At 49.5% G+C, this 268,142-nt stretch overlaps 2 protein-coding genes across 7 annotated transcripts in view; one reads left to right on the plus strand and one right to left on the minus strand.

Annotated features, from left to right (window-relative positions):
- Positions 1–110,265: 110,265 nt before the first annotated feature.
- Positions 110,266–243,309, plus strand: LOC132381815 (kinesin light chain 1-like). Of its 6 annotated transcripts, XM_059951422.1 has the most exons (18): positions 110,266–110,321; positions 122,854–122,916; positions 141,953–141,985; positions 153,867–154,116; positions 159,305–159,532; positions 162,467–162,539; positions 164,874–165,099; positions 169,872–169,959; positions 171,372–171,473; positions 185,343–185,516; positions 193,396–193,495; positions 195,453–195,505; positions 217,467–217,534; positions 220,680–220,773; positions 222,422–222,556; positions 228,660–228,790; positions 235,799–235,865; positions 240,244–243,309. In XM_059951422.1, exons 4-18 carry the CDS (start codon positions 153,880–153,882, stop codon positions 240,331–240,333), a joined length of 1,866 nt encoding a protein of 621 aa, XP_059807405.1. In that variant the 5' UTR covers positions 110,266–110,321; positions 122,854–122,916; positions 141,953–141,985; positions 153,867–153,879; the 3' UTR covers positions 240,334–243,309. The 6 variants fall into 6 exon arrangements, 5 of the variants coding, with proteins under 5 accessions (XP_059807405.1, XP_059807406.1, XP_059807404.1 ...); XM_059951423.1 differs by lacking the exon at positions 141,953–141,985; XM_059951421.1 differs by lacking the exons at positions 110,266–110,321; positions 122,854–122,916; positions 141,953–141,985 and adding an exon at positions 151,254–151,587.
- Positions 243,310–248,277: 4,968 nt separating this feature from the next.
- The window catches only part of LOC132381816 (protein TUNAR-like), a 38,302-nt gene continuing 18,437 nt past the window's right edge, over positions 248,278–268,142 (minus strand). Inside the window, exon 4 of the mRNA XM_059951426.1 lies at positions 248,278–254,879. The gene's annotated coding sequence lies outside the window, so the exon portion shown is untranslated. The remainder of the gene's footprint in view (positions 254,880–268,142) is intronic.

Genomic DNA, 268,142 nt, shown 5'->3' on the forward strand with positions numbered 1-268,142 from the left:
AGATGTGTGGGTCCGTCCGTTTCCTCCCCCATATCACAGACGTGTGGGTCGGTGCGTTTCCTCCCCCATATCACAGACGTGTGGGTCGGTGCATTTCCACCCCCTTATCACTGACGTGTGGGTCGGTGCGTTTCCTCCCCCATATCACAGACATGTGGGTCGGTGCGTTTCCTCCCCCATATCACAGACGTGTGGGTCGGTGCGTTTCCACCCCCTTATCACAGACGTGTGCGTAGGTGCGTTTCCTCCCCCATATCACAGACGTGTGGGTCGGTGCGTTTCCTCCCCCATATCACAGACGTGTGGGTCGGTGCGTTTCCTCCGCCATATCACAGACATGTAGGTCGGTGCGTTTCCACCCCTATTTCACAGACGTGTGGGTCGGTGCGTTTCCTCCCCCATATCACAGACGTGTGGGTCGGTGCGTTTCCTCCCCCATATCACAGACGTGTGGGTCGGTGAGTTTCCTCCCCCATATCACAGACGTGTGGGTCGGTGCGTTTCCTCCCCCATATCACAGACATGTGGGTCGGTGCGTTTCCTCCCACATATCACAGACATGTGGGTCGGTGCGTTTCCTCCCCCATATCACAGACGTCTGTGTCCGTGCTTTTCCACCCCCATATCACGAACATGTGGGTCCGTGCGTTTCCTCCCCAATATCACAGACGTGTGCGTAGGTGCGTTTCCTCCCCCATATCACAGACGTCTGGGTCACTGCGTTTCCTCGCCCATATCACAGACGTGTGGGTCGGTGCGTTTCATCCCCCATATCACAGACGCGTGGGTCGGTGAGTTTCCTCCCCCATATCACAGACGTGTGGGTCGGTGCGTTTCCTCTCCCATATCACAGTCCTCGGGTCGGTGCGTTTCCTCCCCCATATCACTGACCTGTGGGTCGGTGCGTTTCCTCCCCCATATCACAGACCTGTGGGTCGGTGCGTTTCCTCCCCCATATCACAGACGTGTGGGTCGGTGCGTTTCCTCCCCCATATCACAGCCGTGTGTGTCGGTGAGTTTCCTCCCCCATATCACAGACATGTGGGTCGGTGCGTTTCCTCCCCCATATCACTGACGTGTGGGTCGGTGAGTTTCCTCCCCCATATCACAGACGTGTGGGTCGGTGCGTTTCCTCCCCCATATCACAGCCGTGTGTGTCGGTGCGTTTCCTCCCCCATATCACAGACGTGTGGGTCGGTGCGTTTCCTCCCCCATATCACAGACCTGTGGGTCGGTGCGTTTCCTCCCCCATATCACAGACGTGTGGGTCGGTGCGTTTCCTCCCCCATATCACAGACGTGTGGGTCGGTGCGTTTCCTCTCCCATATCACAGACATGTGGGTCGGTGCGTTTCCTCCCCCATATCACAGACGTGTGGGTCGGTGAGTTTCCTCCCCCATATCACAGACGTGTGGGTCGGTGCGTTTCCTCCCCCATATCACAGACGTGTGGGTCGGTGCGTTTCCACCCCCATATCACAGACGTGTGCGTCGGTACGTTTCCTACCCCATTTCACAGACGTGTGGGTCGGTGCGTTTCCTCCCCCATATCACAGACATGTGGGTCGGTGCGTTTCCTCCCCCATATCACAGACGTGTGGGTCGGTGCGTTTCCTCCCCCATATCACAGACGTGTGGGTCGGTGCGTTTCCACCCCCATTTCACAGACGTGTGGGTCCGTCCGTTTCCTCCCCCATAACACAAACGTGTCGTTCGGTGCGTTTCCTCCCCCATATCACAGACGTGTGGGTCGGTTCATTTCCACCCCCTTATCACTGGCGTGTGGGTCGGTGCATTTCCTCCTCCATATCACGGACGTGTGCGTACGTGCGTTTCCTCCCCCATATCACAGACGTGTGGGTCGGTGCGTTTCCACCCCCATTTCACAGACGTGTGGGTCCGTCCGTTTCCTCCCCCATATCAGAGATGTGTGGGTCGGTGCGTTTCCTCCCCCATATCACAGACGTCTGGGTCGATGCATTTCCACCCCCTTATCACTGACGTGTGCGTAGGTGCGTTTCCTCCCCCATATCACAGACGTGTGGGTCGGTGCGTTTCCTCCCCCATATCACAGACGTGTGGGTCGGTGCGTTTCCACCCCCATATCACAGACCTCTGGGTCCGCCCGTTTCCTCCCCCATATCACAGACATATAGGTCGGTGCGTTTCCTCCCCCATATCACAGACATATAGGTCGGTGCGTTTCCTCCCCCATATCACAGACGTCTGGGTCCGTGCTTTTCCACACCCATATCACGAACGTGTGGGTCGGTGCGTTTCCTCCCCCATATCACACACGTCTGGGTCCGTGCTTTTCCTCCCCCATATCACGAACATGTGGGTCGGTGCGTTTCCTCCCCAATATCACAGACGTCTGGGTCCGTGCTTTTCCACCCCCATATCACAGACGTGTGGGTCCGTGCGTTTCCTCCCCCATATCACAGACGTGTGGGTCGGTGCGTTTCCTCCCCCATATCACAGACGTCTGGGTCGGTACGTTTCCTCCCCCATTTCACAGACGTATAGGTCGGTACGTTTCCTCCCCCATTTCACAGACCTGTGGGTCGGTGCGTTTCCTCCCCCATATCACAGACGTGTGGGTCGGTGCGTTTCCTCCCCCATATCACAGACGTCTCGGTCCGTGCGTTTCCTCCCCCATATCACAGACTTATGGGTCGGTGCGTTTCCTCCCCCATATCACAGACGTCTGGGTCTGTGCATTTCCTCCCCCTTATCACAGACGTCTGGGTCGGTGCGTTTCCTCCCCCATTTCACAGTCGTGTGGGTCGGTGCGTTTCCTCCCCCATATCACAGACGTCTGGGTCCGTGCGTTTCCTCCCCCATATCACAGACGTCTGGGTCGGTGTGTTTCCTCCCCCATTTCACAGTCGTGTGGGTCGGTGCGTTTCCTCCCCCATATCACAGACATGTGGGTCAGTGCGTTTCCTCCCCCATATCACAGACGTCTGGGTCGGTGCGTTTCCTCCCCCATATCACAGACGTGTTGGTCGGTGCGTTTCCTCCCCCATATCACAGACGTCTGGGTCCGTGCGTTTCCTCCCCCATATCACAGACTTATGGGTCGGTGCGTTTCCTCCCCCATATCACAGACGTGTGGGTCGGTGCGTTTCCTCCCCCATATCACAGACATCTGGGTCGGTGCGTTTCCTCCCACATATCACAGACATGTGGGTCGGTGCGTTTCCACCCCTATTTCACAGACGTGTGGGTCCGTCCGTTTCCTCCCCCATATCACAGACGTGTGGGTCGGTGCGTTTCCTCCCCCATATCACAGACCTGTGGGTCGGTGCGTTTCCTCCCCCATATCACAGACGTGTGGGTCGGTGCGTTTCCTCCCCCATATCACAGACGTGTGGGTCAGTGCGTTTCCTCCCCCTTATCACAGACGTGTGGGTCGGTGTGTTTCCTCCCCCATATCACAGACGTGTGGGTCGGTGCGTTTCCTCCCCCATATCACAGACGTGTGGGTCGGTGCGTTTCCTCCCCCATATCACAGACATGTGGGTCGGTGCGTTTCCTCCCCCATATCACAGACATGTGGGTCGGTGCGTTTCCTCCCCCATATCACAGACGTGTGTGTCGGTGCGTTTCCTCCCCCATATCACAGACGTGTGGGTCGGTGAGTTTCCTCCCCCATATCACAGACGTGTGGGTCGGTGCGTTTCCTCCCACATATCACAGACGTGTGGGTCGGTGCGTTTCCTCCCCCATATCACAGACGTGTGCGTCGGTACGTTTCCTACCCCATTTCAAAGACGTGTGGGTCGGTGCGTTTCCTCCCCCATATCACAGACATGTGGGTCGGTGCGTTTCCTCCCCCATATCACAGACGTGTGGGTCGGTGCGTTTCCTCCCCCATATCACAGACGTGTGGGTCGGTGCGTTTCCACCCCCATTTCACAGACGTGTGGGTCCGTCCGTTTCCTCCCCCATAACACAAACGTGTGGGTCGGTGCGTTTCCTCCCCCATATCACAGACGTGTGGGTCGGTTCATTTCCACCCCCTTATCACTGGCGTGTGGGTCGGTGCATTTCCTCCTCCATATCACAGACGTGTGCGTACGTGCGTTTCCTCCCCCATATCACAGACGTGTGGGTCGGTGCGTTTCCACCCCCATTTCACAGACGTGTGGGTCCGTCCGTTTCCTCCCCCATATCAGAGATGTGTGGGTCGGTGCGTTTCCTCCCCCATATCACAGACGTCTCGGTCGATGCATTTCCACCCCCTTATCACTGACGTGTGCGTAGGTGCGTTTCCTCCCCCATATCACAGACGTGTGGGTCGGTGCGTTTCCTCCCCCATATCACAGACGTGTGGGTCGGTGCGTTTCCACCCCCATATCACAGACCTCTGGGTCCGCCCGTTTCCTCCCCCATATCACAGACATATAGGTCGGTGCGTTTCCTCCCCCATATCACAGACATATAGGTCGGTGCGTTTCCTCCCCCATATCACAGACGTCTGGGTCCGTGCTTTTCCACACCCATATCACGAACGTGTGGGTCGGTGCGTTTCCTCCCCCATATCACACACGTCTGGGTCCGTGCTTTTCCTCCCCCATATCACGAACATGTGGGTCGGTGCGTTTCCTCCCCAATATCACAGACGTCTGGGTCCGTGCTTTTCCACCCCCATATCACAGACGTGTGGGTCCGTGCGTTTCCTCCCCCATATCACAGACGTGTGGGTCGGTGCGTTTCCTCCCCCATATCACGGACGTGTGGGTCGGTGCGTTTCCATCCCATATCACAGACGTCTGGGTCGGTGCGTTTCCTCCCCCATATCACAGACCTGTGGGTCGGTGCGTTTCCTCCCCCTATATCACAGACCTGTGGGTCGGTGCGTTTCCTCCCCCATATCACGGACGTGTGGGTCGTGCGTTTCCTCCCCCATATCACAGACGTGTGGGTCGGTGCGTTTCCTCCCCCATATCACGGACGTGTGGGTCGGTGCGTTTCCTCCCCCATATCACAGACCTGTGGGTCGGTGCGTTTCCTCCCCCTATATCACAGACCTGTGGGTCTGTGCGTTTCCTCCCCCATATCACAGACGTGTGGGTCGGTGCGTTTCCTCTCCCATATCACAGTCCTCGGGTCGGTGCGTTTCCTCCCCCATATCACAGCCATGTGGGTCGGTGCGTTTCCTCCCCCATATCACAGACGTGTGGGTCGGTGCGTTTCGTCCCCCTTATCACAGACTTCGGTTCGGTGCGTTTCCTCCCCCATATCACAGACATGTGGGTCGGTGCGTTTCCTCCCCCATATCACAGACGTGTGGGTCGGTGCGTTTCCTCCCCCATATCACAGACGTGTAGTTCTGTGCGTTTCCTCCCCCATATCACAGACGTGTGGGTCGGTGCGTTTCCTCCCCCATATCACAGACGTATGGTTCGGTGCGTTTCCTCCCTCTTATCACAGACTTCGGTTCGGTGCGTTTCCTCCCCCATATCACAGACGTGTGGGTCGGTGCGTTTCCACCCCCATATCACAGACGTGTGGGTCGGTGCGTTTCCACCCCCATATCACAGACGTGTGGGTCGGTGCGTTTCCACCCCCATATCACAGACGTGTGGGTCGGTGCGTTTCCTCCCCCATATCACAGACGTGTGGGTCGGTGCGTTTCCTGCCCCATATCACAGACATCTGGGTCGGTGCGTTTCCTCCCCCATATCACAGACCTGTGGGTCGGTACGTTTCCTGCCCCATATCACAGACATCTGGGTCGGTGCGTTTCCACCCCCATATCACAGACATCTGGGTCCCTGCGTTTCCTCCCCATATCACAGACGTGTGGGTCGGTGCGTTTCCTCCCCCATATCACATTCGTGTGGGTCGGTGCGTTTCCTCCCCCATAACACTGACGTCTGGGTCGTTGCGTTTCCTCCCCCATATCACTGCCGTCTGGGTCGGTGCGTTTCCTCCCCCATATCACAGACTTGTGGGTCGGTGCGTTTCCTCGCCCATATCACAGACCTGTGGGTCGGGGCGTTTCCTCCCCCCATATCACAGACCTGTGGGTCGGTACGTTTCCTCCCCCATTTCACAGTCATGTGGGTCGGTGCGTTTCCTCCCCCATGTCACAGTCGTCTGGGTCCGTGCGTTTCCTCCCCCATATCACAGTCGTGTGGGTCGGTGAGTTTCCTCCCCCATATCACAGACGTTTGGGTCGGTGCGTTTCCTCCCCCATATCACTGACGTGTGGGTCGGTGCGTTTCCACACCCATATCACAGACGTGTGGTTCAGTACGTTTCCTCCACCATATCACTGACGTGTGGGTCGGTGCGTTACCACCCCCATATCACAGACGTGTGGGTCGGTGCGTTTCCTCTCCCATATGACAGTCCTCGGGTCGGTGCGTTTCCTCCCCCATATCACAGACGTGTGGGTCGGTGCGTTTCCTCTCCCATATCACAGACGTGTGGGTCGGTGCGTTTCCTCTCCCATATCACAGACATGTGGGTCGGTGCGTTTCCTCCCTCCATATCACAGACCTGTGAGTCGGTGCGTTTCCTCCCCCATATCACAGACCTGTGGGTCGGTGCGTTTCCTCCCCCATATCACGGACGTGTGGGTCGGTGCGTCTCCATCCCATATCACAGACGTCTGGGTCGGTGCGTTTCCTCCCCCATATCACAGACCTGTGGGTCGGTGCGTTTCCTCCCCCTATATCACAGACCTGTGGGTCGGTGCGTTTCCTCCCCCATATCACAGACCTGTGGGTCGGTGCGTTTCCTCCCCCATATCACAGACCTGTGGGTCGGTGCGTTTCCTCCCCCTATATCACAGACCTGTGGGTCGGTGCGTTTCCTCCCCCTATATCACAGACCTGTGGGTCGGTGCGTTTCCTCCCCCTATATCACCGCCCTGTGGGTCGGTGCGTTTCCTCCCCCATATCACGGACGTGTGGGTCGTGCGTTTCCTCCCACATATCACAGACGTGTGGGTCGGTGCGTTTCCTCCCCCATATCACGGACGTGTGGGTCGGTGCGTTTCCTCCCCTATATCACAGACGTGTGGGTCGGTGCGTTTCCTCCCCCATATCACAGACATGTGGGTCGGTGCGTTTCCTCCCCCATATCACAGACGTGTGGGTCGGTGCGTTTCCTCCCCCATATCACAGACGTGTGGGTCGGTGCGTTTCCACTGCCATATCACTGAGGAGTGGGTCGGTGCGTTTCCTACCCCATATCACAGATGTGTGGGTCGGTGCGTTTCCACTGCCATATCACTGACGTGTGGGTCGGTGCGTTTCCTCCCCCATATCACTGACGTGTGGGTCGGTGTGTTTCCTCCCCCATATCACAGATCTGTGGGTCGGTGCGTTTCCTCCCCCTATATCACAGACCTGTGGGTCAGTGCATTTCCTCCCCCATATCACTGACGTGTGGGTCGGTGTGTTTCCTCCCCCATATCACAGATCTGTGGGTCGGTGCGTTTCCTCCCCCTATATCACAGACCTGTGGGTCAGTGCGTTTCCTCCCCCATATCACGGACGTGTGGGTCGGTGCGTTTCCTCCCCCTATATCACAGACCTGTGGGTCAGTGCGTTTCCTCCCCCATATCACAGACGTGTGGGTCGGTGCGTTTCGTCCCCCTTATCACAGACTTCTGGTTCGGTGCGTTTCGTCCCCCATATCACAGACATGTAGGTCTGTGCGTTTCCTCCCCCATATCACAGACGTGTGGGTCGGTGCGTTTCCTCTGCCATATCACAGACGTGTGGGTCGGTGCGTTTCCACGCCCATATCAGAGAAGTGTGGGTCGGTACGTTTCCTCCCCCATATCACAGACTTATGGGTCGATGCATTTCCTCCCCCATATCACAGACGTGTGGGTCGGTGCGTTTCCACGCCCATATCACAGACGTGTGGGTCGGTGCGTTTCCTCCCCCATATCACAGACGTGTGGGTCGGTACGTTTCCTCCCCCATATCACAGACCTATGGGTCGCTGCATTTCCTCCCCCATAACACAGACATGTGGGTCGGTGAGTTTCCTCCCCCATATCACAGACGTGTGGGTCGGTGCGTTTCCTCCCCCATATCACAGACGTATGGTTCGGTGAGGTTCCTCCCCCATTTCACAGACGTGTGGGTTGGTGCGTTTCCTCTCCCATATCACAGGCCTCGGGTCGGTGCTTTTCCACCCCCATATCACAGACATGTTGGTCGGTGCGTTTCCTCCCACATATCACAGACATGTGGGTCGGTGCGTTTCCTCCCCCATATCACAGACATCTGGGTCCGTGCTTTTCCACCCCCATATCACGAACGTGTGGGTCGGTGCGTTTCCTCCCCCATATCACAGACGTATGGGTCCGTGCTTTTCCACCCCCATATCACGAATATGTGGGTCTGTGCGATTCCTCCCCCATATCACAGACGTCTGGGTCACTGCTTTTCCACCCCCATATCACAGACGTGTGGGTCCGTGCGTTTCCTCCCCCATATCACAGACCTGTGGGTCGGTGCGTTTTCTCCCCCTATATCACAGACCTGTGGGTCTCTGCGTTTCCTCCCCCATATCACAGACGTGTGGGTCGGTGCGTTTCCTCTCCCATATCACAGTCCTCGGGTCGGTGCGTTTCCTCCCCCATATCACTTGCCATGTGGGTCGGTGCGTTTCCTCCCCCATATCACAGACGTGTGGGTCGGTGCGTTTCGTCCCCCTTATCACAGACTTCGGTTCGGTGCGTTTCCTCCCCCATATCACAGACATGTAGTTCTGTGCGTTTCCTCCCCCATATCACAGACGTGTGGCTCGGTGCGTTTCCTCCCCCATATCACAGACCTGTGGGTCGGTGCGTTTCCTCCCCCATATCACAGACCTGTGGGTCGGTGCGTTTCCTCCCCCTATATCACAGACCTGTGGGTCGGTGCGTTTCCTCCCCCATATCACGGACGTGTGGGTCGTGCGTTTCCTCCCACATATCACAGACGTGTGGGTCGGTGCGTTTCCTCCCCCATATCACGGACGTGTGGGTCGGTGCGTTTCCTCCCCTATATCACAGACGTGTGGGTCGGTGCGTTTCCTCCCCCATATCACAGACATGTGGGTCGGTGCGTTTCCTCCCCCATATCACAGACGTGTGGGTCGGTGCGTTTCCTCCCCCATATCACAGACGTGTGGGTCGGTGCGTTTCCACTGCCATATCACTGAGGAGTGGGTCGGTGCGTTTCCTACCCCATATCACAGATGTGTGGGTCGGTGCGTTTCCACTGCCATATCACTGACGTGTGGGTCGGTGCGTTTCCTCCCCCATATCACTGACGTGTGGGTCGGTGAGGTTCCTCCCCCATTTCACAGACGTGTGGGTTGGTGCGTTTCCTCTCCCATATCACAGGCCTCGGGTCGGTGCTTTTCCACCCCCATATCACAGACATGTTGGTCGGTGCGTTTCCTCCCACATATCACAGACATGTGGGTCGGTGCGTTTCCTCCCCCATATCACAGACATCTGGGTCCGTGCTTTTCCACCCCCATATCACGAACGTGTGGGTCGGTGCGTTTCCTCCCCCATATCACAGACGTATGGGTCCGTGCTTTTCCACCCCCATATCACGAATATGTGGGTCTGTGCGATTCCTCCCCCATATCACAGACGTCTGGGTCACTGCTTTTCCACCCCCATATCACAGACGTGTGGGTCCGTGCGTTTCCTCCCCCATATCACAGACCTGTGGGTCGGTGCGTTTTCTCCCCCTATATCACAGACCTGTGGGTCTCTGCGTTTCCTCCCCCATATCACAGACGTGTGGGTCGGTGCGTTTCCTCTGCCATATCACAGACGTGTGGGTCGGTGCGTTTCCACGCCCATATCAGAGAAGTGTGGGTCGGTACGTTTCCTCCCCCATATCACAGACTTATGGGTCGATGCATTTCCTCCCCCATATCACAGACGTGTGGGTCGGTGCGTTTCCACGCCCATATCACAGACGTGTGGGTCGGTGCGTTTCCTCCCCCATATCACAGACGTGTGGGTCGGTACGTTTCCTCCCCCATATCACAGACCTATGGGTCGCTGCATTTCCTCCCCCATAACACAGACATGTGGGTCGGTGAGTTTCCTCCCCCATATCACAGACGTGTGGGTCGGTGCGTTTCCTCCCCCATATCACAGACGTATGGTTCGGTGAGGTTCCTCCCCCATTTCACAGACGTGTGGGTTGGTGCGTTTCCTCTCCCATATCACAGGCCTCGGGTCGGTGCTTTTCCACCCCCATATCACAGACATGTTGGTCGGTGCGTTTCCTCCCACATATCACAGACATGTGGGTCGGTGCGTTTCCTCCCCCATATCACAGACATCTGGGTCCGTGCTTTTCCACCCCCATATCACGAACGTGTGGGTCGGTGCGTTTCCTCCCCCATATCACAGACGTATGGGTCCGTGCTTTTCCACCCCCATATCACGAATATGTGGGTCTGTGCGATTCCTCCCCCATATCACAGACGTCTGGGTCACTGCTTTTCCACCCCCATATCACAGACGTGTGGGTCCGTGCGTTTCCTCCCCCATATCACAGACCTGTGGGTCGGTGCGTTTTCTCCCCCTATATCACAGACCTGTGGGTCTCTGCGTTTCCTCCCCCATATCACAGACGTGTGGGTCGGTGCGTTTCCTCTCCCATATCACAGTCCTCGGGTCGGTGCGTTTCCTCCCCCATATCACTTGCCATGTGGGTCGGTGCGTTTCCTCCCCCATATCACAGACGTGTGGGTCGGTGCGTTTCGTCCCCCTTATCACAGACTTCGGTTCGGTGCGTTTCCTCCCCCATATCACAGACATGTAGTTCTGTGCGTTTCCTCCCCCATATCACAGACGTGTGGCTCGGTGCGTTTCCTCCCCCATATCACAGACGTATGGTTCGGTGCGTTTCCTCCCCCTTATCACAGACTTCGGTTCGGTGCGTTTCCTCCCCCATATCACAGACATGTGGGTCGGTGCGTTTCCTCCCCCATATCACAGACGTGTGGGTCGGTGCGTTTCGTCCCCCATATCACAGACATGTAGTTCTGTGCGTTTCCTCCCCCATATCACAGACGTGTGGGTCGGTGCGTTTCCTCCCCCATATCACAGACGTATGGTTCGGTGCGTTTCCTCCCCCTTATCACAGACTTCGTTTCGGTGCGTTTCCTCCCCCATATCACAGACATGTAGTTCTGTGCATTTCCTCCCCCATATCACAGACGTGTGGGTCGGTGCGTTTCCTCTCCCATATCACAGTCCTCGGGTCGGTGCGTTTCCTCCCCCATATCACAGACGTGTGGGTCGGTGAGTTTCCTCCCCCATATCACAGACGTGTGGGTCGGTGCGTTTCCTCCCCCATATCACAGACATCTGGGTCCCGGCGTTTCCTCCCCCATATCACAGACGTGTGGGTCGGTGCGTTTCCTCCCCCATATCACAGTCGTGTGGGTCGGTGCATTTCCTCCCCCATATCACTGACGTCTGGGTCGTTGCGTTTCCTCCCCCATATCACTGACGTCTGGGTCGTTGCGTTTCCTCCCCCATATCACAGACCTGTGGGTCGGTGCGTTTCCTCGCCCATATCACAGACCTGTGGGTCGGTGCGTTTCCTCCCCCATATCACAGTCGTGTGGGTCGGTGCGTTTCCTCCCCTATATCACAGACATATGGGTCGATGCGTTTCCTCGCCCATATCACAGACCAGTGGTTCGGTGCGTTTCCTCCCCCATATCACAGTCGTGTGGGTCGGTGCGTTTCCTCCCCCATATCACAGTCGTGTAGGTCGGTGCGTTTCCTCCCCCATATCACAGACCTGTGGGTCGGGGCGTTTCCTCCCCCCATATCACAGACCTGTGGGTCGGTACTTTTCCTCCCCCATTTCACAGTCGTGTGGGTCCGTGCGTTTCCTCCCCCATATCACAGTCGTGTGGGTCGGTGAGTTTCCTCCCCCATATCACAGACGTCTGGGTTGGTGCGTTTCCTCCCCCATATCACAGTCGTGTGGGTCGGTGAGTTTCCTCCCCCATATCACAGACGTCTGGGTCGGTGCGTTTCCTCCCCCATATCACAGACGTGTGGTTCAGTACGTTTCCTCCCCCATATCACTGACGTGTGGGTCGGTGCATTTCCTCCCGCATATCACAGACCTGTGGGTCGGTGCGTTTCCTCCCCCAATATCACTGACGTCTGGGTCGGTGCGTTTCCTCCCCCATATCACAGACGTGTGGGTCGGTGCGTTTCCTCCCCCATATCACAGTCGTGTGGGTCGGTGAGTTTCCTCCCCCATATCACAGACGTCTGGGTCGGTGTGTTTCCTCCCCCATATCACAGACGTGTGGTTCAGTACGTTTCCTCCCCCATATCACTGACGTGTGGGTCGGTGCGTTTCCTCCCCCATATCACTGACGTGTGGGTCGGTGTGTTTCCTTCCCCATATCACAGACGTGTGGGTCGGTGAGTTTCCTCCCCCATATCACAGACGTATGGGTCGGTGCGTTTCCTCTCCCATATCACAGACGTGTGGTTCGGTGCGTTTCCACCCCCATATCACAGACCTCTGGGTGCGCCCGTTTCCTCCCCCATATCACAGACATGTGGGTCGGTGCGTTTCCTCCCACATATCACAGACATGTGGGTCGGTGCGTTTCCTCCCCCACATCACAGACGTCTGGGTCCGTGCTTTTCCACCCCCATATCACGAACGTGTGGGTCGGTGAGTTTCCTCCCCCATATCACAGATGTCTGGGTCCGTGCTTTTCCACCCCCATATCACGAACATGTGGGTCGGTGCGTTTCCTCCCCCATATCACAGACGTCTGTGTCCGTGCTTTTCCACCCCCATTACACAGACGTGTGGGTCCGTGCGTTTCCTCCCCAATATCACAGACGTGTGGGTCCGTGCGTTTCCTCCCCCATATCACCGACCTGTGGGTTGGTGCGTTTCCTCTCCCATATCACAGTCCTCGGGTCGGTGCGTTTCCTCCCCCATATCACAGACGTGTGGGTCTGTGCGTTTCCACGCCCATATCAGAGACGTGTGGGTCGGTACGTTTCCTCCCCCATATCACAGACTTATGGGTCGCTGCGTTTCCTCCCCCATATCACAGACGTGTGGGTCGGTGCGTTTCCTCCCCCATATCACAGACGTGTCGGTCGGTGCGTTTCCTCCCCCATATCACAGACGTATGGTTCGGTGAGGTTCCTCCCCCATTTCACAGACGTGTGGGTTGGTGAGTTTCCTCTCCCATATCACAGGCCTCGGGTCGGTGCGTTTCCTCCCCCATATCACAGACGTGTGGGTCGGTGCGTTTCGTCCCCCTTATCACAGACTTCTGGTTCGGTGCGTTTCGTCCCCCATATCACAGACATGTAGGTCTGTGCGTTTCCACCCCCATATCACAGACGTGTGGGTCGGTGCGATTCCTCCCCCATATCACTGACGTGTGGGTCGGTGCGTTTCCTCCCCCATATCACTGACGTGTGGGTCGGTGTGTTTCCTTCCCCATATCACAGACGTGTGGGTCGGTGAGTTTCCTCCCCCATATCACAGACGTATGGGTCGGTGCGTTTCCTCTCCCATATCACAGACGTGTGGTTCGGTGCGTTTCCACCCCCATATCACAGACCTCTGGGTGCGCCCGTTTCCTCCCCCATATCACAGACGTGTGGGTCGGTACGTTTCCTTCCCCATTTCACAGACGTGTGGGTCGGTGCGTTTCCTCCCCCATATCACAGACATGTGGGTCGGTGCGTTTCCTCCCACATATCACAGACATGTGGGACGGTGCGTTTCCTCCCCCACATCACAGACGTCTGGGTCCGTGCTTTTCCACCCCCATATCACGAACGTGTGGGTCGGTGAGTTTCCTCCCCCATATCACAGATGTCTGGGTCCGTGCTTTTCCACCCCCATATCACGAACATGTGGGTCGGTGCGTTTCCTCCCCCATATCACAGACGTCTGTGTCCGTGCTTTTCCACCCCCATTACACAGACGTGTGGGTCCGTGCGTTTCCTCCCCAATATCACAGACGTGTGGGTCCGTGCGTTTCCTCCCCCATATCACCGACCTGTGGGTTGGTGCGTTTCCTCTCCCATATCACAGTCCTCGGGTCGGTGCGTTTCCTCCCCCATATCACAGACGTGTGGGTCTGTGCGTTTCCACGCCCATATCAGCGACGTGTGGGTCGGTACGTTTCCTCCCCCATATCACAGACTTATGGGTCGCTGCGTTTCCTCCCCCATATCACAGACGTGTGGGTCGGTGCGTTTCCTCCCCCATATCACAGACGTGTGGGTCGGTGCGTTTCCTCCCCCATATCACAGACGTATGGTTCGGTGAGGTTCCTCCCCCATTTCACAGACGTGTGGGTTGGTGAGTTTCCTCTCCCATATCACAGGCCTCGGGTCGGTGCGTTTCCTCCCCCATATCACAGACGTGTGGGTCGGTGCGTTTCGTCCCCCTTATCACAGACTTCTGGTTCGGTGCGTTTCGTCCCCCATATCACAGACATGTAGGTCTGTGCGTTTCCACCCCCATATCACAGACGTGTGGGTCGGTGCGTTTCCTCCCCCATATCACAGACGTGTGGGTCTGTGCGTTTCCACGCCCATATCAGAGACGTGTGGGTCGGTACGTTTCCTCCCCCATATCACAGACTTATGGGTCGCTGCGTTTCCTCCCCCATATCACAGACATGTGGGTCGGTGCGATTCCTCCCCCATATCACAGACGTGTGGGTCGGTGCGTTTCCTCCCCCATATCACAGACGTGTGGGTCGGTGCGTTTCCACGCCCATATCACAGACGTGTGGTTCGGTGCGTTTCCTCCCCCATATCACAGACGTGTGGGTCGGTACGTTTCCTCCCCCATATCACAGACTTATGGGTCGCTGCGTTTCCTCCCCCATATCACAGACATGTGGGTCGGTGCGATTCCTCCCCCATATCACAGACGTGTGGGTCGGTGCGTTTCCTCCCCCATATCACAGACGTGTGGGTCGGTGCGTTTCCTCCCCCATATCACAGACTTATGGGTCGCTGCATTTCCTCCCCCATAACACAGACATGTGGGTCGGTGAGTTTCCTCCCCCATATCACAGACGTGTGGGTCGGTGCGTTTCCTCCCCCATATCACAGACGTATGGTTCGGTGAGGTTCCTCCCCCATTTCACAGACGTGTGGGTTGGTGAGTTTCCTCTCCCATATCACAGGCCTCGGGTCGGTGCGTTTCCTCCCCCATATCACAGACATGTGGGTCGGTGCGTTTCCTCCCCCATCTCACAGACGTGTGGGTCGGTGCGTTTCCTCCCCCATATGACAGACGTGTGGGTCGGTGCATTTCCTCCCCCTTATCACTGACGTGTGGGTCGGTGCGTTTCCTGCCCCATATCACAGACGTGTGGGCCGGTGCATTTCCTCCCCCTTATCACAGACGTGTGGGTCGGTGCGTTTCCTCCCCCATATGACAGACGTGTGGGCCGGTGCATTTCCTCCCCCATATCACAGACGTGTGGGCCGGTGCATTTCCTCCCCCATATCACAGACCTGTTGGTCGGTGCGTTTCCTCCCCCATATCACAGACCTGTTGGTCGGTGCGTTACCTCCCTCATATCACAGACCTGTTGGTCGGTGCGTTTCCTCCCCCATATCACAGACCTGTTGGTCGGTGCGTTTCCGCCCCCATATCACTAACGTCTGGGTCGGTGCGTTTCCTCCCCCATATCACAGACGTGTGGGTCGGTGCGTTTCCTCCCCCATATCACAGACCTGTTGGTCGGTGCGTTTCCTCCCCCATATCACTGACGTCTGGGTCGTTGCGTTTCCTCCCCCATATCACAGTCGTGTGGGTCGGTGCGTTTCCTCCCCCATATCACAGACGTCTGGGTCGTTGCGTTTCCTCCCCCATATCACAGTCGTGTGGGTCGGTGCGTTTCCTCCCCCATATCACAGACGTCTGGGTCGTTGCGTTTCCTCCCCCATATCACAGACGTGTGGGTCGGTGCGTTTCCTCCCCCATATCACTGAAGTCTGGGTCGTTGCGTTTCCTCCCCCTTATCACAGTCGTGTGGGTCGGTGCATTTCCTCCCCCATATCACAGACGTGTGGGTCGGTGCGTTTCCTCCCCCCATATCACAGACCTGTGGGTCGGTGCGTTTCCTCCCCCAACTCACAGACCTGTGGGTCGGTGCGTTTCCTCCCCCCGTATCACAGACCTGTGGGTCGGTGCGTTTCCTCCCCCATATCACAGACGTGTGGGTCGGTGCGTTTCCTCCCCCCATATCACAGACCTGTGGGTCGGTGCGTTTCCTCCCCCTATATCACAGACCTGTGGGTCGGTGCGTTTCCTCCCCCATATCACGGACGTGTGGGTCGGTGCGTTTCCTCCCCCATATCACAGACGTGTGGGTCGGTGCGTTTCCTCCCCCATATCACAGACGTGTGGGTCGGTGCGTTTCGTCCCCCTTATCACAGACATGTAGGTCTGTGCGTTTCCTCCCCCATATCACAGACGTGTGGGTCGGTGCGTTTCCTCTCCCATATCACAGTCCTCGGGTCGGTGCGTTTCCTCCCCCATATCACAGACGTGTTGGTCGGTACGTTTCCTCCCCCATATCACAGACTTATGGGTCGCTGCGTTTCCTCCCCCATATCACAGACGTGTGGGTCGGTGCGTTTCCTCCCCCATATCACAGACGTGTGGGTCGGTACGTTTCCTCCCCCATATCACAGACTTATGGGTCGCTGCATTTCCTCCCCCATAACTCAGACATGTGGGTCGGTGAGTTTCCTCCCCCATATCACAGACGTGTGGGTCGGTGCGTTTCCTCCCCCATATCACAGACGTATGGTTCGGTGAGGTTCCTCCCCCATTTCACAGACGTGTGGGTTGGTGCGTTTCCTCTCCCATATCACAGGCCTCGGGTCGGTGCGTTTCCTCCCCCATATCACAGACATGTGGGTCAGTGCGTTTCCTCCCCCATATCACAGACTTATGGGTCGCTGCGTTTCCTCCCCCATATCACAGACGTGTGGGTCGGTGCGTTTCCTCCCCCATCTCACAGACGTGTGGGTCGGTGCGTTTCCTCCCCCATCTCACAGACGTGTGGTTCGGTGCGTTTCCTCCCCCATATGACAGACGTGTGGGTCGGTGCATTTCCTCCCCCTTATCACTGTCGTGTGGGTCGGTGCGTTTCCTCCCCCATATCACAGACGTGTGGGTCGGTGCGTTTCCTCCCCCATATCACAGACGTCTGGGTCGGTGCGTTTCCTGCCCCATATCACAGAAGTGTGGGCCGGTGCGTTTCCTCCCCCATATCACAGAACCTGTTGGTCGGTGTGATTCCTCCCCCATATCACAGAGCTGTTGGTCGGTCCGTTTCCTCCCCCATATCACAGACCTGTTGGTCGGTGCGTTTCCTCCCCCATATCACTGACGTCTGGGTCGGTGCGTTTCCTCCCCCATATCACAGACCTGATGGTCGGTGCGTTTCCTCCCCCATATCACTGACGTCTGGGTTGTTGCGTTTCCTCCCCCATATCACAGACGTCTGGGTCGTTGCGTTTCCTCCCCCATATCACAGTCGTCTGTGTCATTGCGTTTCCTCCCCTATATCACAGTCGTGTGGGTCGGTGCGTTTCCTCCCCCATATCACAGACGTGTGGGTCGGTGCGTTTCCTCCCCCATATCACAGACGTGTGGGTCGGTGCGTTTCCTCCCCCATATCACAGACATGTGGGTCGGTGCGTTTCCTGCCCCATATCACAGAAGTGTGGGCCGGTGCATTTCCTCCCCCATATCACAGACCTGTTGGTCGGTGCGTTTTCTCCCCCATATCACAGACCTGTTGGTCGGTGCGTTACCTCCCTCATATCACAGACCTGTTGGTCGGTGCGTTTCCTCCCCCATATCACAGACGTCTGGGTCGGTGCGTTTCCTCCCCCATATCACAGACGTGTGGGTCGGTGCGTTTCCTCCCCCATATCACAGACCTGTTGGTCGGTGCGTTTCCTCCCCCATATCACTGACGTCTGGGTCGTTGCGTTTCCTCCCCCATATCACAGTCGTGTGGGTCGGTGCGTTTCCTCCCCCATATCACAGTCGTGTGGGTCGGTGCGTTTCCTCCCCCATATCACAGTCGTGTGGGTCGGTGCATTTCCTCCCCCATATCACAGTCGTGTGGGTCGGTGCATTTCCTCCCCCATATCACAGACGTGTGGGTCGGTGCGTTTCCTCCCCCCGTATCACAGACCTGTGGGTCGGTGCGTTTCCTCCCCCTATATCACAGACGTGTGGGTCGGTGCGTTTCCTCCCCCATCTCACAGACGTGTGGGTCGGTGCGTTTCCTCCCCCATCTCACAGACGTGTGGGTCGGTGCGTTTCCTCCCCCATCTCACAGACGTGTGGGTCGGTGCATTTCCTCCCCCTTATCACTGACGTGTGGGTCGGTGCGTTTCCTCCCCCATATCACAGACGTGTGGGTCGGTGCGTTTCCTGCCCCATATCACAGACGTGTGTGTCGGTGCGTTTCCTGCCCCATATCACAGACGTGTGGGTCGGTGCGTTTCCTCCCCCATATCACAGACGTGTGGGTCGGTGCGTTTCCTCCCCCATATCACAGACGTGTGGGTCGGTGCGTTTCCTCCCCCTTATCACTGACGTGTGGGTCGGTGCGTTTCCTCCCCCATATCACAGACGTGTGGGTCGGTGCGTTTCCTCCCCCTTATCACTGACGTGTGGGTCGGTGCGTTTCCTCCTCCATATCACAGACGTGTGGGTCGGTGCGTTTCCTCCCCCATATCACAGACGTGTTGGTCGGTACGTTTCCTCCCCCATATCACAGACTTATGGGTCGCTGCGTTTCCTCCCCCTATATCACAGACCTGTCGGTCGGTGCTTTTCCTCCCCCATCTCACAGACGTGTGGGTCGGTGCGTTTCCACCCCCTTATCACTGACGTGTGGGTCGGTGCGTTTCCTCCCACATATCACAGACGTTTGGGACCGTCCGTTTCCTCCCCCATATCACAGAAGTGTAGGTCGGTGCGTTTCCTCCCCCATATGACAGACGTGTGGGTCGGTGCGTTTCCTCCCCCATATCACAGAAGTGTAGGTCGGTGCGTTTCCTCCCCCATATGACAGACGTGTGGGTCGGTCCGTTTCCTCCCCCATATCACAGAAGTGTAGGTCGGTGCGTTTCCTCCCCCATATGACAGACGTGTGGGTCGGTGCGTTTCCTCCCCCATATCACAGACGTGTGGGTCGGTGCGTTTCCTCCCCCATATCACAGACGTGTGGGTCGGTGCGTTTCCTCCTCCATATCACAGACGTGTGGGTCGGTGCGTTTCCTCCCCCATATCACAGACGTGTGGGTCGGTGCGTTTCCTCCCCCATATCACAGACCTGTGGGTCTGTGCGTTTCCTCCCCCATATCACAGACCTGTGGGTCTGTGCGTTTCCTCCCCCATATCACAGACCTGTGGGTCTGTGCGTTTCCTCCCCCATATCACAGACCTGTGGGTCGGTGCGTTTCCTCCCCCAACTCACAGACCTGTGGGTCGGTGCGTTTCCTCCCCCCGTATCACAGACCTGTGGGTCGGTGCGTTTCCTCCCCCATATCACAGACCTGTGGGTCGGTGCGTTTCCTCCCCCATATGACGGACGTGTGGGTCGGTGCGTTTCCTCCCCCATATCACAGACCTGTGGGTCGGTGCGTTTCCTCCCCCTATATCACAGACATGTGGGTCGGTGTGTTTCCTCCCCCATATCACGGACGTGTGGGTCGGTGCGTTTCCTCCCCCTATATCACAGACCTGTGGGTCGGTGCGTTTCCTCCCCCATATCACAGACGTGTGGGTCGGTGCGTTTCGTCCCCCTTATCACAGACGTGTGGTTCGGTGCGTTTCCTCCCCCATATCACAGACATGTAGGTCTGTGCGTTTCCTTCCCCATATCACAGACGTGTGGGTCGGTGCGTTTCCTCTCCCATATCACAGACGTGTGGGTCGGTGCGTTTCCACGCCCATATCACAGACGTCTGGGTCGGTGCGTTTCCTCCCCCATATCACAGTCCTCGGGTCGGTGCGTTTCCTCCCCCATATCACAGACGTGTGGGTCGGTGCGTTTCCACGCCCATATCACAGACGTCTGGGTCGGTGCGTTTCCTCCCCCATATCACAGACTTATGGGTCGCTGCGTTTTTTTCCCCCATATCACAGACATGTGGGTCGGTGCGTTTCCTCCCCCATATCACAGTCGTGTGGGTCGGTGAGTTTCCTCCCCCATATCACAGACGTATGGTTCGGTGAGGTTCCTCCCCCATTTCACAGACGTGTGGGTTGGTGCGTTTCCTCTCCCATATCACAGTCCTCGGGTCGGTGCGTTTCCTCCCCCATATCACAGACATGTGGGTCGCTGCGTTTCCTCCCCCATATCACTGACGTGTGGGTCGGTGCGTTTCCTCCCCCCATATCACAGACGTGTGGGTCGGTGCGTTTCCTCCCCCATATCACAGACGTGTGGGTCGGTGCGTTTCCTCCCCCATATCACAGACATGTGGGTCGGTGCGTTTCCTGCCCCATATCACAGAAGTGTGGGCCGGTGCATTTCCTCCCCCATATCACAGACCTGTTGGTCGGTGCGTTTCCTCCCCCATATCACAGACCTGTTGGTCGGTGCGTTACCTCCCTCATATCACAGACCTGTTGGTCGGTGCGTTTCCTCCCCCATATCACAGACGTGTGGGTCGGTGCGTTTCCTCCCCCATATCACAGACGTGTGGGTCGGTGCGTTTCCTCCCCCATATCACAGACGTGTGGGTCGGTGCGTTTCCTCTCCCATATCACAGTCCTCGGGTCGGTGCGTTTCCTCCCCCATATCACAGACGTGTTGGTCGGTACGTTTCCTCCCCCATATCACAGACTTATGGGTCGCTGCGTTTCCTCCCCCATATCACAGACGTGTGGGTCGGTGCGTTTCCTCCCCCATATCACAGACGTGTGGGTCGGTACGTTTCCTCCCCCATATCACAGACTTATGGGTCGCTGCATTTCCTCCCCCATAACTCAGACATGTGGGTCGGTGAGTTTCCTCCCCCATATCACAGACGTGTGGGTCGGTGCGTTTCCTCCCCCATATCACAGACGTATGGTTCGGTGAGGTTCCTCCCCCATTTCACAGACGTGTGGGTTGGTGCGTTTCCTCTCCCATATCACAGGCCTCGGGTCGGTGCGTTTCCTCCCCCATATCACAGACATGTGGGTCAGTGCGTTTCCTCCCCCATATCACAGACTTATGGGTCGCTGCGTTTCCTCCCCCATATCACAGACGTGTGGGTCGGTGCGTTTCCTCCCCCATCTCACAGACGTGTGGGTCGGTGCGTTTCCTCCCCCATCTCACAGACGTGTGGTTCGGTGCGTTTCCTCCCCCATATGACAGACGTGTGGGTCGGTGCATTTCCTCCCCCTTATCACTGTCGTGTGGGTCGGTGCGTTTCCTCCCCCATATCACAGACGTGTGGGTCGGTGCGTTTCCTCCCCCATATCACAGACGTCTGGGTCGGTGCGTTTCCTGCCCCATATCACAGAAGTGTGGGCCGGTGCGTTTCCTCCCCCATATCACAGAACCTGTTGGTCGGTGTGATTCCTCCCCCATATCACAGAGCTGTTGGTCGGTCCGTTTCCTCCCCCATATCACAGACCTGTTGGTCGGTGCGTTTCCTCCCCCATATCACTGACGTCTGGGTCGGTGCGTTTCCTCCCCCATATCACAGACCTGATGGTCGGTGCGTTTCCTCCCCCATATCACTGACGTCTGGGTTGTTGCGTTTCCTCCCCCATATCACAGACGTCTGGGTCGTTGCGTTTCCTCCCCCATATCACAGTCGTCTGTGTCATTGCGTTTCCTCCCCTATATCACAGTCGTGTGGGTCGGTGCGTTTCCTCCCCCATATCACAGACGTGTGGGTCGGTGCGTTTCCTCCCCCATATCACAGACGTGTGGGTCGGTGCGTTTCCTCCCCCATATCACAGACATGTGGGTCGGTGCGTTTCCTGCCCCATATCACAGAAGTGTGGGCCGGTGCATTTCCTCCCCCATATCACAGACCTGTTGGTCGGTGCGTTTTCTCCCCCATATCACAGACCTGTTGGTCGGTGCGTTACCTCCCTCATATCACAGACCTGTTGGTCGGTGCGTTTCCTCCCCCATATCACAGACGTCTGGGTCGGTGCGTTTCCTCCCCCATATCACAGACGTGTGGGTCGGTGCGTTTCCTCCCCCATATCACAGACCTGTTGGTCGGTGCGTTTCCTCCCCCATATCACTGACGTCTGGGTCGTTGCGTTTCCTCCCCCATATCACAGTCGTGTGGGTCGGTGCGTTTCCTCCCCCATATCACAGTCGTGTGGGTCGGTGCGTTTCCTCCCCCATATCACAGTCGTGTGGGTCGGTGCATTTCCTCCCCCATATCACAGTCGTGTGGGTCGGTGCATTTCCTCCCCCATATCACAGACGTGTGGGTCGGTGCGTTTCCTCCCCCCGTATCACAGACCTGTGGGTCGGTGCGTTTCCTCCCCCTATATCACAGACGTGTGGGTCGGTGCGTTTCCTCCCCCATCTCACAGACGTGTGGGTCGGTGCGTTTCCTCCCCCATCTCACAGACGTGTGGGTCGGTGCGTTTCCTCCCCCATCTCACAGACGTGTGGGTCGGTGCATTTCCTCCCCCTTATCACTGACGTGTGGGTCGGTGCGTTTCCTCCCCCATATCACAGACGTGTGGGTCGGTGCGTTTCCTGCCCCATATCACAGACGTGTGTGTCGGTGCGTTTCCTGCCCCATATCACAGACGTGTGGGTCGGTGCGTTTCCTCCCCCATATCACAGACGTGTGGGTCGGTGCGTTTCCTCCCCCATATCACAGACGTGTGGGTCGGTGCGTTTCCTCCCCCTTATCACTGACGTGTGGGTCGGTGCGTTTCCTCCCCCATATCACAGACGTGTGGGTCGGTGCGTTTCCTCCCCCTTATCACTGACGTGTGGGTCGGTGCGTTTCCTCCTCCATATCACAGACGTGTGGGTCGGTGCGTTTCCTCCCCCATATCACAGACGTGTTGGTCGGTACGTTTCCTCCCCCATATCACAGACTTATGGGTCGCTGCGTTTCCTCCCCCTATATCACAGACCTGTCGGTCGGTGCTTTTCCTCCCCCATATCACAGACCTGTGGGTCGGTGCGTTTCCACCCCCTTATCACTGACGTGTGGGTCGGTGCGTTTCGTCCCCCTTATCACTGACGTGTGGGTCGGTGCGTTTCCTCCCACATATCACAGACGTTTGGGACCGTCCGTTTCCTCCCCCATATCACAGAAGTGTAGGTCGGTGCGTTTCCTCCCCCATATGACAGACGTGTGGGTCGGTGCGTTTCCTCCCCCATATCACAGAAGTGTAGGTCGGTGCGTTTCCTCCCCCATATGACAGACGTGTGGGTCGGTGCGTTTCCTCCCCCATATCACAGAAGTGTAGGTCGGTGCGTTTCCTCCCCCATATGACAGACGTGTGGGTCGGTGCGTTTCCTCCCCCATATCACAGAAGTGTAGGTCGGTGCGTTTCCTCCCCCATATGACAGACGTGTGGGTCGGTCCGTTTCCTCCCCCATATCACAGAAGTGTAGGTCGGTGCGTTTCCTCCCCCATATGACAGACGTGTGGGTCGGTGCGTTTCCTCCCCCATATCACAGACGTGTGGGTCGGTGCGTTTCCTCCCCCATATCACAGACGTGTGGGTCGGTGCGTTTCCTCCTCCATATCACAGACGTGTGGGTCGGTGCGTTTCCTCCCCCATATCACAGACGTGTGGGTCGGTGCGTTTCCTCCCCCATATCACAGACCTGTGGGTCTGTGCGTTTCCTCCCCCATATCACAGACCTGTGGGTCTGTGCGTTTCCTCCCCCATATCACAGACCTGTGGGTCTGTGCGTTTCCTCCCCCATATCACAGACCTGTGGGTCGGTGCGTTTCCTCCCCCAACTCACAGACCTGTGGGTCGGTGCGTTTCCTCCCCCCGTATCACAGACCTGTGGGTCGGTGCGTTTCCTCCCCCATATCACAGACCTGTGGGTCGGTGCGTTTCCTCCCCCATATGACGGACGTGTGGGTCGGTGCGTTTCCTCCCCCATATCACAGACCTGTGGGTCGGTGCGTTTCCTCCCCCTATATCACAGACATGTGGGTCGGTGTGTTTCCTCCCCCATATCACGGACGTGTGGGTCGGTGCGTTTCCTCCCCCTATATCACAGACCTGTGGGTCGGTGCGTTTCCTCCCCCATATCACAGACGTGTGGGTCGGTGCGTTTCGTCCCCCTTATCACAGACGTGTGGTTCGGTGCGTTTCCTCCCCCATATCACAGACATGTAGGTCTGTGCGTTTCCTTCCCCATATCACAGACGTGTGGGTCGGTGCGTTTCCTCTCCCATATCACAGACGTGTGGGTCGGTGCGTTTCCACGCCCATATCACAGACGTCTGGGTCGGTGCGTTTCCTCCCCCATATCACAGTCCTCGGGTCGGTGCGTTTCCTCCCCCATATCACAGACGTGTGGGTCGGTGCGTTTCCACGCCCATATCACAGACGTCTGGGTCGGTGCGTTTCCTCCCCCATATCACAGACTTATGGGTCGCTGCGTTTTTTTCCCCCATATCACAGACATGTGGGTCGGTGCGTTTCCTCCCCCATATCACAGTCGTGTGGGTCGGTGAGTTTCCTCCCCCATATCACAGACGTATGGTTCGGTGAGGTTCCTCCCCCATTTCACAGACGTGTGGGTTGGTGCGTTTCCTCTCCCATATCACAGTCCTCGGCTCGGTGCGTTTCCTCCCCCATATCACAGACATGTGGGTCGCTGCGTTTCCTCCCCCATATCACTGACGTGTGGGTCGGTGCGTTTCCTCCCCCCATATCACAGACGTGTGGGTCGGTGCGTTTCCTCCCCCATATCACAGACGTGTGGGTCGGTGCGTTTCCTCCCCCATATCACAGACATGTGGGTCGGTGCGTTTCCTGCCCCATATCACAGAAGTGTGGGCCGGTGCATTTCCTCCCCCATATCACAGACCTGTTGGTCGGTGCGTTTCCTCCCCCATATCACAGACCTGTTGGTCGGTGCGTTACCTCCCTCATATCACAGACCTGTTGGTCGGTGCGTTTCCTCCCCCATATCACAGACGTCTGGGTCGGTGCGTTTCCTCCCCCATATCACAGACGTGTGGGTCGGTGCGTTTCCTCCCCCATATCACAGACGTGTGGGTCGGTGCGTTTCCTCCCCCATATCACAGACGTGTGGGTCGGTGCGTTTCCTCCCCCATATCACAGACGTGTGGGTCGGTGCGTTTCCTCCCCCATATCACAGACCTGTTGGTCGGTGCGTTTCCTCCCCCATATCACTGACGTCTGGGTCGTTGCGTTTCCTCCCCCATATCACAGTCGTGTGGGTCGGTGCGTTTCCTCCCCCATATCACAGTCGTGTGGGTCGGTGCGTTTCCTCCCCCATATCACAGTCGTGTGGGTCGGTGCATTTCCTCCCCCATATCACAGTCGTGTGGGTCGGTGCATTTCCTCCCCCATATCACAGACGTGTGGGTCGGTGCGTTTCCTCCCCCCGTATCACAGACCTGTGGGTCGGTGCGTTTCCTCTCCCATATCACAGACCTGTGGGTCGGTGCGTTTCCTCCCCCATCTCACAGACGTGTGGGTCGGTGCGTTTCCTCCCCCATCTCACAGACGTGTGGGTCGGTGCGTTTCCTCCCCCATATGACAGACGTGTGGGTCGGTGCATTTCCTCCCCCTTATCACTGACGTGTGGGTCGGTGCGTTTCCTCCCCCATATCACAGACGTGTGGGTCGGTGCGTTTCCTCCCCCATATCACAGACGTGTGGGTCGGTGCGTTTCCTCCCCCATATCACAGACTTATGGGTCGGTGCGTTTCAGCCCCAACATCACAGACGTCTGGGTCGGTGCGTTTTCTCCCACATATCACAGACGTTTGGGACCGTCCGTTTCCTCCCCCATATCACAGAAGTGTAGGTCGGTGCGTTTCCTCCCCCATATGACAGACGTGTGGGTCGGTGCGTTTCCTCCCCCATATCACAGAAGTGTAGGTCGGTGCGTTTCCTCCCCCATATGACAGACGTGTGGGTCGGTCCGTTTCCTCCCCCATATCACAGAAGTGTAGGTCGGTGCGTTTCCTCCCCCATATGACAGACGTGTGGGTCGGTGCGTTTCCTCCCCCATATCACAGACGTGTGGGTCGGTGCGTTTCCTCCCCCATATCACAGACGTGTGGGTCGGTGCGTTTCCTACCCCAACTCACAGACCTGTGGGTCGGTGCGTTTCCTACCCCAACTCACAGACCTGTGGGTCGGTGCGTTTCCTCCCCCCGTATCACAGACCTGTGGGTCGGTGCGTTTCCTCCCCCATATCGCAGACCTGTGGGTCGGTGCGTTTCCTCCCCCATATGACGGACGTGTGGGTCGGTGCGTTTCCTCCCCCATATCACAGACCTGTGGGTCGGTGCGTTTCCTCCCCCTATATCACAGACATGTGGGTCGGTGTGTTTCCTCCCCCATATCACGGACGTGTGGGTCGGTGCGTTTCCTCCCCCTATATCACAGACCTGTGGGTCGGTGCGTTTCCTCCCCCATATCACAGACGTGTGGGTCGGTGCGTTTCGTCCCCCTTATCACAGACGTGTGGGTCGGTGCGTTTCCTCCCCCATATCACAGACATGTAGGTCTGTGCGTTTCCTTCCCCATATCACAGACGTGTGGGTCGGTGCGTTTCCTCTCCCATATCACAGACGTGTGGGTCGGTGCGTTTCCACGCCCATATCACAGACGTCTGGGTCGGTGCGTTTCCTCCCCCATATCACAGTCCTCGGGTCGGTGCGTTTCCTCCCCCATATCACAGTCGTGTGGGTCGGTGCATTTCCTCCCCCATATCACAGTCGTGTGGGTCGGTGCATTTCCTCCCCCATATCACAGACCTGTGGGTCGGTGCGTTTCCTCCCCCTATATCACAGACATGTGGGTCGGTGTGTTTCCTCCCCCATATCACGGACGTGTGGGTCGGTGCGTTTCCTCCCCCTATATCACAGACCTGTGGGTCGGTGCGTTTCCTCCCCCATATCACAGACGTGTGGGTCGGTGCGTTTCGTCCCCCTTATCACAGACGTGTGGGTCGGTGCGTTTCCTCCCCCATATCACAGACATGTAGGTCTGTGCGTTTCCTTCCCCATATCACAGACGTGTGGGTCGGTGCGTTTCCACCCCCTTATCACTGACGTCTGGGTCGGTGCGTTTCCTCCCCCATATCACAGTCCTCGGGTCGGTGCGTTTCCTCCCCCATATCACAGTCGTGTGGGTCGGTGCATTTCCTCCCCCATATCACAGTCGTGTGGGTCGGTGCATTTCCTCCCCCATATCACAGACGTGTGGGTCGGTGCGTTTCCTCCCCCCGTATCACAGACCTGTGGGTCGGTGCGTTTCCTCTCCCATATCACAGACCTGTGGGTCGGTGCGTTTCCTCCCCCATCTCACAGACGTGTGGGTCGGTGCGTTTCCTCCCCCATCTCACAGACGTGTGGGTCGGTGCGTTTCCTCCCCCATATGACAGACGTGTGGGTCGGTGCATTTCCTCCCCCTTATCACTGACGTGTGGGTCGGTGCGTTTCCTCCCCCATATCACAGACGTGTGGGTCGGTGCGTTTCCTCCCCCATATCACAGACGTGTGGGTCGGTGCGTTTCCTCCCCCATATCACAGACTTATGGGTCGGTGCGTTTCAGCCCCAACATCACAGACGTCTGGGTCGGTGCGTTTTCTCCCACATATCACAGACGTTTGGGACCGTCCGTTTCCTCCCCCATATCACAGAAGTGTAGGTCGGTGCGTTTCCTCCCCCATATGACAGACGTGTGGGTCGGTGCGTTTCCTCCCCCATATCACAGAAGTGTAGGTCGGTGCGTTTCCTCCCCCATATGACAGACGTGTGGGTCGGTCCGTTTCCTCCCCCATATCACAGAAGTGTAGGTCGGTGCGTTTCCTCCCCCATATGACAGACGTGTGGGTCGGTGCGTTTCCTCCCCCATATCACAGACGTGTGGGTCGGTGCGTTTCCTCCCCCATATCACAGACGTGTGGGTCGGTGCGTTTCCTACCCCAACTCACAGACCTGTGGGTCGGTGCGTTTCCTACCCCAACTCACAGACCTGTGGGTCGGTGCGTTTCCTCCCCCCGTATCACAGACCTGTGGGTCGGTGCGTTTCCTCCCCCATATCGCAGACCTGTGGGTCGGTGCGTTTCCTCCCCCATATGACGGACGTGTGGGTCGGTGCGTTTCCTCCCCCATATCACAGACCTGTGGGTCGGTGCGTTTCCTCCCCCTATATCACAGACATGTGGGTCGGTGTGTTTCCTCCCCCATATCACGGACGTGTGGGTCGGTGCGTTTCCTCCCCCTATATCACAGACCTGTGGGTCGGTGCGTTTCCTCCCCCATATCACAGACGTGTGGGTCGGTGCGTTTCGTCCCCCTTATCACAGACGTGTGGGTCGGTGCGTTTCCTCCCCCATATCACAGACATGTAGGTCTGTGCGTTTCCTTCCCCATATCACAGACGTGTGGGTCGGTGCGTTTCCTCTCCCATATCACAGACGTGTGGGTCGGTGCGTTTCCACGCCCATATCACAGACGTCTGGGTCGGTGCGTTTCCTCCCCCATATCACAGTCCTCGGGTCGGTGCGTTTCCTCCCCCATATCACAGACGTGTGGGTCGGTGCGTTTCCACGCCCATATCACAGACGTCTGGGTCGGTGCGTTTCCTCCCCCATATCACAGACTTATGGGTCGCTGCGTTTTTTTCCCCCATATCACAGACATGTGGGTCGGTGCGTTTCCTCCCCCATATCACAGTCGTGTGGGTCGGTGAGTTTCCTCCCCCATATCACAGACGTATGGTTCGGTGAGGTTCCTCCCCCATTTCACAGACGTGTGGGTTGGTGCGTTTCCTCTCCCATATCACAGTCCTCGGGTCGGTGCGTTTCCTCCCCCATATCACAGACATGTGGGTCGCTGCGTTTCCTCCCCCATATCACAGACGTGTGTGTCGGTGAGTTTCCTCCCCCATATCACAGACGTGTGGGTTGGTGCGTTTCCTCTCACATATCACAGTCCTCGGGTCGGTGCGTTTCCTCCCCCATATCACAGACGTGTGGGTCCGTCCGTTTCCTCTCCCATATCACAGACTTATGGGTCGCTGCGTTTCCTCCCAAATTTCACAGACGTGTGGGTCGGTGCGTTTCCTGCCCCATATCACAGAAGTGTGGGTCGGTGCGTTTCCACCCCAATATCACAGACATCTGGGTCCCTGCGTTTCCTCCCCCATATCACAGACATGTGGGTCGGTGTGTTTCCTCCCCCATATCACGGACGTGTGGGTCGGTGCGTTTCCTCCCCCCGTATCACAGACCTGTGGGTCGGTGCGTTTCCTCCCCCTATATCACAGACCTGTGGGTCGGTGCGTTTCCTCCCCCATATCACGGACGTGTGGCTCGGTGCGTTTCCTCCCCCATATCACAGACATATGGGTCGGTGCGTTTCCTCCCCCATATCACAGACATGTGGGTCGGTGTGTTTCCTCCCCCATATCACGGACGTGTGGGTCGGTGCGTTTCCTCCCCCCGTATCACAGACCTGTGGGTCGGTGCGTTTCCTCCCCCTATATCACAGACCTGTGGGTCGGTGCGTTTCCTCCCCCATATCACAGACGTGTGGGTCGGTGCGTTTCCTCCCCCATATCACAGACGTGTGGGTCGGTGCGTTTCGTCCCCCTTATCACAGACGTGTGGGTCGGTGCGTTTCCTCCCCCATATCACAGACATGTAGGTCTGTGCGTTTCCTTCCCCATATCACAGACGTGTGGGTCGGTGCGTTTCCTCTCCCATATGACAGTCCTCGGGTCGGTGCGTTTCCTCCCCCATATCACAGACGTGTGGGTCGGTGCGTTTCCACGCCCATATCACAGACGTGTGGGTCGGTGCGTTTCCTCCCCCATATCACAGACTTATGGGTCGCTGCGTTTCCTCCCCCATATCACAGACATGTGGGTCGGTGCGTTTCCTCCCCCATATCACAGACTTATGGGTCGCTGCGTTTCCTCTCCCATATCACAGACATGTGGGTCGCTGCTTTTCCTCCACCATATCACAGACATGTGGGTCGGTGAGTTTCCTCCCCCATATCACAGACGTGTGGGTCGGTGCGTTTCCTCCCACATATCACAGACGTATGGTTCGGTGAGGTTCCTCCCCCATTTCACAGACGTGTGGGTTGGTGCGTTTCCTCTCACATATCACAGTCCTCGGGTCGGTGCGTTTCCTCCCCCATATCACAGACGTGTGGGTCCGTCCGTTTCCTCTCCCATATCACAGACTTATGGGTCGCTGCGTTTCCTCCCAAATTTCACAGACGTGTGGGTCGGTGCGTTTCCTGCCCCATATCACAGAAGTGTGGGTCGGTGCGTTTCCACCCCAATATCACAGACATCTGGGTCCCTGCGTTTCCTCCCCCATATCACAGTCGTGTGGGTCTGTGTGTTTCCTCCCCCATATCAAAGACGTGTGGGTTGGTGCGTTTCCTCCCCCATATCACTGACGTCTGGGTCGTTGCGTTTCCTCCCCCATATCACAGAGGTGTGGGTCGGTGCGTTTCCTCCCCCATAACACAGACCTGTGGGTCGGTGCGTTTCCTCCCCTATATCACAGACCTGTGGGTCGGTGTGTTTCCTCCCCCATATCACAGACGTCTGGGTCCGTGCGTTTCCTCCCCCATATCACAGACTTATGGGTCGGTGCGTTTCCTCCCCCATATCACAGACGTGTGGGTCGGTGCGTTTCCTCCCCCATATCACAGACATCTGGGTCCGTGCGTTTCCTCCCCCATATCACAGACGTCTGGGTCGGTGCGTTTCCTCCCACATATCACAGACATGTGGGTCGGTGCGTTTCCACCCCTATTTCACAGACGTGTGGGTCCGTCCGTTTCCTCCCCCATATCACAGACGTGTGGGTCGGTGCGTTTCCTCCCCCATATCACAGACCTGTGGGTCGGTGCGTTTCCTCCCCCATATCACAGACGTGTGGGTCGGTGTGTTTCCTCCCCCATATCACAGACCTGTGGGTCGGTGCGTTTCCTCCCCCATATCACAGACATGTGGGTCGGTGTGTTTCCTCCCCCTATATCACAGACGTGTGGGTCGGTGCGTTTCCTCCCCCTATATCACAGACATGTGGGTCGGTGCGTTTCCTCCCCCATATCACAGACGTGTGGGTCGGTGCGTTTCCTCCCCAATATCACTGACGTGTGGGACGGTGAGTTTCCTCCCCCATATCACAGACGTGTGGGTCGGTGCGTTTCCTCTCCCATATCACAGACATGTGGGTCGGTGCATTTCCTCCCCCATATCACAGACGTCTGGGTCGGTGCGTTTCCTCCCCCATATCACAGACCTATGGGTCGGTGCGTTTCCTCCCCCATATCACAGACGTGTGGGTCGGTGCGTTTCCTCCCCCATATCACAGACGTGTGGGTCGGTACGTTTCCTCCCCCATATCACAGACGTGTGGGTCGGTGCGTTTCCTCCCCCATATCACAGACGTGTGGGTCGGTACGTTTCCTCCCCCATATCACAGACGTGTGGGTCGGTGCGTTTCCTCCCCCATATCACAGACCTATGGGTCGGTGCGTTTCCTCCCCCATTTCACAGACGTGTGGGTCCGTCCGTTTCCTCCCCCATAACACAAACGTGTGGGTCGGTGCGTTTCCTCCCCCATATCACAGACGTGTGGGTCGGTTCATTTCCACCCCCTTATCACTGGCGTGTGGGTCGGTGCATTTCCTCCTCCATATCACAGACGTGTGCGTACGTGCGTTTCCTCCCCCATATCACAGACGTGTGGGTCGGTGCGTTTCCACCCCCATTTCACAGACGTGTGGGTCCGTCCGTTTCCTGCCCCATATCAGAGATGTGTGGGTCGGTGCGTTTCCTCCCCCATATCACAGACGTCTGGGTCGATGCATTTCCACCCCCTTATCACTGACGTGTGCGTAGGTGCGTTTCCTCCCCCATATCACAGACGTGTGGGTCGGTGTGTTTCCTCCCCCATATCACAGACGTGTGGGTCGGTGCGTTTCCACCCCCATATCACAGACCTCTGGGTCCGCCCGTTTCCTCCCCCATATCACAGACATATAGGTCGGTGCGTTTCCTCCCCCATATCACAGACATATAGGTCGGTGCGTTTCCTCCCCCATATCACAGACGTCTGGGTCCGTGCTTTTCCACACCCATATCACGAACGTGTGGGTCGGTGCGTTTCCTCCCCCATATCACACACGTCTGGGTCCGTGCTTTTCCTCCCCCATATCACGAACATGTGGGTCGGTGCGTTTCCTCCCCAATATCACAGACGTCTGGGTCCGTGCTTTTCCACCCCCATATCACAGACGTGTGGGTCCGTGCGTTTCCTCCCCCATATCACAGACGTGTGGGTCGGTGCGTTTCCTCCCCCATATCACGGACGTGTGGGTCGGTGCGTTTCCATCCCATATCACAGACGTCTGGGTCGGTGCGTTTCCTCCCCCATATCACAGACCTGTGGGTCGGTGCGTTTCCTCCCCCTATATCACAGACCTGTGGGTCGGTGCGTTTCCTCCCCCATATCACGGACGTGTGGGTCGTGCGTTTCCTCCCCCATATCACAGACGTGTGGGTCGGTGCGTTTCCTCCCCCATATCACGGACGTGTGGGTCGGTGCGTTTCCTCCCCCATATCACAGACCTGTGGGTCGGTGCGTTTCCTGCCCCTATATCACAGACCTGTGGGTCTGTGCGTTTCCTCCCCCATATCACAGACGTGTGGGTCGGTGCGTTTCCTCTCCCATATCACAGTCCTCGGGTCGGTGCGTTTCCTCCCCCATATCACAGCCATGTGGGTCGGTGCGTTTCCTCCCCCATATCACAGACGTGTGGGTCGGTGCGTTTCGTCCCCCTTATCACAGACTTCGGTTCGGTGCGTTTCCTCCCCCATATCACAGACATGTGGGTCGGTGCGTTTCCTCCCCCATATCACAGACGTGTGGGTCGGTGCGTTTCCTCCCCCATATCACAGACGTGTAGTTCTGTGCGTTTCCTCCCCCATATCACAGACGTGTGGGTCGGTGCGTTTCCTCCCCCATATCACAGACGTATGGTTCGGTGCGTTTCCTCCCTCTTATCACAGACTTCGGTTCGGTGCGTTTCCTCCCCCATATCACAGACGTGTGGGTCGGTGCGTTTCCACCCCCATATCACAGACGTGTGGGTCGGTGCGTTTCCACCCCCATATCACAGACATGTGGGTCGGTGCGTTTCCTCCCCCATATCACAGTCGTGTGGGTCGGTGCATTTCCTCCCCCATATCACAGACATCTGGGTCGTTGCGTTTCCTCCCCCATATCACAGACCTGTGGGTCGGTACGTTTCCTGCCCCATATCACAGACATCTGGGTCGGTGCGTTTCCACCCCCATATCACAGACATCTGGGTCCCTGCGTTTCCTCCCCATATCACAGACGTGTGGGTCGGTGCGTTTCCTCCCCCATATCACATTCGTGTGGGTCGGTGCGTTTCCTCCCCCATAACACTGACGTCTGGGTCGTTGCGTTTCCTCCCCCATATCACTGCCGTCTGGGTCGGTGCGTTTCCTCCCCCATATCACAGACTTGTGGGTCGGTGCGTTTCCTCGCCCATATCACAGACCTGTGGGTCGGGGCGTTTCCTCCCCCCATATCACAGACCTGTGGGTCGGTACGTTTCCTCCCCCATTTCACAGTCATGTGGGTCGGTGCGTTTCCTCCCCCATGTCACAGTCGTCTGGGTCCGTGCGTTTCCTCCCCCATATCACAGTCGTGTGGGTCGGTGAGTTTCCTCCCCCATATCACAGACGTTTGGGTCGGTGCGTTTCCTCCCCCATATCACTGACGTGTGGGTCGGTGCGTTTCCACACCCATATCACAGACGTGTGGTTCAGTACGTTTCCTCCACCATATCACTGACGTGTGGGTCGGTGCGTTACCACCCCCATATCACAGACGTGTGGGTCGGTGCGTTTCCTCTCCCATATGACAGTCCTCGGGTCGGTGCGTTTCCTCCCCCATATCACAGACGTGTGGGTCGGTGCGTTTCCTCCCCCATATCACAGACGTGTGGGTCGGTGCGTTTCCTCTCCCATATCACAGACATGTGGGTCGGTGCGTTTCCTCCCCCATATCACAGACCTGTGGGTCGGTGCGTTTCCTCCCCCATATCACAGACGTCTGGGTCGGTGCGTTTCCTCTCCCATATCACAGACATGTGGGTCGGTGCGTTTCCTCCCTCCATATCACAGACCTGTGAGTCGGTGCGTTTCCTCCCCCTATATCACAGACCTGTGGGTCGGTGCGTTTCCTCCCCCATATCACGGACGTGTGGGTCGGTGCGTCTCCATCCCATATCACAGACGTCTGGGTCGGTGCGTTTCCTCCCCCATATCACAGACCTGTGGGTCGGTGCGTTTCCTCCCCCATATCACGGACGTGTGGGTCGGTGCGTCTCCATCCCATATCACAGACGTCTGGGTCGGTGCGTTTCCTCCCCCATATCACAGACCTGTGGGTCGGTGCGTTTCCTCCCCCTATATCACAGACCTGTGGGTCGGTGCGTTTCCTCCCCCATATCACAGACCTGTGGGTCGGTGCGTTTCCTCCCCCATATCACAGACCTGTCGGTCGGTGCGTTTCCTCCCCCTATATCACAGACCTGTGGGTCGGTGCGTTTCCTCCCCCTATATCACAGACCTGTGGGTCGGTGCGTTTCCTCCCCCTATATCACAGCCCTGTGGGTCGGTGCGTTTCCTCCCCCATATCACGGACGTGTGGGTCGTGCGTTTCCTCCCACATATCACAGACGTGTGGGTCGGTGCGTTTCCTCCCCCATATCACGGACGTGTGGGTCGGTGCGTTTCCTCCCCTATATCACAGACGTGTGGGTCGGTGCGTTTCCTCCCCCATATCACAGACATGTGGGTCGGTGCGTTTCCTCCCCCATATCACAGACGTGTGGGTCGGTGCGTTTCCTCCCCCATATCACAGACGTGTGGGTCGGTGCGTTTCCACTGCCATATCACTGAGGAGTGGGTCGGTGCGTTTCCTACCCCATATCACAGATGTGTGGGTCGGTGCGTTTCCACTGCCATATCACTGACGTGTGGGTCGGTGCGTTTCCTCCCCCATATCACTGACGTGTGGGTCGGTGTGTTTCCTCCCCCATATCACAGATCTGTGGGTCGGTGCGTTTCCTCCCCCTATATCACAGACCTGTGGGTCAGTGCATTTCCTCCCCCATATCACTGACGTGTGGGTCGGTGTGTTTCCTCCCCCATATCACAGATCTGTGGGTCGGTGCGTTTCCTCCCCCTATATCACAGACCTGTGGGTCAGTGCGTTTCCTCCCCCATATCACGGACGTGTGGGTCGGTGCGTTTCCTCCCCCTATATCACAGACCTGTGGGTCAGTGCGTTTCCTCCCCCATATCACAGACGTGTGGGTCGGTGCGTTTCGTCCCCCTTATCACAGACTTCTGGTTCGGTGCGTTTCGTCCCCCATATCACAGACATGTAGGTCTGTGCGTTTCCTCCCCCATATCACAGACGTGTGGGTCGGTGCGTTTCCTCTGCCATATCACAGACGTGTGGGTCGGTGCGTTTCCACGCCCATATCAGAGAAGTGTGGGTCGGTACGTTTCCTCCCCCATATCACAGACTTATGGGTCGATGCATTTCCTCCCCCATATCACAGACGTGTGGGTCGGTGCGTTTCCACGCCCATATCACAGACGTGTGGGTCGGTGCGTTTCCTCCCCCATATCACAGACGTGTGGGTCGGTACGTTTCCTCCCCCATATCACAGACCTATGGGTCGCTGCATTTCCTCCCCCATAACACAGACATGTGGGTCGGTGAGTTTCCTCCCCCATATCACAGACGTGTGGGTCGGTGCGTTTCCTCCCCCATATCACAGACGTATGGTTCGGTGAGGTTCCTCCCCCATTTCACAGACGTGTGGGTTGGTGCGTTTCCTCTCCCATATCACAGGCCTCGGGTCGGTGCTTTTCCACCCCCATATCACAGACATGTTGGTCGGTGCGTTTCCTCCCACATATCACAGACATGTGGGTCGGTGCGTTTCCTCCCCCATATCACAGACATCTGGGTCCGTGCTTTTCCACCCCCATATCACGAACGTGTGGGTCGGTGCGTTTCCTCCCCCATATCACAGACGTATGGGTCCGTGCTTTTCCACCCCCATATCACGAATATGTGGGTCTGTGCGATTCCTCCCCCATATCACAGACGTCTGGGTCACTGCTTTTCCACCCCCATATCACAGACGTGTGGGTCCGTGCGTTTCCTCCCCCATATCACAGACCTGTGGGTCGGTGCGTTTTCTCCCCCTATATCACAGACCTGTGGGTCTCTGCGTTTCCTCCCCCATATCACAGACGTGTGGGTCGGTGCGTTTCCTCTCCCATATCACAGTCCTCGGGTCGGTGCGTTTCCTCCCCCATATCACTTGCCATGTGGGTCGGTGCGTTTCCTCCCCCATATCACAGACGTGTGGGTCGGTGCGTTTCGTCCCCCTTATCACAGACTTCGGTTCGGTGCGTTTCCTCCCCCATATCACAGACATGTAGTTCTGTGCGTTTCCTCCCCCATATCACAGACGTGTGGCTCGGTGCGTTTCCTCCCCCATATCACAGACCTGTGGGTCGGTGCGTTTCCTCCCCCATATCACAGACCTGTGGGTCGGTGCGTTTCCTCCCCCTATATCACAGACCTGTGGGTCGGTGCGTTTCCTCCCCCATATCACGGACGTGTGGGTCGTGCGTTTCCTCCCACATATCACAGACGTGTGGGTCGGTGCGTTTCCTCCCCCATATCACGGACGTGTGGGTCGGTGCGTTTCCTCCCCTATATCACAGACGTGTGGGTCGGTGCGTTTCCTCCCCCATATCACAGACATGTGGGTCGGTGCGTTTCCTCCCCCATATCACAGACGTGTGGGTCGGTGCGTTTCCTCCCCCATATCACAGACGTGTGGGTCGGTGCGTTTCCACTGCCATATCACTGAGGAGTGGGTCGGTGCGTTTCCTACCCCATATCACAGATGTGTGGGTCGGTGCGTTTCCACTGCCATATCACTGACGTGTGGGTCGGTGCGTTTCCACTGCCATATCACTGAGGAGTGGGTCGGTGCGTTTCCTCCCCCATATCACTGACGTGTGGGTCGGTGCGTTTCCTCCCCCATATCACTGACGTGTGGGTCGGTGAGGTTCCTCCCCCATTTCACAGACGTGTGGGTTGGTGCGTTTCCTCTCCCATATCACAGGCCTCGGGTCGGTGCTTTTCCACCCCCATATCACAGACATGTTGGTCGGTGCGTTTCCTCCCACATATCACAGACATGTGGGTCGGTGCGTTTCCTCCCCCATATCACTGACGTGTGGGTCGGTGCGTTTCCTCCCCCATATCACAGACTTATGGGTCGCTCCGTTTCCTCCCCCATATCACAGACATCTGGGTCCGTGTTTTTCCACCCCCATATCACGAACGTGTGGGTCGGTGCGTTTCCTCCCCCATATCACAGACGTATGGGTCCGTGCTTTTCCACCCCCATATCACGAATATGTGGGTCTGTGCGATTCCTCCCCCATATCACAGACGTCTGGGTCACTGCTTTTCCACCCCCATATCACAGACGTGTGGGTCCGTGCGTTTCCTCCCCCATATCACAGACCTGTGGGTCGGTGCGTTTTCTCCCCCTATATCACAGACCTGTGGGTCTCTGCGTTTCCTCCCCCATATCACAGACGTGTGGGTCGGTGCGTTTCCTCTGCCATATCACAGACGTGTGGGTCGGTGCGTTTCCACGCCCATATCAGAGAAGTGTGGGTCGGTACGTTTCCTCCCCCATATCACAGACTTATGGGTCGATGCATTTCCTCCCCCATATCACAGACGTGTGGGTCGGTGCGTTTCCACGCCCATATCACAGACGTGTGGGTCGGTGCGTTTCCTCCCCCATATCACAGACGTGTGGGTCGGTACGTTTCCTCCCCCATATCACAGACCTATGGGTCGCTGCATTTCCTCCCCCATAACACAGACATGTGGGTCGGTGAGTTTCCTCCCCCATATCACAGACGTGTGGGTCGGTGCGTTTCCTCCCCCATATCACAGACGTATGGTTCGGTGAGGTTCCTCCCCCATTTCACAGACGTGTGGGTTGGTGCGTTTCCTCTCCCATATCACAGGCCTCGGGTCGGTGCTTTTCCACCCCCATATCACAGACATGTTGGTCGGTGCGTTTCCTCCCACATATCACAGACATGTGGGTCGGTGCGTTTCCTCCCCCATATCACAGACATCTGGGTCCGTGCTTTTCCACCCCCATATCACGAACGTGTGGGTCGGTGCGTTTCCTCCCCCATATCACAGACGTATGGGTCCGTGCTTTTCCACCCCCATATCACGAATATGTGGGTCTGTGCGATTCCTCCCCCATATCACAGACGTCTGGGTCACTGCTTTTCCACCCCCATATCACAGACGTGTGGGTCCGTGCGTTTCCTCCCCCATATCACAGACCTGTGGGTCGGTGCGTTTTCTCCCCCTATATCACAGACCTGTGGGTCTCTGCGTTTCCTCCCCCATATCACAGACGTGTGGGTCGGTGCGTTTCCTCTCCCATATCACAGTCCTCGGGTCGGTGCGTTTCCTCCCCCATATCACTTGCCATGTGGGTCGGTGCGTTTCCTCCCCCATATCACAGACGTGTGGGTCGGTGCGTTTCGTCCCCCTTATCACAGACTTCGGTTCGGTGCGTTTCCTCCCCCATATCACAGACATGTAGTTCTGTGCGTTTCCTCCCCCATATCACAGACGTGTGGCTCGGTGCGTTTCCTCCCCCATATCACAGACGTATGGTTCGGTGCGTTTCCTCCCCCTTATCACAGACTTCGGTTCGGTGCGTTTCCTCCCCCATATCACAGACATGTGGGTCGGTGCGTTTCCTCCCCCATATCACAGACGTGTGGGTCGGTGCGTTTCGTCCCCCATATCACAGACATGTAGTTCTGTGCGTTTCCTCCCCCATATCACAGACGTGTGGGTCGGTGCGTTTCCTCCCCCATATCACAGACGTATGGTTCGGTGCGTTTCCTCCCCCTTATCACAGACTTCGTTTCGGTGCGTTTCCTCCCCCATATCACAGACATGTAGTTCTGTGCATTTCCTCCCCCATATCACAGACGTGTGGGTCGGTGCGTTTCCTCTCCCATATCACAGTCCTCGGGTCGGTGCGTTTCCTCCCCCATATCACAGACGTGTGGGTCGGTGAGTTTCCTCCCCCATATCACAGACGTGTGGGTCGGTGCGTTTCCTCCCCCATATCACAGACATCTGGGTCCCGGCGTTTCCTCCCCCATATCACAGACGTGTGGGTCGGTGCGTTTCCTCCCCCATATCACAGTCGTGTGGGTCGGTGCATTTCCTCCCCCATATCACTGACGTCTGGGTCGTTGCGTTTCCTCCCCCATATCACTGACGTCTGGGTCGTTGCGTTTCCTCCCCCATATCACAGACCTGTGGGTCGGTGCGTTTCCTCGCCCATATCACAGACCTGTGGGTCGGTGCGTTTCCTCCCCCATATCACAGTCGTGTGGGTCGGTGCGTTTCCTCCCCTATATCACAGACATATGGGTCGATGCGTTTCCTCGCCCATATCACAGACCAGTGGTTCGGTGCGTTTCCTCCCCCATATCACAGTCGTGTGGGTCGGTGCGTTTCCTCCCCCATATCACAGTCGTGTAGGTCGGTGCGTTTCCTCCCCCATATCACAGACCTGTGGGTCGGGGCGTTTCCTCCCCCCATATCACAGACCTGTGGGTCGGTACTTTTCCTCCCCCATTTCACAGTCGTGTGGGTCCGTGCGTTTCCTCCCCCATATCACAGTCGTGTGGGTCGGTGAGTTTCCTCCCCCATATCACAGACGTCTGGGTTGGTGCGTTTCCTCCCCCATATCACAGTCGTGTGGGTCGGTGAGTTTCCTCCCCCATATCACAGACGTCTGGGTCGGTGCGTTTCCTCCCCCATATCACAGACGTGTGGTTCAGTACGTTTCCTCCCCCATATCACTGACGTGTGGGTCGGTGCATTTCCTCCCGCATATCACAGACCTGTGGGTCGGTGCGTTTCCTCCCCCAATATCACTGACGTCTGGGTCGGTGCGTTTCCTCCCCCATATCACAGACGTGTGGGTCGGTGCGTTTCCTCCCCCATATCACAGTCGTGTGGGTCGGTGAGTTTCCTCCCCCATATCACAGACGTCTGGGTCGGTGCGTTTCCTCCCCCATATCACAGACGTGTGGTTCAGTACGTTTCCTCCCCCATATCACTGACGTGTGGGTCGGTGCGTTTCCTCCCCCATATCACAGACGTGTGGGTCGGTGCGTTTCCTCCCCCAATATCACTGACGTGTGGGTCGGTGCGTTTCCTCCCCCATATCACTGACGTGTGGGTCGGTGTGTTTCCTTCCCCATATCACAGACGTGTGGGTCGGTGAGTTTCCTCCCCCATATCACAGACGTATGGGTCGGTGCGTTTCCTCTCCCATATCACAGACGTGTGGTTCGGTGCGTTTCCACCCCCATATCACAGACCTCTGGGTGCGCCCGTTTCCTCCCCCATATCACAGACATGTGGGTCGGTGCGTTTCCTCCCACATATCACAGACATGTGGGTCGGTGCGTTTCCTCCCCCACATCACAGACGTCTGGGTCCGTGCTTTTCCACCCCCATATCACGAACGTGTGGGTCGGTGAGTTTCCTCCCCCATATCACAGATGTCTGGGTCCGTGCTTTTCCACCCCCATATCACGAACATGTGGGTCTCTGCGTTTCCTCCCCCATATCACAGACGTGTGGGTCGGTGCGTTTCCTCTCCCATATCACAGTCCTCGGGTCGGTGCGTTTCCTCCCCCATATCACTTGCCATGTGGGTCGGTGCGTTTCCTCCCCCATATCACAGACGTGTGGGTCGGTGCGTTTCGTCCCCCTTATCACAGACTTCGGTTCGGTGCGTTTCCTCCCCCATATCACAGACATGTAGTTCTGTGCGTTTCCTCCCCCATATCACAGACGTGTGGCTCGGTGCGTTTCCTCCCCCATATCACAGACCTGTGGGTCGGTGCGTTTCCTCCCCCATATCACAGACCTGTGGGTCGGTGCGTTTCCTCCCCCTATATCACAGACCTGTGGGTCGGTGCGTTTCCTCCCCCATATCACGGACGTGTGGGTCGTGCGTTTCCTCCCACATATCACAGACGTGTGGGTCGGTGCGTTTCCTCCCCCATATCACGGACGTGTGGGTCGGTGCGTTTCCTCCCCTATATCACAGACGTGTGGGTCGGTGCGTTTCCTCCCCCATATCACAGACGTGTGGGTCGGTGCGTTTCCTCCCCCATATCACAGACGTGTGGGTCGGTGCGTTTCCACTGCCATATCACTGAGGAGTGGGTCGGTGCGTTTCCTACCCCATATCACAGATGTGTGGGTCGGTGCGTTTCCACTGCCATATCACTGACGTGTGGGTCGGTGCGTTTCCACTGCCATATCACGAACATTGGGGTCGGTGCGTTTCCTCCCCTATATCACTGACGTGTGGGTCGGTGCGTTTCCTCCCCCATATCACTGACGTGTGGGTCGGTGAGGTTCCTCCCCCATTTCACAGACGTGTGGGTTGGTGCGTTTCCTCTCCCATATCACAGGCCTCGGGTCGGTGCTTTTCCACCCCCATATCACAGACATGTTGGTCGGTGCGTTTCCTCCCACATATCACAGACATGTGGGTCGGTGCGTTTCCTCCCCCATATCACAGACATCTGGGTCCGTGCTTTTCCACCCCCATATCACGAACGTGTGGGTCGGTGCGTTTCCTCCCCCATATCACAGACGTATGGGTCCGTGCTTTTCCACCCCCATATCACGAATATGTGGGTCTGTGCGATTCCTCCCCCATATCACAGACGTCTGGGTCACTGCTTTTCCACCCCCATATCACAGACGTGTGGGTCCGTGCGTTTCCTCCCCCATATCACAGACCTGTGGGTCGGTGCGTTTTCTCCCCCTATATCACAGACCTGTGGGTCTCTGCGTTTCCTCCCCCATATCACAGACGTGTGGGTCGGTGCGTTTCCTCTGCCATATCACAGACGTGTGGGTCGGTGCGTTTCCACGCCCATATCAGAGAAGTGTGGGTCGGTACGTTTCCTCCCCCATATCACAGACTTATGGGTCGATGCATTTCCTCCCCCATATCACAGACGTGTGGGTCGGTGCGTTTCCACGCCCATATCACAGACGTGTGGGTCGGTGCGTTTCCTCCCCCATATCACAGACGTGTGGGTCGGTACGTTTCCTCCCCCATATCACAGACCTATGGGTCGATGCATTTCCTCCCCCATAACACAGACATGTGGGTCGGTGAGTTTCCTCCCCCATATCACAGACGTGTGGGTCGGTGAGTTTCCTCCCCCATATCACAGACGTCTGGGTTGGTGCGTTTCCTCCCCCATATCACAGTCGTGTGGGTCGGTGAGTTTCCTCCCCCATATCACAGACGTCTGGGTCGGTGCGTTTCCTCCCCCATATCACAGACGTGTGGTTCAGTACGTTTCCTCCCCCATATCACTGACGTGTGGGTCGGTGCATTTCCTCCCGCATATCACAGACCTGTGGGTCGGTGCGTTTCCTCCCCCAATATCACTGACGTCTGGGTCGGTGCGTTTCCTCCCCCATATCACAGACGTGTGGGTCGGTGCTTTTCCTCCCCCATATCACAGTCGTGTGGGTCGGTGAGTTTCCTCCCCCATATCACAGACGTCTGGGTCGGTGCGTTTCCTCCCCCATATCACAGACGTGTGGTTCAGTACGTTTCCTCCCCCATATCACTGACGTGTGGGTCGGTGCGTTTCCTCCCCCATATCACAGACGTGTGGGTCGGTGCGTTTCCTCCCCCAATATCACTGACGTGTGGGTCGGTGCGTTTCCTCCCCCATATCACTGACGTGTGGGTCGGTGTGTTTCCTTCCCCATATCACAGACGTGTGGGTCGGTGAGTTTCCTCCCCCATATCACAGACGTATGGGTCGGTGCGTTTCCTCTCCCATATCACAGACGTGTGGTTCGGTGCGTTTCCACCCCCATATCACAGACCTCTGGGTGCGCCCGTTTCCTCCCCCATATCACAGACATGTGGGTCGGTGCGTTTCCTCCCACATATCACAGACATGTGGGTCGGTGCGTTTCCTCCCCCACATCACAGACGTCTGGGTCCGTGCTTTTCCACCCCCATATCACGAACGTGTGGGTCGGTGAGTTTCCTCCCCCATATCACAGATGTCTGGGTCCGTGCTTTTCCACCCCCATATCACGAACATGTGGGTCGGTGCGTTTCCTCCCCCATATCACAGACGTCTGTGTCCGTGCTTTTCCACCCCCATTACACAGACGTGTGGGTCCGTGCGTTTCCTCCCCAATATCACAGACGTGTGGGTCCGTGCGTTTCCTCCCCCATATCACCGACCTGTGGGTTGGTGCGTTTCCTCTCCCATATCACAGTCCTCGGGTCGGTGCGTTTCCTCCCCCATATCACAGACGTGTGGGTCTGTGCGTTTCCACGCCCATATCAGAGACGTGTGGGTCGGTACGTTTCCTCCCCCATATCACAGACTTATGGGTCGCTGCGTTTCCTCCCCCATATCACAGACGTGTGGGTCGGTGCGTTTCCTCCCCCATATCACAGACGTGTCGGTCGGTGCGTTTCCTCCCCCATATCACAGACGTATGGTTCGGTGAGGTTCCTCCCCCATTTCACAGACGTGTGGGTTGGTGAGTTTCCTCTCCCATATCACAGGCCTCGGGTCGGTGCGTTTCCTCCCCCATATCACAGACGTGTGGGTCGGTGCGTTTCGTCCCCCTTATCACAGACTTCTGGTTCGGTGCGTTTCGTCCCCCATATCACAGACATGTAGGTCTGTGCGTTTCCACCCCCATATCACAGACGTGTGGGTCGGTGCGATTCCTCCTCCATATCACTGACGTGTGGGTCGGTGCGTTTCCTCCCCCATATCACTGACGTGTGGGTCGGTGTGTTTCCTTCCCCATATCACAGACGTGTGGGTCGGTGAGTTTCCTCCCCCATATCACAGACGTATGGGTCGGTGCGTTTCCTCTCCCATATCACAGACGTGTGGTTCGGTGCGTTTCCACCCCCATATCACAGACCTCTGGGTGCGCCCGTTTCCTCCCCCATATCACAGACGTGTGGGTCGGTACGTTTCCTTCCCCATTTCACAGACGTGTGGGTCGGTGCGTTTCCTCCCCCATATCACAGACATGTGGGTCGGTGCGTTTCCTCCCACATATCACAGACATGTGGGACGGTGCGTTTCCTCCCCCACATCACAGACGTCTGGGTCCGTGCTTTTCCACCCCCATATCACGAACGTGTGGGTCGGTGAGTTTCCTCCCCCATATCACAGATGTCTGGGTCCGTGCTTTTCCACCCCCATATCACGAACATGTGGGTCGGTGCGTTTCCTCCCCCATATCACAGACGTCTGTGTCCGTGCTTTTCCACCCCCATTACACAGACGTGTGGGTCCGTGCGTTTCCTCCCCAATATCACAGACGTGTGGGTCCGTGCGTTTCCTCCCCCATATCACCGACCTGTGGGTTGGTGCGTTTCCTCTCCCATATCACAGTCCTCGGGTCGGTGCGTTTCCTCCCCCATATCACAGACGTGTGGGTCTGTGCGTTTCCACGCCCATATCAGCGACGTGTGGGTCGGTACGTTTCCTCCCCCATATCACAGACTTATGGGTCGCTGCGTTTCCTCCCCCATATCACAGACGTGTGGGTCGGTGCGTTTCCTCCCCCATATCACAGACGTGTGGGTCGGTGCGTTTCCTCCCCCATATCACAGACGTATGGTTCGGTGAGGTTCCTCCCCCATTTCACAGACGTGTGGGTTGGTGAGTTTCCTCTCCCATATCACAGGCCTCGGGTCGGTGCGTTTCCTCCCCCATATCACAGACGTGTGGGTCGGTGCGTTTCGTCCCCCTTATCACAGACTTCTGGTTCGGTGCGTTTCGTCCCCCATATCACAGACATGTAGGTCTGTGCATTTCCACCCCCATATCACAGACGTGTGGGTCGGTGCGTTTCCTCCCCCATATCACAGACGTGTGGGTCTGTGCGTTTCCACGCCCATATCAGAGACGTGTGGGTCGGTACGTTTCCTCCCCCATATCACAGACTTATGGGTCGCTGCGTTTCCTCCCCCATATCACAGACATGTGGGTCGGTGCGATTCCTCCCCCATATCACAGATGTGTGGGTCGGTGCGTTTCCTCCCCCATATCACAGACGTGTGGGTCGGTGCGTTTCCACGCCCATATCACAGACGTGTGGTTCGGTGCGTTTCCTCCCCCATATCACAGACGTGTGGGTCGGTACGTTTCCTCCCCCATATCACAGACTTATGGGTCGCTGCATTTCCTCCCCCATAACACAGACATGTGGGTCGGTGAGTTTCCTCCCCCATATCACAGACGTGTGGGTCGGTGCGTTTCCTCCCCCATATCACAGACGTATGGTTCGGTGAGGTTCCTCCCCCATTTCACAGACGTGTGGGTTGGTGAGTTTCCTCTCCCATATCACAGGCCTCGGGTCGGTGCGTTTCCTCCCCCATCTCACAGACGTGTGGGTCGGTGCGTTTCCTCCCCCATCTCACAGACGTGTGGGTCGGTGCGTTTCCTCCCCCATCTCACAGACGTGTGGGTCGGTGCGTTTCCTCCCCCATATGACAGACGTGTGGGTCGGTGCATTTCCTCCCCCTTATCACTGACGTGTGGGCCGGTGCATTTCCTCCCCCATATCACAGACCTGTTGGTCGGTGCGTTTCCTCCCCCATATCACAGACCTGTTGGTCGGTGCGTTACCTCCCTCATATCACAGACCTGTTGGTCTGTGCGTTTCCTCCCCCATATCACAGACGTGTGGGTCGGTGCGTTTCCTCCCCCATTTCACAGACGTGTTGGTCGGTACGTTTCCTCCCCCATATCACAGACTTATGGGTCGCTGCGTTTCCTCCCCCATATCACAGACGTGTGGGTCGGTGCGTTTCCTCCCCCATATCACAGACGTGTGGGTCGGTACGTTTCCTCCCCCATATCACAGACTTATGGGTCGCTGCATTTCCTCCCCCATAACTCAGACATGTGGGTCGGTGAGTTTCCTCCCCCATATCACAGACGTGTGGGTCGGTGCGTTTCCTCCCCCATATCACAGACGTATGGTTCGGTGAGGTTCCTCCCCCATTTCACAGACGTGTGGGTTGGTGCGTTTCCTCTCCCATATCACAGGCCTCGGGTCGGTGCGTTTCCTCCCCCATATCACAGACATGTGGGTCAGTGCGTTTCCTCCCCCATATCACAGACTTATGGGTCGCTGCGTTTCCTCCCCCATATCACAGACGTGTGGGTCGGTGCGTTTCCTCCCCCATCTCACAGACGTGTGGGTCGGTGCGTTTCCTCCCCCATCTCACAGACGTGTGGTTCGGTGCGTTTCCTCCCCCATATGACAGACGTGTGGGTCGGTGCATTTCCTCCCCCTTATCACTGTCGTGTGGGTCGGTGCGTTTCCTCCCCCATATCACAGACGTGTGGGTCGGTGCGTTTCCTCCCCCATATCACAGACGTGTGGGTCGGTGCGTTTCCTGCCCCATATCACAGAAGTGTGGGCCGGTGCGTTTCCTCCCCCATATCACAGAACTGTTGGTCGGTGTGATTCCTCCCCCATATCACAGAGCTGTTGGTCGGTCCGTTTCCTCCCCCATATCACAGACCTGTTGGTCGGTGCGTTTCCTCCCCCATATCACTGACGTCTGGGTCGGTGCGTTTCCTCCCCCATATCACAGACGTGTGGGTCGGTGCGTTTCCTCCCCCATATCACAGACATCTGGGTCCCTGCGTTTCCTCCCCCATATCACAGACCTGATGGTCGGTGCGTTTCCTCCCCCATATCACTGACGTCTGGGTTGTTGCGTTTCCTCCCCCATATCACAGACGTCTGGGTCGTTGCGTTTCCTCCCCCATATCACAGTCGTCTGTGTCATTGCGTTTCCTCCCCTATATCACAGTCGTGTGGGTCGGTGCGTTTCCTCCCCCATATCACTGACGTGTGGGTCGGTGCGTTTCCTCCCCCATATCACAGTCGTCTGTGTCATTGCGTTTCCTCCCCTATATCACAGTCGTGTGGGTCGGTGCGTTTCCTCCCCCATATCACAGACGTGTGGGTCGGTGCGTTTCCTCCCCCATATCACAGACATGTGGGTCGGTGCGTTTCCTGCCCCATATCACAGAAGTGTGGGCCGGTGCATTTCCTCCCCCATATCACAGACCTGTTGGTCGGTGCGTTTCCTCCCCCATATCACAGACCTGTTGGTCGGTGCGTTACCTCCCTCATATCACAGACCTGTTGGTCGGTGCGTTTCCTCCCCCATATCACTAACGTCTGGGTCGGTGCGTTTCCTCCCCCATATCACAGACGTGTGGGTCGGTGCGTTTCCTCCCCCATATCACAGACCTGTTGGTCGGTGCGTTTCCTCCCCCATATCACTGACGTCTGGGTCGTTGCGTTTCCTCCCCCATATCACAGTCGTGTGGGTCGGTGCGTTTCCTCCCCCATATCACAGACGTCTGGGTCGTTACGTTTCCTCCCCCATATCACAGTCGTGTGGGTCGGTGCATTTCCTCCCCCATATCACAGTCGTGTGGGTCGGTGCATTTCCTCCCCCATATCACAGACGTGTGGGTCGGTGCGTTTCCTCCCCCCATATCACAGACCTGTGGGTCGGTGCGTTTCCTCCCCCAACTCACAGACCTGTGGGTAGGTGCGTTTCCTCCCCCCGTATCACAGACCTGTGGGTCGGTGCGTTTCCTCCCCCTATATCACAGACCTGTGGGTCGGTGCGTTTCCTCCCCCATATCACAGACATGTGGGTCGGTGCGTTTCCTCCCCCATATCACAGACTTATGGGTCGCTCTGTTTCCTCCCCCATATCACTGACGTATGGTTCGGTGAGGTTCCTCCCCCATTTCACAGACGTGTGGGTTGGTGCGTTTCCTCTCCCATATCACAGGCCTCGGGTCGGTGCGTTTCCTCCCCCATATCACAGACATGTGGGTCGGTGCGTTTCCTCCCCCATATCACAGACATGTGGGTCAGTGCGTTTCCTCCCCCATATCACAGACGTGTGGGTCGGTGCGTTTCCTCCCCCATCTCACAGACGTGTGGTTCGGTGCGTTTCCTCCCCCATATGACAGACGTGTGGGTCGGTGCATTTCCTCCCCCTTATCACTGTCGTGTGGGTCGGTGCGTTTCCTCCCCCATATCACAGACGTGTGGGTCGGTGCGTTTCCTCCCCCATATCACAGACGTGTGGGTCGGTGCGTTTCCTGCCCCATATCACAGAAGTGTGGGTCGGTGCGTTTCCTCCCCCATATCACAGAACCTGTTGGTCGGTGTGATTCCTCCCCCATATCACAGAGCTGTTGGTCGGTCCGTTTCCTCCCCCATATCACAGACCTGTTGGTCGGTGCGTTTCCTCCCCCATATCACTGACGTCTGGGTCGGTGCGTTTCCTCCCCCATATCACAGACCTGATGGTCGGTGCGTTTCCTCCCCCATATCACTGACGTCTGGGTTGTTGCGTTTCCTCCCCCATATCACAGACGTCTGGGTCGTTGCGTTTCCTCCCCCATATCACAGTCGTCTGTGTCATTGCGTTTCCTCCCCTATATCACAGTCGTGTGGGTCGGTGCGTTTCCTCCCCCATATCACTGACGTGTGGGTCGGTGCGTTTCCTCCCCCCATATCACAGACGTGTGGGTCGGTGCGTTTCCTCCCCCATATCACAGACGTGTGGGTCGGTGCGTTTCCTCCCCCATATCACAGACATGTGGGTCGGTGCGTTTCCTGCCCCATATCACAGAAGTGTGGGCCGGTGCATTTCCTCCCCCATATCACAGACCTGTTGGTCGGTGCGTTTTCTCCCCCATATCACAGACCTGTTGGTCGGTGCGTTACCTCCCTCATATCACAGACCTGTTGGTCGGTGCGTTTCCTCCCCCATATCACAGACGTCTGGGTCGGTGCGTTTCCTCCCCCATATCACAGACGTGTGGGTCGGTGCGTTTCCTCCCCCATATCACAGACCTGTTGGTCGGTGCGTTTCCTCCCCCATATCACAGACGTGTGGGTCGGTGCGTTTCCTCCCCCATATCACAGTCGTGTGGGTCGGTGCGTTTCCTCCCCCATATCACAGTCGTGTGGGTCGGTGCGTTTCCTCCCCCATATCACAGTCGTGTGGGTCGGTGCATTTCCTCCCCCATATCACAGTCGTGTGGGTCGGTGCATTTCCTCCCCCATATCACAGACGTGTGGGTCGGTGCGTTTCCTCCCCCCGTATCACAGACCTGTGGGTCGGTGCGTTTCCTCCCCCTATATCACAGACGTGTGGGTCGGTGCGTTTCCTCCCCCATCTCACAGACGTGTGGGTCGGTGCGTTTCCTCCCCCATCTCACAGACGTGTGGGTCGGTGCGTTTCCTCCCCCATCTCACAGACGTGTGGGTCGGTGCATTTCCTCCCCCTTATCACTGACGTGTGGGTCGGTGCGTTTCCTCCCCCATATCACAGACGTGTGTGTCGGTGCGTTTCCTGCCCCATATCACAGACGTGTGGGTCGGTGCGTTTCCTCCCCCATATCACAGACGTGTGGGTCGGTGCGTTTCCTCCCCCATATCACTGACGTGTGGGTCGGTGCGTTTCCTCCTCCATATCACAGACGTGTGGGTCGGTGCGTTTCCTCCCCCTATATCACAGACCTGTGGGTCGGTGCGTTTCCTCCCCCATATCACAGACGTGTGGGTCGGTGCGTTTCCTCCCCCATATCACAGACGTGTTGGTCGGTACGTTTCCTCCCCCATATCACAGACTTATGGGTCGCTGCGTTTCCTCCCCCTATATCACAGACCTGTGGGTCGGTGCTTTTCCTCCCCCATATCACAGACGTGTGGGTCGGTGCGTTTCCACCCCCTTATCACTGACGTCTGGGTCGGTGCTTTTCCTCCCCCATCTCACAGACGTGTGGGTCGGTGCGTTTCCTCCCCCATATCAAAGACGTGTGGGTCGGTGCGTTTCCACCCCCTTATCACTGACGTGTGGGTCGGTGCGTTTCCTCCCACATATCACAGACGTTTGGGACCGTCCGTTTCCTCCCCCATATCACAGAAGTGTAGGTCGGTGCGTTTCCTCCCCCATATGACAGACGTGTGGGTCGGTGCGTTTCCTCCCCCATATCACAGAAGTGTAGGTCGGTGCGTTTCCTCCCCCATATGACAGACGTGTGGGTCGGTCCGTTTCCTCCCCCATATCACAGAAGTGTAGGTCGGTGCGTTTCCTCCCCCATATGACAGACGTGTGGGTCGGTGCGTTTCCTCCCCCATATCACAGACGTGTGGGTCGGTGCGTTTCCTCCCCCATATCACAGACGTGTGGGTCGGTGCGTTTCCTCCTCCATATCACAGACGTGTGGGTCGGTGCGTTTCCTCCCCCATATCACAGACGTGTGGGTCGGTGCGTTTCCTCCCCCATATCACAGACCTGTGGGTCTGTGCGTTTCCTCCCCCATATCACAGACCTGTGGGTCTGTGCGTTTCCTCCCCCATATCACAGACCTGTGGGTCTGTGCGTTTCCTCCCCCATATCACAGACCTGTGGGTCGGTGCGTTTCCTCCCCCAACTCACAGACCTGTGGGTCGGTGCGTTTCCTCCCCCCGTATCACAGACCTGTGGGTCGGTGCGTTTCCTCCCCCATATCACAGACCTGTGGGTCGGTGCGTTTCCTCCCCCATATGACGGACGTGTGGGTCGGTGCGTTTCCTCCCCCATATCACAGACCTGTGGGTCGGTGCGTTTCCTCCCCCTATATCACAGACATGTGGGTCGGTGTGTTTCCTCCCCCATATCACGGACGTGTGGGTCGGTGCGTTTCCTCCCCCTATATCACAGACCTGTGGGTCGGTGCGTTTCCTCCCCCATATCACAGACGTGTGGGTCGGTGCGTTTCGTCCCCCTTATCACAGACGTGTGGGTCGGTGCGTTTCCTCCCCCATATCACAGACATGTAGGTCTGTGCGTTTCCTTCCCCATATCACAGACGTGTGGGTCGGTGCGTTTCCTCTCCCATATCACAGACGTGTGGGTCGGTGCGTTTCCACGCCCATATCACAGACGTCTGGGTCGGTGCGTTTCCTCCCCCATATCACAGTCCTCGGGTCGGTGCGTTTCCTCCCCCATATCACAGACGTGTGGGTCGGTGCGTTTCCACGCCCATATCACAGACGTCTGGGTCGGTGCGTTTCCTCCCCCATATCACAGACTTATGGGTCGCTGCGTTTTTTTCCCCCATATCACAGACATGTGGGTCGGTGCGTTTCCTCCCCCATATCACAGTCGTGTGGGTCGGTGAGTTTCCTCCCCCATATCACAGACGTATGGTTCGGTGAGGTTCCTCCCCCATTTCACAGACGTGTGGGTTGGTGCGTTTCCTCTCCCATATCACAGTCCTCGGGTCGGTGCGTTTCCTCCCCCATATCACAGACATGTGGGTCGCTGCGTTTCCTCCCCCATATCACTGACGTGTGGGTCGGTGCGTTTCCTCCCCCCATATCACAGACGTGTGGGTCGGTGCGTTTCCTCCCCCATATCACAGACGTGTGGGTCGGTGCGTTTCCTCCCCCATATCACAGACATGTGGGTCGGTGCGTTTCCTGCCCCATATCACAGAAGTGTGGGCCGGTGCATTTCCTCCCCCATATCACAGACCTGTTGGTCGGTGCGTTTCCTCCCCCATATCACAGACCTGTTGGTCGGTGCGTTACCTCCCTCATATCACAGACCTGTTGGTCGGTGCGTTTCCTCCCCCATATCACAGACGTCTGGGTCGGTGCGTTTCCTCCCCCATATCACAGACGTGTGGGTCGGTGCGTTTCCTCCCCCATATCACAGACCTGTTGGTCGGTGCGTTTCCTCCCCCATATCACTGACGTCTGGGTCGTTGCGTTTCCTCCCCCATATCACAGTCGTGTGGGTCGGTGCGTTTCCTCCCCCATATCACAGTCGTGTGGGTCGGTGCGTTTCCTCCCCCATATCACAGTCGTGTGGGTCGGTGCATTTCCTCCCCCATATCACAGTCGTGTGGGTCGGTGCATTTCGTCCCCCATATCACAGACGTGTGGGTCGGTGCGTTTCCTCCCCCCGTATCACAGACCTGTGGGTCGGTGCGTTTCCTCCCCCTATATCACAGACCTGTGGGTCGGTGCGTTTCCTCCCCCATCTCACAGACGTGTGGGTCGGTGCGTTTCCTCCCCCATCTCACAGACGTGTGGGTCGGTGCGTTTCCTCACCCATATGACAGACGTGTGGGTCGGTGCATTTCCTCCCCCTTATCACTGACGTGTGGGTCGGTGCGTTTCCTCCCCCATATCACAGACGTGTGGGTCGGTGCGTTTCCTCCCCCATATCACAGACGTGTGGGTCGGTGCGTTTCCTCCCCCATCTCACAGACGTGTGGGTCGGTGCGTTTCCTCCCCCATATGACAGACGTGTGGGTCGGTGCATTTCCTCCCCCTTATCACTGACGTGTGGGCCGGTGCATTTCCTCCCCCATATCACAGACCTGTTGGTCGGTGCGTTTCCTCCCCCATATCACAGACCTGTTGGTCGGTGCGTTACCTCCCTCATATCACAGACCTGTTGGTCGGTGCGTTTCCTCCCCCATATCACAGACCTGTTGGTCGGTGCGTTTCCGCCCCCATATCACTAACGTCTGGGTCGGTGCGTTTCCTCCCCCATATCACAGACGTGTGGGTCGGTGCGTTTCCTCCCCCATATCACAGACGTGTTGGTCGGTGCGTTTCCTCCCCCATATCACTGACGTCTGGGTCGTTGCGTTTCCTCCCCCATATCACAGTCGTGTGGGTCGGTGCGTTTCCTCCCCCATATCACAGACGTCTGGGTCGTTGCGTTTCCTCCCCCATATCACAGTCGTGTGGGTCGGTGCATTTCCTCCCCCATATCACAGTCGTGTGGGTCGGTGCATTTCCTCCCCCATATCACAGACGTGTGGGTCGGTGCGTTTCCTCCCCCCATATCACAGACCTGTGGGTCGGTGCGTTTCCTCCCCCAACTCACAGACCTGTGGGTCGGTGCGTTTCCTCCCCCCGTATCACAGACCTGTGGGTCGGTGCGTTTCCTCCCCCATATCACAGACCTGTGGGTCGGTGCGTTTCCTCCCCCTATATCACAGACCTGTGGGTCGGTGCGTTTCCTCCCCCATATCACGGACGTGTGGGTCGGTGCGTTTCCTCCCCCATATCACAGACGTGTGGGTCGGTGCGTTTCCTCCCCCATATCACAGACGTGTGGGTCGGTGCGTTTCGTCCCCCTTATCACAGACATGTAGGTCTGTGCGTTTCCTCCCCCATATCACAGACGTGTGGGTCGGTGCGTTTCCTCCCCCATTTCACAGACGTGTTGGTCGGTACGTTTCCTCCCCCATATCACAGACTTATGGGTCGCTGCGTTTCCTCCCCCATATCACAGACGTGTGGGTCGGTGCGTTTCCTCCCCCATATCACAGACGTGTGGGTCGGTACGTTTCCTCCCCCATATCACAGACTTATGGGTCGCTGCATTTCCTCCCCCATAACTCAGACATGTGGGTCGGTGAGTTTCCTCCCCCATATCACAGACGTGTGGGTCGGTGCGTTTCCTCCCCCATATCACAGACGTATGGTTCGGTGAGGTTCCTCCCCCATTTCACAGACGTGTGGGTTGGTGCGTTTCCTCTCCCATATCACAGGCCTCGGGTCGGTGCGTTTCCTCCCCCATATCACAGACATGTGGGTCAGTGCGTTTCCTCCCCCATATCACAGACTTATGGGTCGCTGCGTTTCCTCCCCCATATCACAGACGTGTGGGTCGGTGCGTTTCCTCCCCCATCTCACAGACGTGTGGGTCGGTGCGTTTCCTCCCCCATCTCACAGACGTGTGGTTCGGTGCGTTTCCTCCCCCATATGACAGACGTGTGGGTCGGTGCATTTCCTCCCCCTTATCACTGTCGTGTGGGTCGGTGCGTTTCCTCCCCCATATCACAGACGTGTGGGTCGGTGCGTTTCCTCCCCCATATCACAGACGTGTGGGTCGGTGCGTTTCCTGCCCCATATCACAGAAGTGTGGGCCGGTGCGTTTCCTCCCCCATATCACAGAACTGTTGGTCGGTGTGATTCCTCCCCCATATCACAGAGCTGTTGGTCGGTCCGTTTCCTCCCCCATATCACAGACCTGTTGGTCGGTGCGTTTCCTCCCCCATATCACTGACGTCTGGGTCGGTGCGTTTCCTCCCCCATATCACAGACGTGTGGGTCGGTGCGTTTCCTCCCCCATATCACAGACATCTGGGTCCCTGCGTTTCCTCCCCCATATCACAGACCTGATGGTCGGTGCGTTTCCTCCCCCATATCACTGACGTCTGGGTTGTTGCGTTTCCTCCCCCATATCACAGACGTCTGGGTCGTTGCGTTTCCTCCCCCATATCACAGTCGTCTGTGTCATTGCGTTTCCTCCCCTATATCACAGAAGTGTGGGTCGGTGCGTTTCCTCCCCCATATCACTGACGTGTGGGTCGGTGCGTTTCCTCCCCCATATCACAGTCGTCTGTGTCATTGCGTTTCCTCCCCTATATCACAGTCGTGTGGGTCGGTGCGTTTCCTCCCCCATATCACAGACGTGTGGGTCGGTGCGTTTCCTCCCCCATATCACAGACATGTGGGTCGGTGCGTTTCCTGCCCCATATCACAGAAGTGTGGGCCGGTGCATTTCCTCCCCCATATCACAGACCTGTTGGTCGGTGCGTTTCCTCCCCCATATCACAGACCTGTTGGTCGGTGCGTTACCTCCCTCATATCACAGACCTGTTGGTCGGTGCGTTTCCTCCCCCATATCACTAACGTCTGGGTCGGTGCGTTTCCTCCCCCATATCACAGACGTGTGGGTCGGTGCGTTTCCTCCCCCATATCACAGACCTGTTGGTCGGTGCGTTTCCTCCCCCATATCACTGACGTCTGGGTCGTTGCGTTTCCTCCCCCATATCACAGTCGTGTGGGTCGGTGCGTTTCCTCCCCCATATCACAGACGTCTGGGTCGTTACGTTTCCTCCCCCATATCACAGTCGTGTGGGTCGGTGCATTTCCTCCCCCATATCACAGTCGTGTGGGTCGGTGCATTTCCTCCCCCATATCACAGACGTGTGGGTCGGTGCGTTTCCTCCCCCCATATCACAGACCTGTGGGTCGGTGCGTTTCCTCCCCCAACTCACAGACCTGTGGGTAGGTGCGTTTCCTCCCCCCGTATCACAGACCTGTGGGTCGGTGCGTTTCCTCCCCCTATATCACAGACCTGTGGGTCGGTGCGTTTCCTCCCCCATATCACAGACATGTGGGTCGGTGCGTTTCCTCCCCCATATCACAGACTTATGGGTCGCTCTGTTTCCTCCCCCATATCACTGACGTATGGTTCGGTGAGGTTCCTCCCCCATTTCACAGACGTGTGGGTTGGTGCGTTTCCTCTCCCATATCACAGGCCTCGGGTCGGTGCGTTTCCTCCCCCATATCACAGACATGTGGGTCGGTGCGTTTCCTCCCCCATATCACAGACATGTGGGTCAGTGCGTTTCCTCCCCCATATCACAGACGTGTGGGTCGGTGCGTTTCCTCCCCCATCTCACAGACGTGTGGTTCGGTGCGTTTCCTCCCCCATATGACAGACGTGTGGGTCGGTGCATTTCCTCCCCCTTATCACTGTCGTGTGGGTCGGTGCGTTTCCTCCCCCATATCACAGACGTGTGGGTCGGTGCGTTTCCTCCCCCATATCACAGACGTGTGGGTCGGTGCGTTTCCTGCCCCATATCACAGAAGTGTGGGTCGGTGCGTTTCCTCCCCCATATCACAGAACCTGTTGGTCGGTGTGATTCCTCCCCCATATCACAGAGCTGTTGGTCGGTCCGTTTCCTCCCCCATATCACAGACCTGTTGGTCGGTGCGTTTCCTCCCCCATATCACTGACGTCTGGGTCGGTGCGTTTCCTCCCCCATATCACAGACCTGATGGTCGGTGCGTTTCCTCCCCCATATCACTGACGTCTGGGTTGTTGCGTTTCCTCCCCCATATCACAGACGTCTGGGTCGTTGCGTTTCCTCCCCCATATCACAGTCGTCTGTGTCATTGCGTTTCCTCCCCTATATCACAGTCGTGTGGGTCGGTGCGTTTCCTCCCCCATATCACTGACGTGTGGGTCGGTGCGTTTCCTCCCCCCATATCACAGACGTGTGGGTCGGTGCGTTTCCTCCCCCATATCACAGACGTGTGGGTCGGTGCGTTTCCTCCCCCATATCACAGACATGTGGGTCGGTGCGTTTCCTGCCCCATATCACAGAAGTGTGGGCCGGTGCATTTCCTCCCCCATATCACAGACCTGTTGGTCGGTGCGTTTTCTCCCCCATATCACAGACCTGTTGGTCGGTGCGTTACCTCCCTCATATCACAGACCTGTTGGTCGGTGCGTTTCCTCCCCCATATCACAGACGTCTGGGTCGGTGCGTTTCCTCCCCCATATCACAGACGTGTGGGTCGGTGCGTTTCCTCCCCCATATCACAGACCTGTTGGTCGGTGCGTTTCCTCCCCCATATCACAGACGTGTGGGTCGGTGCGTTTCCTCCCCCATATCACAGTCGTGTGGGTCGGTGCGTTTCCTCCCCCATATCACAGTCGTGTGGGTCGGTGCGTTTCCTCCCCCATATCACAGTCGTGTGGGTCGGTGCATTTCCTCCCCCATATCACAGTCGTGTGGGTCGGTGCATTTCCTCCCCCATATCACAGACGTGTGGGTCGGTGCGTTTCCTCCCCCCGTATCACAGACCTGTGGGTCGGTGCGTTTCCTCCCCCTATATCACAGACGTGTGGGTCGGTGCGTTTCCTCCCCCATCTCACAGACGTGTGGGTCGGTGCGTTTCCTCCCCCATCTCACAGACGTGTGGGTCGGTGCGTTTCCTCCCCCATCTCACAGACGTGTGGGTCGGTGCATTTCCTCCCCCTTATCACTGACGTGTGGGTCGGTGCGTTTCCTCCCCCATATCACAGACGTGTGTGTCGGTGCGTTTCCTGCCCCATATCACAGACGTGTGGGTCGGTGCGTTTCCTCCCCCATATCACAGACGTGTGGGTCGGTGCGTTTCCTCCCCCATATCACTGACGTGTGGGTCGGTGCGTTTCCTCCTCCATATCACAGACGTGTGGGTCGGTGCGTTTCCTCCCCCTATATCACAGACCTGTGGGTCGGTGCGTTTCCTCCCCCATATCACAGACGTGTGGGTCGGTGCGTTTCCTCCCCCATATCACAGACGTGTTGGTCGGTACGTTTCCTCCCCCATATCACAGACTTATGGGTCGCTGCGTTTCCTCCCCCTATATCACAGACCTGTGGGTCGGTGCTTTTCCTCCCCCATATCACAGACGTGTGGGTCGGTGCGTTTCCACCCCCTTATCACTGACGTCTGGGTCGGTGCTTTTCCTCCCCCATCTCACAGACGTGTGGGTCGGTGCGTTTCCTCCCCCATATCAAAGACGTGTGGGTCGGTGCGTTTCCACCCCCTTATCACTGACGTGTGGGTCGGTGCGTTTCCTCCCACATATCACAGACGTTTGGGACCGTCCGTTTCCTCCCCCATATCACAGAAGTGTAGGTCGGTGCGTTTCCTCCCCCATATGACAGACGTGTGGGTCGGTGCGTTTCCTCCCCCATATCACAGAAGTGTAGGTCGGTGCGTTTCCTCCCCCATATGACAGACGTGTGGGTCGGTCCGTTTCCTCCCCCATATCACAGAAGTGTAGGTCGGTGCGTTTCCTCCCCCATATGACAGACGTGTGGGTCGGTGCGTTTCCTCCCCCATATCACAGACGTGTGGGTCGGTGCGTTTCCTCCCCCATATCACAGACGTGTGGGTCGGTGCGTTTCCTCCTCCATATCACAGACGTGTGGGTCGGTGCGTTTCCTCCCCCATATCACAGACGTGTGGGTCGGTGCGTTTCCTCCCCCATATCACAGACCTGTGGGTCTGTGCGTTTCCTCCCCCATATCACAGACCTGTGGGTCTGTGCGTTTCCTCCCCCATATCACAGACCTGTGGGTCTGTGCGTTTCCTCCCCCATATCACAGACCTGTGGGTCGGTGCGTTTCCTCCCCCAACTCACAGACCTGTGGGTCGGTGCGTTTCCTCCCCCCGTATCACAGACCTGTGGGTCGGTGCGTTTCCTCCCCCATATCACAGACCTGTGGGTCGGTGCGTTTCCTCCCCCATATGACGGACGTGTGGGTCGGTGCGTTTCCTCCCCCATATCACAGACCTGTGGGTCGGTGCGTTTCCTCCCCCTATATCACAGACATGTGGGTCGGTGTGTTTCCTCCCCCATATCACGGACGTGTGGGTCGGTGCGTTTCCTCCCCCTATATCACAGACCTGTGGGTCGGTGCGTTTCCTCCCCCATATCACAGACGTGTGGGTCGGTGCGTTTCGTCCCCCTTATCACAGACGTGTGGGTCGGTGCGTTTCCTCCCCCATATCACAGACATGTAGGTCTGTGCGTTTCCTTCCCCATATCACAGACGTGTGGGTCGGTGCGTTTCCTCTCCCATATCACAGACGTGTGGGTCGGTGCGTTTCCACGCCCATATCACAGACGTCTGGGTCGGTGCGTTTCCTCCCCCATATCACAGTCCTCGGGTCGGTGCGTTTCCTCCCCCATATCACAGACGTGTGGGTCGGTGCGTTTCCACGCCCATATCACAGACGTCTGGGTCGGTGCGTTTCCTCCCCCATATCACAGACTTATGGGTCGCTGCGTTTTTTTCCCCCATATCACAGACATGTGGGTCGGTGCGTTTCCTCCCCCATATCACAGTCGTGTGGGTCGGTGAGTTTCCTCCCCCATATCACAGACGTATGGTTCGGTGAGGTTCCTCCCCCATTTCACAGACGTGTGGGTTGGTGCGTTTCCTCTCCCATATCACAGTCCTCGGGTCGGTGCGTTTCCTCCCCCATATCACAGACATGTGGGTCGCTGCGTTTCCTCCCCCATATCACTGACGTGTGGGTCGGTGCGTTTCCTCCCCCCATATCACAGACGTGTGGGTCGGTGCGTTTCCTCCCCCATATCACAGACGTGTGGGTCGGTGCGTTTCCTCCCCCATATCACAGACATGTGGGTCGGTGCGTTTCCTGCCCCATATCACAGAAGTGTGGGCCGGTGCATTTCCTCCCCCATATCACAGACCTGTTGGTCGGTGCGTTTCCTCCCCCATATCACAGACCTGTTGGTCGGTGCGTTACCTCCCTCATATCACAGACCTGTTGGTCGGTGCGTTTCCTCCCCCATATCACAGACGTCTGGGTCGGTGCGTTTCCTCCCCCATATCACAGACGTGTGGGTCGGTGCGTTTCCTCCCCCATATCACAGACCTGTTGGTCGGTGCGTTTCCTCCCCCATATCACTGACGTCTGGGTCGTTGCGTTTCCTCCCCCATATCACAGTCGTGTGGGTCGGTGCGTTTCCTCCCCCATATCACAGTCGTGTGGGTCGGTGCGTTTCCTCCCCCATATCACAGTCGTGTGGGTCGGTGCATTTCCTCCCCCATATCACAGTCGTGTGGGTCGGTGCATTTCGTCCCCCATATCACAGACGTGTGGGTCGGTGCGTTTCCTCCCCCCGTATCACAGACCTGTGGGTCGGTGCGTTTCCTCCCCCTATATCACAGACCTGTGGGTCGGTGCGTTTCCTCCCCCATCTCACAGACGTGTGGGTCGGTGCGTTTCCTCCCCCATCTCACAGACGTGTGGGTCGGTGCGTTTCCTCACCCATATGACAGACGTGTGGGTCGGTGCATTTCCTCCCCCTTATCACTGACGTGTGGGTCGGTGCGTTTCCTCCCCCATATCACAGACGTGTGGGTCGGTGCGTTTCCTCCCCCATATCACAGACGTGTGGGTCGGTGCGTTTCCTCCCACATATCACAGACGTGTGGGTCGGTGCGTTTCCTCCCCCATCTCACAGACGTGTGGGTCGGTGCGTTTCCTCCCCCATCTCACAGACGTGTGGGTCGGTGCGTTTCCTCCCCCATATGACAGACGTGTGGGTCGGTGCATTTCCTCCCCCTTATCACTGACGTGTGGGTCGGTGCGTTTCCTGCCCCATATCACAGAAGTGTGGGCCGGTGCATTTCCTCCCCCATATCACAGACCTGTTGGTCGGTGCGTTTCCTCCCCCATATCACAGACCTGTTGGTCGGTGCGTTTCCGCCCCCATATCACTAACGTCTGGGTCGGTGCGTTTCCTCCCCCATATCACAGACGTGTGGGTCGGTGCGTTTCCTCCCCCATATCACAGACCTGTTGGTCGGTGAGTTTCCTCCCCCATATCACAGACGTGTGGGTCGGTGAGTTTCCTCCCCCATATCACAGACCTGTTGGTCGGTGCGTTTCCACACCCATATCACAGACGTGTGGGTCGGTGCGTTTCCTCCCCCATATCACAGACATCTGGGTCGTTGCGTTTCCTCCCCCATATCACAGTCGTGTGGGTCGGTGCGTTTCCTCCCCCATATCACAGACGTGTGGGTCGTTGCGTTTCCTCCCCCATATCACAGTCGTGTGGGTCGGTGCGTTTCCTCCCCCATATCACAGACGTCTGGGTCGTTGCGTTTCCTCCCCCATATCACAGTCGTGTGGGTCGGTGCGTTTCCTCCCCCATATCACTGAAGTCTGGGTCGTTGCGTTTCCTCCCCCTTATCACAGTCGTGTGGGTCGGTGCATTTCCTCCCCCATATCACAGTCGTGTGGGTCGGTGCATTTCCTCCCCCATATCACAGACGTGTGGGTCGGTGCGTTTCCTCCCCCCATATCACAGACCTGTGGGTCGGTGCGTTTCCTCCCCCATATCACAGACGTGTGGGTCGGTGCGTTTCCTCCCCCATATCACAGACGTGTGGGTCGGTGCGTTTCCTCCCCCTATATCACAGACCTGTGGGTCGGTGCGTTTCCTCCCCCATATCACGGACGTGTGGGTCGGTGCGTTTCCTCCCCCATATCACAGACGTGTGGGTCGGTGCGTTTCCTCCCCCATATCACAGACGTGTGGGTCGGTGCGTTTCGTCCCCCTTATCACAGACATGTAGGTCTGTGCGTTTCCTCCCCCATATCACAGACGTGTGGGTCGGTGCGTTTCCTCTCCCATATCACAGTCCTCGGGTCGGTGCGTTTCCTCCCCCATATCACAGACGTGTTGGTCGGTACGTTTCCTCCCCCATATCACAGACTTATGGGTCGCTGCGTTTCCTCCCCCATATCACAGACGTGTGGGTCGGTGCGTTTCCTCCCCCATATCACAGACGTGTGGGTCGGTACGTTTCCTCCCCCATATCACAGACTTATGGGTCGCTGCATTTCCTCCCCCATAACTCAGACATGTGGGTCGGTGAGTTTCCTCCCCCATATCACAGACGTATGGTTCGGTGAGGTTCCTCCCCCATTTCACAGACGTGTGGGTTGGTGCGTTTCCTCTCCCATATCACAGGCCTCGGGTCGGTGCGTTTCCTCCCCCATATCACAGACATGTGGGTCAGTGCGTTTCCTCCCCCATATCACAGACTTATGGGTCGCTGCGTTTCCTCCCCCATATCACAGACGTGTGGGTCGGTGCGTTTCCTCCCCCATCTCACAGACGTGTGGGTCGGTGCGTTTCCTCCCCCATCTCACAGACGTGTGGTTCGGTGCGTTTCCTCCCCCATATGACAGACGTGTGGGTCGGTGCATTTCCTCCCCCTTATCACTGTCGTGTGGGTCGGTGCGTTTCCTCCCCCATATCACAGACGTGTGGGTCGGTGCGTTTCCTCCCCCATATCACAGACGTGTGGGTCGGTGCGTTTCCTGCCCCATATCACAGAAGTGTGGGCCGGTGCGTTTCCTCCCCCATATCACAGAACTGTTGGTCGGTGTGATTCCTCCCCCATATCACAGAGCTGTTGGTCGGTCCGTTTCCTCCCCCATATCACAGACCTGTTGGTCGGTGCGTTTCCTCCCCCATATCACTGACGTCTGGGTCGGTGCGTTTCCTCCCCCATATCACAGACGTGTGGGTCGGTGCGTTTCCTCCCCCATATCACAGACATCTGGGTCCCTGCGTTTCCTCCCCCATATCACAGACCTGATGGTCGGTGCGTTTCCTCCCCCATATCACTGACGTCTGGGTTGTTGCGTTTCCTCCCCCATATCACAGACGTCTGGGTCGTTGCGTTTCCTCCCCCATATCACAGTCGTCTGTGTCATTGCGTTTCCTCCCCTATATCACAGTCGTGTGGGTCGGTGCGTTTCCTCCCCCATATCACTGACGTGTGGGTCGGTGCGTTTCCTCCCCCATATCACAGACGTGTGGGTCGGTGCGTTTCCTCCCCCATATCACAGACATGTGGGTCGGTGCGTTTCCTGCCCCATATCACAGAAGTGTGGGCCGGTGCATTTCCTCCCCCATATCACAGACCTGTTGGTCGGTGCGTTTCCTCCCCCATATCACAGACCTGTTGGTCGGTGCGTTACCTCCCTCATATCACAGACCTGTTGGTCGGTGCGTTTCCTCCCCCATATCACTAACGTCTGGGTCGGTGCGTTTCCTCCCCCATATCACAGACGTGTGGGTAGGTGCGTTTCCTCCCCCATATCACAGACCTGTTGGTCGGTGCGTTTCCTCCCCCATATCACTGACGTCTGGGTCGTTGCGTTTCCTCCCCCATATCACAGTCGTGTGGGTCGGTGCGTTTCCTCCCCCATATCACAGACGTCTGGGTCGTTACGTTTCCTCCCCCATATCACAGTCGTGTGGGTCGGTGCGTTTCCTCCCCCATATCACTGAAGTCTGGGTCGTTGCGTTTCCTCCCCCATATCACAGTCGTGTGGGTCGGTGCATTTCCTCCCCCATATCACAGTCGTGTGGGTCGGTGCATTTCCTCCCCCATATCACAGACGTGTGGGTCGGTGCGTTTCCTCCCCCCATATCACAGACCTGTGGGTCGGTGCGTTTCCTCCCCCAACTCACAGACCTGTGGGTAGGTGCGTTTCCTCCCCCCGTATCACAGACCTGTGGGTCGGTGCGTTTCCTCCCCCTATATCACAGACCTGTGGGTCGGTGCGTTTCCTCCCCCATATCACAGACATGTGGGTCGGTGCGTTTCCTCCCCCATATCACAGACTTATGGGTCGCTCTGTTTCCTCCCCCATATCACAGTCGTGTGGGTCGGTGAGTTTCCTCCCCCATATCACAGACGTCTGGGTTGGTGCGTTTCCTCCCCCATATCACAGTCGTGTGGGTCGGTGAGTTTCCTCCCCCATATCACAGACGTCTGGGTCGGTGCGTTTCCTCCCCCATATCACAGACGTGTGGTTCAGTACGTTTCCTCCCCCATATCACTGACGTGTGGGTCGGTGCATTTCCTCCCGCATATCACAGACCTGTGGGTCGGTGCGTTTCCTCCCCCAATATCACTGACGTCTGGGTCGGTGCGTTTCCTCCCCCATATCACAGACGTGTGGGTCGGTGCGTTTCCTCCCCCATATCACAGTCGTGTGGGTCGGTGAGTTTCCTCCCCCATATCACAGTCGTATGGGTCGGTGCGTTTCCTCTCCCATATCACAGACGTGTGGTTCGGTGCGTTTCCACCCCCATATCACAGACCTCTGGGTGCGCCCGTTTCCTCCCCCATATCACAGACATGTGGGTCGGTGCGTTTCCTCCCACATATCACAGACATGTGGGTCGGTGCGTTTCCTCCCCCACATCACAGACGTCTGGGTCCGTGCTTTTCCACCCCCATATCACGAACGTGTGGGTCGGTGAGTTTCCTCCCCCATATCACAGATGTCTGGGTCCGTGCTTTTCCACCCCCATATCACGAACATGTGGGTCTCTGCGTTTCCTCCCCCATATCACAGACGTGTGGGTCGGTGCGTTTCCTCTCCCATATCACAGTCCTCGGGTCGGTGCGTTTCCTCCCCCATATCACTTGCCATGTGGGTCGGTGCGTTTCCTCCCCCATATCACAGACGTGTGGGTCGGTGCGTTTCGTCCCCCTTATCACAGACTTCGGTTCGGTGCGTTTCCTCCCCCATATCACAGACATGTAGTTCTGTGCGTTTCCTCCCCCATATCACAGACGTGTGGCTCGGTGCGTTTCCTCCCCCATATCACAGACCTGTGGGTCGGTGCGTTTCCTCCCCCATATCACAGACCTGTGGGTCGGTGCGTTTCCTCCCCCTATATCACAGACCTGTGGGTCGGTGCGTTTCCTCCCCCATATCACGGACGTGTGGGTCGTGCGTTTCCTCCCACATATCACAGACGTGTGGGTCGGTGCGTTTCCTCCCCCATATCACGGACGTGTGGGTCGGTGCGTTTCCTCCCCTATATCACAGACGTGTGGGTCGGTGCGTTTCCTCCCCCATATCACAGACGTGTGGGTCGGTGCGTTTCCTCCCCCATATCACAGACGTGTGGGTCGGTGCGTTTCCACTGCCATATCACTGAGGAGTGGGTCGTTGCGTTTCCTCCCCCATATCACAGTCGTGTGGGTCGGTGCATTTCCTCCCCCATATCACAGTCGTGTGGGTCGGTGCATTTCCTCCCCCATATCACAGACGTGTGGGTCGGTGCGTTTCCTCCCCCCATATCACAGACCTGTGGGTCGGTGCGTTTCCTCCCCCAACTCACAGACCTGTGGGTAGGTGCGTTTCCTCCCCCCGTATCACAGACCTGTGGGTCGGTGCGTTTCCTCCCCCTATATCACAGACCTGTGGGTCGGTGCGTTTCCTCCCCCATATCACAGACATGTGGGTCGGTGCGTTTCCTCCCCCATATCACAGACTTATGGGTCGCTCTGTTTCCTCCCCCATATCACAGTCGTGTGGGTCGGTGAGTTTCCTCCCCCATATCACAGACGTCTGGGTTGGTGCGTTTCCTCCCCCATATCACAGTCGTGTGGGTCGGTGAGTTTCCTCCCCCATATCACAGACGTCTGGGTCGGTGCGTTTCCTCCCCCATATCACAGACGTGTGGTTCAGTACGTTTCCTCCCCCATATCACTGACGTGTGGGTCGGTGCATTTCCTCCCGCATATCACAGACCTGTGGGTCGGTGCGTTTCCTCCCCCAATATCACTGACGTCTGGGTCGGTGCGTTTCCTCCCCCATATCACAGACGTGTGGGTCGGTGCGTTTCCTCCCCCATATCACAGTCGTGTGGGTCGGTGAGTTTCCTCCCCCATATCACAGACGTCTGGGTCGGTGCGTTTCCTCCCCCATATCACAGACGTGTGGTTCAGTACGTTTCCTCCCCCATATCACTGACGTGTGGGTCGGTGCGTTTCCTCCCCCATATCACAGACGTGTGGGTCGGTGCGTTTCCTCCCCCAATATCACTGACGTGTGGGTCGGTGCGTTTCCTCCCCCATATCACTGACGTGTGGGTCGGTGTGTTTCCTTCCCCATATCACAGACGTGTGGGTCGGTGAGTTTCCTCCCCCATATCACAGACGTATGGGTCGGTGCGTTTCCTCTCCCATATCACAGACGTGTGGTTCGGTGCGTTTCCACCCCCATATCACAGACCTCTGGGTGCGCCCGTTTCCTCCCCCATATCACAGACATGTGGGTCGGTGCGTTTCCTCCCACATATCACAGACATGTGGGTCGGTGCGTTTCCTCCCCCACATCACAGACGTCTGGGTCCGTGCTTTTCCACCCCCATATCACGAACGTGTGGGTCGGTGAGTTTCCTCCCCCATATCACAGATGTCTGGGTCCGTGCTTTTCCACCCCCATATCACGAACATGTGGGTCTCTGCGTTTCCTCCCCCATATCACAGACGTGTGGGTCGGTGCGTTTCCTCTCCCATATCACAGTCCTCGGGTCGGTGCGTTTCCTCCCCCATATCACTTGCCATGTGGGTCGGTGCGTTTCCTCCCCCATATCACAGACGTGTGGGTCGGTGCGTTTCGTCCCCCTTATCACAGACTTCGGTTCGGTGCGTTTCCTCCCCCATATCACAGACATGTAGTTCTGTGCGTTTCCTCCCCCATATCACAGACGTGTGGCTCGGTGCGTTTCCTCCCCCATATCACAGACCTGTGGGTCGGTGCGTTTCCTCCCCCATATCACAGACCTGTGGGTCGGTGCGTTTCCTCCCCCTATATCACAGACCTGTGGGTCGGTGCGTTTCCTCCCCCATATCACGGACGTGTGGGTCGTGCGTTTCCTCCCACATATCACAGACGTGTGGGTCGGTGCGTTTCCTCCCCCATATCACGGACGTGTGGGTCGGTGCGTTTCCTCCCCTATATCACAGACGTGTGGGTCGGTGCGTTTCCTCCCCCATATCACAGACGTGTGGGTCGGTGCGTTTCCTCCCCCATATCACAGACGTGTGGGTCGGTGCGTTTCCACTGCCATATCACTGAGGAGTGGGTCGGTGCGTTTCCTACCCCATATCACAGATGTGTGGGTCGGTGCGTTTCCACTGCCATATCACTGACGTGTGGGTCGGTGCGTTTCCACTGCCATATCACGAACATTGGGGTCGGTGCGTTTCCTCCCCTATATCACTGACGTGTGGGTCGGTGCGTTTCCTCCCCCATATCACTGACGTGTGGGTCGGTGAGGTTCCTCCCCCATTTCACAGACGTGTGGGTTGGTGCGTTTCCTCTCCCATATCACAGGCCTCGGGTCGGTGCTTTTCCACCCCCATATCACAGACATGTTGGTCGGTGCGTTTCCTCCCACATATCACAGACATGTGGGTCGGTGCGTTTCCTCCCCCATATCACAGACATCTGGGTCCGTGCTTTTCCACCCCCATATCACGAACGTGTGGGTCGGTGCGTTTCCTCCCCCATATCACAGACGTATGGGTCCGTGCTTTTCCACCCCCATATCACGAATATGTGGGTCTGTGCGATTCCTCCCCCATATCACAGACGTCTGGGTCACTGCTTTTCCACCCCCATATCACAGACGTGTGGGTCCGTGCGTTTCCTCCCCCATATCACAGACCTGTGGGTCGGTGCGTTTTCTCCCCCTATATCACAGACCTGTGGGTCTCTGCGTTTCCTCCCCCATATCACAGACGTGTGGGTCGGTGCGTTTCCTCTGCCATATCACAGACGTGTGGGTCGGTGCGTTTCCACGCCCATATCAGAGAAGTGTGGGTCGGTACGTTTCCTCCCCCATATCACAGACTTATGGGTCGATGCATTTCCTCCCCCATATCACAGACGTGTGGGTCGGTGCGTTTCCACGCCCATATCACAGACGTGTGGGTCGGTGCGTTTCCTCCCCCATATCACAGACGTGTGGGTCGGTACGTTTCCTCCCCCATATCACAGACCTATGGGTCGCTGCATTTCCTCCCCCATAACACAGACATGTGGGTCGGTGAGTTTCCTCCCCCATATCACAGACGTGTGGGTCGGTGAGTTTCCTCCCCCATATCACAGACGTCTGGGTTGGTGCGTTTCCTCCCCCATATCACAGTCGTGTGGGTCGGTGAGTTTCCTCCCCCATATCACAGACGTCTGGGTCGGTGCGTTTCCTCCCCCATATCACAGACGTGTGGTTCAGTACGTTTCCTCCCCCATATCACTGACGTGTGGGTCGGTGCATTTCCTCCCGCATATCACAGACCTGTGGGTCGGTGCGTTTCCTCCCCCAATATCACTGACGTCTGGGTCGGTGCGTTTCCTCCCCCATATCACAGACGTGTGGGTCGGTGCGTTTCCTCCCCCATATCACAGTCGTGTGGGTCGGTGAGTTTCCTCCCCCATATCACAGACGTCTGGGTCGGTGCGTTTCCTCCCCCATATCACAGACGTGTGGTTCAGTACGTTTCCTCCCCCATATCACTGACGTGTGGGTCGGTGCGTTTCCTCCCCCATATCACAGACGTGTGGGTCGGTGCGTTTCCTCCCCCAATATCACTGACGTGTGGGTCGGTGCGTTTCCTCCCCCATATCACTGACGTGTGGGTCGGTGTGTTTCCTTCCCCATATCACAGACGTGTGGGTCGGTGAGTTTCCTCCCCCATATCACAGACGTATGGGTCGGTGCGTTTCCTCTCCCATATCACAGACGTGTGGTTCGGTGCGTTTCCACCCCCATATCACAGACCTCTGGGTGCGCCCGTTTCCTCCCCCATATCACAGACATGTGGGTCGGTGCGTTTCCTCCCACATATCACAGACATGTGGGTCGGTGCGTTTCCTCCCCCACATCACAGACGTCTGGGTCCGTGCTTTTCCACCCCCATATCACGAACGTGTGGGTCGGTGAGTTTCCTCCCCCATATCACAGATGTCTGGGTCCGTGCTTTTCCACCCCCATATCACGAACATGTGGGTCGGTGCGTTTCCTCCCCCATATCACAGACGTCTGTGTCCGTGCTTTTCCACCCCCATTACACAGACGTGTGGGTCCGTGCGTTTCCTCCCCAATATCACAGACGTGTGGGTCCGTGCGTTTCCTCCCCCATATCACCGACCTGTGGGTTGGTGCGTTTCCTCTCCCATATCACAGTCCTCGGGTCGGTGCGTTTCCTCCCCCATATCACAGACGTGTGGGTCTGTGCGTTTCCACGCCCATATCAGAGACGTGTGGGTCGGTACGTTTCCTCCCCCATATCACAGACTTATGGGTCGCTGCGTTTCCTCCCCCATATCACAGACGTGTGGGTCGGTGCGTTTCCTCCCCCATATCACAGACGTGTCGGTCGGTGCGTTTCCTCCCCCATATCACAGACGTATGGTTCGGTGAGGTTCCTCCCCCATTTCACAGACGTGTGGGTTGGTGAGTTTCCTCTCCCATATCACAGGCCTCGGGTCGGTGCGTTTCCTCCCCCATATCACAGACGTGTGGGTCGGTGCGTTTCGTCCCCCTTATCACAGACTTCTGGTTCGGTGCGTTTCGTCCCCCATATCACAGACATGTAGGTCTGTGCGTTTCCTCCCCCATATCACAGACGTATGGTTCGGTGAGGTTCCTCCCCCATTTCACAGACGTGTGGGTTGGTGAGTTTCCTCTCCCATATCACAGGCCTCGGGTCGGTGCGTTTCCTCCCCCATATCACAGACGTGTGGGTCGGTGCGTTTCGTCCCCCTTATCACAGACTTCTGGTTCGGTGCGTTTCGTCCCCCATATCACAGACATGTAGGTCTGTGCATTTCCACCCCCATATCACAGACGTGTGGGTCGGTGCGTTTCCTCCCCCATATCACAGACGTGTGGGTCTGTGCGTTTCCACGCCCATATCAGAGACGTGTGGGTCGGTACGTTTCCTCCCCCATATCACAGACTTATGGGTCGCTGCGTTTCCTCCCCCATATCACAGACATGTGGGTCGGTGCGATTCCTCCCCCATATCACAGATGTGTGGGTCGGTGCGTTTCCTCCCCCATATCACAGACGTGTGGGTCGGTGCGTTTCCACGCCCATATCACAGACGTGTGGTTCGGTGCGTTTCCTCCCCCATATCACAGACGTGTGGGTCGGTACGTTTCCTCCCCCATATCACAGACTTATGGGTCGCTGCATTTCCTCCCCCATATCACAGACATGTGGGTCGGTGAGTTTCCTCCCCCATATCACAGACGTGTGGGTCGGTGCGTTTCCTCCCCCATATCACAGACGTATGGTTCGGTGAGGTTCCTCCCCCATTTCACAGACGTGTGGGTTGGTGAGTTTCCTCTCCCATATCACAGGCCTCGGGTCGGTGCGTTTCCTCCCCCATATCACAGACATGTGGGTCGGTGCGTTTCCTCCCCCATATCACAGACATGTGGGTCGGTGCGTTTCCTCCCCCATATCACAGACTTATGGGTCGGTGCGTTTCCTCCCCCATCTCACAGACGTGTGGGTCGGTGCGTTTCCTCCCCCATATGACAGACGTGTGGGTCGGTGCATTTCCTCCCCCTTATCACTGACGTGTGGGTCGGTGCGTTTCCTGCCCCATATCACAGAAGTGTGGGCCGGTGCATTTCCTCCCCCATATCACAGACCTGTTGGTCGGTGCGTTTCCTCCCCCATATCACAGACCTGTTGGTCGGTGCGTTACCTCCCTCATATCACAGACCTGTTGGTCGGTGCGTTTCCTCCCCCATATCACAGACCTGTTGGTCGGTGCGTTTCCGCCCCCATATCACTAACGTCTGGGTCGGTGCGTTTCCTCCCCCATATCACAGACGTGTGGGTCGGTGCGTTTCCTCCCCCATATCACAGACCTGTTGGTCGGTGCGTTTCCTCCCCCATATCACTGACGTCTGGGTCGTTGCGTTTCCTCCCCCATATCACAGTCGTGTGGGTCGGTGCGTTTCCTCCCCCATATCACAGACGTCTGGGTCGTTGCGTTTCCTCCCCCATATCACAGTCGTGTGGGTCGGTGCATTTCCTCCCCCATATCACAGACGTGTGGGTCGGTGCGTTTCCTCCCCCCATATCACAGACCTGTGGGTCGGTGCGTTTCCTCCCCCAACTCACAGACCTGTGGGTCGGTGCGTTTCCTCCCCCCGTATCACAGACCTGTGGGTCGGTGCGTTTCCTCCCCCATATCACAGACCTGTGGGTCGGTGCGTTTCCTCCCCCTATATCACAGACCTGTGGGTCGGTGCGTTTCCTCCCCCATATCACGGACGTGTGGGTCGGTGCGTTTCCTCCCCCATATCACAGACGTGTGGGTCGGTGCGTTTCCTCCCCCATATCACAGACGTGTGGGTCGGTGCGTTTCGTCCCCCTTATCACAGACATGTAGGTCTGTGCGTTTCCTCCCCCATATCACAGACGTGTGGGTCGGTGCGTTTCCTCCCCCATATCACAGACGTGTGGGTCGGTGCGTTTCCTCCCCCATATCACAGACGTGTGGGTCGGTACGTTTCCTCCCCCATATCACAGACTTATGGGTCGCTGCATTTCCTCCCCCATAACTCAGACATGTGGGTCGGTGAGTTTCCTCCCCCATATCACAGACGTGTGGGTCGGTGCGTTTCCTCCCCCATATCACAGACGTATGGTTCGGTGAGGTTCCTCCCCCATTTCACAGACGTGTGGGTTGGTGCGTTTCCTCTCCCATATCACAGGCCTCGGGTCGGTGCGTTTCCTCCCCCATATCACAGACATGTGGGTCAGTGCGTTTCCTCCCCCATATCACAGACTTATGGGTCGCTGCGTTTCCTCCCCCATATCACAGACGTGTGGGTCGGTGCGTTTCCTCCCCCATCTCACAGACGTGTGGGTCGGTGCGTTTCCTCCCCCATCTCACAGACGTGTGGTTCGGTGCGTTTCCTCCCCCATATGACAGACGTGTGGGTCGGTGCATTTCCTCCCCCTTATCACTGTCGTGTGGGTCGGTGCGTTTCCTCCCCCATATCACAGACGTGTGGGTCGGTGCGTTTCCTCCCCCATATCACAGACGTGTGGGTCGGTGCGTTTCCTGCCCCATATCACAGAAGTGTGGGCCGGTGCGTTTCCTCCCCCATATCACAGAACTGTTGGTCGGTGTGATTCCTCCCCCATATCACAGAGCTGTTGGTCGGTCCGTTTCCTCCCCCATATCACAGACCTGTTGGTCGGTGCGTTTCCTCCCCCATATCACTGACGTCTGGGTCGGTGCGTTTCCTCCCCCATATCACAGACGTGTGGGTCGGTGCGTTTCCTCCCCCATATCACAGACATCTGGGTCCCTGCGTTTCCTCCCCCATATCACAGACCTGATGGTCGGTGCGTTTCCTCCCCCATATCACTGACGTCTGGGTTGTTGCGTTTCCTCCCCCATATCACAGACGTCTGGGTCGTTGCGTTTCCTCCCCCATATCACAGTCGTCTGTGTCATTGCGTTTCCTCCCCTATATCACAGTCGTGTGGGTCGGTGCGTTTCCTCCCCCATATCACTGACGTGTGGGTCGGTGCGTTTCCTCCCCCATATCACAGACGTGTGGGTCGGTGCGTTTCCTCCCCCATATCACAGACATGTGGGTCGGTGCGTTTCCTGCCCCATATCACAGAAGTGTGGGCCGGTGCATTTCCTCCCCCATATCACAGACCTGTTGGTCGGTGCGTTTCCTCCCCCATATCACAGACCTGTTGGTCGGTGCGTTACCTCCCTCATATCACAGACCTGTTGGTCGGTGCGTTTCCTCCCCCATATCACTAACGTCTGGGTCGGTGCGTTTCCTCCCCCATATCACAGACGTGTGGGTCGGTGCGTTTCCTCCCCCATATCACAGACCTGTTGGTCGGTGCGTTTCCTCCCCCATATCACTGACGTCTGGGTCGTTGCGTTTCCTCCCCCATATCACAGTCGTGTGGGTCGGTGCGTTTCCTCCCCCATATCACAGACGTCTGGGTCGTTACGTTTCCTCCCCCATATCACAGTCGTGTGGGTCGGTGCGTTTCCTCCCCCATATCACTGAAGTCTGGGTCGTTGCGTTTCCTCCCCCATATCACAGTCGTGTGGGTCGGTGCATTTCCTCCCCCATATCACAGTCGTGTGGGTCGGTGCATTTCCTCCCCCATATCACAGACGTGTGGGTCGGTGCGTTTCCTCCCCCCATATCACAGACCTGTGGGTCGGTGCGTTTCCTCCCCCAACTCACAGACCTGTGGGTAGGTGCGTTTCCTCCCCCCGTATCACAGACCTGTGGGTCGGTGCGTTTCCTCCCCCTATATCACAGACCTGTGGGTCGGTGCGTTTCCTCCCCCATATCACAGACATGTGGGTCGGTGCGTTTCCTCCCCCATATCACAGACTTATGGGTCGCTCTGTTTCCTCCCCCATATCACTGACGTATGGTTCGGTGAGGTTCCTCCCCCATTTCACAGACGTGTGGGTTGGTGCGTTTCCTCTCCCATATCACAGGCCTCGGGTCGGTGCGTTTCCTCCCCCATATCACAGACATGTGGGTCGGTGCGTTTCCTCCCCCATATCACAGACATGTGGGTCAGTGCGTTTCCTCCCCCATATCACAGACGTGTGGGTCGGTGCGTTTCCTCCCCCATCTCACAGACGTGTGGTTCGGTGCGTTTCCTCCCCCATATGACAGACGTGTGGGTCGGTGCATTTCCTCCCCCTTATCACTGTCGTGTGGGTCGGTGCGTTTCCTCCCCCATATCACAGACGTGTGGGTCGGTGCGTTTCCTCCCCCATATCACAGACGTGTGGGTCGGTGCGTTTCCTGCCCCATATCACAGAAGTGTGGGCCGGTGCGTTTCCTCCCCCATATCACAGAACCTGTTGGTCGGTGTGATTCCTCCCCCATATCACAGAGCTGTTGGTCGGTCCGTTTCCTCCCCCATATCACAGACCTGTTGGTCGGTGCGTTTCCTCCCCCATATCACTGACGTCTGGGTCGGTGCGTTTCCTCCCCCATATCACAGACCTGATGGTCGGTGCGTTTCCTCCCCCATATCACTGACGTCTGGGTTGTTGCGTTTCCTCCCCCATATCACAGACGTCTGGGTCGTTGCGTTTCCTCCCCCATATCACAGTCGTCTGTGTCATTGCGTTTCCTCCCCTATATCACAGTCGTGTGGGTCGGTGCGTTTCCTCCCCCATATCACTGACGTGTGGGTCGGTGCGTTTCCTCCCCCCATATCACAGACGTGTGGGTCGGTGCGTTTCCTCCCCCATATCACAGACGTGTGGGTCGGTGCGTTTCCTCCCCCATATCACAGACATGTGGGTCGGTGCGTTTCCTGCCCCATATCACAGAAGTGTGGGCCGGTGCATTTCCTCCCCCATATCACAGACCTGTTGGTCGGTGCGTTTTCTCCCCCATATCACAGACCTGTTGGTCGGTGCGTTACCTCCCTCATATCACAGACCTGTTGGTCGGTGCGTTTCCTCCCCCATATCACAGACGTCTGGGTCGGTGCGTTTCCTCCCCCATATCACAGACGTGTGGGTCGGTGCGTTTCCTCCCCCATATCACAGACCTGTTGGTCGGTGCGTTTCCTCCCCCATATCACAGACCTGTGGGTCGGTGCGTTTCCTGCCCCATATCACAGACGTGTGGGTCGGTGCGTTTCCTCCCCCATATCACAGACCTGTGGGTCGGTGCGTTTCCTGCCCCATATCACAGACGTGTGGGTCGGTGCGTTTCCTCCCCCATATCACAGACCTGTGGGTCGGTGCGTTTCCTGCCCCATATCACAGACGTGTGGGTCGGTGCGTTTCCTCCCCCATATCACAGACGTGTGGGTCGGTGCGTTTCCTCCCCCTTATCACTGACGTGTGGGTCGGTGCGTTTCCTCCTCCATATCACAGACGTGTGGGTCGGTGCGTTTCCTCCCCCTATATCACAGACCTGTGGGTCGGTGCGTTTCCTCCCCCATATCACAGACGTGTGGGTCGGTGCGTTTCCTCCCCCATATCACAGACGTGTTGGTCGGTACGTTTCCTCCCCCATATCACAGACTTATGGGTCGCTGCGTTTCCTCCCCCTATATCACAGACCTGTGGGTCGGTGCTTTTCCTCCCCCATATCACAGACGTGTGGGTCGGTGCGTTTCCACCCCCTTATCACTGACGTCTGGGTCGGTGCTTTTCCTCCCCCATCTCACAGACGTGTGGGTCGGTGCGTTTCCTCCCCCATATCAAAGACGTGTGGGTCGGTGCGTTTCCACCCCCTTATAACTGACGTGTGGGTCGGTGCGTTTCCTCCCCCATATCACAGACGTGTGGGTCGGTGCGTTTCCTCCCCCATATCACAGACGTGTGGGTCGGTGCGTTTCCTGCCCCATATCACAGAAGTGTGGGCCGGTGCGTTTCCTCCCCCATATCACAGAACCTGTTGGTCGGTGTGATTCCTCCCCCATATCACAGAGCTGTTGGTCGGTCCGTTTCCTCCCCCATATCACAGACCTGTTGGTCGGTGCGTTTCCTCCCCCATATCACTGACGTCTGGGTCGGTGCGTTTCCTCCCCCATATCACAGACCTGATGGTCGGTGCGTTTCCTCCCCCATATCACTGACGTCTGGGTTGTTGCGTTTCCTCCCCCATATCACAGACGTCTGGGTCGTTGCGTTTCCTCCCCCATATCACAGTCGTCTGTGTCATTGCGTTTCCTCCCCTATATCACAGTCGTGTGGGTCGGTGCGTTTCCTCCCCCATATCACTGACGTGTGGGTCGGTGCGTTTCCTCCCCCCATATCACAGACGTGTGGGTCGGTGCGTTTCCTCCCCCATATCACAGACGTGTGGGTCGGTGCGTTTCCTCCCCCATATCACAGACATGTGGGTCGGTGCGTTTCCTGCCCCATATCACAGAAGTGTGGGCCGGTGCATTTCCTCCCCCATATCACAGACCTGTTGGTCGGTGCGTTTTCTCCCCCATATCACAGACCTGTTGGTCGGTGCGTTACCTCCCTCATATCACAGACCTGTTGGTCGGTGCGTTTCCTCCCCCATATCACAGACGTCTGGGTCGGTGCGTTTCCTCCCCCATATCACAGACGTGTGGGTCGGTGCGTTTCCTCCCCCATATCACAGACCTGTTGGTCGGTGCGTTTCCTCCCCCATATCACAGACCTGTGGGTCGGTGCGTTTCCTGCCCCATATCACAGACGTGTGGGTCGGTGCGTTTCCTCCCCCATATCACAGACCTGTGGGTCGGTGCGTTTCCTGCCCCATATCACAGACGTGTGGGTCGGTGCGTTTCCTCCCCCATATCACAGACCTGTGGGTCGGTGCGTTTCCTGCCCCATATCACAGACGTGTGGGTCGGTGCGTTTCCTCCCCCATATCACAGACGTGTGGGTCGGTGCGTTTCCTCCCCCATATCACAGACGTGTGGGTCGGTGCGTTTCCTCCCCCTTATCACTGACGTGTGGGTCGGTGCGTTTCCTCCTCCATATCACAGACGTGTGGGTCGGTGCGTTTCCTCCCCCTATATCACAGACCTGTGGGTCGGTGCGTTTCCTCCCCCATATCACAGACGTGTGGGTCGGTGCGTTTCCTCCCCCATATCACAGACGTGTTGGTCGGTACGTTTCCTCCCCCATATCACAGACTTATGGGTCGCTGCGTTTCCTCCCCCTATATCACAGACCTGTGGGTCGGTGCTTTTCCTCCCCCATATCACAGACGTGTGGGTCGGTGCGTTTCCACCCCCTTATCACTGACGTCTGGGTCGGTGCTTTTCCTCCCCCATCTCACAGACGTGTGGGTCGGTGCGTTTCCTCCCCCATATCAAAGACGTGTGGGTCGGTGCGTTTCCACCCCCTTATCACTGACGTGTGGGTCGGTGCGTTTCCTCCCACATATCACAGACGTTTGGGACCGTCCGTTTCCTCCCCCATATCACAGAAGTGTAGGTCGGTGCGTTTCCTCCCCCATATGACAGACGTGTGGGTCGGTGCGTTTCCTCCCCCATATCACAGAAGTGTAGGTCGGTGCGTTTCCTCCCCCATATGACAGACGTGTGGGTCGGTCCGTTTCCTCCCCCATATCACAGAAGTGTAGGTCGGTGCGTTTCCTCCCCCATATGACAGACGTGTGGGTCGGTGCGTTTCCTCCCCCATATCACAGACGTGTGGGTCGGTGCGTTTCCTCCCCCATATCACAGACGTGTGGGTCGGTGCGTTTCCTCCTCCATATCACAGACGTGTGGGTCGGTGCGTTTCCTCCCCCATATCACAGACGTGTGGGTCGGTGCGTTTCCTCCCCCATATCACAGACCTGTGGGTCTGTGCGTTTCCTCCCCCATATCACAGACCTGTGGGTCTGTGCGTTTCCTCCCCCATATCACAGACCTGTGGGTCTGTGCGTTTCCTCCCCCATATCACAGACCTGTGGGTCGGTGCGTTTCCTCCCCCAACTCACAGACCTGTGGGTCGGTGCGTTTCCTCCCCCCGTATCACAGACCTGTGGGTCGGTGCGTTTCCTCCCCCATATCACAGACCTGTGGGTCGGTGCGTTTCCTCCCCCATATGACGGACGTGTGGGTCGGTGCGTTTCCTCCCCCATATCACAGACCTGTGGGTCGGTGCGTTTCCTCCCCCTATATCACAGACATGTGGGTCGGTGTGTTTCCTCCCCCATATCACGGACGTGTGGGTCGGTGCGTTTCCTCCCCCTATATCACAGACCTGTGGGTCGGTGCGTTTCCTCCCCCATATCACAGACGTGTGGGTCGGTGCGTTTCGTCCCCCTTATCACAGACGTGTGGGTCGGTGCGTTTCCTCCCCCATATCACAGACATGTAGGTCTGTGCGTTTCCTTCCCCATATCACAGACGTGTGGGTCGGTGCGTTTCCTCTCCCATATCACAGACGTGTGGGTCGGTGCGTTTCCACGCCCATATCACAGACGTCTGGGTCGGTGCGTTTCCTCCCCCATATCACAGTCCTCGGGTCGGTGCGTTTCCTCCCCCATATCACAGACGTGTGGGTCGGTGCGTTTCCACGCCCATATCACAGACGTCTGGGTCGTTGCGTTTCCTCCCCCATATCACAGACTTATGGGTCGCTGCGTTTTTTTCCCCCATATCACAGACATGTGGGTCGGTGCGTTTCCTCCCCCATATCACAGACGTATGGTTCGGTGAGGTTCCTCCCCCATTTCACAGACGTGTGGGTTGGTGCGTTTCCTCTCCCATATCACAGTCCTCGGGTCGGTGCGTTTCCTCCCCCATATCACAGACATGTGGGTCGCTGCGTTTCCTCCCCCATATCACTGACGTGTGGGTCGGTGCGTTTCCTCCCCCCATATCACAGACGTGTGGGTCGGTGCGTTTCCTCCCCCATATCACAGACGTGTGGGTCGGTGCGTTTCCTCCCCCATATCACAGACATGTGGGTCGGTGCGTTTCCTGCCCCATATCACAGAAGTGTGGGCCGGTGCATTTCCTCCCCCATATCACAGACCTGTTGGTCGGTGCGTTTCCTCCCCCATATCACAGACCTGTTGGTCGGTGCGTTACCTCCCTCATATCACAGACCTGTTGGTCGGTGCGTTTCCTCCCCCATATCACAGACGTCTGGGTCGGTGCGTTTCCTCCCCCATATCACAGACGTGTGGGTCGGTGCGTTTCCTCCCCCATATCACAGACCTGTTGGTCGGTGCGTTTCCTCCCCCATATCACTGACGTCTGGGTCGTTGCGTTTCCTCCCCCATATCACAGTCGTGTGGGTCGGTGCGTTTCCTCCCCCATATCACAGTCGTGTGGGTCGGTGCGTTTCCTCCCCCATATCACAGTCGTGTGGGTCGGTGCATTTCCTCCCCCATATCACAGTCGTGTGGGTCGGTGCATTTCGTCCCCCATATCACAGACGTGTGGGTCGGTGCGTTTCCTCCCCCCGTATCACAGACCTGTGGGTCGGTGCGTTTCCTCCCCCTATATCACAGACCTGTGGGTCGGTGCGTTTCCTCCCCCATCTCACAGACGTGTGGGTCGGTGCGTTTCCTCCCCCATCTCACAGACGTGTGGGTCGGTGCGTTTCCTCCCCCATATGACAGACGTGTGGGTCGGTGCATTTCCTCCCCCTTATCACTGACGTGTGGGTCGGTGCGTTTCCTCCCCCATATCACAGACGTGTGGGTCGGTGCGTTTCCTCCCCCATATCACAGACGTGTGGGTCGGTGCGTTTCCTCCCCCATATCACAGACTTATGGGTCGGTGCGTTTCAGCCCCAACATCACAGACGTCTGGGTCGGTGCGTTTTCTCCCACATATCACAGACGTTTGGGACCGTCCGTTTCCTCCCCCATATCACAGAAGTGTAGGTCGGTGCGTTTCCTCCCCCATATCACAGAAGTGTAGGTCGGTGCATTTCCTCCCCCATATGACAGACGTGTGGGTCGGTGCGTTTCCTCCCCCATATCACAGAAGTGTAGGTCGGTGCGTTTCCTCCCCCATATGACAGACGTGTGGGTCGGTCCGTTTCCTCCCCCATATCACAGAAGTGTAGGTCGGTGCGTTTCCTCCCCCATATGACAGACGTGTGGGTCGGTGCGTTTCCTCCCCCATATCACAGACGTGTGGGTCGGTGCGTTTCCTCCCCCATATCACAGACGTGTGGGTCGGTGCGTTTCCTACCCCAACTCACAGACCTGTGGGTCGGTGCGTTTCCTACCCCAACTCACAGACCTGTGGGTCGGTGCGTTTCCTCCCCCCGTATCACAGACCTGTGGGTCGGTGCGTTTCCTCCCCCATATCGCAGACCTGTGGGTCGGTGCGTTTCCTCCCCCATATGACGGACGTGTGGGTCGGTGCGTTTCCTCCCCCATATCACAGACCTGTGGGTCGGTGCGTTTCCTCCCCCTATATCACAGACATGTGGGTCGGTGTGTTTCCTCCCCCATATCACGGACGTGTGGGTCGGTGCGTTTCCTCCCCCTATATCACAGACCTGTGGGTCGGTGCGTTTCCTCCCCCATATCACAGACGTGTGGGTCGGTGCGTTTCGTCCCCCTTATCACAGACGTGTGGGTCGGTGCGTTTCCTCCCCCATATCACAGACATGTAGGTCTGTGCGTTTCCTTCCCCATATCACAGACGTGTGGGTCGGTGCGTTTCCTCTCCCATATCACAGACGTGTGGGTCGGTGCGTTTCCACGCCCATATCACAGACGTCTGGGTCGGTGCGTTTCCTCCCCCATATCACAGTCCTCGGGTCGGTGCGTTTCCTCCCCCATATCACAGACGTGTGGGTCGGTGCGTTTCCACGCCCATATCACAGACGTCTGGATCGGTGCGTTTCCTCCCCCATATCACAGACTTATGGGTCGCTGCGTTTTTTTCCCCCATATCACAGACATGTGGGTCGGTGCGTTTCCTCCCCCATATCACAGTCGTGTGGGTCGGTGAGTTTCCTCCCCCATATCACAGACGTATGGTTCGGTGAGGTTCCTCCCCCATTTCACAGACGTGTGGGTTGGTGCGTTTCCTCTCCCATATCACAGTCCTCGGGTCGGTGCGTTTCCTCCCCCATATCACTGACGTGTGGGTCGGTGCGTTTCCTCTCCCATATCACAGTCCTCGGGTCGGTGCGTTTCCACCCCCATATCACAGACATGTGGGTCGCTGCGTTTCCTCCCCCATATCACTGACGTGTGGGTCGCTGCGTTTCCTCCCCCATATCACTGACGTGTGGTTCGGTGCGTTTCCTCCCCCATATGACAGACGTGTGGGTCGGTGCATTTCCTCCCCCTTATCACTGTCGTGTGGGTCGGTGCGTTTCCTCCCCCATATCACAGACGTGTGGGTCGGTGCGTTTCCTCCCCCATATCACAGACGTGTGGGTCGGTGCGTTTCCTGCCCCATATCACAGAAGTGTGGGCCGGTGCGTTTCCTCCCCCATATCACAGAACTGTTGGTCGGTGTGATTCCTCCCCCATATCACAGAGCTGTTGGTCGGTCCGTTTCCTCCCCCATATCACAGACCTGTTGGTCGGTGCGTTTCCTCCCCCATATCACTGACGTCTGGGTCGGTGCGTTTCCTCCCCCATATCACAGACGTGTGGGTCGGTGCGTTTCCTCCCCCATATCACAGACATCTGGGTCCCTGCGTTTCCTCCCCCATATCACAGACCTGATGGTCGGTGCGTTTCCTCCCCCATATCACTGACGTCTGGGTTGTTGCGTTTCCTCCCCCATATCACAGACGTCTTGGTCGTTGCGTTTCCTCCCCCATATCACAGTCGTCTGTGTCATTGCGTTTCCTCCCCTATATCACAGTCGTGTGGGTCGGTGCGTTTCCTCCCCCATATCACTGACGTGTGGGTCGGTGCGTTTCCTCCCCCATATCACAGACGTGTGGGTCGGTGCGTTTCCTCCCCCATATCACAGACATGTGGGTCGGTGCGTTTCCTGCCCCATATCACAGAAGTGTGGGCCGGTGCATTTCCTCCCCCATATCACAGACCTGTTGGTCGGTGCGTTTCCTCCCCCATATCACAGACCTGTTGGTCGGTGCGTTACCTCCCTCATATCACAGACCTGTTGGTCGGTGCGTTTCCTCCCCCATATCACTAACGTCTGGGTCGGTGCGTTTCCTCCCCCATATCACAGACGTGTGGGTCGGTGCGTTTCCTCCCCCATATCACAGACCTGTTGGTCGGTGCGTTTCCTCCCCCATATCACTGACGTCTGGGTCGTTGCGTTTCCTCCCCCATATCACAGTCGTGTGGGTCGGTGCGTTTCCTCCCCCATATCACAGACGTCTGGGTCGTTACGTTTCCTCCCCCATATCACAGTCGTGTGGGTCGGTGCGTTTCCTCCCCCATATCACTGAAGTCTGGGTCGTTGCGTTTCCTCCCCCATATCACAGTCGTGTGGGTCGGTGCATTTCCTCCCCCATATCACAGTCGTGTGGGTCGGTGCATTTCCTCCCCCATATCACAGACGTGTGGGTCGGTGCGTTTCCTCCCCCCATATCACAGACCTGTGGGTCGGTGCGTTTCCTCCCCCAACTCACAGACCTGTGGGTAGGTGCGTTTCCTCCCCCCGTATCACAGACCTGTGGGTCGGTGCGTTTCCTCCCCCTATATCACAGACCTGTGGGTCGGTGCGTTTCCTCCCCCATATCACAGACATGTGGGTCGGTGCGTTTCCTCCCCCATATCACAGACTTATGGGTCGCTCTGTTTCCTCCCCCATATCACTGACGTATGGTTCGGTGAGGTTCCTCCCCCATTTCACAGACGTGTGGGTTGGTGCGTTTCCTCTCCCATATCACAGGCCTCGGGTCGGTGCGTTTCCTCCCCCATATCACAGACATGTGGGTCGGTGCGTTTCCTCCCCCATATCACAGACATGTGGGTCAGTGCGTTTCCTCCCCCATATCACAGACGTGTGGGTCGGTGCGTTTCCTCCCCCATCTCACAGACGTGTGGTTCGGTGCGTTTCCTCCCCCATATGACAGACGTGTGGGTCGGTGCATTTCCTCCCCCTTATCACTGTCGTGTGGGTCGGTGCGTTTCCTCCCCCATATCACAGACGTGTGGGTCGGTGCGTTTCCTCCCCCATATCACAGACGTGTGGGTCGGTGCGTTTCCTGCCCCATATCACAGAAGTGTGGGCCGGTGCGTTTCCTCCCCCATATCACAGAACCTGTTGGTCGGTGTGATTCCTCCCCCATATCACAGAGCTGTTGGTCGGTCCGTTTCCTCCCCCATATCACAGACCTGTTGGTCGGTGCGTTTCCTCCCCCATATCACTGACGTCTGGGTCGGTGCGTTTCCTCCCCCATATCACAGACCTGATGGTCGGTGCGTTTCCTCCCCCATATCACTGACGTCTGGGTTGTTGCGTTTCCTCCCCCATATCACAGACGTCTGGGTCGTTGCGTTTCCTCCCCCATATCACAGTCGTCTGTGTCATTGCGTTTCCTCCCCTATATCACAGTCGTGTGGGTCGGTGCGTTTCCTCCCCCATATCACTGACGTGTGGGTCGGTGCGTTTCCTCCCCCCATATCACAGACGTGTGGGTCGGTGCGTTTCCTCCCCCATATCACAGACGTGTGGGTCGGTGCGTTTCCTCCCCCATATCACAGACATGTGGGTCGGTGCGTTTCCTGCCCCATATCACAGAAGTGTGGGCCGGTGCATTTCCTCCCCCATATCACAGACCTGTTGGTCGGTGCGTTTTCTCCCCCATATCACAGACCTGTTGGTCGGTGCGTTACCTCCCTCATATCACAGACCTGTTGGTCGGTGCGTTTCCTCCCCCATATCACAGACGTCTGGGTCGGTGCGTTTCCTCCCCCATATCACAGACGTGTGGGTCGGTGCGTTTCCTCCCCCATATCACAGACCTGTTGGTCGGTGCGTTTCCTCCCCCATATCACAGACCTGTGGGTCGGTGCGTTTCCTGCCCCATATCACAGACGTGTGGGTCGGTGCGTTTCCTCCCCCATATCACAGACCTGTGGGTCGGTGCGTTTCCTGCCCCATATCACAGACGTGTGGGTCGGTGCGTTTCCTCCCCCATATCACAGACCTGTGGGTCGGTGCGTTTCCTGCCCCATATCACAGACGTGTGGGTCGGTGCGTTTCCTCCCCCATATCACAGACGTGTGGGTCGGTGCGTTTCCTCCCCCATATCACAGACGTGTGGGTCGGTGCGTTTCCTCCCCCTTATCACTGACGTGTGGGTCGGTGCGTTTCCTCCTCCATATCACAGACGTGTGGGTCGGTGCGTTTCCTCCCCCTATATCACAGACCTGTGGGTCGGTGCGTTTCCTCCCCCATATCACAGACGTGTGGGTCGGTGCGTTTCCTCCCCCATATCACAGACCTGTGGGTCGGTGCGTTTCCTGCCCCATATCACAGACGTGTGGGTCGGTGCGTTTCCTCCCCCATATCACAGACGTGTGGGTCGGTGCGTTTCCTCCCCCATATCACAGACGTGTGGGTCGGTGCGTTTCCTCCCCCTTATCACTGACGTGTGGGTCGGTGCGTTTCCTCCTCCATATCACAGACGTGTGGGTCGGTGCGTTTCCTCCCCCTATATCACAGACCTGTGGGTCGGTGCGTTTCCTCCCCCATATCACAGACGTGTGGGTCGGTGCGTTTCCACGCCCATATCACAGACGTGTTGGTCGGTACGTTTCCTCCCCCATATCACAGACTTATGGGTCGCTGCGTTTCCTCCCCCTATATCACAGACCTGTGGGTCGGTGCTTTTCCTCCCCCATATCACAGACGTGTGGGTCGGTGCGTTTCCACCCCCTTATCACTGACGTCTGGGTCGGTGCTTTTCCTCCCCCATCTCACAGACGTGTGGGTCGGTGCGTTTCCTCCCCCATATCAAAGACGTGTGGGTCGGTGCGTTTCCACCCCCTTATCACTGACGTGTGGGTCGGTGCGTTTCCTCCCCCATATCACAGACGTGTGGGTCGGTGCGTTTCCTCCCCCATATCACAGACGTGTGGGTCGGTGCGTTTCCTGCCCCATATCACAGAAGTGTGGGCCGGTGCGTTTCCTCCCCCATATCACAGAACCTGTTGGTCGGTGTGATTCCTCCCCCATATCACAGAGCTGTTGGTCGGTCCGTTTCCTCCCCCATATCACAGACCTGTTGGTCGGTGCGTTTCCTCCCCCATATCACTGACGTCTGGGTCGGTGCGTTTCCTCCCCCATATCACAGACCTGATGGTCGGTGCGTTTCCTCCCCCATATCACTGACGTCTGGGTTGTTGCGTTTCCTCCCCCATATCACAGACGTCTGGGTCGTTGCGTTTCCTCCCCCATATCACAGTCGTCTGTGTCATTGCGTTTCCTCCCCTATATCACAGTCGTGTGGGTCGGTGCGTTTCCTCCCCCATATCACTGACGTGTGGGTCAGTGCGTTTCCTCCCCCCATATCACAGACGTGTGGGTCGGTGCGTTTCCTCCCCCATATCACAGACGTGTGGGTCGGTGCGTTTCCTCCCCCATATCACAGACATGTGGGTCGGTGCGTTTCCTGCCCCATATCACAGAAGTGTGGGCCGGTGCATTTCCTCCCCCATATCACAGACCTGTTGGTCGGTGCGTTTTCTCCCCCATATCACAGACCTGTTGGTCGGTGCGTTACCTCCCTCATATCACAGACCTGTTGGTCGGTGCGTTTCCTCCCCCATATCACAGACGTCTGGGTCGGTGCGTTTCCTCCCCCATATCACAGACGTGTGGGTCGGTGCGTTTCCTCCCCCATATCACAGACCTGTTGGTCGGTGCGTTTCCTCCCCCATATCACAGACCTGTGGGTCGGTGCGTTTCCTGCCCCATATCACAGACGTGTGGGTCGGTGCGTTTCCTCCCCCATATCACAGACCTGTGGGTCGGTGCGTTTCCTGCCCCATATCACAGACGTGTGGGTCGGTGCGTTTCCTCCCCCATATCACAGACCTGTGGGTCGGTGCGTTTCCTGCCCCATATCACAGACGTGTGGGTCGGTGCGTTTCCTCCCCCATATCACAGACGTGTGGGTCGGTGCGTTTCCTCCCCCATATCACAGACGTGTGGGTCGGTGCGTTTCCTCCCCCTTATCACTGACGTGTGGGTCGGTGCGTTTCCTCCTCCATATCACAGACGTGTGGGTCGGTGCGTTTCCTCCCCCTATATCACAGACCTGTGGGTCGGTGCGTTTCCTCCCCCATATCACAGACGTGTGGGTCGGTGCGTTTCCTCCCCCATATCACAGACGTGTTGGTCGGTACGTTTCCTCCCCCATATCACAGACTTATGGGTCGCTGCGTTTCCTCCCCCTATATCACAGACCTGTGGGTCGGTGCTTTTCCTCCCCCATATCACAGACGTGTGGGTCGGTGCGTTTCCACCCCCTTATCACTGACGTCTGGGTCGGTGCTTTTCCTCCCCCATCTCACAGACGTGTGGGTCGGTGCGTTTCCTCCCCCATATCAAAGACGTGTGGGTCGGTGCGTTTCCACCCCCTTATCACTGACGTGTGGGTCGGTGCGTTTCCTCCCACATATCACAGACGTTTGGGACCGTCCGTTTCCTCCCCCATATCACAGAAGTGTAGGTCGGTGCGTTTCCTCCCCCATATGACGGACGTGTGGGTCGGTGCGTTTCCTCCCCCATATCACAGAAGTGTAGGTCGGTGCGTTTCCTCCCCCATATGACAGACGTGTGGGTCGGTCCGTTTCCTCCCCCATATCACAGAAGTGTAGGTCGGTGCGTTTCCTCCCCCATATGACAGACGTGTGGGTCGGTGCGTTTCCTCCCCCATATCACAGACGTGTGGGTCGGTGCGTTTCCTCCCCCATATCACAGACGTGTGGGTCGGTGCGTTTCCTCCCCCATATCACTGACGTGTGGGTTGGTGCGTTACCTCCCCCATATCACAGACGTGTGGGTCGGTGCGTTTCCTCCCCCAACTCACAGACCTGTGGGTCGGTGCGTTTCCTCCCCCCGTATCACAGACCTGTGGGTCGGTGCGTTTCCTCCCCCATATCACAGACCTGTGGGTCGGTGCGTTTCCTCCCCCATATGACGGACGTGTGGGTCGGTGCGTTTCCTCCCCCATATCACAGACCTGTGGGTCGGTGCGTTTCCTCCCCCTATATCACAGACATGTGGGTCGGTGTGTTTCCTCCCCCATATCACGGACGTGTGGGTCGGTGCGTTTCCTCCCCCTATATCACAGACCTGTGGGTCGGTGCGTTTCCTCCCCCATATCACAGACGTGTGGGTCGGTGCGTTTCGTCCCCCTTATCACAGACGTGTGGGTCGGTGCGTTTCCTCCCCCATATCACAGACATGTAGGTCTGTGCGTTTCCTTCCCCATATCACAGACGTGTGGGTCGGTGCGTTTCCTCTCCCATATCACAGACGTGTGGGTCGGTGCGTTTCCACGCCCATATCACAGACGTCTGGGTCGGTGCGTTTCCTCCCCCATATCACAGTCCTCGGGTCGGTGCGTTTCCTCCCCCATATCACAGACGTGTGGGTCGGTGCGTTTCCACGCCCATATCACAGACGTCTGGGTCGGTGCGTTTCCTCCCCCATATCACAGACTTATGGGTCGCTGCGTTTTTTTCCCCCATATCACAGACATGTGGGTCGGTGCGTTTCCTCCCCCATATCACAGACGTATGGTTCGGTGAGGTTCCTCCCCCATTTCACAGACGTGTGGGTTGGTGCGTTTCCTCTCCCATATCACAGTCCTCGGGTCGGTGCGTTTCCTCCCCCATATCACAGACATGTGGGTCGCTGCGTTTCCTCCCCCATATCACTGACGTGTGGGTCGGTGCGTTTCCTCCCCCCATATCACAGACGTGTGGGTCGGTGCGTTTCCTCCCCCATATCACAGACGTGTGGGTCGGTGCGTTTCCTCCCCCATATCACAGACATGTGGGTCGGTGCGTTTCCTGCCCCATATCACAGAAGTGTGGGCCGGTGCATTTCCTCCCCCATATCACAGACCTGTTGGTCGGTGCGTTTCCTCCCCCATATCACAGACCTGTTGGTCGGTGCGTTACCTCCCTCATATCACAGACCTGTTGGTCGGTGCGTTTCCTCCCCCATATCACAGACGTCTGGGTCGGTGCGTTTCCTCCCCCATATCACAGACGTGTGGGTCGGTGCGTTTCCTCCCCCATATCACAGACCTGTTGGTCGGTGCGTTTCCTCCCCCATATCACTGACGTCTGGGTCGTTGCGTTTCCTCCCCCATATCACAGTCGTGTGGGTCGGTGCGTTTCCTCCCCCATATCACAGTCGTGTGGGTCGGTGCGTTTCCTCCCCCATATCACAGTCGTGTGGGTCGGTGCATTTCCTCCCCCATATCACAGTCGTGTGGGTCGGTGCATTTCGTCCCCCATATCACAGACGTGTGGGTCGGTGCGTTTCCTCCCCCCGTATCACAGACCTGTGGGTCGGTGCGTTTCCTCCCCCTATATCACAGACCTGTGGGTCGGTGCGTTTCCTCCCCCATCTCACAGACGTGTGGGTCGGTGCGTTTCCTCCCCCATCTCACAGACGTGTGGGTCGGTGCGTTTCCTCCCCCATATGACAGACGTGTGGGTCGGTGCATTTCCTCCCCCTTATCACTGACGTGTGGGTCGGTGCGTTTCCTCCCCCATATCACAGACGTGTGGGTCGGTGCGTTTCCTCCCCCATATCACAGACGTGTGGGTCGGTGCGTTTCCTCCCCCATATCACAGACTTATGGGTCGGTGCGTTTCAGCCCCAACATCACAGACGTCTGGGTCGGTGCGTTTTCTCCCACATATCACAGACGTTTGGGACCGTCCGTTTCCTCCCCCATATCACAGAAGTGTAGGTCGGTGCGTTTCCTCCCCCATATCACAGAAGTGTAGGTCGGTGCATTTCCTCCCCCATATGACAGACGTGTGGGTCGGTGCGTTTCCTCCCCCATATCACAGAAGTGTAGGTCGGTGCGTTTCCTCCCCCATATGACAGACGTGTGGGTCGGTCCGTTTCCTCCCCCATATCACAGAAGTGTAGGTCGGTGCGTTTCCTCCCCCATATGACAGACGTGTGGGTCGGTGCGTTTCCTCCCCCATATCACAGACGTGTGGGTCGGTGCGTTTCCTCCCCCATATCACAGACGTGTGGGTCGGTGCGTTTCCTACCCCAACTCACAGACCTGTGGGTCGGTGCGTTTCCTACCCCAACTCACAGACCTGTGGGTCGGTGCGTTTCCTCCCCCCGTATCACAGACCTGTGGGTCGGTGCGTTTCCTCCCCCATATCGCAGACCTGTGGGTCGGTGCGTTTCCTCCCCCATATGACGGACGTGTGGGTCGGTGCGTTTCCTCCCCCATATCACAGACCTGTGGGTCGGTGCGTTTCCTCCCCCTATATCACAGACATGTGGGTCGGTGTGTTTCCTCCCCCATATCACGGACGTGTGGGTCGGTGCGTTTCCTCCCCCTATATCACAGACCTGTGGGTCGGTGCGTTTCCTCCCCCATATCACAGACGTGTGGGTCGGTGCGTTTCGTCCCCCTTATCACAGACGTGTGGGTCGGTGCGTTTCCTCCCCCATATCACAGACATGTAGGTCTGTGCGTTTCCTTCCCCATATCACAGACGTGTGGGTCGGTGCGTTTCCTCTCCCATATCACAGACGTGTGGGTCGGTGCGTTTCCACGCCCATATCACAGACGTCTGGGTCGGTGCGTTTCCTCCCCCATATCACAGTCCTCGGGTCGGTGCGTTTCCTCCCCCATATCACAGACGTGTGGGTCGGTGCGTTTCCACGCCCATATCACAGACGTCTGGATCGGTGCGTTTCCTCCCCCATATCACAGACTTATGGGTCGCTGCGTTTTTTTCCCCCATATCACAGACATGTGGGTCGGTGCGTTTCCTCCCCCATATCACAGTCGTGTGGGTCGGTGAGTTTCCTCCCCCATATCACAGACGTATGGTTCGGTGAGGTTCCTCCCCCATTTCACAGACGTGTGGGTTGGTGCGTTTCCTCTCCCATATCACAGTCCTCGGGTCGGTGCGTTTCCTCCCCCATATCACTGACGTGTGGGTCGGTGCGTTTCCTTTCCCATATCACAGTCCTCGGGTCGGTGCGTTTCCACCCCCATATCACAGACATGTGGGTCGCTGCGTTTCCTCCCCCATATCACTGACGTGTGGGTCGCTGCGTTTCCTCCCCCATATCACAGACGTGTGTGTCGGTGAGTTTCCTCCCCCATATCACAGACGTATGGTTCGGTGAGGTTCCTCCCCCATTTCACAGACGTGTGGGTTGGTGCGTTTCCTCTCACATATCACAGTCCTCGGGTCGGTGCGTTTCCTCCCCCATATCACAGACGTGTGGGTCCGTCCGTTTCCTCTCCCATATCACAGACTTATGGGTCGCTGCGTTTCCTCCCAAATTTCACAGACGTGTGGGTCGGTGCGTTTCCTGCCCCATATCACAGAAGTGTGGGTCGGTGCGTTTCCACCCCAATATCACAGACATCTGGGTCCCTGCGTTTCCTCCCCCATATCACAGACATGTGGGTCGGTGTGTTTCCTCCCCCATATCACGGACGTGTGGGTCGGTGCGTTTCCTCCCCCCGTATCACAGACCTGTGGGTCGGTGCGTTTCCTCCCCCTATATCACAGACCTGTGGGTCGGTGCGTTTCCTCCCCCATATCACGGACGTGTGGCTCGGTGCGTTTCCTCCCCCATATCACAGACATATGGGTCGGTGCGTTTCCTCCCCCATATCACAGACCTGTTGGTCGGTGCGTTTCCTCCCCCATATCACAGACATGTGGGTCGGTGTGTTTCCTCCCCCATATCACGGACGTGTGGGTCGGTGCGTTTCCTCCCCCATATCACAGACATGTGGGTCGGTGTGTTTCCTCCCCCATATCACAGACCTGTGGGTCGGTGCGTTTCCTCCCCCTATATCACAGACCTGTGGGTCGGTGCGTTTCCTCCCCCATATCACAGACGTGTGGGTCGGTGCGTTTCCTCCCCCATATCACAGACGTGTGGGTCGGTGCGTTTCGTCCCCCTTATCACAGACGTGTGGGTCGGTGCGTTTCCTCCCCCATATCACAGACATGTAGGTCTGTGCGTTTCCTTCCCCATATCACAGACGTGTGGGTCGGTGCGTTTCCTCTCCCATATGACAGTCCTCGGGTCGGTGCGTTTCCTCCCCCATATCACAGACGTGTGGGTCGGTGCGTTTCCACGCCCATATCACAGACGTGTGGGTCGGTGCGTTTCCTCCCCCATATCACAGACTTATGGGTCGCTGCGTTTCCTCCCCCATATCACAGACATGTGGGTCGGTGCGTTTCCTCCCCCATATCACAGACTTATGGGTCGCTGCGTTTCCTCTCCCATATCACAGACATGTGGGTCGCTGCTTTTCCTCCCCCATATCACAGACATGTGGGTCGGTGAGTTTCCTCCCCCATATCACAGACGTGTGGGTCGGTGCGTTTCCTCCCACATATCACAGACGTATGGTTCGGTGAGGTTCCTCCCCCATTTCACAGACGTGTGGGTTGGTGCGTTTCCTCTCACATATCACAGTCCTCGGGTCGGTGCGTTTCCTCCCCCATATCACAGACGTGTGGGTCCGTCCGTTTCCTCTCCCATATCACAGACTTATGGGTCGCTGCGTTTCCTCCCAAATTTCACAGACGTGTGGGTCGGTGCGTTTCCTGCCCCATATCACAGAAGTGTGGGTCGGTGCGTTTCCACCCCAATATCACAGACATCTGGGTCCCTGCGTTTCCTCCCCCATATCACAGTCGTGTGGGTCTGTGTGTTTCCTCCCCCATATCAAAGACGTGTGGGTTGGTGCGTTTCCTCCCCCATATCACTGACGTCTGGGTCGTTGCGTTTCCTCCCCCATATCACAGAGGTGTGGGTCGGTGCGTTTCCTCCCCCATAACACAGACCTGTGGGTCGGTGCGTTTCCTCCCCTATATCACAGACCTGTGGGTCGGTGTGTTTCCTCCCCCATATCACAGTCGTGTGGGTCTGTGTGTTTCCTCCCCCATATCAAAGACGTGTGGGTCGTTGCGTTTCCTCCCCCATATCACAGTCGTGTGGGTCGGTGCGTTTCCTCCCCCATATCACAGACCTGTGGGTCGGTGCGTTTCCTCCCCCATATCACAGACCTGTCGGTCGGTGCATTTCCTCCCCCATAACACAGACCTGTGGGTCGGTGCGTTTCCTCCCCCATATCACTGACGTCTGGGTCGTTGCGTTTCCTCCCCCATATCACAGACGTGTGGGTCGGTGCGTTTCCTCCCCCATAACACAGACGTGTGGGTCGGTGCGTTTCCTCCCCCATATCACTGACATGTCGGTCGGTGCGTTTCCTCCCCCATATCACAGACCTGTGGGTCGGTGCGTTTCCTCCCCCATTTCACAGTCATGTGGGTCGGTGCGTTTCCTCCCCCATATCACAGTCGTGTGGGTCCGCCCGTTTCCTCCCCCATATCACAGTCGTGCGGGTTGGTGCGTTTCCTCCCCCATATCACAGACGTGTGGGTCGGGGCGTTTCCTCCCCCATATCACAGACGTGTGGGTCCGCCCGTTTCCTCCCCCATATCACAGTCGTGCGGGTTGGTGCGTTTCCTCCCCCATATCACAGACGTGTGGGTCGGTGCGTTTCCTCCCCCATATCACTGACGTGTGGGTCGGTGCGTTTCCTCCCCCATATCACAGACGTGTGGGTCGGTGCGTTTCCTCCCCCATATCACAGTCCTCGGGTTGGTGCGTTTCCTCCCCCATATCACAGACGTGTGGGTCAGTGCGTTTCCACGCCCATATCACAGACGTGTGGGTCGTTGCGTTTCCTCCCCCATATCACAGACTTATGGGTCGCTGTGTTTCCTCCCCCATATCACAGACGTGTGGGTCGGTGCGTTTCCTCCCCCATTTCACAGACGTGTGGGTTGGTGCGTTTCCTCTCCCATATCACAGTCCTCGGGTTGGTGCGTTTCCTCCCCCATATCACAGACTTATGGGTCGCTGCGTTTCCTCCCCCATATCACAGACGTGTGGGTCGGTGCGTTTTCTCCCCCATATCACAGACGTGTGGGTCGGTGCGTTTCCTCCCCCATATCACAGACGTGTGGGTCGGTACGTTTCCTCCCCCATATCACAGACTTGTGGGTCGGTGCGTTTCCACCCCCATATCACAGACATCTGGGTCCCTGCGTTTCCTCCCCCATACCAAAGACGTGTTGGTCCCTGCGTTTCCTCCCCCAGATCACAGACATGTGGGTCGGTGCGTTTCCTCCCCCATATCACAGACATGTGGGTCGGTGCGTTTCCTCCCCCATATCACAGACGTGTGGGTCGGTGCGTTTCCTCCCCCATATCACAGACATGTGGGTCGGTGCGTTTCCTCCCCCATATCACAGACGTGTGGGTCGGTGCGTTTCCTCCCCCATATGACAGACGTGTGGGTCGGTGCGTTTCCTCCCCCATATCACAGACATGTGGGTCGGTGCGTTTCCTCCCCCATATCACAGACGTGTGGGTCGGTGCGTTTCCTCCCCCATATCACAGACGTGTGGGTCGGTGCGTTTCCTTCCCCATATCACAGACGTGTGGGTCGGTGCGTTTCCTCCCCCATATCACAGTCCTCGGGTCGGTGCGTTTCCTTCCCCATATCACAGACATGTGGGTCGGTGCATTTCCTCCCCCATATCACAGACGTGTGGGTCGGTGCATTTCCTCCCCCATATCACAGACGTGTGGGTCGGTGCGTTTCCTCCCCCATATCACAGACGTGTGGGTCGGTGCGTTTCCTCCCCCATATCACAGACGTGTGGGTCGGTGCGTTTCCTCCCCCATATCACAGACGTGTGGGTCGGTGCGTTTCCTCCCTCATATCACAGACGTCTGGGTTGGTGCGTTTCCTCCCCCATATCACAGACTTTTGGGACCGTCCGTTTCCTCCCCCATATCACAGACGTGTTGGTCGGTGCGTTTCCTCCCCCATATCACAGACGTGTGGGTCGGTGCGTTTCCTCCCCCATATCACAGACCTGTGGGTCGGTGCGTTTCCTCCCCCATATCACAGACCTGTGGGTCGGTGCGTTTCCTCCCCCATATCACAGACCTGTGGGTCGGTGCGTTTCCTCCCCCATATCACAGACGTCTGGGTCGGTGCGTTTCCTCCCCCATATCACAGACGTGTTGGTCGGTACGTTTCCTCCCCCATATCACAGACGTGTGGGTCGGTGCGTTTCCTCCCCCATATCACAGACGTGTGGGTCGGTGCGTTTCCTCCCCCATATCACAGACGTGTTGGTCGGTACGTTTCCTCCCCCATATCACAGACCTGTGGGTCGGTGCGTTTCCTCCCCCATATCACAGACGTGTGGGTCCATCACTCCATCCGTGCTCTCCTAATCCAGAGTATTAGAGGAGAAAGTTTGCCCCTCGCTCTGTCGTTCTTTACCTCCGCCCATCATAACACTTAGCCGACGTTCCTCTGCGTCAATGTCAACCCTAAAGCTTGATCTTCCAGCTGTGTGACCCTGGTCAGACTGTGAGACACAGGAGCAGATTCAGGCCATTTGGCCCATCGATTCTGCTCCACCTTTCCATCATGGCTGACATTCACCAGCAGAGTCACAGAGCCTGCCACACAGAAATGAGCCCTTCGTCCTATCCAGTTCATGCTAACCTATTAATCTGCCTAGTCCTGCCTTCTTCCTGTAATCTTTGACACCCTTAGTATCAAGACTCTGTCAACTTCCCCTTAGTGATACAGAATGACTTGGCCTGCACAACTGTCCACAGCAAAGAAATCCACATATTCATTACTTTCCGTCTGGAGAAATTCCTCCTCATCTCTGCTCTAAAGGGACGTCCTTGTATCCTGAGGCTGTGTCTTCTGGTCCTAGACACCCCACTCCAGGACTGTTCTCTCCATGACCACTCTGCCTTGGCCGGTCAATATTCGGCACGTTTTAGTGACGACCCCCTTTATCTTGGGAAGGAGGGGCAGGCGATAGAGCATAGAGCATACAGTACAGCACCGTGCAGGCCATTCGACCCGTAACGCTCTGCTGACCTTCTAATCTACTTATAATGAAGGGGGAGAGGGGCTGAGGAGGGACTAAAAGGCTCAGCCATGATGGAATGGTGGAGCAGATTCGATGGGCCAAATGGCCTAATTCTGCTCCTATGTCTTATGGTCTATGGTCTACCTTAAGATCAATTTAACCCTTCATTCCCACAAAGCCCTTCAGTTCTGTACCACCCATGTGCCTAACTTTCTTAAATGCCCCTTACAAGTCCACCTCTTGCACCAACCCTGGCCGGAAGTTCCACGCACGCACTACTTTGTGTAAACAACTGAACTCTGACATGCCCCCTGTTTTCCTCCAGTCACCTGAATATTAGCCGTTTCTGCCCTGTGAGAACTCCTCCGGCGTCCCGCTCGGTCTCTGCCTCTTGTACACCTCCTTCAAGCCCCTCTGAACCGCGGCGCAGGTTCCTGTGCTGAGGGAGCGGTTTGCTGCTGGGCAGTCGGCATGTCTCGAGTTCGGCCAAGGTGAGAGATGAAGTGTGCGGCCCACTGCGTTAACAGCGCCAGGCAAAATCGCGCCGGGGTCTGTCAGGGGGAGGCCTGGTGGCATAACTGCCCGCGTAACGCTTTACAACGGGTTTCAGTCCCGCCACTGACTATGAAGGCATAACCCTTTGAACTGGGTTCACTTCCAACACCGGCTGTAAGTCCGTTCTCCCTGTGACTGTGTAGTTTCCTCCAGGTGCTCTTGTTTCTTCCTCCATAAGGGGTAATAGGTTGATTGGTCAGGGGGGTAATTGGGCAGCACAGGTTCACTGGGCCAGGAGGGCCTGTTCCCATGCCGTCTCTCTAAATCAAATAAAGGAAGTCTCCCACCAGGGTCGCACACCCTGGGAAGACCATCTCTTGGGTAGACATTGACACTGGGAGAGTAGGTGTATGACAGTTAGAGGTGAGGGAGAGCAGAGGACAGTGATGGATGACTCCCAGTATCAAGTGTCAGCCGCATTCCTGATTCCAAGCGAGCCTTGAACAGCACAGCTGTTGAGATACGTAACTGGGAAGCTGCTCATTCCAGTCTGGATGTGTCCACCTGTCCAAGCAGCATCTCCTGCTCCCAGCCTCCAGACAGCCTGTTTAACGAGTCTTCTTGCTTGCTCATTCCTGGAGCAATCTAACGGGACAACTATTAATTGGGAACCACAAACTGGGGATTACAAGTAAGATCTCAGGAGGTGATGTGGCCGAGCTATAAAACTTAGAGCACACTTGAAGTATTGTTTGCCTCATTAAAGGAAGGAAGTGAAAGCTTTGGAGAGAGTGTCAATAGACGTACCAGGTTGCTGCCTGGATTACAGAGTAGGTTTTGTGAGGAGAGATTGAATGAACTTCTCTTTGGAGAAAAGGAGGATGAGAGGCATCTCTGATAAGAGGAATAGATAGAGCGGACACTCAGTGCTGTTTTCCCAGGGCTGCAAGGGTTAATACCAGAGGGCATTCTCTGAAGGTGAGTGGAGGGAAGTTTAGGGGGGGGGGGATGTCAGAGGTAGATTTTTCGGAGCAAAGGAGGGTGAGAGGCGATTTGAAAAAGGTTTATGAGATGGTTATGCCTCGGTAGAGTGGACAGCCAGAGCCACTTTCACAGGGAGAAATTGTAGATTCCTGAACCGATCACCTCTCTCACTGAATAGAATTTTAGCCACTTGTAAGATCTCTCCGTTTCAAGGAATAAATTCCTGCAACAAGCTCCTGGTGTCAGCCCCTCTGAAGGTCAATCCTGGACCCAACAGATGGACGCAGCTACAAAGAAGACAGCGGCAGCAGCAGCAGCCATACTTCATTAGGTTTTGAGGAGATTTGCTACGGCATCTAGCAAATGTCCGCAGATGTGCCGCGGAGAGTATTTCTGACCGGCTGCATCGCCGTCTGGTGCGGGGGTGGGGTAAAGCCATTGCACAGGGTCGGAAAAGCTGCAGAAAGCAGCGAACTCATCCCCGCACCCTCTGAGTCCACCTTCAGCCGGTAACACATCAAACAGGCCGTGCTCCCAACTCGCACACTCAGTGTTTCGGCAACAGCTTCTGCCCTTCCACCGTGGATTTCTGAACAGAGGGCTCTATTTAGCTCTATTTATTTAATTTAATTTAAATGTTTTTTTTTACTGTGGCATATAGTTTTTTATTATGTATAGCGATGTACTGCTGCCACATAACAGCAGATTTCGCGACATGCTAAACCCTGAGTGGCCCACCCCCTCCCCTCGAGTCCTGGCTGAAGATCAAGACCAGCACACCGGTAGGGTGATGGGGAGGTGAATGAAATGCTCTCACTGCCTCTGTCAGCCCTTTCCCGCTCCCGTCCAATGGCGGTGAAGGCAGGGTGGCATATGCAGAGCAAGATCCCAGGTCGGAAAACTGCGACAGCGAGCGGGCCACCCGTTTGGGAGAGGCGTGCGTCCAACCCTTACACCCCGAGACTCGGTGTAGGCTGCACCGCTGGAGTAACGCGTCTGCCTGGCCCTGGGACCGGCTGGGGGTCTGAATTGGAACATGACTGCCTCCTACTGAGCCTGTCACTGTAAATGCGATCCTACACCGGTCTAAAAATACCCCAGGGATAATCTTTTCTGGCTGGGAAACACTAGAGAAGGCAGTTTCTGCAGGGTGGTATCTTTAACAGCTTATCGTTCTACACATTCTGACTGCTCTGAATTTAGACAAGAAGCCAGAAACGGGCTGATATTTTGTGGCTCACGTTCCCCTTTGCTGGTGGGTTGGAAATGTGGGCCACTCTCCCCTCTCTCCCTCCCTCCGCACGCCAGCTGTCCCTCGCCCTTCACGTAGAGTCAAACATGGAAGCAGGCCCTTCAGCCCATTGAACTCAACCAGCCATTTCTACTAATCCCATCTTTTTTCTTTCACCCACCCTCCGGGGCCGCACAGCAGCAGAGCAGAGAGCGTAATGCTTTGAACGCCGGTTTTAGACTGGGGTTCAATTCCTGCCACAGAGTGGAAGGAGTTTGTACATTATTTCACCTGCTCTCGGACAGAAAACTATTCCGTTGAAGCCATCTTTGCCTTCGGTTTCTCAAGCCTGCCATCTTGTGGTTGCCACAAGCAGTGCACCTGCAATACTGCTGATCACCACCGGCAGCGCACTGAGCAGATCAAGCAAAGATGTTCAGGAGATCCATTTAATAACTCGTCCTGTCTGGTTTATAATACTCACCGCCTTGTTATATTAAAAGTTATAACTCTGACTATATCTATATCTGTTACTTAAAGCCTTAATTTTACAATATCTTTCCTTGGGTTCAAATCGGCGCAGTGGTTATGATCAGGGTTCGATTTTTACCACTGTCTGAAAGGAGTTTGGACACTCTTCCTTCGACCACATGTGTTTCCTCTGGGTGCCCCAGTTTCCTCCACATTTCAAAGGCACGAGAGTTAGGGTGAGTGAGCTGTGGGCTTGCTGTACTGATGCTGGAAACGTGGTGATTGTTGAGGCAGATGATGGTGTTTGGATGTACAGTACACATGACAATACAGCTAATCTTTAAATCCTCACCTCCCCTCATATCAAGTCAAAGAGCTCTGCAGAACTGAAGCAGGTCTTTCAGCTCATCTTGTCCAAGCCTACCTGATCAACTGCTCAGTTCCATCAGGGCACACACACACACACACACACACACACACACACACACACACACACACACACACACACACACACACACACAATACCCCTCTTCTCAACCAGGAGGGTAACTTCTCTTATCCAGCAAAGCCTCTTTCTGCAGTTTCTACTCTCCAACTCCAGTCCCTTCATTATCCCAATATTTAGGTGCTACACCTTCGACAGATACTCATATTCTGAACCAGCAATTCCCTCCCTGCCTGTCTCTGTTTCTTGTACCAGAGTGGAGTCACCTGCACTGATATCTCACTGTCAAACATGGTTTAATCATTGGTAATTTGTCACCAAGATACAGAAAATAACTTCATTTTGATTGCTTGCATTTTCTGCAGGAATTGCCCCCTCCATGATTCCCTTGTCCATTTGACCCTCTCCACTAATCTCCCACCTGACTCTTATCCCTACAAGTGAAAGAAGTGCTGCACCTGCCCGTTCACTCTCCTCCCTCACCTCCATTCAGGGCCCCAAACAATCCTTCCAGCTGAAGCAAGACTTCACCCGTGAGTCTGTTTGGGGTCATCTACTGACTCCCAATCTCCTGGTGTGGCCCCTTCCACATCAGTGAGCCCCGATGTAAATTGGCATGAACATCAATTTCTCTAACTTCTGGTCATTTCTCCCTCCTCTGCCTTCTCTCTCCTTCCATTCCCCATTCTGGCTCCCATCTTACCTCAAACATCACTGAACATCGTCGGCTCGTCGGTAGAGATCGTTAAGAGCACCAAATTTCTTGGTGTTCACCTGGTGGAGAATCTCACCTGGTCCCTCAACACCAGCTCCATAGCAAAGAAAGCCCAGCAGCATCTCTACTTTCTGCGAAGGCTGAGGAAAGTCCATCTCCCACCCCTCATCCTCATCACATTCTACAGGGGTTGTATTGAGAGCATCCTGAGCAGCTGCATCACTGTCTGGTTCGGAAATTGCACCATCTTGGATCGCAAGACTCTGCAGCGGATAGTGAGGTCAGCTGAGAAGATCATCGGGGTCTGTCTTCCCGCCATCACGGACATTTACACTACACCGCTGCATCTGCAAAGGAAACAGCATTATGAAGGACCCCATGCACCCCTCATACAAACTCTTCTCCCTCCTGCCGTCTGGGAAGAGGCATCGAAGCATTCGGGCCTTCACGACCAGACAATGTAACAGTTTCTTCCCGCAAGCTATCAGACTCCTCAATACCCACATCCTGGACTGACACCTTACTGCCCTATTGTCGTGTATATTATTTATTGTAATGCCTGCACTGTTTTGTGCACTTTATGCAGTCCTGGGTAGGTCTGTCGTCTAGTGTAGATGTTTTTTTTTACATAGTTCAGTCTAGTTTTTGTACTGTGTCATGTAACACCATGGTCCTGAAAAACATTATCTCATTTTTACTATGTCCTGTACGTAGCAGTTATGGATGAAAAGACAATAAAAGTGACTTGACTTGACTTGACTTAAACAAGAGAAAATCTACAGATCCTGGAAATCCAAGAAGCATGTACAAAATGCTGGAGGAACTCAGCAGGCCAGGCAGCTTCTAGGGAAAAGAGTAAACCATCGACATTTCAGGCCAAAATTCTTCATGGGTCTTCACCTGAAACGTAGACTGCTTACTCTTTTCCATAGATGCTGCCTGACCAGCTGAGTTCCTCCAGCATTGTGTGTGTGTTAATCTAATTCAAGAGCCTACCTCAGTGCTGTTTGACTACTGAAGGACGTTTGCCCAAGGACATGGAAAGGAAAGAGGAATATGTCTTAAACACGGACAAATGGACATCTTGGTCAGCATGCCTGAAGGGTCCTTTCTCAGGCTGTTTGACTCTGTGGCTCAGAGGACAAATTGGATGGAGATGTGTGTTTCCTCGCTGTATGTCTTCACGACACCGTGCACAAGTCGGTGAAAGGGTCGGTATCCATGCTGTTTGACACGATGGGCCCACCACGCAGCCTCTTTCTATGATCGTGCAGGAGCTAGGATTAAAGGCCTATTTCCATACTGTTTCTCTCTATGGCTCGCCGCATGTTGGACAGAAGGATCTGTTTCCATGACGTTGGCTGTATGGCTCCATGCACGACTTGGGTCAAATCGCCTGCTTGCGGCTGTTTGTCTGCATGACCATGCACAATTTGGGCTGAGGAGCCTGTCTTCATGCTGTTTGAGTCTATGACCATTTACAAGTTTGACAAAAGGGTCTGCTTTCTTGCTGTCTGTTTCCTTTCCTCCATGCACAAGTTGGTCCAATAGCTTTGTTTCCATGCTATTAGTCTGTCGCCTGCACACACACGTTGGGCCTAAAGGATTGTTTTCACGCTGTTTATCTTTGGCTTCATTCACGAGTTGGGACAAAGACTCTCTTTCTGTGCTGTCTTAACTCTCCTACACCATGCACGAGTAGGGCTAATGGGTCTGTTTCAATGGTAACTGGCTCGATGACTCCATGCACCAAATAGGCTGATGGGCAAGATTCCATGCTGTGTCACTCTAAGGCTCCATGCACAAGTTGGGCCTAAAGGTCTGTTTCCATGCTGTGTCACTCTAAGGCTCCATGCACAAGTTGGGCCTAAAGGTCTGTTTCCATGCTGTGTGACTGACTTCATGCACAAGTTGGGCCAACGGCCTGTTTCCATGCTGTGTCACTCTAAGGCTCCATGCACAAGCTGGGCCTAAAGGTCTGTTTCCATGCTGTGTGACTGACTCCATGCACAAGTTGGGCCAAAAGGTCTGTTTCCATGCTGTGTGACTGATTCCATGCACAAGTTGGGCCTAAAGGTCTGTTTCCATGCTGTGTGACTGACTTCATGCACAAGTTGGGCCAAAAGGTCTGTTTCCATGCTGTGTGACTGACTCCATGCACAAGTTGGGCCTAAAGGTCTGTTTCCATGCTGTGTCACTCTAAGGCTCCATGCACAAGTTGGGCCAAAGGCCTGATTCTGTGCAGTTTGACTCTAAACGTTAGGCAGAAGAGCCTGATTCGACTCTCTGCCTCCTTGCACAGGGTTGTCCAAAGGGTCTGCATTTTTGCTGTTTGACTGTATGGTTCCATGCACGTTGGGGGAAAGGGTTGTTCCATGCTGTTTGACTCCATGGCTTCTTGTACAATTTCCATGCTGTTTGGCTCCATGGCTCCATTCACAAGTTGGAATGAAGGGCCTGTTTCCTCTCCTGCACCATACTCGTTGGGCCAAGGGGCCAGTTTTCATGCTGCTAGACACAATGACTCCATGTAGAAGTTGGGCAGAAGAGCCTGTATCCATTCTATTCAAATCTCTGAATCCATGCACAAGTTGGACCGAACGTTCATTTCCATGCTGTTTGACTCTATGACCATGCCCAAGTTGGGTTGAAAGCCCATATTCCATGCTGTTTGACTCTATGACCATGCCCAAGTTGGGCTGAAAGCCCGTATTCCATGCTGTTTGACTCTATGACCATGCCCAAGTTGGGTTGAAAGCCCATATTCCATGCTGTTTGACTCTATGACCATGCCCAAGTTGGGTTGAAAGCCCGTATTCCATGCTGTTTGACTCTATGACCATGCCCAAGTTGGGCTGAAAGCCCATATTCCATGCTGTTTGACTCTATGACCATGCCCAAGTTGGGTTGAAAGACCATATTCCATTCTGTTTGACTCTATGACCATGCCCAAGTTGGGTTGAAAGCCCATATTCCTCCAGAACCTTGGTAAAGTGCTTACCAGGTTCAGTGAGCATGGTCTGTGCAAAGTGAGAAAAAGCCTATCCATGTCAACTTGATCTATCCCCCTTTTAAATACCTCTATTCTCCCCCCTCAACCTTCTACGCTCCAAAGAATAAAGACCTAACTTGTTCAGCCTTTCCCTGTAACTTAGGGGCTGAACCCAGGTAACATTCTGGTAAAGCTAAGTCTATAATTTCCTTTCTTCTGCCTCTCTCCCTTTTTTTTTGAAAACTTTTTTATTGCATTTTTAAGTAATTACAGAGTAAAGTATGAAAAATGTATATAACCCCTCCCCCTCCCCTTAACCCCTCCCCCCTAACTACCCTATATAAAAAAAAGAGAAAGAAAGAGGAAAAAGAAAGAAAGAAAGAAAGAAAGAAAGAAAGAAAGAAAGAGGTTGTTGGAAGATCCCCACATGCTCCATGGAGTTCGTAATAACTTTAATATATTTATTTATTTCCCCAAATAACCAATTGTTTCATCTTCAGAGCATCTATATATTTAGTGCTGTCTTTTGTAATTAAGGGCTCCAATTTTTCAGAAATATTTCATATTTATCTCTTAAATTATAAGTAATTTTTTCTAATAGACAATAGGTGCAGAAGTAGACCATTTGGCCCCTCGAGTCTGCTCCACCATTCTGAGATCATGGCTGATCATTCACTATCAATACCCAGTCCCTGCCTTGTCCCCATATCCCTTGATTCCCCTATCCATCAGATATCTATCTAGCTCCTTCTTGAAAGCATCCAGAGAATTGGCCTCCACCGTCTTCCAAGGCAGTGCATTCCACACCTCCACAACTCTCTGGGAGAAGAAGCTCTTCCTCAACTCTGTTTTAAATAACTGACCTCTTATTCTCAATCCATGCCCTCTGGTACTGGACTCTCCCAACATCTGGAACATATTTCCTGCCACAATCCTATCAAATCCTTTAATTATCTTAAACGTTTCAATCAGACCCCCTCTCAATTCCTCAATTCCAGCGTGTACAAGCCCAATCTCTCCAATCTCTCTGCGTAAGACAGCCCTGCCATCCCAGGAATCAACCTAGTGAATCTACGCTGCACTTCCTCAATTGCCAGAATGTCCTTCCTTAAACCTGGAGACCAAAACTGTACACAATATACCAGGTGTGGTCTCACCAGGGCCCTGTACAAATGCAAAAGGACATCCTTGCTCTTGTACTCAATTCCCCTTGTAATAAAGGCCAACATTCCATTTGCCCTCTTCACTGCCTGTTGCACTTGGTCATTCACCTTCATTGACTGGTGAACTAGGACTCCTAGATCTCTTTGCATTTCTCCCTTACCTAACTCTACACCGTTCAGACAATACTCTGCCAAAGTGCTTCCTGCTTCCAAAGTGGATAACTTCACATTTATTCACATTGAATGACATCTGCCAAGTATCTGCCCACTCACCCAGCCTATCCAAGTCTCCCTGTATTCTCCTAACGTCCTCTTCGCATGTCACACTGCCACCCAGTTTAGTATCGTCAGCAAACTTGCTGATATAGTTTTCAATGCCCTCATCTAAATCATTGACATAAATCGTAAAGAGCTGTGGTCCCAATACAGAGCCCTGTGGTACCCCACTAGTCACCTCCAGCCAGTCCGAGAAACACCCATTCACTGCTACCCTTTGCTTTCTATCTGCCAACCAGTTTTCTATCCATGTTGAAACCCTGCCCCCAATGCCATGAGCTCTGATTTTACTCACCAATCTCCTATGTGGCACCTTATTGAATGCCTTCTGAAAATCTAGGTACACAACATCCACTGGCTTACCCTCGTCTAACATCCTTGTTACACCCTCAAAAAACTCCAACAGATTAGTCAAGCATGATTTGCCCTTGGTAAATCCATGCTGGCTCGGCCTAATCCTATTTCTGCCATCACGATGTGCCACTATTTCGTCCTTAATAATGGACTCAAGCATCTTCCCCACGACTGATGTTAGGCTAACAGGGCGATAGTTCTCCATTTTCTCCTTCCCTTCCTTGAAAAGTGGGATAACATTAGCCACTCTCCAATCTTCAGGAACTGATCCTGAATCTAAGGAACATTGGAAAATGATTACCAATGCATCCGCAATTTCCTCAGCCACCTCTTTTAGAACCCTCGGATGCAGACCATCTGGACCCGGGAATTTATTAGCCTTCAGTCCTACCAGTCTACTTATCACAGTTTCTTTCCTAATGTCAATCTGTCTCAATTCCTCTGATATCTTATGACCCTGGCCCATCCATACATCTGGGAGATTGCTTGTGTACTCCCTGGTGAAGACAGATCTAAAGTACGCATTAAATTCTGTTGCCATTTCCCTGTTTCCCATAACAATTTCTCCCAATTCATTCTTCAAGGGGCCAACATTGTTCTTAACTATCTTCTTTCTCTTCACATAGCTAAAAAAGATTTTGCTATCCCCTTTTATATTCCTGGCTAGACTGAGCTCATACCTGATTTTTTTCTCTCCGTATTGCTTTTTTAGTTAAGATCTGCTGTTCCTTAAAACTTTCCCACTCATCTTAGCCCTGTCATACTTCTTTTTCTTTAATGCTATACAATCTCTGACTTCCTTTGTCAACCACTGTGGTCCCTTCCCCCTCTTTGAATCCTTCTTTCTCATTGGAATGAACTGCTTTTGCATCTTTTGTATTATCCCCAAGAATATCTGCCACTGTTGATCCACTGTCTTTCCTGCCAGGGCATCCGCCCATTTAACTTTGGCCAGCTCTTCCCTCATGGCTCCGTAGTCTCCTTTATTTAATTGCAACACTGACACCTCTGATCTGCCCTTATCCCTCTCAATTTGTAGATAAAAACTTATCATGTTATGATCACTACTTCCTAATGGCTCCTTTACTTCAAGATCACTTATCAATTCCTGTTCATTACACATCACTAATGGAATACAGCCATAAATTTCTTTCTTCCAAGAGTCTATACTTAAATATGTATCTGATTTCCAAGTAACTGCAATAGCTTTTTTGGCTACTGCCAGTGCAATTTTTATGAATTCTTTCTGATATTTATTTAGTTTGAGTTTCGGTTTTATCCCTTCCTCTCTCTCCCTTCTTGAAAAGTGGAGTGACATTTGCAATTTTTCAATCTTCCTGAACCATTCCAGAATCTAGTGATACTTGAAAGATAAGTATTAATGCCTCCGTAAGCTCTTCAGCCACATCTTTCAGAACCCTGGGGTCATGTAGATGCTTAGCCAAAGAATACACCTGGGTCATCTGCGTCCCACAAGATGGACACGTTGCATCCACTGGCTGTACCTTTCAGTGATGATCATGTCACCAACTGCAACCTGTCATCTGCAATGGAGAAGGTTGCCAAATCTGATGCCACTTCACAAGTCCAGAGGCGCTATCCTGGAAGAAACTGAGCATGACCCAAAAGACCAGATTTTTAGTATAGTGAAGTTCGTTATGGACTACTATATTAAAAAAAATCAAACAAACACTGTTATTGTGAAAGCATGTTTATTTGAAAACGGTCTGTTAAAGGGAAATTGAATATTTTGGTACATATAAAGTCTTACGTTACATTAATCTAAAGCGGGAGGGAATGTAGCATACAGATCTATTTCTTTAGCATAATAACTCCCCTTAGCACTAATTATTGACTGATAACTTTCCCATTCACATTGATTTGGTGCTCTCTCTGCAAAGTAAATATTCAAGTTAACTTTGCCTCTGAGTGTGTGTCTTTATTTATTTGATATGTAGTTGTACAGACACAAAAATGGCTCCATGCACAGGTTGGACATCGGGCCTGTTTTCGTGCTGTTTGAGTCTATGGCTCCATGCACAAGTTGGGCCCAAAAGGCCTGTTTCCACACCGTTTGAATCTCTGTCGCCGTGCAGACAAGTTATTAACAGAAACTCTCAACTGGTCAGGCCGCGCTTACGGTAAGAAAACTTCCTGGACGGTTGAAGGGTTGAGTTAACAGGAGACTGGGTGAAGAACAAAATCCTAATCACAACACATCAGCAAGGTATGGGCACTTCCCTCTACGATGAGCTTTTAGCTTTCCAGTTTAGGTTTGTGGAAACTGTATATGAAGTATCTTATTCTTGTGAATGCTACATGCCTGTGCTGCCTCTGCAAATAAGGTTTGTGCATTGGAGTTGCAACTGGTCTATTATTGTCATACGTAACGAGATACAGTGAAAATCCTGTCTTGCATACTGTTCATACAGTTAAATGATGCTTCAAGGTCCAGAATAAAGGGTCGTCCCTTTAAAACAGAGATGAGGAGGAAACTCTTTAGCCAGAGAGTGGTGAATTTGTGGAATTTTGTCGCCACAGGCAGCTATGGAGGCCAAGTCATTGGTAGATTTAAAGCGGAGGTGATGGGTTCCTGATTAATAAGGGTGCCAGAGGTCTTGGAGAGAATGCAAGCGAATGAGGTGGAGCAGAATAATTAATCAGAGGTGACAGGCAATTGGAAGGTCAGGGTGGTCTGAGAAGGAGCCCTGCAAAATTTCCCTATGGGCAAGTAAATCATATTTTGTCTCAGTAGCCTCCAAACTGACGACATGAAGATTCAGTTGATTAACCTCTGGTATTTGCACACCTCTCCCCTTCTCTTTTTGCTACTCCACGTTCTGGCTCCCCTCTTATAGCTCACATTTCATAAGAACATAAGAAATAGGAGCAGGTGTAGGCCATCTGACCCATCAAGCCTGCCCCACCATACAATAAGATCATGGCTGACCTGGCCATGGACTCTCTCCACCTGCCTGCCTTTTCCCCAAAACCACGCAAAAATCTATCCAACCTCATCTTAAGTATACTTACTGAGGGAGCCTCCACTGCTTCATTGGGCAGAGAATTCCGGATTCACCACTCTCTGGGAAAAGCAGTTCCTCCACTGAATCGTGAGGTTATGTCCCCTGGTTCTAGTCTCACCTATCAGTGGAAACAGCTTTTCTGCCTCTATCTTATCCATCCCTTTCATAGTTTTATATGTTTCTATAAGACCTTCTCTCATCCTTCTGAATTCCAGTGAGTACAGTCCCAGGAAACTCAACATCTCCTCATAGTCTAACCCCTTCATCTCTGGAATCATCCTGGTGAACCTCCTCCGCACCGCCTCCAAAGCCAGTATATCCTTCCTCAAGTACGGAGACCAGAACTGCACGCAGTACTCCAGGTGCAGCATATTTGCAGCATAACCTCCCGGCTCTTAAATTCAATCCCTCTAGCAATGAAGGCCAACATCTCATTTGCCTTCTTGATAGCCTGCTGCACCTGCAAACCAACCTTTTGTGATTCATGCAAGTCCCTCTGCACAGCAGCATGCTGCAATCTTTTACCATTTAAATAATAATCTGATCTTCCATTTTCCCTCCCAGAGTGGATAACCACTTATTTACCAACACTGTATTCCATCTGCCAGACCTTTACTCATTTACTTAATCTATCTATATCTCTCTGCAGACTCTCCGTATCTTCTGCACAAATTTGTGCTTCCATGCAATCTAGTGTCATCAGCAAACTTAGATCCTCTACACTCAATACACTCTTCCAGATTGTTAATGTATATCGTAGGCCCAGCACCGACTCCTGCGGCACACCGCACACCACTGATCGCCAACCAGAGAAACACCCATGTATCCCAACTCTCTGCTGTCCATTGGTTAACTAATTCTCTATCCATGTTAATGCATCACCCCCAACTCTCTGCATCTTTATCTTATGGATAAGTCTTTTATGATTTCCAGAATGCCTTCTGGAAATCCAATTAAATAATGTCAGACTGTTCCCCTCTATCCTCTGTGCTTGTTATGTCCTCAAAGAACTCCAGTACGTTTGTCAAACAGGACCTGCCTTTGCTGAATCCGTGCTGCGTCTGACTGACGGATCCATCTCTTTCCAGGTGTCTCACTATTTCTTCTGTAGTGATAGCTTGAAGCACTTTCCCAAATACAGATATTAAACTAACTGGCCGATAGTTAAAAACACAAAATGCTGGCAGAACTCAGCAGGCCAGACAGCATCTATGGGAGGAGGTAGTGACGATGTTTTGGGCTGAAACGTCGTCACTACCTCCTCCCATAGATGCTGTCTGGCCCACTGAGTTCTGCAAGCATTTTGTGTTTTTATTTATTTCCAGCATCTGCAGATTCACTCGTGTGGCCTATAGTTACCTGCCTTTTGCCTGCATCCTTTTTTTGAACAGTGGTGTGACATTCACTGTCTTCCACTCCGCCAGGACCTGCCGAGAGCCCAGAGAATTTTGGTAAATTATCACCAAAGCCTCTGCTACAACCTCTGCCATTTCTTTTAGTACCCTGGGATGCATTCCATCAGGAACAGGGGACTTGTCTATCTTTATGTCACAACCACAGATTCGGCAGCGCAGTGGATACAGCAATTGTGTTTGTGAATTTGCATGCGTCAGGTAATTATTATTTAATCATGATAGTATTTAACTCTATTCTCATCTTCGTATGCTTGTCGAGACTTGGACAGAGCATAGCAAAGCTTCGCTGCTGTTTTTCATTCGGCCTTCCCTGAGATATTGGACTTTCAAGTCAACTGACTCCGAAGACGAGCGGTATTTGTTTAATGTTTAGATATTCTTTTCAACCTTTGTTTTCCTTTTGAGAGTTTTAGTTAACAGCCCTGTTTGGCTCAGCGTTTATTGTTTTATTTTCCCTTTCTCATATGAAAGTCTGTGAACTATCAACCTGCTTCAGAGTCCCTCACTCCGCACTTGGTTCATATTCGAACCCTGGCGACACTTTAGGCCCACAAGTTTGCTCAGCTCTTTAGTGATGACTATTGTATCAAGGTCCTCACCTTCCTTCGCATCCATAACTTCTCTCTCTGGCATGTTAGATGTGTCCTCCACCGTGAAAACTGACACGAGATAGATATTCAAAGCCTCGGCCATTTCCTCATTAACAAATATTAATTCCCCCTTCTTGTCCTCCAAGGGATTGATGTTCACTTTGGCCACCGTTATGTAATTATGAAAATGTTTACTACCTGGTTTTATATTTTGTGCTAGTTTATTTTCACAATCTAGCTTCCCTTTCTTCCTTTCTCACTTAGAGGTTCTTTGGTGCTTTTTAAAGATTTCCCAATCTTCCACTTTCTCACTACTCTTGGCAACTTTGCATGCATGAGCTTTTAGTTTGATGCCTTTCTTTATTTCTTTAATTATCCATAGCTGGCTCTCCCCACCCTTGCTGACCTTGCTTTTATCTGAAATATACTTTTGTTGAGCACTGTGAAAAATCTTTTTGAATGTCTTCCACTGTTCCTCAACTGTCCCACCTGTATTCCCAGTCTACCCGATCCAACTCTCCCTCACCCTGTTGTAGTCTCACTTGTTTAGGAATAATACACTGGGTTTAGATCAAACTATTGCAACCTCCAATCACCTTCCTTCCCTTTCTCTCATGGTCTCCTAGCAGATTTAACATCCATCACCTCCCAGCTTCTTGCTTCATCCTCCTCCCCCACTCACCCACCTGTCCCATCACCTGGTCTCACCTATCACCTCCAGAATCAGAATTAGGTTTCATATCACTGGCATTCCTCATGAAATTTGAAGTCCTGCAGCAGCAGTACATTACAATATGCAGTAATAAAATACTGTCAATTACTGTAAATAGTTGAATAAGTAGTGCAAAAAGAGAATGAAAAACCGTAAGGTGGAAGTGATCATGGGTTCAATGTCCATTCAGTAATCACCTGCCAGCTTGTAGCTCCTTTCCTTTCCCCAATCCACCCTCCCCCCCCCCCCACCATTCTGGCTTCTGCCCCATTCCTTTCTGGTCCTGATGAACGATTTCAGCTGAAATGTCGACCGTTTATTCCCCTCCAAGATGCTGCTCGGCCTGCTGAGTTTCTCTGCAGATTCCAGTATGCGCAGTCTCCTGTGTCTCAGGAAGATTGTGCGATTTTGCACAGCAGAGGGGGTCTCCGATGATTCCCACCTCACTGTACTGAGCCCGCCTGAAAAGTCATTGGGACAAGTGGGACTTTTTTGGGAATAAGACGTAGCAAGACATGTTTTAGAATAAAATTTAAATTAGAATGAAAATAGAATAGTGGGGAAACGGCTTGAAATGGTATTTATGGAATTCAGCAAATAATGCAGGTGCTCAAGCTGCAGAAATTTTTTTGAAGTGTTAGACCAGGGGCTCCCAGCGTTTTTCATGCATTAGATCAAGGGATGGGTGGACTCCAAGCTGGGAACTCCTGTGAGGGACGCCTCCGCCGCTTTGCTCTCACTATTTAAAGATAATGTTGTGTCACAGACCTTGTTGTTACGGTCACGTGACAGTCACCGGCCTGCGCTCCTGTCCGATGACATCATCCAAGCCGTGTCACGTGGTCCCATGCCGGCGGACTCTGTCCAGCGCCTGGCTCCGCCCTCTGGATGACGTCACTGGGTCATCCTGTGGGAGGAGACGGAGGGCGGCGCCATAGCAACGGCCTTGGAGACGGAGGGAGGTGCGGCGGAGGGACGAGAGAGCGGAGACGAGGTGGGCGCGGAGGGGGATTCGTGGGCCGTTCGGGTGGGAATAGGGAGACACGTGGGAGATTTGTGGGTGCAGAGACAACGTGAGGTTCTCGGATAGGGAGATGGTGAGGTGTTAGAATGAGGAAGTTGTGAGGTGTTGGGATGGGAATGGAGAGATGGTGAGGTGTTGGGCTGTATGTAGATGGAGAGGGTGAGGTGTTAGAATGAGGAAGTTGTGAGGTGTTGGAATGGGGAGATGGTGAGGTGTTGGGCTGTATGTAGATGGAGAGATGGTGAGGTGTTAGAATGAGGAAGTTGTGAGGTGTTGGGATGGGAATGGAGAGATGGTGAGGTGTTGGGCTGTATGTAGATGGAGAGGGTGAGGTGTTAGAATGGGGAAGTTGTGAGGTGTTGGAATGGGGAGATGGTGAGGTGATGGGCTGTATGTAGATGGAGAGATGGTGAGGTGTTAGAATGGGGAAGTTGTGAGGTGTTGGGATGGGAATGGGGAGATGGTGAGGTGTTGGGCTGTATGTAGATGGAGAGATGGTGAGGTGGGATGGGAATGGGGAAGTTGTGAGGTGTTGGGATGGGAATGGAGAGATGGTGAGGTGTTGGGCTGTATGTAGATGGAGAGATGGTGAGGTGTTAGAATGAGGAAGTTGTGAGGTGTTGGGATGGGAATGGGGAGATGGTGAGGTGTTGGGCTGTATGTAGATGGAGAGATGGTGAGGTGTTAGAATGAGGAAGTTGTGAGGTGGGGATGGGAATGGGGAGATGGTGAGGTGTTGGGCTGTATGTAGATGGAGAGATGGTGAGGTGTTAGAATGAGGAAGTTGTGAGGTGTTGGGATGGGAATGGGGAGATGGTGAGGTGTTGGGCTGTATGTAGATGGAGAGATGGTGAGGTGTTAGAATGAGGAAGTTGTGAGGTGGGGATGGGAATGGGGAGATGGTGAGGTGTTGGGCTGTATGTAGATGGAGAGATGGTGAGGTGTTAGAATGAGGAAGTTGTGAGGTGTTGGGATGGGAATGGGGAGATGGTGAGGTGTTGGGCTGTATGTAGATGGAGAGATGGTGAGGTGTTAGAATGAGGAAGTTGTGAGGTGGGGATGGGAATGGGGAGATGGTGAGGTGTTGGGCTGTATGTAGATGGAGAGATGGTGAGGTGTTAGAATGAGGAAGTTGTGAGGTGTTGGGATGGGAATGGGGAGATGGTGAGGTGATGGGCTGTATGTGGATGGAGAGATGGTGAGGTGTTAGAATGGGGAAGTTGTGAGGTGTTGGGATGGGAATGGGGAGATGGTGAGGTGTTGGGCTGTATGTAGATGGAGAGATGGTGAGGTGTTAGAATGGGGAAGTTGTGAGGTGTTGGGATGGGAATGGGGAGATGGTGAGGTGTTGGGCTGTATGTAGATGGAGAGATGGTGAGGTGTTAGAATGAGGAAGTTGTGAGGTGTTGGGATGGGAATGGAGAGATGGTGAGGTGTTGGGCTGTATGTAGATGGAGAGATGGTGAGGTGTTAGAATGAGGAAGTTGTGAGGTGTTGGGATGGGAATGGGGAGATGGTGAGGTGATGGGCTGTATGTGGATGGAGAGATGGTGAGGTGTTAGAATGGGGAAGTTGTGAGGTGTTGGGATGGGAATGGGGAGATGGTGAGGTGTTGGGCTGTATGTAGGTGGGGAGATGGTGAGGTGTTGGGATAGCAATGGGGAGATGGTGAGGTGTTGCAATGGGAATAGGGAAGTTGTGAGGTGTTGGGATGGAAATGGAGAGATGGTGAGGTGTTGGGATGGGAATGGGGAAGTTGTGAGGTGTTGGGATGGGAATGGGGAAGTTGTGAGGTGTTGGGATAGAAATGGAGAGATGGTGAGGTGTTGCAATGGGAATGGAGAGATGGTGAGGTGGGATGGGAATGGGGAAGTTGTGAGGTGTTGGAATGGGGAGATGGTGAGGTGTGGGGCTGTATGTAGATGGAAAGATGGTGAGGTGTTGGGATGGGAATGGGGAAGTTATGAAGTGTTGGGATGGGAATGGAGAGATGGTGAGGTGTTGGGATGGGAATGGGGAAGTTGTGAGGTGTTGGAATGGGAATTGGAGAGATGGTGAGGTGTTGGGATAGGAATGGAGAGATGGAGAGGTGTGGGATGGGAATGGGGAAGTTGTGAGGTGTTGGAATAGGAATTGGAGAGATGGTGAGGTGTTGGGATGGGAATGGGGAAGTTGTGAGGTGTTGGAATGGGAATTGGAGAGATGGTGAGGTGTTGGGATGGGAATGGAGAGATGGTGTGGGATGGGAATGGGGAAGTTGTGAGGTGTTGGAATGGGAATTGGAGAGATGGTGAGGTGTTGGGATGGGAATGGGGAAGTTGTGAGGTGTTGGAATGGGGAGATGGTGAGGTGTTGGGCTGTATGTAGATGGAAAGATGGTGAGGTGTTGGGATGGGAATGGGGAATTTGTGAGGTGTTGGAATGGGAATGGAGAGATGGTGAGGTGTTGGGTTGAGGATGGGGAGATAGTGAGATGTTGAGGTGTTGGGATGGGGAGATGGTGAGGTGCTGGGCCATGGATGAGGAGATTGTGATGTGTTGGCTGGAGATGGGGAGATGGTTGGGTGCTGGGCCGCGGATGGGGAGGTTGTGAGGCGGTGGGCTGAAGATGGGGAGATGGTGAGATCTTGAACCGTGGATGGGGAGATGATGAGATGTTGGGGATGGGAAGATGGTGAAGTGTTGGGCTGTGGATGGGAAAGGGGTACTTGTGGTGTCGGGAATGGGGGGATGGGAGAGTGGGATCGGGGATTCTGTGTATGGAGAGGATAGGTTGAAGGAAAAATAGAAGGAGGGATGATGAGGGGACTATGAAAGGATGATGAGGGGACGACGGAGGGATGATCGGATGATGAGGGGACTATGGAAGTGGAACTGGGTGAAGGATAGGGAATGGGAGGGAGATCCATAGAGGCATACAGCATAGAATCATGCCTTTCGGCACATGACAACCATACTGACCTCTTTACCAGTATTAGGAGCATATTCAATTGACTCTTTGCTTTTTTAAGGGTCTATCTAAGAGCCTCTTAAACATAGTGGTGTATCTGATTCCATCACCTCCTCTGGTAGTGTGCTTTAAATACCATGCACCCTGTGTTTAAAAAAACAACTAGTCCCTCAGAGTCCCTATAAAGCTTACTATTCTCACATTAAATCTTTGCCCAATTGTTTTTGCTGCTCCTTCCATGGGAAAATGTTTTTGACCATCTACCCTATCTTTGCTCTTATCGTTTTATATATTTCCATTAGGTTATTCCTCAGTCTCCTTCATTGCAAGGAAAACAAAAGTATTTTCTCCACTCTTAGCCACATAACAAAATTCTCCAATCAGTTCACAGTACTCCAAGTGCTATTCACCAGTGTCTTGTAAAGTTGTAGTATCACATTCCATCCTTACAAGTGTTGGGAAAGAGGGGAACTGAGAAGCTGGTAAAAGATATCAGAGATTTGGGATGGATCACGGGAAGAAAGGAGATTGAGCCAAATGGAGAAAGAAGGATGGGGTGGGGTGCGTTACGAGAGGAGACAGGGGAAGCTGATGAGGGTAAGAGTCAGAGGCTTTGCATTGATGGGAGAGAATAGAATTTGATAGAGAGTATAAAAGGAGATGAATAAATGGGATCCCCTCACCCCACATAACTCCTTTCCCCAATCTACTCCATCCACATCCTATCCCATTCTGACCTGCCGCTCACAGCTCCACCAACCCACCACCACCTCACCATCTTCACCCTCCAACACCATGCCCACCATTCCCCTCTGCATCCAACAGTATCCCTGCCTCACACCACATTTCCAAAAACTCTTGCTTCTTTTCTCACATGGCCAATCATACCCCATGAGATAATTTTAGGCATTCATGATATCCGGATTAATTACGAACTGTTTACTTACCACCTGGTTGGATGTGTGATACTCATTAAAGGGCAGGCAGGCCATTTAAATTATTATGTTTCAGAATTCCCTGACTACTTTCCGATGCCTAAGCCTCAAAGTGATGTATTTACTAATGTGACACCAATTTACTGCCTCTCTCTAATTGTTCTATCAGTCAAATGATTTTTCCTTTAATAATTTTATATTTATCTTTTTACCTGTTTAGCAAACACTTTCCTTGACCTCTAATTACGCAGTAGCCTACAGTGAAATTTGGGAAATGTTAGCCATTGTATTTGGGAATTCATTTAACATAGGGGCCTGAGGTAGGATTTTCTGTTAACCTTGTGTACTGTTCGAATGCCTATTTACTTTTGGGCTTGTTAATGAGATTTTCAGCACATGGTCAAGTTTTCAACAGAAGCGAGCTTTGGTTGTTTAGCACACACAAGATGCTGGAGGAACTCAGCAGGTTAGGAAGCGTGTACTGCACATAAGCTGAACATTCTGATGGGCCTCTGTTTATTTTAGTTATTTAGAGCTACAGCATGGTAACAGTCCCTCCCAGCCCAATGAGCCCACACCGTCCAAGTACACCAACCACTGTCACCAATTAAAAACCCATGGGGTTATTGGGAGATGTACGATTTCCTTACAGACAGAATCTGGGTCGCTAGTGCTGTAAAGTGTTATGCTAGTGTCAATGCTACCATGCAGCCCCATGCAGGGTTATGTGGTTATCTTGTTACATGGTGTTTTAGGTAATCTACCTCACTGGTCTGGGATCTATCCACACATGCTTGTAAAGCACCCCTGCTCCTTCCGCCATAGTGGAATTTCCTGGTAGCCAACTATTTTAATTCCATACTCGTACCGACAAGAACAAATTAAAGGAAAGCAGAGGCAAGTGGAATGGCCATTTGTCAGAGTGGAGATTTCATGGCTTCAGCGAGGAGAGGCTTCAGTCAGAGAAGGCAAAAAAAAGCTCAGATTTTCACCTCCTTCCCCCACACACAGTTTATTGTTTTTCCTTCTTTATATTTGCTCACTTAGAACAGTTGAGATGCCAGGCAGGATAGTGGGATGTACCTCTTGTGGATGTGGAAAGGCAGAGAGACTTTCTGTGTCCCTGACAACTACACCTGCAAGAAGTGTATCTAGCTGCAGTTTCTTACACTGTGTTGAAGCTGGAACTGGATAAACTCCAGATCTTTCAAGAGGCTGAGACAAATAGAGAGGTAGTTGCACCCGAAGTGCAGAGTACAGGAAACTGGGTGACAGTCAGGGGAAAGGGGTTAAACAACTAATGCAGAGAACCCCTGTGGCCATCTCCCTCAACAACAGGTCTATCACCTTGGTGGAGGGGATGACTTAACAGAGGAAAGTCACAGCAGTCGGGTCTCTGGCACTGATTCTTAACTCTGTGGCTCATAAGTGGGGGTGGGGAAGAAGAGGCAACTGTGGTGATAGGGGATTCATTAGTTAGGGGAACAGAAAGGAGGTTCTGTGGATGAGAATGAGATTCCAGATGGTATGTTGTCACCTGGGTGCAAGGGATCGCGTCCTCAACATTCTTAAGTGGGAGGGTGAACAGCCAGAGGTCATGATCCATGTGGATATTCAATGACATGGGTAGGAAGAGTGACAAGGTTCTGCAAAGGGAGTTCAGGGAGTTAGGTGTCAAGTTAAAGAACAGGACTTCCAGGGTTGTGATCTCAAAATTGCTACTTGTTCAACATGATAGTGTGTCCAGAAATAGGAAGATTACAGAGTTTAACACATTCCTAAGGACTTGGTATAGGAGGGAGGGATTTTTGGATTATTGGGCTCTCTTCCAAGGAAGGTGGGACTTGTACAGAAGAGATGGTTTGCACGTGAACTGAAAGGCATAAATATCCTAGTGGGAAGGTTTGCTTGTGTTGCTCATGGGTTTTAAAGTTGCAGGGGGATGGAAACCAGAGTGTCAGAACAGTCAGAACAGGAGACATGTTGTTTAGATCTCAGGCAAAATCAGAAATCAAAAGGTTGAGCATGGTATGGCGAGTGTCTTGAGCTGCATCTGCTTCAATGCAAGGAAAGGCAGATAAGCTCAGGGCATGGATCAACAACTGGAATTGTATTGTAGCCATTGGTGAGGCTGCCAGAATAAAAGCTAAAGATAACAGGTGTAAGGAACCTTGGTTTTCAAGAGATATTAGGGCCCTGGTTAAGAAAAATAAAGGAAATGCATATCAGGTATAGACAGGTAAGAACTAATGAAGTGCTCATGGAGTATAAGAAGTGTAAGAGAACACTTAAGAAATAAATCGGGAGGGCTAAAAGAAGGCATGAGGTTGCTCTAGCAGACAGGGTGAAGGAGAATCCTAAAGTATTCTATAGATATATTAAGAGCAAAAGGATTGCAAGGGACTAAACTGGTCCTCTGGAAGATCTGATTGGTAATCCATGTGTGGAGCCAAAGGAAATGAGGGGATCTTCATTTTTATTGCATCTGTATTTACTCAGGAGATGAACACAGAGTCCATAGAAATGAGGCAAAGTGGCATCAACTTCATTGACCCTGTACAGATTACAGAGGAGGAGGTGTTTGCTGTCCTGAGGCAAATTAGGGTGGATCAGTCCCTAGGTCCTGTCAGGGTGTTCCCTCAGACTCCTCGAGAGGCAAGTGGAGAAATTATTGGGTCATAGCAGAGATTTTTAAATCGTTCTTAGTGACAAGAGAGGTACCAGAGGATTGGACGATAGCCACTGTTGCTCTGTTGTTTAAAAAAGGTTCTTAAAAATAAGCCAGGAAATTAAGGATGGTATTCTAAGGGACTGGATGTGAAAGTATTTTGATAGACATGGACTGATTAAGGATTGTCAGCGTGGCTTCATGCGTGGCAGGTCAAGTCTAACCAATCTTACAGAGTTTTTCGAGGAAGTTACCAAGAAAGTGGATAAAGCCAAGGCAGTGGATGTTGACAACATGGACCTTAGCAAGGCACTTCACAAGGTCCCACATGGGAGTTTGATCAAGAAAGTTCAGTCGCTTGGCATTCAAGATGAGGTAGTAAATTAGATTATACATTGGTTTTGTGAGAGAAGTGGTTGTAGATAGTTGCCTGTCTGACCAGAGACATAGTGGAGTGCTGCAGGGATAGGTGTCGAGTGTGTTGCTATTCATCGTCAAAATCAGTGATATGGCTGATAATATGATAAACTGGATCAGTAAATTTGTCCAAGTCTTGTTCACTCGCCACTGGCTTATTATGGCTCAAATGTAAAACTCCCATTCTAGGCTTTAGTCATCAAAAAGCCTAGGCAGACTTCTATAGATGAGTGGTGGAAAGTGAGCTGACTGGCTGCATTACAGCCCGGTATGGGAACACCAATGCCTCTGAACGGAAAATCCTACAAAAGATAGTGGATTTGGCCCAGTACATCACAGGTAAAACCCTCCCAAACATTGAGCACATCTAAGTAAAACATTGCTGTAGGAAAGCAGCGTCCATTCTCAAAGATCCTCACCACCCAGGCTATGCTCTTTTCTCACTGCTGTCATCAGGTAAAAGATACAGGCACCTCAGGACTCACACCATCAGGTTCAGGAACAGTTACTACCCCTCAGCCACCATGCTCTTGAACAATAGAGGATAACTACACTCACTTGAGGACTCTTATCTTGCTATTTCTGCTCATTATTTATTGCTAATTATTTATTATCCTCATTTACATAGTTTGTTTATAGTTTGCAGTTCCTGATGTTTACAGGCTAGATACTGTTTACAGTTACTGTTGTATAGATTTGCTAAGTATGTCTGCAGAGAAAAAGAATTTCAGGGTTGTATGGTGATATACATGTATTCTGATAATAAATTTTATGTTGAACTTTGAACTTCTAGATTCTATTAAGGCTTGCCCTCCCTCTGCCTACTCCAAAAATTCCACAATTCTCAAATGTCTCTGAACTTGCCCACTTCTGACCTCTTGTTCATCTCTAAGTCCCCTCATTGCATCATTTATTAGTCATGCCTTAGGTTGCCAAGGGAATAATCAAAAGCTCAATGAATTTCTTCAGTTACGTGCTGCTTCTTTTTATGCTTATGCCCCATGTTTCTCTGTTGAAATGTCTAGGGACATTTTACTCTGTTAACAGTTCTGCATTTGTGCATATTGTTGTTGAGTGAGTTTCAATACTTCATGAAGTCTGTAAAAGCTCAGTAGAATTTTATTTGCTCTATTGGTTCTGAGACATGGAGTCATAAAAAAAGTATAGCACAGGAACAGGCCCTTCGGCCCTTCTAGTCCATGCCAAACCATTTAAAATACCTACTCCCATCGACCTGCACCTGGACCATAGCCCACCATCCATGTACCCATTCAAACTTCTCTTAAGCATTGAGATCGAGCTTGCTTACACCATTTGCACTGGTAGCTCATTCCACACTCTCACAACCCTCTAAGTGAAGATGTTTCCTCTCATGTTCCCTTTAAACTTTTCACCTTTCACCCTTAACCCATGACTTCAGGTTGTAGTCCTACACAACTTCAGTGGAAAAAGCCTGCTTGTATTTACCTTACCTATACCTTCATTATTTTCTATACCTCTATCAAATCTCACCTCAATCTTCTACATCCCCAAGGAATAAAGTCCTAACCTATTCACTCTTTCCTTATAACTCAGATCCTCCAGTTCCGGCAAATCCTTGTAAATTTTCTCTGTACTCTTTAAACCTTATTTACATCTTTCCTGTAGATGGATGACCAAAACTGCACACAATACTCCACTCTGAGGGCCTCAGTCGGTCAGAGTTGACCATGGATATTGCATCCTAGCTCTCTAGATATGTAAGCCTAGGCAGTACAATATGGAGGCAGGCTGTTCCCATGTAGCAAGCTCCCCCTCTCCACGCATCTGATGAACCCAAAGGAATGGCAGAGGCACATACAGTTTAGTACCAGCAGTGTTACAGGAGTTGCCAGTCAGCATTGAACTTAATGTAGGACTCCCTCAGAGACTCCTGCTCTGGACTTTTCCCTCCCAAAGTTCTCCCCATGAGTGGGTATGGCAGCAGAAGTTCGAGATCAGAGTTTTCCTTCTCCTAGATGAGCTGCCCACCACAGCTGACGAGCCCCGTCTACCCGAAGTAACTGGTTTGAAGGTGCCAGTAACCCACCTTTGTCCCTTCTCGTATCAGTAGAAGTGGTTCCGCCGGGCTTAGCCACATGTGAAGGCCAGGATCTAGATGTGGTTGTGAGGCTATTTGAGGCCTCACACGCTATTGGGAGCATTTAATAGGTAGTTTGAGCTTGTTTCCATTACCACCCCCAGCTATAAAGACCTTAAGGAACCAATATGCCAATACAACAATATAATGAGAAGGCCAATATGCCAAAAGCTTTCTGTACAGCCCTATCTACCTGTGCTGCCACTTTTAATGAATTATGAACCCGTAATACTAGATCCTTCTGTCCTACCATACTCCTCAGTGCCCTAGTGTTCAGTGTATAAGATCTACCATGTTTGGTTGTACTGAAGTGCCACATCTTGCACTTGCCTGCGTTAAATTCCACCTGCCATTTTTCCAGCTGATCCAGATCCCGTTGCAAGCTCTGACAGATTTCCTCCTTGTCCACTACACCCCATTCTTGGTGTCGTCTGCAAATTTGCTGATCCAGTTGACCATATTATCATTGATATGGATGACAAACGACAATGGATTCAGCATCAATCCCCATGGCATACCACTAGTCTCGGGTCTCCAGTCAGAGAGGACACCATCTACTGCTACTCTCTGGCTTCTCCCACAAATCTAATACAACAATTTACTATCTCACCTTGAATGCCGAGAGATGAAACTGTCTTGACCAACCTCACATGAAGGACCTTGTTAAATGCCTTACTAAAGTCCATGTAAACATTATCCACTGCCTTGCCTTCATCACCTTTCCTGGTAACTTCCTTGAAAATCTCTCTGAGGTTGGTTAGAAGCAACCTACTATGCACAATGTCATGCTGACTATCCCTAATCAGTCCCTGACTATCAAAATACTCATATATCCAATCCCTTAGAATATTTTCCATTTTTTTCACTAATGTCAGGCTCACTGGTCTATAATTGTCTTGTTTATTCTGTGAGCCTTTCTTAAACAGTGGAAGAACAATAGCTAGCCTACAATACTCTGTTGTGATATTTTCCCTGACTGGTAACGCCACCCATGACCCCTTTAATCCCTCCCCTGTCTAAAACAATTGAATCCCAGAATGTTCAACTGCCAGTCCTGCCCCATCAGCAACCAAGTCTTAATAATGGCTACAGTATTATAATTCCATGTATTAATCCATCCCCTGAGCTCATCCGCCTTTCCTACGTTACTTGCATTGAAATATATGCCACTCAGAACATTATGCCACGCACACCATGCTCAACCTTTTGATTCCCAACTTTGTCTGAGGGCTTAACAACATCTGTCTTGACTATCTGTTGTGGCACTCTGCAGCTCTAGTTAGACCTATGTAAGTATCGTGCAGAGTATGAAGCGAGACTGAAGAGTAGTTATGATTCCACACTATAAGAACTTTGAAATAGTTCATTTGGCCCTTTAAACCTGTCCCTGCAATTGTAATATCGTGGCCAGTGATCTCCACTTTCCTACACAATTCCTAAGTTCCTGTATCCAGAAAACCATCAATCTCTGTTTCGATTAAACCTTTTGGGCACAAAGTTTTAAAGATTCCCTTATTTCTTCATCTCAGTCTTAAGTTACCTCTCCCCTAGTTGAGTCATTAGTAAGGAAGGACAAATGCAATGTAGCATTAATTTCTAAAGGACTGGAATATAAAAGCAAGGATATATTGCTGATGCTTTATAAGGAACGACTCAGACCCATTTGAAGTATTGTGACCAGTTTTGGACCCCATATCTAAGATATGGAGAGGGTCCAGAGGAAGTTCACAGGAATGATCCCAAGGATGAAAGGTTTAATGTATGAAGTGGGTTAGATGAGTCTGGGCCTGTACTTGCTGGATTTTTGAAGAATGAGGGTGGATTTCATTGAAACATACAGGGTATTGAAAGGCCTAGATAGGGTGGATGTGGACAGGGTATTTCCATTATTGGGAGAGTCCAGGACCAGAGGGCCAAGCCTCAGAATAGAAGGATGTCCCTTTAGAGCAGAGATGAAGGAGCATTTCTTTCACCAAAAGGTGGTGAATCTGTAGAATTAATTGCCACTGATGGCTGTAGAGGCCAAGTTATTGGGTATATTTAAAGATTGGTGGACTCTTGATTAGTAAGGGAGTCAAAGGTTACAGCGAGAAGACAGGAGAATAGGGTTGAGAGGGAAAGTAAGTCAGCCGTGTTTGTATGGCAGAGCAAATTTGATGGTCTGAATGGCCTAATTTTGCTGATATGTCTAATGGTCTAGTTCAGAATCTGAATTGGGTTTATTATCACTGACATAAGTCATGAAATTTGTACTTTTTTGGCAGCATTACAATGCAAGACTTAAAAAAATACTATAAATTAGAATAAAAACTAAAATAAGAGGAAATATTAAAGTAAGAACTGCAGGAACTCACTGAATTGAGGAGGAGAGGAACTGTCAACATTTTGGGTCAAAACCCAACATCACGTTCCTGAATAACTTGCTGAGTTCCTCCAGCAAGTTATTTGTTGCTCCAGATTCAAGTATCTGCAGCCTCATGTATCTCCAGAGGAAATACTATCTTTGCACCTCCCTGTCAAAAGTATAAGAATCATGTAAGGTTCATTGAGACCTCTCGCTCCTCAAATTTCTGGAGCAGACAGGCCTCCTACTCCCATCCATCCTGTGAAACAATCTGATGAATCTTCACTGTACTTGTGTAAGGACCCTATCAAGATACCCCAGATACAATATCATCAAGGCCCTATATAATTGCACTGGAATTTTTTTAATTCTTATTCTCAAACATTCTTGAAATGTTTTTTTTAATCAAACCACCTGCTGGCCAGCCCTTCACCTTTTCCACCTATCAAACCCCCTCCCCACCAAAGCTTCTTACTTCATACCCCCTCCTCCATTCACCCTCAGCACCTCCTCCCTCCACTTTATTATTCTGGCTTATTCCCCTCCCTATTCAGTGCTGATGAGTGTTCTCTGCCCAAAACATTGACTGCTTATTCATCTTCATAGATGCTGCCTGGCTTACTAAGTTCCTCCAGCACTTTCTGCGTATTGCTCAGGATTCCCAGCATGTGCAGAATCTCTTGTATTTATCATCTATCTATCTGTCTATCCAGCCATCTCTATCTATCCATCAGGTCAGGCAGCATCTGTGGAGAGGAGACACCTCAATCTTCAAGCTATACACGATGCTTGCTTATTTCTTCTTTGAATCACTTATTCTGAGAAGCTTTGAGTCATTAAATAAGGGACGGCAAAATGGCCTTGTATACGGAGATACGATATCGCAACGAGGGCAGGTAAAGGTTTGCAGCACCAGCCTTTTTATTCAAATTACGGCATGTAAATTGAATGTATTTGACTAGTAGTTATCTGTAAGATCATGTTGATTTGCTGCAGTAGCTCAGCATTTAATCAGATGTTTCTATGAGGGATATATAATTATACACTAACAATGTAATTATACTTCCAGAGTTTCTCTTGAGAAGTTCTGCTTATTCACTGGAGACTGAAAAACGCAGGAACAGTTTAACTTGTGAGTAATATTTAGAGATTTATTTCTTCATCTGTTCCCACCACTCTCCTTCCTTCCTTTTGACCTGTGATAAGTATGTTCTTTGCCTTTGAGTTTGTTCACCAGCTGTAGAAAATGGTCTTGTCTGTAGCTGCACAAGTTTTGTTCAGTGTACAGTATAGGTGGTTCTGTCCCCTAGTAATGGTAACATCCTCTCCACATCCACTCTGTCTGGGCCTTTCAATATTTGATAGGTTTCAATGAGATTCCCCCTTGCCCCTTATTTTCCTACGTACAGTCCCGGAGCCTCTAAACACTCCTCATATGTTAATACTTTAATTCCCAGGATATTTCTTGTGAACTTCTTCTGGACTGGAGGTTTCCACCCTGGGTCCACTGACCTTGCGGTTAATGGCAAAAGTCCATGGCATGGCTGGGAACCCCTTCTCTGGACCCTCTCCAAAGTTAGCACATCCTTTCTTTTGTGTGTGTGTGTGTAGAGAGAGAGAGAGAGAGCCCGAAACTGCTCACAATACTCCAAATATGTCGAGGCCACTGCCTGATACAGCCTTAATATTACAGCTTTTTTATTCTAGTCCTCACAAAATGAATGCTAACTTTGCATTTATGTTCATTACCACAAACTCAACTTTTAGTTAATCCAAGCAACACACACAAAAGGCTGGTGGAATGAAGCAGGCCAGGCAGCATCTATAGGGAGAAGCGTTGTCGACGTTTCGGGCCAAGACCCTTCGTCCTGACAAGTCGACAGTGCTTCTCCCTATAGATGCTACCTGGCCTGCTGCGTTCCACCAGCATTTTGTGTGTGTTGCTTGAGTTTCCAGCATCTGCAGATTTCCTTGTGTTTGCCTTTTAGTTAATCCTACAGAACTCCCAGGTCCCTTTGCACCTCTGATTTCTGAATTTTCTCCCTGTTTAGAAAGTAGTCTACACCTTTATTCCTTCTATCAAAGTGCATGACAATATACTTCCCTCATCTGCCTCTTTGCCCACTCTCCTAATCTGTCTAAATCCTTCCAGGAGCTTTATGGGAGCTTGCTGTGCATGAAGTGTTTCCTGCATTAAAACAATTGCTACTGAGCCAAAGTACTTAAATGACTGATGTGAGATTTTATTTGGTGGGGGAGAGAGACAAACAAGTTCTTAGTTTGGGATTATATTGTGTTTGACTGTCTTGTGATAGTTTATTCCATAAACTGGCCTCTTAATCTGTTAATGATGAGGTTCCTATTGATTTTTCGGCCCATGCCATTTAATTGCATTGCGGATGTTCTTGGATCAATGGTCTGAAAATAATTTAATGTGTTGTGAGTTTATCCTGGGAAGGAGGGGTGGTCACGAGGAAGAACTTGCATTTCTGTAGTGTCTCACAATATCTGGTTCATTCCAAAGCATACAGTACCTCTTCAATGTAATGTGGGAAATGCAGCACCCAATGAAATGTGACAAACTCCAATAAGCGGCACAGTCTATCACAGACAAGAGAGGCTGCAGACACTTGAAAACTTGAGCAATACACACAAAATGCTGGAGGAACTCAACTGGTTAAGCAGCATCTATAGAGGGTAATAAAGAGTTTTGGGCCGAGATCCATCCATCCTTCCTTCCTTCCTTCCTTCCTTCCTTCCTTCCTTCCTTCCTTCCTTCCTTCCTTCCTTCCTTCCTTCCTTTTTCAATCTTTTTATTAAGTTTCATATATATATATAAAAAAAACATAACATAATAATGAATAGGTTATGAATACAATAGACTTGAAATTACATTAGTAATAAGATAATAATATCCTATTAAAACATCAACAGAAACAAGTACATTAATCAATCAAGTCTGTATAACTATATATGAAAAAAAAACAAAAATAATTGTCAAAAAAGAAAAAAAAATTGAACATAAGTAAAAGAAAATGTATATTGATAAAAAAACACTAAACTAAACTAACATGGGCAATAGTAACAGTTTATAAGTATGTGATAGTGTCAAAAAAACTCCGGAACTCCATACCTGAACAAGAATAAGCAGAAAGAAGGTCTGGAAAAGGTCAGATTAATTCATATGAAAATGCCGAATAAACGGTCCCCAAGGAGATCCTTCATTAGGATTGGAAAGGAAGAGGGAAGGAACTAGAATAAGATGGTGGGGGTGGGGAAGGGGTACAAGCCTGCAGGTGATAGGTGGGACCAGGTAAAGAGAAAGATGGATGGGTGAGGGAGGGAGGGGAGATGAGTATATGGGAGGAGATATGTAGAAGAGGTAAGAGGCTGAAGAAGAAGGAATCTGATAGGAGAGGATAGTGGATCATGGAAGAGGAAACAGAGGAAGGTGACACACCAGTAAGGAGAAGAGAAGACAGGAGAGGATAACCAGAATGGGGGAAAAAGTTAAAGAAACTGATGTTCATGCCTTCAGATTGGAGGCTACCCTGAAGGAATATGAGGTGTTGCTCCTGCAACCTAAGTGTGGCCTCATCGTGACAGTAGAGAAGGCTGTGAACAGACGTGTCAGAATGGGAAGTTGAATTGAAATTGGTGGCCACCAGGAAATTCCACCTTTTGTGGTGGATGGATCAGCCGTGTGATCCCCCAGTCTGTGCAGAGGAGGCCACTCAGAGCACTGGATACAGTAGATGACCCTGACAGACTCGCAGGTGAATTGTCATTTCACCTGGAAGGTTTGTTTGGAGCCCTGAATTGTAGTGAGGGAGGAGATGTAGGAACACGTGTAGCACTTGTCCCACTTTCAGGGATTCTGTGGGGTGGGACAAGTGGACAAGAGAGTCAAGTAGAAAGTGATCCCTGCAGAAAGCAGAGACTGGGGAGAGGAATACGTGCTTAGAGGTGGATGGTGCAAGTTACAAAGAATGATACGCTGGAGACAGAGGCTCGTGGGGTGGTAAAAGTAAGGACAAGGGAAACCCTATCCCTGTTATGGCAGTGGTAAGGTGGTGTGTGGGTAGATGTCCGGGAGATGGAGAAGATGCAGGTGAGGGTTGCATCAATGGTAGTGGAAGGGAACCCCTATTCTTTGAAGAAGGAGGACACCTCAGATGTTCTAGAATGGAAAGCCTCATCAGAGACAAATTTACTGAGAAAAGGGAATGGGATTTTTACAAGTGACAAGGTATAGGAGCCTCAAGTCCCACATCAGCAGGTTCAGGAGCAGTTTTTACCCCTCAACCTTAAGGCTCTTGAACCAGAGGGTATAACTTCACTTACCCCAACACTCAACTAATTCCACAATTTATGGAACTCACTCTAAGGACTACAATTCATATTGTCAATATTTATCATTCTTTTTTGTATTTACATAGTTACTTATATAACCATATAACCATATAACAATCACAGCACGGAAACAGGCCATCTTGGCCCTCCTAGTCCGTGCCGAACCCTTAATCTGACCTAGTCCCACCTACCCGCACTCAGCCCATAACCCTCCACTTCTTTCCTGTCCATATACCTATCCAATTTTACCTTAAATGACACAACTGAACTGGCCTCTACTACTTCTACAGGAAGCTCATTCCACACAGCTATCACTCTTTGAGTAAAGAAATACCCCCTCGTGTTTCCCTTAAACTTCTGCCCCCTAACTCTCAAATCATGTCTTGTGCACATTGGTTGTTTGTCCATTTTTGTTATGTGCAACTTTTCACTGATCCCATTGTGTTTCTTTATATCTACTGTGAGTGCCCATAAGAAAATAAATCTCAGGATAGTATATGGTGACATACATGTATTTTGATAATAAATTTGATTTGAACCTTGAGCAAGTAGGACTAGCTTAAATGGAAGTCGTGGTTAGCATGGGCTGATTCAGTCAAACGACCTGTTTCTATGTTGTATGATTGATAGTCAGTATTTCTTTTAATTTAATGAACAATCTACGTACAAAATTTAAATCCCCCTCAATATCTTATTGGGCTTTGAACTTGAGACTCCAGAACTTTAATGCAGGCTTCTACACTCCGTTACAGGAGTGTACCTAATAAAGTGACCTCTGAGTGTATGTTTGTTGTATTGTGTAGCCCGTCCAGTTCAAGGTTCAACATCTTCTACATTTAGAGATGCTCCTCTGCACACCACTGTTGTAACACTTGGTTATTGGAGTTACTGTTGCCTTCCTGTTTGTTTGAACCAGTCTGGCCATTCTCCCCTGACCTCTCTTCAACAAAGCATTTTCACTCACAGAACTGCTGCTCACTGGATGATTTCTTTTGTTTTTCACACCATTCTCTGTAAACTCTAGAGACTTTTGTGCGTGAAAATCCCAAGATCAGCAGTTCCTGAGATACTCAAACCACCCCATCTGGCACCATCTATTGTTTCACAGTCAAAGTCACTTAGATCATTCTGACATTTGGTGACTCACTTGACCATATCTGCAACATATGGAATGGCAAGGTGCATTTATTAAATAAGATCCAGTTCATGTTATTTTTCTATGATTGGACTTGACAGCCATTAAAAATACAGTCTTTGCATTTCAAAAGCAGCACGCAGAGACTTGGATTATTCTACAATAGTTGATACGAAATGTTCGATATTTAACCGTGGGCATCACAATGCTGCAGGAGTTGGTGCTGCTGAATTGATAATAATGTGTGCTTTCTCAGTGGAGTTTGCACTTCTCCCTTGAGACCGTGGAAATCTCCCTGAGGTGCTCCAGTTTCTTCACACATTCCAAAAAGTTATACATTGTAAAATATTCCTGGGCATAAAACGTAGGACACCACAGCACAGAACTGATGCTTCAGCCCATAATGTTCTGCCAACCTTTTAACCTACTCTAAGATCAATCTAGCCTTCCCCTCGCACATTTCCCTCCATTTTTCTATCATCTATGTACCTATTTAAGAGTTTCTTAAATGTCTCTAATGTATCTGCCTCTACCACCACTCCTAGCAGGATGTTCCACACACCCACTACACTCTGTGTTTTAAAAAAAACTTACATCTGACATTCCCCTTATGCTTTCTGCCAGTCACCTTAAAATGATACCCCTTTGTATCAGCCACTTCTGCCCTGGGAAAAAGTGTCTGGCTATCTACTCAATCTATGCGTCTTGTCATCTTGCACACACTTTGATCTAGTTGCCTCTCATCCTCCTTTGCTCCAGAGAGTAAAGCTAATATTAGCTTCCTCAACCTATCCTCTTGAGACATGTTGTCTAATCCAGGTACATTCCTGTTGAATCTCCTCTGCATTCCTCTATCATACCACCAGAACTGAATGCAGTATTCCAAGTATGATCTAACCAAGTGTAGTAATAGGCATGTGCAAGGAAGTTAGTTTCAGGAGTATAGGAAGATGAGCAGGGGAGTGAATGGGCAGGTGGAAGTACATGGCTATGACAGACTGAAGAGCCTCCTGTGCTAGTAAGTAAGTGTACTGAAGAAGGTGATCTCCTTCCTGCTCCTCAAACTTCTCCCCAATTCCCCATCAATCCTTGAGTTTTGTTTGGTACAAAGCTTTTATATGTAACACACAAAATGCTGGAGGAATGCAGCAAATCAGACGATGTCTATGGAGAGAAATAAATAGTCAACATTATAGAAACATAGAAAACCTACAGCATAATACAGGCCCTTTGGCCCACAAAGCTGTGCCAAAAATGTCCTTACCATAGAAATTACCTAAGGTTACCCATAGCCCTCTATTTTTCTAAGCTCCGTCTACCTATCAGGAATCTCTTAGAAGACCCTATTATATCTGCTTCCACCACCATCGCTGGCAGCCCATTCCATACACTCACCCCTTTCTGCGTAAAATGCTTACCCTGACACCTCCTCTGAACCTGCTTCCAAGCACCTTAAAACTGTGCCCTGTCGTGCTAACTATTTCAGCTTTGGGAAAAAGCCTCTGACTATCCACACGATCAATGCCTCTCATCATTTTACATACCTCTATCAGGTCACCTCTCATCCTCTGTCACTCCAACGAGAAAGGGTTGAGTTCACTCAAACTATTCTCATAAGGCATGCTCCCCAAATCCCGACAACATCCTTCTAAATCTCCTCTGAACCCTTTCTGTGGATTCCACATCCTTCTTGTAGTGAGGTGACCAGAACTGAGCGCAGCACTCCAAGTGGGGTCTGACCAGGGTCCTATATAGCTGCAACATTACCTCTCAGCTCCTAAACTTAATCTCATGATTGATGAAGGCCAATGCACCATACGCCTTCTTAACCACAAAGTCAATCTGCGCAGCAGCTTTGAGTGTCCTATGGACTTAGACCCCAAGATGTGAAAGAGTGAACAGTAAACGGTTAATCTTACTGGGATCGCGCCTCATTGACCAGTTTATACTTGGTGTTTAGTTCAGAGTTTACACCTGTGCAAGAACACTACACTGAAAAGGCGGCATTACCAGCTGTTTCAAGTGCTACAATGGCATCACGATCCAGCGTCAAGTTGTTGCCATCCAGCGCCAGGAGCAGTAGGGCATCAACAAATAAGACTGCCCATGCAAGAGTTAAAGCAGAAGCCGCTAAGGTCCAAGCGTCATATGCTGAACAGGAAGCAAAATTGAAAATGGAAGCAGCTGCCAGAGAAGCCGAAAACCAGTTGGAAAAGGTAAGGATAGAGTCAGAGTTAGAAGTGCTGATGCTACACCGAGAAGCCGAAGCTGCCAGGGTGGAAGAAGAAATACGTGTTCTGGAAGAAGTAAAATCTACTTCAGAAAGGACCAGATTGGAATGCACAAGCGACTACGTCCGATCTCAGACGGACTTGAAGAGTCGTTCTTCCTCTCCATACATATATGCTAACATCCCATTTCATGAGGAGTCAAAGAGAAGTCCAATTGCATCTCATCCATCTGAGGAAGACAATTTAACCTTGCAACTGCGACAAATTCAAGAATGAAAGGGCTGATGACAAATACTTCTCGACACCAAGCTTACCAGCTTTGGCAAGAGAAGAGGTAAAGGCTGAATTCAGAACAGCAAATCCCATAACAAATGTACACCCTCAGTCATATCCCTCTGACATATTCCCCCAGCCAGCATGCCACTTGCAGCTGAACCCATGGCACAGTATTTAGCACGACGAGATCTCATCACTTCAGGACTATACCAGTTTGCCGATAAGCCTGAAAATTACCATGCATGGTACTCCTCATTCGCCAGTGCTATCCAAGGAGTCTAGCTCGGAGCAACCCAAGAGTTGGATCTTATGATAAAATGACTGGGAAAAGAATCATGGGAACAGGTGAGACGCATACGTTCAGTGTACATCAACAACCCCAAGCTAGCCTTACGCAAAGCATTGGAGAGACTTCGGGGGTGCTATGCGGCCCCTGAAGTTATTGAAACGGCACTATACCGATGTCTGGAAAATTTTCCTAAGGTGTCAGCCAAAGACCACACTAAGCTAAGAGAGCTCGGAGATTGAAGGCGCTAAAGAAGATGGCTATTTAACTGGCCTGTCATATTTAGATACTTCATATGGAATTAGACCAATCGTGGACAAACTTCCATTTGGGCTGCAGGAAAGGTGGGTGTCTGTTGGCTCAGAGTACAAGGAAAAGAACGATGGTCGATTCCCTCCCTTTGAGTATTTCACTAGGTTTGTGTGCAAGGAGGCAAAGAATCAAAAGAAGAATCGAAGAAGCTTCATGAGTCAAGGTAGCAGTACAATTCACACCAAGCCAGTCAAATCCACTTCAAATAATTTTAACATCAATAAACCTGTCTCAGTGCGTAAAACTAAAGTCTCTATAACTAACAATGACCCTAGCAAGAATTGTCTATTGCACAACAAACCCCACCCCCTCAAAAATGCAGAACGTTTAGGAAAAAAACCCTTGAAGAGAGAATGGCCCTTTTCAAGGAGAAAAAAATGTTTTAAATGCTGTTCCTCTACCTCTCACCTTGCTAGAGAGTGTACGATCCCCGTGAAGTGCTCGGAATGTAATAGCACTAATCACGACGGGGCCATGCACTCCGGCCCGTTACCCCAAACTGGCAAAGCTCCTTCACCCTCACAACAGGATGGTGGGGAGGGAGAGGCTCACTCCGGGACAACTGTTGTCAGCTCGAGCTGTACAGAAGTTTGCGGTCAAGCTCAGTCAAGCCGTTCTTGTTCAAAGATCTGCCTCACTAAGGTATACCCTAAGGGAGCCAAAGACAAGCCCATCAAAGCCTATGTAATTCTGGACGACCAGAGCAATCGCTCACTAGTCAGACCAGAGTTCTTTGACTAGTTCAACATTGAGAGTAATCAGTTCCCATACTACCTTAGAACTTGCTCAGGCAACGTGGAAACTCATGGAAGGAAGGTAGAAGGCTTCCAGCTCGAGTCCCTGGATGGTAAAGTTGTCATCTGTCTCCCTCCACTCTTGGAGTGCAATGAAATTTTGAATAACCGCACTGAGATCCCGATGCCAAGTGCTGTGCGACACCAGCCACATCTCCACCATGTCGCCAAGCACATCCCAGAACCGGATCCAAAAGCAGAAATACTCCTGCTACTAGGAAGAGACGTTCTCCACCAGGTGCACAAGGTTAGGCAGCAGGTCAATGGACCACACGACGCCCCCTTTGCGCAACGCCTGGATCTGGGCTGGGTGGTGATAGGAGAGGTGTGCCTTGGCAATGTACACAAACCGACAGTTAACACACTCAAGACCAATGTGCTAAGAGTGTCCGCCGTTCAATTTTTCAACCCTGCACAAGTTTCATGTGTATCAAGGAAGCACGACAAGGCTTTAACAAATGTAAAGTAACCAACAAGACGCTGGGACAGTCAGTCTTCACTCAAACTGAGCATGATAATAAACTTGCTCCATCAGCACAAGATGCCATCTTCTTAAAAATAATGGACACCAAGGTCTTTAGAGACAAAGCAAATAATTGGGTTGCCCCACTACCTTTCAGAGGACCATGCCAGCGCTTGGCAAACAACAAAGAGCAGGCAGTCAAGCGGTTTATGTCCTTGCAAAAAACCCTGAAAAGGAAACCTGAGATGCAGCAACAATACATAGCATTTATGGAGAAGATCTTCGCTAATGGACATGCTGAAGTAGCACCGCCACTGAGAGAAGGCAAGGAGTGCGGGTACCTCCCAACGTTTAGGGTTTACCACCCACAAAAGCCCAATCAGATCAGGGTGGTCTTTGACTCCAGTGCTCAGTGCGCTGGTATCTCCCTTAATGACGTGCTCCTCACAGGCCCTGACCTCAACAATACCCTTCACGGGGTCCTCCTGCGCTTCCAGAAGGAGAAGGTTGCAATCTTAGCGGACATTCAGCAGATGTTCCATTGCTTCTTAGTACAGGAGGACCATCGCAATTTCCTTCATTTCTTATGGCACAAAGACAATGACATTAACAAGGAAGTCATTGAGTACCGGATGAAAGTCCATGTTTTCGGCAATAGTCCATCACCTGCCGTAGCCATCTGTGGGCTGCGAAGAGCCATCAGAGGAGCCATCATGCACAGGAGCATGGCGATGACACCGTTAAGTTTGTAGAAAGGCACTTCTATGTCGACGACGGCTTGATATTGCTCCAGAAAGAAGACGAAGCAATTGATCTGCTCCGATGAACACAAGCCTCACTCGCTGAGTCAAACCTCCGCTTGCACAAGTTCGATTCAAACTGTCAGGCAGTAATGGAGGCTTTTCCAGATGATGACTGTGCTCCAGCAATTAAAGACCTAGATCTAGATGGAGAAACCATTCCCACACAGAGGAGTTTGGGCCTCCTTTGGGAGATTACGACTGACACATTCACATTCTCCATGCCGACCATGATCAAGCCATTCACCCACCGTGGAGTTCTCTCCACTGTCAACAGTGATTTCGATCCTTTGGGTCTGCTGGCGCCGGTTATGATCCAGGGAAGAGTCCTTTTCAGAGACTTTTCAGAGAACTTACCTCTGAGCTCTCTGACTGGGATACTCCCCTACCTGAAAACAAGCTAAGCAAATGGGAGGCTTGGAGAGATTCACTTCAAGATCTAAAACAGCTTCATATCCGACGTAGGTACACTGTGAATTGTGTGTTTTTTTGGATGCGTCTACCAAGGCCATCGGTGCTGTGGCTTACTTGAAAGTAGTCGGGAAGGATGGTCAAGTTGAAGTAGGATTTGTAACTGGTCAGGCGAAACTCACTCCTCAGTCCGAGCCGACAATTCCAAGGCTTGAACTGTGCGCAGCTGTCCTGGCCGTGGAAATGGCGGATCTTATCCAGGACGAGCTAGACCGAGACCTGGACGATATCAAGTTCTACACAGATAGCAAAGTAGTGCTTGGTTATATTTATAATGAATCAAAATGTTTCTACGTTCATAATAGAGTTCAATGTATTCACCTGTCATCAAAGCCTGAACAATTCCATTATGAACATACAGAGGATAACCCTGCAGATCATGCCTCGAGATCCTTACCTGCATCCCGTCTGGTGCAGACATCCTGGTTCACCAGACCCCCCCTTTCTGTATCAGCCACCAACAGAAAAAACGCAAACAAGCAAGACATTTGAGCTGAGCGAACCCGAAAGAGACTCGGAAATTCGGCTGCAAATACAAACAGGGGTCACCTACCTCGAAGAATCAATACGTACTAACGAATGCTTTCAGTGGTTCTCCATTTTGAATTCTTTAGTGAGAGGACTTGTATTCCTCATTCACCTGGCCAGATCTCACAAACACTCATCTGGAAATAGTAAATGCAAGGGATGACACAAATGTAACTTACCTCATACTGCTGGCCAATGGCCAGAATCGCTGCCACATTCCCTAGCAGGGATGGACATGTCAGGGAGGTTGAGTTGAAAACTTCTGACCAAGGTGTTGTGAAAACTTACCAAAGGCCAGTTGCAAAAGTCATTCTACTTCTACCTAAGGACTGATTTAGAGACTGAAGTTTTGTATTATGTTCATAGTGACCTTACGAAGGTCAGGCGGGGAGTGTGTTGCCCTTAAGACATTCATTTTGTTTATTATATTTTTGCTTTAGTAATTCGTTTGTAATCGTTTTCTAGTTAAGGTTGTTGAAAGTAAATTCGTTGTCTATGATATATCGTGGCATGCAATGACGTCACACCCGGTTTCGCCGCGTCTTGTGGGAAAATACTGGTTTGGAGAAACGGGAAGGAGGGGGTTGTGTGTGCAGGATCAGCGCGAGAAAAGTTTTCTTTCTACGCACTAGAAACATCAGTGAAGCATCGCCTTTTCACCATACGTTGATGTGGAAGAGTGAACAGTAAACGGTTAATCTTACTGGGATCGCACCACATTGACCGGTTTATACTTGGTGTTTAGTTCAGAGTTTACACCTGTGCAAGAACACTACAATCCCTCTGATCCTCCACACTGCCAAGGGTCTTACCATTAATACTATATTCTGCCATCATATTTGACCTACCAAAATGAACCACCTCAAACTTATCTGGGTTGAACTCCATCTGCCACTTCTCAGCCCAGTTTTGCATCCTATGAATGTCTCACTGTAGCCTCTAACAGCCCTCCAAACTATCCACAACACATCCAACCTCTGTGTCATCAGCAAATTTACTAACCCATCCCTCCACTTCCTCATCCAGGTCATTTATAAAAATCACAAAGAGTTGGGGTCCCAGAACAGAGCCCTGAGGCACACCACTGGTCACCGACATCCAAGGAGAATATGACCTGTCTACAACCACTCTTTGCCTTCTGTGGGCAAGCCAATTCTGGATCCAGAAAGTAATGTCCCCTTAGATCCCATGCCTCCTTACTTTCTCAATAAGCCTTGCATGGGCTACCATATCAAATGCCTTACTGAAATCCGTATACACTGCATCTACTGCTCTGCCTCCATCAACATGTTTATTCACATCCTCAAAAAATACAGTCAGGCTCGTAAGGCACGACCTGCCTTTGACAAATTTGTGCTGACTATTCGTAGTCATATTATGCCTCTCCAAATGTTCATAATTCCTTCCTCTCAGGATCTTTTCCATCAACTTATCAACCACTGATGTAAGACTCACTGGTCTATAATTTCCTGGGCTATCTCTATTCCCTTTCTTGAATAAGGGAACAACATATGCAACCCTCCAATCCTCCGGAACCTCACCCATCCCCATTAATGATGCAAAGATCAAAAGATCATCGCCAGAGGCTCAGCAATCTCCTCCCTCGCCTCCCACAATCGCCTGGGGTACATCTCATCTGGTCCCAGTGACTTTTCCAATGATGCTTTCCAAAAGCTCCAGCACATCCCCTTTCTTAATATCTACATGCTCAAGCTTTTCAGTCTGCTGTAAGTCATCCCTACAATCGCCAAGATCCTTTTCCATAGTGAATACTGAAGCAAAGTACCTCTGCTATCTCCTCCGGTTCCATACAAACTTTTCCACTGTCACACTTGATTGGTTGTATTTTCTCACGTCTTATGGGCTGAGACCCTTCAGGACTGCATTTTTGTCCTAATGAAGGGTGACTGCCAAAATGTCAACTGTCTATTCCTCTCCATAGGTGCTGCCTGACCTCCTGCATTTTGTGTTGTGCTGGATTTCCAGAGACAGGGATTGAACCCAAGTCACTGGTGTTGTAATAGCATTACTTTTGATGACCAGCTTAGCTGGCAAGTGTAGGTGCCAGCAACATTGGTCCTTCTGTCCAGAAACTGGTAAAACCAGTATTGTGCCTGTCCTATTGTTTTACAAGTTCCTACTTCATTTTGTTTCAATAATATTTGCTGAGGGTAGCCTAGTATATGAATTTTGAAACTGAGCCAGATCATGCCTGCCGAGTGTTTGTAACTACGAAGGTTAATTGCATAGTGAGGACTTTCCAACCAGGTGTTCAATTCAGAGCACATCTGCCTGTTCAGCAGGTGTTAACAATGTAGATCTTCAATGTACCCAACTCTGAATATTAACCAACAGTCTACTATCTAACAATACCACTAGCCACATCAAAATGGCCTCTGTGTTAGCCTGTGTCAAGTAAGTCTAAAGCCAGTGCATTCTCAGAAATATTCAGAGCCATGTTAATGTGTCTACATGTCACAAGCCCCAATATAACAAAAAAAAATTGCTCAGTGTTAGGCAAGTTATCTCTTTCTGCGTTTTTTGATCAGCGTCAGAATGATTTTCATAATTCTTTAAAAACTTTGTTTTAAACTGCTTACAGTTGTCACAGTAGCTGCTATGGGAAAGGATAATTGAGCTGGGATGAAGGCAGCATCATTTCTGGATAGCTCGAACAGTGGCTCAATGATATACAAGTTTTATTTGAGTTGTTGCATTTTGAGCTAAATACACAAAGTGCTGGAGGAACTTAGCAGGTCATGTTTCCTCTAGGTAACTTCCAACTTGACTGCAGGAACATCGATTTCTCTCATGTCTGGTAATATCTCATAGTTCAAAGTAAATATATTTTCAAAGTATGTATACCATATACAACCTTGAGATTCATCTTTGTGCAGGCAATGAAGAAACACATTAGAATCCAAGAAAAACCCACACAACAAAGACCGACAAACATCCACTGTGCAAAACATGAACAAATCATGCCATACACAGAGCATGAACTGCAGAGTCCCAGCATCCACAGCCATGGAGCCAGGCCAGTGCTGAGCCAAGTGAAGCTAGGCCAGCCCGATGGCTGCAGACTACACTGCAGAGTCCATTCAGTGCTGAAGCGAGTAAAACTGGTCTGGGAGCCCGATGACTGCAGACTGCAGAGTCCATTCAGTGCTGAGGAGAGTGAAACTGGTCCGGGAGCCCGATGACTACAGACTACACTGCAGAGTCCATTCAGTGCTGAGGGGAGTGAAACTGGTCCGGGAGCCCGATGACTGCAGACTACACTGCAGAGTCCATTCAGTGCTGAGGGGAGTGAAACTGGTCCGGGAGCCTGATGACTATAGACTGCAGAGTCCATTCAGTGCTGAGGGGAGTGTAACTGGTCTGGGAGCCCGATGACTACAGACTACACTGCTGAGTCCATTCAGTGCTGAGGGGAGTGTAACTGGTCCGGGAGCCCGATGACTACAGACTACACTGCTGAGTCCATTCAGTGCTGAGGGGAGTGTAACTGGTCTGGGAGACCGATGACTATAGACTGCAGAGTCCATTCAGTGCTGAGGGGAGTGAAACTGGTCTGGGAGCCCGATGACTACTGACTGCAGAGTCCATTCAGTGCTGAGGGGAGTGTAACTGTTCCGGGAGCCCGATGACTACAGACTACACTGCTGAGTCCATTCAGTGCTGAGGGGAGTGAAACTGGTCTGGGAGCCCGATGACTACAGACTACACTGCAGAGTCCATTCAGTGCTGAGGGGAGTGAAACTGGTCCGGGAGCCTGATGACTGCAGACTGCAGAGTCCATTCAGTGCTGAGGGGAGTGAAACTGGTCCGGGAGCCCGATGACTATAGACTGCAGAGTCCATTCAGTGCTGAGGGGAGTGAAACTGGTCTGGGAGCCCGATGACTACAGACTACACTGCAGAGTCCATTCAGTGCTGAGGGGAGTGAAACTGGTCCGGGAGCCTGATGACTGCAGACTGCAGAGTCCATTCAATGCTGAGGGGAGTGAAACTGGTCCGGGAGCCCGATGACTACAGACTACTCTGCTGAGTCCATCCAGTGCTGAGGGGAGTGAAACTGGTCCGGGAGCCCGAAGACTACAGACTGCAGAGTCCATTCAGTGCTGAGGGGAGTGAAACTGGTCCGGGAGCCCGATGACTATAGACTACACTGCTGAGTCCATTCAGTGCTGAGGGGAGTGAAACTGGTCTGAGAGCCCGATGACCACAGACTACACTGCAGAGTCCATTCAGTGCTGAGGGGAGTGAAACTGGTCCGGGAGCTCGATGACTATAGACTGCAGAGTCCATTCAGTGCTGAGGGGAGTGTAACTGGTCTGGGAGCCCGATGACTTCAGACTACACTGCTGAGTCCATTCAGTGCTGAGGGGAGTGTAACTGGTCTGGGAGCCCGATGACTATAGACTGCAGAGTCCATTCAGTGCTGAGGGGAGTGTAACTGGTCTGGGAGCCCGATGACTATAGACTACACTGCTGAGGCCATTCAGTGCTGAGGGGAGTGTAACTGGTCTGGGAGCCCGATGACTACAGACTACACTGCAGAGTCCATTCAATGCTGAAGCGAGTAAAACTGGTCTGGGAGCCTGATGACTGCAGACTGCAGAGTCCATTCAGTGCTGAGGGGAGTGAAACTGGTCTGGGAGCCCGATGACTACAGACTACACTGCTGAGGCCATTCAGTGCTGAGGGGAGTGTAACTGGTCTGGGAGCCCGATGACTACAGACTACACTGCTGAGTCCATTCAGTGCTGAGGGGAGTGTAACTGGTCTGGGAGCCCGATGACTATAGACTGCAGAGTCCATTCAGTGCTGAGGGGAGTGAAACTGGTCTGGGAGCCCGATGTCTATAGACTACACTGCAGAGTCCATTCAGTGCTGAGGGGAGTGTAACTGGTCTGGGAGCCCGATGACTATAGACTACACTGCAGAGTCCATTCAGTGCTGAGGGGAGTGTAACTGGTCTGGGAGACCGATGGCTATAGACTGCAGAGTCCATTCAGTGCTGAGGGGAGTGTAACTGGTCTGGTAGCCCGCTGACTATAGACTACACTGCTGAGTCCATTCAGTGCTGAGGGGAGTGAAACTGGTCCGGGAGCCCGATGACCACAGACTGCAGAGTCCATTCAGTGCTGAGGGGAGTGTAACTGGTCTGGTAGCCCGATGACTATAGACTACACTGCTGAGTCCATTCAGTGCTGAGGGGAGTGAAACTGGTCTGGGAGCCCGATGACTATAGACTACACTGCAGAGTCCATTCAGTGCTGAGGGGAGTGTAACTGGTCTGGTAGCCCGATGACTATAGACTACACTGCAGAGTCCATTCAGTGCTGAGGGGAGTGTAACTGGTCTGGTAGCCCGATGACTATAGACTACACTGCTGAGTCCATTCAGTGCTGAGGGGAGTGAAACTGGTCTGGGAGCCCGATGACTACATACTACACTGCAGAGTCCATTCAGTGCTGAGGGGAGTGAAACTGGTCTGGGAGCCCGATGACTACAGACTACACTGCTGAGTCCATTCAGTGCTGAGGGGAGTGAAACTGGTCTGGGAGCCCGATGACTATAGATTACACTGCAGAGTCCATTCAGTGCTGAGGGGAGTGAAACTGGTCCGGGAGCCCGATGACTACAGACTACACTGCTGAGTCCATTCAGTGCTGAGGGGAGTGAAACTGGTCTGGGAGCCCGATGACTATAGACTGCAGAGTCCATTCAGTGCTGAGGGGAGTGAAACTGGTCCGGGAGCCCGATGACTATAGACTGCAGAGTCCATTCAGTGCTGAGGGGAGTGTAACTGTTCCGGGAGCCCGATGACTACAGACTGCAGAGTCCATTCAGTGCTGAGGGGAGTGAAACTGGTCCGGGAGCCCGATGACTACAGACTGCACTGCAGAGTCCATTCAGTGCTGAGGGGAGTGAAACTGGTCTGGGAGCCCGATGACTATAGACTACACTGCAGAGTCCATTCAGTGCTGAGGGGAGTGAAACTGGTCCGGGAGCCCGATGACTACAGACTACACTGCAGAGTCCATTCAGTGCTGAGGGGAGTGAAACTGGTCTGGGAGCCCGATGACTATAGACTACACTGCTGAGTCCATTCAGTGCTGAGGGGAGTGTAACTGGTCCGGGAGCCCGATGACAACAGACTACACTGCAGAGTCCATTCAGTGCTGAGGGGAGTGTAACTGCTCCGGGAGCCCGATGACTGCAGACTACACTGCAGAGTCCATTCAGTGCTGAGGGGAGTGAAACTGGTCCGGGAGCCCGATGACTACAGACTACACTGCTGAGTCCATTCAGTGCTGAGGGGAGTGAAACTGGTCCGGGAGCCCGATGACTGCAGACTACACTGCAGAGTCCATTCAGTGCTGAGGGGAGTAAAACAGGTCCGGGAGCCCGATGACCACAGACTACACTGCAGAGTCCATTCAGTGCTGAGGGGAGTGTAACTGCTCCGGGAGCCCGATGACTGCAGACTACACTGCAGAGTCCATTCAGTGCTGAGGGGAGTGAAACTGGTCCGGGAGCCCGATGACTACAGACTACACTGCTGAGTCCATTCAGTGCTGAGGGGAGTGAAACTGGTCCGGGAGCCCGATGACTGCAGACTACACTGCAGAGTCCATTCAGTGCTGAGGGGAGTAAAACAGGTCCGGGAGCCCGATGACCACAGACTACACTGCAGAGTCCATTCAGTGCTGAGGGGAGTGAAACTGCTCCGGGAGCCCGATGACCACAGACTACACTGCAGAGTCCATTCAGTGCTGAGGGGAGTGTAACTGGTCTGGGAGCCCGATGACCACAGACTACACTGCAGAGTCCATTTAGTGCTGAGGGGAGTGTAACTGGTCTGGGAGCCCGATGACTATAGACTGCAGAGTCCATTCAGTGCTGAGGGGAGTGTAACTGGTCTGGTAGCCCGATGACTATAGACTACACTGCTGAGTCCATTCAGTGCTGAGGGGAGTGAAACTGGTCCGGGAGCCCGATGACCACAGACTGCAGAGTCCATTCAGTGCTGAGGGGAGTGTAACTGGTCCGGGAGCCCGATGACTATAGACTACACTGCTGAGTCCATTCAGTGCTGAGGGGAGTGAAACTGGTCCGGGAGCCCGATGACTATAGACTGCAGAGTCCATTCAGTGCTGAGGGGAGTGAAACTGGTCCGTGAGCCCGATGACTATAGACTACACTGCAGAGTCCATTCAGTGCTGAGGGGAGTGAAACTGGTCCTGGAGCCCGATGACCACAGACTATACTGCAGAGTCCATTCATTGCTGAGGGGAGTGTAACTGGTCTGGGAGCCCGATGACTACAGACTACACTGCAGAGTCCATTCAGTGCTGAGGGGATTGTAACTGGTCCGGGAGCCCGATGACCACAGACTACACTGCAGAGTCCATACAGTGTTGAGGCAAGTGAAACTGGTCCGGGAGCCCGATGACCACAGACTACACTGCTGAGTCCATTCAGTGCTGAGGGGAGTGAAACTGGTCCGGGAGCCCGATGACCACAGACTACACTGCAGAGTCCATACAGTGTTGAGGCAAGTGAAACTGGTCCGGGAGCCCGATGACTATAGACTGCAGAGTCCATTCAGTATTGAGGCAAGTGAAACTGGTCCGGGAGCCCGATGGCCACAGACTACACTGCAGAGTCCATACAGTGTTGAGGCAAGTGAAACTGGTTTGGGAGCCTGATGGCTGCGGGCCACATCCCAATCTCTGATTTTCCATTCCTCATTTCTGGTGACATTCACAGGATCATTCTGCTCTGAACCCTCTCCAATGCCAGCACATCCTTTCTTAGATATGCAGCTCAAATCCGAGCTGGCCAACAGCTTGCTCAACTACCAAAACCAAAACGTTAGCAGTTCCTTTCTTGGTTGACCTGTTGAGTTCCTCCAGCAGATTTTTTGTTTTTTGTTGCTAGTAATACATAGCTGCTGCTCACGTCTCCCCAAACAGACTCTTTACTCCCATTTGTAGGAAGGTCAGCAATCCCCTGGTGGGCGAAGGAAACACTTGAAAAACAATATCAAATTCAGCTGGAACGTGATCACACTACTGCTGTGGCTAGCTGCCGATATGGCATCAGACTTAGAAAGAATGGGTTAATTCTTCTGCCAGAACTTGAAAGTGTGAATGTGTAAAATATCCCAGTGATTTCATCATCAGTTTGGCCTGAAAGATTACTATTTTAATTTCTCGTTCCTCTCCAATGGCCAATAGACTGGCTGCACCCCAGGATTTGTAGAGCACATTGTTTCTGCAGCTGCTGGGATCTGATCATCTGTGTTGTCCCAGAGTTACACGTGAAGGCACACTAGATAAACAGGAAGGAAAGAAGCAAAGCAGTGACACGTCTTTTACATAGCCATTTCTAGAGAGATTACAATTTCTGAACAAGGCAATAGCAAATGTTAATGCTTCAAATCCTGTACATCTTTGTGAATGATATTCCTGATTACATTTGACATGCTGTCATCTCCATTCGCAGCTCGATCCTCTGGCTAAGGATTCTACCTCTGGGGTAAGTTCTACATGCAGGGAAGTTGAAAAGTGCATGAAATGGCATTCATTTCTCTGAAGAATTTGACAGCAGGGTTCGAAGTGCTGGATGAAAAAGTCTTGTTTGTGTGACCTTGCAAGGTGGAATTTCAGCTGAAAATTGCAACCAAATTCAAACTTATTTTCACAATACATTGAGAATTGACGACCAAAGAAGGCAGAGGTGGTTGTAAGTGCAGTGTATTTTGCCTGCAGGCTGTAAGTCAGTGGTGTTCTGGGACCCCTGCTCTTTGTGATTTTTATAAAGTACTTGGATGAGTAAGTGGAAGCATGTGATGGCTCTGGTCCTGTACTCAGAGAATAGGAGAATTGGCAGGGATCTAATTGAAATTGAATATTTAAAGGCCTAGATGGAGTTGATGAGGAAAGGATGCTTCCTATAATGAGAGGAGTCTAAGACCAGAGGGCACAGCTTCAGAGTAGAAGGATGTCCCTTTAGAACAGAGGCAAGCATGAATTTCTGGAGCTAGAGGGTGGTGAATTTGTGGAATTCATTGCCACAGATAGCTGTTGGAACCCAAGTCATTGGGTATATTTAAGACGGAGGTTGATGGATTCTTGATTAGTCGGGGTGTCAAAGGTTACAGGGAGAAGGCAGGAGAATCAGCCATGATGGAATAACAGGCTAAACTTGATGGACTGAATGGTCTAATTCTGCTCTTAGGTTTTATGTACATGGTCTTATGGGAGGATGGGTTACTGAGTTTGCAGATGACACAAAGATTGGTGGAGTTGTGGATAGTGTAGAAGGTTGCTGTAGGTTACAACGGGACACTGACAGGATGCAGAACTAGGCTGAGAGGTGGCAGATGGAGTTTAACATAGAAAAGTGTGAAGTGATTCACTTTGAAATGTCAAATTTGAAGGCAGATTGCAGGGTTAATGGCAGGATTCTTAGCAGTGTGAAGGAACAGAGAGATCTTGGGATCCATGTCCATAGATCCTTCAAAGTTGCTGTGCAACTTGATAGTGTTGTTAAGAAGGCGTGTTAGCCTTCCTGAGTCAAGAGCCATGATGTAATGTTGCAATTCTATAAATCTCTGGTTAGTCCACACATGGAAGATTATGTTCAGTCCCGGTCACCTCTTCATAGGAATGATGTGAAAGCTTTAGAGAGGGCACAGAGGAGATTTCAATAGGATGCTGCCTGGATTAGAGAGCATGTCTTATGAAGATAGGTTGAGCGAGCTAGGGATCTTTTTTTTGGAGCAAAGGAGGATGAGTCGTAACCTGATAGAGATGTACAAGAAGATGAGAGGCATAGATCGAGTAGCCGGAGACATTTTCCCAGGGCAGAAATGGCTATTGCAAGGGGCATAATTTTAAGATGATTGGAGGAAAGTATGGTGGGGGTGTCAAAAGTATGCTCTTTACAAAAAGAGTACTGCCAGGGTGGTGGTAGAGGCTAATACATTAGTAGCATTTAAGAAGCTCTTAGACAGGCACATGTCTGTAGGAGGGAAGGACTTGATTGATCTTAGAGTAGGTTAAAACGTTGGCTTAAAAATGTGGGGCAAGTGGCTTGAACTGTGATATGTAATATTCTATGTTCTAACTGCAGCCAAGCTCAAACTTATTTTCACGATATCTGCTGGATAGTAATGCCCAGCCATTGGAAAGCGATAATTCAGTAAGATCTAATCTGCTTTGCCTGCACCCAAGCTCTGAATTAGGGTTCAAAAATCCACAAGGCCATTAACCCAGTATGTTAGCTGAGTTTCCTTCCCTTATCTTCATAGCCTTTAAGTTCAGCTTTGTCTTCAAAAATATGGTGGTCAGAGTTTTAATCCTAGAACAGTACAGCATGGGAAACAGACCCCTTTAGTCCATCTGTTCAGTTTTGATGCTTTGCAGGGTAAATAAGGTGATGAGGATTCTTTATTCTGCATCAGATACCTCATACTGGCATTAAACTCTCAGGTATAACACAGCAATTGCTTAGTTAAAGTTCTGCCACAAATTTCTCAAGAGTGCCTTGTACCAGTGGGAATTTTATTTCCATTTTTCAGTTCAGTGCTGTCCAATTAGGAGTGGTTTTAAAACTGCAACAGACAAGGCTGCGTTTGAACTACTGTAAATCACAGGTAAAATCCAATGCATTAGCCATGACATTCTCAACCAGATCTCATTATTAAATCATAACTTATTTGTGATACCTTGAATCAATAGTATACTTCTCTCACACGAAGGTTGCCACCTTAAGTTGCTGAGGCATTAGTCAGACTGTACCTGGAGTATTGTGAGCAGTTTTGGGCCCCTCGTCTAAGAAAGGATCTGCTGGCATGGAGCGGTTCCAGAGGAGGGTCACAAGAATGATCCTGGGAATGAGGAGTGTTTGACGGCTCTGGGTCTGTAATTCACCGGAGTTTAGAAGAATGAGGGGGAATCTCGTTGAAACCTATCAAATATTAAAATGCTTAGATAGAGTGGATGTGAAAAGGATGTTCCTGTAGTGGGAGAGTCTAGGACCAGAGGCCAATCTTAGAAGGACATGCATTTAGAACAGATATGAGGAGGAATTTCTTTAGCCATAGGGTAGTAAATCTGTGGAATTCATTGCCACATACGGCTGTGAAGGCCATGACATTGAGTATATTTAAAGGGGTAGTTGATGGGATCTTAATTAGTAAGGTTGTCAAAAGTTACGAGGAGAAGGCAGGACTGTGGGGTTGAGAAGGATAATAAATCAGCAAGATGGAATGGCAGACAGACTCGATGGGCCAAGTGGGCTAATTTAGCTCCTATGTCTTATGGTGTTATGGCCTTAAACGTAACACCCACTGTTTAAATGGTTGCCTGGTACTAAATCTGAGCTGACCATTCAACTTGCAACAACTGAGTTCTGGAGTGGTCTCAAGCTCATGGACTACAGATTCATCTATTTGATTCAAGCCTTGGATTTGGTGGGTGTGGATAAGTGCTGCCACCCTCAAAATAGAAACTTCTCCAAAATGTGCTTGCAGTAGAAGTCCCGGTAGGAATCTTTCCAGAGAGGTGGAGTGAGCCACTCACACTAAAGCTTTGATAGCTCATCAAGATGTTCACCTGACCTAATGCTGCTAATGATTGCAGAAGATTTTGGTATGTCACTGATGCACCATCAATAACTCTCCGAGACGTGAGGCAAGATAAAGGCTTTTATTGGTCAGAAGAAAGAGCAAGCAGCAATTGACCACCATACTACATCCTGGAGACTGAAGCCAGGGCTCAGGCCCCACTCGCCTTAATACCGGGGTCCGTGGGAGGGGCCACAGGAGGAGTCAGCAGGGGGCGCGTCCAGACAGGTATATGTATATACATTCACCCCCCCCCCTTTGTTTTAAAAGAGAGTCCCCATGGGGCGAAGTTTCTTACAAGTATATTTACAGGTTAAGTCTATCAGGTGGTCGAATCAGTCGCTGCGATCTACGTTGCATCGGCTGTGATTGCACAGGTGCCGGTGGTGATTGCACCGGAGATGGAAGTTGTGCTGGTTCTGGCCTAACTGGAGGTGTCAGCCCACTAGGTGTCAGTGATCCCTCATGTGTGTGCAAGGCACCTGGTATATGCACGTGCGAGACGCCCGGTATAGGAGTGTCGTGAGGAGTCTGTGTAGGGCTCGGTGTCACCTCGGGTACAGAGTTCATAGTTACCGTGGAGTACTCGGGGTAGTGGTCTGCTGCTCCTGCGGGCGCCAGGTCGCGGACGGAGACCGTGTCCTCCCGCCCATCAGGTAAGATCACGTAGGCATACTGGGGGTTCGCATGTAGAAGGAGAACCCGCTCGACCAGTGGGGAGTATTTATTGCTCCTCACATGCTTCCGGAGCAGCACTGGCCCTGGGGATGTCAGCCAAGCCGGTAGGGTGGTCCCAGTGGCAGACTTCCTGGGAAAAGAAAATAGGCGTTAGTGAGGGGTGGCATTGGTGGATGTACATAACAGGGAGCAGATAGAGTGGAGTGCCTCAGGGAGGACCTCCTGCCATCGAGAGACTGGCATCCCTTTTGACTTAAGGGCTAAAAGTGTGGCCTTCCACACTGTGGCATTCTCCCTCTCCACCTGTTCCATTTCCCCGGGGATTATAGCTCGTGGTCCGACTAGTAGCAATGCCCCTAGCCAGCAGGTACCGGCGCAGCTCATCACTCATAAAGGAGGACACTCTATCACTGTAGATATCTGAACAGAGTGAAGAGCTGGCACAGGGCTTTTATGACAGACGTGGCAGTGGTGTCGGGGCAGGGGATGGCAAAGGGGAACCGCGAGTACTCGTCGATAATATTGAGAAAGTAGACATTGTGGTCGGTGAAGGGAAGGGGGCCCTTAAAGTCAACACTCAGTCACTCAAAGGGACGGGTGGCCTTGACAAGTTGCGCCGTGTCAGGACGGTAGAAGTGCGGTTTGCACTCAGCACAGACTTGGCAGTCCCTGGTCATCGTCCTGATGTCCTCAAGGGAGTACGGCAGGTTCCGGGCTTCCATGAAATGGTAAAATTGGGTGACCCCCGGGTGGCAAAGATGTGCGTGGAGGGCGTATAGTTGGTCGAGCTGTGCGCTGGCACACGCTCCCCGGGATAGGGCATCGGGGGCTCATTGAGCCTTCCAGACAGGTACAGGATATCATAGTTGTAGGTGGAGTTCTATTCTCCAACACAAAATTTTATCATTTTTGATTTTGCCCCGCTGTTGGTTGGTGAACATGAACGCAACTGAGCGCTGGTTGGTCAGCAAGGTGAACTTTTTGCCGGCGAGGTAGTGCCTCCAGTGCCTAATAGCTTCCACTATGGTCTGGGCTTCTTTCTCCACCGCAGAGTGCCGGATTTCAGGGCCTTGAAAGGTACGAGAAAAGGATGCTACTGGCCTTCCTGCCTGATTGAGGGTAGCAGCCAGCGCGAAATCGAAGGCATCACTCTCTACTTGGAAGGGAATGGTCTCGTCCACTGCAAGCATCGTTGCTTTGGCAATGTCCCCTTTAATGCGGCTGAAGGCCGCACAGGCCTCGGCAGAGAGGGGAAATGTGGTAGACTTGATCGGGGGCAGGCCTTGTCTGCGTAATGGGGGACCCATTGGGCGTAATAGGAAAAGAAACCCAGGCACCGTCTGAGGGCTTTGAGGGTGGTGGGAAGAGGGAGTTCTAACAGGGGGCGCATACGGTCGGGATCAGGGCCAATGACCCCGTTCTCCACGACATACCCAAGGATAGCAAGTCAGGTGATTCCAAACACACACTTGTTCCTGTTATAAGTAAGGTTCAGGGCTTTGGCCACTTGGAAGAATCGTTGGAGGTTGGCGTTGTGATCCGACCAGTCGTGACCACAGATGGTGATGTTATCCAGATAGGGGAATGTGGCCTTCAGTTGGCACTGGTCCACCATCCGGTCCATTTCCCTCTGGAAGACAGAGACACCATTTGTGACATCGAAGGGGACGTGCAGGAAGTGATAGAGCCTGCCACCCGCCTCGAAGGCAGTGTAGGGGCGGTCCTCTGGGCGGATGGGGAGCTGGTGATAAGTGGATTTCAGATCAATGGTCGAGTACACCTTATACTGAGCAATCTGGTTGACCATATCCGCGATGCGGGGTAGGGGGTATGCGTCAAGCTGCCTGAACCTATTGATGGCCTGGCTATAGTCCACGACCATCCTATTTTTCTGCCCGGTCCGAACAACAACCACCTGGGCCCTCCAAAGACTTGTGCTTGGCTCAATGATCCCCTCCCTGAGCAGCCGCTGCACCTCCGACTGAATGAAGGCCCTGTCCCCCGCACTGTACCTCTTGCTTTTAGTTGCCACAGGTTTACAGTCGGGGGTCAAGTTGGCGAACAGCGGTGGGGGAGGGATCTTGAGGGTGAAGAGGCTGCAAGTGGTGTCAGTAGCTCAGCTGTCGGCATGGTGCTGGGTGGGATGTGGGTCGGTGTGTGTGTGTGGTCAGTAGCGGGGTATATGACGAAGTCCCACAAAACTGAGGATTCCTGACAGTGAGTGGTGGGAGGGGCCCGTCATATGCCATAGTCACACTTTTGAGGTGGCTCTGGAAGTCCAGCCCCAGTAGCACAGGTGCGTACAGTTGAGGCATGACCAGTAGTGCAAAGTTCCGATATTCTGTGCCCTGCACCACCAATGTCACTACACAACCCACAAGGATGTCTGTGGAATGCGACCCAGAAGCCATGGTGACCCTCTGGCTTACCGGCCGTGTCACGAGTCCGCAGCGTTGCACCGTGTCCGGGTCAATAAAACTCTCAGTGCTGCCCATGTCAAACAGGCAGCTAGTCCTGTGCCCCTCCACCAGGATGTCCATCATTGACCTTGCAAGCTAAAGTAGGGCACTTTGGTCGAGGGTTACGGAGGCCAGAGTTGAACCGCCGTCTTAGTGCCCGGTAAGCACCGGTGGGTCGGGGGCAGGGCGAGGTGGCGCCGACAAAGATGGCCGCCCCCATGTCTCGCACGAGGCGGGCAGGCATGATGGCGATGACCAAGATGGCGACCCCCATGCCTCACACGCAGCGCTGCCTGACCCCGCTCGTGGTTCAGACTTACAGACCTTGGCGAAATGGCCCTTCTTCCCGCAGCTGGAGCAGGTCGCTTCTTGGGCCGGACAGCGTTTTCGGGGGTGCTTTTTGAGTCCGCAGAAGTAACACTGCATGGACTTGCAACTGGCAGCCACTGTGGTCGGTTTCAGGGAGTTCGTGGACTTGCGACTGGCAGCGGCGGTAGTGAATTCCGGCGGGGGATCGCGCGGCTGGACAGCGTCAGTGTTGTGCAGAGCAGCCTCCAGCGTGTCGGCCGTCTTGATCGCCGAGCGTAAGGTAAGATCGGCATTTTCCAGCAGCTGCTGGCGCACGTACACTGACCTGATCCCCGTAATGAGAGCGTCTCGTACTAGCAGCTCCGCATGTTGTTCCGCCGTCAGTCCTCTGCAGTCGCAGGTTCGCACGAGTGACTGTAGGGCTCGGAGAAACTCCCCACTCGACTCGCCGGGTCGCTGTCGCCGCGTCGCTAAGCGATGTCTTGTGTAGACGGTGTTCACCGGCCGTAGGTACTGTCTTTTGAGGGCGTCCAGTGCCCCTTGGTAGGTCGGTAGGTCTCTGATAAGGGAGAATACTTTCAGACTTACTCTGGATAGTAGTATTTTGTGCATTGTGGCAGGCTCAGTCACTGGAATCACTTCCAAGTATGGTTGGAAGCATGCAAGCCAGAGTTCAAAGGCAAGAGCTGCTTCTGGGGCTTGGGGGTCCAAGTCTAATTTTTCCAGATGTAAAATACTTTCCATGATTTAAAACTTCCAGCCGGTAAAATTGATGCACCATCAATAACTCTCGGAGATGTGAGGCAAGATACAGGCTTTTATTGGCTGGAAGAAAGAACAAGCAGCAATTGACCACCACACTGCATCCTGGAGACTGAGACTGGGGCTCAGGCTCCAATCGCCTTTATACCGGGGTCTGTGGGAGGAGTCACGGTCAGTGGGAGGGGCCACAGGAGCATTCAGCGAGGTGGGGGGGGGGGAGTGGTGCGTGTCCAGACAGGTATATGTAGTTCACCACAGTCACTCGCAAGTTTCTACAGATATACGATGGAGAGCATTCTGACTGTATGGAGGGGGCATTGCACAGGATTGGAAAAAGCTGCAGAGGGATACAAACTCAGCCAGGTCCATCGTTGGCAGTAGCCTCCCCAGAATCAAGGACATCTTCAAAGGGCGATGCCTCAAAAAGGCAGCACCAATCATTAAGGATGTTCATCGCCCATGACAATGCTCTCTTCTTATTACTACCATCAGGATGGAGGTACAGGAACCTTAAAATTAAACACTCAACATTTCAGGAACAGCTTCTTCCTCTTTGCCGTCAGATGTCTGAATGGACAGTGAACCCGTGAACACTGCCTCACTATATTTGCTCATTTTTTGCAATACTTATTTAACTCAATTTTTCTTAATGTTTCTTAATACGTTTTTGTATGTTTTGCACTCTACTGCTGCCGTAAGACAGCAGATTTCATAGCATATGTCAGTGATATTAAACCTGATTCTGATTGTCCTTTATCTGCGTACTACTGCCGAATGGAGGTAGGGTGAGGAGGAGCTGGAAGACCAAAAACAACAATGTAACCCTCTTTCTCAATTTTAAAATATGTTTATTTTCCAGGTATCACACTTATGTATGCTATCTTGAGTCATCCTTGGGTCCCACCTTGCCCTGCTCCTACTGTTCCCATCAGCCTACCCCACCTCCTTTATTTAGTTTATTAGGTTAGCGTGATATGTAATGGTTAGCATAGTGTTTTACAGCATCAGGAACCCGGGTTCAATTCAATTCCTGCCACTTTTGTAAGGAGTTTGAATGTTCTCCCTTGACTCTGTGGGTTTCCTTTGGTGGTCCAGTTTTCTCCCATTTTCCAAGAATGAATTGGTTAGGGTTACTGAATTGTTGGCAGGCGCTGTTAGTGCCAAAAACATGGCGGCATTTGCAAGCTGCCCCCAGCACATCCTCAGATTGTGTTGGTCATTGAAGCAAATGATGCTTTTCACTCTATGTTTTGATGTACTTGTGACAAATAAAGCTAATCTTTCATCTTTAATCTTCGGTTCCATGCTCCACTTAACCCTTCCGATCTGATGCCACCATCTGCAGCATCTTTTTGCCTCCATTTATCTCCTCCCAGCTTCTGTCTCTTTTCTCACAGTCTCCTCCTCCAAGTGCCTATAACTCCTTACCTGGAGCCACCTATCTCTTGTTACCTCCTTTTTTACCCCCTCCTTGCCTTTTTATACTGGCCATCTCGCCTCGACTCTTTCAGTCTTGACCTGGAAAAACTGCTGTTCATTTCCCTCCACAGACTCTGCCAGACTCGTGAGTTCTTCCAGCAGTGTATTTGTTGCTGCATATTCACCCTCATCCAAGTGGCACAATTCATTACAGTGGATCCCAGTACAGTAATTTTCTTAAGCGGAAGAGTGCTAATCATTGTCTGACAGTCTGGAATTCACTAGCATTACATCTTCGGTTTATGACCCGCTTTAATAACCTTAGTTTGTCATTTAGAACCATAGGGCAGTTTGCCAGCTAAACATCACAGTCGTGCTTCACTATACCTGTGGGAGATTAGCTGAACGTCATTGCTTTTTCTGGCTGGACTTGTCAGTAAAGTGAGTATTTCCATAAATCTAGCATTTAAAATCCTTGCTGACTGGTGAAATGTTATGTTGAGACCAGGTCTTGGCAATCCAAAATTATGCTTGATTCAGAGTTTTATTGCAGAAGACTTTTGCTGGTTACTGAGAAGTAAGGAAGGGTTCAGGTCAGTATCTCTGGCATATAGTATAAATGCAAGAACAACCTTACAGTATCCTGTAATCCACGCCACTGTGTGACAGTGTAATCCATCAGTAATTACAGCACATTTGAAGGAGCTGCAAACGCATGAGGAGAAGTATTGTTTGTCTACAGCATGAGGCGGAAAAATGAAAGCTAATGAAACAGGATGGAGAATTTACGCTCCTTCTACACATTCTGTGGTTTTATCTTGAATGTTTTACCTATCACCGATATCAGACGAACTTTTTCAGTCAACGCCTGCAGCAATATTGTAAGTGAATACAAAATTGACGTGTTTGTCATGATGCTACATAGATCAGTCAAAGTAATCCTGCTCCCCTCCCCCATATCTTATTCTTTCTTTCCTGCCTCGAGGCCCTCCCTCTTCAGTCTCCGCTAGGGATTCCTTCTGTTCAGCTTCGAGCGTGACAGATGGTTCCCGTCTTCCACATGAATAATTCTGTTGTAAAATAGGCACCAAAAAACAAATACTTTCCAATTTTCCCTAAATGTATCAGATGGTGGAATTTTTAATTTTTTTACATACACTCACTGACCACTTTATTAGGTTGCCATTAAGTGTGTGTTAGTAATCTTCTGCTGCAGTAGCCCAACCACTCAAGGTTTGATGTATTGCAGGTTCACAGATGCTCCTTTGCATATTGCTGTTGTAATGCGTGGTTATTTAAAGGTTGCCTCCCTGTCAGTTTGAACCGGTCTGGCCATTCTGCTCTGACCTCCCTCATTAACAAGGCTTTTGCATCTAAAGAAATGCTGCTCACTGGGTGTTTTTTGTTTCTCGCACCATTCTCTGTAAACTCTAGAAATTTATATGTGAAAATCCAAGGAGATTAGCAGTTTCTGTGATACTCAAACCGCACAGTCTGGCACCAACAATCATCCCACGGTCAAAGTCACTTAGACCATACTTCCTCCCCATTCTAATCTTTGATCAGAATAACACTAAATTTCTTGACCGTGACTGCATTGAGTTGTTGCCTCATGGTTGTCTCCTTAAATATCTGCATGAACGAGCAGATGTACCTAATAAAGTGGCCCCTGAGTGTATTTGATTTTGTATTTAGTTTCGAATGTTAATTTGAGAAACTAGAGGTGCCTCTCTTGTTAAGTCACAGTGATCCTTGTTGAACACAACTGTGGGAAAACAAAGGGTGAACTGTAAATCAGTTTGAAACATTTCTCTGACAGACAAAATGTTTATTAACACACAAAATGTTAGAGGAACTCAGCATTTTGGAGGAATTGTGTATTCCTGTACATAAATGCTGGAGGTCGGGCAGCGTCAATGGAGAGGAGTAAAGAGGTGACATCTCAGGGAACCTTCATCAGGACCCTGGTGTTTATTGTTCGTTCTCATTTGCCTCAGTGGTGGTTTCTTAATCATCTGCAAGAAAAGGCACAAAATTCCATATATCCCGAAAAACAGGTTAAATTTTGATTTTTGTAAGATTACTTTCCTTGCCCACAACTATACTGCATGTTGACTCATAAACACGAGATTCTGTGGATGCTGGAAATCCAGAGTAACACACATGAATTGCTAGGAATTCAACAGGTCAGGCAATGTTTATGGAGAGGAATGAAGCTTCATGCCTTTGTCATTTTGTAATGCATTTTGTATGCTTTACGCTGCATGTCAACTTATTGTACGTGAAACATCCAAGACTTTTCTGGATGATGTTTCCAATTGGTGTGAATTCAGATTCCTGCATGACCCCCTTCTACAACAGGCATACTAAGATCTTGCCCATGTTTAAAAATTTTTTGGGAAAGTACTTGGCTATGGGAGGTTTCTCTGTTTTTGCCCCTTCCCAGATTTTTGTAATGGTGTTTCAAGTTTATTGTTGTCAACGTGGGTATAAATGCTGCAAAAATTAGCTTTTTGCTCTGCAATACATGATCACTGACAGGTTGTGAAAGTTGTATGCATAAATTACTGTGAGTTTCAATAAGAAGTATAAAAATAAATAGTGCAGAAAGAGAGCAAAATGTGAAAATTACCTGTTACTATAAACGACACATAACTTAGACATATGCTAAATAGACAGTGCAATAAGCAGACTGAGAGAGATAAAGGCACAGGCCAAGCTGTTGTCAGGTTCTTTGGGTCAGTTTGAGAACCCAATGGCATTGGGAAAGAAGCTGCTGTTGAACCTTGCGGTGCAGGTCATCAGGCTCCTGTACCTCCTGCCTGATGGCAACATCAAAAATAGGGCATAACCCAAATGGTGAGGGTCCTACCTTCCTGAGTCATCCATCACCTTGTCCTTGATGGTGGGGAGAATGTACCTGTCATAGAAATGACTGAATCCAACGCATGGGCCGTTTATAATTTCAACACCTGCCTCAAATCAATATATTGTGCACGTACTAGAGATAAATAATCTGGGATCTTCAAGTCTGTGTCACTAAGAAATCCAGAGAACTAGGTTTTTGGGGCAAGCATTTTGGTTTCCATTGCTGGGAATTCTGTTCCTGTGTAAATGTATGTTTAATGTCACTGATGGTCTGTTTGCATCCTGTGCACAGGAGTTGGTGCGACATGTCCACAGCAGTGCAGCTGAATGAGAAGCTAAGTGCAGACGAGATCATCACTGGCACCAAGCAGGTCATCCAGGGGTTGGAGGCACTGAAAAACGAAAACAACAGCATCCTGCAGAACCTGCAGGAGACTCTGAATGGATTGAAGGAAGATGAAGAAGTGCACCTGGTGCAAGAGAAGACCTACCTGATCCAGAGGTCGCTGGAGATGATTGAGCTAGGACTGAGTGAAGCTCAGGTAGGATAAAGTGTGATCATTTTCAAATGTGTGCCTGTAAAGTGGTCCTTGCTGCAGGAAAAATGAGGGAATGTCTCTGAACTATCACTGTTTCTTCTTCAGAACAAGTTCCCCTGTTATAGAACATAATGCAGTATGGACCCTTCAGCCAGCAATGTTGTGCTGACCTTTTAACCTACAATAAGATCAATCTAACCCTTCCCTCCTACATGTAGCCTTCTTCTTTCTTTCACCCATGTGCCTCTCTAAGAAACTCTTAAATGTCCATAAGAGATTATTGAGTATAAGAGTTGGAATGTAATGGTGAGGTTGTATAAGGCATTGGTGAGGCTGACTTTGGAGTATTGTGTGCAGTTTTGGTCACTGAATTACAGGAAGGATATTAATAAGGTTGAAAGAATGCAGAGAAGGTTTACAAGGATGTTGCCAGGACTTGAGAAACTGAGTTACAGAGAAAGTTGAATAGGTTAGGACTTTATTCCCTGGAGCGTAAAAGAATGAGGGGAGATTTGATAGAGGTGTTTAAAATTATGATGGGTATAGATAGGGTGAATGCAAGCAGGCTTTTCCCACTGAGGCTAGGGGAGAAAAGAAAACAGAGGACTTTGGTTAAGGGTGAAGGGGGAAAAGTTTAAAGGGAACATTAGTGGGAGCTTCTTCACACGGAGAGTGGTGGGAGTGTGGAATGAGTTGCCAGATGAAGTGGTGAATGCGAGCTCACTTTTAACATTTAAGAAAAACTTGGACAGGTACGTGGATGAGAGGTGTATGGAGGGATATGGTCCAGGTGGAGGTCAGTGGGACTAGGCAGAAAAATGGTTCAGCACAGCCAAGAAGGGCCAAAGGGCCAGTTTCAGTGCTGTAATGTTCTATGGTTCTAAGACATAGGAACAGAATTAGGCTGTTAGGCCCAACAAGTCTGCTCCACCATTCCATCATGACTGACTTACTATGTTTGTCAACCCCATTCTCATGCCTTCTCATAGCCTTTGAAGCCCTTACTAATTAAAAAAAACCTATCAGCCTCTGTTTCACATATACCCAATGACTCGGCCTCCACAACCATATGTGGCAATGAATTCCACAGATTCTCAACCCTCTGGTGAAGAAATTCCTCCTCAGCTCTGTTCCAAAGGGACATCAATCTATTTTGAGGCTGTGCCTTCTGGTTTTAGACTCCCCATTATAGGAAATATCCCCTCCACACCTACTCTATCTAGGCCTTTTGATATTCAATAGGTTTCAAAGATACCCCTTGCGCCTCATTTTGCTAAACTCCAGTGAGTACAAGCCTAGAGCTATCAAACTCCCCTCATGTGTTAACCGTGTCATTCCTGGCACCATTTTCATGAACTTCCTCTGAACCCTCTGCAATCGCTGCTCATTTTAGATAATGGGCCCAGAACTGCTCACAATATTCTAATGACCAATCCCCTGACAGCATATTCCATACATTTACCACTCTCTCTATAAAAAGGAACTTATCTCTGACAAGACAATAAGGTATAGATGCAAAACCAGTCCATACACCCCTTTCAACATGCCCCACCATTCAATGAGTTAATGGCTACTCTTATCTTGGCGTCAGCTTCACTTTCCTGCCTGTTCCCCATAACCACTGATTCATCTGTAGCCTCAAAATCTGGTACTGTATTAGTTTATTATTAACACACTTCCTGAGATACCCAAAACAAAAGCTTTTTACCAAACTGCATCATCCAAACAGATCATGTTGTACATAATTCTATCCAGGGCGGCACAATAGTGTAGCGGTCCGCATAATGCTTTACAGCACCAGCAACCTGTATTCAATTCCTGCCACTGTAAGAACTTGTACACTCTCCCTGTAATAGGGTGGGTTTCTTCTGGATCCTCCAGATACTTCCCAATTTCCAAAGACATACAAGTTTGGGTTTGTAAGTTGTGAGCACCCGGAGGAAACTCACACAGTCACAGGAAAAATGTACAAACTCCCTGCAGGCAGCAGCAGAAACTGAACCCCAATCACTAACGTTATAGTAGCATTACAGTACCATGCCACCCAGTCATGTTCTGTCGTGCCACGTACCGTGCCATGTTCCGCAGTAGTTCAAAGTACATTTTGTTATCAAAGTCTGTGTAAATTACACAGCCTTGAGGTTCTTCTACTTAACAGGTAGCCAGAAAACAAGAAACCCAAAAGAGCCCAATTTTAAAAAAAGACCAACACCTGATGCACAAAGAAAGAGAAAAAAGAACTAATCAAATCATGCAAACAATAAAGCAAGCATCAGCATTAAGGACAAAATTGAGTCCATAAACCCAAAGCTGGAGTGGGCCCATAATCTCAGTCCCAGTCCGTCATGAAGCTCGCAGACACTAAGCCTGCAGCAGCCAGGGCACAACACAACCTCAGCCTCATTTCAGAGCACCTATCCGGGGCCCTGCACATAGATTCAATTATAAAGAAACCTCAGCAGTGCCTTACTCCCTTAAGAGTTTCAGAAATTTTGGCATGACCTCTAAACTATGACTATAGATGTGTGGTGGACAGTATATTGACCAGCTGCACTACTGCCTGGTATGGAATCACCTATGCCCTTGAATGGAAAATCCTACAAAAGGTAAACGTCTATACTGAGTGCTGTCACAAGAAAGCAGCACCCCCACCACCCTCTCTTCTCACTGCTGCCATCAGGAAGAAGGTACAGGAGCCTCAGAACTCACAGCACCAGGTTCAGGAACAGTTATTACCCCTCAGTCATCAGGCTCTTGAATCAAAAGGGATAACTTCACTCCGCTTCCCCCATCATTGAATTCTTTCCTCAACCTATGGACTCACTTTCAAGAAGTCTTCATCTTATGTTCTTGATATTTATTGCTTATTTATTAATTATTATCATTATTTCCTTTGTTTCCCCTTTCCACAGTTTGTTGTTTTTTGCACACTGGTTGTTCACCCTGTTGAAGTTTTTGATTGATTCTATTATAGTTACTGGATATATTGGGTATGCCCACAAGAAAGTGAACCTCAGGGTTGCAGGTACAGTACATGGTAACATATATGTACATCAATTATAAATTTACTTTGAACTAAATGGCTCTCCTTTATTCTGAGATTGTGACCTCTGGTTCTGGGACTCATCAGCTGAGAGAAATGTCTTCTTTGCCTCCACTCTGTCTAGAAAGATTAAATGAGATCACCTCTCATTTTATTAAACTCTGACGAATAAAGACATTGTCTACAAATTTCTCCCCTCATATATCAAACACACCATGCTGTTATTTTCATGACACATGGACTCCAAGAGAGTGTGAAGTTTATTGCCACTTATTGTTCACTTTATGTACGTTTACAGCATAGATTTTGCAGGAAGGCAGAAGAAAATGACACCTTACCCCTATGTGTAAAGGGTTTTTAAGATATTGAGATTTTAAGGCATCTGTTCAGAACGTGCCTTACTCATTGCTATGCTAGTTATTGGGTCCGTAGACTTTAATTGAATTATGTTGACAAAACTGCTGTATAGCAAACTAAAACTATGGAAGGTCAATTTATGTAATAGAATTTTACTGATCCTGACTCATGGAATAAAAGTCATTAACCTGTATCTTAAGAAATTTTAGCCATTAAAATGTTTACTTTTCATAAAAGGTTTGGATAAGAGATGAATGAACTAGATCATGTTTAAACTAGCCCACTGCCTGGACTTGTATCAAGGCTACACTTAACTGTGGAGACATGTTTGCCATGGCTTCTCTACACAGTGGAACAAGCCATGACTGGAGGAGGATCTCAAGATACTCAGAAATGTAAATAAATTTAAATAAATTTTTAAAATTATAGGAGGCATTGTCTGAAAATTTCCTAGATTTTGTGTCAGTTTAACACCACTAGTTCCACTGCCAGGGGAAGGTGAAAGCTTGTCTATTTTGTTGTTTGTTCATTTAGAACAGCTGTTTATTGCCACAGATTCAATGAAGTCATACAGCACAGAAACAGGTCCTTCATCCCATCGAGACCATCGTTTACACTAATCCTTCATTCTCCCCACAATCTCATCAATATTCTACTAGTAGTACGATCACTCAAACTGAGTATGATGTTCTCCTAAGGGGTTATCTGTTGGTGGGCCCTCATGTGGCTGTAGAGACCGATGGGGAATCCACATATTCTGGTGCAACATGGACACAATTAGCTGTAGTTAGTGATTTGGTTGTTCATTTGCTTCTTTCGCAGCCCACTTGTTCTGTACAGCACAGGGAGGTTGCTCTCATGTAGTGCAGCTCTCTATTGAGCAGATATCCTCCATCTAATCTATTGAGTGCAATGTCTTCCCAGTTTTTGGATGTAATGTTGAATTTCTTCAGGCAGATGTTACCTTTGAAGTGTTTTCTTTGCCTATCAGGGGCTCGCTGACCTTCCTTCAACTAGGAGTAAAGGCCTGATTGGGGAGATGCAGGCTAGGCATCTGGAAAACATGACTCATCGATCCATCAAAGTTTGTGTTGCTTTATCAGTATACTACCACTCTTTGACACCTTAGTGGTGATTTGGCCCTACTGGCCAATTAACTTAATTACTTACTCATCCTTGATCTATAGGAGGAATCTGGAGCACTCAGAGGAAACCATTGCAGTCACATATTAACTGCACACAGACCGCACCAGAGGTTAGGATTGAATCCAGATCTCTGGCATTTTGAGGCAGTGACTCTACTGCTGTACCACTGTGTCAAATTATACTTCTGCTAATTTATCTCTTAATAGGAATTAATTACAAACATAGTGAACACACACACTCTCCTGTACTTTATTTAATCAAGGCCAGATTCCTCATTTAAATAGAGAGTGTTGCGCTGCTTTAAGGTATTGCTTGTTCGCACCTGAGGGGCCAGATGCAAAGTGCATCCAGGTCCTCAGTTCAGCATAACAAAGAGGAAGGTCAGATATACTCCTGCACAAGCAAAAAAAGTCAGGGTTGAGCAAATTTATAAGGATATGGCCAGAACTACAACAAAGTCAATTCCTGGAGAGAATTGGAGGCCTTCAGATAGCATACTTTTTAGAGTTAAAGCACAAAATGTTGCACATGCTACTTATCTGAAATAAAAACAGCAACTCTAACATTTCTCCCCCTGCTGATGCGGCCCAGTCTGCTGAGTATTCCAGCATTTTCTGTTTACTTTTGGGGGAATGTGTATTTCAGGTGGTGACAGCTCTGTCTAACCACCTCAGTATGGTGGAGGCCGAGAAGCAGAAGCTGAGGGCACAGGTACGCCGCCTGTGCCAGGAGAACCAGTGGCTGCGGGATGAGTTAGCCGGCACCCAGCAGAAGCTGCAGAAGAGCGAGCAGACAGTAGCGCAGCTGGAGGAGGAAAAGAAGCACCTGGAGTTCATGAACCAAATAAAGAAATATGATGACGAGGAAGCAGCGGTATGTCAGAATTCTTTTTTAAAGTTGTCACTTTTGTCAGAAACACACTGAGTCTCAGCAATTTGCAGAACTGTAAACTTTATTTTTCGAGTCTGCAGAGTCGGACCCAACCAGCTCCTGCTAGATTGAGTGCCGAATTACACTTTGCACAGTTTTTTATACCCTACTTGTTTACGACTTTGTGAGTTGCACCCATGTGAGGTGCAGACATTCTTCCTTAATCTCATTACAAAATTACAAATGTGATTACCCTTTGGCCCACTTATCAGCCTCAGCGCATTAACACCGTTATTGTTCAACCGTTAAGCATGTCTTCCCGTTACCCGTATCGCTTCTTTAATCAGCAAGCTATTGTTTCATCCTGATTTTGCAAATTGGTTTATACGTTGCCCTGCAAGTTGCTTTGCACGTTCTTTCTGTGTCAGCACATTCTAAATGGACTCCTTAAGAACCGTCTTTAATTTAATCATTTCTCTCACTTTTTATTGACATTTTGACCATAACTGCTGGTACAGTACATAGTAAAAACAAGACAACGTTTTTCAGGACCATGGTGCTACATGAAACAGTACAAAAAACCACACTGAACTACGTAAAAACAACACAGAAAAAAGCTACACTAGACTACAGACCTACCCAGGACTCCATAAAATGCACAAAACTTAAATACAATAAATAATAAACAGGACAATAGGGCAGTAGGGTGTCAGTCCAGGCTCTGGGTATTGAGGAGTCTGATGGCTTGGGGGAAGAAACTGTTACATTGTCTGGTCGTGAGAGCCCGAATGCTTTGGTGCCTTTTCCCAGATGGCAGGAGGGAGAAGAGTTTGTATGAAGGGTGCATGGGGTCCTTCATAATGCTGTTTGCTTTGTGTATATGTAAATGTAGTGTAAATGTCCGTGATGGCGGGAGGAGAGACCCCGATGATCTTCTCAGCTGACGTCACTATCGCTGCAGGGTCTTGCGATCCCAGATGGTGCAATTTCCGAACCGGGCAGTGATGCAGCTGCTCAGGATGCTCTCAATACAACCCCTGTAGAATGTGATTAAGATTAGTGTTAGGAGATGGACTTTCCTCAGCCTTCATAGAAAGTAGAGACGCTGCTGGGCTTTCTTTACTATGGAGCTGGTGTTGAGGGACCAGGTGAGATTCTCCGCCAGGTGAACACCAAGAAATTTGGTGCTCTTAACAATCTCTACCGAGGAGCCATTGATGTTCAGCATCGTGCCCTCCTGAAGTCAACAACCATCTCTTTTGTTTTGTTCACATTAAGAGACAGGTTGTTGGCTCTGCACCAGTCCGTTAGCCGCTGCACCTGCTCTCTGTAAGTTGACTCGTAGTTCTTGCTGATGAGACCCACCACGGTCGTGTCATCGGCGAACTTGATGATATGGTTCGAGCTGTGTGTTGCAGCACAGTCGTGGGTCAGCAGAGTGAACAGCAGTGGACTGAGCACACAGCCCTGGAGGGCCCCCGTGCTCAGTGTGATGGTGTTGGAGATGCTGCCTCCGATCTGGACTGACTGAGGTCTCCCAATCAGGAAGTCTAGTATCCAGTTGCAGAGGGAGGTGTTCAGGCCCAGTAGGCTCAGCTTTCTAATCAGTTTCTGAGGGATGATTTAAAGATATAGCATGACAATAGGCTCTTCTGGTCCAATGAGCCTGTGATGCCCACATAGCCTACAAACCTGGCAGTCTGGAATGTGGGAAGGAACTGGAGCATCCAGAGGAAACTCGTGTTGTCACAGGGAGAATAGGGAGAGCGCGACAGGAATTAAGCTAGGTCGTTTGCACTGTAAAGCAGTACCATTGTAGCAATAATTGAGTAATATTGTAAATATATTATTTGATTAAGCATTCAATACAGGTTATATCTAAATGAATTTTGATGGCATAGGTCATTATGCCACCATGTCATATGTGAGAGCTACGTTGGAAAGATAGACACACTGGATTGCACAACAGATAACTGGATTCTGAACAAATTGAGCAATACTTTGAAGCAAATAATGTAGGCAATGAAAAGGCAAGTGCTAATGTTGCCAAGGGGTGAAAAAACATACAGTTTGCATAGACTGCTCCAACCAAACCAGCCGAATGAAGTTTGCTGATATCATGAACGTAATGCAGGAACATTTAGAAACCATTGCTGATTGCAAAACAATTTAGGCAAGTGGAATCAAAAGGAAGAGGAGTCCCCTCTAGCCCAATGAGCCCACACCACCCAATTATACCCATGTGACCAATTAATCTTTGGGGTGTGGGAAGAAGTGGAAGCACACAGAGAAAACCCATGTAATCATGGGAGAATGTATAAACTCCTTACAGGCAGTGCTGGGAATTAAACCTGGGTTTGCAAGCACTATAATAGCATTATGCTGACCATAACGCCACTGAAGTAAATATATAGTACTTAGGGTACAAGGGCATTTGTTAATTAGCTCACTTAATGGGCCAGTTTACAGAAAATAGGTTGAACAGCCTACTTTCACATGCCAGTCAGTTAAGTAGTTTCTGGACTGTGTTGAATTAAGGTGTAGAATTGTTATTTTCTTGCAGTGTAACTTTCCTATGCTTGCTTGTGATCACTCAGTGAAATTTCCAGCAATTACAGTACGGTTGTTTCTATATTTTTCTAGAAACTTTGTAGTTTTCTGTAGCAGGTGTCACTACACTAAATTCCGGCTACTTTACAGGTTGATTGTTGTCACTAGAATTTTTGATCTCTAGTCTGAGTATGAATCAACCACAGTTGCCTTTTCCTTCATCTCTTTCTTGATAATTTTCTACTTTTGTAAAAACTTAATGGAATGACCGTAAGCAATAAGTTTTATACCTCATTTGAGACTTTGAATCACAAAAGTAACAGGATCCATCAACTATATTGTATATCTGATTTCATGACATTTCTTCCTAATTTGTTATTTTTTCAGGAAGACAAAGACAGTGCGTTGTCAAAGGGATCACTGGATGATCTTTTTCCAAATGAGGATGACCAGAGTCAGTGTATGTATTGTGTAAATGTTGAGTCAAACAACACTAACATTTTATTGAATTCATTCACAGGAATTGAGCATAATTTATTGCCCATTCCTCTTTCTCTGGAAAAGCAATGGTTTATTATTGCCACATGTGCTGTAACACTGGAAAACTGTTTTTATTTTTTTTAGTTTTATTCAGAGATATAGCACGTTGACGGGCCCTTCCAGTGCAATCAGCCTGTACCCAATTAAACCCATGAGACCAATGTTTTGCATGCCATCCATGTCAATTATTTCATTACATTAGTATGTCAAGGAAGTGCAAGGGGAAAGCAGTAACAATGCAGAGAAAGTGTGGTGAAATTATACAGGGCCATGATGAGGCAGATTGAGATCAAAAGTTAATCTTTATCATGCAAGGGGTGTGTTCTAACAGCAGTGGTTGAGCCTGGTTGTGCATATTTTTAAGCTTTTGTAACCTCCACCCAATGGAAGGGGGGAGAAGATAGAATGACTGAGATGGGAAGGGTCTTTGTGGATGCTTTCCAAAGCTGGAGGAAGTGTAGGATGAGTTGATTCAAGATTCATTTATTATCAAAGAATGTATACTACAGCTAGCCACAAAGCAAGAAACCCAAAGAACCCAATTGTAGGTGACCCTGGCACGTCTCCATCCCTAGATAATCCAAAATGAATAGGCTCACGGTGTAGGTAACCCTGGCATGTCTCCATCCCTAGATAATCCAAAATGAATAGGCTCGCGGTGTGGGTAACCCTGGCACGTCTCCATCCCTAGATAATCCAAAATGAATAGGCTCGCGGTGTGGGTAACCCTGGCATGTCTACATCCCTAGATAATCCAAAATAAATAGGCTCGCGGTGTGGGTAACCCTGGCACGTCTCCATCCCTAGATAATCCAAAATAAATAGGCTCGCGGTGTGGGTAACCCTGGCACGTCTCCATCCCTAGATAATCCAAAACGAATAGGCTCGCGGTGTGGGTAACCCTGGCACGTCTCCATCCCTAGATAATCCAAAATGAATAGGCTCGCGGTGTGGGTAACCCTGGCATGTCTACATCCCTAGATAATCCAAAATGAATAGGCTCGCGGTGTGGGTAACCCTGGCATGTCTACATCCCTAGATAATCCAAAACGAATAGGCTCGCGGTGTGGGTAACCCTGGCATGTCTCCATCCCTAGATAATCCAAAACGAATAGGCTCACAGTGTGGGTAACCCTGGCATGTCTCCATCCCTCGATAATCCAAAATGAATAGGCTCGCGGTGTGGGTAACCCTGGCATGTCTACATCCCTAGATAATCCAAAACGAATAGGCTCGCGGTGTGGGTAACCCTGGCATGTCTACATCCCTAGATAATCCAAAATGAATAGGCTCGCGGTGTGGGTAACCCTGGCACGTCTCCATCCCTAGATAATCCAAAACGAATAGGCTCGCGGTGTGGGTAACCCTGGCATGTCTCCATCCCTAGATAATCCAAAACGAATAGGCTCGCGGTGTGGGTAACCCTGGCACGTCTCCATCCCTAGATAATCCAAAATGAATAGGCTCGCGGTGTGGGTAACCCTGGCACGTCTCCATCCCTAGATAATCCAAAACGAATAGGCTCGCGGTGTGGGTAACCCTGGCATGTCTCCATCCCTCGATAATCCAAAATGAATAGGCTCGCAGTGTGGGTAACCCTGGCATGTCTACATCCCTAGATAATCCAAAACGAATAGGCTCACGGTGTGGGTAACCCTGGCATGTCTACATCCCTAGATAATCCAAAATGAATAGGCTCGCGGTGTGGGTAACCCTGGCACGTCTCCATCCCTAGATAATCCAAAACGAATAGGCTCGCGGTGTGGGTAACCCTGGCATGTCTCCATCCCTCGATAATCCAAAATGAATAGGCTCGCGGTGTGGGTAACCCTGGCACGTCTCCATCCCTAGATAATCCAAAACGAATAGTTTTGGGGCTGTTGGTGATCCTGAAGTGCCTACATCCTTAGATAATTCAAAACAGAAAGTGGTACTGCGATATCCTTGTACAGCTTGCTTAAAGTTGGAGGAGCAACACCTCATATTCTGTCTGGGTAGCGCCTCATATTCTGGATTCATCCCCCTTCATTTCTAGTCCTGATGAAGCACAAAATGTCTTGTGTTTATTCCTCTCCATAGATGCTGCTTGACTTGCTGAGTTCACTCAGCATTTTGTTTGTGGTGCCTAAAGTAAAAGAGGTAAAAGTAAATGAAGGTGGGTAGGGCTGGGTTATGGGAGGTATACTGAGCTGCAGAGAAGCCATTAGGTAGTTGTGGAAGTCATTGATTTGTGGTCATGTTCTGGGTCTTGCAGTGCACCAGTCACACAGCAGTGCGGCTGCAGCAGCGCAGCAAGGTGGATACGAGATCCCAGCACGACTGCGAACACTCCACAATCTGGTCATACAGTATGCTTCACAGGGCCGTTATGAAGTGGCTGTCCCACTTTGTAAGCAAGCCCTGGAAGACCTAGAGAAAACATCAGGCCATAACCACCCCGATGTGGCCACTATGCTAAATATCCTGGCCCTAGTATACAGGTAAGATGCATTCTTTTAGTAAATGACTCTGCCATCAGTTTTAACAACAAATAAGCTTAATATTGTAAGTACAAGAGATTCTGTAGATGCTGGATATGGGCCTCTGTCCAAAACATCAACTCCTTATACCTTTCTATAGAAGCTACCTGACCTGTTGAGCTCCTCCAGCATTTTATGTGTGTTGTACTTAATAATGGCACAATGAAGAATCTTGGAATTATATCAAGCTTAGACCAGTTGCATATAGGACAGGGCATGACTTTAAGGTGATTAGAGAAAAGTATAGGAGAATGTCAGATGTAAGTTTTATTTGCACAGAGAGTGGTGGGTGTGTGGAATACATTACTGGGGTAAGAGCAGAGGCAGATACCTTAGGGGCAGTTAAGAGCCTTTTAGATAGGCATATGTGAAAAGAAAAATGGAGGGCTATGTGTGAGGAAAGGGTTAGATAGTTCTTGGATTAGGTCCAAAGGTCCATAAGACATAGGAGCAGAATTAGGCCATTCAGCCCATTTAGTCTGCTCCACCATTCCATCATGGCTGATCCTGGATCCCAGTCAACCCCATACACCTGCCTTATCACCATATCTTTTGATGCCCTGACAGATCAGGAAGCTATTAACTTCCCCTTTGATTATACCTACAGACTTGGCCTCCGCTGCAGTCTATGGCAGAGCGCTCCACAGATTCACTCCTCTCTGGCTAAAAGAATTCTTCCTTACGTCTGTTCAATAAGGTCACCCCCTAGTGGCTGTGTCCTCTCGTTCTGGGTAACCCCACTTTAGTAAACATTTTCTCCACATCCACCTTATCTAGTCCTTTCAACATCTGGTAGGTTTCACTGAGATTCCCCCCGCCCCCCTCCACCCAACATTCTTCTAAATTCCAGTGAGTACAGGCCCAAAGCTGCCAAATGCTTATGATATGTTAACCCCTTCGTTCCCAAATTCATCCTCCAGAACCTCCTCTGGACTCTCTCCAATGATACACATGCTTTCTGAGATTTCGGGCCCAAAACTGTTGACAATACTCCAGGTGCTTCCTGTCCAGTGTCTTATAAATCCTCAACATTATCTCCTTGCTTTTACATTCTATTCCCCTTGAAATAAACGCCAACATTGCATTTGCCTTCTTTACCACAGACTCAACCTGTAAATTAACCTTCTGGGAGTCTTGCACGAGGACACCTAAGTCCCTTTGTCCCTCTGATGTTTGAATTTTTTCCCCACTTAGATAGCAGTGTGAACTATTATTCCTTTTACCAAAGCGCATTATCACATGTTTCCCAACACTGTATTCAATCTACCACATTTTTGCCCATTCTTCCCATTAGTCTAGGTCCTGCTGCAATCACATTGCTTCCTCAGCATTACCTATCCCTCCACCTATCCTCGTATCATCCAAAAAGTCATCAATTCCATTATCTAAATCAGTGACTAACAATGTAAGAAGTGCTGATGCCCGAGTAATACTACTCGTCACTGACAGCCAAAGGCCCCCTTTTTTTTCCCACTTGCTGCCTCCTGCCTGTCAGTCATTCATCTATTCATGCCAGTATCTTTCCTGTAACACCACAGGACTTTATTTTATAAGCAGCATAACGAGTGGTACCTTATCAAATGCTGTCTGAAAATTAAAGTAAATGACATCCGCGGCCTCTCCTTTGTCCATCCTGCTCATCACTTCCCAAAGAACTCTTAACAGATTTGTCAGGCAAGATTTCCCTTTACTGAAACCATGCTGACTCTGACTGGTTTTATCGTTAGTCTCCAAGTACCCTGAAACCTCATCCTTAATAATAGAATTCAACATTTTTGCAACTACTGAAGTTAGGTTAACTGGCCTATAATTTCCTTTCTTTTGCCTTCCTCCCTTCTTAAAGAGTAGAGTGACATTTGCAATCTTCCAGTTCTCCAGGACCATGCCAGAACCAAGTGATTCTTGAAAGATCATGACCAATGCACCCGTTATCTCTTCAGAAACTTCCCTCAGGATTCTGGGATGTAATCATCTGGTTCAGGTGGCTTACCCACCTTAAGACCTTTGAGTTTGCCTACCATTTATTCCTTTGTAATAGCAATGGCGTTCACTCCTGCTCCCTGACACTCAGGAGCCTCTGGCACACTGCTAGTGTCTTCCACAGTGAAGACAGATGGAAAGTATCCATCAAGTTCATCTCCCATTTCTTTGTCCCCCATTACTACCTCACCAGTGTTATTTTCCAGTGGTCCAATATTGACTCTCACCTCCCCTTTACTCTTATTATAACTGAAAAACTTTTAGAATCCTGCTTTATATTATTGGCTAGTTTTCCTTCATATTTCAGCTTTTCCCTTCTTAAAGTTTTTTTTTTAGTTGCCATTTTTTTGGATTTTAAAAGCTTCCCAATCATCCAACTTCCCACTCACTTTTACTAGATTATATGTCCTTTCCTTGGCTTTTATGCAGTCCTTAACATCCCTTGACAGCCACGGTTGCCTACCCCTGCCATTTGAGAGCTTCTTTCTCTGGGGACATATCTATCCAGCACCTTGTGAACTTCACCCAAAAACTTCAGCCATCTCCCCCACCAGTATCCTTCTCCAATCCACCTGGGCAACTCCTCTCTCATGCCTCTGTAATTCCCTTTATTCCATTGAAAAGGAATACTGTTACATGTGACTTGTGCTTCTCCCTCACAAATTTCAATCATATTATGATCACTGCCTCATAAGAGTTCCTTTATGTTAAGCTCCCTGATAAGATGGGCACAACATTGTGGGCTGAAACACCTGTAATGTTCTATGAAATGTATGCCTAGTTCATGTATGTTAACCTCAACTGATCTCTTTAAAATTGCTGAGACTACAAGTCATAGTTTAACTCAGCTAAAAGTTAATGAATCAGCTGGGTCTCTGGGGTCTTGTCGCTTTCCATCTGTATTAAGATCAATTAATTTTTAAAACATTCCATTTGTAGAGGGCTTCTGGGAGTATCTCGTTACTTGAGAAAATAATTTGCTCTTTATATAAAGAACTTCCTAAATCTGTTGTAAGTCTACCTTGTGAGAACATACAGTGATAACAGTGCTCTACTTTAATAGTTTAATCTACACCAATATGAATTCATCTTTCTGCCCAATGCACGCCTGTGCACCATATTTACAAACGTTCCCTTTCTAGCTGTCTGGGTGACTGAATAAATGAATGTCAATAATGAAACTGGAGTTGGATTTTCACATTCTCCAAACTGATAAGTTTTCTGCTGCTGTTATAGAGAGCAGCTGTGCTGTGAGTGGAGTGACAAGAAGTGAATGAACAGTAGAGTCATTGCAAAATGGTGCAGCAAACAATCTACTGAGGAACTTAGTGGGTTATTAGACCATAAAACATCAGAGCAAGATTAGGCAATTTAACCCTCTGCCATTCGATCATAGCTGATCTTTCTTTTCAACCCCATTCTCCTGCCTTTTCCCTGTAACCTTTGACACTTCTACACATCACAAACCTATCAATATGCAAATACATTAAATATGCCCAGTGACTTGGCCTCCACAGGCATCTGTGGCAGACTTATCACCCTCTGGGTTGAGCAGCATCTGTGGATGGTGGAGGGTCATGGAAGGAATTGTCAAAATTTCATATTATTTGTTGGTCTAAGTTCTAGGATCTGCAGTTTATTTTGTTCCCGGATGACTGTAAGATTTTGTTCTGCACAAGTTGGCTGCTGGAATTTCTAAATTCCAAATATGGCCATGCTGCTACAACTGTCTGAAAGCAAGTGTCATCACTCAGCCGTACAGCTGCAGCGCATTCTGCATCTTTGCAACATAGGAAGTGTCCCAAGGGACTTCACCGAAGGATCACAAAGCAAAATTTGGTATTAAGCCATATTAGTACAAGTAGCAGTGAACTCGGTCATTGAAATCGGCTTTGGGAAGTGTTGTAAAAAATGTTAGAGATATTTTGGGAGTGAGAATTCCAGAGCTTAGAGTTTAGGCAGTTAGGAACATAACCTGCTGCCAATGGCAGAAATGTACATTGTGCAAGACGTCAAAAGGAAAAGAGTATTGAGATTTCAGAAGGAGAGTTATACAGTTGGCAGAGTTGCAGAAAGAGGGGAAAGGATTTACATTGGTCAAGGTTTCCACTTTAACCACTGTCCAGTGAGCACTGCTACAACGACACAAGTTGGGTAAAAGCAGGGTGAGCCTCAATCCACACTCCCAACATTAGTGAGATCGAATGCACTTGTGCGAGGCTTAGGAGAGTGACAGCTGTCCTGTCAAAAAGGGAATAAAACAACACCATGGCGAGGGTCCAGATCCCCTTGTCAGCTGGTATTATAGAGCTCTTTTAATACTCAGTGGATTATTAAGAAAGCCATATGTTGCGCCTAAAACAATCAACCCATTATATGTCTATCATTCTTCACTCTTTGGTGTTGTTAATACAAATAATTTTGGAAGGAATCATCACCTCCCTTCCAAATCCCAACAGGGTGTTTTAGCTGGTGAACAATACTTTGCTATGAATCTCTGACACGTCCTTCCTGCCACAGCCTCTCTTAAGTATTTTTGCGGCTGCCAGTTGCTGCAGCATCCAGTTGCTTCAACGTGCACTTGGAAGCATTCCTCATGCAGGGTTTGAACCCACAGTGTCAACTTCTCCTTTTCCCCCAACAGGTGCTGTCTAATCCTTTGAGCTCCTCCAGCATGTTGTTTCTAGCTCCAGATAATGGTGTCTGTGTTCTCTTGTGTCTTCTATTAACAATTATTTGTCTGATTTTTACAGGGATCAGAACAAATACAAAGAAGCGGCCAATCTTTTAAATGATGCCCTGACAATCCGGGAGAAAACCCTCGGCCAAGATCATCCAGCAGTTAGTTTAATTTCTTTATGTATAACCGCAGTTAGACTGGGTTATTATGGCTGCTCTAGAATGAAAGTACCTGGGACAGGTGGGCAAATGTTAGTCAAAACCAGAACTTCTAAAATGACAAAATATCACAAGAGACTTCTCCCTCATTAACGGCACCAAGCCACAAGTGAAGGGAACTTGTCAAAAGCACAATGTAAAGCACATGAAGAGATGGTGAGGTTTAGGGTAACACATCCTTTTTTAAAAAAGATTTGGTTAGCTTTATTTGTCACATGTACATTGAAACATATAGTGAAATGTGTTATTTGCTTCAACAACCAACGTAGTCCAAGATGTGCTAGCTTCATCTGCAACTTACCAGCTTAAACTCCCCTTCTCCATCTTCTTATTTTGGATTCTTCCCCCACTTCCTTCCCAGTCCTGATGAAAGTTCTCAGCTCGAAACATCCCCTCCTGTGTTAACCATTATTACGTCTGACTTGATTAGCATTATTTGTCACATGTACATTGAAACATGAAGTGAAATACATAGTTTGCGTCAAAACAAATCAGCAAGGATTGTGCCAGGCACCTCGGAAAAGTCAACAAAACATGCCCACAACTCACTAACCCTAACTGTACGTCTTTGGAGTCTGGGAAGAAACTGGAGCATCTGGAGGAAACCCACAGAGTTACATACGAAATCCTTGCGGACAGCAGTGGGAATTTCACTTTGATCTTCCATCTGGCATAGTTATAGCATTACACCAGTGGCTACATTACCGTGCCACAGTCCCAGCTTTATGTTCTTGGCATTTGAAGAGATGGCTACTAAAGATGGAACAATTAAAATCCATGACGCTCAGCAGACCATTGCAAACAAGTCCATGGTAGTGCCTGATTGTAGAACTGTCAGGAAAGGCAATTAATGGACTTGAAAGCTGGAGGAATTCAGCAACGCAGGCAGCATGTATGGATGGGAATCAACAGTCAATGTCCCAGGCCAAGACCCTTCATCAGGACTGGAAAGGGAGGGGGAGGGGTACAAGCTGGCAAATGATAGGTAAGACCAGAGAGGGGGGAAATGAAGTGAGAAGCTGGGAGGTGATGGCTGGGAAAGGTAAAGGGCTAAAAAAGCAGGAATCTGACAGCAGAGAGAGATGGATGATGGAAGGGGCAGGATGAGGAGAAGAGAAGGGGTAAGAAGGTGAATGGAAAAAGAGAGGCGGGAGGTGGAGAAATTACCAGAAGTTAGAGAAATGTTCGGGTTGGAGGCTACTCAGACTATAAGGTATTGCTTCTCCAACCTGAGAGTTGCCTCATTGTGGCAATCAACAAGACCATGATGAAAGGCTATAGCAGAGTAAATGGAGTTGTGTGGGAAGACAAAAAGACACTCTAAACTCACCTGTCCTTTCACTTGTTCCGTGCAGGTGGCTGCCACTCTGAATAATCTTGCTGTACTCTTTGGCAAAAGAGGAAAATATAAAGAGGCAGAACCGCTGTGTAAGAGAGCTCTGGAAATCCGGGAAAAGGTGAGAAAATGAGAATCCTTACTAGTGTTAGTTTTTCATTGATCCTATTGTATTTCTCTCTTTTATTGTGAATGCTGCAAGAAAGTGAATCTCAGGGTAGTATTTGCTGAGATATACATACTTTGATAATAAATTCCCATGGTAGGGGATCCTAGGACAGGAGGGCACGACTTCAGGATTGAAGGACGCCCATTTAGAACTGAGATGTGTAAAATTACTTTAGTCAGAGGGTGGTAAATCTGTGGAATTTGTTGCCACGAGCAGCTGTGGAGGCCAAGTCATTGGGTGTATTTAAGGCAGCGATAGATAGGTTCTTGATTAGCCAGGGTATCAAAGGGTATGGGGTGAAGACAGGGGAGTGGGGATGACTGGAAGAATTGGATCAGCACGTGATTGAATGCTGGAGCAAACCCAATGGGCCAAATGGCCTACTTCTGCCCCTATATCTTACGGTCTTAAATTGCTTTGACTTTGACTTTATCACTGTAGATCTCTCTTTAAGGTCAGTTTATTTCACATGTGTTGTGGTTAATAGTGTTATTTCTGTGTCACTCCCACATGGGAGGAGGAATTCACATACTGTACAAGCAGTAAAGTTCAGTTGAGTAGCCTGCATGCTGCTGTGTGCTCTGCACTGTCCCTCCATAATGAACACAACATGGTGTCAGAAGTAGTTGCTTATCAATGAATTAAAGGAGACCCCCAACAAGAAAGAATTTACAGTAAGACTTTTTTATTTGTATGTATTTGTGAGAGTGTCCAGGGACTCAGTGACTTAGACTACCTAGACTAGTCGCTAACTGAGATTGAGCAGAGACCGCAACACTGTAATAGTCCGTGGCTACTAGCCTGGGAAAATGCTCAGAAACACAGACACAGCAGAGAAGTCAGTCAAACTCTCACAGAGAGAGAAAATAAGACTTCCATGGTCCAAATAAATAAAATAATAAATAAACAAGCAAATACCTACAGGACCTACATCTACTTACCTAATAACCCCCTCCCCCCACCCCGAGACATTTGATTTCTCTAAACCGAGGGACTTTGAGAAATAGCTCGGACACTTTGAGAGATTGAGGGGTTCAAGCAATCTCACTCAGGCTTCTGAAGAGCATCAAGTAAGCTCACTAATATACTGCATGGGTGACAATGTGGATGAGATCATGGGTGGATCAGAACTGACAGATACTCAGGAAAAAGGAGTACAGAACAGTACAGGGCAAATTCAAAGAACATTTCACAGGGAAGGGAAACAAGAGGGCAAAGTTCAACTCCAGAAAACAGGAGCCAGATGAAAGTGTAAATGATTTCATCACAGCATTGTATGCCCTGTCAGACAACTGTGCGTATGAAAATCTGAGAGATGAGCTCATTAGAGACAGAATTGTTGCTGGACTACTAGACACCAAATTGTCAAAGAAACTTCAGTTGAAGGCAAGTTTCACACCAGAGTAACCTATTACTATGGTCAGGTAGAGTGAGAATGTTTGTCAGCAACAGGCATGAAAACAATGTTGAGGTAAAGCAAGAAGCTCTACTAAAAGAAGGGTACAAATGAGGTGCAGTCAGAAAGACATCAGAAAGAGGTAACAGTAGAGCTCAGCTCAAACAAAACATACAAAATGTTCTACTGCGGGAGATGTGGCAAGTCTCCATTCCGCATCAAAGAGCTCTGTCCAGCAAAAGAAGTGAAATGTCACCAATGCAATAGAGTTGGCCATTATGAAAGACAGTATCACTCAAAAATAGTTCATCAAGAAGTCAAAGGAAGCCATGATTCAGCCAAAGAGGGAACTTTCCTTGGAGCTCCAAATTCAAATAGACAAGGCTGGTGTTCTACAGTACATTGCAAAATGGGGTAGTGACGTTCAAAATGGACACTGAGGCAGATGTCACAGCCATCCCCAAATGTCTTTTCAGAAAACTGGCCTTATACTAAACCCAACGAGGAAAGTGATCAGGGGTCCAGGAAACATAAGCTCAGTGTGAAAGGAATGTTCACAACATCCATATGTAAAAATGAAGAACAGTTAAAAGAGGGTGGCTATGTTGTTCAGGATCTCTTCGCACCTCTACTGGGACGACAGCTGAAACTCTGTGCAAGGTTGGATTTGCATTGTTCAGCGGCAGGAGAAATTACTGGAGTTGTTCACAGGCCTGAGGTCTGAAAGAAGAGTACCTTATACAATTGAGGCCAGGAGTAATGCTTTATTTTCTGACCACATCGAGGTGTATACCAATCCCACTGAAAAACCAAAGTCAAAGCTGAACGAGAGAATGGAGGCGAGAGTAACTAGAGTGAATGGACCTACTGACTGGTGTGTGAGCATTGTTCCTGTTCCCAAGCCAGATGGCACAGTGAGCATCTCTGTTGGTCTAACAAAACTGAATAATTCAATGAGGCAGGAGAAGTCTATTCTGCCCTATGTTGAGCACACATTGGGTATGCTGGGTTCTTCACTAAACTAGATACAAAATCAAGGTTCTGACAGATTGTTTAGCTCCTAAGTCACAGAAGCTCATAGCCTTTGTCACACCAAATGGATGCTATGCCTTCAAGAGACTCCCTTTTGGCATCTTATCAGCCTCTGAACTCTTTCAGATGAGGATGAACAAAACTTTGTAGGGACCAGAAGTAGTCCTCCACATGGACAATATGCTCATCTTCAGAGGCTCAAGTGAAGAACATGACTGAAGAGTGGAAGCTGCCGTGGAGAAACTGAAACAGGCTGGAATCACCTGAACAAAAATAAATGTGAATTTGCAAAGTTGGAGGTGAAGTTCTTAGCCCACCAACTATCCTCAGAGGGAGTGCAACCAAATTCAGATAAACTGACAGGAGTTTGGACAACAAAACAACAAATGAATGTATCAGAGATCCGCAATTTCCTTGGCATAAATAAAACAGCTGGAAAGTTCATTCCAGATTTAGAAGAGAAAACAAAGCCAACCTCCAAAAACACAATCTCCTCTCTCAGAGAAATGTTTGGACCTGGGACTCACTACAGGAGGTCAGTCTCATTACTTAAAGCAGAGCTGATCTCTCTGCCAACATTGATGTTCTTTGATCTGAACAAAAACCCAAGATCTCTGCAGACACCCCTTCCTTTAGCTTAGGGGAGTGCTTATGTAAAACTGAGGTGTGTTTGGAAACGGGCAGCATATGCATCAAGAGCATAATGAACAGTGTAATGGCCAAATCAGAAAGGAGATATTGGCTGTTGTGTGCATTTGTGAATGCTTTAGCTGCTACTTGATAGGCACTAAATTCCTACTTGAAACAGAGCACAAGCCAACTGACAGCGTCCTTAGCTTGAAAAACTTGGATGACTTACCTCCACATCTGCAAAGATTTGGAATGAGGCTTGTGCAATACTGTAATGACATTGAACATGTCCCTGGCAAATCCTTCAGAACATCAGACCCTCTTATGAGGATGCCACACAAAACTGAGTGGACGGAAGCTGAGTCGCCGTCATGGAAGACACCAAAATCTACCTAGCTCAGATATATCAAAGCTTTCCTGCATCACAGAGCAAAGAGGATAAAATTCATACTGAGTTGAAAAAGGATCAAATCTGCAGCAAGGTTATACAGTACTGTGAGCATGGATGGGCAGCTGTCCCAAAAGGAGCTCATAAATTACACCTTACTGGCTTGAAAGAAACACACTCACCATTCTTGATGGTTTGCTGCTAAAGGGCTCCAGACTCATGATTCCTGCTTCGTTGCACACCAAAATCATCAGTCCATCAAATCCATCAAGGCATCAAAAAATGTTGCTAAGAGCAAGGCAATCTGAGTGGTGGCCTGGTCTGAGCACACAGCTGAGAGATTATGTAAACCTACATGAAACATGTGGAAAACTGCATGAAAGTCATCCCTGTCCCACAGAACTCCCAGACTTCCCATGGCAAGTTGCAGGCACAGGCATTTTGAGCTGAAAAGAGATAAATATTTCCTCACAAACGAAAAAATCTGCAGATGCTGGAAATCCAAGCAAAACACACAAAATGCTGGAGGAACTCAGCAAGCCAGGCAGCATCTATGGAAAAGAGTACAGTTGACGTTTCAGGCCGAGACCCTTCATCAAGACTGGGAAAAGGCTGAGTCAGAGTAAGAAGGTGGAAGAGTGGTGGTTGGGGGGCGGTGGGGGGAGAAGAACCACAAGGTGATAGGTAAATCCAGGAAGGGGGAGCAGTGAAGTAAAGAGCTGGGAAGTTGATTGGTGAAAGAGATACAGGGCTGGAGAAGGGGGAATCTGACAGGAGAGGGCAGAACGCTCTGGAAGAGAGAAAAGGGGGGAGAAGCACCAGAGGGAGGTGATAGGCAGGTAAGTGGTTAAGGTGGGAGAGGGAAACGGGGATTGGTAAAGGGGTGGGGGAGGGGCTTTACTGGAAGTTCGCGAAATCAATGTTCATGCCATCAGGTTGGAGGCTACCCAAATGAGATTTAAGGTGTTGCTCCTTCAACCTGAGTGTGGCCTCATCATGACAGTTGAGAAGGCCATAGGCTGACATGTCAGAATGGGAATGGGAAATGGAATTAAAATGGGTGGCCACTGGGAGATCACTTTTTCTGGCACTCAGTAAGGCGGTCTCCCTAATATACAGGAGGCCACACTGGGAGCACTGAACACCCCAGTAGACTCACAGGTGAAGTGTTGCCTCAACTGGGAAGGACTGTTTCGGGCCCTGAATGATAGTGAGGGCAGAGGTGTTTGGGGCAGGTGTAGCACTTGTTTCACTTGTAAGGATAAGTGCCAGGAGGGAGGTCAAGGGGATTGCTTATGGAGCAATCCTTGGAGAAAGCAGGAAGTGGGGGGTGGGAAAGAAGGGCTTGGTGGTGGGATCACTGTGGATTACTACTGACAGATGTTGAGTCTCAAGCTGTCTTCTGCATCCTCAGCAGCAGTTATACAGCACCCAAAACCTGTATTTGCACACCTTGGAATACCAGAGGCTCTTGTATCAGACAATGGTCCACAGTTCAGCTAGCTGCTCAGAGTTCAAAGCCTTAGCTGGAGACTATGAGTTCAAACACCAGAAAAGCACTCCACGGTACCTACAGGCAAATGGAGAAGCGGAAAGAGCAGCGCAAACCGTTAGAAGTCTCCTCCAGAAGGCAAAAGACCCTACAAAGCACTACACCACACCTCTTGCAAATGACTACAGTCGAGCTGTCAATGGGCCAGAGACTGAGATCAAGCCTGCCCGTTCTTCCTTCCCTTCTCCAAGCTCACTTAAACAAAGGAGAAATTTTGAGGCAACACAGTGTGAGAAAATAAAGAGCATGCATGATCTCAGACACAGAGCAAAATCTTTGTTGCTGCTCTAGAGTGGTGAAGCTGTTTGGGTTTCAGACCAATTCACCAAAGTAGTCCAGCAGCATGCACCATAATCGTTTGTGATGAGAACATCACAAGGTGGAACAGGTGTGTGCTCGTGCACCTTCAAAGTCCATGAAAGGTAGAGGAAGAAATAAAGTAGGCTGATCGTCATGATGAGGACCATTTACCTGAGGTGGACACACTTGTTCAAGCATCTCCATCCCGCCCCATTCTTCCAGGGACCTAGACCAGATTGGGTTGTTTATCTGTCCCACCATAGAGATTTCCTCCAATGCCTAATAGCTTAGGGCAAGTTACTAAAGAGGCAGAATAATCCTCCACTTTGCTGGAGTGTCCAGGTAGTCCACTCTGACCTCCATTAGATTTAGTGTTTTTTAGAAAGAGTTCTAATGTCGAAAACATTTCGCAAATTAGACTGTTCTTTTAAAAAAAAAGATTTGGTGAAAACGGAGGAAACAGAGAGAAAAACAAAGAGAAAGACCGTTATAATGTAGACAATTTTTTTTATGACAAATAAACTCTTCTCGGGCTTCCACCGGGTATAGGTATCAATTATGACCAACGTTTCGATGACAAACACTGCCATCTTCATCAGGAATGATACCTGGGCATGTCTAGTCCAGAGGCATTTATACCCCCTTGGTCCGTCCCTTCTGATTGGATAGTCCTTATCCAATCAGGTTTCAACTCTCCCACCTTGTCTGCAATTGAATTCCAGTTCTTATTTAGAGCAAAACCTTTGTCTTTGTAAAATTTATTTCAATGGCTTCCTTTACTCTGTGATTCCAAAAACCAGTGGTGCGCACATTGGTTTTGTGCTGTCAAAGTCAATGCTATGGCAGTGTTCTACTATCACCGATTTCTCTGGGTAACCCAAACAGATACACCCCTCTGCTCCTTGATACGGGTTTCCACTGTGCATCCCATCTGACTGATAAATGCTGCTCTGCATTCACAGGGAATCCTGTAAAAGTCAGCCATCCTGAGCCCCAGCTCATCTGTACCCATATAACAATTACAGCATGGAAACAGGCCCTTAGTCCATGCCCAACACTTACTCTCACTTTGACCTGCATAAGCTGATATTTGAGCTTCCTTGAGGGTTTGTGGATGGTATTAACTTGGTATTTCTTGATCCCTCCAGAAACCATGAAAATATAGGGAAGACAGGCAGTAGCGACAGATTCCTCCTTGTTGTTAGGTTTCTTGGTTTTTCCGTCGGCCTTTCTAAGGACACTGGAGTTGACCACTATGCTACCGCCTCACCTCACATCATGGGGAGAACATACAACTCCTTACAGACAGCAACAGAAATCAAACTCCAATCGGTTATCACTGTCACTGTAAAGCGATTACATTACCACCCCACCCCATTAATAGCAGGTTTTAAGGGATAGATTGTGATGACAGTTTGCCTAGACATGTCCTGAATTCTATTATGTTTGAGGGCAGGGCAGAACCAATTCAAAACATGGAAATTGACGTTAAAAGAAACTCTTTCATGTGAAAGAGGAATGCAGAACAAGGGAACGTTTAGATTTTGAGCTCAGTTGTGCGGGAGTGAAATCAGAGACAATGTCTCCACACAGAGGGATTTGGAAATTTGTAACTCCATCTGGGATAATTACATTCTGAAAAGGCAAAGGATAATGTTTTTTGTAAAAACATATCGCTTTGTGGAACAGGAGTGTTAGAATAGAACAAAATAGCTGAATGACAAAGAATGTGAAAGGGTTAAATTGCTGATGCTTTCAGTCTTGCATTTCAGTTGTAGCTCGAGGTCTGAGGCACTAAATGGGTGCTTTATGTAGTAAAACGTGTAGTTACTCATAAAAATATGTCACAGCGAGTATTGAATTTCAGCAGTCTCAGCCCCTGCAGCCTTTTGCTGCCAGTGCAGTAATAACACTTCATTATAGTTCTACATGAGGACCCTCTGGGGCTCTTCTGCTAATTATCTTCCCCCATAGCATGAAAAAGTGGTTAACACCTCATCCTTCAAACTTAATTAACAGACAGCTTGTTTCAGACCTGCAGGTTATAGTTCCGACATTAAACTGCAAGTTAATCTGAAGTAATAGGGTACCAGCATGGTAGATAGCACAGCATTATTACAGGTTGGTAAGTTACAGAGTTCGGAGTTCAATTTCAGTGCCACCCGTAAAGAGTCATCTGTTTACCCCATGAATGCTTAGGTTTCCTCCAAGTTCTCCAGAGTCCAAAGAAGAACTGGCCAGCAGGTTAATTGGTCATTGTAAATTTTCCCATGATTAAGCAAGAGTTAAATAGGAGGGTTTCTGGGCAGCACAGCTCATTGGGCTGCAAGAGCCTGTTCCGTGCTGTATCTCTGAATAAAAAAAAACAGAAAATTTTGACGGAAGGTGATTGACCTTCATCAATGCTGCCTGACCTGCAGAGTAGTTCCATTATTTTCTGTTTGCACTTAATTTGAAACCTAACTGGGTAAAATTGGAAGTGTCTACTTGATTCTTCGGTTAAATCTTGTCACCACCCTCTCATCATTTAATCTCTTCTGCTTGCCACCTTTTCTCACACGTTACCTTTGTTTTCCTTCTACGCCTTGCTCCCACCGCCACTGCACTTTTCTCTCGCTCTGCACTTGCATCTGTTCTGAAAAATAGCTAATTAGTTTGAAATGTTAGTTTTGTCTGTGTGGCCTGGGGTACTTCCAACATTTTCAATATTTTGTCCTTTTGATATTCTTGATTTGTATTTGTTGGGTGCATCATTTTTGAATGATGAGATTTATAAATAAGAGCCACAGAGTAGTAGAGAATGTATCTTATCCCCAAATTTGTATCTGTATCACATCCGGCTTAAATTGTTGCAACACACATAAAATGTTGGAGGAACTCAGCACAGGTGGCATCTCAGCACAAAGTGTTGACTGTTTATTCCTCTCCATAGATGCTTGCTGACCTGCTGAGTTCCTCCAGCATTTTGTGTGTGTTGCTCTGGATTCCCAGCGTCTGCAGATTCTGGAGAAGATATCCTGGCTGCTGGAGACACAACAGGAACCTCTCTGGCATGTTGAACGTAGAACAGCATGACACAGATACTAATCCCTCCTTATCTACTCAATGTCCATATCCCTTCACCTTCCTCACATCCATGTGCCTATCTAAACATCTCTTTAAAACCTCTAATGTATTTGCCCGTCACCATACCAGACAGCGCATAAAAAACTCCCTGTCTACTTTATCTATGCCTCTATCAGATCACCCCTCAGCCTCTGCCACTCCAGAGAAAACAACCCGTTTGTCCAGCCTCTCATGATAGCACATGCCCTCTAAACCAGGCAGCATCCTGGTATAAACCTCTTCTGCACCCTCTCCAAAACCTCAGCATAGTAGGGCAAACAGAACTGTATGCAATACTCCGGGTGTGGCCGAACCAGAGTTGCTATATAGTGTCTTGGGTTTTAAACTCAATACATTGACTTATAAAAGCAAGTATTCCATAAGTCTTCTTAACCACCCTATTGACCTGTGTAGCCACTTTCCTGGAGCTACGAACTTGGACCCCAAGATCTCTCTGCTCAGCAACACAATGAAGGATCTTGCCCTTAACAGTGCACTGTCTCCTTGCATTTGCCCTATCAAGGTGTAACACCTCACATCTATCTAGGTTAAACCCCATCCTTCATTTCTGTGCCCATATTTGCATTTGATCTATACAGTGCTGTATTCTTTGCCAGTTTTCTACACTATCCACAACTCCACCAATCTTGGTATCATCTGCAAACTTACTAACCCACTCATCTACATTTTCATTCAGGTCATTTATATACATCACAAAAGCAGGGGTCCCAGTGTAGATCCCTGTGGAACTCCACTAACTACACGATCTTCAGCTCGGATAAGTCCCTTCAACCACTACCCTCCGTCTTCTCTGTGCAAGCAGTTCTGAATCCAAACAATCAACTTTCCATGGATCCCGTGCATTCTAATCTTCTGGATTAGCCTCCCATGAGGGATTTTGTCAAATGCCTTAATAAAATCCATGTAGGCAACATCCACTTCCCTACCCTCATCAATCTCTTGTCACCTTGGCAAAAAACTCAATCAAGTTGCTAAGACGAGACCTGCCCCGCACAAAGCCATACTGGCTCTCCCTAATTAGGCCATGAGTTTCCAAATGCTCATATATCCTATTCCTAAGAAGTTTCTCAGGCGGTTTCCCCCCACGCCTAACGTGAGACTCTTTAGTCTATAGTTTCCGGATTCTCACTTGTTCTTTTCTTAAATATCAGTACAACATCAGTCACCCGCCAGCCTATAGGACCTCATCTTAGCCTATAAACAACATGAAAACACAGGTCAAAGCCCCAGCAATCTCATCTCTTGCCTCCCTCAATGACCTGGGATAAATCCCATCAGGCCCTGGGGACTTATCCACCTTAATATTCATTCGAAGACCCAAGACTTCCTCCTCCTTGACCTCTAAACACTCAACATATTTATACACTCAGCACTGATCTCCTGGTCCTCCATGTCCTTTTCCTTGGTACGTACTGAAGAAAAGTACTCATTAAATACCTCACTCACATTCTCTGCATCCAGGTAAATGTTCCCCTCCTTATCCTTGAGTGGTCCCACCCTCTCCTGAGTTACCCTCTTGTTCTTGATGTATATATAGAGTGCCTTGAGATTTACTGCAATCCTACTAGCCAAGGATTTTCATGGCCACTTCTGGCTGACCTCATTCCCTTCTTTAGTTCTTTGCTGGCTTCCTATGTGCTTTGTTTGATCCTAACTTCTTTACATATTTTTTTTTTCTTGACTAAATTCATCACCTCTCTGGACATCCAACATTCTCTAATCTTTCCTTCCCTGTTCTTCTTTCTAACAGGAGCATACCTTTCCTGTACTCTGTGCAATTGATCTTTAAACATCCTCCACATGTCTGATGTAGACTTGCCAGAAAAAAAGGTGTTCCCAATTAACTCTTCTTAGTTCCTGCCTAATGCCCTTGAAATTTGCCTGACTCCAATTTAAAACTCTCCCGCAAGGATCATATATTCCTTATCTATTGCTATCCTGAAAATTAAGGAGGGTGAACGCTGTTCTCTAATTGTTCACCCACTAAAGTTCAGTCACCTGGCTGGGCTCATTGCCCAACACCAGGTCCAGTGCGGCCCTTTTGTTAGATCATCCATATATTAGTTTACAAAATCCTCCTGGATACACTTAATAAATTCTGCCCCACCTAAACCCCTTGCACTAAGAAGGCCCCAGTTTATAATAGGGACATTGAAATCCCCTATAACAATAACCCTATTATTTTTACACATTTCCTTAATCTATTTTAATATCTGTTCCTCAATCTCCCACTGGCTGTTGGGGGGGGTCTGTAGGACAATCCCATCAGAGTAATTCCACCCTTCCTATTCCCGAGTTCTCCCAAACAGCGTCTGACCTCTCCATTTTGTCTCCCCTGAGTGCAGCTGTGATATTGACTCTCCACCCACCCTTTTACCTCCTCTAAAATGTTGAAAGCCTGGTACATTAATCACCCATTCCTGCCCCTCTCTCAACCAGGTTTCTGAATTGGCCACAACATCATAGTTACATGTACTGATCCATGTTCTAAGTTCATCACCCTTACCCATAATACTCCACATTAAAATACACACACTTCGAGCTATCTGACCCATCATGACATTTATTTTGATTTTGCCTTTCAGTACTTTCCCTCTCATCTACCTTCCTGTCCAATCCTTCACCTACTGACTGTTTTTTAATTAAATGCAGTCTTGAACAACAGCCAGATCAGAAATGCTGATCAAGTCAACTAGTTCCCAAAGAGAACTCTGATAGGCCAATCAGACGGGTCACTGTTGCTCAGCGATAGAACACAAAAAAAATCGTATGTACAATTAAGAAACATTAAAAAATAGCAAAAATACTGGAGTCATAATGATCATGATGGAGAGAGACATTTATACACATGCTGGCCTCCATAATTCAAAGAGATTGAAGAATAAGGTTGCTCTAGTTCCCATCCCCCTGCCAAACTAACTTAAACCATCCCAAGCCTCCTGGCCAGGATATTGATTCCCCTCCAGTTCAGGTGCAACCTGTCCCTCTTGTATAGATCACCCCTTCCCCAGAAAATATTCCAATGATCCAAGAACTTGAAACCCTGTCCCCTGCACCATCTCCTCAGCCACTCAGTCAACTGTGCTATCACTCCATTCCTACCTGCACTAGTCCATGGCACCAGGAGTAATCCAGAAGTTACTTCCTTCTGCCATTCAAAATGATTGTGCCTGATGAAGGAGGGGACCTAACTCCCTACAACTGCCTTTAATTCATTTTCCTCAATACCTTTGAGGAGCAGAACTGATCAGATTTAATACTATTATTGGCTACTGTGGAAAAGAATTGCAAAGCTCTGTCACATTTGTTTCCTTACACAAAATGTTTCCTTACTTCAGTGAAGACATTAAGGATTGCTGATGTTGGAGTAACACACAGTGTGCTGAAGGAACTCAGTGGGTCAAATAAAATCTGTTAGGGTAGAGAATTGGTTGCTCCCATAGATGTTGCTCGAGCTAATAAGTTTGTCCAGCAGTTTTTTTTGCTTCAGATTCCAGAATTGGTAATTTCTTGTGTCTCCACTGTATTACTCAACTCCTCACAGGAACGTAGGAGAACGAGGGGAGGTTTGATGGAGGTATACCCCTATCTATCAAAATTATGTGGGTATAGAGTAAATGCAAACAGGCTTTTTCCACTGAGGTTGGGTGAGACTAGAACTAGAGGTCATGGGTTAAGGGTGAAAGGTAAAACGTTTAAAGGGAACATGAGGGGGAACTTCACTCAGAGAGTGGTGCAAATTTGGAACAAGCTGCCAACAGAAGTAGTGGTGCAGGTTTAATTTCAGTAGAAGTTTGGATAAATCCATGAACTAGAGGGGTATGGAGGGCTATGGTCCTGGTGCAGATTGATGGGATTAGTTCAACGTGGACTAGACGTGCTATAGTGCACTTTGAATATGTGAATCTACAACTGCAGAATCTCTTCAATGTATGACAACTTTGAAGAAGTTTTCTTCTTTCGGGAGTCCTGTGAGACCCTCTCTCACTGCTCCTCAACTGTTCACCAGCTCTTTGACTCCTTTCCTCCTGCAGATGTTGCTCTACCTGCTGAGTTCCTCCAGCAGAATGTTTGTTGCTCTAATTTAGCTGTTTGTGCTTCGATTTATTGCCTCTGCCTGATGATCTCAACACTCTGGGCTACTTACAGCTGTATCCACGTACAGTGAATTATTTTAAATTACACTAGAAATCTCCTGTTTTTAAAGATAAAATGTTACCTACACATGTACAATCTCCAGTTTCTAATGATTAGATATTTCTTAAAACTGTCTTGAGTCAAAATGTTTTCATACCCTTTAAATCTTTCTCTCCCTCAGACTTTTAAGTAATTCCAAATGACATACAGATTTAACCAACTTAGGCTTTTAAGTGAGTGGAGATAAGGTTTAATAGATGAAAGGTAAACGATTTTCCCAAGCTTTGTGTGGAACAGCAGAGCTCCAGGTGGTCACTGACTATTGTAGAACCATGTCTTGAGTTATCCTTGCACTTCTTTCCTGGTAATGGTAGCAAGATGTGGCAGAGGCTGAATGCTCCGACGTCATCCCACAATCCAAGAACATGCAGGTTAGTAAATTAATTGTTCACATAGCTGTAATAGGGCAGTGTGAGCTCATTGCGTCAGTAAGGCCTGTTTCTATCCTGTATCTCTAAATAAATAAATAACTGGAGCAAAATTAAAAAGTTGAAGGAACTCAGCGGGTCAGGCAGCATCTGTGGAGGCAAATGGACAGTTGACATTTCAGGTTAAGGTCTTCATCTGTACTGAAAGAATAGGGGTGAGACAGCCAGCATAAAGGGATGATCGGAAGGGTGGGTCTGGGTGAGGAGGAGGGAATAGGCTGGTGGAGACAGCGGCAGAAGCTGTGAGCTGATAGGTGGATGTGTCAAAGGGCACAAGATGATGGACAATTGAGGAACTGGATTCATTAAGAACTTCCAAAAATAAGTTGTTGTATGGTTAAAATGCAAAAGGGAAGGTGTACAGAGAAACTAATTGTATGTGCAAGAGACTCTGTCCTGATGCATGGAGTTGATTCATAGCATCAACAGTTCCTATTCTCCCTCAAATACTGCTTGACTTGCTGAGTTCTATCAACAGATTATTTGTTGTAAAGCAAGTGGACAGTTGTTTGAGTCAGCACAGATGTAATCGGTCAAAAGGTGAGGTGTGATTGTAAGAGCAGTGTATTCTGCTGGTGTCCTGACTAGCATTCTCTGTAACTCCAGACAGTATACTAGCAGATCGTTAATCTCACTGAAACCTTTCCACGTGCTGGCTGTCTGCCCTTATAACGGCAACACTGCACCGCAAGCCAATTAATTGTGAAGCATTTTCTGAGGGATTTTCTTGTATCTAATGAGCTTTGCTGAGTTTAGTGTTGTGAACCTGCAGGTGCTGGGCAAGGACCACCCCGACGTGGCGAAGCAACTGAATAACCTGGCACTACTGTGCCAGAATCAGGGCAAGTATGAGGAGGTGGAGTACTACTACCAAAGAGCTTTGGAGATCTACCAGACCAAACTAGGACCAGAAGACCCCAATGTGGCCAAGACAAAGAACAATTTGGTAAGAAAATCACCTCACTACACAGTATCACAGTGGGTGCCCATTTCCCCTGTGTAGTCCTTTACAGGTGACAGAAGGTCCTATGGACTCACATTCAAGTACTCTACAACTCGTTCTCACGATTATTTAAGTATTTAATTTTTTTTTCTGTACAGTTGGTCCTCCTTATCCGCGGGTTCCGCATGCACGAATTCAACTAACCACGGATCAGGAAAACCCGGAAGTTCTCTCTCCAGCACTCGTTGTTTGAGCATGTACAGACTTTTTTTCTTGTCATTATTCCCTAAACAATACAGTATACCAACTATATACATAGCATTTACATTGTATTAGGTATTATAAGTAATCTAGAAATGACTTAAAAGTACAAGCAGTCCCTGAGTTATGAACGAGTTCCGTTCCTGAGTCTGTCTTTAAATCGGATTTGAAGTCGGAACAGGTACATCCGGTATTATTTAGCGTCAGTTGGTCAAACATTTTTCTTAGTATATAGTACATATTTTACTTTTCTATGCATATAAAACACTTAAACATACGTATTTCAATAATTAAACCATTGCGTTGCTTAGTAATAATTGTAGCTTTCATTGGGGCAGGGCCTTTCACGTGCTCCATTAAAATTGTTCCGATCGTTGACCAACTGTAGCCTAACGCTTTTCCAATAACCAATGGCATTTCACCTCTTTCCGATCACTTTATTACATCCACCTTATTTTCAAACGTGATCGTGATTATTCTTGTGAACAGAAACACTACGGATTCGGAGCTGCACCGCCGGGTCTTAATGTCCACCACACTGAGACAGGTTAAATAAAGTCTGGGACCAACGCATTGGGACAGGTTAAATAAGGGACTTATGCATCCACATTTTTTGGTATCCACAGGGGGTCTCGGAACTAATCCCCCGTGGATAAGGAGGGCCGACTGTATTTGCACTGTTGTTTTTCATTGATTCTATTGTATTTCTTTGTGCTACTGTGAATATCTGTAAGAAAATGAATCTCAGGCTAGTATACAATGTCATACAGTGGCATGCAAAAGTTTTGGCACCACTGGTCAAAATTTCTGTTACTGTGAATAGCTAAGCGAGTAGAAGATGACCTGATTTCCAAAAGGCATAAAGTTAAAGATGACACATTACTTTAATATTTTAAGCAAGATTACTTTTTTGTTATTTTGAAACTGTAAAAGATGGAAAAAAAAGGAAAAGGGCCTGAAGCAAAAGTTTGGGCACCCGGCATGGTCAGTACTTAGTAACACCCCTTTGGCAAGTATCACAGCTTGTAAACGCTTTCTGTAGCCAGCTAAGAGTCTTTCAATTCTTGTTTGGGGGATTTTTGCCCATTCTTCCTTGCAAAAGGCTTCTGGTTTTGAGAGATTCTTGGGCCGTCTTCCATGCACTGAGGTTTATCCACAGATTTTTGATGACATTTAGGTCGGGGGACTGTGAGGGCCACAGCAAAACCTTCAGCTTGCACCTCTTGAGGTAGTCCATTGTGGATTTTGAGGTGTGTTTAGGATCATTATCCTGTTGTACAAGCCATCCTCTTTTCATCTTCAGCTTTTTTACAGACGGTGTGATGTTTGCTTCCAGAATTTGCTGGTACTTAATTGAATTCATTCTTCCCTCTACCGGTGAAATGCTCCCCGTGCCACTGGCTGCAACACAAGCCCAAAGCATGATCGATCCACCCCCTTGCTTAACAGTTGGAGACATGAAATTCATGAAATTATGAAATTCATGAAATTCTGCACCCTTTTTTCTCCAAACATACCTTTGCTCATTGCAGCCAAAAAGTTCTATTTTAACTTCATCAGTCCACAGGACTTGTTTCCAAAATGCATCAGCTTGTTTAGATGTTCCTTTGCAAACTTCTGACGCTGAATTTTGTGGTGAGGACGCAGGAAAGGTTTTCTTCTGATGACTCTTCCATGAAGGTCATATTTGTGCAGGTGTCACTGCACAGTAGGACAGTGCACCACCACTCCAGAGTCTGCTAAATCTTCATGAAGGTCTTTTGCAGTCAAATGGGGGTTTTGATGTGCCTTTCTCGCAATCCTACGAGCAGTTCTCTCGGAAAGTTTTCTTGGTCTTCCAGACCTCAACTTGACCTCCACCGTTCCTGTTAACTGCCATTTCTTAATTACATTACGAACTGAGGAAATGGCTAGCTGAAAACGCTTTGCTATCTTCTTATAGCCGTCTCCTGCTTTGTGGGCATTATTTATTTTAATTTTCAAGTGCTAGGCAGCTGTTTAGAGGAGCACATGGCTGCTGATTGTTGGGACAAGGTTTGAGGAGTCAGGGTATTTATAAAGCTTTGAAATTTGCATGACCTGGGCTTTCCTAATGATGACTGTGAACAAGCCATAGCCCTAACAAGCTAATTAAGGTCTGAGACCTTGGTAAAAGTTATCTGAGAGCTCAAATCTCTTGGGGTGCCCAAACTTTTGTATGGTGCTCCTTTCCTTTTTTACACTCTAAAATTGTACAAAACAAAAATAATACACTAATCTTGCTTAAAATGTTGAAAAGAATGTTTCATCTTTGACTTTATGACTTTTGGAGATCAGTTCACCTTCTACTCATTTAACTATTCACAGTAACAGAAATTTTGACCAGGGGTGCCCAAACTTTTGTAAGCCACTGTATAATGTACATACTTTGATAATAAATTTATTTGGAACTTTGAAACTCCATCATAGGCACCAGGCCCCCCCTGAACCTTTTTTTCTCCCCTCCTCAGCCTCTCCATAATCTTTAATGCCATGGCCAATCAAGAACCTTTTAATCTCCATCTTAAATACACTCAATGACCTGGTCTCCACAGATGCCTGTGGTAATAAATTCTACAAATTCACTACCCACTGGCTAAAGAAATTTCTCTGCATCTCTGTTTTAAATGAACTCCCCTCTATCCTGAGGCTCTGCCCTCATGTTTTAGAATCCCCCACCATGGGAAACATCAAATCCACATCTACTCTGTCTAGGCCAGGGGTCAGCAATCTTTACCACTGAAAGAGCCACTTGGACCCGTTTCCCACAGAAAAGAAAACACTGGGAGCCGCAAAACCTGTTTGACATTTAAAATGAAATAACACTGCATACAACGTTTTGTTTTGCCTTTATGCTATGTATAAACAAACTATAATGTGTTGCATTTATGAAATTGATGAACTCCTGCAGAGAAAACGAAATTACATTTCTGCATGCAACAAAAACATTTTGAACTCCGAAAAAAAGACGTTGGGTTGAAGGTTACTTTTAAGTAAAATACTCAATGTCTATTTGAGTTCTTCTTGTATTTATGAAAAACGCCAAATTTAAATTTGCCGCCAGCAGCAAACCAAAAATAACGTCAGCCAGCTGTCAACCTGAAAAATAAAAGGACTATTTCACTGAACAATGAAAACATATGAATATACGTAAAATAATAGGCAATTAAAATATTTATCATACTTGGTCAGGTTGACTCACTCCTGCCAATGCAGTCATATTCAGTAGGCATGGATCGATGCTTAGGGGAGTGACCGGGAAGGATAATGTGTTTTTTTCCTCTCTGAACTCACAGAAGCGTTTCCCAAACGATGTTTGCATTGCGATGATTGCAGAATGTAAATACTCCGAATTTATCATGTCGTGACCTTGTTTGAACTCTCTCAAATTGGGGAAGTGAGACAATGTGCCTTTCTGTAAATCTCTGGCAAGCACTGTCAACTTGCGCTCGAATGCCAAAACATCCTCCAACATGTGCAGGGCTGTACGTCCTTACCCCTGAAGAGCTGTGTTCAGCGTGTTCAGGTGCGCTGTCATGTCTACCATGAAGTGTAGCTTTTCCAGCCACTCTGGCTGTTCCAGCTCAGGAAAGGTGAGCCCTTTGCTGCCCAGGAAAGTTTTCACTTCTTCCAGACACGCGACAAAGCGTTTCAGCACCTCCCGTCTGGACAGCCAGCGATAAAAACACGTTGTCAGTAAACTGCAGTCAAAGATAGCTTTATTCAAACTAAACAGCCTTGCTTTTAAGCCTCCCTCAACCCGCCCCCCATGGGCGCGGATGCTGCAAAAGACACGTACTCACAAACCCCCGTAGGCTATCTCCCTTAGCCTGAACGCTGGCTAATTGTGAGCCGGTTCGGATGTGTCAGGAAATGGGTCGCCACAACGTCTTATTTAGATTGTACAAGATCACCATAATCTTCAAATTTAGAATTACATTTCAAAAACTAACAAACTAACATAAAATACATTTTAATTAAATACTGACCAATTATTTCCCAAAGCAACAGGGAGCCGCAGCACAGACGTAAAAGAGCCACGTGTGGCTCCGGAGCCGCGGGTTGCCGACCCCCGGTCTAGGCCTTTCAACATTCGAAAGGTTTCAATGAGATTCCCCCTTCACCCTTCTAAACTCCAGCGAGAACAGGCCCAGAGCAATCAAACATTCATCATATAACCCTGTCATTCCCAGAATCAACCCTGTGAACCTTCTCTGAACCCTCTCCGAACCCTCTCCAATGCCAGCACGTCTTTTCTTAGTTAAGAAGCCCAAAACTGTTCACCAGTAAGGCCTCACCAGTGCCTTATTAAGCCTCTCAGCATCCCATCTTTGTTGTTATATTCTAGACCTCTTGAATGCTAACTTTCCATCTACAAAGACAGTGCCTCAAAAAGGCGGCATCCATCATAAATGACCCCCATCACCCAGGACTTGCCCTCTTTTCATTACCACCATCAAGGAGAAGGTACAGGAACCTGAAGACAACCTGAAGGAACCTAGACTTCCTGACTGGGAGACCTCAGTCAGTCCGGATTGGGAGCAGCATCACACTGAGCACAGGGGCCCCCCAGGGCTGTGTGCTCGGTCCACTGCTGTTCACTCTGCTGACCCATGACTGTGTTGCAACAGACCGCTCGAACCACATCATCAAGTTCGCCGATGATACGACCGCGATGGGTCTCATCAGCAAGAACGACGAGTCAGCTTACAGAGAGGAGGTGCAGCGGCTAACGGACTGGTGCAGATCCAACAACCTGTCTCTGAATGTGATGGTTGTCGACTTCAGGAGGGCATGGAGTGACCACTCCCCACTGAACATCGACAGCTTCTCAGTAGAGGTAGTTAAGAGCACCAAATTTCTTGATGTTCACCTGGCAGAGAATCTCACCTGGTCCCTCAACACCAGCTCCATAGCAAAGAAAGCCCAGCAGCGTCTCTACTTTCTGCAAAGGCTGAGGAAAGTCCATCTCCCATCCCCCCATCCTCATCACATTCTACAGGGGTTGTATTGAGAGCATCCTGAACAACTGCATCACTGCTTGGTTTGGAAATTGCACCATCTCAGATCACAAGACCCTGCAGCGGATAGTGAAGTCAGCTGAGAAGATCATCGGGGTCTCTCTTCCCGCCATCACAGACATTTACACTACACGCTGCATCCGCAAAGGAAACAGCATTATGAAGGACCCCATGCACCCCTCATACAATCTCTTCTCTCTCCTGCTGTCTGGGAAAAGGCTCCGAAGCATTCAGGCTCTCACGACCAGACTATGTAACAGTTTCTTCCCCCAAGCTATAGGACTCCTCAATACCCAGAGCCTGGACTAACACCTTGCCCTATTGTCCTGTTTATTATTTATCGTAATGCCTGCACTGTCTTGTGCACTTTACGTAGTCCTGTGTAGGTCTGTAGTCTCGTGTAGTTGTGTGTTGTTTTTTTACGTAGTTCAGTCTAGTTTTTTGTACTGTGTCATGTCACACAATGGTCTTGAAAAACGTCTCATTTTTACTATGTACTGTACCAGCAGTTATGGTCAAAATGACAATAAAAGTGACTTGACTTGACAAATACTCAACAGATTAGGAATAGCTTCTTCCCCTCCACCCATCAGATTTCTAAATAGACAATGAATCCATCTGCACTACTTCAGTACTGCTTTCTTTTTGTTCGCTCTCTTTTTGCACTACTTACTTAATTTAATTTTTTAAAATTTATTTCTTATTGTAATTTGCTGTTTTTTTAATTATGTATTGCAATGTACTGCCGCTGCAAAATTTCATGAAGTACTGTATACCAGTGATAGTAAATCTGATTCAGATTCTGAAGATGAACATTTCAGTTCTTCCTGATCCCTGCCCTCTCCTGAAGTCCACACTTCACACCGTAACAGTGAATAGTGGCTGAATTATCTCCCCTCTCCTGTTCAAAGTAAATTTATTATCAAAGTACATATATATAACCATATACAACTCATAGATTTCTCTTGTGGGCATACTCAATAAATCCAGAATAACTATCAAAATAGAATCAATGTAAGACTGCACCAACGTTAAATTGGACCTTCAAACCTTTGAACTGAGCATTCAACCAGTGTGCAAAAGACAACAAATTCTGCAAATACAAAGAGAAAGAAATAGTAATAAATAAATAAACAAACAAACAAACAATAAATATCAAGAACAAGAGATGATGAGCCCTTGAAATTGAATCCATAGTTTGTGGGAACATTTCAGTGATGGGGCAAGTGAAGTTGAGTGAAATTATCCCTTTTGGTTCAAGAGCCTGATGGTTGAGGGATAGTAACCGTTCCTCAACCTGGTGATGTGGGCCCTGAGGCTCATATACCACCTTCTTGATGGCAGCAGCGAGAAGAGAGCATGACCTGGAAGGTGGGGGTCCGTGATGATGGATGCTTCTTTCCTGCAACAACGCTCCACATAGATTTGCTCAGTGGTGGGGAAGGCTTTGCCTGCGATGGGTCGGGCTGTATCCACTACTTGTAGGATTTTCCATTCAAGGGCATTGATGTTTCCATACCAGGCTGTGATGCAGCCAGTCAATACACTCTCCACCACACACCTATAGAAGTCTATCAAAATTTTAGATGCCATACGGAATCTTCACAAGCTCCTAAGTAGAGGCGCTGCTGTTGTGCTTTCTTCGTAGTTGCACTTACATGCTGGGCTCAGGACAAGTCCTGTGAAATGATAAGAAATTTAAAGTTGCTGACCCTCTCTGCCTCTGATCCTCTGATGAGGACTGGCTTATGAACCTCTGGTTTCCTTCTTCTGAAGTCAATAATTTGCTCCTTTGTCTTGCTGAGCAAGAGGAAATCACAGAATTATTTATTCCACGTACATTGAGCCATACAGTGAAATATGTTGATTGTGTTAACAACCAACACAACCTCAAGGTGTGCTGGGGAGAGGCCATTAACCTTGGGTCTCCAATCCCAGGACCGGCTACCCTCTGGGCTTCTTACACTTCTGAGATTAGCAGAACAATAGGTCAGAAGCTGTATCTGGCACAGTCATACCAACTTCCCAGAAATGGATAAATAGTGTAAAAAGGAATCGCAAGGGAGTAATATAACATGAAAATAGGCCCATCGGCCCATCTTGTCCATGCCAGCTGTGATGCCCACCAAGATCACCCCATTTGCACACTTTTAGCCCATGTGGCAACCTTTCCAATCCATGTAATTATCCAAGTGTCTTTTAAATGTTGTTATTGTACCTGCCTCAACCACTTCCTCTGGCAGCTTGTTCCATATATGCAAAACCATCTGTGAGAGGAAGTTGCCTAAAACCCATGCCCTCCAGATCTTGATTACCCTTACGTGGTGAGAAACTATTCGCAATTAACCCTATTTACGTCCATTATGATCTTATGCACCTCTTTAAAGTAACCTCTCATTCTCCAAGGAATAAAGTTCCAGCCTCTTCATGGACTGTTCAGAATCTGATGGCAGAGGGTAAAGAAGGGACATAGCACGTTGGAATTATTTTGGAATCTACCAATAACACATTAGGTAGTAATTGGTACGTCAATTGATGTTTGGGATGACTGACTGTATACAGCTGTATTTCCTTTATTCCAGGCTTCCTGTTACTTGAAACAAGGCAAATACAGACAAGCTGAGGCCCTGTACAAGGAGATCCTGACCCGGGCTCATGAACGGGAGTTTGGGTCTGTCGATGGTGAGTTACATCATTCAATCTGACTCGCCCTTGGGGGTAATGGAGTGATTATTTATTGTTGCAGCCATTAATAGTGTTCAGGTATTATTAATGATGTACACCACATATCCTGTCTAATGTAAAGATTAATAGACAATAGGGAGCACAATATTTCAATCAATGGAAATCTAGCGTGCTGATTGCGTGTAGTTGATAATCTACCTTCCTTTCACTCCGCCTAGCTTTCTGAACCCCCCAGAAGGGAAGTATTTATAAGTAGAATCATGAGGAATCAAACAGATATGACTTTTGTACAAGGAGCCAGCATAGACTCAGTGAAGCAAATATTCTCTTCCTAAACCACAACCACTGCATCATTCTGTGTATCTAGTAGTACATCATCAATCCCAAACAAAACCAAGCAAGAATTCACACAAAATGCTGGTGGAACACAGCAGGCCAGGCAGCATCTATAAGGAGAAGCACTGTCAATTTCCAGCATTTGCAGATTTCCTCGTGTTTGCAAACAAGAATTCCATTCTTTCCTCTTTCAGACAATAAGTTCCAGATACCCACCAACCATTTGTTTTCAAACTTTATGAAGATGAGCTTTACTTATGTGTCACAAATCTATCAAAACATACATTAAAATATGTCAATGCCCAACCAACACAGTCCAAATAGGTGCTGAGCAATCCGTAAGTATCGCCATGGTTCTGGTGCCAACATAGCATGCCTATAACTTCTTACTAATCCTAACCCATATGTCTTTAGATTGTGGGAGGAAACCCACACGGGCATGGGGAGAACGTACAAACTTATTAAAGTTAGCAGCGGGAATTGAACCCTGTTCACTGATTGCTGGTGCTGTAATAGCATTATGCTAACTGCTATGCTACGGTATTTCCATATTATCTTTAATCTGTCCCATAGTTGTTGACCCTGCTTCTAAGGGAAACTGTTAGTGTCTCTTGACTCATAATTCTTTGCATCCGAATTACATCTACCCTTCTCCATTACAAAGACAGCAGCTCTCTCTTCTAATTAATGTTTTCTAACCCTTCTGCCTGACTTTTCATCAGGACTTGCAGCGTAGTTGTTTAAAACGCAAGGTTATCTAAAAATGAAAGTTTGACCTTGGGTGTTTCTGTATGAACATTTCACCATAAAGAATGATAACCATTGTATTTCAACCCCAATTTATTTCTTCGATGTACCCCCAAAAGATGAAACCGATTTTACCTACCAAATATTGAAAGACCTAGAATGGACATGAAGAGAATGTTTCCAGTATTTGGAGAGTCTAGGGCCAGAAGAAACAGCCTCAGAATACAAGGACGTCACTTAGAACAGAGATGAGGAGGAATTGCTTAGTAATTTAATTTATTTGAAGTAATTTATATCAAATTTTGTTTGGAGAGTGCTGAACCTGTGGAGGCCAAGTCATTAGGTATATTTAAAGTGGAGGTTCCTGATTAGGAAGGGTGTCAAAAATTACAAGGAGAAGGCAAGAGAATGGGGTTGAGAGGGATAATAAATGTAAGAGTAGACTCAATGGGTCAAATGGCCTATTTCTGCTGCTAAGTCTTATGGTCTTATTTTTGCACTACTACATCTTGCATCATTTCATTGCTTTTGCGCTCATCTCTGTTTTTATTGTTACCTTGTTTTCTGTTTAATCTGTGAGCTTCACATGAGCAAAGAATGACATTGAAACGCTGCTGGATATGACAGCAGACTAATCTGATTCTGTATGGTGTTTTATATGAATCTGCCTCCAGATGAAACCAAGATTAGAATCATAGACTAATATAGGATGGAAAGAGGTCCTTCAGCCTCACTCACCTGTGCGGACCATGGAGCCTACTTCATCACGTCAGCCCATGTTTGGCCCACATCAGTGTACTTACCCAAATGTCTTTTAAATGTCAATATTGTACCTACAAAGATTAAAATTATTTTCCTGCCTCCTCCACAGGTGACCATAGACGCGTGTGGGTAAACTCCGAGGATATGGATGACACAAACAAGGTAATAGTCGCTCATCGTTCAAGGTATTCATCGTCCAAACTCTTCCTATCCCCTACACCCCTTGCAATAACTGTGAGCAGTGCCACAGGAGACCAGCTGATAGCGATTAAAACAGTAACTGAAATAGGGAACTAAGTCTACAAAGATTAAATAAAAACAAGATTCTGGTGTTAGCAGACAGGAATGAGTTTTGTGTGCAAATGCTTTCTGTGTTTCTTGTCTGAAATATGATCCCATTTTACATCAGGATGCCCTGTTTTCATGTTGAATGGTGGACGACCCTGAAGAGCCAAGAATTGTGCCACTGTTGCTGTTTTGTTGAGTGTGTGTGTGTCCAGAGTTTCTTTTTGCTTGTGATCAGTTTCAACAGTGTTCATGGTTCACTTTGATCTTTCCTCTTGGTGCCCCTTTGGTTATGCCACATATGCTCTATTGTGTGGATCAGTGTAGCACAAATTTAGAAGCATCAGCACCCTTCAGTTCACCACATCCATGCTCATCTACACTACTCTCTTTTAACTTCCTGTCCAAGTGTCCTCTAAACATCGCTCAAATGTAGTGATTCTGTCATGTCCCACCACCTTCTCTGGCGGCAAATTCCAGATATCCACCTTAAAAAAAAGGGGTCCCTTTTAAAATTTCTACTCCAGCACAAGCTTACACCCATTGTTTTTGATACCCCTCAATGGGAAAATGATTCTGACTCTTTACCTTATAATTTCATATCTGGTCACCCCTCAAACTCCGCCACTCAAGGGAAAGCAAGCCCAGACTACCCAGTCTCTCTGGAACTAAAGTCCTCCAGAGCAGACAACCTCCTGATGAGTCTCCACTGCACTGACTCCAGCATAAGCTTCATCTGATTGGTCTGATGACCAGACTTGTCCAAATGCTGTCTGATCATTGTTTTTTACAAAAGTTGCAACATAATATGTCATTTCTTCAAAGCTGTACCCTGAGCTAAGAAGGCAAGCATGCCACATGCCGCCTTCACCACCCTGTCTACCTGAGTTGTTATTGCAGGGAACAATGAAGTTCAACCTCTCAGTCTCTCTGTTGATTAATATTCCTCCACACACTGCCATTTACTATATATACCCTATCTATGTTCACTTCCTAAAATGCATCACTTTACATTTGTCAGGATTAAATTGCATCTCTGTCCAGCTTTCCATCTGATCTCTACCCTTTTGTAGCCTCGCCCAATCTTCCTCACTGCACAGCATTGCCATTTTCCATGTTATTCACAAATTTACAAATCTGAAATTCGCAGTCAGTTCATTCATATATATCACAACCAGCAGGGGTCCAGCACTGGTCCCTGCCATACATCACTAATCACAGCCTTCCTATCACCAAACCAACTTTGGATCCATTCAGCCAGCTTACTTTTGATCCCATGTGCCTTAAACATCTGCGCTAGTGTACCATGTCGGACCTTTTCAAATGCCTCGCTAAACTCCATAAGACCATAAGGAATATGAGAAGAACTAGACCATTCAACCCATTGAGTCTGCTCTGCCACTCAATCATGGCTGCTTTATTGTCCCTCCCAATCCCATTCTCCTGCCTTCTCCCCATAACCTTACTAACCAAAGACCTACAAAACTGCACTTTAAAAATACCCAGTGAATTGGCCTCTGCAGCCATGAGTGGCAATTAATTCCACAGATTCATCACTGTCTGGATAAAAAAAAATTGCTCTTCATCTCTGTTCTAAAAGTGACGCGTGGTCAAGTGGTTAAGGCGTTGGACTAGCAATCTGAAGTTGGAGAGTTCAAGCCCCAGCCGAGGCAGCGTGTTGTGTCCTTGAGCAGGGCACTTAACCACACATTGCTGCAGTCCACCCGGCTGAAAACGGGTACCGGCAAAGTGCTGGGGGTTAACCTCGTGATTGACTGGCGTCCTATCTGGGGTGGGGGGGGGGTGAGTCTTGTACTCTCAGTCGCTTCACGCCACAGAAACTGGCATAAGCACTGGCCTGATGAGCCTATAAGGCTCAGGACAGACTTTAACTTTTCTGTTCTAAAAGGCTGTGCCCTTTAGTCCCAGACTTTTCCACTATTGGAAGTCACATCCAATCTACCTAGACCTTGCAATATTTGATGGTTTTCAATGAGATCCCCTCTCATTCTTCTAAACTCCAGTGCACAGTACTGGAATGATGAAGCTATGAAGATGTGGCCATTACCCTCAATATTAAGTATACCAGTTTGGATATTGTTCTGGGGGTGGGGAGGGAGCAGCAACCTACCAGGGGAGGCCTAGGTCCTGGGCACTAACTCTGTGGCTCAGAAGGGAAGACGGGGGAGGGGGAGAAGAGTTAGGAATGCAGTAGTGTTGGGAAATCATAGAAACATAGAAAACCTACAGCACAATACAGGCCCTTCGGCCCACAATGCTGTGCTAAACATGTACTTACTTTAGAAATTACCAAGGATTACCCATAACTCTCTATTTTTTAAACTCCATGTACCTATCCAGGAGTCTCTTAAAAAACCCTATTGTATCTGCCTCCACCACCGTATTTGCCTCCTCCAACATCTCTTCCCAATTTATGCTTCCAAGTTCCTGCCTGATAGCTTCATCTTTCCCCTTACTCTAATCAAATGCTTTCCTAACTTGTCTGTTCCTATCCCTCTCCAATGCTGTGGTAAAGGAGATAGAATTGTGATCACTGTCTCCAAAATGCTCTCCCACTGAGAGATCTGACACCTGACCAGGTGCATTTCCCAATACCAGATCAAGTACAGCCTCTCCTCTTGTAGGCTTATCTATATATTGTGTCAAGAAACCTTCCTGAACACACCTAACAAACTCCACCCCATCTAAACCCCTCACTCTAGGGAGATGCTAATCGATATTTGGGAAATTAAAATCTCCCATCATGACAACCCTGTTATTATTGCACCTTTCCAGAATCTGTCTCCCTATCTGCTCCTCAATGTCCCTAACGTTACTATTGAGTGGTCTATAAAAAACACCCAGTAGAGTTATTGACCCCCTTCCTGTTTCTTCCCCTTCCATCCACATAGACTCAGTAGACAGTCCCTCCGTGACTTCCTCCTTTTCTGTAGCCATGACATACCCCCACCTCTTTTGCCTCCCTCCCTGTCCTTTCGGAAACATCTAAAGCCTAAGTAACCATTCCTGCCCCTGAGCCATCCAAGTCTCTGTAATGCCCACAAAATCATAGTTCCAAGTACTGATCCACACTCTCTCATCGGCTTTGTTCATAATACTCATTGCATTAAAATAGACTCATATCAAATCATTGGTCTGAGCGCACCCCTTCTCTATCACCTGCCTATCCTCCCTCTCACTGTCTCCAAGCTTTCCTTATTTGTGAGCCAACAGCCCCTTCCTCCGTCTCTTCAGTTCAATTCCCACCCTCCAGCAATTCTACTTTAAACTCTCCCCAAAAGCCTTAGCAAACCTTCCTGCCAAGATATTGGACCCCTCGGATTCAAGTGCAACCCATTAGTTAGAGGAGCAGACAGGAGATTCTGTGGAAATGAAGGAGATACCTGGACACTATGTTGCTTCACGGGTGCCAGGGATGTCTCATATCAGCATTCTAAAAGGGGAGGATGAGAAACCAGAAGTTGGTACTGACAACATCAGTAGAAAAAGGGAGGAAGTCCTGAAGAGAAAAAGTAGAGAGTTTGGTAGAAAGCTGAAAAGCAGGACCTCCAGGGTAGTAATCTCTGGATTTCTGCCTATGCCACGCAGCAGTGAGGGTAAGAATAGGATGATTTGGCAGATGAATTGGTGCAGGGGTAAATATTTCAGATTTCTAGACATTGGGAAAGGTGTAACCATATAACAATTACAGCACAGAAACAGGCCATCTCGGCCCATCTAATCCGTGCCGAATGCTTACTCTCACCTAGTCCCACCGACCTGCACTCAGCCCATAACCCTCCATTCCTTTCCTGTCCATATACCTATCCAATTTTTTTAAAATGACAATATCAAACCTGCCTCTACCACTTCTACTGGAGGCTCGTTCCACACAGCTACCGCTCTCTGACCCGTACAAAAAGTTCAGGTTACACCTGAACCCAAGGGGGAACAGTATCCTGCAAGCAGGTTTGCAAAAATTGTTAGGGAGGGTTTAAAGTAATTTGGTGGGGAGGGGGGATGGGAACTGGAATGATAGGGCTGACGATGGAGCAGTTGATATATAAGGAGATACAGTGTGTAGTCAGACTGTGAGGAAGGACAAACGCAGTCAGTGGGATGAACTGAAGTGTACTCTGGGAGAAAAATCAAGAAGTGTCATGGAATCAGGACTGAACGTGTTATATTTGAATGCACACTGTATACAGAATAAGGTAGATAATCTTGTAGCACAGTTAGAGATTGGCAGGAGTGGCATGGGCATCACCGAGATGTGGCTGAAAGATCATAGCTCAGAGCTTAAAATCCAAGGATATACAAATGGACAAAAGGACAGGCAGGTGGGTAGTGGGGGTGGCTCAGAAAGAGATGACGTAGGATTGGAAGATGCAGAGTCCTTGTGGGTAGATTTAAGAAACTACAAGGGTAAAAGGAACCTGACAGGAGTTATATACAGACCAACAAAGAGTAGCCAGGATATGGCATAGAAGTTACAATAGCAGATAGAAAGGCATATAAAAAGGGCAGTGTTACTGTAGTAAAGGGGGATTGCAGTATGCAGGTAGTTCGGGAAAATAAAGTTGGTGCTGGATCCTATGAGAGGGAATTTGTAGAATGCCTATGATATATCTTTCTAAAGCAGCTTGTGGTTGAGCCCACTAGGGGAAGGCAGTTCTGGTTTGGGTCTTGTCATAAACCACATTTGATTCAGAAGCATAAGGCAAAAGAATCCTTAGGAGGCAGTGACCATAATATGATAGAATTCACTCTGCAATTTGAGAGGCCGAAGATGAAATCAGATGTAAGGCATTACAGTGGAGTAAATGAGAGAGGCACTGCCTAAAATTGATTGGAAGGGGTACCCAGCCGGGATGACAGCAGAACAGCAATGGCAGGAATTTCTGGTGGCAATTCAGAAGATAGAGTCATCCCAAAGATGAGGAAGTATTCTAAAGGGAGGATGTTGCAACCATGGCTGAGAAGTCAAAGATAGCAAAAAGCAAAAGAGAGGGCATATAATAATGCAAAAATTAGTGGAAAGTTAGAGGATTTGGAAGCTTTAAAAAAATCAACAGAAGGCAACTAACAAGCCGTAAGAAGAGAAAAGATGAAATATGAAGGTAAGTTAGCCAATAATATAAAAAGAATACCAAAAGTTTTTTCAGAAAACTAGAGTAAAACAGAAGCGAGAGAAAATGACTCTGGAGAGGTAGTAATGGGGGACGAAGAAATGGCAGATGAACTTAAGTATTTTGTGTCAGTCTTCACTTGAGAGACACGAGCAGTATGTCAGAAATTTGAGAATGTCAAGGGACAGAAGTGAGTGTTGTAGCTATAACTAATGGAAGGTTCTTGGGAAGTGGAAAGGGCTAAATCCAGGGTTCTAAAAGAGGTAGCTGAAGAGATTTTGGAGGTATTCAAACCAATCTTTCAAGAATCACTAGATTCTGGAATGGTTCCGGAGGACTGAAAGTTGCAAATGTCTCTCCATTATTTAAGAAGGAAGGGAGACAGAAGATAAAAAATTACAGACCAGTTAGTCTGACCTCAGTGGTTGGGATGATGTTGGAATTTGGTTGTTAAGGGTGTGGTTTCAGGGTACTTGGAGGAACATGATAAAATAGACCAAAGTCAGCATGGTTTCCTTAAGGGGAATTCTTGCCTGACAAATCTGTTGGAATTCTTTGAGAAAATAAAAAGCCGGATAGACAAAGGAGAATTGGTGGATGTTGTTTACTTGGATTTTCACAAGGCTTTTGACAAGGTGCCACACATGAGGCTGCTTAACAAGATAAGATCCCATGATATTACAAGAAAGATATTAACATGATTAGAAGATTGGCTGACTGGCAGGAAGCAAAGAGTGGAAATAAAAGGGGCCTTTTCTGGTTGGCTGCTGGTGACTAGTGGAGTTCTGCAGGGGTCTGTGTTGGGAACACTTCTTTATATGTTTTAAGTCAATGATTTGGATGGCAGAATTGATGGCTTTGTGGTCAGGTTTGTGGACTATATGAAGATGATTGGAGGGGCAGGTAGTGTTGAGAAAGCAGGAAAGATTTGGAAGGATTTGGACAGATAGGGAAAATGGACAAAGATGTGATGGATGGAACGGTAAACACAAAGTACACTGCAGATGCTGTGGTCAAATCAAGACGTACAAAAAAGCTGGATGAACTCAGCAGGTCGGGCAGCATCCCGAAAGAAGCAGTCAACAATATACTGCAGGGAAGTCTGTGGTCATTCACTTTGGTAGAAAAAATAAAAGTGTGGATTATTTTGTAAATAGGGAGAAGTTTTTTTTAAAAAATCAGAGGTGCAAAGGGACTTTGGAGTCCTCATGCAGGATTCCCTAAAGATTAACTTGCAGGTTGAGAAGGGCAAATGCATTGGTAGCATTAGAGCAAGGATGTAATGCTGAGGCTTTATGGGGTATTGGTCAGACCACACTTGGACTATCATGAGCAGTTTTGGGCCCTTATGTAAGGAAAAATATGCTAGTGGTGGAGATGGTCCAGAGGAGTTTCATGAGAATGATTCCAGGAATGAAAAGGGTTAACATCTGAGGAAGATTTGATGGCTCTGGGCCTGTACTCACAGGAGTTTAGAAAAATGAGGAGGGATTTCATTGAAACCTATTGAATATTGAAAGGTCTAGATAGAGTGGATGTGGAAAGGATGTTTTCTGTAGTTGGTGGGTCTAGGACCAGAGGGCACAACCTCAGAATAGAGGGACATCCATTTAGAACAGAGATGAAGAGGAATTTCCTTATCAGAAGGTGGTGAATCTGTGGAATTCATTGCCCATATAGCTGTGGAGGCTGTCATTGGGTATATTTAAAGCTGAAATTGATCGGTTCTTCATTAGTCGGGGTACAGAGATACAGGGAGAAGTTAGAAGTTAGAAGAATGGGGTAGAGAGGGATAGTAAATCATCCATGGTGGAATGTCGGAACAGACTTGATAAACTGAATTGCCTAATTCTGCTCCTATGACTTATGGTCTTATGGAGTACAGGCGCAGAGCCATCAAACACCCCTCATGCATTAACCCTTTCAATTCTGAGACCATTCTCATTAACCTCCATATAGACAATGTCTGCCATCCGTCCTTAAGTCTTCCTAATTTCCTCGTCAAAGCAAAGCACAAAAAAAAATCCTGTCATGCTAACTTTATAAAGTGCAAGAGAAAAGACAATCAATGGAACACACACATTCTTCTTTAAGAGTACTGTTATTGCACAAAAGGCTGTATTGGCCAAAAGACCACCTTCCTTCTTCCTGACAACTCGCAGCATGTTTCATTGACTTTTTGATTTTTTTAAGTCATTTACTTGGACACAGAGAGGGAAAACATTGTGAATAAACAAGACTGTTTTAACATACTTGCGGAGAATTGGGAATGTGGAGAATCTGTTTCAGTGGAAGTGATTCTGCAGCACCTGAGACGAAAATGTTTGTCCTTCTCTTCATGGCCCCTTGCTTTATTTCTGGTCGTCAAGTACACAGAAGTCTTCAAGAGCAACTTGAAAGTTAATATGCAAAATCTGGGGTAGCAATCATTCACAGACTCTTGTTTTTAATATGCCAATATTAATATTTTTCAGACACAGCACAGGATAGGGAATTGGCTGAGTTCCAGGCTAAGAATGCAGAAATGGATGGGGAACGAGATCGTTCATTTGTAATTTAATCGACTGTTCCACACTTTTAGTTTGGTTATTGTCACTGCTTATTAACATGGAAAACTAAATTTGTTTCAAGTCACTTTAGGCTAGCTTTAAGACCTGGAGGTGGAGTATAGGAGGGCCACGGAGCTGATTCAGAGAGATAGATAGTGAGTAAAGCCAAGAGAAACAAGAATACATTAAAAGCCACATATTTTATGATCTTACAGAAGTAGGTGAAAAGCTAAAGAGCCACAAAATATATAAACCAAATACAGTGCCGTTAAGGCCCAAGAGATACTTGAAGGTTGATCTTATAGAGGTTTTGTGTGCTTAGCTACTTAAAGAGACTTGCATACCTTACAGCAGAAGGTTATTCAATGGCCAAGAATGTGGTCTGATGGGAGAGGACAATGGGAGACCTGTGTTTAAAGTCATAAGGAACTTAGATACAGTGAACGTGAAGTCTTTTTGCCAGGGAAGGAAGTCAAAAACAAGAGGGCAGAGAATCAGAATCTTTATCACTGACTTGATGATGTGGTTTGTTGTTTTGCAGCAGCAGCGCATTGCCAAGACTTAAAATTACAATAAATTACAAAGATAAATAGTGCCAGCAAGGCCAAGTTCATGAATCATTTAGAAATGTGATGTTGAAGGAGAAGAAGCCATCCCCTGAATCACTGTATATGAGTCTTCAGGTTGCTGTACCACTCCCTGATAGCAGAAAGCATATCCCAGATGGTGATGGATGCTGTCTTCGTGAGGAAGATGTTGACAGTGATGATGTTGTGCCTGTGATGAAGTTGGCTGAGTCTAAGACCCTTTGCAGCTTTTTGCAATCCTGTGCATTGGAACCTCCATACCAGGCTGTGATACCAAGTTTAAAGTGAGAGGAGAAAATTTGTGAGGGGCCTGAGGGGCAAGTTGAGGATGGAGAAGATATAGAATGAGCTACCAGAGAAAGTACTGTTAATTGAAAAGACATTTGGATACGTATATACACAGGAAAGGTTTAGAAGGATATAGACCAAACGGGCAAATGTGACTAGCTTAGGTGGCATTTGACTGACATGAGCAAATTGGGTCAAAGAGTATTTTCTGTGCTATGTGGCCCTGTGACTCTTAATAGGCTTTTCCTTCTGGTCAAATGAGCAAAGTTGTGTTGTTTGGTAGGGGCCATTCAACTGAGTGCTGTCATGGGGCAAGATGGTTCCTTTTATTCCATAAAACCATTAAAACCTTATGAAGTTTGGCATTCATCGTTGTTAGTGAAAAATGTGCAAGAGAACAACATCCTTCTCTAATTTCAAAGGGGTTTCATTATCTTGAGAGTGTTTACAATATAGAAGTAGTTGAGGTGACCAGTGAAGAAGGGAAACTTGGATAAGTCATGAGTTCCCCTCTGCCATCAGAGTTCTAAATGGATCATTCTTCGGGCGGCCATTCTTTTGGAGTATGCCAGTGTTCAGAGTGGCTTTGGCTCATCAGGTTTGGGTGAGGTAAATTGTCTTTTAACATACTTTTTCTCTCTGTTCATTCTTCATCTGGTAGGGTAAAGTAGTTTAGTGGGAATGGCTCCAAGGCAGTGTTTTGTACTCTGTGTGGGATGTGGGAAGTCTGGGAGACCTCCAATCTCCCAGATAAACACATCTGCAGGTGCACCAAGCTGCAGCTCTTGAGAGAATGTGCTAAGGAATTGGAGCTGCAGCTCGATGACCTTTGACTCATGTAGGAGAACGAGGAGATGATACACAGGAGCTATGGGGAGGTAGTCACTGCCAGGTTGGAGGAACCAGGTAGCTAGATGACTATCAGGAGGAGCAGGGGAAATGCATGGCCAGTGCAGGGTACACCTGTGGCATTCCCCATATTTATTATTAAGTATGCAATTTTAGATACTATTGAGGTGGATGACCTACTGAGGGAGCCACAGTGACCGTGTCTCAGGCACTGAATCTGGTGCTGTGACTCAGAGGAGCAGAGAGGTGAAAAGGACTGCAGTATTGATAGTACTGATAGCCAGAGGAACAGAGATGAGGTTCTGTGGGTGCGATAGAGATGTGTTGTCTCCCTGGTTACAGAGTCGGAGATGTTTCAGATCAGGTCCGTGGCATTCTCAAGGGCAAGGGTGAGCAGCCAGAAGTCTTGGTACAAATTGGCACCACTGACATAAGTGGACAAGGTGGCTGAAGGGAGGATTTAGGGAATTAGGTAGAAAGCTGAGAAACAGGACCTCTGAGGTAGTAATCTCTAGGTCGATGCCATGTGTCAGTGAGGGTGAGAATAGGATGATTTGGCATGGCTGAGGAACTAGTGCAGAGGGCAGAAGTTCAGATTTCTGGATCATTGGGATCTCTTTTGGGAAAAGCACAACCGGTACAAAAGGGACAGGTTACAACTGAACCAGAGGGGTCAGATTGACTAGAGTTTTTCCAGTGAGTTTAAACTAATCTGGCAGGGGTTGGGAACCGAAGCGATAGTGCTGTTACATGTTAATGACTTGTATGATAGAATTGATCGCTTTGTTGCAAAGTTTGCAGATGATACAAAGGTAGGTGAAGGGTCAAGTAGTTTTGAGGAAGTAGAGAGGCTACAGAAGGACTTAGGAGAATAGGCAGTTGAAATACAGTATCGAGCAGGATACAGTCACGCACTTAGGTAGAAGTAATGAAAGGGTAGACTATTTTCCAAATGGAGAGAAAATACAAAATTCTGAGGCACAAGGGGACTTGAATCCTTGTGCAAGATTCCCTAAATGTTAATTTGTAGGTGGAGTTTGTGGTGAGGAAGGTAAATGTGAAGTCAGCATTCATTTCAAAAGGGCTACAATATAAAAGCAAGGATGTAATGTGAGGCTTTACTGGGAGTATTGTGAGCAGTTTTGGGCCCTTATCTTGGAAAGGATATGCTGAAACTGGACTCATTTGAAAGGAGGTTCATGAGAATGATTCCAGGACTGAATGGCTTGTCACATGAAGAGTGTTTGATAGTTCTGGGACTGTATTCACTAGAATTCAGAAGAATGAAGTGTGACCTCATTGAAACCTGTCAAATGGTGAAAGGCCTTGATAGAGTGGATGTGGAGAGGATGTTTCCTGTGCTGGGAGAGTGTAAGACCAGAGGACACAGCCTTAGAATAAGGGGAGGTGAGGAATTTCTTTAGCCAGAGTGTGATGAATCTGTGGAATTTGTTGCTACAGGCAGCTGTGGAGGCCAAATTTTTGTATGCTTAAGGCAGAGGTTGATAGATTCTTTATTGGCCAGGGCATGAAGCATACAGTGGAGGGGAGAGGAGGCAGGAGATTGGGGCTGAGAGGAATAATGGATCAGTCATGATGAAATGGCGGAGCAGACTCAATGGGCCAAATGGCCTAATTCTGCTTCTCTGTCTTACGGTCTGATAATGGACCCATTTACATTACCTCATTTTTTTCCTCTCTTTTTGCACTACTTATTTAAGTCAGTTTTATATCTAATATATCTTATTATAATTTATAGCTTTTTATGTATTGGTCTGTAGTGCTGCCATAAAGCAACAAATTTCACAACAAATGCTAAGGATATTAAACCTTATCCTGAAGAAAGGAGAGGTTGTTTGGCTGACAGGAAGGCTCGTGGAACATTAAGGACTCTGAGACTCTACAGCAGCGAGACACCAAATGTCTCGTTGCTATAAAGTCTCAGCAACTTGTCGTCACTTTATTCCTCAACTCAGTCACACACTGGCAAGGCTCAGTAGTCGACAAACATTGAAAACGACCCTGCATTGGAGAGTTGCAGTTAATGAACCACCTTGGTTTAATTCCCACTGAGCAGAGCTTGCAGCATTTTGCTGAATTCACATGTTGGATAACTTTCTGACTCTTTCCAATGCAGTGTTTTTGCTGCTTACTCCACATTATTATGCAGCTTTGTTATTCTGTTGCTAACAAGCCTTTAATTATTTCTTCACAGGCCAAGGTTTAAAGCGTTTCACACAAAAATGATTATGTATATTTAAAATAGTGATTGTTTCCTTCACCTCCATCGACTTCAGTTTAATTACGGTGCTGTCAGCAGGCAAATTCTCTGGCAAAGCATCAGATTTGTGTAGTGAATATTCACACTGTTTCGTTGTGAATCTTGTGAAGGGAGTTACTGTGACAATTTGTTTTTTTGGTACTCTTTTGAACAATGCCAGCCAATTTGTAATTTCTTTGATTGCTGCCAAATGCTGCCTGACATAAAGGTGTTTTTATGATGTAGGAACTAGCCTGCTTTAATTAGATTTGAGGCTCCTTTTGGAGAGTCCCAAACAGTGTACCTCATCCCCAAAACACAAGAAATTCTGCAGATGCTGAAAATCTGATCTAAATCAAATTCCACCTTGATCTCTAGACAAGAGCTATCATTCAGCTCCTAAAATCTTCCACCATAGAACTAGTGGGTCATTTATGTGTTCCTCATCTGGTGTCTGCAGGGGTAAAAATGCCAGCTGTGATTATTTTGGAACAAGCAACGTCTGGGATACCTTTTCTAGTAATCTTCCTTGTCCAAGGGGGAGCAGTGCTCATCCTGCATAAGTGTGTAACCCCCTGGGTCGCCTCAGGCTCGCTCAGCTCGTTCTCGTCTAGGGGGAGCAGCCTTCGGCCCCGCCAAACTGGGTAATCAGCTGGTGTGGATGCTGTGTGATGTCCCCGCCTCGCCCAAAAACAGACAGTACACCATATGCGATTAAATGAGTACAATTTATAAAGGTTACTATAACTAAGTGATTAATAACGATACAGTATATATGAAGAGAAAATTAAAGAAAAGGCGCCAAACTTATCAAAGTCCAAACCACTTCGTGCACAACCGTTGGAGCTCAATTACTGAAGTCTTCTGGCCACCATTCGCTCCCCTCCGAACTCCTCGACTCGCAGCTCAGGACCCTCCGAACTCCTCGACTCTCCAAACAGCTCAGGACCCTCCGAGTGGTCAACCAAGCACATCTAGCTTCATCCCCCCCCCTCCTCGGAGAATCTCCCGGCCTCGGACCCCGGTCCGATCCTTGCCCAGCTTAGAGCATTGCGTCCTCTCTCTCGACCCCCTCGCGCCGATCTGCCCAAAAGCCCGTCAACAAAAGCTTACAGACTCAGAAGAAAGAACATTAATCCCCATTTGGTTTACAAAGGAATACCATTCTCGTTATCAGTAAATTAGCATTCCTGCTAGTTAACAAACAGAAGAAACCCTCTTTACAAGTGCTTAGTCACCTCTGCTCTCCCAGGGTCAGAATTAAATGACCTACGTGCAAACCAGTGGTTACCCCCACCTGTTGCTTTGTCCCCGTTCTCCCCCATCGCCACAGGACTTAGTAAGTTTGAGTAGTGACGAGTTTCACACTAAGGAAATTGTGCATGGTGAATGATCTCAAGATCACGAGAGCCATATATGGAGCAGAGTGCTAGATGGATCATCAACTACTTAGATCAACCCTCTCACTACACATCATCCCATCTGCACCAAAAAAAATTCAAAAGTAACCCGACAACCTCCTGATACCAACAAGTTACAGCACCATAAACATTGAGATCAATTTGTAAACTGTCCCGATGACACACTACCATCCCATAGGCCCCAGATGGAAGCATAGTTCGGATGTGAAATCAATACAAGATGAAATCAGCAAAGTCAGCCCTCGTACCAAAAAAGGAGCTCATCGGGATCGGTTTAACAAAAATATCACCAGGATACTGGAAGAAAATCAAAAGGCAGAACATTTCTTCCATCCTGAAACGCGATCACTTTAGAGGCAAACATGACGGCATTATGCAGAATGCAAACTGAATGGTGAGAGAGAGAAACCGGAGGAATTCCAGTGCCGTGCTGACACCAAAGACTAAGATGTTCTTCGATGCCATCAAAGCCTTGTGTGGACCAATCAAGCCTCACATCATACCCCTTCTGTCAGCCCTGCTCAGAGAGAAAAAGAGTATTAACAACAGGTGGAGAGAACACTTAAGCAATTTGTTCAACAGGCCATCTATTGTAGTCCAGGCTGCACTCCATCAAATCCCCCAGAAACTCACTGCTGATGCCTCAACCACTCTCCTCCAAAGGTTGAGGTCAAACAAACCATTGCTGGCTTAAGTTCTGGAAAAACCTCTAGGAAGGATAGAATCCCTGCCAATGTCTTCAATTCAATGGGTTTGGTTGCACTAAGACCTTCTGGAAAGATGAAGACATGCCCAGTGGACTCAGAGATGCTTTGACCTTATCTCTTTTCAGAAACAAAGGCAGCAGAGCTGACTGGTAACTACCACAGCATCTCGCTGGGAAGATCTTAGCCCATGTCGTTCTCAATCACCAAGTCATGACCCTATCTGAGAAGACCCTGCCCGAGGCACAGTGCAGGTTCCACCCTGGAAGAAACACCATTGATATGGTGTTTGCTGTCTGTCAAGTTCAAGAAAAATGTATCAAGCAGAATCTGGATCACTGTCTTCATAGATTTGACTAAGGCTTTTAACATGGTTAACAGAGAAGCGCTTTGAGTAATCTTGTTAGGATACTCACGCAAATTCATCAATCTTTTTTCTTTCACGATGATATGACTGGCCTTGTCCTCTCAAATGGGGAGGCCTCAGAGCTATTCAACATCCCAAATGGTGTGAAGCAAGAGTGTGTGCTGGCCCCTTGCTATTCCACCTCCTTTTCACATGTGTACTCAACTACACGGTCAGGGGCCTTGAACACGGGTGTACTTCAGTTCAGACTTGATTGGTTGATCTGCATTGCCTAAATTTTAATTTTAAGACAGCTAATAGAATCATCCTCAAAGCATTCAATGCAGATGACTGCACCCTATAGGACAATATTGACTTGTACAAGCCTGTATGGTTGTGAAATGTGGACTGTATACAAAAGGCAACTCAAATTGCTGGAGCAGCCTGAGATCCATTATGGGTATCCACTGGCACAAACCCAGAAGTCCTGAATAGAGCAAAGACAACACGTGTTTATCCTGAAAACACTATGTCTTTGGACTGGACATTGAGGGCTCTGGACTCCCTAAGCAGCTGCTCTATAGCCAATTCTCACAGGGAAGCAGAATCCATGGTAGACCTCATAAAAGATAGATAGATAGATACTTTATTCATCCCCAAGGGGAAATTCAACATTTTTCCAGTGTCCCATACACTTATTGTAGCAAAACTAATTACATACAGTATTTAACTCAGTATAAATATGATATGCAGCTAAAATCACCCTCTCAAAAAGCATTAATAAATAGCTTTTAAAAAGTTCTTAAATAGTTTACTAAAGTGCATTGAGTGGTAACTTAATCTCAGTCCTAACCCCGGCACTTTAACATGTCTTGTCCCTGGTGGTTGAATTGTAGAGCCGAATGGCGTTGGGGAGTAATGATCTCTTCATCCTGTCTGAGGAGCATTGCACTGACAGCAACCTGCCGCTGAAGCTGCTTCTCTGTCTCTGGATGGTGCTGTGCAGAGAATGTTCAGGGTTTTCCATGATTGACTGTAGCCTACTCAGCGTATTTATACTCAGGTATAAGGACTGTGTGAAAGCCAGCATTGATTATAGTGGGCTTGCTCCCTGGCATCTGGAACTAGGGCATAAGACTGAACTGGTTGGTGCACCTTAGTTAAACTTGCTCAACAACTTAGAAGATAGGCATCACAGGAAGCTGGAGACTACCCGGCAGAAGAGGAAAGCAGCAGCAACAGCTGTGTATAGAATCGGAACAATTCCCTTGTCCCCACTGTGAATGTCTCTGCCATTCAAGGATTGGCCTCTTCAGTCACCTCCAAACACAGATAAGATGAGCTACACAAACACAATCATCATTATCAAATTCAGTGGACAAACAACAGCTAGTGGCTAAGGGCTCCAGTCTCTCTTTTCTAGGATGAGTTGTGTTTGAAGTTCCATAGAGGTTCATTTCCTTGCAGACATTCACAGTAGAACAAAGAAATGTGAATGAAAAACTGCCTACAAAGACTAGCAAGCCACTAGTGGAAAGCTGTGCAAATACAAAAAAAATGACAAAATATTAATAATAAGTAGTACAGTGGATTCTGGTTAATTGAGTCACATCGGAACCAATACATTCTGACGCAATTAAGTAGCTGCCAAATTCGCCAAAGTTTCATGGAAATAGTTAATAAGGTATAAAAGAAATGCCACCTAACTGAGCAACATTATATTTATTTAGATACCGCCTGACCCTTCAAGCCATACTGCCCAGCAAACCCACCTAATTATGAGATACTTTACAGTGACCAATTAACCTACTAATTGGTTCACCTTTAGACAGTCACTTGAGTAATAACAAAAACAGAAACTGCAGAAGTAACGCAGCAGATGAGGCAGCACCTCCAGAAGGGAGTGAAACTAAAGTTCCTGACCCTCAAGGGTTAACCGCTGATCTGAGTATTTTCAGCATTCTGGTTTTATTTCAGATTTCCTGCATCTACACTTTTTATTTTATTTTAATTTGGAATGATTAAGATTGGTTTGCCCTTTATAATATTTTTATTATGGGAATGTTCCCTAATATGACCAGTGTTACTGACAGTAACTGAATTCCATAGAGGTGTTTGGATTTCCATTATAGTCATAACCCTGGTGATTGTTAATAACCTTAACCACATTTTATTTCTTCAGTGCATTCCACAGAGGTGTCTATTGATCTGCTGCTTCCTCACTCCGTGCAATTCACTCTCCTCGCCTAATCACTACTTCACCTTGCTATGCCTGCACTGTTTCATCTATCCTCTTTAGGGCTGGTTCATCTGAGTTTTAATTTTGAAAACAAAATTCACGTTGAATTGGAAGACATTATATTGCACAGTCCCAACAAGTTGTCCCTAACAATGAAAATTTCAACCATCCTTACCTGCATTTGAAGAATTGATTGGAACAGATCAGGTGTTCTGGACACTGCAGATGCTAAAATCTGGAGCAACAATCTAGTTTGAAGGAACTTAGTGAGTCAAACAGCATCTGGAATTGTCAGTTTCTTTCCCTTTGCAGATGTTGCTTGACCTGCTAGCTTTCTCTAGAAGAATATGTATGGATGGGCCAAGGACATAGGGTAACAGAGGAAATGAAACAGATTGACATTGGGAAGGAAACGGTGATGAGAAGACTGATGGGACTGAAGGCTGACAAATCCCAAGGTCCAGATGGTCTGCATCCTAGGGTACTAAAAGAGGTGGCCCTGGAAATTGCGGATGCATTGGTAATCATTTTCCAATGTTCCTTAGATTCGGGATCAGTTCCTGAGGATTGGAGAATGGCTAATGTTATCCCACTTTTTAAGAAAGGAGGGAGGGAGAAAACAGAACTATCGACCTGTCAGCCTGACATCGGTGGTGGGGAAGATGCTAGAGTCCATTATTAAGGATAAAATAATGGCATATCTAGATAGCAGTGATAGGATTGGGCCGAGCCAGCATGGATTTACCAAGGGTAAATCATGCTTGACTAATCTGTTGGAGTTTTTCGAGGATGTAACCAGGAAGTTAGACGGGGGAGATCCAGTGGATGTAGTGTACCTCGATTTTCAGAAGGCATTTGATAAGGTCCCACATGGGAGAGTGGTGGGTAAAATAAAAGCTCAGGGCATCGGGGGGAAGACATTGACATGGATAGAAAACTGGTTGGCAGATAGAAAGCAAAGGGTAGCGGTGAATGGATGTTTCTCGGAATGACAGGTGGTGACTAGTGGGGTGCCACAGGGCTCGGTATTGGGACCACAGCTGTTTACCATTTACGTCAACGATTTGGGTGAAGGTATTGAAAATAACATCAGCAAATTTGCTGATGATACTAAGCTGGGTGGCAGTGTGACATGTGATGAGGATGTTAGGAGAATGCAGGGTGACTTGGATAGGCTGGGTGAGTGGGCAGATACTTGGCAGATGGCGTTTAATGTGAATAAGTGTGAGGTTATCCACTTTGGGAGTAAGAACAGGAAGGCAGATTATTATCTGAACGGTGTAGAGTTAGGTAAGGGAGAAATACACAGAGATCTAGGAGTCCTTGTTCATCAGTCACTGAAGGTGAATGAGCAAGTGCAGCAGGCAGTGAAGAAGGCTAATGGAATGTTGGCCTTTATTACAAAGGGAATTGAGTACAAAAGCAAGGAAATTCTCTTGCATTTATACAGAGCACTGGTGAGACCACACCTGGAGTATAGTGTACAGTTTTGGTCTCCAGGGTTAAGGAAGGACATCCTGGCTGTAGAGGAAATGCAGCGTAGATTCACGAGGTTAATTCCTGGGATGTCTGGACTGTCTTACGCAGAGAGGTTAGAGAGACTGGGCTTGTACACGCTGGAATTAAGGAGATTGAGAGGGGATCTGATTGCAACATATAAGATTATTAAGGGATTAGACAAGATAGAGGCAGGAAATATGTTCCAGCTGCTGGGAGAGTCCAGTACCAGAGGGCATGGTTTGAGAATAAGGGGTAGGTCATTTAGGACAGAGTTAAGGAAAAACTTCTTCTCCCAGAGAGTTGTGGGGGTCTGGAATGCACTGCCTTGGAAGGTAGTGGAGGCCAATTCTCTGGATGCTTTCAAGAAGGAGCTAGATAGGTATCTTATGGATAGGGGAATCAAGGGATATGGGGACAATGCAGGAACCAGGTATTGATAGTAGTTGATCAGCCATGATCTCAGAATTGTGGTGCAGGCTCGAAGGGCCGAATGGTCTACTTCTGCACCTATTGTCTATTGTCTATAATATTTGTTGCTCCTGGTTGAGGTATTCTACTATGTTGGGAATAATTGTAGATTAAAGCCTTTCACTGAGAAAGAAACAACATGATTTCCCTTTACCATTGCCAACACCAGTGAGAGAAGGTTCAGTCACTGCCAAAGGAAATAGGAAAGATGATGAAGTAGCAGGAAACTTGGCTTTAAAAACCTGCAAATTGGAAGAGAAAAGCAAAACCACAAAGCCAAGAAATATCAGCTTCAGGGTCCTAGACAAAGCAAGAAGTTGGGATCTCAGTGCAGGGAAGAGGTAGCTCCCAGATAGTCGGATGATATTAGGAAGAACGTATGGAGTTTGATTTCCCTTTGATTGCGCTTGGATAAAGTCACAGAGTGAGTAAGTCTCATCTGATTTTAAGTTCCTCAATGCACATCTTTAATTACGTGGTCAGAGGAAATGTTGCCCAGATGTGGAGACAAGAAACTGTAGAGCTGGAATCTGAAGCACCATTCGGCTGGAGGAACACAGCAAGCTGCGTTGCATTTGGGGGAAGGAAAAGAATTGCTGACATTTCAGATCTTGATGTAAGGTTTTCACTTAAACCATTAACAATACCTTTCCTCCCCTAAATGCCACTCAGCTTTCTGAGTTCCTCCAGTAGGTTGTTTGTGGCTACAAATTTAGATCTTGGTTTTCAACTAATTTGGAAGGTGAGGTTGCCACTTTTCCCATCCAAGATCCTCTGTGTTGTCACATGACCCAATTGCCACCAATCCCCACCTCTGATCAACCTTTCCACATTCTGCTCAAGCAAGAGAGGTGCCAAGTGGTCAGTCCAAACAGCTCCTTATATTTTGACATCTTGCTTACAGCTGGCCAATAATCCAGCTCTGGTTAAAATGTCATTTTTGTCGATTGTGCAATTATGTTGCCATGCAGTTTTGTTTTCAGATGAGCTATTTCAAAGCATGTAGCCCTAACTGTTTAAAAGTGGGACAGCTCACATAACAACAGGAGGAAGACATTCTGCCTTTTCTTGCCATTCAGTTACATCATATTTAAAACAGTCCTATAGCCACCTGAGTCCACACCAACCATCAGCCACCATTCACAACTCCACATGAATGTAGGCCATTCAGCCCAGCCATCAACCATTCATTTATAATTCCTCCTCTTCCCCCCCTTCCCCTAACCATCAACCATGAACTTACAGGCCCTACAGTCCACTAAGTGTACACTAACCATCAACCCTTCATGAATAATTCCACATGAATACAGGACCATCAGCCCAATCATCAACCATCCTTTTATAATTCCACATGAATACAGGACCATTAACCCAATCATCAACCATCCATTTATAATTCCACATGAATACAGGACCATTAACCCAATCATCAACCATCCATTTATAATTCCACATGAATACAGGACCATCAGCCCAATCATCAACCATCCATTTATAATTCCACACGAATACAGGACCATCAGCCCAATCATCAACCATCCATTTATAATTCCACATGAATACAGGACCATCAGCCCAATCATCAACCATCCATTTATAATTCCACACGAATACAGGACCATCAGCCCAATCATCAACCATCCATTTATAATTCCACATGAATACAGGACCATTAACCCAATCATCAACCATCCATTTATAATTCCACATGAATACAGGACCATCAGCCCAATCATCAACCATCCATTTATAATTCCACACGAATACAGGACCATCAGCCCAATCATCAACCATCCATTTATAATTCCACATGAATACAGGACCATTAACCCAATCATCAACCATCCATTTATAATTCCACATAATACCACTGAGTGCACATTAACCATCGACCATCAGCCATCCAGTCACTATTCCCCATGAATCACTGTTGTTTTTTCTTCTTCCCATATTCCTACCAACTCCTCTACCTCCCTCCCCAGATTCTACCCTTCACCCACATACCAGGGGTAATTTACAGTGGCCAGTTAACCAACCCTCACAGACCTCTTTGGGATGCAGGAGGAAGCCTGCACCTGAGCACCTGGAGGAAACCCACACAGTCGTGGAGGAAAAAGTGCCAACTTCACCCAGACAGTCCCCAAGCTTGTGATTGAGCTGGGTCTCTGGCATTGCAAAACAGCAGCTGGTTCTTAACTTCATTTACCATTTGCCTTGGTAACCTTGCGACACTTAAATTCCCTCATTCAACGCCACCTCTACCATTTCCTAAAGCGGTCAGTCCAACGTTTCTGCTGTGTGTACAGCTGTCTACTGATATCACCCTGGGACTGTCTAGTTTTGATAATTGGTTGCACTCATTGTGTAGGCTCCCTATAACCGCAACCAGAGGAAATACTTTATATCAAACACTTCAGTTAAGCACCTTGCTGTAGGGTCTGGTGTCACATATTGACTAATCAGGTATAAAAGGCAGATTTGTAGTGTACAGCTTTGAAGCAGGCAACCACCTATATGGATGCACGTGGCTCCTCACTGGTGCTGGCAATGTGACAATGTAGGCTTTGTTTCTTCTCTTCCTGAGCCATGGTGGACGAGAGGCTGCATGGCAGAAGCTTTCAATTGCAAAGGCTTTGGTAGAGTTCAGGGAGGGAGAAGTGCACCTTCAGGTAGTTTGACATGGGTATATGAGTACCTAGACATCAGTGATCTAACACTGAGTTTCCTATTTATGCCTCATATCTCTGTTTCTCTTTATTGTACTTGCTTGTGATTTCTGCTAACAACCTCCAAACTGCAGTCAGTTTGCTTTTATTCCCTCAGTCTTTCACCTTCCAGTATTCTCTCTCACTCTCCGAGCTCTCTCTATTTATCTCCCATATCTGTCTTACACGTACCTATGCACTGCCTTCCTCCCACTCTCATCTTTATTTCACAATATCCCTCCCACACCAGCCCCTTACCTCGACTTCCCATTTACTCTTTCTTCCCCTCCCCTTCCTCCTTCCCCTCACCCCTCAATCCCTCCCCCTCCATCACCCCCTTCTGTCTCCCTCCCATCTCCCCTCTCCCCCTCTCTCCACCCCCTCTCTCTTCCTAACATCCTCCCCCTTACCCCGTCCCCCTACCCTCTTACCCCTCCCCCTCCACATGCCCCCTCCTCTATCCCCCTCCCCCCCACAATTCCTTCCTCCTCCCCGTCCTCCCTCACCCTGTCTCTTCCGCCTTCTTCCCTCTCCCTTCCACCCTCTCTCTGTTTCAGCCTCTCTTCTCACTCTCCCCCACTCCACCTTTCTCACCCTCACCCCCTCCATCCCCTATATCTTTCCCCTTCCTTCCCTCATCCTCTGGCTCTCTTTCTGTCCCTCACTGTCTCCCCGATGCTCTCTGCACCCTTCCTTCACTCCCACTTTCTCTCATCCTTCCCCCCTCGTTCCCAAGGGTGAATGAACTTCTGAGACCCTTTGAAGAGGACCTTCCTTTTCTTGTTGCATTTAGGGCAAAGTGCCCCCTGCAGCCAACCTCTGGGACCACATTGAGCCTTCCATCTGCCTCACCACCTCCAGGTACTATTTATCTTTCACTTCTGTTATCAACTAGTCTTGTTTTAAAACAAATGCACCTTGAACCACTAGTGTCCATGGTATTCCTGCAGAGCTATATTGGGGTGACTTAGCCATAGCAACAATAAAAGACCTGGTGTATATTTCCAAGTTGAGATGGTATAAGCTGCAGAGGGTGAAGCATCTGCTACATTTGTCCTAGCATGGATTTTCATGCTGGATTAACCTAGGCAAGTAACAGCAATGCAGTCAGTGGACAGTGCACATTGTAGTCATGATATGCCAGTGTTAAATGACTGAATGATTAGGTGGTGTGAGTCTATGAGAGTCCAGGTCCAAGGACAGGAGATGGGGGCCCAGAAGTGGCCTGACGTGGAGTTGGAGGTATGTCTGTGTTTGTGAGTGGATGGGTAGGTGAGAGGTGGATAAGGTCTTGCAGATGTTATTTTGTTTGGTTAAAGAAGATTAGGTTAGCTTTATTTGTCACACATACTTCAAAACATGCAGTAAAGTATGTTGTTTGTGTCAAATCAAATCATACCAACATGGCATAGCCACAACTCACTAACCCTAAGCCAGACATCTTTTGGAGTGTGGGAGGCACAAGGAGAATGTAAAAACTGCTGCTGCTGCTGTTGCTGCCAAGCGTTGTTGGTATCGGAGTATGCGGCAGACTGCCCCCAGCACATCCTTGGGTTGAGTTGGTTTACACCAATGACACTTTTCTCTGCGTGCTTCAATGTACATCTGATAAATTAATGAATCTTAATCTGGTGGAGGGGTGTCACTCAAGCTTACTGCTTTGTCCTGGGTGGTGTCAAGCTTCAGATGTTGGAGCTGAGCTCACCCTGGCAAATTGAGAATAGTCCATCATGTTTCTGTGTCCTGTAGAAATGGAGTGTCAGAAGGTGAGTGACTCAGTATCATCTGACCCACACATAGCTGGTCCAGTTAACTTTCTGATCAACGGTGATCCCAGAATAATAGTCAGGTTTTCGGGATTGCTAGTGGCACTGAAGAAGTTGATTCATCTCTCTTGCTGGAGGTGGTTATTTCTTGAATTATGAGGCATGATTTTCAGCAATGCAATCACTCAAGTCAAGTATGATATTCTCCTAAAGGGTTGTCTGCCGTTGGGTCTTACTATAGAGGCTGATCCAGGATCCACACGTTGTGAAGGGCTTCTGGACCTCACAATTCTGTTCCTCTGCCAGTGACATGACTATTACTTACCACTTATCAACCTGATCTAAATATTAAATACAAGAGATTCTGCAGATGCTCAAAATCTCGAGCAGCACACACAAAAAGCTGGAGCAAGTCGGACAGCATCTTGTGGCCCCTCTCTTGCTCAGGGTTGGCCAATGATGTTCCATTCCAGCTGTCTGCATGATAGGCAAGCCAAGGCAGTTTTACATGGAGAGCAAGCTGTTGCCCATGTAGCAGGCTCCCCTCTCCATACAGCTAATGAATCTAAAGGATCAGCTGAAACCGATACAGTTTGGGGTCCAGTGGCATCGAAGGAGTTGCCAGTCAGTATTGAGCTCACTGTAGGATTGCCTTAGGGACTCCAGCTCTGGACTTTTCCTCGTGGTATATTCCTGAAGCCTTCCCCATGAGTGGGTATATCAGCAGAGGTTTGAGATCGGAGTTTACCCTCTCCTAGATAAGCTACTAACCATGGCTTTCAAGTCCCATCTGCCCAGGGTGACTGGTAACCCACCTTTGCCCCTTCTCCTATCAGTAGAAACAGTTCCACCAGGCGTAGTAGCTAAACCACACATGAAATCCAGGAGCTGAACTTGGTTGTCAGAAGCTATTTGAGACACATGCCATTGAGAGCATTTAATTGGTAATGGGAGCTTATCTCCACTATCATCCCCTGGCTATAATAATTTTAAGAAACCAGGTAGCATCTATGAGTCTACACCTCTCATCCCTTCATCTCAGCTGGCCATTACCACCCTGTGGTTCCCCTCCTCCTTCCCTTTCTCCCATAGTCCACTCTTTTCTCCTATCAGATTCCTTCTTCAGCCCTATACCTCCTCCACCTATCACCTACCAGTTTCTCTCTTCATCCCCTGCCTGCCCATCTACCCACTTTCCCCCTCATCTGGTCTCAGCTATCCCTTGCCAGCTTGTACTCCTCCCGTTCCCTAACCACATTATTCTAGCATGTGCCCGTCCTTACCAGTACTAATGAAGGGTCTCGATCTGAAATGTCAAATGTTTACACCCCTCCATAGATGCTGCCTGGCCTGCTGAGTTCCTCCGGCATTTTGTGTGCGTTGCTCATAATCTGAACGTTGTCCAGGTGGTTCCATGTGCTTCAGTTGCTATGAGTTCACAAGAGGGATTGAGCATTGTGCAGGTGGAAGGGGGCTCATTGATGAAGCAGCTGAAGGTGTTTGGACCTCAGACGCTGCCTGAAGCAGTTTGGAGGTAATGCAGGTAGATGAAACTAAGCAGAATAATAGTTCAGCATGGACTAGATGGGCTGAAGGGCCTGTTTCTGTGCTGTAGTACACTACAAATGTAACAGCCACCCCCAATGTAACCAGTCTTGATCTATTGAATCTCACTGCAGGGAAGCACTGAATTCTTTACACAATGCTTTGTTCTGCTGCAATTGGCCACAATTGGATCTGGTGGTAATCTGTTCAAAGTGACAAAATGACTACAATAACTGAGAATTTCTTGGTGCAGGACATCCGCTGTTTGACAGTGGGGCAGGTTTATAGAATGGTGTTCTTGGCTTTTAAGGATAAGTTTGCCTACATGGGCTGTAAATATATGGTAGGTAGTGAGAAATTAGAGAATCTGACACCAGGGGACACATATTGAAGAAATTTGGCCACAGGGGCAAGAAGGGAACAAGCAGATTGTTGTGATCTGGGAGATGCTGCCTAGAAGCAGATGCCGTGTCATCTTTTGGAAAGAATCTGGGTAAAAACTCAAAGGTTGCTTGGGTAAGAGCAAATGAGTTACTTCAATCCTAGATGAGTCGGATGTATATTGAGCCAGTTGGCTTCCACGGTCCTTGGATGTGTAGTTAGCTAATATAGATTAAAAATGCATACTAATAATGATTTTTGTTTTCTTAACTAGAAACAAGATCTAAAACATTGACAGAATCTGCCCTTTTCAGTGATAGAGCGGGACTTGCAGATACCAATGGAACTCTACAGCTGCAACGGGAAGAGACTGCCACCATCAAAAAGACAGCATATCATTTACCAAAGGTAAACTGTCACTATATCACACCCTACCCTTCATTTGACTCTTTGGATCAAAAACTCTGTTCTATAATACCACACCTCTGAATAAAAGCATAAGAAGTAGCAGCAAGGGTAAGCAGTTGGGATCTTCTCTACTCTTTATTTAGATTACGGCTAATCTTCCACCCACACACTACTGTTTATTAATATCCTCATATCCCTCGATTCACATCACATACTGATCTTTGATTTGAATGAACAATCACCGAGCCTCCACAGCCCTCCAAATGTCATCAAGGATCAACTTTATTCGCCCTATGCATTTACATGTGTCAGGAATTTGCTGTGGTGTGTTGATCAAGATGCGACTTGCAACAAAAAAGCAATGTTCAATAATTATGAAGAATAAATTATATAAAAAATAAAGTTAGAGGTTAAAGTATGGATACACAATGAAATGTGCATAAATACATAAATATCAACAGGAATTTACAATGTAAACAGCATAATAAAAGTAGATTGAAGTGTTTTACTATGTTCATCACCATCTGAGTTTCAGTCCTACATACCTACCTTTTATTCTGAGGCTCTGCTCCAGATCCAAACATCCTCTACTTGGAAAAACTCCCTTCCTGTATCCCATCTCTCTAACCCTTGAGTTTTGTATGTTTCACTGTGACATCCCCTCAGTCTTTTTGAACTCTAGGGACCACAGTCTGGGTCTATTTAGCACCGTGGTGCTACTGGTAGAGCTGTGCATGGGAGGAGAGAGTTGTGAGGGGGGTTTTGAGGTTCTGACGTTTAAATGCCGTTCATTCTTTGGAGCTCCAGTAACCCCGGTTCAGTTGTGACCCTGGATGCTGTCAGTGTGGAGTTTATCCATTCTCCCTGTGACCACCACATTGTAAAAGACACATTGTTAAGGTCAGTGAGTTCTGCATGTTCTGTGTTGATGCTGGAAGCATGGCGACTCATACGAGCTAACCAGCACAGTCCTCACTGATCTGATTTCAACAGGTACATTTAATGTCAGAGAAATGTATACAATATACATTTTCTTCACAGACATCCACCGAAGCAGAGGAGTGCCCCAAAGAATGAACGGCATTTAAACGTCAGAACCTCAAAACCCCCCTCACAACTCTCTCCTCCCATGCACAAGCAGCAGGAAGGCAACAACCCCCTCCCCCACCAGCAAAAAAAGTATCGGCACCCCCTCCGAGCTCTCAGCGTGCAGCCAAGACACAGACTTGCAGTACTCCAAAGACTACTCATTCACCCAGTGTTCGACAAACCACAGACTCTCTCTCTCTCTCTCTCTCTCTCTCTCTCTCTCTCTCTCTCTCTCTCTCTCTCTCTCTCTCTCTCCCCCTAATACAGGGAAAAGAGGTGAGGCAGACAAAGCATTTCACTGTTTGTTTCAATGTTAAAGTGACAAATAAAGCTAATCTTTATCCTAAAACCCACATGTCACTGGGATGTGGATGGATAGCAGAGAACAAGGAAGAAGTAAAGAAAGCTTGCAAACTCCACACAGTCAGCACCAAAGATCATTGAAACTGTGATGCAGTAGCTCCAGCATATGCACCACTGCGACACTCTGAACAGCCACTGTGACACTTGTTCTGGGGCTTGGCTGTTGTTCACTTACTCTGTATTCATTTCTCTGTAGGCAGCTGACACCCTCCTCGACATAGCCCCCTGTAATCAACCCTACACTTGCATCTACCTGGATGCTGGTGCAGTTATCTTTGCGAACGGTCCAGATGGTTATGAGGAAGTGAGTATGGGAGTTGAGTGGAGCGGGGTAAGTACACCATCCATTCAATCAGTACACCAAAATGCCGGATAGTGCAATGAATAAACAGACCTGGTGACCCAATGCTTATGGCCATAAACTCAAGACATCCCATTGGAATGGACATGAGGAATTTCTTTAGCCAGAGGGTGGTGAATCTGTGGAGGCCAAGTCATTGGGTATATTTAAAGTGGAGGGTGAGAGGTTATTGACTACTAAAGACATCAAAGGTTACAGGCAGAAAGCAGGTGCATGAGGTTGAGAGGGGGAATAAATCATCTATGTTGAACGATGGGCCCAATAGCCTAACTCTGCTCCTTTGTCTTATGGGTTATGGAGAGGAGTTGGGGTGCAAGTAGGGAACGGTGGAAATATGACAGTTTGTTATAGAGTCATACAGTGCAGCTTGTCCATGCTGACCAAAGTTAGTCAAGTTAGTCCCATATTCTAAACCTTTCTTATCCACGCACCTGTCCACATGTCTGGCCCACTTGCTCATGCTGACCAATCTGCCAAGTTAGTCCTATATTCTGGTAAAATCATCATTTTGACTATAAGGATGCAGCCAGCAAGTGAAAATGTAACTGGGTTCCATCTGCTAAATAAATTCTTCATAGAATCTACCAAGGGAACAAAATTAGCTTTATAAAGATCCTTATATTTTTCAGTGATTATAATGCCTAGATATCTAAAGGAATCCATAACTTTTAAAGGAGTATTATCATATATAGAAACAGTTCACTTTTATTAAAATTAATTTTATATCCTGAAAAATCTCCAAATTCATTAAATAATGTTAGCAAAGCAGGGATAGATTCCTCAGGATTAGATATATAAACCAGTAAATCTTATGAATGGCCTCATTCACAAGAATCCCATGAGTATCTTTAGCTTCACGAAGAGCAATAGCAAGGGGTTCTAATATTGTTAAATAACAAAGGACTTAATGGACAACCCTGTCTTGTTCCCCGTGAAAGCTGAAGAAAAGGAGATCCACAATTATTAGTAATAACAGTAGCAATAGGAGTTTTATATTTCATTCTAATCCAATTATTAAAATTAACACCAAAACCAAATTTCTCTAAGACTTTAAATAAATATTTCCATTCGACTCGATCAAATGCCTTTTCAGTATCCAAAGAGACAATGCATTGTGGAGTTTTAAAAGAAGACGAATATATAATATTAAATAATCTCTGAACATTTGAAAAGGAATAACGACCCTTTATAAATCCTGTTTGATCTTTAAAAATAATTTTACCCAAAATATTTTCCAACCGATTGGCCATTATCTTTGACAGGATCTTAGCATTAACATTCAATAATGAAATAGGTCTATATGAGGCATAATCAGTAGGATCTTTATCCTTTTTAAGAATTAAAGAAATAGAAGCCTCATTAAAAAGTAGAGGATAAATCACCTTTCACAAGAGTCCTTAAACATTTCCAACATATATGGAGGAAGCAATTTTCCAAATTTTTTACAGAATTCTAGTCCTATATTCTAAGCCTTTCTCTGTCCATGTAACCATTCACCCATCCAAAAGTCAATGACTATTTTTAGTTCTGCATGATGGATGCAGAACAGGTGAGCAGTTCAGTTGTGCAGGATACAATAATGCTATCTTTGAGAAGATAAGGAAAGCAAAAAGAGTAGTGATGGCACAGTAGCAGTTTGCTTAACACAATAGCCAGCTGTAAGATCGCAGTTCAATTCTTGCCTCTGTTTATGAGCAGTTTGTACATTGTGACCATGTGTGTTTCCTCCATGTGCTCCGATTTCTTCCCGCTTTCCAAAGACATGTAGGTTCGATTTAATGAGTTGTCGACATGCTACGGTGGCATCAGAAGCATGGCAATTCTTGCATGGCTACCCAGCTATATCCTCACTAATTTGATTTGACACAAATGGTACATTTCACTGTAGGGTCCAATGTATATGTGCCAAGTAAAGCTTATCTAGATTAAGTTACAAGGTAAATCAAAATCATTGCAGAAGCCTTGATGAAATTTCTGTCCAGGGAGGAACTTGAGAAACCAACAGGTTTATCTGCCCCCATAGTTGGTATGTTAGAGGTCCCACATGTGGGAGTAAGTTTGATTTGGAATAAAACATTAACTTTAAAGATAGGAATTATATATTGCCCACAAAACCAAGCTCTTTGCAGAAGCCTCAGCCAAGGGAGGGAAGTGGAGACTGGAAAGCAGAATGTGATTTGAGTTCAGAGGTACATAGATGCTATGAGTGTGGGCAGTGAGAGAAGCTCTAGAATGGAAACAGCACAGGTGAAACAATGGAAATCTTCCTGCATGTGAGAGAGTGGAAATAGGGAGCTTAAGTTGTTTCTTGTGCATGCTCCTCCGTGTTCCCACTGATCTCACTACAGTGCAGATTTACTGCCCATTCATATTGTCTCCAGAACTGCGGGAGCACTAAAGAATCAATCACTTTGCATCTGGAGTCACAGAGGACCCACTGGATAAAATTTGTGGGTCTCCTTCCCTGGGAAATATTAGTGAACCCAGTGTGTTTTTATGATTGGGCAGCAGCGTAGCGTAGTGGTTAACACAATCGCTTTACGAGCCAGCAATCACTAATCCCGCCACGGTTCTGTAAGGAGTTTGTATGTCCTCCTCTTGACTCTGTCAACTTTCTCTGGGTGCTCAAGTTCCATCCCACGTTCAAAGACGTACCATTAGGATTAGTTAGTTGTGGACATGCTATGTTGGTACTGGAAGGATAGTGACTTTGTGACTACCAGCCTAATTTTCATTGATTTGCTGCAAACAACGCACTTCACTGTATGTTTCGAGGTACGTGTGACAAGTTAAGTTGCTGCTTAATCGTTACCTGACTTTAGTAGTTTTGTACTAACCATATCCTCACACTAAACTTTTGATTAATTTAATCCCTTAATTTAAATACCTTTAACAGCCAAGATGGGATTTAAATTCCTATCTCTTTATTATTCTGGACTCTGACTGCTGGTCCATAACTAAATAACTATGCAAACATTTATCTGGCAGGAAAGCCAAATAAGAAGAAAGTTAGAAGGCAAGTTACTGTCCAGAGGGAAGATCAGGACTGAGAGAAAAATGAATAATTAGAGAAAGCACCTTTTTGTTTATGAACACACTCAGTGAGAGGAGTAGAATATAAAGCAAGAATATAATATTGAAGCTTTATAAGGCATTGGTCAGACTGCACTTGGAAAATGGTGAGCAGTTTTGGGTCCCTTAAAGCATGTGCTGGCTTTAGAGAGGATCCAGAGGAGGTTCACAAGAATAATCCCAGGAATGAAAGGGTTAATGTATGAGGAGTGTTTGATGGCTTTGGAGTTTGAAAGAATAAATGTCTCACATTGAAACTTATGGAATATTGAAAGACCTAGATAGGTAGAAGTGGAGAGGTTATTTCCTGTAGTGGAGGAATCTCAGACCAGAGCGTACAGGCTTGTCTCTTTGGAACAGAATTGACGAGAAATTTCTTCAGCCAAACAGCTGTGGACGCCAAGTCATTGAGTGTATTTGATATTTGGATGTTGATAGGTTCTTGATAAGTCATTGTGTGAAAGGTTGCGGGGAGAAGTCAGGAGAATGGGGAGAGAATAATAAATCAGCCATGATAAAATGATGGACAGACTCAATGGGCCGAATGGCCTATTTCTGCTCCTATGTCTTATTGTCTAACAACGTGTTGTTTAGCTTTCTTTTAAAAATGAGAGTTACCTGCTACAATGAGTTTGCAAGGGAAGAAGCAGGTCATTTTTGTAGTTCCCCATAGGTGAAAATTCCCTATGCCTCCAAAAAGTTTAAAACTCATGAAGGCAATGTTCACTTTGGGCATTGCTGATAAACAAATGGTCCGCAGTTACAGATCAGTAGCTTGCAGGCAGTGCAAGCAGGTGTGAGGCTGCTCCACAGACAATCTCCATTAGAATTCAATATTTTTCACCCCTGATGGGGTAGCTTACCAGTTTCTGTGGGCATGACCCCATGATACAAAACTGTATATAGATGACAACAATGGGTCTAACACCACATATTGACCTTACTCCTGTTTCACCCCTAAACGTTAAACCATTCAGGTGTTCGAGAGGCTGTGCCTCAGCATCCAATAGTTGGACACCCCAGTCTGTGCTCCCTCCCCACAGGGGTTCTGCTTCAACCCTCAACTTGTCCTGCTTCCTGCATGCCAGAATGTGTCAGTCTAGCTTCTAGACATCTCCTTCCACTGGAAGACCATCAGGTTTCTTAATTGCTCTTGTCAGATGTACACAAGGTGATAAGAGGCATAGATAAAGTGGACAGTTTCCCCAGGGTGGAAATGGCTAATACAAGGTGGTATAAATTTAAGGTGACTGGAGGAAAGTACAGTGGGATGTCAGAGGTAAAATGTTTACACAGGGAGTGGTGGGTGTGTGGAATGTGCTAGCGGAGTGGTGGCAGAGACTGTTAGGTAGGCACACAGGTGTAACGAAAATGAATGTCTATGTCAGAGGGACGGATTGATTGGAACAGGTGAAGAGGTTGGTACAACATCGTGGGACGAAAGGCCTGGCCTGTGTCTGTCCAGTTCTGGTCGCCTCAGTATAGGAAGGATGTGGAAGCACTGGAAAGGGTACAGAGGAGATTTACCAGGATGCTGCCTGGTTTAGAGAGTATGGATTATGATCAGAGATTAAGGGAGCTAGGGCTTTACTCTTTGGAGAGGAGGAGGATGAGAGGAGACATGATGGAGGTGTACAAGATATTAAGAGGAATAGACAGAGTGGACAGCCAGCGCCTCTTCCCCTGGACACCACTGCTCAGTACAAGAGGACATGGCTTTAAGGTAAGGGGAGGGAAGTTCAAGGGGGATATTAGAGGAAGGTTTTTCACTCAGAGGGTGGTGGTTGTGTGGAATGCAGTGCCTGAGTTAGTGGTGGAGGCAGATACACTAGTGAAGTTTAAGAGACTACTAGACAGGTATATGGAGGAATTTAAGGTGGGGGGTTATATAGGAGGCAGGGTTTGAGGGTCGGCACAACATTGTGGGCCGAAGGGCCTGTAATGTGCTATACTATTCTATGTTCTATGTGCCATAATGCTCTACATTGCTAATTCAGGGCTAAAAGATCAATCATATTGATTAGCACACCACATTGATATAGAGGACTGAAATGCAAAACAGTTTTACTCTGATCAGGTGTTGTATGAGACTGTTTGATAGGAAAAGGAAGAGGGATTGTCACTGTGCACCTAAACTATTCTACGTACCATGAAGTGTCTAATATAATGGGTTAGAGGAGCTATACTGAGGTCCAGTAGCTGCAGGAAGGCCAGAGGCTGAATACAGTCAAATATCCCTGGGAGACTTCAGCTAACTGATTGCCCAACTTTGTCTCACTTACTATATTCTTGTACGTCAGAGTGATAGAATATTAACAAAGACTCTATATTTAACATGAACTCTGCTAGACTGACCACAAAGTGGCCACTGTTAATCTAATGTTCTAGTTTTTCTTCGGCTGCATTAACCCATCTCTTCTCTTTTTTTCAGTCTCTTCGTTGCAGAAACCATCCTGATACTAACACCACACCATCAAATGAAGGCTATGTAGCATGTTTCTTTTTTCATTCTCTGCTCGTGACTAATAATCTCTTGTTGTGATGTGATATGGTGGGGAAAGGTTGGATGTCAAACTTTGTGCCTCTTATGTTTGGATATTGATGTGAGTCCTTCTGCCAGTGACTGAGCGAGGATAAAGCATACCTAAAAACTACACTGGGTCAGTGTAGCCACTTCCCTCTGACTCAGGATATAAGGACATTTCTTTGAGGAATCATGTAGCAAGCAGCTTATTAACCCTCAGTCATATGCATCAGGTTTCAACTGTTTTGACTTCTAATTTATTAACCAAATAAGCTTATACACCTAGTGAATATGACTTAAAGACAGACGCTATTAACACGTTTACAGCCTAAGTGCAGCCTTTCCTTGAAGGTTTTGTATACTTTCAGCAATGAAATACTTTGTTTTAGTTAACCTGTTTTTGCTTGAGACTGTGTTGCTTAACACATTGCAAATCCCAGCTCTTTTAAAACTGTACAGTCTTCTCCTCTATTGCAGGACACTCTTGGCAGTTTGAAACGCAGTGGCTCCTTTACCAAACTACGTGACTCCATCCGGAGAAGCAGTGAGAAACTTGTCCGAAAACTAAAAGGTGTCACGGCACAAGACGCACGGCCAAAAATGCTCGGGTACAGGCTCGCTAGTGCTGGGTGACTCTCTCTCACCTGCAACCCATAGACTCTGAACCCCACATGCTAAATCCCCCTTCCTTCCCATTCACTTCCAAGCCAAAGGACCTCTTGTGTCTCTGCTCCATCACCGCTGGCTAAATGGTCTTTTACATCCCACAATTGCTAATCATTCCTTCAGCTTTCTGGGTGATAAACCCCTTAAATTCACTTCTGGTGGGAGCTAGATCTTTGCACATCCACACAATATTTTAGTTTAGTGTTGCCCTTGTGAGGGAGTTTGGGACATTTGTTACCTTAAAGGCACCACTTAAATTGAAGAAGAACATGCAAAATGCTGGATGAGCTCAATGGGTCAGGCAGCACTGGTGGAGGGATATGGACAGTCGATTCTTCAGGTTAGAAACCCCTCATTTGGACTGGAAAGATCAAGGGGTGAAACAAGATTTGACGTGTGATGGTTGGGTCCAAGTGAGGGAGAGGTGATAGTCAGATGGAGGTGAGGAGAATGGAAATGGTGAGAAGTTGAAATGAGTGTTGGAAGTGACAGAGGTCTGAAGATGATGGAATCTGATAAGAGAGCAAGGTGGAGCCAACAATAAAGGAAGGGAGGTGGGGAGGAAAACCAGTGGGAACAGTGTGCCGTGATGAGCAAATAGAGAGGTGAGAGAGGGCAATGGGGATCAGGAAGAGAGATAAAGGGGAAAAAGGATGGAGTGGGGCCGTTACCAGAACTTTGAGGATTTGATGTTCAGATGGGCTAAGATGGGAATACAGATGATTGGGAAAGTTTTAAGGAACAGCAGATCTTAACTAAAAAAGCAATACGGAGAGAAAAAATCAGGTATGAGCTCAGTCTAGCCAGGAATATAAAAGGGGATAGCAAAAGCTTTTTTAGCTATGTGAAGAGAAAGAAGATGGTTAAGAACAATGTTGGCCCCTTGAAGAATGAATTGGGAGAAATTGTTATGGGAAACAGGGAAATGGCAACAGAATTTAATGCGTACTTTAGATCTGTCTTCACCAGGGAGGACACAAGCAATCTCCCAGATGTATGGATGGGCCAGGGTCATAAGATATCAGAGGAATTGAGACAGATTGACATTAGGAAAGAAACTGTGATGAGTAGACTGGTAGGACTGAAGGCTAATAAATCCCCGGGTCCAGATGGTCTGCATCCGAGGGTTCTAAAAGAGGTGGCTCAGGAAATTGTGGATGCATTGGTAATCATTTTCCAATGTTCCTTAGATTCAGGATCAGTTCCTGAAGATTGGAGAGTGGCTAATGTTATCCCACCTTTCAAGAAGGGAGGGAAGGAGAAAACGGAGAACTATCGCCCTGTTAGCCTAACGTCAGTCGTGGGGAAGATGCTTGAGTCCATTATTAAGGACGAAATAGTGGCACATCGTGATGGCAGAAATAGGATTAGGCCGAGCCAGCATGGATTTACCAAGGGCAAATCATGCTTGACTAATCTGTTGGAGTTTTTTGAGGGTGTAACAAGGATGTTAGACGAGGGTAAGCCAGTGGATGTTGTGTACCTAGATTTTCAGAAGGCATTCGATAAGGTGCCACATAGGAGATTGGTGAGTAAAATCAGAGCTCATGGCATTGGGGGCAGGGTTTCAACATGGATAGAAAACTGGTTGGCAGATAGAAAGCAAAGGGTAGCAGTGAATGGGTGTTTCTCGGACTGGCTGGAGGTGACTAGTGGGGTACCACAGGGCTCTGTATTGGGACCACAGCTCTTTACGATTTATGTCAACGATTTAGATGAGGGCATTGAAAACTATATCAGCAAGTTTGCTGACGATACTAAACTGGGTGGCAGTGTGACATGCGAAGAGGACGTTAGGAGAATACAGGGAAACTTGGATAGGCTGGGTGAGTGGGCAGATACTTGGCAGATGTCATTCAATGTGAATAAATGTGAAGTTATCCACTTTGGAAGCAGGAACAAGAGGGCAGAGTATTGTCTGAACGGTGTAGAGTTAGGTAAGGGAGAAATGCAAAGAGACCTAGGAGTCCTAGTTCACCAGTCAATGAAGGTGAATGAGCAAGTACGACAGGCAGTGAAGAGGGCAAATGGAATGTTGGCCTTTATTACAAGGGGAATTGAGTACAAGAGCAAGGATGTCCTTTTGCATTTGTACAGAGCCCTGGTGAGACCACACCTGGAATATTGTATACAGTTTTGGTCTCCAGGTTTAAGGAAGGACATTCCGGCAATTGAGGAAGTGCAGCGTAGATTCACTAGGTTGATTCCTGGGATGGCAGGGCTGTCATATGCAGAGAGATTGGAGAGATTGGGCTTGTACACACTGGAATTGAGGAGATTGCGAGGGGATCTGATTGAAACGTTTAAGATAATTAAAGGATTTGATAGGATTGAGGCAGGAAATATGTTCCAGATGTTGGGAGAGTCCAGTACCAGAGGGCATGGATTGAGAATAAGAGGTCCGTTATTTAAAACAGAGTTGAGGAAGAGCTTCTTCTCCCAGAGAGTTGTGGAGGTGTGGAATGCACTGCCTCGGAAGACGGTGGAGGCCAATTCTCTGGATGCTTTCAAGAAGGAGCTGGATAGATATCTGATGGATAGGGGAATCAAGGGATATGGGGACAAGGCAGGGACTGGGTATTGATAGTGAATGATCAGCCATGATCTCAGAATGGCGGTGCAGACTCGAGGGGCCGAATGGTCTACTTTTGCACCTATTGTCTATTGTCTATCACCAGGTTGGAGAGTGCTTGAGTGGAATATTAGATTCTGGTTAGCCTTGACCTGGCAATGGAGGAGGCTGCGGGGTGACATGTCATATCTCCATTACAAAATTCAAATTGTTGTCGCCCCATCTGACCACTCGTTTTTCTAGTCTCTCTCAGAGTTTATCATAATCTCGCCACGTAAGAACACAAAGTGGAAGCAGAAGTCGGTCATCTGACCCCCTCAGCCACACTGCCCAACCTTGATGTGCCCTGTGCCACAACTCCCCATCTTCGCTGAAAGTAAAACCTGATCCCTCATGTAGATTTAAATCTGGTTATTCTCTCTACCAACCAATGATAGCAATCGTGACCCTTTCAGAACATCCCAGAATCACTACTTCACACTGCGTATTATTGATAATCAACTAGCGTAGAACAAGCACTCTTTCAAGATTGTTTACTGTCACAGAGTCATTGAAAAGTTCAGCACAGATACAGGCCCGTCTACTCTGTTCCAGACCATTTAAACTGCCTACTCCCGGTGACCTAATGTTTTTAATGTTATTTATATAATTGGGTTCTCTTTATCTAGTTTTAGTACTTGCATGAAGACCTGATCACATTTTAGTATGCAGAAGTAGAGAAAACTCGACGGTTCACAAGCTTTCTAGCACCACTGTAGCTGTTCTTGAATTGGGCCTTCAGGCTTTCAAACTCCTCTATCTTCTCCCAGAAGACAGAAGTGAGAAAACGATGGTCTGAAATGCTGACAATTTCTTCCCCCCCCCCCCCCCCACAGTTCCCTCAGCAGGTTATTTGTTAGCCCTTGACAATACTATTAACTTCCAGACGCTGTTCTGTCCTAATGAATCATTGTCCCAAAAGCACACCAGCAAACTGTATGTTATATCAATGGAAAGAGGAGGAGGCCCCTCAACTGTCCTAAAGTCAATTGATCTTAAACAAGAGTAAATCTGTAGATGCTGGAAGAAGGATCTTGGCCCAAGACGTCGACTGTACTTTTTCCAACAGATGCTGCCTAGCCTGCTGAGTTCTTCCAGCATTTTGTGTGTGTTGACTAATCTTAACTCTGTTTGCCCCACAACCCTTGGGAGCCATACCCATCAAGGAGGTGGGGATGATTTAAACAGTTACAGACTAGTGTCATCCAGAACTGCTGCCCCTGTGACGCTGGAAAATCTCAGTTACATATATTGTGAGTCCACTTTGGCAACTCACTCGAGGCTGAACACAGAACAGGGCTCTTTGACCCACGATGTTGTGCTGAACTAATGATGTGTCACTACACTAATCCTTCTGCCTGCACATGGTCCGTAAGCCTCCAGTCTCCACATATTCATGTGCCCTTCTGAGAGGCTCATATATCGTATCTGCCTCTCCCCCACCTCTGGCAGCACATTCCAGACACTCTATACAAGAGAAAATTTGCCCCACATGTCTCCTTTGAACTTCGTACCTCTTACTTTAATTGAATGATGTCCAGTATAGACATCTCAACAAGGCAGCTCAGCTCTATCATAACTTTATAAACCTCTATCAAGTCTCTCCTCGGCCTCTTGTGAAACAAGCCTAGTTTTCCAACCTCTCCTTATAGCACATGCCTTCTAATCCAGGCAGCATCCTGGTAAACCTTTCCTGTGCCCACTCCAGAGCCTCCAGAACCTTCTCGTAATGCATCCTCACCAAAGCCTCCATATCCTCCTATAATTCACCCTCTCCAAAGCCTCCGTATCCTCCTATAATGCACCCTCTCCAAAGCCTCCATATCCTCCTATAATGCACCCTCTGCCAAGCCTCCATATCCTCCGATAATGCACCCTCTCCAAAACCTCCATATCCACCGATAATGCGCCCGCTGCAAAACCTCCATATCCTCCTATAATTCACCCTCTGCAAAGCCTCTTCCTCCTATAATTCACCCTCTCCAAAGCCTCCATATCCTCCTATAATGCACCCTCTCCAAAACCTCCATATCTTCCTATAATGCACCCTCTCCAAAGCCTCCATATCCTCCTATAATACACCCTTTCCAAAGCCTCCATATCCTCCTATAATGCACTCCAAAACCTCCATATCCTCCTATAATGCACCCTCTCCAAAACCGCCATATCCTCCTATAATGCACTCCAAAACCTCCATATCCTCCTATAATGCACCCTCTCCAAAACCTCCATATCCTCCTATAATACACCCTTTCCAAAGCCTCCATATCCTCCTATAATGCACCCTCTCCAAAACCTCCATATCCTCCTATAATACACCCTTTCCAAAGCCTCCATATCCTCCTATAATGCACCCTCTCCAAAGCCTCCATATCCTCCTATAATGCACCCTCTCCAAAACCGCCATATCCTCCTATAATGCACTCCAAAACCTCCATATCCTCCTATAATGCACCCTCTCCAAAACCTCCATATCCTCCTATAATACACCCTTTCCAAAGCCTCCATATCCTCCTATAATGCACCCTCTCCAAAACCTCCATATCCTCCTATAATGCACCCTCTCCAAAACCTCCATATCCTCCTATAATTCACCCTCTCCAAAGCCTCTGCTTTGTCCTATAATTCACCCTCTGCAAAGCCTCCATATCCTCCTATAATGTACCCTCTCCAAAGCCTCTGCTTTGTCCTATAATGCACCCTCTGCAAAGCCTCCATATCCTCCTATAATGTACCCTCCCCAAGGCCTCCATATTCTCTTATAATGTGTGCTCTCCAAAGTTTCCACAACCATCCTATAATGTGCCCTCTCCAAAGCCTCTGCATCTTACCCTCTGCATCCTCCCTACAATTTGCCCTCTCCAAAGCCTCCACAGATACCTAAGTCTTCCTTAGTGACTTGCAGGAGGATTGGACGATAGCAAGTGTTGTTCCGCTGTTTAAGATCGGTGCTAAAATTAAACCAGGAAAGTGTCGGCCAGTGAGCCTGACGTCAGTAGTGAGAAAGATATTGGAGGGTATCCTCAGGGAGAATTTGGATAGACATGGACTGATTAAGGGTAGTCAGCATGGCTTTGTGCATGGTAGGTGGAGTCTAACCAATCTTATAGAGTTTTTCGAGGAAGTTACCAGGAAAGTTGATGAAGTCAGTAGATGTTGTCCACATGGACTTTAGCAAGGCATTTGACAAGGTCCCACATCAGTGGTCGAGTCGCTAGGCATTCAAGATGAGATAGTAAATTGGATGAGACAATGGCTTCATGGGAGAAGCCAGAGAGTGGTAGCAGATGGTTTCTTTTCTGACTGGAGGCCTGTGACCAGTGGAGTACCGCAGCAATTGTCATTTGTCATCTATATCAATGATCTGGATGATGATGTGATTAACTGGATCAGCAAATTTGCAGGTGACGCCAAGATTGGAGTTGTAGTGGACAGCGAGGAAGACTACCATGACTTGCAGAGATCTGGACCAGCTGGAAAATGGGCAGATGGAATTCAATGCAAAAAGAGTGAGGTTTTGCATTTCAGTAGGATCAACCAGTGTAGGTCTTACACAGCGAATGGTGGGGCTCTGAGGAGTGCAGAGGAATACAGGTCCATAATTCACAGGTTGTTAGAATCATAAAGAAAGCTTTTATCACATTGGCCTTCATAAATCAAAACAGGAGATGGGATGTTATGTTGAAGATGTACAAGACATTGGTGAAGGCTTATTTGGAGTATTGTGTGTAGTTTTGGTCACCTCCCTACAAGAAAGATGTAAATAAGGTTGAAAGAGTGTGGATCAAATTTAAAGGGTACTCCCAGGTCTGGAGAACCTGACTTATGTGGAAAGATTGAATAGGTTAGGACTTTATTCCTTGGAATGTAGAAGAATGAGAGGAGATTTGTTAGAGGTGTACACTATTTTCAGGAATGCAAACAGGCTTTCCCACTGAGATTGGGTGGGACTACAACTAGATGTCATTGGTTAAGGGTGAAAGGTGAAAAATTTAAGGGGAACAGGGGGAGACTTCTTCACTCAGAGAGTCATGAGAGTGTGGAACGAGCTACCAATGTAAGTGGTGCATGCAAGCTTGACTTCAATGTTTAAGGGAAGTCTGGATAGGTACGTGGATGGGATGGATGGATATGGAGGGCTGTGGTCCTCGTGCAGATCAATGGGAGTAAACAGTTTAAATGTCCCGGGATGGGACTGTTTATGTGCAGTACCTTTCTGACTCCATGGCTCTAACCTTCCTATATAGACACTTTCCAAAACCTCCATCATGGGATGACCGGCATTGAATGTACAACGGAGCATGATAAAGACAAAATCCTGTCGTTCTTTCTCTTGCAGGATGAAGCGAGCAAACTCTCTGAATGTTCTGAATGTGGGCAGCAGGATTTCTGGAGACACTTTTCAGGTAGCCTGTTTCTCTCTGTCAGAAAACAGAACGCTGGAAAAAATTCAGAGGGTCAAGCAGCTTCTGTGGAAGCAGAAGACACAAATCCACGTTTCACATTGAGACCCTGCATCAGGATCGGGCGGGGGGAGAGAAAGGTGGATGATGGACGTCAGTATGCCGGAATAGGGATGGGATAGAGACAGCATGATGATGGGTGGAAGCAGGTGGAGGTGGGTGATGGGCAGATGGAATGAGATTAGAAACGTAGATAGGACAGAGGCTCATTCCCCATCTACTTTCACCTGTCACCTACCAGCCGCAATCACACCCCACACTGATGTCAGTTTTTCCTCTTCCTTCTTGATCCTGATGCAGGTCTCAACCAGGAATAATGTTATGTCCTTTCCCTCCACAGATGCTGACTAATCTGCTCTCTTGTAGGGTTTTTATTTGTTCCCGATTCCATCATCTGCTGCCTCACCCGCTAGATCTCGTACCACTAAAGTCCTGCTGCCCAGAAAATTACACACAAGGGCAGTGGAAGTCGGCCTTGAGGGGCTTGACTGCAGACTATGGCATTGAGATTCAGGAGATAGTGTGCCTCAAACAGTGTGCTGAAAGTTATCTCCTCACTCTCTTGACCCCAGTGTGTATTGGCTGAAGTTAAAGGGGGTGAAGGGTTTGGGATGTGTACATGGTCAGTCATCAGCCAGTGAAGAGAGAGGGAGTATCAGTGAGGGGTGAGGAGACGCGGGATAGAGAATCAGGCCAAGGAAGTATTGCTTCACTATTTAAGTTAAACAGGATCTACCAGGCTGCTTGCCACCACCAGATTCCCTTCTATCATGTGCAGTACACAAAGCACTGGAGCAGCTCAGCAGGTCAGGCATCCCCTTGTGGAGGGAAGTGGGCACTCAATGTTTCAGGTCCAGGGTCCCGACCCGAAGCATTGACTGTCCATTCCCTCCACAGATGCTGCCTGGCCCATTGAGTTCCTCTAGTGCTTTGTGTGTTGCTGCAGATCACAGTATGTGCTGTCTCCTATGCCCCTTTTCTCTCTTGTGTCATAACATCAGGTTTTTGATGTAACAGAGTATTAGCAATAACTTATCCAATTAACCTGCACCAAGAACTTGGCCAGGAGTACAGGATATTTACCCGACGAGTCAAATGCCAAAGATTTCTGGATGGTTAGAAAGTGAATTATTGGGTTTTTACTGTAACACATTGAATGAGATGGGGGGAGAAGCTTTTTTTTAAGTAGCTCTGTGAGGGGTTCATCTAGAACCTGTTTCCTCATAAAATTTCTACTGTCCACTGTTGCCTTACAGAAGTGCTCCTTTGTCAGAGGTGCTTAGAGCCCAGATAGGCACCTTATAATTGCAATACCCCCTTTTAAACTTTAGAAATGTTGAATACATCTTGCCTACCCACCTGTCCGAAGTGAAAACCAGTGCAAATGAAGTGATTTAGTCATACACTGGCAGCTGCCGTGCTGGGCAAAGAAGCCTTGTACTTGTGCTGCCCAGAGTCAGAGAGGGTCAGTCCTATCGTTTATCACTCGCAGGGCACCAGCTGATGCCAGTCTGTTGTTCACCCTTTCTCAGCGCTGCAATAAAAGCCCCTCCCTTCCCCTCCCCCCACTCCCAATTCAATCTGTTGCAGTAAAAATCTGTTAATTCACTTCCCAGCCATTTGGAAGTCTCTATAATTCGACACCTGACTTGTTCAGGTAACACGTCCTACACTCCCCTGAAGTCCTTGGTCCAGGTTCATTGGATAATTTATTCTAATACTGTGTTTCATCTTTAAAAAAAATATTAAAAGTATGTCATGTGATTATACCATCTAATCTTCCAGAAAACCAGCCATTCTGGAACCACTGGAGTCATGTTTGTGTTATAGGAGTTCTCCTGAAGATATGGTCCAGTCAGAGAGGCACTTAGCAGTGAGGCTAATTATCACAGCTGCTGCTTTTCAGAAAAATTTCTGAGGGAAATTGTTCTACAGCAGTGTTTCCCAAACTTTTTTAGCCCAACACCCCCCCCCACCGAGGCACTTTCATACTTGCCACTGCCCCTCTAAGGCACAATATACTTCCTGGTGCCCCCATTGTGTAAAGACTTATCTACCATAAGCTAACATGAGAAAAATGGTTCTGCTTTAAATTTGTATTTGTCTTTAAAGCTAGTAACTGTGTGCTACACAGCAGCTTCAATATGAATGTGATCCTTGAGCTTGATGGTTTTTAGCAGAAGTTGTAATATCTGGTTCAAGTTGTGACAGCGAAAGCCTTAAGTCCTCACATGTAACAATGTCCAAGCGGTTTGTGTTTTTTGTGATCATGTGGTTCACTGCACTGAAGCCTCTTTCAACAAGATAGGAGGTTGGAAATGAAGAGTAGTTTGGCTCTTTTCCAAAGACCAGGAGACGTTGTATGGCAGTGTAGCCACATACCACAAAAGCCAACATTTTTAAAAAAGCACTTCTGTTTCATCAGTCTGAATTTAGCTCTCTTCCTGTTCTTCCACCTTGCAGAGAAATGGGTTAATTACCCAGTCTGGAATTTCCAGATCGTTCAAATCCTTGAATTGATTCTGAAAATCCTTCTTCAGTAACTGCAGGAGTAAGCAGTACTCTTGCAAATCACCATCTGTGAAAGGGGGTGTCTTACTTTCCATGCAGGGAAACCAAAGAAGAGAACACTCTTCTTCCAATGTTTTCCCAATTTTCCAATAAAAGTGGACACTGCACCTTTTGCCTGGATTAAATTGAAATTGTCACCCTGAAGTTTCATATTTAGAATGTTCATTTTGTCATGCAGATCAACTAGGTATACCACATTTAATGGATGAGCTTTAATTTTGTTGATAAGCAGATATTGCAAGAGTAATGCTTGAAAAAAGGTCACTGGCTGAGGTTTTTGGCTGCGAGATGTTGACAATGAATTACACAATGGACTTGGAATTCCCTTTTTCATATGTGCCTGTAGACCAGCATGGTGACCTGTCATATATGGTGCTCCATCTGTTGCACAAGAAGTCAAGTTCCTAAGCGCAATACTCTTATCCTCAATATATGTTTTGAGCTCATTGTAGATTGCTTCTCCGTTGATATTTTTTACAAAAAAGAATCTCTTCATGAACTTTTACATTTTTGATGAACTGTTCATATGCCATTAGCAATGCCTTGTTGTCCTGGACAGTTGTATCCCAAATTCAGTTTTTTTTTGTGTAGCTCTGTGCATAGTTGATACTCAGTGTCTTCACTCATTTTGTCAATACAACGAGCTACAAAGGTATTACTCAGAGAAATTGATTTTAAAATACTGCTATCAATTTTGAGCACAGTGGTGAGCACTTCTGATACAGCAGGCATTACTAATCCATCACCAATTATGTGAGATTTCCCACACTTTGTTATCATTTGGAAATGTTGTAAGAAGCAATGAGACCACTATCAAAGTTATTTTTAACTTTCTTGACAGATGATGAGCATGCAACGCTTTTCAAATGCTTCCTTCATCTTCTGGAGCTGAGTAATACCATAAGTAGCCTTTTCAGGGTGTCTTTTATGGAAGTGTTCCTGCAATCTTGATGGTTTCATGGCTTCATTAGATAGTACAGTGTTACAAATAAGACACATGGGGCATTGCTGATCTGATGGGAACGGAGTAAAACCATACTCCAGTTTCTGTTTCTCAGCAGGTTTAGAATTCAAGGCTTCATTGTCTTCAGACTTGTAGAGATTGTGCCATAAGTATTTATCTATCATTAATGAGACTAAATTAAAATTTAAAAATTAACATAAACTGAATTTCTATTGGATGTTGATGATCATAGTGAGTTGACCCGCTCGGTCAGGTCTTGGGCCTCAAGTTAGGGTGCCACTGACCACTCACTCTCTCCCTCACCCCCTGCCCCAAGAATCTTGAATTTCTATTTCCCCTAATGCCCTCTTAGGACACCTAACTGCCCCCACTGGAAAACACTGTTCTACAGCCTAAAGAACTGCCCCCTTAACTCATTGTCGTGGTTGGTGTTCTTGCCTTGGTGTAGGACATAAGAAGGAATCTTCTGTAGTATTACAAGAGATTCTGCAGGTGCTGGAAATCTGTAGCAACGCACACAAAATGCTGAGGAACTCAGTCGATCAGGCAGCATCTAAGGAGAGAAATAAACATCTGATAAGTTTCAGGCCAAGACCATCAGAAATGTCAATTGCTCATTTCACCTAATAGGTGCTGCCTGACTTGTTGACTTCCTCCAGCATTTTGTGTTTTTCTTATGTGGTGTAGGGTTCTCCCTCTATCTCCCACCCCCACCCAACTATCAAAGATTACCCTCTGAGGAATTTCAGGGACGCTCATTGTTTCTCTCTTCTCCTCCTTTCCCAGCGCCCCTCCAGTAGCCTGACCGAATCCCGGACTCTGAGCAACAGCCACAGCAACCTGACTCGCCGCGGTTCTCTGACGGAATCCAGCTGAAGGACGTGGCACCTCGATGCATCACAGTTATTGGGGAGCCTACACTCATCAATCAGCACACACACACACACTCTCACACTCACACTCCCAGTCCCTGCAGGGTCTGAGATTCCAGGTATAAGGTGCAGCCAATCCTGATTCATTCTTTAAGGATATCCCAGAATGTTTGTGGTACAGCTCATTCGCGTGTCTCCACGGTATTTACAGCAGTCAAACTGACCACTTGTCTCTGGTTTACACCAAGTCAACATCCTTTTCCTTCCTCTCTCACTGTAGACCATCATGTCCACTACTGTGAGTATGAAATAGCAGGCGAGAGTTTGGGTAGGAGTTCAAATGACCATCATTGTTTAAGATGTATTTCCTCCCATCGCCCACCTTCCCTTCTCTGTACAGTTAACCTGGACCTAGTCGGCAATCAGTGTGAGCCTTTTATTGGTATTTTGCAGCACAAAGTCTAGTCATTCAATATATACACTGAGCAGTATCCTCCGCCAGCCCTCCATTCCAGCTGGACTCAACATCAATCCCACTACATATTTTGCTCCAAATCCCTAGGGCTAAATGAGAGGGAGAAATAAGATAGAGAGAATGATAGTGAGAGAACCAGAGGAAGTTCAAATTAGAGGGACTGGTGAAGAGAGAGGGAGAGAGGGCAAGGTGAACATGCCAGGGTTGTGCGTAAGGAATTTATGGTCTTTCTACTGAGTAGCTGTTAATACAGAGTACTGTCCATCGTCGAAACACTGACCTGTTCCCAGTTCCCTGGTGACCATCCACATTGCCTCTCTCTCGAGGACAATCAGATGTAGTTGGAGCTATTTATCGAGCTTCAGACAGTGCCTCACCTTGCTGTGCTCTCCTGGTCAGACACCACTGCTCGGTAACATAATGTCTAAGTGATTGACCTGAGAACCCTTGCAATCTCTGTCCAATCCAGCAAATTACATTTCTACAGGTATACACCCACTCTGCTCATCTTACTTCACCCTGACCGTGTGTCTCTCTCTTCACTAGACCCTCTAATGTGAACTCCCTCAGCTTCTCACCATCACTCTTTCTGCCTAATCATTTCTCTCTCGATTTCACCATATGCTTTAATTTTCACCCCCTTTCAACCCTTTTCACTATCTCATCATCCCTTCATCTGCCTCCTTTCTCTCTGTCTCCCACCAATTGTGCTTTCATTCTCACACTCCCCACCTCTTCCCCATTCATCACTCTCACCCTCTCCCTCCTCCCCTTCCCCAGCCTCCCTACCCCAAACCTCCTCACCTCCCCACACCCCCACTTCTCTCTCTCTATGACTATGCCAAATGAAGTGAACAGGTCTTCCCTTTACAGCATTGACCCATCAAATAATTTCCATTCGCAGATGCAGCAGCCACATGACTTCCTGCTGTCACCATATTGTATTGTTCTGTGACTGTGTAGATGCTAGCACAGGAGATTCTTTCTCCATCCGGTCTGACTTTCTCTAGACACTTTTACTTCCCTGTTGCATTTCCATTTGGCAATTCTGTTCATTGCCAGCTACCCCCTTACCATATGCATTCTATCCTTGCCCCTTTCGCATAACCCCTGTCTTTTAAAGACACTCCTTTCTCAGTGGGATGGACATAATCGTGGCAATACACACCACCTGGGTTTCTAGCTTAATAGTCCTTGTCTGCCTTGGGTATATTTGTGATCTCAATTGGAATGGTGATATCATTTAAATGTAACAATTAGTCTTCTGTTTTCTTCTATAGAGGTGAAGTGATGGAGAAAATGGAAGCAGAAACTGCTGGTAATACTTAGCAGATCAGGCAGCATGTGTGGAGTGGGAAGCGGTGCTAACAGAACTGGGAAAAGTTGGTATCAGAGCAGTTTTCAGATTCCATGGTGGAAAAACCAAAAGAGAAAGTTTGTGACAGGGTGGAGACCAGGAATATGGAGAACATTGAATCAGAAATAGAACCAGGATGAGACATTTCACCCATTTTGTCCGCTTCACCACTCAGTGTCATTGTGGCCGTTTTTTACCTCAATGCCCCTTTCTGCACCAACCCCAAATCCCTTGGTTCCTTTATCTATTGAACCCCATTTTGAATACACAGAGCACTGGCACCACAACCCTCAAGTGACATTCTGTAAATATTTCAGGTTTCTGACATCCTCAGCATTTTGCTCTCAGTGGCTTTGTTTAGTGTTTCTGGGGGCAGGGAGCTTCCCCACACGGGCAGGGCATCACTGAAAGCATTTTCCCCTGACTTCCAGGATCTCTGAGGCCTAGCTGCAGTGACCATGGGCTGAACATTGTAGGTCAAGTGAGGGGTCCCTGTCAATAGGGGTCTCTCAGTGCATGTCAACTGAGGGGTGTCATGAGGAAGACCTACCATTAAAGGTGGGGCTAGGGTTACCTCTGACACAGTTCAGGTGAGGAGGTACCGCTGAACTTTTCACTAAGAAGGTTTAGTCCATGGTTAAGTCAGTCAAGCTGATGTACTGTCAGAGCAGGGCAGAAAGCTAAATGCAGGACCTGCTGTTACCCGTGAGACTGCAGATGCTGGAATCTCAAGCACACAGCCTGCTGGAGGAATTCAGCAGGTCCAGAGGCATCTTTAGGGCAGGGAATTGCCATCATTTTCTCCTGCAGAAGATTGGGATGTTACCCACATCAGGCGCACGGAATTGTGGCACTTTGAGGAGACGGCGATGGCAAAATGAAGCACGCATCTCAGTTCAGAAAGGGAAGTTTGTACAATAAAGTTTGCAGGGGTCTGCTGGATTGGAGAGAAAATTCCATGTTCTCAATGCAAATTCATGCCAAACAACAGTTTCTACACTTGTGAAAAACAACCACCCAGCAAGCTCTGCCAGTAGCAGGTTTCTGATTAAATGTTGTTGTGTTCTGAACATTACCAAATTCTACTGAAAACTGTGTGATTTTACTGTTATTTATTGTTTGCATTTTAAATAAAACAGTATAATTGAGACATTTTCTTGGAGTTTCTGTGAGGTCCTTGGTTGAAGGTGTGAGGTGACTATGATCCATATCACACAGTAGATGAAACTGGTCAGATCAGACTGAGTAATCCTTCGTTGCCTGTCAGGCTTTAACCTGCAACTATTTTTTCCACAGAGCCTTGATACCTGTTCAAAGTAGATTAGAACTCTTGATACAGTGCTTACAGCCAGCAGCCTCACTGACGTTGATTGGATTGTTCGTTCACTATGTTTAATGTACCTTCTGTGAATGTGGGAGCTTTGGCGAGGGTGCAGAGGAGATTTACCAAGATGCTGCGTGAATTAATCTGTCTTAGGATAGCTTGAGCAAACTGGTGTTTTTGGAGTGAAGGAGGATGAGAGGTGACTTATAAGATCATGAGCTGCAGGTAGAGTGGGCCGTGAGCAACCTTTTCTCAGGGTGACAGTAGCTAATAGGAAAAGACACCTTTTTAAGGAGAGAGTATGGGGGGGGGGGATGTCAGAAATTTTTTTGTAGAGATGGTCACTGTGGAACACACTTGAGGGGTGGCGGTAGAGCCAAATATAGGGATGTTTTAAAGGCTCAGATAGACACAAAATTGATGGCTATGTGGGAGGGAAGGGTTAGATTGATTCAAATTCAAGTTTATTATAATTCAAGCATAGACATGTATGTAGCTCAACAAAAGTCTATTCCTCTGGGCCACAAAGCATATATGGTTATAGAGTAGTTAAGATTGTGAAGTAGGTAAAAAGTTGGCACAACGTTGTTGGCAGGAAGTCCTGTACTGCGTTATAATGTTCTGTTATGTCTCTAACCCAACTTCATGTAGGTCTATCCTGGCTTCTCGATGCCAGTCAGAAGAGATTAGGAAGGGCACACTTCTGTTTGCACCATGCATTTAGGTGAACGTGCAAGAACAGCTTTATTGTCGGATACACGAGTGAATCTGCAGATGCTGGAAATAAATAAAAAACAAAATGCTGGTAGAACTCAGCAGGCCAGACAGCATCTATGGGAGGAGGTAGTGACGACGTTTCAGCCAGAAACCTCATCATTACCTCCTCCCATAGATGCTGTCTATGTGCAATTTACCCTTTCAGAGGGGCAATGTATGGAGGCAGATAGAGTAAAGGACAGCTCTATGTAACAAAATGCAATTAGCATAAATGGGTGTTTGAAGTGGGTGTGGTACTCCCTGGGCCAGAGGGCCTGTTTTTGTGCCCTGTGACTAACTAACATGAGAACTCCACACAGACAACAGTCAAGGTCAAGGTCAGATCTGGATATGCAGGCAGGTGAGGCAGCAGTGGGACCTCTTTGGACTTGTCTGCAGAGTGGGTGATTGCTTTGGTTATTAATAGCAAAGGCCAATAAAAAGAAGCTAGGTTTAAGCAGAGCGGCCATTATGTGAGTGGGCCATTGTTAAAGTGATCAGTTTCAGGTGAGAGCAGCCTCAAGCTAGAACTGGAGCTTAAGAAGTTAGAGTCAAAGGCAGAACAAGTGTATGCAAAATGGTAGTTAAGGTAATGGAATGTTCCTCCTGCAAGAAGTAGGATTGCAGGGTTCCTAATGGTCTGCCTGATGACTACAGCTGCAGGAGGTGCATCCAACTTCAGGTTTCCTGGAGAGAGAAAGATGTGGAGGAGAGGGAGATCACTGCTGAACGTATTTTTATGCTGGGGCATTTTCAGATAAAGGATGAGGTAGTGTTGGGTCTCTTAAAGAGCATTGGAGTGGAACTCCCTGGGTCCTAATCGATATACTACAAGAGAAAAGGTTGCTGGTGCCTTGACCAGTATCTTAAGCGAGGTCCTGGAGAACTGGCAAGTAGTTAATTTTGTTTCGTTATTCAATAAGGGAACGAGGAATAATCCTGGAAACTGTAGACCGGTAAGTCTCATGTCAGTGATGGGGAAGTTACTGAAGAGAATTCCCAAGGATAGGATTTACGAGGATTTGGAGAACCATGGCCTAGTTGGGATGAGCCAGCATGGCTTTGTCTGGGACAGGTCGTGTCTTACTAACTTGATTGAGTTTTTTGACAAGGTGACGAGGATGATTAATGAAGGTAGAGCTATTGATGGCTACATAAGGTCCCTCATGGGTGATGCATCCAGAAGATTAAGATGTATGGGGTCAGTGGTGATTGGCCATTTGGATTCAGAACTGGCTTGCCCATAGAAGGCAGAGGGTACTAGTGGAAGGGACTTATCCTAAATTGAGGTCTATGGTTAGTGGTGTTCTGTACTGGGACTCTGCTATTTCCGATGTATTAAAATGACCTGGATGGAAGGGTTAGTAAATTTGCAGATGATACAAAGATTGGTGGTTTTGTGGATATCATAGATGACTGACAAAGAATACAGGATATAGATCAAGTTACAGATCTGGGCAGAGAAATGGCAGATGGTGTTTAACCTGGCCAACTGTGAAGTGTTGCACTTTGGTAGTCAAATGCAAAGAGACCGCGAGTACACTGTTAAGGGCAAGATCCTTAACAGTGTTGATGAGCAGTGGGATCAGGTGACCAAGGTAGCTCCTGACAGTGGCTATGCAGGTTGATAGGGTGGTTAAAAAATGGAGTGCTTGCCTTTATTGGTCGTGGGGCTGAGTTAGGAAGTTGTGTTGCAGATGAGGCTGAGGGGAGATCTGATGGAGGTTGATATAGTAATGAGAGGCATAGATAGATGAGACAGGCAGTATCTTTTTCCCAGAGCTGAAATGTATAGTACCAAAGGGCATGCTTTTAGGATGGTGGGGGGGGGGGGTCATTTCAAAGCAGATGAGAGGGGTACGTTTTTATACACAGTATGTGGTGAGTTGGTGCTAGAGACAGAAACATCAGACACTACTAAGAGGTATTTCAATTGCCACATGAATGTGAAGAAAATAGAAGGATATGGGCATTGGGTAGGCTGAAGAGATTAATTGCCATTTGATCACCAATTCAGCTGGTTCGGCATGACATTGTAGGCTGAAGGGCCTTTCTGGTACTCTACAGTTCTATGTTCTATCACCATCTGACCCTCAACTCAGGGAAGTCTTGTAATCTGAAAGTCAGTGAGAGCGGATTCCATGGATCCTTTTCAAATGTTATTAAAACAAAATAGGGAGTTGTAGGAGAGGATGCAAACTCAACTCTGAACTGCAGCAAAACAGTCGGGCTTTTTCTGTGTACAACCATTCCCGACTGAGAGCAGATTAGCTTCTGGTGACCAGGATAGAGGTACAGTATAAACATCTTCGGGTAGATGAGAGGAACTGTTCATATCACAGAAGGTAATAGGAACCACGGTCAGAGTCTTACAGCGGCTAGCTTAATTTGCTTGTTGTTGCCAGATCTCAACGTCATCCCTTCACATTGCTCCCCTTGGGGTATTGTTTAAAAAGCGGAGACAAAAGATGAAAGAAAAATCTGCATTAAAATGAGGCTCAGAAACACCATAGAGGGTTGATGATTGCACATCAGTATTGTTCCTGGTATCCTCTGTCTCTCCTGACATACTGTACCTTCCATCACCTTCCCATAGCTCTCCTCCTTCCCTCTTAACCCCATCCTCCTTCCCATTCCCTCTTCTCATCCGCCCCCTTTCCCCTCTCCTTGCATTTTCTTTCTCATTCCCCCATCCTCTCCTCCTCCCTCTTCCTTGCTCTTTCCCCATCTCTCCCCCTTCCCTTTCCTCCTTCCACATTCTTTCTTACTTCCCCTCTCACCCTCTTCCCTTTGCCCCACTCCTCCCCATCCTCTCTACCCCTCCCTCTCCCCTCCCCTTCTCTCTCCCTCCCCTCCTCCTTTTTCCATTCCCCTCTCCCCCTTCCCTTTCCTCCCCCTGCCCCCTCCTCCTCCTTCTTACCCACAGCTCCACTGCTGGAAACACCTGATAGGCAGAGCAGCATCTGTAGAGAGAGAAACAGAGCTGATGTTCCAAGCTAAATTAGCATTTACTATAACCACTTTTGTTAAATTTGATTCTCGCTTCATTAATACTGCCTGAGCTGCTGGGTGTTTCCAGCATTGGTCGAGGAAACAGCAGAATCAAACATCCTACCCGCCTTGTTCTACCTCAAAGTTAAATGTAAATTTATTATCAAAGTACATATATGTCACCATGTACTGAGATTCATTTTCTTGTAGGCATACACAGCAGAACAAAGGATTATGATAGAATCAATGAAGGACTACACACAAATGTTAACAACCAACCAATGTGCAAATACAAAAATAATTTTTAAAAGATAAACTACATAAGTTGTAGAGTCCTTGAAAGTGATGCCATAACTTGTGAAATCAGTTATGTTGATCTGAATGAAGTTATCCATGCTAGTTCAAGAGTCTGATGGTTGAGGGTAATAACTGTCCCTGAACCTGGTGATGTAGGACCTAAAGCTCCTGTATCTTTTTCCCAATGGAAGTGGTGAAGTTGCAATGAAAAGATCTGTACGAACAGTATACAAGACACGTTTTTCACAGTACCTCCATACAGGTGACAATAATGAGGTAATTTACCAGTTTTCTCTGATTTTAGTGTTTATTTTATTTCCAAAGCATTTCTTCAGGAGGCTTGTGGGAGCCAGGAAGTGTGGTGGTGGGGTTTGAGGGAGATTTCTGATTTCCAAAGTGTTGTTTGTTCAGTGAGTGACACAGAATTAAGGCAACTGACTGGACATAATGAACGAAGATTTCAGCAACAAAGGGCGACAGGATAACATAGCGGTTTGTGTCACTTTATTACAGCACCAATGATTCCTGCCTCTCAGGTGTGTGTACCTTCTCCCCTTGACTGTGTGTGTTTCCTCCAGGTGCTCTGGTTTCCTCCCATGTTTCAAGGGTGTGCAGGTTTGTAGGTTACATGGTGTAATTGGGCAGTGTAGGCTCACTGGGCTGAAAGGACCTAGTACCGTGTAGTATCTCTAAATAAAATATCATTCACAATAAGATGAAGGACATGTTTTTTATTACAAAAGTGCAATATTGATTTTATTTGGAAAAATTGAAGAATACACTCAAACATCTGGTTCTGTGATGCGGCTGATTGGCTGTGGCTGGAATTGGTACCGTGTCCACCCCTCACTCCAGTGAAGTCCATGCTGTCAGCTCTCAGCATTATTAAGTCCCAGAGCTGGAGGCTTCTCCTTGTCTGCACTAACCTCCCCCACCTCCCTCCAGACGTGTTACCCGTGAATCCAACAGAGCCAATGCGTTAAACAATTCTGACCCGAATCGTTTCCCTCTCCATCTCTGCTGCCCGACACACTGAGTGTTTCTGACATTTCTTCCTTTTGTCAGATTCCTAGCACCTGCGCTTTGTGGAATGTTATGATTTGGGATTTGTCTCACCATCCCGTCCAGCTCAAACGAGGATAAAGAATGCCAACTGGGATGGAGTCACCTGGACCCATCGTTGACAGTTACTCTGTCTGCACCCAGTCGTGGTGTGATCTTCCAGGGTGGCAGGGCACCCATAATGGGGGGGGGGGGGGGGGGGAAGGTTTGGCACTGTCCTTGTGAACCTCCTCTGCACCCTCTCCAAAGGCATCATGTCCTTTCTTAGCTAAAGGGCCCAAATCTGTTCACGATACTCCATGCAGTCAGACCAATGCCTCGTAAAGCCTCAGCATCAGCATGTTCCTCCCCATTGTCCAAACCTGGTGCTCCACCAGCCAAATAGCCCAAGCTTAACCTGACTACTTTGTCCCCACCAAATCCATCCTCCACCAAAGGGAATAGGGCCAAGTTAGTCATGGCTTTATAGGTGTAAAGGTAGGAGCAGAAATGTCCATTCCTTCTGCTGAGTCTGCTCCACTTTCAATAAGATCATGGCTGACTGATGTTGGTCTCGGCACTGCTTCCCTTCCTGATCCCATGAAATGCTTAGAGAAACTCAGTGGATTGAGAACATCTGATGAAATGTCAACGTTCCTGCAGATTCCTCCCTGCCAACACACACATGCTGCTCAACCCTGAGTTCCTCCGGTACTTCTGTGGGCCTCTGTAGGTTCTTCTGTGCCCCCTGTTCTTGGCCCTGAATTCATACTAGACTTGGATAGAGTATTTCAAAAGTTCTCCACCCTCAAGAGAGGAAATCCCACCTTGTCTCCACATGAGGTGGACAACTCCTTATGTTGAAACTTCCCCAACAGGAGAAACATCTCAGTGCCCATCCTATCCATTCTCTGCTTGGTAACATGACCTCGTTTTTCCACACTCCCATTACATCCCAACTGCTCACCTTTTCCTTATGGAAAATCAAAACAATAATCTCCAGTGGAACATCGCTGAAGATCTATCCTGGGCCCAACATATTGAGGCAATCATAAGCCAGCATGACAGTGACTGTATTTCATGAGGAGTTTGAGGAGATTTGGTATCTCACCACAGGCTCTAACAAGTTTCTGTGGACAGCATTCTAGCTGGTTGCTATCACTCCTGGTATGGATGTGCCAATGCACAGGATCAGAAAAAACTGTAGAGCAGGGGTTCTCAAACCTCTTGTGCCATGGATCAATAGCATTAGGCAACACGTCCATGGACCTCAGTTTGGGAATGTAGAAGGTTGTAAACTCAGCTCCATCATGGGCTGAATCCTCCTCGCCACCGAGCACATCTTCAAAAGGCTATGCCTCAAGAAAGCAGAATCTGCCACGAAAGACTCGCAGTCTGGGTCATGCTCCTTTCTCATTACTTCCAACAGAGAGGAGATGCACAAGCCCACAGACCCACACTCAACATTTTAGAAACAGCTTCTTCCCTGCCGACATCAGATTGCTGAATGGCCCATGAACACCATCTCATTGTTTTGCTCTTTTTGCACTATCATGGTTCTCATTGTAACTGATAGTAATCTTTCTATTTATTGCACTGTGCTGCTCCCTTGTGCACTCTTGATGCAACACACAAACAATGGAAAGACTTGGCACATAACACACTGCTCTTCACTATCTTTAGCGTCCAACCCTCAGTAACATGCAGAACGCTGGAGCAAGTCAGGCTGCCTCTATGGAGAGAGTGGACAGTTGATGTTTCAGGTTGGACCAAAAAAAGCTGTCTACTTCCCCCCATCGATGCTGCCTGACCCGTGGAATTGCTCCAGCGTTTTGTGTGTTGCTCCAGATTCCTGGCTTCTGCAGAATCTCTTGTCTCCACTAAAATCACAGCAGCAATTTCAAGTTCAAAGACGCTGTTTTCCCCTGCTTCCTAAGGTTAGTTCCCTTCCTTAAAAATTTCCTCTCCCACCCTTAAGGCATTGGCTGTCTGTGGGTGAAGGTGGCCACATGTGAGCTCAACCCACTGGGAAACGGGCTGAGGAGTATCATATGGAATTTAATGCAGACAATGTGAGGTGTTGAACCTTGGGGGGGCAAGCTAGGCTATGTCTTATACAGTAAATAGTAGGGCATTGAGGGGTGCAGCAGAACATAGGGATCTGGGAATGCACCTCCATAGTTCATTGAAAGTGGTGGCACAGGTAAATAAGGAGATAAAGAAAGCTTTTGGCACATTGACCTTTATAAATCAAAGTACTGAGTACAGGAGTTGGAATGTTATATTGAAGTGGTGAGGCCTAGTGTGGATTGCTTGGTCACCCACCTCTTGGAAAGATGTCAATTGGGGAATTCTGTAATGAGTAACACACACAAGATGCTGGAGGAACTCAGAGGATCAGGCAGCATCTATGGAGAGAATTGAACAGTTGGCATTTCAGGCCGAGACCCTTCAGGACTGGAAAGGAACAAAACAGAAACCGGGGTTCACCATCATTTCCAGTCCTGAAACATCGACTGTTCATTCCTCTCCCCCGACTTGCTGAGTTCCTTCAGCATTTTGTATGAGTGCTGTTCAATATTTCCAGCATCTGCAGAAACTCGTGTTGCACACAAGTAATGTTCATGTGAATATCAACCACAGTAACCCGTACACACATTGTACACATTGGTACAATCTTCCCAAAGGCCCATAACTTCCTCAAAACTCTTCCACATCCATCATTCTCCATCATTCCAGCCTGGAATCCCTTCGAACACTTTGTTTGAATCACCCTGAGAGACCAGATGAGAGGCAATGGGTCTCTGTATACTATAGAAACGTTGACTGTTCATTTCCCTCCATAGGCTGCCTTACTTGCTTAGTTCCTCCAGGAATTTGTGTGCCTTGCTCAAGATTTCAGTAACCGCAGAATTTCGTGTGAATTAGACCATAAGACATGGAGGCAGAATTAGGCCATCTGGCCCACCGAGTCTGCTCCGCCATTCAATCTTGGCTGATTCTTTTATTAATCCCCTCCTCAACCCTATTTCCCAGCCTTTTCCCTGTAACCTTTGATGCCATTTCCAATCAAGAACCGATCAATCTCTGCCTTGAATACACCCAACGACCCGGCCTCCACAGCTGCCCGTGGTAATAAATCCCACAAATTCACCACCCTCTCTGTCTGAAGGAATTTATCCGCTTCTCTACTTTGAAAGGGCGCCCCTCTATCCTGGGGCTGTGCCCTCTTGTCCGAGACTCTCCCACCATCGGAAAATTCCTTTCCACATCTACTCTGGGTGTTGAATTCAGGTTTTCATACCCAAATAAAATATTTTAAAATTCCTACATTTATCAAAGTAGAAGTGTGATAGATATCTTTCAGCAACACCATCAGAAATGAACTGCTCCCTTTTTCAGATGGGGAGTGAAATTAACTTTCCTCTACACCTGCTGCTTGTTCATTGGAGAACTTGGTTCAGATGAATGGTTGAAATAAAATGAAGAGAATGTCTCAGTGACAGGAGAGATCAGAGGAAGCTGGATGTGGTGTGTTTACGAGCGTGATTTGATAGAGGCACTCAGTGGCCACTTTATTCGGTCCCTCCTCTACTAAGCAAAGTGGCACTGAGAGTGTGCGCGTGTGTTGCTTTAGCACATCCACTTCAAGCTGCAATGCTTTCCGCATTCAGAGATGCCTTTCTGCACACCACTGCTCTAACAGGTGGTTTCTTGACTCACTGTCACCTTCCCATGAGCTTGAACCAGTCTGGTCATTCTCCTCTCTCGTTAGCAAGGTGTTTCTGCCCCTGAACTCCGCTCATTGGATTGATTTTTTGTTGTTCACACCATTCTCTGTAAACTCTAGAGACCGTTGTGTGTAAAAATCCCAGGAGATCAGCAGTTTCTGAGATACTCAGACCACCCCATCTGGCACCAACAATCACTCCGCGGTCAAAGTCACTCTGATCACATTTCATCCCCATTCTGATGTTTGGTCCGAACAACAACTGAACCTCTTGACCTTGTCTGCATGCTTCTATGCATTGAGATGCTGGCACGTGATTGGCTGATTAGATATTTGCATTAACGAGCAGGTGTACGGGTGTAACTAATGAGGTGGTCTTGACTGCCTATTCCATTGAGTGATACTGAAAATAGGCCCTTCAGCCCACTGCACCCATGCTAGCCATGAAGCTCCCAGTTACTCACAAAATTCTTGGCAGTCAGGAAACATCTTGGAAATGAATACACAGTCAACTCTTTATCAGGGCTGGCAAGGAAGAGAGAGGAAGTCAGAAAAAGAGGGTGCGAGGAGGGGAAGGAGTACAAACTGGAAGGTGAGGAAGATAAAGGGATGAATAAGAAGGAATTGGATAGGAGTGGAGAGTGGATCATGGGAGAACAGAAGGAGGAGGGATGCCAGTGGTTGCTGTGGCACTCATTGCCTATTCACTGCTCAAACGAGGGGAGACAAAACAGGTGAACAATCTGCTAATAACAATAAACATGTTTCTCATCTCCAGGAGAACAATATTCCCTCTCCCTCCCCAACGCCATGTCACACAAAGGCAGCTTTCAATGTTAAGACATAGGAGCAGAACTAGGCCATTCAGCCCATCAAGTGTGGTCCATCATGGCTGATATAATTTTCCCTCTCAACCCCATTTTCCTGCCTTCCCCCCCCCCCCCCCCGTGACCTCTGATCAAGAATTTAACAACCTCTACTTAAATATACTAAATGGCCTCCTCAGCTATCTGTGGCAATGAATTCCAAAGATTTACTGCTCTCTGGCTAAAGAAATCCCTCCTCTTTTCTGTACTCATAGGACGTCCATCTCTTCTGAGGCTGTGCCTTTTGGTCCCAGACACCCCCACTCTATCTAGGCCTTTCAATTTTCGGTGAGAAACGCACTTTTCATACTTTGTCGGCCAAGAAAGCAGGGGTGGGTGGTGTCTTGACATTTTCTGACAGATCAGACGAAGCGGCAAGAGTTTAAGGTGTCTGGAGAACATATTGGGGGACGTCAGAGGTAAGTTTTTTTTACACACGGAGCGGGGTAGGTGGGTGGAACGCGCTGCCCGGGGTGCTGATTGAGACAGTTTAAGGATGTCTGAACTTCTTTTGATGCCGCCGTGCTGCAGGGGCATCCATTGCCACCGGAGGGCGCGTGAGATCGCCAACCTTTCCAAGCGGGGTCGGGGACAACACATCGGCCGGGAGGAGTCACTAGATTAGGTTCTGGTTGCATTACCGGAGGATCCACTGGTGAGTTTGCTCCCGGGCCTGGCCAAGACAGGCGACGAGCAGGACAGCGCAAGAGCAGGCCATTCGGCCCACAGTCTTGTGCTGAAACGACTGAAAAGCTCATCTAAAACTCCCAAACACTAATCCCTATGTCCGTATTCCTCCATCTTGCTTTCCTCAATGTAACGCCCATACCAGGCAGCGCATTCCGGGGAAAGAACTTACCCTCACATCCCCCTTGAACCCACCCCCTCTCACCGTCAAAGCATGCCCTCTGGTATTAGGCATTTCACCCTGGGACAGTGGATACTCCCTGTCCACTGTCTGTGCCTCTCATAATCTTACAAGACTCTCAGATCTCCCCTCAGAGCCCAGCGAGCCAGAGAAAGCAGCCCAAGTTTAGCACATGCCCTCTAAACCAGGCAGCAACCTCTTCTGCAGCCTCTACATCCTTCCCGTAGTGGGGCAACCAGAGCTGTACGCAATAGTCTGGCTGTGGCCTCACCAGGGTTTTATAAAGTTGCAACATAAAGTCTTAACTTTTGAACAAAGCGCCTCCACTAGTAAAATCAGGCCTTCCTAACCACCTTATTGTGTGGCCTCTTTCAAAGAGCTATGAACTTGGGTCGCAAGATCTCTCTGCTCAGCAACACTGTCAAGGTGCTGCACCTCGCTTTTATCTGCCAGGGATACGTTTGTGCCTGGAGAGGTCACAATGGGTACAGTGGGGGGTGAATTTGTGAATGTTCGCTTTATGTTTATATTTTCTGCATCTTTGTGTGAATAACTTTTTGTGATTTTGTCCCACTGCCTCCGGTACCCCATCTCACGAACTCCCCTGTTGCGGCTGCATTTGACGCCTGGTCCAGGGAATTGCGAAGACAAAAACTAAGGCTGACGCTCCAGGGCAAGGGAGCGAGTGACACACATTTGGAGGTATATTCTGTCCGATAAACATACCCTCCCTGCTGGGGGTGGAATTCCCTCTTTTCCACAACACACGCGATGCTGGAGGAACTCAGCGGGCCAGGCCACGTTACGGGAGTGAATCAACGGTCGGCTGTGGCTCCTTATCGGGGCTGGAAAGGAAGGAGGAAGAAGCCAGGTAAGTCTCTGACACTTCATCCACCGCTGGAATGGTTGATTATTGTTTACGTGGGATCAGGGGAATTCTGATCTCTCCCTGCTGGCTGTCAGCGTGAATCTCAATGCCTGATTTCCGTGTGCACATTCGAGCCTCCCCTGCGTGGACTTCCCACTGCCTCAGAACAGTTAAAGACCCCACCCACCCCGGACCAACTCTCCCACTGATAAACCCATCCTGTCCTTTTCTAATAGGGCAGTTCCTGTCAATATGTGGAAGGTTAAAAGTCACTTCTTATTACCTCAATAAGACAGCCCACATAATAACTCCACCCACCTGGACCTTCTGTTCGGGCAGAAGGCACAACAACATGAAAGGACAGTTTTACCCGGCTGTTACAGTACTGAATGGCCCTTAATACAGTAAGTGAGGTTTTTAACTTTACCACGCAAGAGATTCTGCAGATGCTGGAAATCCAGAGCAACACACACAAAATGCTGGAGGAACTCAGCAGGTCAGGCAGCATCTACGGAGAGGAATAAAGGGCCAACATTTCGGGCTGAGACCCTTCATCAGGACTCGAACTTGCAATCTAAATTGCTACGAGCTCACACCGCACTTTCTCTGGAACTGTAACCCTTTATTCTGCGTTCTGCTATTGTTTTGCCTTGTACTGTCTCAGTTCACCGATGCGGTAGAATGATCTGGATGGACGGCAAGACTTCGCTGCACCTTGGTTCACGTCAGAGTGATTAGTGCAACGCTTTACAGTCCCAGGTTCAATTCCCACCGCTGCCTGTGACAATCTTTTCTTTCTCCCTGTGCCTCTCAAAGTCCAGGGGCTGGTAGGTTGTAAATTGTCCCGTGATTAGGCCAGAGTTAAACCGGGGGTTGCTCGAAGGACGAGGAGGGCCTATTCCACAATTTATCTTAACAAATAAATAAATATGACGATAATAAACCCACTCACTTTGCCCGCCCTGTTCCTCTCATTACAGCAGAGGCATTCAGCCTTTGTCTGGCTGCTGCGGAGTATGGAAGGGGAAGAGGAAGGAGCTGATCAAAGACAGGTTTGCCTGGGACAGTGCAGCTCACAGCCCGGAAGGGAAGGGTCACGCTCGGGACCCCGTCATGCCCGCGACACTCTCTCCCTGTTCTGGCTCCTGGGGCAGTATGCCTCTGCTGAAAGGGTCTTGGTTGAAGGGCGGAGAGTTCCAGCATTCAATCCCAGTGGTGAATGAAGAACAAGGCATGGTTACACAGCCAGAAAGAGGCCCTTCTGCCCATCAACCACAAGGCATCTACACTAACCCTATATCTCAGCAATAGGCTGATATAAGCCAACCACGATTCCCAGCACAGCCTGTAAGGAGTTTGGACGTGCTCGCTGTGACTGTACGGATTTCCTCTGGGTGTTCCGGTTTCCTCCCACGGTCCAAAGATGCACGGCTTTGTTAGACGCAGCGGCCATTAAAGGGCCTGCATATTGTTTTGGGCCAAAGAGGAGGGAATAGGGCACAGAGGGAGTCTGGACGCAGTGTTTGTGAGGGGAGTGTATGAGGTGCTGACTGACTCGGGAGGGGTGGAGTGCTTGTTAGGGGAGTGTATGAGGTGTTGATTAAGGCTGGAGGGAGGGGGTGTTTGTGAGGGGAGTGTATGAGGTGCTGACTGACTTGGGAGGGATGGAGTGTTTGTGAGGGGAGTGTATGAGGTGCTGACTGACTCGGGAGGGATGGAGTGTTTCTGAGTGGCGTGTATGAGGTGTTGTCTGACTCGGGAGGAACAGAGTGTTTGTGAGGGGAGTGTATGAGATGCTGACTGACTCGGGAGGGATGGAGTGTTTGTGAGGGGAGTGTATCAGGTGCTGCCTGACTCGGTAGGGATGGAGAGTTTGTGAGGGGAGTGTATGAGGGTCTGACTGACTCGGGAGTGATTGAGTGTTTGTGAGGGGAGTGTATGAGGTGTTGTCTGACTCGGGAGGGACAGAGTGTTTGTGAGGGGAGTGTATGAGATGCTGTGAGACTCGGGAGAGACGGAGTGTTTGTGAGGGGAGTGTATGAGGTGCTGACTGACTTGGGAGGGACGGAGTGTTTGTGAGGGGAGTGTATGAGGTGCTGACTGACTCGGGAGGGACGGAGTGTTTGTGAGGGGAGTGTATGAGGTGTTGTCTGACTCGGGAGGGACAGAGTGTTTGTGAGGGGAGTGTATGAGATGCTGACTGACTCGGGAGGGATGGAGTGTTTGTGAGGGGAGTGTATCAGGTGCTGCCTGACTCGGTAGGGATGGAGAGTTTGTGAGGGGAGTGTATGAGGGTCTGACTGACTCGGGAGTGATTGAGTGTTTGTGAGGGGAGTGTATGAGGTGCTGACTGAGTCGGTAGGGATGGAGAGTTTGTGAGGGGAGTGTATGAGGTCTGACTGACTCAGGAGGGACGGAGTGTTTGTGAGGGGAGTGTATGAGGTGTTGTCTGACTCGGGAGGGACAGAGTGTTTGTGAGGGGAGTGTATGAGATGCTGACTGACTCGGGAGGGATGGAGTGTTTGTGAGGGGAGTGTATCAGGTGCTGCCTGACTCGGTAGGGATGGAGAGTTTGTGAGGGGAGTGTATGAGGGTCTGACTGACTCGGGAGTGATTGAGTGTTTGTGAGGGGAGTGTATGAGGTGCTGACTGAGTCGGTAGGGATGGAGAGTTTGTGAGGGGAGTGTATGAGGCTCTGACTGACTCGGGAGAGACGGACTGTTTGTGAGGGGAGTGTATGAGGTGCTGACTGACTTGGGAGGGACGGAGTGTTTGTGAGGGGAGTGTATGAGGTCTGACTGACTCAGGAGGGATGGAGTGTTTGTGAGGGGAGTGTTTGAGGTGCTGACTGACTCGGGAGGGACGGATTGTTTGTGAGGAAAGTGTTTGAGGTGCTGACTGACTCGGGAGGGACGGATTGTTTGTGAGGGGAGTGTATGAGGCTCTGACTGACTTGGGAGTGATTGGGTGTTTGTGAGGGGAGTGTATGAGGTGCTGACTGAGTCGGTAGGGATGGAGAGTTTGTGAGGGGAGTGTATGAGGCTCTGACTGACTTGGGAGTGATTGGGTGTTTGTGAGGGGAGTGTATGAGGTGCTGACTGACTTGGGAGGGAGGGAGTGTTTGTGAGGGGAGTGTTTGAGGTGCTGACTGACTCGGGAGGGACAGATTGTTTGTGAGGGGAGTGTATGAGGCTCTGACTGACTTGGGAGTGATTGAGTGTTTGTGAGGGGAGTGTATGAGGTGCTGACTGACTCGGTAGGGACGGAGTGTTTGAGAGGGGAGTGTATGAGCTGCTGACTGACTCGGTAGGGATGGAGAGTTTGTGAGGGGAGGGAATGAGTTGCTGACTGACTCGGGAGGGACGAAGTGTTTGTGAGCGGAGTGTACGAGCTGCTGACTGACTCAGGAGGGATGGAGTGTTTGTGAGGGGAGTGTATGAGGTGCTGACTGACTCAGGAGGGATGGAGTGTTTGTGAGGGGACTGTATGTTGAGCTGACTGACTCGGGAGGGGTGGAGTGTTTGTGACGGGAGTGTATGAGGTGTTGTCAGCCTCGGGAGGGACGGAGTGTTTGTGAGGGGAGTGTATGAGGTGTTGTCAGACCCGGGAGGGACGGAGTGTTTGTGAGGGGAGTGTATGAAGTGCTGACTGACTTGGGAGGGATGGAGGGTTTGTGACGGGAGTGTCTGAGGTGCTGACTGACTCGGGAGGGATGGAGTGTTTGTGAGGAGAGTGTATGAGGTGTTGTCTGACTCGGGGGCGATGGAGTGTTTGAGAGGGGAGTGTATGAGGTGCTGACTGACTCAGGAGGGACGGAGTGTTTGTGAGCGGAGTGTACGAGCTGCTGACTGACTCAGGAGGGATGGAGTGTTTGAGAGGGGAGTGTATGAGGTGCTGACTGACTCAGGAGGGACGGAGTGTTTGTGAGCGGAGTGTACGAGCTGCTGACTGACTCAGGAGGGACGGAGTGTTTGTCAGCTGAGTGTATGAGCTGCTGACTGACTCAGGAGGGATGGAGTGTTTGTGAGGGGAGTGTATGAGGTGCTGACTGACTCAGGAGGGACGGAGTGTTTGTGAGCGGCGTGTATGAGGTGCTGACTGACTCAGGAGGGATGGAGTGTATGTGAGGAGACTGTATGTTCAGCTGACTGACTCGGGAGGGGTGGAGTGTTTGTGAGGGGAGTTTTGAGGTGCTGACTGACTCGGGAGGGACGGTGTGTTTGTGAGGGGAGTGTATGAGGTGCTGACTGACTCAGGAGGGATGGAGTGTTTGTGCGGGGAGTGTTTGAGGTGCTGTGACTCGGGAGGGACGGAGTTTTTGTGAGGGGAGTGTATGAGGTGCTGACTGACTTGGGAGGGGTGGAGTGTTTGTGAGGGGAGTGTATGAGGTGCTGACTGACTCGGGAGGGCGGAGTGTTTGTGAGGGGAGTGAATGAGGTGCTGACTGACTCGGGAGGTACACAGAGTTTGTGAGGGGAGTGTATGAGGCTCTGACTGACTCGAGAGGGAAGGAGAGTTTGTGAGGGGTGTGTTGAGGCTCTGACTCACTCGGGAGTGATTGAGTGTTTGTGAGGGGAGTGTATGAGGTGCTGACAGACTCGGGAGGGATGGAGAGTTTGTGACGGGAGTGTATGAGGCTCTGACTGACTCAGGAGGGAAGGAGAGTTTGTGAGGGGTGTGTATGAGGCTCTGACTGACTCGGGGGTGATTGAGTGTTTGTGAGGGGAGTGTATGAGGTGCTGATTGACACAGGGGGGATGGAGTGTTTGTGACGGGAGTGTATGAGGTATTGTCTTACTCGGGAGGGATGGAGTGTTTGTTAGGGGAGTGTACGATGTGCTGGTTGAGGCTGGCGGTAGGGGGTGTTTGTGAGCGGAGTGAATGAGGTGCTGACTGACTTGGGAGGGGTGGAGTGTTTGTGAGCGGAGTGTATGAGGGGCTGACTGACTCGGGAGGGGTGGAGTGTTTGTGAGCGGAGTGTATGAGGGGCTGACTGACTCGGGAGGTACGGAGCGTTTCTGAGGCGTGTGTATGAGGTGTTGTCAGACCCGGGAGGGACGGAGTGTTTGTGAGGGGAGTGTATGAGGTGCTGACTGACTCGGGAGGGTCGGAGGGTTTGTGAGGGGAGTGTATGAGCTGCTGACTGACTCGGGAGGGATGGAGTGTTTGTGAGGAGAGTGTATGAGGTGTTGTCGGACTCGGGAGGAACGGAGTGTTTGTGAGGGGAGTGTATGAGGTGTTGTCGGACGGGAGGAACGGAGTGTTTGTGAGGGGAGTGTATGAGGTATTGTCTTACTCGGGAGGGACGGAGTGTTTGTAGGGGAGTGTCTGAGCAGCTGACTGACTCAGGAGGGATGGAGTGTTTGTGAGAGGAGTGTATGAGGTGCTGACTGACTCGAGAGGGACAGAGAGTTTGTAACAGGAGTGTATGAAGTGCTGACTGACTCAGGAGGGATGGAGTGTTTGCGAGGGGACTGTAAGAGGTGCTGACTGACTCGGTAGGGATGGAGAGTTGGTGAGGGGAGTGTATGTGGTGCTGACTGACTCAGGAGGGTCGGAGTGTTTGTGAGGGGAGTGTATGAGGTGTTGTCTGACTCGGTAGGGACAGTGTTTGTGAGGGGAGTGTATGAGGTGCTGATCGACTCAGGAGGGACTGAGTGTTTGTGAGGGGAGTGTACGAGGTGCTGACTGACTCAGGGGGGATGAAGTGTTTGTGAGCGGAGTGTATGAGGTGCTGACTGACTCGGGAGGGTCGGAGGGTTTGTGAGGGGAGTGTATGAGCTGCTGACTGACTCGGGAGGGATGGAGTGTTTGTGAGGAGAGTGTATGAGGTGTTGTCTGACTCGGGAGGGATGGAGTGTTTGTGAGGGGAGTGTATGAGGTGTTGTCGGACTCGGGAGGAACGGAGTGTTTGTGAGGGGAGTGTCTGAGCAGCTGACTGACTCGGGAGGGACGGAGTGTTTGTGAGGGGAGTGTATGAGGTGCTGACTGACTCGAGAGGGACAGAGAGTTTGTAACAGGAGTGTATGAAGTGCTGACTGACTCAGGAGGGACGGAGTGTTTGTGAGGGGAGTGTATGAGGTGCTGACTGACTCGGGACGGATGGAGTGTTTGCGAGGGGACTGTAAGAGGTGCTGACTGACTTGGAAGGGGTGGAGTGTTTGTGAGGGGAGTGTATGAGGTGCTGACTGACTCGGGAGGGACGGAGTGTTTGCGAGGGGAGTGTATGTGGTGCTGACTGACACAGGAGGTACAGAGAGTTTGTGAGGGGTGTTTATGAGGCTCTGACTGACTCGGGAGGGAAAGAGAGTTTGTGAGGGGTGTGTATGAAGCTCTGACTGACTCGGGAGTGATTGAGCGTTTGTGAGGATAGTGTATGAGGTGCTGACTGACTCAGGAGGGATGGAGTGTTTGTGAGGGGATTGTATGAGCTGCTGACTGACTCGGGAGGGACCGAGAATTTGTGAGGGGAGTGTATGAGGCTCTGACTGACTCGGGATGGACAGAGAGTTTATGAGGGGAGTATTTGAGGTGCTGACTGACTCAGGAGGGTCGGAGTGTTTGTGAGGGGAGGATATGAGGTGCTGACTGACTCGGGGGTGTCGGTGTGTTTGTGACGGGAGTGTATGAGGTGTTGTCTGACTCGGGGGCGATGGAGTGTTTGAGAGGGGAGTGTATGAGGTGTTGTCTGACTCGGGAGGGACGGAGTGTTTGTGAGGGGAGTGTATGAGGTGCTGACTGACTCGGGAGGGACGGTGTGTTTGTGAGGGGTGTGTATGAGGTGCTGACTGACTCAGGAGGGATGGAGTGTTTGTGAGGGGAGTGTATGAGGTGTTGTCTGACTCAGGAGGGATGGAGTGTTTGTGAGGGGAGCGTATGAGGTGTTGTCTGACTCGGGAGGGACGGAGTTTTTGTGAGGGGAGTGTATGAGGTGTTGTCTGACTCAGGAGGGATGGAGTGTTTGTGAGGGGAGTGTATGAGGTGCTGACTGACTCGGGAGGGATGGAATGTTTGTGAGAGGACTGTATGAGGAGCTGACTGACTCGGGAGGGGTGGAGTGTTTGTGAGGGGAGTGTATGAGCTGCTGACTGACTCGGGAGGGATGGAGTGTTTGTGAGAGGACTGTATGAGGAGCTGACTGACTCGGGAGGGGTGGAGTGTTTGTGAGGGGAGTGTATGAGGTGCTGACTGACTCGGGAGGGACGGAGTGTTTGTGAGGGGAGTGTATGAGGCTCTGACTGACTCGGGAGTGATTGAGTGTTTGTGAGTGGAGTGTATGAGGTGCTGACTGACTCAGGAGGGTCGGAGTGTTTGTGAGGGGAGGATATGAGGTGCTGACTGACTCGGTAGGGATGTAATGTTTGTGAGGGGTGTGTATGAGGTGTTGTCAGACTCGGGAGGGACGGAGTGTTTGTGAGGGGAGTGTATGAGGTGCTGATTGACTCAGGAGGGACTGAGTGTTTGTGAGGGGAGTGTATGAGGTGTTCTCCGACACGGGAGGGACGGAGTGTTTGTGAGGGGAGTGTATGAGGTGCTGACTGACTCGGTAGGGATGGAGAGTTGGTGAGGGGAGTGTATGAAGTGTTGTCAGACTCGGGAGGGATGGAGTGTTTATGAGGGGAGTGTTTGAGGTGCTGACTGACTCGGGAGGAACAGAGTGTTTGTGAGTGGAGTGTATGAGGCTCTGACTGACTCGGGAGTGATTGAGTGTTTGTGAGAGGAGTGTATGAGGTGTTGTCTGACTTGGGAGGAACGGAGCGTTTGTGAGGGGAGTGTATGAGCGGCTGACTGACTCAGGAGGGACGGAGTGTTTGTGAGAGGAGTGTATGAGGTGCTGACTGACTCGAGAGGGACAGAGAGTTTGTAACAGGAGTGTATGAGGTGCTGACTGACTCGGGACGGAAGGAGTGTTTCCGAGGGGACTGTATGAGGTGCTGACTGACTTGGAAGGGGTGGAGTGTTTGTGAGGGGAGTGTATGAGGTGCTGACTGACTCGGGAGGGATAGAGTGTTTGCGAGGGGACTGTATGAGGTGCTGACTGACTTGGAAGGGGTGGAGTGTTTGTGAGGGGAGTGTATGAGGTGCTGACTGACTCGGGAGGAACGGAGTGTTTGCGAGGGGCGTGTATGTGGTGCTGACTGACACAGGAGGTACAGAGAGTTTGTGAGGTGTGTTTATGAGGCTCTGACTGACTCGGGAGGGAAGGAGAGTTTGTGAGGGGTGTGTATGAAGCTCTGACTGACTCGGGAGTGATTGAGCGTTTGTGAGGATAGTGTATGAGGTGCTGACTGACTCAGGAGGGATGGAGTGTTTGTGAGGGGATTGTATGAGCTGCTGACTGACTCGGGAGGGACCGAGAATTTGTGAGGGGAGTGTATGAGGCTCTGACTGACTTGGGATGGACAGAGAGTTTATGAGGGGAGTGTTTGAGGTGCTGACTGACTCGGGAGGGACAGAGTGTTTGTGAGTGGAGTGTATGAGGCTCTGACTGACTCGGGAGTGATTGAGTGTTTGTGAGTGGAGTGTATGAGGTGCTGACTGACTCAGGAGGGTCGGAGTGTTTGTGAGGGGAGGATATGAGGTGCTGACTGACTCGGGGGGGTCGGTGTGTTTGTGAGGGGAGTGTATGAGGTGCTGACTGACTTGGTAGGGATGGAATGTTTGTGAGGGGAGTGTATGAGGTGTTGTCAGACTCGGGAGGGACGGAGTGTTTGTGAGGTGAGTGTATGAGGTGTTGCCTGACTCGGGAGGGACGGACTGTTTGTGAGGGGAGTGTATGAGGCTCTGACTGACTCGGGAGGGACGGAGAGTTTGTGAGGGGAGTGTATGAGGTGCTGACTGACTTGGGAGGGACGGAGTGTTTGTGAGGGGAGTGTATGAGGTGCTGACTGACTCAGGAGGGATGGAGTGTTTGTGAGGGGAGTTTTTGAGGTGCTGACTGACTCGGTAGGGATGGAGAGTTGGTGAGGGGAGTGTATGAGGTGCTGACTGACTCGGGAGGGACGGAGTGTTTGTGAGCGGAGTATATGAGGTGTTGTCTGACTCGGGAGGGATGGAGTGTTTGTGAGGGGAGTGTATGAGGTGCTGACTGACTCGGGAGGGTCGGAGGGTTTGTGAGGGGAGTGTATGAAGTGCTGACTGACTCGGGAGGGTCGGAGGGTTTGTGAGGGGAGTGTATGAGCTGCTGACTGACTCGGGAGGGATGGAGTGTTTGTGAGGAGAGTGTATGAGGTGTTGTCAGACTCGGGGGCGACGGAGTGTTTGTGAGGGGAGTGTATGAGGTCTTGTCTGACTCAGGAGGGACGGAGTGTTTGTGAGGGGAGTGTATGAGGTGCTGACTGACTCGGGAGGGACGGAGTGTTTGTGAGGGGAGTGTATGAGCTGCTGACTGACCAGGAGGGACGGAGTGTTTGTGAGGGGAGTGTATGAGGTGCTGACTGACTCAGGAGGGACGGAGTGTTTGTGAGCGGCGTGTATGAGGTGCTGACTGACTCAGGAGGGATGGAGTGTTTGTGATGGGAGTGTATGAGGCTCTGACTGACTTGGGAGTGATTGGGTGTTTGTGAGGGGAGTGTATGAGGTGCTGACTGACTCAGGAGGGATGGAGTGTTTGTGAGGGGAGTTTTTGAGGTGCTGACTGACTCGGGAGGGACGGATTGTTTGTGAGGGGAGTGTATGAGGCTCTGACTGACTTGGGAGTGATTGAGTGTTTGTGAGGGGAGTGTATGTGGTGCTGACTGACTCGGTAGGGATGGAGTGTTTGTGAGGGGAGTGTATGAGGTGCTGACTGACTCGGTAGGGATGGAGTGTTTGTGATGGGAGTGTATGAGGCTCTGACTGACTCGGGAGGGACGGACTGTTTGTGAGGGGAGTGTATGAGGTGCTGACTGACTCGGGAGGGACGGAGTGTTTGTGAGGGGAGTGTATGAGGTGCTGACTGACTCGGGAGGGACGGAGAGTTTGTGAGGAGAGTGTATGAGGGTCTGACTGACTCAGGAGGGAAGGAGAGTTTGTGAGGGGTGTGTAAGAGGCTCTGACTGACTCGGGGGTGATTGAGTGTTTGTGAGGGGAGTGTATGAGGTGCTGACTGACTCAGGGGGGATGGAGTGTTTGTGACGGGAGTGTATGAGGTGCTGACTGACTCAGGAGGGATGGAGTGTTTGTGAACGGAGTGTATGAGGTGCTGACTGACTCGGGAGGGACGGAGTGTTTGTGACGGGAGTGTATGAGGTGCTGACTGACTCGGGAGGGATGGAGTGTTTGTGAACGGAGTGTATGAGGTGCTGACTGACTCGGGAGGGACGGAGTGTTGGTGAACGGAGTGTATGAGGTGCCGACTGACTCGGGAGGGACGGAGAGTTTGTGAGGGGAGTGTATGAGGCTCTGACTGACTCAGGAGGGAAGGAGAGTTTGAGAGGGGTGTGTATGAGGCTCTGACTGACTCGGGGGTGATTGAGTGTTTGTGAGGGGAGTGTATGAGGTGCTGACTGACTCGGGAGGGACGGAGTGTTTGTGACGGGAGTGTATGAGGTATTGTCTTACTCGGGAGGGATGGAGTGTTTGTTAGGGGAGTGTACGATGTGCTGGTTGAGGCTGGCGGTAGGGGGTGTTTGTGAGCGGAGTGTATGAGGTGCTGACTGACTTGGGAGGGATGGAGTGTTTGTGAGGGGAGTGTATGTGGTGCTGACTGACTCGGGAGGGACGGAGTGTTTGTGAGGGGAGTGTATGAGGCTCTGACTGACTCGGGTGTGATTGAGTGTTTGTGAGGGGAGTGTATGAGGTGCTGACTGACTCGGTAGGGATGGAGAGTTTGTGATGGGAGTGTATGAGGCTCTGACTGACTCGGGAGGGACGGACTGTTTGTGAGGGGAGTGTATGAGGTGCTGACTGACTCGGGAGGGACGGAGTGTTTGTGAGGGGAGTGTATGAGGTGCTGACTGACTCGGGAGGGACGGAGAGTTTGTGAGGGGTGTGTAAGAGGCTCTGACTGACTCGGGGGTGATTGAGTGTTTGTGACGGGAGTGTATGAGGTATTGTCTTACTCGGGAGGGATGGAGTGTTTGTTAGGGGAGTGTACGATGTGCTGATTGAGGCTGGCGGTAGGGGGTGTTTGTGAGCGGAGTGTATGAGATGCTGACTGACTTGGGAGGGATGGAGTGTTTCTGAGTGGCGTGTATGAGGTGTTGTCAGACTCGGGGGTGACGGAGTGTTTGTGAGGGGAGTGTATGAGGTGTTGTCTGACTCGGGAGGGACGGAGTGTTTGTGAGGGGAGTGTATGAGGCGTTGTCTGACTCGGGAGGAACGGAGTGTTTGTGAGGGGAGTGTATGAGGTGCTGACTGACTCGGGAGGGACGGAGTGTTTGTGAGGGGAGTGTATGAGGCTCTGACTGACTCGGTAGGGATGGAGAGTTTGTGAGGGGAGTGTATGAGGCTCTGACTGACTCAGGAGGGACGGAGTGTTTGTCAGCTGAGTGTATGAGCTGCTGACTGACTCAGGAGGGATGGAGTGTTTGTGAGGGGAGTGTATGAGGTGCTGACTGACTCAGGAGGGACGGAGTGTTTGTGAGCAGCGTGTATGAGGTGCTGACTGACTCAGGAGGGATGGAGTGTATGTGAGGAGACTGTATGTTCAGCTGACTGACTCGGGAGGGGTGGAGTGTTTGTGAGGGGAGTTTTGAGGTGCTGACTGACTCGGGAGGGACGGTGTGTTTGTGAGGGGAGTGTATGAGGTGCTGACTGACTCAGGAGGGATGGAGTGTTTGTGCGGGGAGAGTTTGAGGTGCTGTGACTGGGGAGGGATGGAGTTTTTGTGAGGGGAGTGTATGAGGTGTTGTCTGACTCAGGAGGGATGGAGTGTTTGTGAGGGGAGCGTATGAGGTGTTGTCTGACTCGGGAGGGACGGAGTGTTTATGAGGGGTGTGTACGAGGTGCTGGTTGAGGCTGGCGGTAGGGGGTGTTTGTGAGCGGAGTGTATGAGGTGCTGACTGACTCAGGAGGGATGGAGTGTTTGTGAGGGGAGTTTTTGAGGTGCTGACTGACTCGGGAGGGACGGATTGTTTGTGAGGGGAGTGTATGAGGCTCTGACTGACTTGGGAGTGATTGAGTGTTTGTGAGGGGAGTGTATGAGGTGCTGACTGACTCGGTAGGGATGGAGAGTTTGTGAGGGGAGTGTATGAGGTGCTGACTGACTCAGGAGGGACGGAGTGTTTGTGAGCGGAGTGTATGAGGTGCTGACTGACTCAGGAGGGATGGAGTGTTTGTGAGGGGAGTGTATGAGGTGCTGACTGACTCGGGAGGGACGGAGTGTTTGTGAGGGGAGTGTCTGAGGTGCTGACTGACTCGGGAGGGATGGAGTGTTTGTGAGGGGAGTGTGTGAAGTGCTGACTGACTCGGGAGGGTCGGAGGGTTTTTGAGGGGAGTGTGTGAAGTGCTGACTGACTTGGGAGGGATGGAGTGTTTGTGAGGAGAGTGTATGAGGTGTTGTCTGACTCGGGGGGGATGGAGAGTTTGTGAGGGGAGTGTATGAGGTGTTGTCTGACTTGGGAGGAATGGCGTGTTTGTGAGGGGAATGTATGAGGGGCTGACTGACTCGGGAGGGATGGAGTGTTTGTGAGGGGAGTGTCTGAGCGGCTGATTGACTCAGGAGGGACGGAGTGTTTGTGAGGGGAGTGTATGAGGTGCTGACTGACTCGAGAGGGACAGAGAGTTTGTAACAGGAGTGTATGAGGTGCTGACTGACTCGGGAGGGTCGGAGTGTTTGCGAGGGGCGTGTATGTGGGGCTGACTGACACAGGAGGTACGGAGAGTTTGTGAGGGGTGTTTATGAGGTTCTGACTGACTCGGGAGGGAAGGAGAGTTTGTGAGGTGTGTGTATGAAGCTCTGACTGACTCGGGAGTGATTGAGTGTTTGTGAGGGGAGTGTATGAGGTGCTGACCTACTCCGGAGGGATGGAGTGTTTGTGAGGGGAGTGTATGAGGCTCTGACTGACGCGGGCTGGACAGAGAGTTTATGAGGAGAGTGTTTGAGGTGCTGACTGACTCGGGAGGGACGGAGTGTTTGTGAGGGGAGTGTATGAGGTGCTGACTGAGTAGGGATGGAGAGTTTGTGAGGGGACTGTATGAGGTGCTGACTGACTCGGTAGGGATGGAGAGTTTGTGAGGGGAGTGTATGAGGTGCTGACTGACTCAGGAGGGACGGAGTGTTTGTGAGGGGACGATATGAGGTGCTGACTGACTCGGG

The sequence above is a fragment of the Hypanus sabinus genome, chromosome 26 (assembly GCF_030144855.1).
Source record: "Hypanus sabinus isolate sHypSab1 chromosome 26, sHypSab1.hap1, whole genome shotgun sequence".
NCBI classification, from domain to species: Eukaryota; Metazoa; Chordata; class Chondrichthyes; order Myliobatiformes; family Dasyatidae; genus Hypanus; species Hypanus sabinus.

Bases quoted from the DNA above. Each gene is read 5' to 3' on its own strand.
- LOC132381815 (XM_059951421.1), top strand. From the start codon at position 151,529: ATGTTTTACCTATCACCGATATCAGACGAACTTTTTCAGTCAACGCCT. The intron at 162,540-164,873 runs GTATGTATTGTG...TGGGTCTTGCAG, and splicing joins TGAGGATGACCAGAGTCAGT to TGCACCAGTCACACAGCAGT. The intron at 185,517-193,395 runs GTAAGAAAATCA...CCTTTATTCCAG, and splicing joins CCAAGACAAAGAACAATTTG to GCTTCCTGTTACTTGAAACA.